Source organism: Martes martes (genome assembly GCF_963455335.1).
Source record: "Martes martes genome assembly, chromosome: 2".
Lineage (NCBI taxonomy): Eukaryota > Metazoa > Chordata > Mammalia > Carnivora > Mustelidae > Martes > Martes martes.
The window spans coordinates 140,387,903-140,627,404 of record NC_137889.1 but is presented as its reverse complement, the minus strand read 5'-3'; the positions used below and the strand labels follow the sequence as shown (position 1 = coordinate 140,627,404).

The window sequence follows — 239,502 nt, the reverse complement described above, 5'->3', positions numbered from 1 at the left end:
AGCCCAATGTGGGGCTCAATCCCAGGACCCTGGGATCATGACCTGAGCTGAAGGCAGAAGCTTTAACCCACTGAGCCACCCAGGCACTCCCCCTTTTTTTTTTTAAAGATTTTATTTATTTATTTGACAGAGGGAGAGAGACATTGAGAGAGGGAACACAAGCAGGGGGAGTGGGAGAGGGAGTGATGAGGGAGCAGGAGGCTGGCTGAGGACAAAGCAAAAGCTGGCACCTTGCACCCCCTCTCCACCCACTCCCCTGGGAAATGTGTGTGACATTCCTCAGGCACCCCTGACTGCCATAAATGAGAAACAAATCGTTAACTTGCAGAGATCACAATCCTGCAAGGCAGGAGTCTCCCTTGGTTTACAAATGTCCTTGAGATTTACAATAAAGAAGTTACCTTATCAATAGCACAACTTCCAGAGGCAGATAACTCAGTTCCTCAGGCCCTAAAGTTAAATTTCTTCTAAATCCAAATCTCACTAACAAGGACACTTGATAGGAGAAATGTGAAACCTTATCTCTAGGTCTCAAGACAGTGTCGAGTCATTTCCAAGCATATGGCCCACTGATATACATCTAAAGGGTCTCACAAGACTAGTAATAGATAACCTTTCTCCCAACAATAGCTAGCCCCTCAAGGTCCTGGAGACCTTGCTTCCAAAATTCCTTAGAGACTAACATCATCCCCTTTGTCCTCACCTACCTAACTCCTGTGTATATAACCAACCACTCCTCACATCCCCGGGGCAGCAGCTCTTCCTGCCCACGGGTCCTGTCCCCGTGCTTTAATAAACCACCATTTTGCACCAAAGATGTCTCAAGAATTCTTTCTTGGTCATCGGCTCCGGACCGCAGCCCACCGAACCTCACCCAGGTTCTAGAACTTCATCATATGGCGCCCGAACGTGGGGCTGTGAGTCTTTACATTTGGACTCTGATCTGAGCTTCGGTGCAAAATTGGTGAGTACTTTCTCTTTTCTTCCTTTACTCTCATTTCAGGGGCTTTTCAAGGAGTATGGTCGTATTGGAACACTTGCATGTCAGTTGCTCAGGCTGTAATCCTCTAGCCCGTGGCTGCTCTACGGGGAGGAGAGCGTCTGCCTTTTGGCTGCAAGTTAGTACCCCGGCCGGAATGGCAATAAGACCCAGAAACTTGATGCCCTCTCTTTATTCCTGTTCTTATATAAAGTTGTCTCTCTTGGGCACGGGACAGCCACCTAAGTCACCAGGACGTCTGCCAATCTTAAGACTCCCGTGTGAGGTTTCCTCCTGATTGATCTAATGTGATCCCCTCCACATCCCTGGTTTAGCCACTTCTGGCCGAGAGACCTCCACTGGGAGCCGGCCGAAACCAGTACCCGATTGAATTAAAATGCAACCGGGGACCGTTTCCTGGGGAAGTTGGCTGCAAGGACCACATGTGTTGGAATGTCGCATAGACCATGATGGATTTCAGTCTTTACTATTTCTTGTCAGTGTCTTTTACAGACTACTTAAAGCTACGGAATTGGGTAATTTCCCCTTGCCAAACTTTTCTAGTATTTCCATGGGTTAAAATGGCAAAACAGTATGCAGTTTTCAGTACAGACAATGGCATGGCATGGCACAGTATTTTGGTTCATTCACCAGGCACCCATCAGCAGCCTAGGATGCGATGGGGAAGAGGAGGGACGCCGGCAACCCTCCAGGGCCTTTAATGGCAGGAATGCCTTCCTGGGGAAGGCAGGATGGTGATCAATAGCGATATCTTGAGGGACGCCTCTGGTCGCTTTTGACACACGAGAACCTCTGACATACCCTGTGTGGGACGCCACCCAGGAGTCAGGGGGGATTTGGTAATGGACCTTCTTTACTTTTCTGGGAGCATGGCCTCAGTAGGCTTCTTCAGTTCCCAAGGACTCTACCTTGGGGTGCCTTTTAACCCACTGGAAATAATTTGGATTGCAAAACTTGGAAAAGGACTGAGCTCCTGTAACACTGCATGGCCTCAATGGGAACAGGGCAAATGGACCTAGGATACTTCATTGCTCATACCTAGGCCTTTATTGCTCTGCACCAGGACCCCTAACTAAGGGGCTTTTGCTGAATGTGTTTGCCCAAATGAGTCAGCTAGTAAACTTCCTCCTGACATACTGGATGATAATTCTGTTAATAAGCCTCCTTCTAGTAAACCCAGGTTGCTGGGTCATCCCTAGCAAAGGGGACTCTGACTTCCTCTCTCTCTGTTTCTCCTAATAGATGTGGGGGCTTCTCCCTCACTCATTTCCCGTGTTAATGGCTATAACTGGAGCCAACTGGGGTTAGTCTTAACTCGAGACAGAGACCTTAAGGAATATTCCCAAGCAGCTGCCGAAACTCCCTTTGTTTCGGGGAAATTCCCTGTTTTCTCTGGCCTGACTTGGACTGCTTAACCCCTCCCCCCTGCTGGTGGGAAAACATGGCGTCTGCTCCTCTGTTGGGGCTGATGAGCTCTAAAACCGGGAATCCTTTCTCTGCCTCCTGGCAGCACTTTATTTCCCCTGTTTCCCCCTTCTCGAGTTTCTGCACCAGTGTGCGTGCAGCCTGCATGACTAGCCTCTAGATCATGCACCACAGCTCCTTCTCCTCACTGTCAAGGAGCAAGAAGAGCACCCCCTGGACCTAACACCCCCCACTCCAGATCTTCCCACCCCGTGTCTCAGGTAAACATTCAAAGTGGAGTGGGCCCAGGTGGAATGTAAATCAGTATTGGAACTAAGTTAAGTTTGTTGGTTTAATTAAGATAGACATGTCTTTTAAGTTATCAGCAGTAAATGGGAAACTTCCCGAAGTTTACTGAAGATCAAATGAGCTTGTGTTATTTGTTTAAATTTGTTAGCAAAGAAATGACTAAACTGATGGTTAATCGTCTGTCTCAAAGTTTTAATGGGTAATTGCTGAAGTAGCTTTCAAAGTCTTTGGTAACCTGAAACTTTAAAGTTTTGGTTGAATGACAAATGGAATTAAATTATGGACATCTAGGTCTTAACCAAACAGGAAAAAATGCTAAGTCATTAATTACTGGATGTAGGTTTGTGCTTTTGACTTCTTACTGCAAAGAAACTAGAGTATTTAAATCTGTTGGTAAACATGTTTCGTGCTTAACTGATAAATTTGCCATCTAAAGAATTCTGTTACAACAGTTCACAATTGGTTAATAACTGATTAAGGTGTTTTGAAGAGTACAAAATGCTAAGTGTAACTAAGACTGATGGAAAATAAGGGAAACAACTCTGTGGAAAAGTAGATGATATGTAAGAAAGATTTAAGGAATGGAAATGCATTTTATTAAAGGTAAAAGGTAAACTTGTCCTAAATAAGATGGTTGTTTGGAAGGAAATGACTTGGGACAAAACCTGAATGCAAAGGAAAGTTGTAGAAGGTTTGTGAAGGGAAATCTTCAGAAAAGGAATTTTAGTTATGGTCAGGACGGACTAAGATTGAAATGAATGGGTTTTAAAGGTACATTGGTATAAGACTGAAATTCTCTCTGTTCAAAAGGATAAAGTTTCTTAGGTTAATTGATCTGCTGTTAAGAAAATGTAAATGGTTTTCTCTTTGCCCTCCCAGAAAACCCAGTTTCTATGTTTTGTTTTATCAGGTGTTTAACATCCCTAATTATATTTAGGCATGTGCTTTAAACTTTATAAGATTTTAGCAAATGTTGACAAGATTTAAGTTGTAAATCTCTTTAACTCAGGCTATTCCTTGGTATGCTAAGTTACTCATGAAGTACTGCTAAACCAATGATAAACCTTGGGTCACATTTGGGAAAATGCTATAACTATTCTAGAGATTCTATGCATTTCCTAAAGTTTTAATGTTTTGAGAGATCATCACTTGATATTGTAATTATGGAAATGTTATGTGTCACAGAAATAACCTGATTTCCTTGCCAGCTAAAGTGTAAACTCTAGTCTCATCAGCTCTAACCATATCCATTCTGAGTTTTTGTCATTTATAATTGTTTTAATTCTCTTGTAAAATGAGTTTTATCTTAAAGGAGTTTCATATAAAGGGCTTTCAGGACAAATACAGATATTTGATATATTTGAAAATCCTAAAACTGAAATGGGTAAGGTTTTCCAAAACTAACTAAAGCTGCATTCACCAGATTTAGTAACATGGGACTAAATGAACTAAAAGATTATAGTGTTGTGTCTCTTAATGTTTTGTCTTGTTTTAGACATTGCTGGTTCTCTAATGTTTGCTCTTCCAGACTAAGGAAACTTTTTCTTAAGTTATCTGTAACTTACAGAGCTGTAAAAGTACTCATTTGTAAAGGAATCAAAGCTTTCAACTTTTTCTCTCTATCTGAACCCTCTGAAACCAAAAGGTCTCAATAAGTATTCTTTCTTCCATGGCAATCAGTCATTTGCATGAGTTCAATAAGAATCTGTTCTCCTTGTAACAGGACAGCATTGGAAACTGGTTATTTTACCAAGGCTTTGACTGGAATGTCATATTTGAAAAGACTCAGATATGACCAGACAGTTTAAAGGAACTAAGGTTGACTTTGTGAAACCTGGAGCCGTAAAGCCCCTTGGAACTGTTGGCCTGATACCTTGCTTACAGAGTTCCTAGCAGCCTCACCAGGTGAGTAAAGAATGTCACTCCTTGGTAGGATACTTTGGGGAGCTCAGAAGAGGCATTTGCCCAAATCAACAGGTATTGCAGGCGTGTCTGATGGCAAGTACGTGGCTTGGCTTCTGGCCCAGAGAAGCTACTCAAAAGTTCAACCTAGAGATTCCTTATAAGAAGTTCCAGCAAAGCAGATTCTAAAAGATCTATATGATCACACTCACTGTTCTTGCTGAGCTTATGTAAATAATAGGCCAAGTTTGTTAAAACTGGACTTGTTTTTCAAATGACTGTCCTGATTTGGCTATCCCTGGAGATGAGGGTTATTTTAGAGAGAAAAATTATGCTTTAATAACCCACCTTTATGGATGTTAAATTCTAGATCTAATTGTCCTTAAGTGTTTGTTTACCTAAGTTGGACAATTTGAGGTAAACTTCAGAGAAGTTGCACATAGCTCATTTAGACTATCTTCTTGTTTTTTTATTCTGTGGAGATATTAGCAGAACCCCCATGGCACATGATTAAACAACTAGAAAATGGGATTGATTCCCTAACAGTTGTATAACTTAACTATCACCTTGTGTGTGGCTGGAATAATGAAATTGCCTAAAAGCCATCATACCGCACTCCATAGGATTAACTATGGACTTGTGGAGATAATGGATGAACTCACTTTCTTTATGATTGGATTGGATGATGCATGGGGAACTCCCCTTATCTCTTGACAAGTTTTCTCCCACTTGCCAGTGATCCTTTGTAATTAGGATATTGTTAAGGCTGGACCACTCAAAGGGCTTCTTAATGGTTTCATCCCTTAGTCATATTTATTCTAGAAGCCACTTCTGTTGAGGTACAATAGAACAACCCTCCTCATAAAAAGCCCCAAAGCTCACTATGGGACAGTCCCTGACTGTAATGACTTCACATCAGGTCCACATTTGTCTTAGAAACCAAAGGCCACCAATGGATGATGGAGGCCGACTTATTAAATACTGGGCTATACTTACAGATATGCCAAAAATAATACTTAAAAGTTGTCAAATTTTAAACCTAGTTACCTGTATGCCTGAACCTGACCATTGTACTTCTCTATAGAGCAAAACTGTTCAGAGGTTATTGATCTTGCTTACTCTATTTGCCCAGATTTAAGATGCTCCTGTTAAAAATACAAATGACAGTTGGTTTACTGATGACAATACTTTTCATAGAAAGAATAAGAAAAGCTAGGTATGTCATAGTGCTCACTAGCACTTTGCAATTGCCAAAGCCTAAAAATAAACAACACTGACTCCAAATATGCCTTCCTGGTACTACATGCCCATGGAGCTATTTGGAAGGAAAGGGGATTGCTGTCAAGCCATAACTCCCCAATCAAATATGGGCCTAAGTTACAAAACCCTCCTTTTTGCTATACTAAGGATGGTATATATCAAATCTGGGATACGTATTTGTGACTCACACCCACTATTGGACAGCTCAGTCAAAAGGCATTTTTATGCTGGGAACAAAGAAATCATACATATGATACTTGGGCAAATAACACACAGCATCTAGGATGGCTATCATTAGAAATGTGTTCCCAAATAATAGGACTCCAGGCTACTGACTGGTTTGCTACTGATTGGGCAAGGCGACCTGGCATTAGATGGCCAGCTCCAAACGGAACCCACTGGACATGTGGAACTAACCTATGGCCCTGGCTTCCTCCAGGATGGATAGGTCGCTGTACTTTAGGATTTGCCTGGATTCATGGGCGCATTACTAAAACCATCACCACTCCAGCTAATCTCCCCAATTTAAAACAAAGATGGACGCGTTCTGTTTTTAAATGGTATGATCACTTGGCATCCATTTTTGTTCCATCTGTGGGACTAGAGGATGTCATGTACCATGTAGATGCCCTTAATAAATATACTACAAAGGCACTCAACGATTCACTACATAGCATCTCCCTACTTAATACTGAAGTCTCACAGATACGCAAGGCAGTCCTACAAAATAGGATGGCCTTAGATGTCCTGACAGCAGCACAGGGCGGCACTTGTGCAATTATCAAAACAGAATGTTGCGTATACATCCCAGACTACCACAAAAATGTCTCAGGACTAATAAAAGATATGAATGCCCAGATTAAGGCTCTACAAGATCCCCCTCTCTCTTGGTGATTGGTTAGCTTCCTGGTTTGAGGGACGGCTATGGCCAACATTTAAAAATCTCCTTTTTGGGCTTCTCATTCTTATCGCCTTATTAATCTTAATGTGTTGCTTTGTTCAATGTTTCTCTACTTGGTGCCGAGACTCCATTACTGCAATAACTTCACGACGACAGATGATCCTTACCACACGCAAAGACACTTCTTCACTGTCAGCGCTGGATTCAGCTGCCTCCGCCTTTCGTGACTCCCTTCTACGTTCCTCCACCGATCAATATTGACCCGAGTAGGTAGGGACAGCTCTACGCCCCTATTCAGCAGGAAGAAGTTACAGAAGATGAGACCTTCCACCTTCAACTACCTTAAAGATTTAAGGGTCAAGATTGTTCAGGGGGGAATGATGAGGGAGCAGGAGGCTGGCTGAGGACAAAGCAAAAGCTGGCACCTTGCACCCCCTCTCCACCCACTCCCCTGGGAAATGTGTGTGACATTCCTCAGGCACCCCTGACTGCCATAAATGAGAAACAAATCGTTAACTTGCAGAGATCACAATCCTGCAAGGCAGGAGTCTCCCTTGGTTTACAAATGTCCTTGAGATTTACAATAAAGAAGTTACCTTATCAATAGCACAACTTCCAGAGGCAGATAACTCAGTTCCTCAGGCCCTAAAGTTAAATTTCTTCTAAATCCAAATCTCACTAACAAGGACACTTGATAGGAGAAATGTGAAACCTTATCTCTAGGTCTCAAGACAGTGTCGAGTCATTTCCAAGCATATGGCCCACTGATATACATCTAAAGGGTCTCACAAGACTAGTAATAGATAACCTTTCTCCCAACAATAGCTAGCCCCTCAAGGTCCTGGAGACCTTGCTTCCAAAATTCCTTAGAGACTAACATCATCCCCTTTGTCCTCACCTACCTAACTCCTGTGTATATAACCAACCACTCCTCACATCCCCGGGGCAGCAGCTCTTCCTGCCCACGGGTCCTGTCCCCGTGCTTTAATAAACCACCATTTTGCACCAAAGATGTCTCAAGAATTTTTTCTTGGTCATCGGCTCCGGACCGCAGCCCACCGAACCTCACCCAGGTTCTAGAACTTCATCAGGAGAAACAGGCTTCCCGCCAAGAAGGGAGCCCAATGTGGGGCTGGATCCCAGGACCCCAGGACCATGACCTGAGCCGAACGAAGACAGCCGCTTAATGACTGAGCCATCCAGGCACCCCAAGAATCTTGAGCAAAACTCAAATCGGGGCTCGTCTCATGACCCTGAGATCATAACCTGAGCCAAAATCAGGAGTCAGACACTCGCTCAACAGATCAAGGCCCCTAGGTGCCCCTATTGGGATTTTTGCCAGAACGTGAGGAAGGCAGCACAAAGGAAAGACTCCTTGGGTGGCTCTCCCAGGGGAGGTCAGGGAGAGTTTCTAAAGGAACAGGTGGTAAAAAGGTGCTGTGGGAGCATGAAGAGGCTGGAATTTAGTAGCACCCATGTGCTTCAAGGTCATGCTGCTTCTTCCTGGCCATGCTGTTTCTTCCTGTGGCTCGTGTCTAATTCGCATGTTAAATATCCACTCCTGGGTGTGATTTTTTATAATGAGCAGAAAAGTCGGTGAAAGATCAGCGCTGGGGTCCATCTTGGTGCAAAATGGTTTGGTCCTGTCTTTGCCAGTGTTCATCGTAAGCATTCTCCCTCCATGTTCCTGCAAGATAGGCCACTGGAGAGGCGTAGAAGGTTAGCTGCAACCCCCACCCCCACATGGAGGTAGCCAAAGAATGCCGGATTTGGGGATCCAGGATGGAGGACCCGAGTCCAGTCCCTATTCTGTCTCACTGCCCACCAGGAAGCTCACCCAGCCTTGATGTCACTGTGGAGAGTCAACGAGACTGGCCTTGATGAGGGAGCAGGAGGCTGACTGAGGACAAAGCAAAAGCTGGCACCTTGCACCCCCTCTCCATCCGCTCCCCTCGATGATAAGTGTAGCATTCCTCAGGCACCCATGACCGCCATAGACATAGAAACAAATAGTTAACTTGCAAAGATCACAATCCTGCAAGACAGGAATCTCCCAACTATCTTGATGTTAATGGCTTGCTGAAAGACAACATTAATGAAGCTGGGAGACCTCCGGTATCCCGATCCAGCACCTTGGAGGCCTCCTTTAGCATATGAAAACTCCGTTCAAACCTCCGTTTCCCTCGCCTTACCCCAACCTTGTAGACCTCCTTTAGCATATGAAAACTCCGTTCAGACCTCCCTTTCCCTCACCTTCCCCCAACCGCAGGGTACATAACCTGCCATCCCTCACAACCCGGGGCAGCAGCTCTTCCTGCCCACGGGTCCTGTCCCCATGCTTTAATAAACCACCATTTTGCACCAAAGATGTCTCAAGAATTCTTTCTTGGTCATCGGCTCCGGACCTCAGCCCACCGAACCTCACCTAGGTTCTAGAACTTCATCAGCCTTAGTACCCGGTCTCCAGCCCCTCCAGGGGGCAAGCTGGTACATCGTGCCCCCAGCCCTGCCAGAAATCCTATCATCAGTAAGGAAAGGGCTAAGGTACAGGCACGGAGAGGAGGGGACCCCTGGCTGGGTTCTGAGACTATTCCTGGCAGGTGGAGTGAACAAGAGGTAGGGAAGCAGACCCCCTGGCCTCGGCCGTCAGAGGTAGGGAGTATTTTTCTTTGGCGGCTACCGTGTAATCACAGAAAATGACCAAACCTCAAAAAAATTAAGTAATTGGAAAAAAAAAAAAGAATTAAGTCATTGATTGTCCGTACTCAAACCAAGATGGCACAAGGAACTCTAGGCCACATGCTTGCGGTCAGTTCTCTGGAAAAGACTGCCACTAAAAGCCCTCCGTGGTAATCCATTCTGGCGACCCCTGTCTCTCTAGGAGCCTCGCCCTTCCTTTCTGCTCTCACCTTGATAAACTTCCGCTACACTTCAGGCTGTCATGTCCACAACATTCATTCTTCGGCTCCACGAGACAAGAACCCTGTGGTCCTGTGACATCAGCATGCAGGGGTTGCCCGAGGCCTCCCTCTGGGTTAGCAGACGGGACAGTCCAAGGCCTTAGAGATGCTCTCCCAGGAGCGGGTAGCTAATCCATTATTGCACAAAACCAAACACTGCGTAGCTGCAGGGCACGAGGGATCCTCTCCCACTGCGGGGCAGGTTCCGAAGAGCTTCATTTCGGGCATGAGAGGCAGGCCCGTGGATAAGGCAGGGGACATTCTTCTGGCTAGGGGGTGCGGAATGGAGAGGGGTGGGTGGCCAGCCCACAGGGAGGGTAAGACGGCGTTCACCCCCAGAACTGAGGACTCTCTCCTCAACCTGCCTCTCTTTCTGCTGGTCCAATGCACCAGGTGTAAGGGCTCCCCAGAAAAGCCCACGGTGGAAACAGTATCCCACATGTGAGCTCAATGTCCGCACCAGCGCAGCTGGGAAGGCATGGAGACACCTGGAGCCACGGGGTCTGGGCCCTCTGTCTTCCTCTGCTGGCCACAGCGGGTACGACAGGACCAAACAGCCTTCCCAGGGGCTGTGATGGGCTCACAGTCCAGGCTCTTTATGGCCACTCCCTGTTCCCAGTCTGTGTCTGTGTTCTCACCTCTTCCCTCTTCCAAAGGCAGAGGGAACTTTCCTCCGTGTGTAGGGCACCTTTCAAAAGAGTAGAAAATACCTTCGTGCTACTCAGTAGTCCCCCACCGTTATAGACTGAATTGTGTCCCCCCCAGAACTCATGTATCGAAGCCCTACAGCCTGAAAGTGACCGTATTTGGAGACATGGCCTTTAAGGACGTGATTAAGGTTAAATGAGGTCCTTAGGGCGGAGCCCTGATCCAACAGGACTTGGCATCCTTCTAAGAGAGAGACAGCAGGGATGTGTGTATACAGAGGAAAGGCCGCATGAGGACTCATGGGGACGGGGGGATCTGTGCCAGCCCAGGAGGAACCAGACTGGCTGGCCCCTAGAATTACAACTTCCAGAAGTGGGAGAAATGAAGCCTGCCTTTTAAGTGCCCCACCCCCCCACCCCCCCACCCCCCCACCCCCCCACCCCCCCACCCCCCCACCCCCCACCCCCCCCCCCCGCCAAACCGTGGCATTTTGTTACAGAAGCCAGAGCTGCCTGAGATACTCACCTTCCTCCCAGCAGGAACACTGCATTACAAACACATTGGGAAGGAAAGGGCTTGGGTTTGGGGAGGAGGGGAGGACATGACAGCAGGTGTGTGCAAATGTGAGGTGGTGGGCGGCTTAAGCCCCATGAGCAGCCAGCCTGAGCGGCCACTGTTTAGTGGGTGTGCTTGGCCCGTGGATAGGCTCCCAGGCCCTCCTCATGGTCCTTCTTGGAGCACCTGCGGCCAGAGGCTGATCTGGCCCCACTCTGATTGGTGTGTGTTAGGTTCCCCCATAATGGGTCCGTGATTAAGGGAGCGAGACTGATACAAAGCGAAGGTCAAGCAAAGCTTTATTTCGCGCCAAGCATCAGAATCAGACCAAACGTTCGGGGCCACACCTCTTACAAGAGAGGGCGAACTTTCTCTGTTTCACAGACTAGCTTTTAGGGGCAAAGGCCATGTGGTTGGGCCTGGCCACGCACAGGTGGCCAATGAGATTGTAACACACAGAGGAAACTCCACAGTCATGTTAGGTCATACATAGTGACCAATTGAATTACAATTTACCCTTTAGTAGACATTTGACCTAGCCTATCACCTTGGTTAGAATTGGAGCCCAAAAGGCTCCCAAAGGGCGGGGCCCACACTCCTTGGTAGCTAGGGAGACAGTATGCAACCCCTCACTGATCGGATGTCTCCACCTGGCCTGATCCACCCTTGTATCTGGGCTTTGTTACCTGGAGCTGGTTTCCAGGACTTGTTTTTAAGTAAGTCCCCTGGGGGAAGGGGAGTAGGGACAGTTTAAGTTTTAGACAACAAAGTTATCATTTAACTGATGGAAGTGCTCTGGCTAAATAGGTCCTTACAGTGTGTCTCTGTAACTCTCCCCAGGCACATTTCCCTCTGCTGGGGGCTCACTCTCTTCTGTGCCTTGGATTGCCCCTGAAACTCCCCTCCGTCTGGCTGCCCTCCTGTTTCTCCTTCTCTGCTTCTTATTTATTCCCTTACACATCCCCTCTCTTTCCTGTACAAAGTTGCCTTACTTTGCAATCTTTCTTTCCTCCTTCCTTCCTTCCTCCCTGAAAGAGGGCCTGCCTCCACCAACCGTGTTTGCCCGTGAATCCCCAGTGCCTGACTCAGCGCCTGGATTTCAGTTGAAGGCACTGGCATGTTGTTAACAATGCTATGAAGGGTGTTAACCTAAGAATTCTCACAACACCACGTAAGACACCTGTTATGGGAATTCTGCCATCCCTCATCCAGAATTCTAAGATCCCAAAAGCTTGGAAATCCAAAATGTTTTTCTTGAAGTTGGTGAGAAATCTGACTTGAAAGCTGTAAGACTTTTGATCTTTCTTTATCTCAGTCTGAATAGTCTTCTTGTCTTTGGAGAAATATTAATGCATCTGGTTTCGGGGTGCCGTCCCATGCCTCAGGAGGCACACCACAAGACACTACATATTGGTTTTCTACTTCTGTATAACCAAGTACGCACACCTTAGTGGGCAGCTTAACACGATAAACATTGACTCCATACAGCTTCTGTGGATCAGGGGTTCGGAAGCGGGTTCTCTGAGTGGTAGTGACTTGGGTGTCCCATGAGGTCATAGGTAAGATGTTGGCTGGGGCTGCATCACCTAAGGGCTTGACTGGGCTGAAGGGTGCAATTCCAAGGAAGCTCACTGACTTCAGTAGGGAAGTTGACGCTGGCTGTTGGCATGAAGCTTTAGTCCCTCCCCACCCGCATATCTCCGCAGGGCTTCTTGATGTCCTCACAATATGGTGATATTCTGGGTGGCTTCCTCCAGAGCTGGTGATTCAAGAGAGGGCAAGGCAGTAGCCACAACGCCTTAAATTACACTCTATCCTTTCTGTGATGTCCTATTGGGTACCATGGTATCAGGGGCTGAAATCACTAGAGCTAGATCCCAGGAGCAGGGGATGGGGGGATTCTTCCCCAAGGCTGGCTACCCCAATTATATGCCCCTATATAAAATCCAAAGATTCTGATTTCCAAAATACATGTGACCCCGAGAGTGTTGGATGAGAGACTGGAATGCCCATTTCACAGCTGAGAACCAGGGTCAAGGGCACTTGAGTGACCTGCCCCAAGTTATACCTACAGCAATAAAATGAGGACTCATCCCCCCCTAATAGCTGCAGGGCTGGAGCCGCTCCTCTGTGTTCACCCTGCCTCAGCCAAACAGAATGTGGCGTCCATAGCCATAGCCACGGGGAGTGTGCACTTACACCCCACCTTGTAGTCCCCACAACACGGTAGGGAGTGTACTGGCTCTGACCTTCCCTGCGCAGAGGAGGAAGTGTGAGCTGGCTTTGCTCATACACTGGTCTGATTTACAAGCCTGCCAGGGTTTTCCCTGGGCGCAGGACAAGCTCGGCAGTGGACACATAAAGGGGAAAACCAGATGGGGACAGGGCGGAAGAACGCAGCGGCCGAGAGGCAGGGACCAGCGGAGACGGAGGGAAGCTTCAAAACAGCGCGGGTGTGCGTGGGCGTCATTGTGGGGGGCGGGGGGAGCTCAGACTGTGAAAAAGAAAGCCTGCAGCCAGAAAAACACTGGGAGTCGGTCTGGGAAGTTGGAGGAAGGAAAGGGATGGAGAAGTGAGGGTAGGACCGGGTAGCTTCCTCCTGCTTTCTGCTCTAAGAATACCTTAGAGAGGGGCACGTTGTGTGTGTGGGGGGCGCCTTGCTCTGGGTCACTGTCCTGCAGCCGGGGGGGGGGGGGCGGGGGGGCGGGTAGGACATCGCCCTGGGCTCAGTCTTGGAACCTTGGAACGTTGCCCTGTTCCTGTCGCTCTGTGTGGCCAACCTGGCCTGGAGCGCCGGGATGTGGATGCACGCACAGGTCCAGCACCTGAGGTCGCCTTCACCCCTTCTTTCCCTCCCATCTGCGGCTGCATCAGGGGCGGGTTTCCTTCCCCCTTTCCCTCCCCCTTTCCCTCCCTGCCTTTCCTCCTCCTCCTGGCAGTCTCCCTAAGAACTCGACGCCGGGGCCAGGGGTGAGGGTAAGCGGTGGGGGGGAAGGGAGCGGGGCTGCTGGGACAAGGCGGCCACTCCGGGACCTCGGGGCCACAAGACTGGGGCCTGGGGAGAGGCCAGACTGTCCAAGGGCCTGGGGCGGCCTTTTCGCGCGTCAGGAGCCAGGCGGGTCGCCGTGGGCGGGGCCGGGCTGTCGACGGGGGGGCGGGGCCGGGCTGCCGGCGGGGGGCGGGGCCAGGAGCGTCTCCGTGGGCGGGGCCGGGCGGGTCGCCGTGAGAGAGGCCGGGTTGCCGGAGGGGGGCGGGGCCAGGAGAGTCGAGGTGAGGGAGGCCGGGCCCATGGCGGCGGGGCGGGGCCAGGCCAGTCGCCATAGGCGGGGCCGGGCAGTCGGCGGGGGGGGCGGGGCCAGGAGAGTCGCGGGGGGGGGGAGGAGGCCGGGCTTACGGCGAAGGGGCGGGGCCAGGCCAGTTGCTTTGAGCGGGGCCGGGCTGTCGAAGGGTCTGGGACGGCCTTTCCGCGGGTCAGGGGCTACGCTGGTTGCCGTGGGCGGGGCGCGCCGGGAAAAGTTCCGGGAAGGTGCGTGGCCCGCCCAGACCGGGCGCGGAAGCTGGCGGTGTCCCCGCGGCCGCCTGTCGAGGCCCGCGGCCGCCTGTCGAGGCCCGCGGCCGCCTGTCGAGGCCCGCGGCCGCCTGTCGAGGCCCGCGGCCGCCTGTCGAGGCCCGCGGCCGCCTGTCGAGGCCCGCGGCCATGTCCTCAGGGGGCGCCGGGTCCGGCGGGCAGGAGGGGGCCGCGCGCGCGGCGGCGGCGCTCTGCGGCCTGTACCACGAGGCCGGGCAGCGGCTGAGGCGCCTGGAGGACCAGCTGGCCTCCCGGGACGCCCTCATTGAGCTCCTGCGCAGCCGCCTGGCTGCGCTCGAGGGGGACGCGGCGCCCTCGCTCGTGGACGCGCTGCTGGAGCAGGTGGCGCGCTTCCGGGAGCAGCTCCGGCAACGGGAGGGCGGCGCGGACGAGGCGGCGTTGCGCCAGGTGCGTCCCCGGGGGGCGAGAACCGCGCTGGCTCGGCCCACAGCGGGGCTAAGGGTTTGCGCCGCGCCGGACTCCGAGCGGTTTGCGAGCTGGGCTCCGGTGTGGGGTGTGAGGACGGTGGGGGGCGGCTTCTGAGGTCCGGGGGGCGTCTGCGCGCGTGTGGGGTGTTGTGCCCGCCTGTCGGTTCCGAGGGCGCGCGTCGGCGCTGTTCGCCTTAGAAACACCACTGCCGGGCCTTTCCTCAGCGCGGACTGGCCGACTCGGGAACAGCAGAGAACCGCAGATCCGCGAGGCCTCCGGGCGGAGGAGGGGAGGCTCTTTTCCAGAGTGGGGGGGGGGTGCGGGGGGCTGGCGAGGTCTCGCGGCGTGCAGGGCCCCTCTGCTCCTGCTGGCTTCGCGACCCGGGCGGGCTGGGGGAGCGCCTCCTGCTGCTGGCTTCGCGGGGGCGGGTGTCCGCGCTGCTTCTGCGGTTTGTGCGGGTTCTGGATCCGAGAGGAGTTTGTGCCCCGTTGGCGGTGAAGGTGGTTCTGGATGAGGGTGTTGGTTCCGGTTGGTTGTGAGGATTGCGTGTCTGTGTTACGTTCTGAGGGGTGCGCTTCACGTCTTGTCAAGGACTGGGTGTCCATTTCTATCTGAAGTTGTGTCAGGCTTAACGGTTGTGAGGCCCTGTTGGTTCTGAGGGGGGTGTGTGCCTGTTTTGGTCTGAAGGTTCGTGTTGGTGTTGCTTCTGAGGGTGTGTTAGTGTGGTAGATTCTGAGCATGGTATCCTGCGTTGGGTCAAAGGCTGTGTATGCTCATGTTGAGGGTTGTGGGTCCTTGTGGGTCTGAAGGTGTGTATGTTGCCATGTTGGGTTTGAGGCATATGATGCCCTTACTGGGTTCTGAGAGGGGCTGTGCACTCCCGTGTTGGGTCTGAGGAGGTACGTGTTTGTGTTGGTTCTTAGGGGTGTACTTCCGTATTGGGTCTGAGGGTTGGGTTCCACTGAAGCACTGTCTGTCCTTGTTGCTTCTGAGAGCTGTCTCTCTCCGTTTTGGATCTGAGGGGGTATGTGTGTGTTAATTTTGAGGGGTGGGCTCTCATCCTGGGTTTGAGGTGTGTGTGCCTGTGTTAGGTTTGGAAGGATGTGTTCCCAAGCTGGGTGAGAGTGTCGTGTCTGTTGGTTCTGAGGAGTGTGTGTGCCTGTGTTAGGTCTAAGGGTTGTGTGCCCGTGTTGGTTCTACAGCGGTGTGTCTTTGTTGATTTGAGAGGTAATGTACCTATTTTAGATTCTAAGGGGTGTGCCTTGGAGTTAGGCTCTGGGGAGTCTTCTCTTGTGTGCTCACGGTTGGTTGTGAGGGGTGTATGTGCCCATGTTGAGGCTGAGGACTGTGTGCCTGCATAGGTTCTACAGGGTTGTATTTATGTTGGGTTCTGAGGGGCATGTGCACCTCAGTGGCTTCTCGGTGGTGTCTGTGTCCGTTTTAGGTCTGAGGTGTGTGTGTGTGCATGTTGGTTTCAGATGTTGTGCTCCCATGTTTGAGGGGTGTGTGTGCCCATGTTGGGTCTGAGAGGACCGTGTCTGTGTTGGTTCTGAATAGTGTTTCTGTGGTGGGATCGAGGGGTCTGTGCCCATCTGGGTCTGTGGGGTGTGTTTGCCAGTGTTGGCTTCTGAGAAGTGTGTGTGCCCATCTGGGTCAGAGGATTGTGTGTCTCTGTTGGTTCTAAGGGGTGTGTATTCTTGTGCTGTGCCCGTGTTGGGTCCAGTGGTTGTATATCCATGTTTCTTTCTGAGGGAGTCTGTGCCAGTGTTGTGTTCTGAGGGTTGTGTGTTCCCGTTAGTTTTAAGGGGTCTTTGTGCTCTTGTGTTGGGTCTAAGGGGTGTGTGTCCCTGTTTTGGGTTCAGAGATGTGTGTTTGCCCATGGAGGGTTTGAGGTCTGTGTGCCTGTGTTGTGTCTGAGGGATATATGTTGTTTTCTGAGGGATTTTTGCGCCCAAGTTGTATATAGAGCGGTGTGAGTAGGTGTTCATTGGGAAGGGGTGTGTGTGTTGGTGTGTTTCTGCTTTGAGTTGAGGATGTGCGCTCTGTGTTGAGTTCTGAGTGATCTGTATGCCTGTATTGGGTCTGAGGGTTGTGTTTCTTTGTTGGTTCTGAGGCTGTTTCTGTTTGTGTCAGGATGAGGGGTGAGTGTTGTTGTTGGTTGTGAAGTTTTGTGATTAGGTTTTGAGGAGGAGCTCCCATGTTGGTTCAGAAGGAAAGTTTGTGTGCCTGTGGTAGATTCTGGAGGCATGTGTGCACATTTGTCGTCGTCTTCTTTTTTTTAAGATTTTATTTATTTATTTGACAGACAGAGATCACAGGTAGGCAGGGAGGCAGGCAGAGAGAGAGGAAGGGAAGCAGGCTCCCTGCTGAGCAGAGAGCCTGATTCGGGGCTCTATCCCAGGACCCTGGAATCATGACCTGAGCCAAAGGCAGAGGCTTTAACCCACTGAGCCACCCAGGCGCCCCCACGTTTGTCTTCTAAAGTGTCTGTGTGCTGTTATTAGGTGTAAGTATGTCTGTCCATGTTGGTTGTGAGGAGGATGTGTCTATGTTGGGTCTGAGGGGTGTCTGCCTGTCTGGAGTCCTGATGGGTATGTATTTGAGTTCTAAGAGGTCTGCCCCCTTATTGGGTATGAGTGTTGTGACTGTATTGTGTTCTGATAGGATTGTGTGTGAACATGGACGGTTCTGTGTATATGGGTGTTCATGTTCAGTTCTGTGTTGTGTGTGTAGACATTGGGTTCTGGGGTGTTTGTGTGTGTGTAGTACACGACCATAGGCTCCTGGTGTGTATGTGTTCATACTGGGTTCTGGGCCATGTGGACCCCGTTTATGTTCTGAGGTGACTTTCAGCTCCAGTTGTAAATGAGTCTTTCAGTAGTAACAGCTCTCTTGTGCTGGGAGCAATGACAGTGCTGGGGTGCCTGTTAGTGTCAGATAACACACTTCAGTCTCACTTTCCCTCCTCCTTGATGTTATGTCTGTCTTTGTGAAGTACCATGAATGCCCAGAACAGGAGCAAGAGTAATAGTACTTATCTGTAACAGCTATTTAAAGTGCCATATGCATTGGGTGCACTCTAGTGCCCTGTTTGGGCCATAGCTATTATCTGGGTTGTCCCAGGAAAGAAACTAGGTCTGCAAAGAGAGGGGGTGCACAAGACAATTTTCACTTCTAGGCTTGGCCCTGCAGCCAGATTTTAGAGTGAAAAAGAGACATGCACCCCTCTGCCCCCCCCTTTTATTTTACTATAAAAGTTATTTTGAATATCTGAAAAACAGAGGAAAGAGTAAAGAATAAAATAACAGCCACCATAATCCCACAGTCTGGAGATAACTAGTGTTCATTTCTTGGCATGCCTCCTCCCTGTTTTTCCTTCACACACCGGGTGTATATACAGTGGCGTGCTTGAGTTCTTGCTGTCTGTACATCTTCATATCACATTGCAAGGATTTTCTCATCTTCCTCATTTCAGATGCAGGAGCCAGACAAGCAGATCTGTAGTCTTAGAGCTATATGTTCCTTTACCCCTGACGTACAGGTTTTGTTGTAGGATTTTTAATTATTTAAGAGGCATTTTAATAATACAGTATTTTATGCAGTTACATGTTTGTGGCTTACTCCTCCATCTATCTGGGTCTGTCACAGAACCGTGAAGGAATGGAGAGATTTCACACTGTGCAGAGTGAAAACAATGAGAAGAGTTGATCAATAGCTTGGTCTCCTCAATGGTCATGTCAGCCAGCCCTTTAGGAGTAGCAATGCTGGGTTGGTAGAGATTGGGGGCTCCCAGAGAGGAGCTGAGGCTGTGTCCTCAGGTGTGCAGAGACTTCCAGGTGACCTCTGCATCTGTGGTTGCGCTGTCGCTAGCATGTGATGGGGCCAGGTCAGTCTCGAGAATTCTGGTTCTTTTTGCCACCACAGTAAGACTCGAGACCTTACCTCGCTTGTAACACGAGGCCTGTATGGGTAGCTTTACAAAGCTCCTCCAATTAAGACTTTCTGGGATAATGGTGTTAATTCACTATGTGGCCCTTAACTGCTCTATCCGATCTCATCACCCCCCAGGGTACTAGCCTCACGGGCCCTGCTTGGTCCTGACATACCAGCTTCTTCTCCCGGCTTTTCTTTCCCTGTTCTGCCATGCTTTCTAACGAGTAGAACAGCATACACCCTTTACTATAGGCTGTGTTAGCTGTGTGTTTTGTTTTTAACCATCTATCTCCATACATTTTTTGATCTTGTAAAACTGAAACACTATACCCATTAAGTGGTAACTCCCCACCTTCCTGCCCCCCAACCTCCCTCCTTGGCAGATACCATTCTTCCGTCTGTCTCCATGATTTGACTACTCTAGAGACCTCACAGAAGTGGAATCATACAGTCTTTATCCCTTTGTGATTAACTTATTTCACTTAGCCTAACATCCTACAGGTTTATCCATGTTGTATCATGTGCCAGAATTTTCTTCTTTTTCAGGCTGAATGATATTCCATTGTACGTATATACCACATTTTGCTTATCTTTTCATCTGTTGATAGACACTTGGGTTGCTTTCATATTTCAGCTTTAAAGAATAACAGTGCCTTTAGGTATATGTGAGTCCAAATGTATCTTTGAGACCCTGCTTTCAGTTCTTTTGGTTATGTGCCAGAAGTGGAATTGCTAGGTCATAGGGTAATTTGTTGTAGTTTTTTGAGGAACCACCACACTGTTTTTCCACAGCGGCTGCACCATTTTACATTCCCACCAGCAGCGCACGGGGTTGCAGTTTCTCCATGTTCTCCCCAGCATTAGTTATTTTCTGTGTTGTTGTTGTTTTAATAGCAGCCATCCTGATGTTTTGTGGTGATTTAATACAAAATGATTGTAGTTTTGATTTGCAATTTCCCAATGATTAGTGATGTGGACCATTCTTTCATGTGTTTATCTTCTTTGAAGAAATGTCAAGTTCTTTGCCCATTTTTTTTTTAAGATTTTACTTATTTATTTGTCAGAGAGAGAGAGCGAGAGCGAGCGAGCACAGGCAGACAGAGTGGCAGGCAGAGGCAGAGGGAGAAGCAGGCTCCCTGCCGAGCAAGGAGCCCGATGCGTGACTCGATCCCAGGACGCCGGGACCATGACCTGAGCCGAAGGCAGCCGCTTAACCAACTGAGCCACCCAGGCACCCCTCTTTGCCCATTTTTGAATTGATTATTTTGTTATTGAGTTTTAGGAATACTCTTCAAGCATACCTCATTTTGCTACACTTCTCAGATCCTGTGTTTTTTATAAATTGGAACTTGGACAGGGCACCTGCCTGGCTCAATAGGTGGCGCCTGCATGGCTCAGTAGGTGGAGCACATGACTCTTGATTTCGGGGTTGTGGGTTTGGGCCCTGCACTGGGTGTAGAGATTATTTAAAAGAAAAAAGAAAGAAAGAAGGAAAGCTTTTAACAACTGCATCAAGTAAGTCTACTGGCACCATTTTTCTAATAGCATTTGCTCACTTCATTTCTCTGTGTCATAGTTGGTAATTCCTGTGATATTTCAAAATTTTTCATTATTATTATGTTTGTTATGTGATGTGTGATCAGTGATCTTTGGTGTTACTACTTACTGTACTTGTTTTAGGGCACCATGAACTGTGCCCATAAAAGACAGCAAACTTAATCAGTATGTGTGTTTTATGACTGTTGCACTGACCTGCCATTCCCCCATTACTCTCCCTTCTCTGTTCCCTGAGACACAACAATATGGCAGTTAGGCCAAATAATGACCCTGTAATGGCCTCTAAGTGCTCAAGTGAAAAGAGTCACACGTAACTCACTTGAAATGAAAAGCTAGAAATGATTAAGCTCAGTGAGGAAGGGATGTCTGAAGCCGAGATAGGCCGAAAGGTAGGCCTCTTGTGCCAGACAGCTATGTTGCAAATGCCAAGGAAAAGTTCTTGAAGGAAGTTATGAGCGCTACTCCAGGGACCACATGAATGATAAGAAAGCCAAATGGCCTCATTGCTGATAGGGAGAAAATTTGGGTGGTCTGGATAGGAGATCAGACCCGCCCCAGTATTCCCTTAAGCCAAAGCCTAATCCAGAGCAAGGCCCTGACTCTCAAGTCCAGGAAGGCTGAGGGAGGTGAGGAAGCCGCAGAAGAAAAGTCTGCAGCTAGCAGAGTGGGTTCGTGAGGTTTAAGGAGACACAGAGGGGCCGGGGGAGCAGTACATGCTGACGGAGAAGCTGCAGCGGGTTCTGCCGGAGATCCAGCTCAGATCGCCCGTGGAGGTGACTCCTAAACAGCAGATTCTCTGTGTAGACGCAACAGCCTTATCTGGGAGAAGATGCCATCTTGGACTGTCTTCGCCGGAGGACAAGTCAGCTCCTGGCTTCAGAGGTTCAAGGGACAGGCTGACTCTCTGTTAGGGGCTAATGCAGCTGGTGACTTTCAGCTGAAGCCAGTGCTCCTTTACTATTCTGGAAATTCTTAGGGCCCTTAAGAATTGTGCTACCTCTCCTGTGCCTGTGCTGTACCCACGGAACAACACAGCCTGGACGACAGCGTATCTGTTCACAGCGAGGTTTAGCAAACGTCTCAAGCCCACTGTTGAGACCTACTGCTCAGAAAAAAAGGTTCCTTTCGAAATATGACTGCTCGTTGACGTTATACCCGGTCACCCAAGAGCTCTGGTGACGTACGGCGAGATGAGTGCTGTTTCCCTGCCTGTGAACACAACATCCATTCTGCAGCCCACAGAGCAAGGAGTAATTTTGACTTTGAAGTCTTATCATTTAAGAGACATGTTTCGCAGGGCGGTAAATGCCATGGATGGTGATTCCTCCACTTGATCTGGGTGGGATACATTCAGAATCTTCTGGAAAGGATTCACCATGCCAGACACAGTTAAGAAAATGTTCCCATGGCTCAATGTCAGTAGTAACAGGAGTTTGGAAGAAGTGAGCTCCGGCCCTGGTGAGGACGTTGAGGGGTTCAAGACTGAGTGGAGGAAGTCACTGTGCAGATGTGGTGGAAACAGCCAGAGAACCAGAAGTGGAGCCTGGAGAGGTGAGCGACCTGCTGCCCTCGCAGGATAACACTTGCACGGGTGAGGACGTGCTTCCATGGAGGAGCAAGGGAGGTGATTTCTTGAGCTGGAGTCTGCTCCTGGTGACGATGCTGTGGAGATGGTTGAAATCTGACAAGGACTTAGAACATTGCATGACCTTAGTTGATAAGGTGACAGGGCTTGAGAGGACTGGCTCCAATGTGGAGAGGAGTTCTGCTGTGGGTGAAATGTTACCAGACAACATCACATGCTGGGCGCCTGGGTGGCTCAGTTGGTTAAGTGACTGCCTTCAGCTCAGGGCATGATCCCGGGGTCCTGGGATCGAGTCCCACATTGGCCTCCCCCTACTCTGTGGGGGAGCCTGGTTCTCCCTCCCCCTGCCACTCCCCCTGCTTGTGCTCTCTCTCTGTCAAATAAATAAATAAAATCTTGGGCGCCTGGGTGGCTCAGTGGGTTAAAGCCTCTGCTTTCGGCTCAGGTCATGATCTCAGGGTCCTGGGATCGAGCCCCACATCGGGCTCTCTGCTCAGCAGGGAGCCTGCTTCCTCCTCTCTCTCTGCCTGCCTCTCTGCCTGCTTGTGATCTCTGTCTGTCAAATACATAAATAAAATATTTAAAAAAAATAAATAAATAAATAAAATCTTAAAAAAAATCACATGCTACAGAGAAATTCTTTTGCTTCCTGTGTGCTGGTATCATATCTAAGAAATTATTGCCAAATTCAGTATTGGGAAGCTTTTGCCTATGTTATCTATAAGAGTTTTATAGTTTTAGGTCTTATATTTAAGTTTTTGATCCATTTTGAGTTAATTGTTGTATATGGTGTTTGATAAAGAGTCTACCTTTATTCTTCTGCATGTGGATGTCTGGTTTTTGCTGTAGCATTTGTTGAAAAAATTATCCTTTCCCCACTGAATGGTCTTAGCACCCTTATCAACAACCATTTGACCATATATGCAAGGGATTATTTCTGGGATCATTATTCTTTTTTTAAAAAATATTTTATTTGAGAGAGAGAGAGCGCACAAGCACAAGCTGGGGCAGGCAGAGGAAGAAGCAGACTTCCCACTGAGCAGGGAGTCTAATGGGGGGCCTGATCCCAGGACCCTGGGATCATGACCCTCTGGGCTCATATCTGTTCCCTTTGTATAAATGTCTGTCTTTATGCCAGTACTATACCGTTTTGGTTACTGTAGCTTTGTAGTCAGTTTTGAATTCAGGTAGCATGAGTCTTGCTTTGTTCTTTTTTCTTCTTCTAAGATTGTTTTGGGTATTTGGGGTCTCTTGAGATTCTACATGAATTTTAGGATGAATTTTTCTATTTCTGCAAAAAAAAATCACTGGATTTTGATAGGGATTATATTGAATCTGTAGATCACTTTGAGTAATGTTAAATTTAAAAATAAAACCATCATTTATTTTACCAGCAAAAGTGGGTTTATTCCAGATAGCAGAGATTTGCAGTCCATGCAACCTATAGCAAAACCATGGGCAAGTCCAGAGAACAAAGAATGCTCTTCTTTGGAGGAAAGGGGGAGCTGGGAGGGCTCTTGTAGACAGTCCATTGTCATAAACTGGGAATTGAAGTGTAGTGACTTTTCACTGGCTAGGTTGTGGTTGTCTGTCATGGGCCGGGCTGTTGTGGGGCGAGGAGAGAACATTTCTTCCTTCTGCTGGGGTGGTAAAGTACAGTTAACCCTTGAACAACACGGGGGTTATGGGTGCTATCCCCCTGTGCACTTGAAAATCCATGTATAACTCCTGACCCTCCAGAAAACTTAACTATTGATAGTTTGCTGAGAATGGGAAGCCTTACCAATGACATAAACAATAGATTAACACATACTTTGCATGTTACATTTATTATATGCTGTATTCTTGAAGTAAGCTAGCAAAAAGATATGTTCTTGAGAAAATTAAGAACGGGCGCCTAGGTGGCTTAGTCATTTAAGCGTCTGCCTTTGGTTTAGGTCATGATCTCGAGGTCTTGGGATCAAGCCCTGAGTTGGGCTTCCTGCTTCAGTGGGGAGCCTGTTTATCCCTCTACCTCTGCTCCTTGCCACCCCCAACTTGTATGGTTGTGTGTGCTCTTTCTCTCTCTTCTCCTTGTTTCAAAAATGAAAAATCTTTAAAAAAAAATTAAGAACATTACTGGGGCGCCTGGGTGGCTCAGTTGGGTTTGGCTTAGGTCATGATCTTGGGGTTGGGAGATTGAGTCCCATATTGGGCTCATTGCTCTGTGGGACGTCTGTTCGAGATTCTCTTTCCCTCTGACCCTCCCCCTGCTTGCATGTGCACTCGCTCACTCTCTAAAATAAATACATAAATCTTAAAAGAAAAATTAAAAACATTCCTGTCCAGAATGCAAGATATATCTTTTCCATTTGGTTCTGCAGTTGATGAGTGGTAGGGCATGAGGGCTCTCTGCACTGGCCTCTGATTCCATTTTAGTGAGGTTTCCCTTCATAATTTTCACATTATATTGACATCTTAACAATATTAAGTTTCCAATTTATGAACATGTGTTTCCATTTATTTATGTCCTAATTTTTTAGTAACATTTTATATTTTTCACTGTACAAGACTTCCACCTCCTTGAGTGAATTAATTCCCAAGTCTTTTATCCTTTTTGATGCTGTTGTAAATGGAATTGCTTTTATAATTTCTCTTTCAGATTCTTTATTGTTAGTATGTAGAAATACTGCTGTTTCTCGTGTGTTGACTTTGTCTTCTGATATTTGCTGAATTCATTTATTCCAAGTTTTTTGCGTGTCTGTGTGTGTAATAATTAGAGTTTTCTAATAATATTTATTATTATTATTATGTTCATTTCTTTTTAAATTAATTATTCTATTAGTATGTAGTGTATTATTTGCCCAGGGGTACAGGTCTGTGAATTGTCAGGCTTACACATTTCACAGCACTCAGCATATCACATACCCTCCCCAATGTCCATAACCCAGCCACCCTCTCCATTAACCCCCCTTCCCCCAGCAACCCTTAGTTTGTTTTGTGAGATTAAGAGTCTCTTATGGTTTGTCTCCCTCCCGATCCCATCTTGTTTTATTTTTTCCTTCCCTACCACCCAAACCCTCACCCTGCCTCTCAGATTCCTCATATCAGGCAGATCATATGATAATTGTCTTTCTCTGATGACTTATTTTGCTCAGCATAATACCCTCTAATTCCATTCAGGTTGTTGCAAATGGCAAGATTTCATTTCTTTTGATGGCTGCATAGTATTCCATTGTGTGTGTGTGTGTGTGTGTGTGTGTGTGTGTGTATATATATATATACCACATCTTCTTTATCCATTCATCTGTTGATGGACATCTAGGTTCTTTCCATAGTTTGGCTATTGTGGACATTGCTGCTATAAATATTTGGGTGCACGTGCCCCTTTGGATCCCTACATTTGTATCTTTAGGGTAAATACCCAGTAGTATGATTCCTGGGTCATAGGGTAGCTCTATTTTAAACTTTCTGAGGAACCTCCATGCTGTTTTCCAGAGTGGCTGCACCAGCTTGCATTCCCAACAACAGAGTAGGAGGGTTCCCCTTTCTCCACATCCTCTCCAACATCTGTCGTTTCCTGACTGATTAATTTTAGCTGTTCTGAATGGTGTGAGGTGGTATCTCATTGTGGTTTTGATTTGTATTTCCCTGATGCCGAGTGATGTGGAGCACTTTTTCATGTGTCTGTTGGCCATCTGGATGTCTTCTTTGCAGAAATGTCTGTTCATGTCCTCTGCCCATTTCTTGATTGGATTATTTGTTCTTTGGGTGTTGAGTTTGCTAAGTTCTTTATAGATTTTGGATACTAGCCCTTTATCTGATATGTCATTTGCGAATATCTTCTCCCATTCTGTCAGCTGTCTTTTGGTTTTGTTGACTGTTTCCTTTGCTGTGCAAAAGCTTTTGATCCTTTTTTTTTTTTTAAGATTTTGTTTTTATTTATTTCACAGAGAGAGACAGATCACAAGTAGACAGAGAGGCAGGCAGAGAGAGAGGGGGAAGCAGGCTCCCTGCCAAGCAGAGCGCGCGATGCGGGGCTCGATCCTAGGACCCTGAGATCATGACCTGAGCTGAAGGCAGAGTCTCAACCCACTGAGCCACCCAGGTGCCCCAAAAGCTTTTGATCTTGATGAAGTCCCATTAGTTCATTTTTGCCCTTGCTTCCCTTGCCTTTGGCAGTGTTGTAGGAAGAAGTTGCGGTGGCTGAGGTCAAAGAGGTAGCTGCCTTTGTTCTCCTCAAGGATTTTGATGGATTCCTGTCTCACATTGAGGTCTTTCATCCATTTTGAGTCTATTTGTGTGGTGTAAGGAAATGGTCCAGTTTCATTCTTCCGCATGTGGCTGTCCAATTTTCCCAATGCCATTTGTTGAAGAGACTATCTTTTTTCCATTGGACATTCTTTCCTGTTTTGTCGAAGATTAGTTGACCATAGAGTTGAGGGTCTATTTCTGGGCTCTCTATTCTGTTCCATTGATCTGTGTCTGTTTTTGTGCCAGTACTATACTGTCTTGATGATGACAGCTTTGTAATAGAGCATGAAGTCTGGAAATGTGATGCCACAAATCTTGGCTTTCCTTTTCAACATTGCTCTGGCTATTTGGGGTCTTCTGGTTCCATATAAATTTTAGGATTATTTGTTCCATTTCTTTGAAAAAAAATTGATGGTGTTTTGCTAGGGATTGTGTTAAATGTGTAGATTCTTTTAGGTAGCATAGACATTTTCACTATATTTGTTCTTCCAAACCATGAGCATGGAACGTTTTTCCATTTCTTTGTGTCTTCCTCAATTTCTTTCATGAGTACTTTATAGTTTTCTGAGTTACAGATTCTTTGCCTTTTTGGTTAAGTTTATTTGTAGGTATCTTATGGTTTTGGGTGCAATTGTAAATGGGATTGACTCCTTAATTTCTCTTTCTTCTGTCTTGCTGTTGGTGTTTAGAAATGCAACTGATTTCTGTGCATTGATCTTTTTTTTTGACTTGACCTGATTCTTTTTTCTTAGATTTATTTATTTATTTATTTGAGAGACAAATCACAAGTAGGCAGAGAGGCAGGCAGAGAGAGAGAGAGAGGAGGAGGTAGGCTCCCCGCCGAGCAGAGAGCCCGATGCGGGGCTCCATCCCAGGACCCTGAGATCATGACCTGAGCCGAAGGCAGAGACTTTAACCCACTGAGCCACCCAGGTGCCCCTGTGCATTGATTTTTATATCCTGACACTTTCCTGAATTCCTGTGTGAGTTCTAGTTTTGGAGTGGAGTCTTTTGGGTTTTCCACAGAAAGTATCGTATCATCTGCAAAGAGTGAGAGTTTGACTACTTCTTTGCTGACTTGGATACCTTTTATTTCTTTTTGTTATCTGATCGCTGAGGCTAGGACTTGTAGTACTATGTTGAATAGCAGTGGTGATAGTGGACGTCCCTGCCGTGTTCCTAACCTTAGGGGAAAAGCTCTCAGTTTTTCTCCATTGAGGATGATATTTGCTGTGGGTTTTTCATAGATGGTTTTGATGATATTGAGGTATGTATCCTCTATCCCTACACTTTGAAGAGTTTTTATCAAGAAAGGATGCTGTACTTTATCAAATGCTTTTTCAGCATCTCTTGAGAGTATCATATCATTCTTGTTCTCTCTTTTATTAATGTATTGTATCACATTGATTGATTTGCGGATGTTCAAACAACCTTGCAGCCCAGGAATAAATCCCACTTGGTCATGGTGAATAATCCTTTTAATGCACTGTTGGATCCTATTGGCTAGTATTATGGTGAGAATTTTCGCTTCTGTGTTCATCAAGGATATTGGTTTGTAATTCTCCTTTTTGATGGGGTCTTTGTCTAGTTTTGGGATCAAGGTAATGCTGGCCTCATAAAATTAGTTTGGAAGATTTCCTTCCATTTCTATTTTTTTGGAACAGTTTCAGGAGAATAGGTATTAATTCTTCTTTAAATGTCCAGTAGAATTCCCCTGGGAAGCTCTTTGGCCCTGGACTCTTGTTTGTTGGGAGATTTTTGATGACTGCTTCATGAAATCTCCTTACTGGTTATGGGTCTGTTCAGGTTTACTATTTCTTCCTGGTTCAGTTTTGGTAGTTTATACGTCTCTAGGAATGTAACCATTTCTTTCTTTCTTTCTTTCTTTTTTTTTAAAGATTTTATTTATTTATTTGACAGATGGAGCTCACAGAGAGGCAGGCAGAGAGAGAGGAGGAAGCAGGCTCCCTGCTGAGCAGAGAGCCCAATGCAGGGCTCGATCCCAGGACCCTGGGATCATGACTTGAGCCGAAGGCAGAGGCTTTAACCCACTGAGCCAGCCAGGCGCCCCAGGAATGCAACCATTTCTTCCAGATTGTCAAATTTGCTGGCGCATAGTTGCTCATAATATGTTTTTATAATTGTTTGTATTTCTTTGGTGTTGGTTGTGATCTCTCCTCTTTGATTCATGATTTTATTTATTTGGGTCCTTTCTCTTTTCTTTTTGTTAAGTCTGGCCAGGGGCTTATCAATCTTATTAATTCTTTAAAAGAACCAGCTCCTGGTTTCATTGATCTGTTCTACTTTTCTTTTGATTTCTATTTCATTGATTTCTGCTCTGACCTTTATTTTTTCTCTTCTCCTGCTGGCTTTAGGCTTTCTTTGCTGTTCTTTCTTCAGCTTCTTTAGGTGTAGGGTTAGGTTGTGTGCTTGAGACTTTCTTGTTTCTTGAGAAAGGCTTTTATCGCTATATACTTTCCTCTCAGGACCACCTTTGCTGTGTCCCACAGTTTTTGAACAGTTGTGTTTTCATTTTCATTTGTTTACATGAATTTTTTCAATTCTTCTTTAATTTCCTGGTTGACCCATTCATTCTTTAGTAGGATGCTCTTTAGTCTCCATGTATTTGAGTTCTTTCCAACTTTCCTCTTGTGATTGAATTCTAGCTTCAGAGCATTATGGTCTGAAAATATGCAGGGAATGATCCCAATCTTTTGGTACCTGTTGAGACCTGATTTGTGACCCAGGATGTGATTTATTCTGGAGAATGTTCCATGTGCACTAGAGAAGAATGTGTAATCTGTTGCTTTGGGGTGGAATGTTCTGAATACATCTGTGATGTCCATCTGGTCCAGTGTGTCATTTAAGGCCTTTATTTCCTTGTTGACCTTTTGCTTGGATGATCTGTCCATTTCAGTGAGGGGGTATTAAAGTCCTACTATTATTGTATAAAAAGATTTTTATTTATTTATTTGACAGAGATCACAAGTAGGCAGAGAGGCAGGCAGAGAGAGAGAGGGAGGCAGGCTCCCTGCTGAGCAGAGATCCCGATGTGGGGATCGATCCCAGGACCCTGAGATCATGACCTGAGCTGAAGGCAGAAGCTTTAACCCACTGAGCCACCCAGGCGCCCCCATCCCCTCACTTTAAATCTGGAGGTAGCTTTGGGTCTTAAATGAGTTTCTTGTAGACAGCATATTGATGGTTCTTGTTTTTTTTATCCATTCTGATACCCTGTGTCTTTTGATTGGGGCATTTAGCCCATTTACATTCAGGGTAACTATTGAAAGATATGAATTCAGTGCAATTGTATTACCTGTAAGGTGACTGTTACTGTATATTGTCTCTGTTCCTTTCTGGTCTGCTATTCTCAGGCTCTCTCTTTGCTTAGAGGACCCCTTTCAATATTTCTTGTAGGGCTGGTTTGGTGTTAGCAAATTCTTTTAATTTTTGTTTGTCTTGGAAGCTTTTTATCTCTCCTTCTATTTTCAATGATAGCCTAGTTGGATATAGTATTCTTGGCTGCGTATTTTTCTCATTTAGTGCTCTGAATATATCATGCCAGTTCTTTCCGGCCTGCCAGGTCTCTGTGGATAAGTCTACTGCCAATCTAATATTTCTACCATTGTATGTTACAGACTCCTTTTCCTGAGCTGCTTTCAGGATTTTCTCTTTGTCACTAAGACTTGTAAGTTTTACTACTAGATGAGGGGTGTGGACCTATTTTTATTGATTTCAAGGGGGATTCTCTGTGCCTCCTGGATTTTGATGCTTGTTCCCTTTGCCATATTAGGGAAATTCTCTACTATAACTTGCTCCAATATACCTTCTGCCCCTCTCTCTCTCTCTTCTTCTTCTGGAATCCCAATTATTCTAATATTGTTTCATCTTATGGTATCACTTATCTCTTGAATTCTCCCTTCATGGTGCAGTAGTTGTTTGTCTGTCTTTTGCTCAGCTTCTGTATTCTCCATCATTTGGACTTCTATATCACTAATTCTCTTTTCTGCCTCATTTATCCTAGCAGTAAGAGCCTCCATTTTTTTATTGCACCTCATTAATAGCTTTTTAAATTTCAACTTAGTTAGATTTTAGTTCTTTTATTTCTCCAGAAAGGGATTTTATTTCTCCAGACGGGTTTCTCTGGTATTTTCCATGTCTTTTTTGAGCCCAGCTAGCACCTTGAGAATTGTCATTCTGAACTCTAGTTCTGACATATTACCAGTGTCCATATTGATTAGGTCCCTAGTTGTTGGTACTTCCTCTTGTTCTTTTTTTGTGATGAGTTTTTCCCCCTTGTCATTTTATCCAGATAAGAATATATGAACGAGAGAATAAAATACTATAAGGGCGGCAGAGACACTCCCTGCCCCGAAAATGTACAGTAACCAAATCAGAAGAGATCCAAAACTGGGGGGATAAGAATGGGGGGGATAAATAAAAAAAAATAATAAATATCTATATCTAAATCTATATCTATATTAGACTGGTGAATAGAACAGAGCCATCCACTTGATTTTGGGTGTATTCTGATCTCTTAGAAGAAACTATCTCACAAAATTTTAAAGGAAGAAAAACATATATATACAAAAATAAGGGTGAACATGATGACGGGCTGGAATATGACTGTAAAGATGAAAATTAAAAAAAAACTAAAAAATGAATTGATAAGTTGGTTGGAAAAAGGAGGAGAGAATGTGCTCATACTGGAGACTAGAACAAAGCCATGTGCTTGTTTTAGGGTATATTTTGATCTGTTAGAAGAAATTGTATCCCAGGGGCGCCTGGGTGGCTCAGTGGGTTAAAACCTCTGCCTTTGGCGCAGATCATGGTCTCAGGGTCCTGGGATCGGACCCCACGTTGGGCTCTCTGCTCAGCGGGGAACCTGCTTCCCCTTCTTTCTCTGCCTGCCTCTCTGCCTACTTGTAATCTCTCTCTGTCAAAATAAATAAATAAAATTAAAAAAAAGAAGAAATTGTATCCCATAATTTTTAAAGGAAAAAAAACTATATACAAAAAATAAGGTTAAATACAATGAAGGGATAAAATATGACTATAACAATGAAGGTTTAAAGACTTTTTTTTTTTGGAAAGGTATTGTTAAACTAGTTAAAAAATGTTAAAAGAGGAAAGAGGAAAAGTTAAAAAAAATAAAACAAGAATATAAAATTTAAAAAAATTTAACTTTGCAAGACTAAATGATCATGCGGGGAGAGTCATGAATTCTATGCTTTGCTTTCCCCTAGCTCTGGAGTTCCACTGTTCTCATTGATAGGTGAACTTGGTCTTGGCTGGATGTTCTTGGCTAATCTGGGGGAGGGGCCTGTTGCCGTGATTCTCAGATGTCTTTGCCTGAGGTGGAATTGCAGTGCCCTTGCGGGGGGCCAGGCCTAGTAATCTGCTCAGATTCACGCCCAGAAGCTTTTGCTCCCTGAACACTTTCCATAGAGCTCTGGAGGATGCCATGAAGATGGCAGCCTCCCAACCTGTGGCCCTGTAGGAACTGAGAGCTTGGGGCCCCACTCCTCAGTGCGCCCTCAGAGAGAAGCAGTCAATGCCCCCCAACCCTCCCCCCCCACCCGTCTCCCTGGTCTCCCACTGCACTCTGAGCTCACCCAGCCTGTGACTGAGCATTTCTGTCTCTGGCACACGCCCCCGTTTGGAGTTTCCAAACCCAGCAGTTTCCTGCCGCGTGTTCCTGTGCTGCTCCTCCTGGAGGAGGAAGGAGGGGGGTCTCTCCGGATCTGCTACTCGTCGCGTCCCTGCTCGAAGAGCAGTAGCCCAGCTGTGCCTTAGATCACGGTTTAAGGTAACCCGATCTGAGAACTCACTCCTCGGCTATGTCTCTGTAGCTGGCTTCCCCACTCTGATACCTCGGAACTCTGCCACACTCAGACACCCCTGGTCTTTCTGTGACCCTGAGGGTCCTGAGACCACACTGTCCCCACAAGGCCTCCAGCCCCGCTTAGCCTCTGGAGCAATGTCCCTCAGTGGAGCTGATTTCTAAAAGTTCCGATTTTGTGCTCTGCTGCTCCACTGCTTGCTGGAAGCCAGCCCCTCTGCCTGTGGTCTATCTTCCCATTGCTTTAGATTTACTTCTCTGCAAGTCCTACCTTCCAGAAAGTGGTCGATTTTCTGTTCCTAGAATTACTGCTCTTCTCTCCTATCTCCTATTGAGTTTGTAGGTGTTCAGAATGGTTTGATAACTATCTTGCTGAACTCCTGGGACCTGATGTCATTTCAGTCTGCTACTCCTCTGCCATCTTGCTTCTCCCTATTATTATTATTATTATTACTGTTATTATTTTATTTGTTTATTTTTTAAAGTTTTTATTTATTTATTTGACAGACAGAGATCACAAGTAGGCAGAGAGGCAGGCAGAGAGAGAGGAGAAAGCAGGCTCCCTGCTGAGCAGAGAGCCCGATGCAGGGCTCGATCCCAGGACCCTGAGATCATGACCTGAGCCGAAGGCAGAGGCTTTAACCCACTGAGCCACCCAGGCGCCCCTATTATTATTATTTTAATTTAATGGAGAGAGAGCGTATGCTCACAAGCAGGGGGAGCAGAAGGCAGAGGAAGAGGGAGAAGCAGGCTCCCTGCTGGGCAGGGATGGGGCTTGATTCCAGGACTGTGGAATCATGACCTGAGCTGAAGACAGACACTTAACACACTGAGCCACCCAGGCGCCCCTAGAGTTTTCTACATGCAAGGTTATATCATTTGCGAAATACCATTTTATTTCCTGTTTGGATCTTTTTCTTTCTTTTCTTTTTTTTCCCCCTACTTGTTCTGCTTAGAATGTCTAGTACTATTTTGAATAAAAGTGTTGAAAGTGGGTACTGTTGACTTTTCTTGATCTTAGAGGCAAAGCTTTCAGTCTTTCACCATTGCATATGATGTCTGCTGTGGGTTTTCCAAATATGGTTTCTATTTTATTTTAAAACAGATTTTTAAAAAAGATTTTATTTATTTATTTGACAGGGAGGGGGTGAGGGAGACAGCATGAGCCAGGGGGAGAGCTGAGCAGGGAGCCTGATGCAGGGCTTGGTCCAGGAACCCTGTGATCATCACCTGAGCTAAAAGCAAAAGCTTAACTAACTGAGTCACCCAGGTGCCCCAAATATGGCTTTTATTATGTGGAGATAGCTTTTGCCTCAGTTGATATGATTATGTGGCTTTCTCCCTTCATCCTGTTAGTGTGGTGCATTACACTGATCAGCTTTCTTTTCTTTCTCTTTCTTCTTTCCTTTCTCTTTCTTTCTTTTTTCTTTTCTCTTCTCTTCTCTTTTCTTTTCTTCCAAGAAATATGTTTGTGAACTTAACTGCAGCAGGATAGTGTATTACCTAAATGTGTGTTTAACAGATCTAGTGAAAAATTGTCTGATTGGAAAAGTTTAATAACATTTTGTTCAGTTCAAGGTGTTGATGGTGACTCATAGAAAATAAACATCGAGCACATATGTTGTACTTCTTGTCACCCGAAAGGCTTAATTCTCATGCTGTTATTGTTAGATATTTATCAACAATTTTCTAATTGTCTTAGGTAGTATAAATGAGAATAAATGATAGTATGTCAAGAACATGACCAATTCATAACATGTAGAAAGTAGAACTAAAGTACAAACAAATAATTCAGGACTTATCAGTACATAACTAATATGCTGCCCAGTAATTGTCCAGTTTGTCTAGATGGGTCTCTGATCCTTCTACACTGCTGTCTAGAAGATAAATATGCTGCACCTCTTATTCTTTTAAAAAGCCAGGGATAACCTTTGTCATGAGCATCACCTTTTCTTTTTTTTTTTTTTTTTAAGATTTTTATTTATTTATTTGACAGAGACACAGCAAGAGAGTGAACACAAGCAGGGGGAGTGGGAGAGGAAGAAGCAGGCTTCCTGCAGAAAAGGGAGCCTGATGCGGGGCTCGATCCTAGGACCCTGGGATCCTGACTTGAGCCCAAGGCAGATGCTTAATGACTGAGCCACCCAGGCACCCCACCTTTTCATTGTCTTTAAGTGATGAAACTTGCTAAAGTTTCCTTGTGGGAAGCTCACAAGAGTAGAAGTACTCTGGGCTATAATACTCGTTCATTATTGGGCACCAAGGGGAAGCAAGTTTTACATTAAACATTGAAAAACAGTATACTTTAAATCTGGTTCTGATGCTTTCTAGCTATGTTACTTTGGGCAAGTCATTTAATGTTCTAGTTTTCTCATCAGTAAAACTAAAATAAGACCTACCTTATAGGACTATTTATGTAATTATTCATTCAGTCATTAGATGTTTGTCAAATGCCTAGTGTATGCTATATGTTGTGATAGGCCCTGGAAATGCAGAAAGAATTAAGAAAGGCAGATTCCTATCTTTATGAAGTTTATATACTGGGTGCCTGGGTGGCTCAGTCGGTTAAGCATCTGCCTTTGGCTCAGGTCATGATCTCGGGGTCCTGGGATCATGACCCACATGGGGCTCCCTCCTCACCAGGGACTCTGCTTCTACTACTTCCTCTGCCACTACCTCCCCACCCCACACCCCACTCATGCTCTCTCTCTCAAATAAAGTCTTAAAAAAAAAAAAAGATGCTGATATGCTAGTTGAGAAAATAGGGATTATAGCCTTTGTATAAAATATATAAAGTAGATATATAGTAATTATGAGTTTTTATGTTGTAAGGATCGTGATTTAACATATATAAAGAACATAGCATAATCTTTTGCATTTACTTGGTACTCAGAAGATGGAAGTATCATCTACCATTGCCACTTAAGTGTTTGTTTATTGAGCATCTTCTGTGTAGGAATGGAGTGTGTATGCATAGGCACTGTGGGTTACGTTTTTCCATTTCTCCCAATATTGAGTATTGTATATTCATTTCACAAGCATGTGTACAGTGTCAGTGTTGTGCCAGGCTCTGGAGCAGTGTTAATCCAGTATAATTAGAGTGAAGAGTGTAGAGAATAACATGGGAAGTGGCTGTAAAGTTAAATTGGGGGCAGATTGTGACTATCTTTACTACCTTATAAAGGTGTTAACTGCACATTCTTTGAAGCACGAGGCTAGGGGAATGCCAAGATGATCAAGGTCCAGTTCTTTCTCTTCAAATTGTGGAATCACACATGCACACAAATGATCACTTTTTTTCTTCCTTAGCAATTTGGATGCCTTTTTTTTTTTTCTTGCCTGATCACTGTTGCTAGGACTTCCAGAGTAAAAGAGTAAAAGTGGTGAGAGTGGACATCTTTGTCTTATTACCGATCTTAGAGGAATATATCAGTTTATCACCATTTAATATGATGTTAGCTATTTTTCATATATGGCCTTTACTATATTCAGGTATGTTCTCTTTAAATCTACTTTGTTGAGCGTTTTTTTTGTTTTTGTTTTAGATTTTGTTTATTTGACAGTGAGAGAGAGAGAGCAAGAGGGCACAGGCAGGGAGAGGGAGATGCCTGCTGAGCAAGGAGCCTGATATGGGGCTTGATCCCAGGACCTTGAGATCATGACCTGAGCCCAAGACAGATGCTTAACTGACTGAGGCACCCAGGTGCCCCTGTTGAATGGATGATGTACTTTGTCAGATGCTTTTTCTGCATCTATTGATATGATCATATGGGTTTTACCCATTCTCTTATTAATGTGATGTATCACATTGATTTTTGAATATTAAACCACTGTTGGATCCCTAGAGTAAATCCCATTTGATCATGGTAAAAGATTTTTTTTTTAAATGTATTGTTGGATTCAGTTTGCTAATATTTTGTTGAAGACTTTTGCATGTATGTTCATCAGAGATCCTGTAGTTTCCTTCTTTCTAATGTCTTTATCTGGTTTTGGTTATCTGGAGAATGCTGGCCTCATAGAATGAATTTGGAAGCTTTCCTTCCTCTTCTATTTTTTGGGAATAGTTTGAGAAGGATAGGTACTAACTCGTCTTTATTTTTTTTTTTAATTTTTAATTTTTTTTTTTTTCAAGAGTGGGAGGGGAGGGGCAGAGGGGGAGAGAATCTTTTTTTTTTTTTTTTTTAAGATTTTATTTGACCCAGAGAGAGAGAGCACAAGAAGGGGAGTGGCAGGGTGAGGGAGAAGCAGGCTCCCCACTGAAAAGGAAGCCCAATGCAGGACTCAGTACCAGGACCCTGGGATCATGACCTGAGCCGAAGGCAGACGGTTAACCAACTGAGCCACCCAGGCACCCTAGTATTTCATCTTGATTTAGCTTTGAGAAGTTATATGTTCCTAGGAATGTATCCATTTCTTCAAGGTTGTCCAGTTTGTTGGTATACAATTTTTGATAATATTCTGTTATAATCCTTTGTATTTCTGTGGTGTCTTTTTTTCCCCTTTCACTTCTGATTTTATTTATTTGAGTTCTCTTTTTCTCTGTCTCTTTTTGAGGAGTCTAGCTAAAGATTTATCAATTTGTTGACCTTTTCAAAGAATCAGGTCCTGGTTTCATTGACCTGTTTTATTGTTTTTTAGTCTCTCATTTATTTCTGCTCTAATCTTTATCATTTCTGAAAGGTTGTTTGAAGTTGTTTTTTTTTTCCTCCTGCTTGTTGAGGTAGACCTGGGTTGCTGTAATCTTCTCTGTTAGAACAGCTTTTGCTGCATCCCAAAGATTTTGGACTGTTGTGTTTTCATTTTTATTTGTCTCCCTGTATTTTTTTGTTCCATTTTCAATTTCTTGATGGATTCATTCATTGTTTAGTGGTATGTTATTTAGCCTCTGTATATTTGTGTTCTTTCCAGATTTTTTTTCCTGTGATTGATTTCTAGTTTCATACTGCTGTGGTCGGAAAAGATGCGTGGTATGACTTTGATCTTTTTGAATTTAAGACTTCTTTTGTAGTCTAATGTGGTCCACTGTGGAGAATGTTCTAAGAACATGAAGGGGCGCTTGACTGTCTCACTCAGTAGAACATTCGACTCTTAATCTCAGGGTCATGAGTTCCAGCCCATGTTGGTTGCGTAGCCTACTTGAAAAAAAAAAAAAAAAGAAAAAGAATGTGTATTCTGCTGTTTTTGGATATACTGTTCAGAATATACTGTTAGGGACGCCTGGGTGGCTCAGTTGGTTAAGCAGCTGCCTTCGGCTCAGGTCATGATCCCAGGGCCCTGGGTTCAAGTCCTACATCGGGCTCCTTGCTCACAGGGAGCCTGCTTCTCTCTCTGCCTCTGCCTGCCACTCTGCCTGCTTGTGCTGTTTCTCTGAGAAATAAATAAAATCTTTAGGGAAAAAAAAAAAAGAATATACTGTTAGTTCCATCTGGTCCAGTGTGTCATTCAAAGCCACTGTTTCGGGGCAGCTGGGTGGCTCAGTTGGTTAAGGGTCCTGCCTTTGGCTCAGATCATGATCTCAGGGTCCTGGGATCAAGCCCGGAGTCAGACTCCGTGTTTAGTGGAGGGTCTGCTTCTCCCTCTCCCTCTGACCCCCTTTCCCTCACTTGTGCACTCTCTCTCAAATAAATAAAATGTTAAAAAAAGGGGGGGCACTATTTCCTTGTTGTTTTTCTGTCTGGATAATCAATTGGGTGTTAAGAGTCCCTTGCTAGTATTAGTATCAATGTCTTCTCTTATGTCTATAAATAGTTGCTTTATGTATTTGGTGCTCCTATGTTGGGTGTTTAAATATTTACAATTGTTATATCTTGTTGGAGTGTTCCTTTTGTGATTATGTAGTGTCTTTCTCTCTTTTTTTTTTTTTTTTTTGATTTTTAAAAAGATTTTATTTGAGAGAGAGCGAGCGCGAATGTGGGCAAGCACGAGTGGCGGGCAGAGGGAGAAGCCGACTCCCCACTGAGCAAGGAGCCTGATGCAGGGCCTGACCCCAGGACCCTGAGATTTTGACCTGAGCTGAAGGTAGATGCTTAACTAACTGAGCCACCCAGGTACTCCTCTTTGTCTCTTGTTATTGTCTTTGTTTTAATGTCTGTTTGTCTGATACAAGTATTGGTACCCCCCGGTTTTCTTTTTGCTTCTGTTTGCATGATCCCTTCACTTTTCCATCCTTTCACTTTTAATCTATGTGTTTTTTTTTAATGTCTCAAAGGGTCTCTTATAGGGAGCATATTGATGTGTCTTGCTTTTGTATCCATTCAGTCACTATATGTTTTTTGATTGGACCATTTAGTAAGTTACATTCAAAGTAATTGTTGATAGGCATATGCTTATTGCTGTTTTGTTACTTTATTTATGGTTGTTTTTGTAGTTTGTTTTTGTTTTTGTTTTTGTTTTTGCCTCCTTATCATTTGATGGCTTTCTTCAGTGATGAGCTTGGATTCCTTTCTCTTTATATTTTGCTTATCTGTTACAGGTTTTTGATTTGTGGTTACCATTATGTTTATATATAATATCTTATTCATGTAACAGTCTATAGTAGGCTGATGGTTGCTTAAATTTGAATCCACTTGAAAGCACTAAGTTTTTACTTCTCCCATCCCCGTGTTTTATGTATATATCATAATTTATATCCTTTTTATTTTGTGAATCTCTTGACTGATTTTTTTATAGATATCATTGATTTTGCTGCTTTCATACTTTAACCTCTGTACTGGTTTCACAGATGATTAATCTGCTTATTACTTTATGTTTGTATGTACCTGTGAAAATTTTTTCTTTCCTAATTTGCTTACTCCTGATTATGGCCTTTACTTTTCATTCACAGAATTCCCCTTAACGTTTTTGTGAAGCTGGCTTAGTGATGATGAGTTCCTTTAGATTTTGTTTGTCTGGGAAACTCTCTGTCTCTCCTATTCTTAATGATAACCTTGCTGGGTAGAGTATTCTTGGCTGTAGGTTTTTTTTCCTTTCAGCACTTTGAATAGGTCATGCCACTCCTGTCTGGCCTGGAAAATTTCTGCTGAAAAATCAGCTGACAGGCTTTTGGGGTTTCCCTTGTATGTAACTGTTGTCTTTTCTCTTCCTGCTTTTAAAATTCTGCCACTACTTTTTGCCATTTTAATTACTACGTGTCTTTGTGTAGACCTCATTGGGTTGATTTTGTCGGGGGCTCTCTGTGGATCCTGAATCTGGATTTCTTTTCCTTCCACAGATTCAGGAAGTTTTTAGCTATTAAGTTCAAATTCTCAGCCCCCTTTTCCCTCTCTTCTCTTTCTGGGATCCTTATAATGCAAATGTTATTATACTTGATGATGTTGAGTTCCCTTAATCTATTCTCATTTTTTATTTTTCTTTTTTGCTCTTCGGCTTGGTTGCATTCCATTACTCTTCCAGCTCAGTGATCCATTCTTCTGCCTCCTCTAATTTGCTATAGATTCCCTTTAGTATATATATTTTTTCAGTGATTGGGTTATCTCTGATTTTTTTTTTTAATATTTTCTGTCTCCTTGTTGAAGGTCTCACTGAGGTCCTCCACTCTTTTCTCAAGCCTAGTGGGTATCTTTATGACCATTATTTTGAATTCTCAATCAGGTGTGTCACTTATCCCCGTGTCACTTAGGTCTCTTGCTGTGATTTTGTCCTGTTCTTTCACTTGGGGTGTACTCCTCTGTCTCCTCATTTTGTCTGAATCTCTTAAGTTTGTTTTTGTGTTAGGAAGTTCAGTTTTGTCTCCTGATCTTGAAAGCAGTGGCTTTAGGAGGAGGTCCTCTAGTGCCCTGCCTGGTCCCCTGTTCACCAGCACCTGGTGCTTCAGGGCTGCTTTCTGTTAGTGTTGTGTGTACCCTGCTCTTGTGCCCGAGCTGTGCTTGCCTTCTAGTTGGCTGCAATGGTCCCCTTTGACTGTGTGGGTGAGGTTTAGTCTCGGTGTTAAGGGGCCAGTCTGGGGCTGCCTTGGGCTTCTTCTTGGTTTAGACCAGATGCCTGCCCTCAGCCTGTTTGCCAGAACTGTGGTTGCACTGAACTGCAGAGTGCTTTCCCTGTTGTCCCCTGTGAGGCTTTTATGGGTGGGCGCCAGCTGCAGTCAGACCAGATCCTGCCCCGTCGGTTAGGGCTGCAGTCTCCCTGAACCACAGAACTCTTTCTTCACGTTGCTGTGTGGGAGGTTTTTGTTAATGGATGGGGCGGCCCTCAGTCTGCGCCTAGCCTACCATTGGGGCTGTAGTGGAACTGGTGTCTGTGGTTGTCTTCCCTTCTCCCAGGGTAGGAGTCACTTTGGTGTTGGCCACTGTCAGGGCTGCTTGCTGAATGAGACGTTAGCACCTTGGAGGGACTCCTGCTCAGTAGGGCAGGTTGGATGGGGTGCATCCACAGGAGAATGTGGGGCAGGGGAAGGGGCATGGTGCTGGCAAGCTGGGTAGTGAGTGTTCATGCTGGTTCCCACAGATGTCTGGGTATCTGGGGTGGCAGGGAGGGGAAGAGAAATGGTGCCCACTAGCTCTTTTCTTTTTGGACAAGGCTGCTAAGAATCCCTGCCCTCCAGTGCATGTTCTGAGATTAGTAAAGAAACTTCCTATATACGCCAGGCACTTTTCAAATGCTGCTTCTAGGTGGAACTGTTTGTTGTGCTGTCTCTCTAAGGGTGGAGACTCCGTGTTCTTGGTGATAGTCCCCACTGATGGTCCCTTCTGTTTGTGGTTAATCTTACAGGTTACGTTGGTCCCCAACTGGGACTCTGCACTTCCTACCATTTTTCATTTTTCTGTGTGACCTTCCCTCTGTAGTTAACTGTGGAGAGTCTTTGGTTCATTCTCTGGATTAATTACACTGATGCTATATGATCACTTCTTGAAGCAAGTTGTGAAAGGGATGGAGGGATCGTAGTGGGGAAATACTGAACTCAGTACGTACATAGGTAAGCCAACTTGAGTTTCTGAACCAGAACACTGGTATTACAGTGTCAACTGCTTTTTTTTTTAAATTCAGATATAGTTAACATATCATTTTATTAATTTCAGGTATGCCACATAATGATTTGATGCTTGTATACATTAAGAAATATAATAATTACCACAATGTCGTTAACATTCATTGATCAATTTTTTTATGTTTATAATAGCTTTATATTCCAGTAAAAAAATTCCACGTGGTTGTGGTGTATAATGCTTTTAATATCCTACCTAATTCGGTTTGCTAGTGTTTTGTTGAGGACTTTTGCATCTGTGTTCATTGTGGATGTTAGTCTGTAATTTTCTTTTCTTACAGGGTCTTTGTCTGGCTTTGGTGTCAGGGTAATGCTGGCCTCACAGGATGAGTTGAGAGGCATTCCCTCCTTTTTTTTTTTTTTTTTGTTTGTTTATTTGTTTGAAAAGCTTATGAAGGATTAATATTCTTCAAATGTTTGCTAGAGTTCACCTGTGAAGTTTTCAGTTCCAGGGCTTTTCTTTGTTGAAAGAGTTTTGATTACTGATTCAGTCTCCTTACTAGGTAGAAGTGTATTCAGTTTTTCTATTTCTCTGTGATTTAGTTTTAGTAGGTTCTGTGTTTCTCGGAATTTGCTCATTTCATCTCGGTTACCCAGTTTGCTGGTGTACAATTATTCATAGTATTATAATTCTTTTTATTTCTGTAGAATTGGTAGTAATGTCCCCACTTTCATTTCTGATTTTAGTAATTTGTCTTTTTTCTTCAGTCTGTCTAGCTAAAGGTTTGTCAGTTTTGTTCATCTTCTAGAAAAATCAGTTATTGGTTTTGATTTTTCTTTTTTTTCTCCCCTCTATTTCATTTTGCTCTAATCTTTATGATTTCTGCCATTCTGCTAGCTTTGGTTTTAGTCTGTTCTTGTTTTTTTAGTTTCTTAAGCTGTAAAGTTAGGTTGCTGACTGGAGATCTTTAATTATAAAGGCAAGTGTGTATAGCTATAGATTTTCCCCTTAATATTGCTTTCACTGGATCCCATAAGTTTTTTAATTTTCGCTAAGTGTTAGCTTAATTTTCTTGTGAGTTCTTCTTTGATTAATTGATTTAAAGGTGTGTTGATTAATTTCCACAGTTTTGTGTGTTTTCCAGATTTACTTCTGTTGTTGTTTAAGATTTTATTTATTCACAGGTACCTGGGTGGCTCAGTTTTAAGCATCTGCCTCTGGCTTGGGTCATTATCCTGGGGTCCTGGGATTAAGCCCCGCATCAGGCTCCCTGCTCGGTAGGAAGCCTGATTCTCCCTCTCCCACTCCCCCTGCTTGTGTTCCCTCTCTCGCTGTGTCTCTCTCTGTCAAATCTTTTTAAAAAAGATTTTATTTATTCACTTGAGAGAGGGACACACAGCACAAGCAGAGGGAGAGGCAGAAGGAGAGGGAGAAGCAGACTCCCCGCTGATCTGGGAGCCTGACATGGGGCTCCATCCCAGGACCCTGAATCATGCATGAGTTGAAGGCAGACGCTTAACTGACTGAGCCACCCTGGCACCCCCTGTTGTTGATTTTTAATTTCATCCTGTTATGGTTGGAGAAGCACTTTGAAGATAATCTGTATTTTATTATTAGTTTTTAAAATATTTTATTTATTTATTTGACAGATAGAGATCACAAGTAGGCAGAGGCAGGCAGAGAGAGAGAGAGAGGAGGAAGCAGGCTCCCCACCGAGCAGAGAGCCCGATGGGGGCTTGATCCCAGGACCCTGAGATCATGACCTGAGCCGAAGGCAGAGGCTTTAACCCACTGAGCCACCCAGGTGCCCGATAATCTGTATTTTTAAATCTACTGAGATTTGAGGTGCCTGGGTGGCTCAGTCGGTTAAGTGCTTGTTTTTATCAGGCTCCTTGCTCAGCAGGAAGCCTGTTTCTCCCTCTGCCTGCCACTCCCTCTGCTTGTGCTCTCTCTTGCTATCTCTCTCTGTCAAATAAATAAAATCTTAAAATAAAAAACAATACCTACTGAGACTTAATAATGTGGTCTAACATATAGTCTGTTCTGGAAAATATCCCAAATGTATTTGAGAAGATCTCGTATGTGGCCATTGCTGGTGGGTGTTTTGTACATCTGTTAGATCTAGTTGGTTTACTTGTAAGTCCTGTTTTCTTTCTTAAGTCTGGTTGTTTAATCACTGTCGAGTGGAGTATCAATGTCTCTAACCATTAGTGTAGAACTATTTCTTTCTTCAGTTGTCAGTTTTTGTTTCATATATTTTGCCAGTCTGTTAATATGTGCACAAATATGCTTATAATTGTTTTATCTTCTTACTGTATTAAACCCTTTTTTACTGTATTAAGCCTTCTTACTGTATTAAACCTTTTTTTAATGTATAATGTTCTTTGTCTTTTTTAACCTTTTTGCATTGAAGTATTTTGTCTTATATTAGAAGTACCTCTACTCTCCTTTGGTCACTACTTGGGATATGTTTTTCCATCCTTTTTACTTTCAGTCTGTTTGTGTCTTTGTATCTCAGGTGAGTCTCTTGTAGAAAACCTATAGTTGGATCTTTTGTTTTATCCATTCTGCCAATTAATATTAATATTAATTCCATTAATATTTAGGGTAATTACTGATAAGGGTGAATTAGATGTCTTATAGCCTTTTTGTTCCTCATTTTCTGCTTTACTTTCTTTGTGTTTATTCACATATTTGTAGTGAAATGTTAACTTTCTCACTTCTTTATGTATATTCCACAGCTTTTTAAGAATATATGCTGCCAAAGCGAGCACTGTTCTACAGCTTTTGTGTGTGAGTGTGTGTATGTGTTTACAACGGGAATTATGTTTAACATCCTAAAGTTACACTATTCTAAGTTGCTTATCAGGTTAGCTTAAATAACACAGTTGTCCTCATCCCTTTCAGTTATTGATGTCACAGAATTACATCTTTATACATCTTGTGCCCCCAAACATAAACCAATCTTTTAATTTTAGAATTAGTTATTTATTTAAGTAGGCCCCACACCTAGTTTGGAGCTCCAGTGCAGGGCTTGAACTCACAACCCCAAGATCAAGACCTGAACCAAGACGAAGAGTCAGATCCCCAACTTGTTGAGCCACCCAGGAGACCCATAAACTAATCTTTTAAATACATTAGTAAATACATAAACTAATTAGTAAACACATAAACTAATCTTTTAAATACGTCAGTCTCTTAAATTACATGAAGAAATACGAGGTTATAAACCAAAGTTACAATAATACTTTTAGACTAGTAACTTTTAAAAAGTATCTTAGTCTTTTAAATTGTGTAGAAGGGAAAAATGGAATTATAAACTCTTGTTACAATAATACTAGCTCTCGTAGTTGCCCATGTGTTTACACCTTTATTTCGTCATACAGGTTTGAGTTACTGTCTGGTGTCCTTTAATTTCACCCTAAAGGTCCCCCTTGAGCATTTTTTGCCAGGTGGGTCTTGTGGGGTCAACACCCTCAACTTTTGTTAATCTGGGAATGTTGTAGTTTCTCCCTCACTCTGGAAGTGCAATTTTGATGGATATAGGATTCTTGGTTTACAGTTTTTTTCTTTTATCATTTGAATATATGGGCTCGCTGCTTTCTAGCTTTTGAAGTGACAGTAGAGTAATCTCATGATTATCTCACTGAGGATCCCTTGGATGTGACGAGTAGCTTCTCTCTTGGCTGCCTTCAAGATTCTTTGTCTTTGGCTTTCAGAAGTCCGATTATAATGTGTTTTGGTGTTGGTCTTTTTTTTTTTTTAAGATTTTATTTATTTATTTGACAGACAGAGATCACAAGTAGGCAGAGAGGCAGGCAGAGAAAGACGAGGAAGCAGGCTCCCTGAAGAGCAGAGAGCCCGATGCGGGGCTCGATCCGAGGACCCTGGGATCATGACCTGAGCCGAAGGCAGAGGCTTAACCCACTGAGCCACCCAGATGCCCCGGTGTTGGTCTTTTTGTGTTCATCTTTTTTCGAGTTTGTTGAGCTGCTTGGATGTTTATACTCATGTCTTTCATCAAATTTGGGAAGTTTTTTCTTCAAATGTTCTTTCTACCCCTTTCTCTCACTCCTTCTGAGACATCTACAGTGTGTGTACGCTGGTCCACTTGCTTGATGATGTCCCACAGGCCCTAAGGGCTCTGTTCACGTCAGTCTTTTTTTTCCTGTTCCTTAGTCTTGATGATTTTCCTCGTTCTATCTTTAACTTTGCTGATACTTCTGCCAGTTCAAATATTCCTTTGACTCTCTAGTGGATTTTTCATCTCAGTCATTGTACTTTTTAGCCTCAGAATTTCTTTTTGGTTTCCTTTTAGGTTTTTAGAGACTCTTTATTCATATTTGCATTTTTTTAAAGATTTTATTTATTTGACAGACAGAGATCACAAGTAGGCAGAGAGGTAGGCAGAGAGAGAGAGGAAGGGAAGCAGACTCCCCGCTGAGCAGAGAGCCCGATGTGGGGCTCAATCCCAGGACTCTGGGATCATGACCCGAGCCGAAGACAGAGGCTTTAACCCACTGAGCCACTCAGGTGCCCCTCATATTTGCATTTTGTTCATATTACGCTTTGTTGACATTTTCCACATCTTTTCATTTTCTGTGTATTTTTTAAGATGGTGGTTTTAAAAAGTCTTTGTATAGAAGATCTGCCATCAGATCTTTTAAAGGATAATTCTGTTGATTTAATTTTTTTCCTTTGAATAGGCCATATTTTCCTGTGTCTTTGTATGCCTTGTGATTTTTTTTGCTAAGAACTGGACATTTGGATCTAACAGTGTTTTATGTCTGGAAATCAGATTCTTCCCCTTCAAGATTTTATGTTTTTTCCTTTGATTGTTGTAGGCTGTCTCTGTGCCAGGGATCAGCCTGAGTGGTAACTCAGGGTTTGCTCAGGTCTCTTCTGAGCCTGCACCTTTTTCTGGCCAAATGTGGCACTTCCTAAATTTCTCCTTATATGTAGTTGCTTCTGAATGTCCTTGTCTTTATTTTGTGTGTGTGTTTTTATGTACATATGTTTATATGTAAGTAACCAGGCCTGATATCCTTGTATTTAGTATCTGGTTCCCAAAGGGGGGAAAAGAGAAAAATGTAAGGGGGGAAAATGGCTCCCTCCCTTTAAATGTCCAAGTCACTTCAGCTAGAGGAGAGGGTCTTTGCAACCATGGGGGAGCAAAGTGGCTGTCTCTTCTCTGTGTCATCCTTGTGACAGGAAGGAGCACTCAATGATGAGTGCACAGATTTCTAGTGTTTGGAGGACAGGGTCTTCTGTGCCCGCCCTGGCTCCTGCAAGATGTGTGCTGGTTGCTGCAGAGACACATGCAGGTGGCTGGGTGTGGGAGATGCGCTAAGAGCTGAAATTGGTTGAAATTAACCTCAGTTGAAGGGCCAAGTCCTCCCCTGGAAGTTGGAATGCTTCAGTAGAGCCCAGCTTTCCAAAATAATGACATTAGATGGATTTTGCCATTGCAACTGTTTTTCAGGTGGGGAGATAGATTCCTGGTGCTTCCTGCTCCACCAGCTTCCCAGAATCCTCTAAGCCATGTTAGGTTTTGTCCTTGTCTGTTTGCCTTGCTCTCTACTGCACTCTTCTGGAGGGTAGGGAGCAGGCTGCTCTCTTATCGCTGCGTCCCAGGGTCCCTCTGAAGTGTTTGGCTCTTGTGTAAAGGCTCAGTTAACTGGCCTTAAAATTCCCGTTTGTTCTCATTCTCTTGCAGTCCCATAGGGGGTGGTCCCATGCAGCCCTGCGCTGGGCTACGATGCTCAGGAAGGAGAGAGAAGGGGGGCACTGTACTGGGTTGAACAGTGTCCCCCTTACCCCCAATTCATTTCCGTCTGGAACCTGTGAATGGGACCTTTTTTGGAAATTGAGTCTTTGCAAGATGTGATGAATTAGAATGATGTCATATGGATTAGGGTGAATTGATGATTGGTGTCCTTATCAGAAGGCCACGTGAAGACAGAAGCAGAGATTGGAGTGGTGTGTACAAGCGCAGGATTACTGGCAGCCACTAGAAGCTGGAAGAGACATGTGGAAGAAGCATGGCCCTACTGATGCCTAGGTTTTGGACTTCTGGCTTCCAGAACTGTGAGAGTAATCTTCTGTTATTAGGGCAGCCTGAACACACTAACAGAGAGATGAGGACCAGGGGCCTATGCCTCTTATTTTTAAGGCTGATCCACAAGACTACAGAATTCTTCACACTTTCGTATTCCCAGCTCCGTAGGGTAACGTTCCCCAGCAAACCTCCATGGGAGCTAGGTTCTTTCTTTCTTTCTTTTTTTTTTTTTAAAGATTTTATTTATTTATTTGACAGAGAGAGAGAGATCACAAGTAGGCAGAGAGGCAGGCAGAGAGAGAAGGGGAAGCAGACTCCCTGCTGAGCAGAGAGCCCGATGCGGGGCTTGATCCCAAGATCCTGAGATCATGACCTGAGCCAAAGGCAGAGGCTTAACCAACTGACCACCCAGGTGCCCTGAGCTAGGTTCTTTCTAAAGTGGTATTTGAAAGCTGGTTTTTAAGACAGAAATAAGGCTGGTGAGTCCTTTGGAACTAACCTCACCCCTGTAGTTGGCCATGTGTCTGTGGGGTTTCCGTGTTTGTATTGTGAGCAACCTGAGAGCAGAGCCCAGGTCCTGACCCTTGTGCTGGCCTGTCTTACTCCCAGACGGTTACTGGGCATCCACATGGGGCTGGGCCTGGTATACAGGGCTGGAGTGTGGAGACAGAGCATGCTGTCGGGAAGCTCCATGAGCCCCCGAGCCAGGGCACATGCTGCCCCCTGCCCCCATTTTTAGAGATGCTTGTTTCTCCTGCTGTCTCCTGTTAACCAGTGAGGAAGGATGTTTAGAACACAGGTCTTGCCTGCAGCTCCTCCAGCCCCAAGAGGACATGCGGGAGCTAGCAGGGATGCTGTGGTGGCCTCTTCACCCAGTCACTCCAGAGGCTGCCAACCCCATAAGCCTCATCTTCCTGGCTGCAGAATGGGAGAGATGGCAGAAGCTGTCTCGTAGGATGTGTGGAAAGCCTCATCTTCCCGGCTGCAGAATGGGAGAGATGGCAGAAGCTGTCTCGTAGGATGTGTGGAAACTGCTTGACTGGTACTGAGAGAGGGTGTAGCAGGCAGGAGCTGCTCCTGCTGTCACTGTGGTCATTTGCCAAATTTATGAGTTTCCTGGAGACCAGCCTTTATGGGTACTGTTTATGGGACTCCCGTCTGATTTCACGTTATGTGTATTTGTAGATGTGTCGTTAATCTGTTTCACACACACAGATGTATTTACCCTGAACAAATTTCAGTGTCAGGTATCGACAAGGATAGAGACATTTCTCTGCTGTGCTAATTTGAGTAACTTCAAAATTTTAATGGAAACTACGCTGTCAGGGGGCAGACCTCTTTAGTCACTGTCTGTTCACTCCCTACACATCTGAGCCACCGTTGAGGGTAACAAAGTCCAAGATCAACGCCCTCAGGCACCTCCTTCTACCAGCAGCAACAAAGCAAGACCAAAGCTGTGATGTAGGCAGAGAGAAACCAAGGCCAGGCCAGGGGTTGGACATGCCAGAAGGTGAGGCTCCTGCAGTCCTGTCCAGACATGAGAACATGGGATGGGGCACCTGCTCTCAGTTTTTAAAGAAAACAAATTCAAGGCTAATAAAGAGGCCTAGTTTTGTGTTTTCAGGCTCAAGGGCACAGGAAGGGTCAGCAATGAGAACCTGAGTTTAGCTTGGGATTTGGCCTTATTTTTCTTGTTTATAGAATTTTATGTTAAGGAGGCCATCTGTTTGGTTCTCAGCTGCATGAATGCCCCATCATGCTGTGTCTGGTCATGGCCATGTCCAGGCCAAGCAGGTCCTGCCTGGTTCTGAAGGGCCGTCTGCTGGGAGGAAGTACTGATGCTGACAGGCCCACTTTCAGGGAGGGGACTGCTCTTCCTTGAGTCCAGAAAGGCCTGGACTCTACTCAGGGGTGAGGTCATCATGGCCCTAAAGTAGAAAAAGGAGAGGAATGGCGTCAGCAGGCTGTGCAGCCGAGGTGCCCCGGACTCTCGGACATCTGGGAAGGGATGAGGGGACATGGGTGCCAGACACATTGGACAATAGTCCCTGTTTTGGGCTCCTTGCCTACTGTGGTTTCTGTCTTACCCTCTGCCATACTGTCCCCATCCTGTCTCTCCTGCACTTGCTGTTGGACATGTTCCACTGGCCTCTCTTTTCAGGCCTGTCTTGGGACGTGGGTCTAGAACAGCCTCCTCCTCTAGGCCTTTGCTGAGAGAGCCAGACCTACGGTCCTGATGAGGGCTTTTCTTCTTTCTGGTCTTGGGGTTAACTTCTCGAGTGAAGTTGAAGGAAGTAAGAAAGAGAATGCTTTTTAAAACTCCTTGAGAGGGTGTGAGACTTCCAGAATGCTTTCTGGGTCACCCGGTTAGAGCGATGGAGGTCACCGCAGGCGCATGGGGTGTTTGGGTCCAGGAGCCTTTGTCTCATGGATTTGGGTGTGGGCCCAGGAGCTAGGGTGGGCCTCTGAATTCTACCAGTTCTTTCTTTCCTTTTTTTTAGAGATTTTATTTATTTATTTATCTATTCATTTGTCGGGGGGGGCGTGCACACACACACACACACGCACACACACACACAAGCAGGGGTCACAGCAGGCAGGGGGAGAAGCAGGCTCCCCACTGAGGAGGGAGCTCGATGCGGGACTTGATGCCAGGACCCTAGGATCATGACCTGAGCCGAAGGCAGACATTTATCTGACTGAACCGCCCAGGCGCCCCCACCAGTCCTGAAACGGTCCAGCTGTGTGACTTCTGGGTATGTCTCTGTGGGGGTACGTGCACTCCATCAGCTGGAAGTGTGCTCCACAAACCTGGAATCTTCTCTGGGGTTCCACGCTGCGGTCGGAAGGAACGAGGCATGTCTGTGCTGCTGTGGAACGAGGTAGTAGGAGCAAGGTGAAGGGCACGCTGTCGTTGGCCCCATCTGTGCGTGAAGACTGCTGCTGTAGATGCTTAGACACGTTCTGGGAAGATATGTGCCCAAATGGTGAAGAGGAAATACCTCTGGAAAGTGGTGCTTGAGGTGAAAGGGTCAGTGGGAATAGAGGGATTTCAGTTTTCACAGAATTTCCTTCTGTATGTTTGAATTTGTGACCACCACATGCACTGTTCTTGCTTAAAGCAAAATAGGGGTCCTTAAGTAACATGGCCTGGCATCGCCTTCTGCTGGGGGTCCTGGAGTCTGTCCCTCCTCACAGCTGTGGGTGGGGTCGGGGGGCATAAGCTGCCTGGGACTTGGCAGGGAGGCCAGCTCCCTTCCCTGCTCGCTCTCCTGCCGAAGCCCAGCCTCGCTGGTTTTGCACCTGCAGGCCCCACTCGCTCGCCCTGCTCACCTGCTCTCACTGCAGGCGCTGCAGGCTTCTTTGAAATGGAAAAGCACAAAATTAAGGCCAGACATCAAACAGACTGTAATTTTAAGGACTTTTTCTTTTTTTTAAATGAAATGATTGGGGTTGGATGTATTTGTTTCCTATACCTGCTGTGACAGGTATAAACGGGGCTAGAATGGAAGCGGTGTCATCTGTCATCTTCTGCACTTCTAGAGGCCAGAGCCTGAGCTGAAAGTGTCGGCGGGGCCATGCTCCCTCTGAGGTTCTGGGGGAGGGTCTCCCTCCACCTGTTATAGCTTCTGGGGGCTTTCGTGGCCCGTGCTGCATCTCTTTGCCCTCAGCCCCGTCCTCACTCAGGCTTGTGTCTGTGTCCATACGTCCTTCTCCTAAGCACAGCAGTCACCGGATCAGGGCCTGTTCTAACACAGAATGGCTTCCTCTTAACTGGTTACATCTGTAAGGACCCTGCTTCTCTATAAAGTCCTATTCCAAGCACTGGGGTTAGGACACACACGTACTTCGGGGGCTGGCCACTGCAGTTTCTAGCCTTTCCATGAAGAAGCCTTTGGAGCTATCACATTTAGTAATTTGGGGATGTACTGTCTAAAATTGTGAACTTGCTCATGAAAGCTGAATTTTAGATGAACTTTCAGAAAGAACATCAGAAGCTGAGAACCCCAGTTAATTACAGTTCTGAAGCTGACCTCCGAGCTACCCGGTCAGTTAGCAATGGCGGGTCTGTGCTGCTGCTTCTCTTGCTTTACGATTACGAACATCTGTTTCTGGCCTTGCTTCTTTCACTCAAATAAACTGTGCTTTGAAATCTTCCACTTAGGAAATTGAGAGACTTTCAGAGCAACTAGAAGAGAAAGAGAAGGCGGCGCAGCAGCTGATGAGCCAGCCGGAGCACGAGCGGGAGAAGGAGGTAGCCCAGCTGCGGAGGAGCGTGGCAGAGAAGGAACGTGCCCGGGCTGCCAGTGACATCCTGTGCCGCTCCTTGGCTGAGGAGACCCATCAGCTGCGGAGGACTCTGGCCGCCACCGCCCACATGTGCCAGCATCTGGCTAAGTGTCTGGATGAACGACAGCGTGCTCAGGGGGACACGGGGGACAAGAGCCCCGAGGTAAGCCCGCGCCTGTGTGTGCAGAGGACGGCGAAGGCCTCACTGGGGAGGGAGACACTGCGTCGGGGCTGTACCATCCCACAGCTGTCGGGGGGTTGGGGCGCCCAGAGCCCACTGCTCTTCTCAGCCTGAGACCCAGCTGTTGTGGCAAAGCCTAGCCACCCAGAGGTTTCTTCTAGAAGGAGGGAACATGCAAAATATGATAGGAAGTGAGGGCAGCCTGTTTTACCAGCACCTGCCTCCCGGGATGGCCCTGAGCACTCTGGCCTCTTCAGCCTCACTCAGCTGAGGAGCAGAGGGCAGAGCCGGGGCTGCAGGCCTGCTCTGAGAAAGCGCGAGCCCTTGCACACTGGGCAGATGGCAAACTGCCCAGTCCATGCCCCAGCCTGCCACGAGGGCAGTGGGTGCCGGCCTTGCCTGGGGCCTCCTGCATAGCTGGCCAGAGGCGTGCGGGGCAGGGTCCTCACGGAGCAGGTTCTTCGCCAGGTGGCTTTCTGGAGCTGCCACCACATTCGTGTTGGAAACACGCTCTGTGATGTTCCAGGGGGACAGGTCACCTGTCTCCTTTGCAGCATCTTCACCGAGAGCCCGTGTGGGGAGAAGCTTGATCTGAGAACCATCCGTTCCCATTGGTGGGGGGCGGGATTCCATGAAAAGAGAACCTCAGAAAGAACACCTGTGTATTTCAGAAGCCAGAGGACGAGTGGGCACGCTCATCTGACTTTGAGTCATTGTGTCATTTCCTTGTGGGAACTTGGAAGTAGCTACGCAGGAGGGGTGGCCTGGGGCTGCTGTGGGGTCGGTGAGGCCCCAGCATCTTTCTCAGCCTGGGACGCAGCTGAGTCACCCGGGGTTTCCCAGGGCCTGCTTGGTGAGGACACATACTTCCTTTATCATTCAAGGGGAATTCTCAGAAACGAGTCACCAACATACAGCCCCCCGTTCTGTTAAATGCACTGAATTTCTCGGATTCAGATGGGACTTCTCATGAGACTTTCCGCTTAGGTCTGCTCACCACTGTTAGGGTTGGTTTGGGATGTGGCTTTTAGGTGTGAACATGGTGTGAGTCAGATTGCCGCATATGGAACCACCAGGCCGACTGTGACTCCGCAGACACGATGCTGTCATGGGCTTGGAGGAGGGGAGCCGGCTTCCTGGTCAGGCCTGTGCCTGGCAGCCCAGGGCCAGAGCCTTCCCTGCTGCACCACGGGGCTAAGCTGCCTACCCTCCTGACTCCTGTGACGATAGAGCATCTGAGGCTATGGGAGACCGTGCGACTGTGTGCAAGTCCACGGCAGGGGTGTGGAAACTGCTCTCTGTGGCAGGCCTGGGCAGGGCCAGAGCAAATTGCACTCCCCCCCAACCTTTCGACTTTCTGCTTTGCTTCTCTCCTGAATGCACGGCTGCCAGGGGACGTGTTGCCAGATGTGGCAACCATCTGGGGCCTCAGTCTGCAGGTCTAGCTTCCTCCCTTCTTGCTGCGTGTGTCATATTCAGCGACACGGCGTCTTCCCCATCCCTTCCTTCTGCAGCCAGACTGTACAGACACGGCCGCCTCTGTCCAGGCCGTTATTGAGAAGTTACGGGAAGAAAATCGACTATTACGACAGAAGGTGACTCATGTGAGTATCTGTCCCCTTTCGTTCAACTGTAGGAGAGGGTCCTACCCTCTCAGTGGTGCTCAGGGCTCGTGTCCCCCTTGGGCCACTTGGGCTGACACACACAGTCCCCAGAGACCTACGCATTTTGCCTAAGAGTGCAGAGACCCGGCCTGTGTTCTGCTTTCCCCCGGGTTAACTCATGGGTCGATAAAGGAGGTGCAGGAGTTTCTGTCAAGCATGGCTTTTAAGGCAGGAGAATGGCACCCAGTCCACTTCTGTGGAAGACGGTGGCTTGTAGATGTCCTCTCCGTGCCTTGCGTGTCTGGTGGTCTTGGTGTCCCCTCAGGACAGAGCAAGTGAGGCAATGTGCATTTACGGGGAAGATCAGCAGCTCATTATTGCTCACAGAGAGCTTCCCGGCCTCGGCCACGTCCCCTCAGGTGGAAGACCTCAATGCCAAGTGGCAGCGCTACGACGCCAGCAGGGACGAGTATGTGCGGGGGCTCCACGCGCAGATGCAGGGGCTGCGGGCAGCCCCCGAGCCGGCCAGGCCCTCCTGCCCCGAGCTGATGAGGAAGGAGATTTCTAGGCTCAACAGGCAGCTGGAGGAGAAGATCCGTGCCTGCGCGGACGTGAGGCAGGAGCTGGTGGCCATGCGGGGGGCGCGCGATGCGGCGCTGGAACGGGTGCAGATGCTGGAGCAGCAGGTGTCCGATCGGGGCGCCCGGGGCCTGGTGGTGGGGGTGGTCTGTCCATGGGAACCTTCTCCTTCCCGAGTGGATGAGCCTCGGCACCGGGACAGCCCAATGTCTCACCTCCTTTCAGATCCTCGCTTACAAGGATGATTTCACCTCAGAACGTGCAGACCGAGAGCGGGCCCAGGGCAGGATTCAGGAGCTCGAGGAGGAGGTGGCCTCCTTGCGGCAGCAGGCATCCTGGACACAGGTAGGGCCCGAGTAGTTTTCTCCTCATTTAGGCTCAGCATTTCTCTTGTTTTCCTTCTCATGAATTTCAAGTGTCGGCCCAAGACGCTTGTCACGGTTCAAGCCCCTTTTGCCCCGCTGGGGTCAGAGCTGCCTTGCCTGGCGCCTGGGGCACGATGGCAGAAGCCCTCTGTCGTGGTGGTGTGACAGCGGAGGTGGTTGGCTGTGGGGCATGCCCTGGGCTCCGAGCTCCCTACCAGGCCTTCCTTCATATACGACCCCTCCTTGCTGTGAGACGGGGACCCTGGTTATCCCATTCTGCAGACCTGGGTACCAAGGCCCCAGGTGCCCAGTGGTGTCCGCCAACTCATGGCCTCTGTGCGGAGAGATGGGCCTTGTGGGCCACTGGGCCCACCACCCTACCCAGGGAGGCCTGGGAGGCCTCAGAATTGACGAAGTCTCTCACTGCGGGAACCCCGGCACCCACTTGCCTCTTCCCCTCTCTGCCCCGGCTCACTCGCTGCCCTGCAGACGCCCTAGGAAACAGTTTCTTTAGCCCCTCAGCGAGTACCCACCACACCTCTGGCCCCGGAGTGAACCCTGGGCCCCTCAGAGAACTTCCGTCTGGACACAGACTGGTCAGTAGTAGCCCCTCTGGGGGCTCAACGTACTGGGCGGACCTTGGAGCTGCTCCTTCTGGCCTGTGGCATGGCTTCTGGGGTTCGTTGATGGCTCGTGCGTTCCCCACTGCAGGCGGGGTGTAGGAGTCATGGGGGACCCCCTTTCTCTTTCACACTTGTGGACGCAGTCTGTAGCAGTGGGCCTTGGCAGAGGCAGCTGTTCCGACTTGTGGGTAAAGTGGGTGGGGTCCACGGCCGAGCTGTGTCCCTGAGTCTGCAGGAGCCCCTTCAGCCTCCTCGGTGTCCTTCGGGGGTTCCTGCTTCTCCTCGGGCGCTGGAACTACAGGCTGTGGTTGAGAATCCTGCCGTGTGCGCTGGGTGGGAACGGGGTGTTGTCTGGCTCGGCTGGGCGTTTCTTCCCACCATCTGTCTTGGCCTGTGGATTTTCTTGAGGAAGCATATGCTCTTGGGTGGAAAGGTCGTTAATGGTGTGGAAAGGTCAGTAGCCATTCAGCGACTCAGGGTTAAGAGGAGTGACCAGAACCAGCTCCAGGTCCCATCCCTGTGAGCATACGGAGGGGTGTGGGCGTGTGCGCGTGCGCTCTGGTTCTGGTCGGAGCAGCGGCTCGTGTGGGCTCTGGGCCACTTCAGGAAGTGGGGAGGGGTGCAAGTCCCTCGCAGGGATAGAAGAAACACCTCAAGTGCGAGAGCCCAGAACGTGATTTGGGGGCCTCTAGGGCAACCCATGTACATGGACCCTTGCCTCTTTTCCAGGAGCGTCGAGAGCCAGGCTCCTGCCGGACTCACATGGGAAACAGAACCTCCAAGTACTTAGAGGCCGATGCTCTGGAGCTTGTGGCACCCAGTGGACGGAGGGCTGGGACTGGATCTCAGGGGCTAGACTCCCCTGCTGAGGGCCGGTGCCCAGGGGCGGCCCGGAGACGACAGGGGGACCTTCAGTGCCCTCACTGCCTGCGGAGCTTTGGTGACGAGCAAGGCGAGGAGCTCTTCAGGCATGTGGCCGAGTGCTGCCAGTGAGCCCCATGCCGGGAGCGGGGAGAGCCCTCGAGATCTGGGGCCCAGAATGGGCTGAGGGGGCTTCTGATCAACCTTGGTCCTCCCTGGGCGACGGAACGGACTGGGGACATCTCCTGGGAGGGAGAGTGGCCCCCCAGCTGCCAGGCTGAGGCTGGGAGCAGCCAGGAGGAGGGAGACAGCCAATGCCACCAGCCCGCGCCGCCCACCCGCACCCGGGGCACTGCAGCTGCTGGTGAGAGCGGGCTGCCTGTGGGGATCGCACGTGTGGGCCCCAGGGTGAAAGGCCTGCCTTGTGTTGAATAAGGACCAGGTTTGCAGAATTGAGCACTGCGGCAGACCTTGCACCTGGGGGCCGGTGTCCGCCACCATAGAGCCCTGCATCTGCTCAATTGTACTGCAGTCGCCTTTGCCACGGATCTGCAAGTCAGGGGACATTTCATATGCACTTACTTTCATAATAAACGTACTTGCTCTGGTGACTGCTCTGCGAGTGCATCCTGGGGGCTGGGGCGCGGAGATGGCAGTATTCCCAATCAGGCGGGACTTCAGACCAGCTGGTGAGGAGAAACACTCTCGTGTTTGCCACCTGCCAAGGGACCGAGGTGGACTGGCCGGAACCCAGGCAGGCATGCCTGTCAGGGCTCACAGGACCTGGCGCCAGCCTAGCTTTGCCTCTGGTCTAGTTCAGCCCCACCCCAGGGTGTGAAGTCAAGGGCTGGAAATAAGGAGAGGAAGCAGATGCGACAGCAAGGGGAAGGTATGGCTGTGTAGGGCCTGTCAGTGGAGCAGGGACAGAAATGAGAAGGCGGGAGGGGAGACCGACGTGCTGTGCTAATAAGCGTTTGTTTGCCAGGCTTTATTCATTTAACCCTTGTAGCAATTCCAGGATGTCAACACAGACAAGGAAAATGAGGCACGGAGGGATTAATTCACTTGCCCAAGGTCACAGTGGCTGAGTGACAAAGCTGGGATTTGAACCCGTGTTTTTAATTGCACAGTCTGTACTTCTTCCTGGAACTCACCCTTCCGTGTGGTTAATAAGTTCTCCTCACGTCAGAGTTCAGGTGTCACCACCTCTGGGACTCCCTGCGCACCCGTCTGCTGGAGCCCGGCCGGAGGAGATCCGGCGTCTGTGGCATAGTGCGGGTAGGCTATAGCAGAAAAGCCTGTCGGAGCTGGAAGAGCCTGTGGACATCTGAATACTGGAAAGAGAGGATGGGGACATCCCAGAGAGAAGGGAGCCACAAAAGGGGGAACCCTCAAATCCTTGGCTGACCCCAAATTGTGTGTGCTTCGAGTGAGACCCCAAGGATTCTGGGGTGAGAACAGCAGATGGAAAACAGCTAAACAGGCATCCCAGAGGCTGAATATTACAGGGTGACAGCTTTAAATCTGGGTCCCTCGAGGATAGAAGGGCTTGGTAAACACTTTGGGTTTTCCTTTGAAACCCCAGAAGGGCCATGCCTCAGGAATAAAGTTGACATCCCAGGACAAAATGGAAATAGCCCTCGCTCTAGGAAGGCATATGACTCCCAGGTAATCAACCAACAAATCACGTGCCTACTAGACTAAGAACCAACTTTCTTTAGAGACAGGCAGAACCTCGGACCTTGCACTGTACTAAGCACAAGTGCAATATGCAAGAGAAAATACTAGATGGGCACCTGGCTGGCTCAGTCGCTAGAGCATAAAACTCTTGATCTCGGGGTTGTGTTTGAACTTAAAAATAAAATCTTAAGAAAAAGTACTAGATGTAGGAATATTAAAGGCAGCATGAAGGTATTTTCAGACAACAAGGCAATTAAACTTATATCCAACACTCTACTACAAGAAATCTGTACTACAGAAATGATTCCAGCTGAAGGGAAGTGATTCTGGATAAAAACAAATACAGAAAGGAATGAAGATGGGAGTGGGTAGATAAGGATTACCAACTATTTAAACAGTCCTGTTTCCAGGGCTTTAAAACATGCCAACATGACCACGAGAGCTTTCTAGGTGGCGGAGGGAGTATTTCATGACCTTACACAGAATTTTTTACATCGATATAAGGTGGACTGTAAGGCAGTAGGGAAGCATATTATAATCTTCAGAGTAACCACTAAGATAATAATACAAATATTTAACTAAAAAGTGAACAGAACAATGTTTTTATTAATCCAAAGCAAAACAGGTTACGACAACTAAAGGAATATGGAAGAGATGAGACAAAAAAGAGATGGCAAGAGGATAGACCTAAACCCAACTCTATCAATCAATAGTTAACTTAAACAGATCAGATACTGACCGAAAGATCATGATTGTCACGCTGGGTGAAAATAACGAAGGTCACCCATGTACTTGTTAGCAGAGACACAAACATAAGAACAGAGAATGAAAAGGATAGAAAAAGACACACCATGCCAACGCTAACCAAGATAATGGGAATGTATGTAGCCACTCCCAGACCTGGACAAACACACAATCACAGCTGAAGATTGGAACACACCTCTCAGAGAGAAGCAGGAAAAAAGTCAGCAGGGATACAGAAGATTTACCCAAAATACTTAATCAACTTGGCCTTGTTAGGCCCAACAAAAGCCAACTAGAATTCTTTTCAGCTCTACATGGAACACTTAGCAACAGAGACAAATCTGTGGGCCGTAAATCAAGTCACAACATAATCCAAAGAACCAAATCACTGAATTTATGTTCTCTGACCATGATCAGATTAAACCACAACTCAGTAACAGATAAATAGCAAATTCTCAAAACACCTCTAAGTGATCTGTGCACAAAGGGGAAAAACACAACAGAAATGAGAAAATACTCCAAACTGAGTGAAAATGAGGTTAAAATTCAGTGAGCTGAGTGCCCATCTCAAGAGCTAGGAGAACTGCATTTTAAACTCAAAGAAAGGAAAAGAGAGAATAGAAGAGCAGAAATCAAAGAGACAGAAAACACAAAATTCAACAAAGCCAAGAGTTCTTTGAAATGGCAACACCACTGACAAACCAGTAACAAGACATGAGGAAAAGAGAGGAGACAAACTCCTGATAAGCGGGAATGAAAAGGGGGACATCACCATGGATCTCTAAGAGGACTACTATGAACACTTTATGCTAATAAATCTGACAGAGGAAATGAATAAAATCCTTGAAAAACACAACTTACCAAAACGGATACAAGAAACAAAACTTGAGTAGCTCTGTAGCCATTAAGTAAACTGAATCTGTAATTAAAAATATTGTCACAAAATTATAGGCCCAGATGACTTCACTGGTGAACATCTGAGAAAGATATACCAATCTTACACACACTCAGCAAATAGAAGGAATGTTCCCCAATTCATTTTTATGACACCAAAACCTAAGAAAATGACAAATCTCTCTCATGAACACAGATGCAAACATAGTAAACAAAATATTAACAAATTGGGGCACCTGGGTGGCTCAGTGGGTTAAGCCACTGCCTTCGGCTCAGGTCATTGGGATCGAGCCCCACATCAGGCTTTCTGCTCAGCAGGGAGCCTGCTTCCTCCTCTTGTCTCTGCCTGCCTCTCTGCCTACTTGTGATCTCTGTCAAATAAATAAATAAAATCTTAAAAAATTAAATTGAATTAGATATAAAAAGGATAGTAAGTCATAAGCAAGTAGAATTTTACTCAGAGATGAAAGATTATTTAAAAAAAAAAAAAAAAAAGAAAGCACTAGGGCGCCGGGCTGGCTCAGTCAGTTAAGTGCCTGCCTTCAGCTCGGGTCATAATCCCAGGGTCCTAGGATTGAGCCCAAATTGGGCTCTCTGCTCAGCGGAGAGTCTGCTTCTCCTGCCCCTCACCCTGCTTGTGCTGTCAAAAAATTTTTAAGATTTTATTTATTCATTTGTCAGAGAGAGGGAGAGAATGCATGCAGAGGCAGGGGGAGTGGCAGGCAGAGGGAGAAGGAGAAGCAGGCTCCCCACTGAGCAAGGACCTGGACGTGGGACTTGATGCCAGGACCCCGGGATCATGACCTGAGCCGAAGGCAGCCGCCTTCTGAGCCACCGACTGAGCCACCCAGGCACCCCAAATAAGTAAAATCTTGAAAAAAACCCCAACACTAATTGTAATTCACTAGAATAACAGAAAAAACATCATTTCAATAGAAGCTGAAAAAGCATATGACAAAATTTAATGCCCACTCATGATAAAAACACTCAGCAAACCAGGAATAGAAGGCATTTCCTCAATCTGATAAAGACGTTATGTCCAAGACCCTATGGCTACCGTTCTGTCTGATGACAGATACCGAGTGCTGTCTGTCCCTGCTCAGGTTTCCATTGAGGCAAGTGTGCGCGCTCTTACGGCTGCAATCCCACATTGTACCAGAGGGTCTACCCAGTGCAGTAATTTAATAAAAGGAATAAAGAACAGAAAAATTAGAAGAAACTGTCCTTATTTGCAGATGACATGATTATAGATGTAAAAAGTCCTAGGTGATCTTGAAGTTTTAGAATTTGTAAGTCATTTTGACAATCTCAAGATACAAAGTTCAATGTATGAAAAACCTATCATACTGCTGTATATTTGTAGGGAATTTAAAACGTTGCCCCAAAACGTAAGGTGACTAAAAAGATGTTAAGTCCTAACCCCCAGAACCTGTGAATATGACCTTACTTGGATATAGGGTCTTTGCAGATGTCCTATGAGATAATGATGTGCTTGGATGAGGGTTGGCCCTAAATCCAGTGACTCGCGTCCTTACAAGAAGAGGAGAGACAGAGGTGCTGGTGGGGCATGCAGCTAGCTCTTGATCTCGGGGTTGTGAATTCAAGCCCCATGTTGGGTGTGATTACTTAAAATCTTAAAAAAAAAAAAAAAAAAGACACGACACAAACACAGAGATATAGGGAGGAGACCGTATGAAAATGGAAAGAGACTGGAGGGACATCTCTACAAGCCAAGGATTGCCAGGAGAAGCCAGGAGTGGGGCATGGAACTGATGGTTCTTTACAACCTCTAAAAGGAACCAATCCTGTGGATACCTGTGTTTTGTGGTATATATCCCTCCAGGGATTTTGGGTTATATCCTCCAGGACTACGAGAGAATAAACTTTAAGATTTGTTCAATTGACAGAGACAGAGACAGAGAGAACATAAGAGAGGGTACTGGGAGAGGGAGAAGCAGGCTGCCCGAGGAGCAGGGAGCCTGATGCGGGGCTCGATCCCAGGACCCGGGATCATAACCTGAGCCGAAGGCAGACGGTTAATGACTGAGCCACCCAGGCGCCCCAAGAACAAATTTGTTGTTAGAAGCCACCCAGTTTATAGCACTTTGTTATGGGAGCCCCAGGAAACTAAAGCATAACCCCATTTGTGATAATGTAAAAAACCTAAAATGCTTAGAAAAAATTCATCAGAAGCATGCAAAATCTCTACAATAAAGGCTATACAATACTGTTGAAATTCAGAGAACACATAAATGAAGAGAAATCACATCTACAGACTAGGAACTCTGTTGTCTCAAGATGTCGCTTCATCCCAAACTGACCTACAGACCCAACACAGCCTCGTCCATAATCCCAGCAAGCTTGTGACAAGCTCATTTTAAGTTCTGTATGTTGTATGTGTGATACATATGTATATCATTTATTAAGTATTGAGCATTCCAACATACATATGTATCATGATGATATGGTGATCTCATCATATGTACCATACATGTATGTGATATATGTATCATATATGTATATCACACGATATACCACGTGTACATCATATATGATATCCTATATGTATGATACATATGATGAGATCACCGTATCATCATATGATACATATGTATGTTGGAATGCTCAATACTGTCCTACAGGCTACCATATTCCATTCTCTTTTCGTCTCAGTGCTTCTTTCTGGTAGTTTCTCTTCCTGTGCCATCAAGTTCATGGGTGTTTTCTAAGGGGTTTTGGATATGCTGTTAATTCTATCCAGGTTATTTTCTTATTTCAGATGTTGTATTTTTTCTTTAGAACTTCACTTAGGTCTTTTTTGGATTTTTCATTTCTTCATCTTGTTTGTGATTTCTTTTGCATCTTGAGTGTATTTTTAAGATGTTTTACAATATCCATTTTACGGTCCCCATCTGCAGATTCAGCAACTGTCATTTTGCGGTCTGCTTAGTATTTCTCTTGATTATGGTTTCTATTTTCCTTCCTCTTGGCACAGTCTGGTAATTTATGCCTGGATTCCACCATTGTGAATTTCGTCCAGTGTGGGCTGGTTTTGTGTTCCTTAAAGAATGTCGGACTTTGTTCCAGCAGGCAATTAAGATACTCAGGATCAGTTTGATCTTTGGGGGCTTGCTTTTGATTTTGCTCGAAGGCTGATTTCACCCCACTGCTGAGGTCACAGCTTTCTGAGGCCTCTACCCCGAGGTCTGCACTGTGTGTTACACGGTTTTCCGCCGTGGCTGGTAGAAACACTATCCCAGCCGTTCTGTTTTCTGGTGATTTCCCCTTGGGTTCCCGGGAGTTTATGCCACACCTGCAGCATCGGCAGACTGTAGGCGCCTGGCCTCCCCAAATGCCAGCCTGTGCTGGCTCTACTCAGCAGGTCTGCAGGGCTCTGCCCCCACCCCCAGTGCTGGGCCTGGAAACTGCCTCGAGGCTGGAAGCTGGGGCACCACAAGACTTACCTTGTTTCCTCCCCTTAGCGCAGAAAACTGCCACGTGCAGCGTCTCTCCCAACACCCAACACACTGTGTACACAGCTTCCTCGGGTTCACAGTTGCATGTGGCGGTCTCCGTGGCTGTCATCCTCCTTCCCGGGTACCACTGGCACACGTTTAGGACTCTTCCTTGTATCCACATGGTCTCCTCCAGGAAAGCCAGCTGGAGGGCTCCTGGGCACAGCAGGCTTCCGGCTCGTTTCAAGCATCCGTTCCTAACAGCTCGGAAGCACATGGAAGTTGTCCCTGTGCCAGGCATCCCACCCCTCGGGGCTTATGCTTACATTTTAATAGCGGATCCAGGACAATGGTCACCTGTCACTGTGAAGATGAAGGACCAGGACTCAAAGTTACTTCAGTTCCATCACTCTGTGGGTGACCGAGCACTTTTATTGTTTAAAACCGAGAAACAGCGGGACCTGTGAGGTAAGTTTTTCCTTCTCCTTTAATATTAATTAAATTAAGAAGCGTTAATCCTTTCTGGTACCATTATACTCCTTTTGATATTATTTTGGTTCAATGGTATGAGTATGTAAACAAAGTTCAATAAAAGGGCATTTTTACTGTTTTCCTGGCCATTGTTATTTTATTTCATCTCATGATTACCGTTACCGTGTAAAGGAGGTGCTAGTCCAGCGTGGTCTATGTGAGGCTCCCCCAGGGATCGACTCCCAGGTCTAGGCTCCGTGAAGACAGGAGCACTGAAGCTGGATGTCCCGCAGATGCACCTTGGACTTTGGCTTCCCCATCTGTAAATGCAGTGTCTGGGCATGAGGACCCACGATGACAAGCCTCCAGGCCTGGGCCTGCCTCTGGGGACATGGGAGGGGCTGAACCTGGGAGGCCCTGCCAGCCTCAGCCCTCCATCTCCCCCACCCCTGGATTCTCCTGGGCCTCCCAGGCCCCAGATCCATCCTCTGAGAACTGGGATGGTAAAGTGACGCCCCCCCCCTTGGGGAAAGAGCCAAAGGAACCAGCAGGGGCAGAAGCGTACAGACCTAGAACAAGGCATAGGTGGCTCGCCTGTGTGTGAGGGGAGCAAGGGTGTGGAATGCGGCAGGTGGGGCCTCAGGAGTGGGCACCCAGGGGTCCCCCTCACCACTTATGGCCCTGACAAGGTCCTGCTCATATCACAGGTGAGACCCTGCAGTTCCTCAGCAGCCAACATACCCCCCAGATGGAAGAGGAGGCCCAGAGGTGGGACTGTCCATGGGGAGAAGAGGCTGGGGCAGGGACAAGGTCTTGAAGGGCCTGGGTGGGCAGCTTCCCCAGAGAGCAGGTTCCCCTCACCCCCAGACCCTTCCCAGCCTTTGCTGCTCTGGCCCAGCCAGCCCCGGCTCTCCCTTGCCCTCACCGGGAGCCATGGAGGCCCAGGCCTGGGCTTGGGACTCCTGGAGGCATCAGGGCCTTTTGAGGACATTGCTCCTGCTGTGGTCACTGCCCAGCCCATTCCTTGCTTTGCAGGCTCATTCCACGAGCAAAAGGATACGCTTGTTCTTCCCACCTAGTTAGAAAAAAGCAAAACAAACCAGCCAGCCTCTTGCCTATCTTCTATTCCCAGGGCCTGCCATTCCCACCCGTGTTTTCCTGCAAACCAGCTCCCACTGGGTTGTGGTCAAAGTCCCCTAAGTGTAGGAGCCCCGGGGTCAGTCCTTGGACCTCACCTTGACCACAGCAGCCCTGTGGTGGCCGGTCTTTCCCCATCTGTGTCCTCCAGGCTGCCCTCCTCCTCCCACCCTGGTCACTGCTTCTGGCACCTGGACCCCTGACCTGTCTGCACTTGTTCCCCGCTGGCCTTCCATCCATGAACGGCAATGCCAACACCGGACATCTCACCTGGGGGGTCAGATGGGCATCTCAGACTTGACCCCTGCCCCAGGGCAGGCAGCCCCGTGCAGCCCAGGGCTCAGACCAAAGCCTTGGGGTCCCTCTTGCCCCCCTCTCTCCTACCTGCATCTCGTCTGTCCAGAAATGCTGCAGACAAAACCGGCAGTGTATTTCCAGAGGCCATTTCCTCTCTTCCCGTCTCCACACGGATGCAGGGCCCTTATTGCTCCCCCTTCATTCGGGGACACGCCACATCCCTGCAGCTGCACACAAGCAGGTTTCCCAAGAGGCAGGAGCCGTAGGGCTTGGCCGGGCCCTGGGAAGTGGTTGGGAGCGGCTCCTGCAGAGACTCCTGCAAGCTGCCTGCCTGCAGAGACCGCAGAGGAACCAGGCAGCCGTCCCTCCTTCGCCCTCCATACCGCCCGTCATTCCTTGTTCACACCCAGTTGAACGCCCGTGACTTTTCAGTCTCGTTAGAGACCACGCCGCCCCCCTCCCCTGGGGCTGGATGAGCACCTGCCCGTAAGGCTCTATGTGGTCCCAGCCTGCTGACCATTGGGCCCCTCGGCTCTGCCTCCCCAGCCCCGTAGGTTAGGGTGCGGTGACCCCACGCCACTGCTGCTGGGTGTCAGCACTGCTCTCACCAAACTTTATGGGCACCGGGCTGGACTCTGCCCTGGGGTCTAGTGCTGCCTGGCACGCAGAAGGCCCCGGAGGATACAGAGGTATGAAGGATACTGGGCAGGAGCCAGGACCCCTAAACTGCTGCCACGGGTGACCCAGGAGATGCTCCAGGGTTGGTGGGCCAGCTTCCCCTTAGGGGGCACTGCCCCCCACTCTCCCCGCACCCTGCCCCCCACGCACCACACCCCCCACCCCCCAGCAGAAAGCAGCCAGACGAGGTCTTCTGCTGTACTAATGTATTCCATCTTTCAAAAAGAAAGACATGATTTTAATATTACTTAACAATATGTTAAAAAAGTAGCCAGGCAGGCCTCCGTGTTAATACAGTCGTACACTCTCTAACAGACTTGATGGTGTGAGTACTGGGTGGGGTTTTGTTTTTGAACTTTCTCATTCTGCAAGGGATCTTACACAAGCTGGCTACAAGTCAGGGGGGTCAGACACAAACAGCGCAACGTGTACACTCTTAAACAGTAGATTGTGGAGGAGAACGGAAGAGCGCCTGCCCGCCCAGCCCGCCTCGGGTGGGACGCAGGGCACACGAGAGCTGAGTGACGGCAGTGCCCTGGCAGGGACAGATGACAGGACAGGGCGAGATGCAGAGGCAACGAGCCACGTGGATGATGAAACACGTCTCTGGCCACAGCCCCGGCTCCTGGGCCGCGCGATGGGAAGCCGGCAGGAGCTACTGTTGCAATCCGACGGCCGGCGCTGTGCTCACGCCTCACTCACAGATACACACACACGAGCCACTGACGCGGGCCGAGCGGCGAGTTCTCGGTCTGGGGGCGTCAGGTGTGGCGGCCCACCCAGCACAGCCCTGGGCAAGCACAGCAGCTCCGGGGCCTGGCCCACCTTCCACGTGTCCCTCTCCAGGTGGTCCTCATTCAGTGAGCAGCAAAAGTGGCTTTTTTCAAGCTAAAATTGGACCAGTTGATGGACAGTCTTTGTCGGGTCTGTCTAGCGGAATCCAAACAGAACCTGTGAAGACAAAGAGCCAAACGGTCACGGAAGGAAACAGCCCACAGCCGAGCTGTGTCAGCAAAGTCCAGTGTCCTCCCAGGATGGGAGGGTTGGGGGAGGGCGCTCAGCATGCCAGACCCGCTGTCAAGGACCCCTCCACATCTGGCCACCCTTCATAGTGGGGAAAGGCCCTCAGGAGGACAGGAATCCCCTACTTCAGGGCACTGGCGAGTGCCCTCAATGTCCTCTGGTGTCCTGTGTCCTTCTTTTCCAACTTGTCCTCCAGGGAAGCTGTCCAAGGGATGTTTCTGATGAGCCCATCTGAAAACGTACCAATGGCCACCACCCTGCCCTTCTCCACATGTTAAGCCATGGAGATCCCAGCCACCCTCACTGATCCATGAATGCACACCCAAGTGCGGGAGGACACGGGACTTCACACGGTGAGACTTGGTCACAGCGCTGCCACCAACCCCCAACTCCCTGCACTCAGGGTGGCAGTAGAGGCAGGCCTGCAGCCCTGGGGCCCAGCTCTGGGTCACCCCTGCACACCCAACAGCATCTGAAAAACACCACGTTCTGCCACCTGCTTCCCAGGCAATAATGGCTGATTCTCTATTAAATGAGGAACACTTCCTTTCAAAAGCCTTAACTATGAAGTTTCTGAAGTTCTCACCTGTCCAGCTCTCATCTGAGTAGCAGAAACTTGAATTAAACCTGAAAATGGTTACTGCTGTCACACAGTATAGCCCAAGTGTGTTCATTTACATCACTTAACCACAACTCCTTGTGCTGCCTGCTGAGCAGTCTGTGTCCAGGTGGACGGAGCCGCGTGTCCATCCCTGCCCTGCCCCCGAGCACTGTGTCACCTCCCAGAATTCAACTTCTCTTTCCCTGGCCACAGCTGATCGAACTCTGAGTCCTAGTGGCATCATCTTTACAACCTTCGTTGTTCACCTTTACAACCTTACAACCAACCTGCCTGGACCATGTCCCCCTGCTCTGGTGGGCACTCCCAGTGGTCCCCATGAGGCTACATGTGCCCCGCCTCTCCACGCGTGGTGGCAAGAATGTCCATGGGTGTCTCTGAGCCAGCTGGAGCCAGGCCCCTAGGCCCCCAGGCCCCCAGCTCTGCCTCCCCCCATATCCGAGGCTCTGACACTTCCTGCCCATCGGGCCTCCATGTGGTCTGCCAGGGACCGTGTTACACGTCCAGAACAGGTGTACTCAGGTGACTGGGACCACAAAAGCCTCGATCAGCACACCCCTGACCCAGGTCAGGAAGCCCAACCCTGCCGACCCCATGGCACCATGCCGTTCTCTCCCAGGATGCATCCCGCACCCTGGTGTCTGTGACAATCATCCACAACCTTGCAGCCCCTCACCCGTGGTCTGTGTGCGCTGATTTCTGCACTTACAGAAACAGAGTCATCCTGTATCTTTTTCTTCCTGCTTTTGTGCAATTCCCCCAGGAGGCCGCCGTTTGCCCCTTTCCAAGGTTGTAAGAGCTCCCCCCCGCAGAACAGACAGACAACCGTGGGGCTCCGTGAAACGGATGGCTTCGACTTGACCCGATTCTGCTGAACTTCTCCATGGTCGTTGCAGCCACTCTGTGCCCCCGAGGAGTGGGGGAGTCACTGCCCCTGCACGCCCAGCTCATCAGGCAGGAGGCCTCTCCACAAGTCCCTGGTCACGGGTTTCTGCGACAGCCCATCTGTCCACGCATCAGTCTTTTCCTGCTCTGTCACGTGTATCTGTTCTCGTACTAACCCTCCATGAGGTGCTGCACACACCGTCTCCTCACTTTCTTTAAAGAACTGTTGATTTTAATGTCATTTAATTTATCAATCTTTTTTATTTTATGGTTCGTGTTTTCAAGAACTCTGTCCCTACTCTGAGGTCAAAAAGATACTCACCTATATCCCAAATAAAAAGGTTTGCTTGTGACATTTAGAGTCTTCCCACCTAGAGCTGACCTTTGAGTAGGATGACATGAGGATCCAACTGAAAAGTTTTCTTACATAAACTTTCACAGCTGCATTTATGAACACACCTTCATTTCTACTACCGATCTGTCTTTTGTCATAAACCAAAGCTCAGCATTGCATAGTCTGTTTCTGTGACTTTCTAAGTCTTTGTAATGGGCAAGAAAAGCAGCTCTGTTCTTCCTATACTTCTAGAAGGATCAGATCAAACCTAAGTTCGTTTGTTTTTTTGTTTTGTTTTATTTTTTTTTTTTTTTTTAATTTTTTTTTAAAAGATTTTATTTATTTATTTGACAGAGAGAGATCACAAGTAGGCAGAGAGGCAGGCAGAGAGAGAGGGGGAAGCAGGCTCCCTGCTGAGCAGAGAGCCCGATGTGGGACTCGATCCCAGGACCCTGGGATCACGACCTGAGCCGAAAGCAGAGGCTTTAACCCACTGAGCCACCCAGGCGCCCTTTTGTTTTGTTTTAAATATAGATATATATTTCAAAGATTTTATTTATTTGACGAGAGAGAGCTCACAAGTAGGCAGACAGGCAGGCAGAGAGAGAGAGGGAAGCAGGCTCCCTGATGAGCAGAGAGCCCGATGTGGGGCTGGATCCCAGGACCCATGACCTGAGCAGAAGGCAGATGCTTAACCCACTGAGCCACCCAGGCGCCCAGTTTGTTTGTTTTTTGTGTGAATATCACACACATGCAGGAGAGAAACCAGACATGCACGCTAAAAGAAACTGAGAAGGCAAACACTAGAGCCTCCAGGCAGTCCCCACCCCAAAACCCAAAAGTAATCACCATTCTGGCTTTTTAGGATCATTTCCTTGCTTTTCTTTATAGCCTTAACACCTATGTATGGTATAGTATCCCTGAAAATATACGTCACTGAGGTATAATTTATGTATAATAAACTGCAGTTACTACAGAGCTCATAGTGCTGATAAATCCGGGTAACTATCCCTTCAATCAAGACACAGAACACTTCCAGGAAGTCCCTTTGCTGTCATCTCCTCACTGCCCCAGCCCTAGGTGAACAGTGATCTGCTGTCACTGGGATGAATATGCATTTCCTGGCATCTCAGGTACATGCAACTTTGCAGTATGTACCTGCTGTCTGCCTTCTTGGCCCGAGCACCTGCCTCTGGGCTCCATCACCATGTCTCATCGGGAGTAAGCTTTTCCCGGGTGAGTGGCATCCACCGGATGGACAGAGCACAGTTTCTCTGCTCATCTGCTGTGCATACCTGGGTTGTCCCCAGTTTTTGGCTATTACAAATGAAACTTCTGGAAACATTCATGTACAAATCTTTGTGTGGATACATGCTCTGGCTTCCTTGGGCAGACAGTCAGGAGTGGAGCTGCTGGACTGAATGGTGTACATTAAAAAGCGTACTTCAATGGAAAGAGCCTGGATGTCCATGACAGACAAATGGATAAAGAAGATCTGGTTCATCTATACAATGGAATATTACTCAGCCATCAGAAAGGATGAAATCTTACCATTTACATTGACATGGATGGAAACGGAGGGTATTATGCTGAGTGAAATAAGTCAGGGAAAAACAATTATCATATTATCTCACTCATATGTGGAACTGAAGAAACAAAACAGAGGATCAAAGGGGGAGGGAAGGAAAAATAAGAGGAAATCAGAGAGGGAGACAAATCGTAAGAGACTCTGAACTCTAGGAAACAGACTGAGGGCTGCTGGAGGGGAAGGGGTGGGTGGAAGGGGATGGCGTCCCTACGGGCAGCAAGGAGGGCGCATGATGTAAGGAGTACTGGGTGTGATATGTAACTGATGCATCACTGACCTCCACCTCTGAGACTAATAATACGTTAATAATGTTATATTATTATATATTATATAATAATATATACTATATAATACAATATATAATATATACTATAATACTAAACTATATTATATAATACTAATAACATGCTAGTAAGGCTAGTATGTTAATAACTAATAACTGATTTTAAATACAATTTTTAAAAACGTAAAAACTGGTTGTGTCTAAAAACATTTGGTTGTGTCTAAACTGAGCTTTCTATAAACAGGGTATCATGTATATTCGCGTGCTGTGTCTCTGTCCACTCCCGAGTTTGTAGGATCCACATTGCAGACTGTTCTAGCCCGTTCCTCTCCGCAGCTGAGCAGCATTCCATGTGTGACTGTATCACATGTCCACCCTACACGAATGTGTTTTAAAAACACTCAATTTTACAAAATCCTTCTTGGGCTTTAAAATCTACAGATAAATTTTGGGAAGTGAGATAGCTTAACGATATTCACTTTTCCTATTCATGAATACAGGATCTATCCCAGGTCTTCCAAATTCTTCCCTCATGCTTCATCTCTTTCTACGCACAGGTCGTGGGCAACTTCTATTAGATTTATTCATGGAAACTGCATAGATTCTGGAGCTGTTACAAATACCGTCTTTATTTAAACTACATTCAAATTATGGATGGTATGGAGAAACATAACTTCTGTACACTGATCCTATAGCCCGTCCTTTACTAAATTCTTTCTCTTGCTAATTTTTTTATAATTTTCTTTGTAGTCAGTTAGATCAACTGTTAAGTAAAATGGAAATTTTATCTCCTGCTTTCCATTCTTTAAGCCTTTTCATTTCTTTTCTTCTCTTATTATGCTGCCCAGGAACCATGATTTAAGGCTGAACAGAGATGGAAACAGAGAGCATCTCTGTTTTGCACACGCTTCCATGCTTCCCATTTGAGAAAATGTTTCATGTAGCATTTCTTTTCTCTCTTTTGGTAAATCTCCTTTTCAGGTTAAGGATATTTCCTTCTACTACTAGTTTACCTTTTTTTTTTCTTAAATTAACGGAATGCTAATATTTTATCAGATGTTTTTTCCGAACCTATGGAAACGATCATATGGTTCTTCTTCAATTATCAATTTAGCAAATAGCATTTGTGGATTTCCTAATAGTAAATATTCCTTGCATTCATTCCTAGGGTACACAGTTTGGTCAAATATTACTTTTAAAAATACTGTTGGATTTGGAATGAGAAATTTTCTCATATCCAATTAATACTCATGACCAAAACAGATCTGTGATTTTTTTCATGTTTTCTGTATTGCTTTTAGCAGATTTTGGTATCAAAATCTTCCTTCTCTCGTAAAATGAAGTGGGGAGTCTTGTGTTGTCTCCTCCTTTCAATTCTCTGGTAGAATCAGTACAAAGCTGGATCATCTCTATCTCTTTTTTTAAAAGATTTTATTTATTTGGCAGAAAGAGAGACAGCAAAGGAGGGAACCCAAGCAGGGGAGGGGGAGAGGGAGAAGCAAGTTCCCCACTGAGCAGGGAGCCCAATGCGGGGCTTGATCCCAGGACCCTGGGATCATGACCCAAGCCGAAGGCAGAGGCTTAACTGACTGAGCCACGCAGGTGCCCCGTATCATCTCTTTAAAGTTCTGGGAGAATTCTCTGCACAAATGTCAGAATGCATTGGGATTATCTGTAACTACTACTCTGATTTCTTTGATGGTTACTGGATCATTCAGGCTATTTTGTTACTGCACTGATTTTGTATTTAAGTTTAAAATTCATTGTGAAGATGTTCCCAGTGTTCTCGTATAGTTGAATCACTACAGCACCTGTGGCTATGTCTTCCCTTTCACTTATACAGTCACAGAATTTAAAAAAACTCTTCTCATTATGAAAGATGTCAGACACACACAAAAGCAGAGTGTGGTGACATGGGTGCAGCCACGGTCCAACTTTGATAATTATCAACATCCTGGTTCTTTTTCATCTAATTACTATATTGTGTCGTGTCTCCCTATTTTATCTTGACCAGTCTCTAAAAGGTTTATTTATCTAGTTAATATTTTCAAAGTGTCAAAGTTTGGCTTTGTTGATCTCCTCTGTATTTGTTTTCTGTTTCACGATTTATGTATTATCCTCTTTTACGCTCTTTGGGCTTATTTGGTTGTTCTTTCCCTAATTTCTCAAACAAAATCCTTAACTCATTAATTTTCAGGTTTTTAAAAACTCACTCGGCAGCCTTAAGGCTTCATTGAAAGAGTGCTCGACAGCAAACTGTCCACAGTCCACAGTTTTCATAGACAGTGTTTTCCTTCTCTTTTAGCTCCAGGTATTTTTAAATGTCTACAGTGGTTTCTTACTGAACCTATGAGTTAAACATATATACTTTCAGATATCCAAATACTTAGGGACTTAAAAATTTATTTTTGTGGGGCACCTGGGTGGCTCAGTGGATTAAAAGCCTCTGCCTTCAGCTCAGGTCATGGTCCCAGGGTCCTGGGATCAAGCCCCGCATCAGGCTCCCTGCTCAGTGGGGAGCCTGCCTCCTCTCTCTCTCTGCCTGCCTCTCTGCCTATTTGTAATCTGTCAAACAAACAAAAAAAAAAAAACAAAAAAAAACCCTCGAATACACCTACTTTAAAAAAAAATTACTTTTGTAAATTGCCAACTTAAATGTGATGCAGTCAGGGCATACAATTACACATATTCATTCCCTTAAACTTCTGACCCTTGCTTCCTGTGGCCCAGTACCCACTCCACTTCTGTGAGTGTTCCCCATGTGCCCAGAACACAGATGCCCTGTTCCCTGGATGCACTCTGCTCTGTACTCATCTTCCACATCCATGGGGACGACGTCTGACAGTGATGGTGAATCTGATTCTCAATGCAGCCCAAACTAGTTCCTATTTGTATTCTGAGGCTATTTCATTAAGCACCTACTTTAAAATTTCTATGTCTTCCTCGCACATTGAATCTTTAAGCACTATACAGCAACCTTTATCAGTCTCTTTTATTAATCCATATTCTCTTTGATAATAACATAATTATACAACAGCTTCCTTTCCCTCTTTACTTCTACCTTTCTATTCACTGTGTTTTAGGTATGTTCTTTATAAATGGTGTGTGTGTGCACATGCGCATGTGTGTAAGCGTGTGTGTTTAAAATCGTCAACACAATCTGAGAAACTTTTTTTTTTTTTAAAGATTTATTTATTTATTTATTTGTCAGAGAGAGAGAGAGAGAGAGAGGAGCGAGAGTGAGCACAAGCAGACAGAGTGGCAGGCAGAGGGAGAAGCAGGCTCCCTGCAGAGCAAGGAGCCCGATGTGGGACTCGATCCCAGGACGCTGGGATCATGACCTGAGCCAAAGGCAGCTGCTTAACCAACTGAGCCACCCAGGCTCTCTGAGTCCCTCTGAGAAACTTTTTTATTGTCTATTACGGTTGCTGATAAAACTGAACCTGTGTCTCCCGTGTTCTTAAACTTTATTTACTATACTTTACGTTTACTTTTTTCGAGTTTTGATTTTTTTCCTTCTACAGATTAGCAATTTACACTTCCTATTTCTATTCTTTTAATGCTTACTTGTAAAAGTGTATCACCCATTTAGCTTCAGGTCTGAATATTAAATACTTAACTGTTAAATACCTCAACAAAAAGGACTTTTTTTTTTTTTTAATCTAGCTTACATACTATTGCTGTTCAATACTGTGGTTCTTTCAGACATGTCAATTAGACATTATTACTCTGTGGTTCCAAAGAAAATGTTTTATTTAACAACATTTATCAAGCGGTTTCTCTTTCCTTCCTGCAAATCACACTGTCTTTCTGAGATGAGTATCTTCTTCTCTTGAAGATATATGTATATTTTTAAACACAGATCTCTTTGGAGCAAGTTTCTGCAGTTTTTCTTTACTATGGAAAAGAATGGGTTTGTGGGACACATAGTTACAGATTGAGAACTTTGTCTCAAAGCTAAATCTCACTCCATGGTCTTCTGGTTTCACATCTGCTATGTTGAGGAATGGATTTTCACTTGTTTATCCCACTGGTGTATGTTGTACAGCTTTTGCATTTGTAGATCTGGATTTCTCATGAGCTCCGCACAATCCCCAGGTGCTGTATCTCTTCAAATACAGCTCTCCTGTAGCCTCCACCTTCTCCTCAGGCAGCTCCAGTCAACCGTCTGTCAGACTCAGTCTCTCCTCCATGTGTCTGAGCCTCTTTCCTCTTTTCTAATGTCCTTGTATGTGGGTGCATTCTGGGTACATCTTTGAGATCGTTCTTCCAGTTCACTAATTCCCTCTTTAGCAGTGTCTAGTCTGTTTATCACAAATCTATTAACATCTTGATTTTAATCATTACATTTTTCATTTCTAAATGTTTCTTTTCCCCAGGTCTTACATGTTTGATAATCTTTGTTGATAAGGTCATGCATGATTTTAAAGGATATGGTCTATAGGTCTACCTTGGGAAAATATCTCTCCAAAGTTCCGCATTTATCCACAAAATGCTCCCCAGAATCCAGTTTCAGGGCAAATAGTCTTAGTAACTCAAGTGATCTGCCTACAGATTCTTTCAGACTTTGTACATACTTCTGTCACCTAAGAATGACAGTTCTATTTCTTCCTTCTGATTCTTGTCCCTTTTGTTTCTTACCTTCACAAACAGAAGTTGTAACAATGGGCATCCTTATCTCTTTTCTTTTTTAATCTCAAAGGACAGCTGTTAATGTTTCACTGTAACTACGGCATTTATAACTATTTATAACTATGGCATTTATTGTATTTTATGGATAACTTTTATTATGTTAAGGATATGCCTATCTAGTCCTATGTTAAGAGTTTTTATTAGAATGAACATCCAACTTTAGCAAACACTTTACTCTGCCTGTGGAGATACACACACAAACATACACATATAAAATAAATATAATTTCCAGAATCATCTAGAATTCTATAATATTTCATTTATTTTTATCTTTTATTTTTTCTAAATAGGCTCCACACTGGGCATGGAGCCCAATGCAGGGTTTGAACTCCTGACCTTGAGATTGAGGCCTGAGCGGAGATCAGTAATCAGGTGCTTAATCAACTGAGCTGCCCAGACACCCCTACATATTTCAGATAGGAGTTAATGGCTTTCTGCACTGCAAACTAACTGCTTCTTTGGTGTGTGTATGTGTGTATTATCTGAAACAAACAGGTTAAAGAAGGAACAAGGAACTTTAAAATGAAATTTGCTTGCCATAATTCACAAAGTAGATAAAATACTATTGAACACAGTACTAATGAAATCTGCTTATCAGGAAAATTGAGCGAATCTCTGAAATGTTACCTTTCTCCTTAAAAGCATGCCGTATCAGTGTGTTCCAATGTTAGCACATGTGGATGGTGGGGTTGCTCATGAGAACACAGCTGTTGGGCCCCTCCCCAGAGTGACTCCACAGGTCTTGGCAGGGGCCTGTGTGCCCCGGTGATGCTGCTGGTCTGGAACCACAGTCCTCAACCAGTCTTCACACATAGGGGTGGGGACCAGGTGTGAGGGCGAGTGAGGAGGCCCCTGTGTGTGCTAGCGCTGTGAGGGGATGTGTGTGACAGGCCACTCGGCTAGCTGACAGAACCTGTGTCCAGGACAGCCAGCAATGCTACAGGAGGGTCAGGAGGGTCATGTCTGGCAGCCGTGAAAGCCTCATTATTTCAGACAGAAAGGCTTAACACTTACCTTTTGAAATATTCCACTTCCCTCTCTGTCTCATCCATATCCACACTGTCTAGGTCGATATCTTTAGGCAGAAAGACATCATCTGTAAAATGAAAGAAAAGAGGCAAGTCAGATTACAAAAGAACAGATCACCTGGCTTTACTTAATTTTAACAATTTCACAAACTGAAAATTTTCTCAAAAATGAGACTTTACAAAATAGCCAAGGAAGGGCAGATATCTCTCACCTGCTTGTGAACATCCAGGTTCAACTTCAAAATTATGGAACTCACAAGTCTGCTGAGTACAACTGTGGCTCCAGGTCCCACTAGAAGAGACCTGGCACCCAATGCCTGAAGGGACTGGCCTTTACTTGACATATTTACTTGACATGTTTCCATGATGGGAGAACCCTTGAGAAGATTCCTAGAAATCTATCATGCTTGCAAGGCCCAGAGTCTGTTCTATGTCCTACTAGAGGGTACGAAGGAGTGGGGCATGCTAGCGAACAGAACCCCAGAAGGCAGCCTCATGGGGAAGCAAATGCTGTCCCTTGCCAAGTGTCCCTTGCAGCAAGAGGACATGACTAACATCAACCTCTATAGGAAGATGGCTCTCCCAGGCATTTAGTTTCTACATACAACATCCCGCAGACATCATCAAACACTTTTCAGGCTGTTCCAATAAAAAGCAAGGCTGTATTTCACTTTTCAGTTAAATCACCCTCTCCGAAACAGGCCAGATGCAGGGAGACTAAGGATTCAGGATTACTCCAACTCCTAGAATCTCAGCAAAGTTTGAGGGCTTCAACTTCTTGCTTCTTCTCTGCCCACCCTGTCTGCTGGGCACGGTGGGACCTGTGGGACACTGGGCACTTGCTGGCCCTGGGGCGCCAGAGGCTACACCAGTGCACAGCTGGGCTGCTAGGAAGGCTGGCGGTGCAGACACAACACCTGTCCCCACCATCAGTAACACCTGACCCCATCATCTACAACTCCTGGCCCCATCATCAACACCTGGCCCCATCATCAAAGGAACATATAGAGTCTCCACTTCCCTGCAGACTTTAGCAAGGAATAATTTTTTGTCATCTTTAGAAAACAGACATACTTTTTTCCCTTCACTGGGGCACCGCCACAGGAGCGTAAGACATGGTTCAGCTGTGTAAGAGTAGCTGTCATTTTTGCTGACTTAGACCATCAGGCAGAGGGCCATCCCATCTGTGAGCTCACAGAAATGTCCGGGAAGAGCTTCCCTACAGGGACTCGTATGACCACAGCCCCTCCCACCACACCTCTGCCGGCACCCAGAGCTCCCTATGCCTAGCTTTCCTCTCTCCACGGGGATGCCGACACCCTCAAACCTTTACCACTGCCCCAGACTGCTTTCCTGAGTTGCAGGGCCCTGAAGCTAGCTCTACAGGTACCGCTGGGCATCTGCCCCCTGGAAAGGGCAAAAGTGTGTCCCTCACCATCTGCTGTGAGCCTGCTCCATTTCTGACGGGGTCCCTCCGGCACCGTCTTACTCTCATGTCATCACGCCTTCTATGGGCGAGGCAAGTTCTCTGTGAACAGTCTGGGACCTCCTATCTCTACCCACTGCTGCCACAACAATGCTGGCCTTCACCAGCCTCCCAGTGGGCTCCTTGGGCCCAGTTCCCACCCTGCCCAAGCCAGGCAGCGCAGAGTCATCCTACAACACATCGAGTCACAGCTGCCCTGCTTCCAACCATTCTTCCTCAGCCACCAAGACTATTCTGACTGGGCCTCTGTCTAGGTGTTCACATGCAGACCTTGCCTGGCTGCCAACTAGATTTGCTGAGGCCCGGTTCAAAGAAGCGCTGGTGCATGAAGAAGGGTAACATGGGGCAGGGGTGTTTAGAGATATAATGAAAGTGAAGTCTAAGAAAGCAAGCCTCTGATCAACAGTCTTCCATTACTAGTTCTGGAAGAGGAACAACCATAAAAGGAAACAGATCAGGTGTATCTGCTGGAAAAGCTGCCTTACAAAGCAATTTTTAATCTTCCTTTCTTCTGGTAAGAATAATACTGAACATCTTGGTATAAGAAAAAAAAGTGACAGAACCGTAACCAGATTCAGTACCAGAAAGACATTTCTCACAACAGCAAAGCTACGTTAATCAGAGTAGAAAGTGTGACGCAAGGATTCATACCCAGCCAGGCTAGGCTTTCTGTATATCATTAGGACTATAGGAAACATTTTGCTTTGCAGAGCTCAGAGAATTCTGTACTCCTGACCCTGACTTGAGGACATGTGCCCAAGGGTGAAGAGGACAGGGAACACCTCACAGGAGGACCAACACAAGCAACGCGATGTCATCAGCTGTAGACCCATGAATACCCTGTGTCTGACACAGGAGAAATAATCCAGCTGGGAAATGGGGAGAAGACTGCAAAAGGGGGAAGTGAAAAGGATGGAAGCAGCTCATGGACTGTTGCCCAGGCAGAAAGTAGGTGTCAGAGAATCTGCCTTGAAGCCCACTGTGGAAGGTAAGCAAGGAAACCAAGGATGGGGCACCAAAGGTACAAGTGTGGAGGAATGCACTCAGGCAAGACTGCCAAGTTTCCCAAACACCAATGATTTTCAAAAATAAAAGCTAAGAAAACACATCATATAGAAAAAGAAATAGCAAATATAAAATACACAGAGTAATTATAAAACGTCACTGGAGCTGAGAAGACCACACACAGTAGTAATAAATGCAAATAGGCTTAGACAGATAAGATTTTCCATTTGTGGGGAACCTGGGTGGCTCAGTGGGTTAAAGCCTCTGCTTTCAGCTCAGGTCATGATCCCAGGGTCCTGGGATCGAGTCCCGCATCGGGCTCTCTGCTCGGCAGGGAGCCTGCTTCCTCCTCTCTCTCTGCCTGCCTCTCTGCCTACTTGTGATCTCTGTCTGTCAGATAAATAAATAAAATCTTAAAAAAAAAAAAAAGATTTTCCATTTGTGTCTCACAAAGCAGGATTGAAGATTTGTGCTGTCTGAAATCAGAGAACGAGCTAACACTGAGGGATGCAGCGATGAGAACAGAGGTGCCCCGCCAGGCGAATGGAGACATGGAGAGAGAAGGGTCAGCGATTACCGTCTTAGACAAAGTAGAACTCAAGGAAAAAGCACAAAAACACAATGAAAGGACATTTCTTAGCATTAAACCCCACAATTCGGGGCGCCTGGGTGGCTCAGTGGGTTAAGCCGCTGCCTTCGGCTCAGGTCATGATCTCAGGGTCCTTGGGATCGAGTCCCGCATCGGGCTCTCTGCTTGGCAGGGAGCCTGCTTCTTCCTCTCTCTCTCTGCCTGCCTCTCCGCCTACTTGTGTTCTCTGTCTGTCAAATAAATAATTAAAAAAAAAAAAAAAAAGATGAGCAGTTATTAAAAAAAGTAACTGCAATTTAAACCCCACAATTCACTAAGAAGGTATTATAGTTAGGAATGGGCACCAAATACAAACACTACCTTTATAAAGCAAAACTGCAAGAGAGACAAGAAAACCTAGAAACTCATTAATAATGAATAACAGAAGACAGGTCAAGAGGACAAAAAACCAGGAAGGAAACAGAAGACCTAACCCTAAATATTATTCATCAATACATCATGCAGCTATATACATTCAATTTTCACCATGATAACTGAAAAAATACACATTTATCTCAAGGGTATATAAAGCAGTCAGAAAAGCTGGTCACAAGGAAAATATCAGTAAATTCCATAAAGCAGAAATATTATGAACAACATTCTCTGATTACAATACAGAAAACTTAGAAATTATTAACATAAGAAAGGCTCTCCCAGGGGAGCCTGAGTGGCTCAAGCTATGATCTCGGGGTTCTGGGATCAAGCCCAGTATTAGGCTCCCTGCTCGGCGGGGAATCTGCTTCTCCCTCTCCTTCTGCCACCCCCGCACCCCACTCCTTTTCTCTCTCTCAAATAAAAAAAATCTTAAAAAAAAAAAGAAAAACTTAAAAAAAAAGAAAGAAAGACTCTCCCACCTGGAAACATAAAAGGCACTATTCCACTACTGGACAAAGTGGGGATAAAAACAAAGAAATTCCTGAACTTCTTAAAACAAAACAATATGCCAACGGAAACATCATCAGACTGAGGTATATTTAAAGGAATGATCAAAGGAAAATTTGAAATGCTAAATACTTTGATCAATAAAAATGATGGAATGAAAACAAATGAACTAAATTCCCAAATCAAAAAATTAGAGGGGCGCCTGGGTGGCTCAGTCGTTAAGCGGCTGCCTTCAGCTCAGGTCATGATCGCAGGGTCCTGGGATCGAGCCCTGCATCAGGCTCGGCGGGAACCCTGCTTCTCCCTCTCCCACTCCCTCTGTTTGTGTTCCCTCTCTCGCTGTGTCTCTCTCTGTCAAATAAATAAATAAAATCTTTTTAAAAAATTAGAAAATAAACAACAAAGTGAAAGCAAGAACAGGAAGAAAATAAAGATAACGGTAGGAATTGAAGAGATATTAGAAAGAACAACAGTAAACCTGGTTAATGAATAAAGAGCCTATTTAAAAAAAAATATGAATAAAACAGACGAACTGTTTTTTCTTTTTCTTTTTTTTAAAGTGGGCTCCATGTCCAATGTGGGGCTTGAACTCATGACCCTGAGATCAAGAGTCATATGTCCCACCCACTGCTCCAGTTAGGCAGCCCCAAAATAAAAGACAAACTATTAACTAGCTGAAAGAAAGAGAATGGGAACAGAACACAAATACATAAAACACAGAATGGTGATGAAAATAGCCTCACTGGGAGGCAGGCTACAACGGCAGAGGAGTAGGAAACCTTAGTTTTGTCTGGCCCCAGGGATTCAGCTAGACAGCTACCAAATCATTCTGAACACCTGAGAACTCAACCAGAGATCGAAGATAAGAATAGCAGCAACTCTATGAACAGGAAAGCAATCACTTTCTGGACGGTAGGAGGTGCGGAGAAGTGAATCCAGGGCAATATATGGGAGGACAGACCATAGGGGAGGGACTCTCCATCAAGCCGGCTCCTGGCAGTCAGAGAGCTGCGGAGCACAAAATCAGAACTTTTAGAAGTCTGCTCCATGGAGGGACATCGCTCCAGAGGTTTAAGTGAGGGGTAGAGCCCTCGTGGGGGGACACTGTGGTCTCAGGACCCACAGGGTCACAGAAAGACCGGGGATACCTGCCTGAGTGTGGCAGAGCTCCCAGGTATCAGAGCGGGAAGGTGGCTGCAAAGATACCTAAGATAAACCTAACCCAAGAGGCAGAAGATCTGTACCCAGAAAACTATAGAACACTCATGAAAGAAACAGAGAGACCCAAAGAAATGGAAAAATGTTCCATGCTCATGGACCGGAAGGACAAATACTGTTAAAATGTCTGTGCTACCCAGAGCAAGCTACACATTCAATGCAATCCCTATCAAAATACCATTCACTTTTTTCACAGAGCTGGAGCAAATAATCCGAAAATTAGTGTGGAACCTGAAAAGACCCCGAATAGCCAAAGCAATGTTGAGAAAGAAAACCAAAGCTGGGGGCCTCACAAATCTGGACTTCAAGCTGTTACTTCACAAATCTGGACTTCAAGCTGTTACTTCAATCTGTTACAAAGCTGTGATCATCCAGACAGTATGGTACTGGCACAAAAACAGACACACAGATCAATGAAACAGAATAGAGAGCCCAGAAGCAGACCCTCAACTCTATGGTCAACTAATCTTTGACAAAACAGGAAAGAATAGCTAATGGAAATAAAACAGGCTCTTCAACAAATGGTGTTGGGAAAATTGGACAGCCACATGCAGAAGAATGAAACTGGACCATTTCCTTACACCACACACAAAAACAGACTTAAAATAGATGAAAGAACTAAATGTGAGACAAGAATCCACCAAAATCATAGAGAAGAACACAGGCAGCAACCTCTTCGACCTCAGCCGTAGGAAATTCTTGCTAGACATGTCTCCAAAGGCAAGGGAAACAAAGGCAAAACTAAACTACTGGAACTTCATCAAGACAAAAAAGCTTTCACAGCAAAGGAAACAGTGGACAAAACCAAAAGATAAACAACAGAATGGGAGAAGATATTTGCAAATGACATATCAGATATAGGGCTAGTATCCAAAATCTATTAAGAACTTATCAAACTCAATGCCCAAAGAATAATCCAATCAAAAACCGGCAGAAGACATGAACAGATATTTTTCCAAAGAAGACATACAAATGGCCAACAGACATGTGAAAAATGCTCAACATCACTCAGCATCAGGTAAATACAAATCAAAATCACAATGGCGTATTACCTCACACCTGTCAGAACAGCTAAAATTAACAAGTCAGGAAACAACAGGTCTTGGTGAGGATGTGGACAAAGGGGAACCCTCGTGCACTGTTGGTGGGAATGCAAGCTGGTGCAGCCACTCTGGAAAATATGGAGGTTCCTCAATAAGTTAAAAACAGAACAGCCCTATAACCCAGTGATTGCACTACTGGGTATTTACCCCAAAGATACAAATGTAGTGACCCAAAGGGGCACATGCACTCCAATGTTTATAGCAGCAAAGTCCACAACAGATGTCCATTGACATCTGAATGTCATGGATAAAGAATGATAAAGAATAAATGGATAAAGAAGATGTGGTATACATAAAAAATGGAATATTACACAGCCATCAAAAACCCAAAATCTTGCCATTTGCAATGATGTGGAAGGAACGAGAGGGTATTATGCTAAGCAAAATAAGTCAATCAGACAAAGACGATTATCATATGACTTCACAAATCTGTGGAACTTAAGAAACAACACAGAGGATCATAGAAGAGAGAAAAAAATAAGAAGAAACAAGAGAGGGAGACAAAGCATAAAAGACTCTTAGTCATAGGAAACAAACAGGGTTGCTGGAGAGGAGCGGGAAGGAGGTGGAGGGATGGGTAACTAGGTGATGGATGTTAAGGAGACCATGTGATGTAATGAACACTGGGTATTATATAAGACTGATGAATCATAGGCTTGCACCTCTGAAACCAATAATACATTATATGTTAATTAATATAATTTATATTAAAAATGTTAAAAAAAGAGAAAAGAGCCATTGAAAAATATGTTTTTAAATATTATACAGTTTCAGGGGTGCCTGGGTGGCTCAGTGGGTTAAAGCCTCTGCCTTCGGCTCAGGTCATGATCCCAGGGTCCCGGGATCGAGCCCTGCAATCGGCTCTCTGCTCAGCGGGGAGCCTGCTTCCTCCTCTCTCTCTCTGCCTGCCTCTCTGCCTACTTGTGATCTGTCTGTCAAATAAATAAATAAAATGTTTAAAAAATATACACTGTTTCAGACATCTATATAAATAAGCTGGAAAATCTAACTAAAAGAATAATTCACTATGGAAATACAGTTTATTAAAATTAACCTTATTAGAAACAGAAATACCAAATAGACCAATTTCCATTTCTTTCTTTCTCAGAGACACCAACGAAAGGTTCTCTATGGCATGCGGGCACTTGAGTTCATATGGAAGCACAGACACACAAGAACAGCTGGGACCACAGTGGAGAAGAGTAGGGAGGAGAGGCCTCCCTGAAGTGCACGGGGCCCCGGAGTAACCAGCCCAGTGCAGTGGCGGCACATAGGGAAGCAAGGAGGAAACAACAGAAAGTCAGTAGACACAAGGTCACAGGGAAACTGAGTGTAGCACAAAGGAGGCACCCTGAACCATGGGGCAAGATGAATTTTTAGTAACTGGTACTGAGTCAGCGGGCTAACCATTTAAGAAGAGATAATCCTGGACCCACGGCTCACACGATAACCAAGAAAACTCTCTCAATGCACCGAGGCTAAATGAGAAAGGCAGAACCCCACAAATGCTGGAAGACACAGGCACACTCCTCTTCTACTTCAGTGTTAGAGTAATGCTTTCCAACCACTGTTTACAATCCAGAGGCACTGAAAGATCAACGAAATGACTATATAAAACTGAGAAAGAAAACCTCCACATGGCTGGAAAGCACTGTAGACACGGTCCAAAGAAGTATGTATCTGTGGTCTGTGATGCAGGTAAAAAGCCAATTAATATTCCTAATATATGAAAGACTCTTAAAAATGCAAGGAAAGAGACCAAAAACCTAATTCAAAAACAAGAAAAAATATGAACAGAAAAACTCACAAAAAAGAGACAACAGTCCTTTAAAATATGACCTTACTGTAATTAGAGAAAAATGCAAATGAAAGCTACATTGCGGAGTGATGTCACCTCCTGTCTTGGCTCAAGTCACCAGCCTGACAAGACTGTCTGCGCCAGGCCTTTGCCTTCTGACTCGGCGCTCTGCTTTGCTGGGAGTTCCCCACCAAATAGCTCCCAGGGCAGCCTGGCCAGTAATCACAAGCCTGGGGAACCCAGACGGCCGAGGAAGAGCTCCGTGCTCCCCACGCACCGTGCTTTCCGGAACATGTTCAGTTGGTGGGAGGGGCAAGCAAAGGGCAAAAAGCTCTAGCGTGCTACCTTTTGTGTAAAAGAAAGAAACTGAGTAGTTACCTACAGGGAGTGGGTGGAAGTGAGGAAGAAAAGGGAAAACCAGGCTGGGGGCGGGGGAAACCAACCCAGAGGAAAGGCAAACAGAAACAAAGGCGCCTAGAGTTGAGGCTGCACCGCAATGTGCTGGAGTCCTGGCCGGAGGCTCCCTGCTCCTGCCCACTGCTCCCCACCCTGGGCCTCTGCTCCCTGCCCCAGGCCACTGCTCCCTGCCCTGGGGCTGCTGCTTCCCTCCCCAGACCACTGCTCCTGCTTGTGCCCTCAGCCTGGAGACAAAAGTACCGTGAAGACGTCACTAAGCAAGGCCACCACAGTCACTAAGCAAGCCCACTGTTTTTCACAGCGGGGAGGGTGAGCAATTCTGAACCTGCTTTAGTAAAGCACAGCCCTGGTGAGAGGAGGCAGGTGGAGAGGTGATGGGGAGTGCCACTGGAGCCAACCGTGTGAACTTGTGGTTTTCACTATAGAAATGACATCAGATGCTAGTGTAGGCTGCGTGCACCCCCCCTGCCCCATGCCCCGACTCCTGGCTGTGTCAAAGGGAAGGGTCTGGTACCAACAACAGCAGCAACACCAAGATTCTAAATGCCACTCTCCTCTGGAAAGAACCAGGGCTCCCTGGAAAATGGCAGATTCAGCGCTGGGACAGGGAAAGTACAGAATAAGCCCAGAACACCTCCCTGTGCAGGGAAGTATGCAAGTGCTCCAAGAATAGTGGGGTCCGGGGGCCTTGGAGGGGGCACCCACTGACTGCATCTAGGACAGCCAGAGGACCAAACACATAGTGTCAGTAAAGGACTATGATCTATAGCACAAAGTAAGTCTCCATGAATCCACCGTGATATAAATAACTAGACAAATGAAAACCATACGTGGGGCACGGGGGAAGGAAAGTGCCTCCTGAAGAGCACCAAATAAGAAATGTGCAAGGAATAATGATGTTAGAAACATCATTACGTGGCAAACAACTCAGGAACAATAAACCACTTTGGGCAAGACTCGCCAGCGGATGTTCTCAGCAGCAGGAGACCCACATCCCCATCAGACACTTCCCCTTCCGTGAGCAAGCAGGAAGCACTGGCCCCACAGCAAGGAGACTCCGTACCCCCCATGGCAGACACCAGCAAGGACCCAGCAACTCCACGGCATTCCCACCCAAAACACACAATCTGAATCTGACCATGAAGAAATGGCACATAAAACCAAACTGAGGGGCACCTGGGTGGCTCAGTGGGTTAAAACCTCTGCCTTTGGCTCAGGTCATGATCCCAGGGTCCTGGGATCGAGCCCCGCAATGGGCTCTCTGTTCAGCAGGGAGCCTGCTTCCTCCTCTTTCTCTCACTGCCTGCCTCTCTGCCTACTTGTGATCTCTGTCAAATAAATAAAATCTTAAAAAAAAAAATGTTGGCCTAATGCTCAGGGACTGGTTTATTAAAAAAAAAACCAAAAAACAAAAAAACCAACTGAAATTATTCCAAATAAATTATTCTAAAAAAAGAGACTGACTCTTTAGAAATGTCAAGGTCACGAGAAACTGAAGAACCAATTCATTCAAGGAAATTAAGGAGATATGACAGGTGACCTGGACTGAATCCTGTGTCAGGAACTGGAGAAACAGCAGGAAGGTCTATAATTAGATCATGCTACGGTATACAGTATATATTAATTTCTTAATTCTGATAACTATATCTGTGGTTTTGTAAGAGACTATCTTTGTTTCAAGTAAATATACAGTGAAGTATTTAAGGGCAAAGGGGCTTCATGTCTGAAATTACTCTCCTTTGGTTCAGAAAAACAATAAAAAAGGGAGAAAGAGAGAGAAAGCAGATGTGGTAACAGTGATTTCGGGGATTCTTTCTACATCTATAATTATTCCAAAAGAGCAACACAGAACAACAACGGCCACATGTGTCTCCCTGCTGTGGCAAAGCCACAAGAAGCCCAAAGCCACGAGAGGCAAGGCAGCACCCGGCGACAGGGGGGCCAGCCACACTCCCCTGGCTCCCTATTTACCGATTGAATTGCTGACTCTGTCTCCTTTCTTCTTCCTGTTTTTCTTGCCCTTGCCCTTGGGCTGCGGAGAGTCCGCAGGCACCAGCTTGCTGTCCTGAGGGTGTTCACTGGGGGAGGCGGGCTCTGGGGGGGCTGGATTCAACCGTTCTTCCTTGACGTGGTTCAGCTGCTTTTTGTTATTGTTGTTACTGTTCACTTTTCTCTCCTCCCTTTTCTGCTCTGCCAGGGAAGTGAGGTCAAGCACTTTCGCCTTCGACTCAGTCTGGGGCCGGGGTCTGGGATGGCCCTCGGAGACTCTGGGAGGCTCGGCCGGCTTCCTCGCCGGCTCGCTACTGGCCTTACTGGTCTGTTTGAGCTTCTGCTTGCCGCTCCCTTCTTTGTGCTGATGCACCATATCAAGGAGAAAAGACAGCGGCTCCTGCTGCTTCGCACTGACCTCCTTTGGGAGGAGGAGCCTGGAGTCCCTGGAGTCCACGGGGCTGGCAGCGTCCCCGTCAGCCCCTGGCCCCGGCCTGGGCTCCGTGTGGTCCCCATGTCTGGCAGGAGAGTGAGATGAGGTTTCTGGTTCTTCCGTTTGCTCTAGTGAGCCATTGTGCATGTTTTCAGAGTTAGATACAGACTCTGCTGCTGCCTGGAAGTTTCTAGCAAGCATGTCCAACTTGGGACAGTCTTTACTTGGCCTCTCCTTCTTCTTCTTTTTCACGGCCCTCAGCTTCTGAAGCTCCTGAAGCCGCTGAAATTCCTCCTCCTCCTCCTGCCGCCTCTGCTCCTCACGGAGGTGCAGGTGCCCCCGGGCCCGGGCCTCTGCTTCCAAGCGAGCCTTCTCCTCCAGCTGCAGTGAGAAAAGAAGAGGCAACTTAAGACAACAGTTAAGTTTTCTTACGTTAAGGCATTAAAAACAATAACAACAACAAAAAACCTTAAAAACAAATCATATAGTAAGAACACAAGCCCTGAAACAGCTTATAATAAGCCAAATAGCTTAAAACATACCTAACCCAAATTATTTTACTCTCCAGAAAGATCAGATTTAATCTTTCTACTAAAGTGTACACTTGTTACTTTATTGGTTGTGGCGGGGGTGGGGGGTGCTGGTTAACAAGATCTCCCTTAGAGCTTTTGCCCTAGTGGCACTTCTTTAAAACAAAGTCAGGAGTGCCAGGTGGCTCAGTTCAGCAACTGACTTTTGATCTCGGCTCAGGTCTCAAACTCACAGTTGCGAGTTCGAGCCCCACACTAGGCTCTGTGCTGGGTGTGGAGCCTGCTAGAAAAATAAATTAATAAAATAAAGCAAGGTCAAAGCAGCTGCTGCATCAGCCTCCCGTTGGTGTGCAGCAGCTGGATGACAGGACTAACCAGCTAACCAGTGGCTGGCGCGCTGCCTCTCTAGGCCAGGCTGGGCCTTCATGTACATGTCAATAGGGCAGGTACAGAATGTGTACTGAAAACTTGAATTCCTTTTTTCCAACCTAGCAGAGCATCCAAACTCCCAACATATGTCCACCAGTGTGACAGAGCAAGCGGCACCCTAACACGTTCCACGTCACACGGCCAACAGACACTGGCTACTTCCGCCCTCCAGCTTGGCATGAAGTTCATTTTCAGTCAAGTGAAAACTGGACTTCACCGGTGACTCCTATTCCAGGGGCCTCCACGAGACTATTCCTTTTGCTCAGAAAACAAATGAAGGCTGTGAAGAGTGCATGACTCTGCATCCCTGAGCTCCTCCAGTAAAAGACTTTGACAAATACATTTTATATTTTAAAGTCCTTCCAAAAAAAAAAAGGAATTCAAAAAAATAAAAGTCCTCCCAGGTTTCAGTTATTTTTTACAACATTCCAGTAAACAATATTTGACAAAGACAAACGTTATTTTGAATAACTTAAATATAAAATTATGTTAAAAATTTAATGCAGATGTTTTAAAAATTTAACTCGACAGTTCAAGTAAACCTTATTTAAAATCCTTGTTTCATGTGTTCAAAGTGAAGCCTTGGAGGCCACTCCCAGAGTGGCCCTGTATCCAGCGTCCAGTGAGCAGAGTGTCTCCCCCAGCACAGGTCGGAGCAAGCCCGCCCCAGGACAGGAGCTGTAGGGAACCCACAAGCAGGTATGTGGGGCCTTCCTTTCAACAACCAGCCTGTCACCCAGACACTCCACGGAGATGGGGTGCAGGGCACCGAGCACACAGGGTGAGGGAGCCCTGACCTAACACCCAAGTGGAGAACAGGTCTCACTGTCCCGCTCTATTGGGGCAGGGCCAACCCCCATCTCCTCAAAGCCCACGAACTGGACCTTGATTAGGACCATGAGGTACAAGCAGGGCTCCTAGCAGGTGATCCAGTCATAACAGTCTCCACATCACAAGCAGCTGAAAGTGGAGGCACCGTCCCCAGTGCTCTCTGGGAGTGTCCTCTTGTTCCATGTTTGCTGGGCCTCGCAGGGGCCTCGCCTCTTCCCCAGTCACCCATCCTGCCAGCAGAGGCCCTGTCACCCTTGCAGGTTCCCCTCTATGCACAGCCTGGATCTGCCTGCTGCAGCCTGGCTCCTTAGGAAGCTGAAAGTAGGACGGCCGCAGTACCGCGCAGCCCTGGGCCGCTGAGGCATCCCAAAGAGCAGACGCTATTGGTCCCCTCGCTTGGAGCTGGAACAGGAAGTGAAGAACACCGTGTCTCACTTGCTAGCGGACCGCCTCTGTACGCCGCTGGGCCAACTTGTCTAATCTTGGTAGATGCCTGCTTCCATGCAATCCACACCCTGCAGTGAGGTGCCCAGGGCCGTCCGCAAGGGCTGTCCATCTTACTCTTTGACCCTTGACCTTGACCTTTGACCCTTGACACCAATGCCGTGTGCCTGCCCTCTTCTGGGATGGCTTTGCCTGACTCTCCTCTGCCAGTGGGGACAAGGAGTAGGGGATGGGGAGCACCCAGACTATGTCCTAAGAATGTTGCTGTGGCAAAGGCCCTATCCCAGCCTTGTGTCAAAGTAACTTCTTTGCCCACAGTCTCCAAAAGCCCACAATGGCCCCCTTCTATTCCCTCAATGCCAGGGGCCCTGTCCTCAACCTCCCTGGGAGAGAGGCCAAGGGTCTGCTGTGGCCGCCCACGTGGGGCACAGGGACCCAAAGGCTTGTTTGAGATCCATCAATAAACCCATGACACAAAAGGGGAAGCCGTGTCCTGAAAACACACCCTGGGACTTCTGCCCAGCTCCGGTTCAGGCTGCAGAGATAGAGATGGTCAGGGGCCCTTGTGGCAGCAGCGTGGCCCTGTGGCCCCGAGGCCTGCCACAGCCCGCGCCGTCACGCGGTTTACCTTCCTCTGCTTGTGTCTGGCTCGCTTGGCGGCTCGAGTGCTGCTCACGGGCTTGGTTTCTGAGCTGTTGATGAACTGCAGTAGGTCCTCCACCCTTCGATGGTCAACCACACTCTCTCTGTCCGAGAGCTGGTCTGCCTTTTTAGGCTGCTCTTCCTTCCTCTTGGTTAGCCGCAAACGAAGCTTCTCTCTCATCTCTGCGTAGTTTCTACTTGTCGGCGCGGCCGGAGGCTAAGGCAGTTAAAGGAGAGTATGTCTGAATGAAGCTTCAAGTTTTAATGAGGCTGAATATTGCAAATTTCAGAACATATCTTTAAAAATGAAAGTTTTTCTTATTACGCCAGTAATACACATTTACGGTGAAAAATAAGGAAGGTAAACAAGTGGCAGCAGCAGGGAAAACCTGTCCCAGAGTGACCAGAAGGTTAGTTCTGGCACCAACCCCTCAACCTTTACACGTTCATGAAAACCATGGTAAAGCATGTACACAAATAGACATTTTTAAACCAGAAAAGAAAAAAATCACACATACCAATTTATCTACCTCTTACATAATACAGTGTGATTATCTTTTCGTGTCAATAAATGCGTTTGTAGAATCTTTCCGTCCCTTTGTGGGTGTCTTGTTCAGTGCCAAAAGGGAAAAAGAAAACTGCCCTCAACCCTGCTGCCAATACTTCTTCCTGACACTGAACACGTGTATGCACATATTTAGCAAATGCAGACGGAACAAAGGTAGAGAAAGAGCAACGACTAGCCCCTGCTTTTCCTCCCAACAGCCCCCTCGGCCCCTGCCTGCCCCCAGCCCGGGGTACCATGGCTGCCACGACTCGGAGGGACAAGCCGTTAGGAGTCCCCCAGCACACGCCGCACAGCGAGAGCCTCACTGCATGGCCTGGCACGATCCACACCTGACGACTCCCTGATTGGCTGGTCAGGAGGTCCCCCGCTCCCAAAGAAACGAACACATGCAGTCATGAAACCCTTACAGGGAGATCTTGGGGCGAACATCTGTTACTGTTTCTGAAGGACAAGGGCACCCGAGCAGGAGGCGCCGGCTTCAGAGCTCAGTGCCGACGGGGCCTGCCGGTGCCCGGCGCCCACCCGCGGCCCCCGGGGCACTTACCCCGCCGTGCCCGAAGAACTCACAGTAGCAGCAGTCACAGTACTTGCCCTCCTTCTGGTTGGTGGAGGTGGAGGTGCTGGAGCTGTGCTCGGAGCAGCTGTCCTCGTCCCCGCTCTCATCCCCGTCGTCCTGCTGCGGGTCGTACACGCCATTCTCGCAGCGGTGGCCCTCGCAGTCAGGGTCGCTGCAAAGCCACACACAGGCCAGTTACTGGCTGCGCCCACCTCCCCCACCCACACCAGCTGCCCCTTGGGGGAGAGTGGTGGGCAGGCAACGGCTCACCTGCACACGCTGGGAGGGGCGCTGAGGGGCCCATCAGTCGTGGGGGGCGGGGGGGCTCCTGGGGCCGGACAGAAGCTCTTGCGTGGCTCCACGAAGCCTGGGGACGCAGCGGCACTGCTGGGGAAGGCGGGGGCTGCGAGTCCGGCCAGGTGCGGCGAGGAGGCCGGGCCAAGCGCGGGAAGTGGCGCCAGGCCTGTGGGGCTGTTCCTCGGGGCAGCTGGCACCACGTGTCGGGGGTCCTCCTTGCTGACGCCGTGGAACACCTCACCTGCGGGCGGAGACGCAGAGGGACACTGAGGACGGCAGACCGGAGTCCGTCTGTCTTCACTAGAGCATCCTCGACTGCTTAAGTGTGAAGATGCTCAGAGCTGCATGAACTCTGAGGAACGGTGCCGGGAACCCCGCCTGTGCCCCTCGCCTGCACCCACCACTGCCAGACACCCCATGGCTTGTATCCCTCCCACAAATGCCACGGGGGCTGCACTCACCCTCTATACCTCAGCGCATGCCCCGGGCACAAAGCTGCCTGGTGTGACCAGAGCCCGGGCCTGTGCCATCCACGTGATGTTCCCACCCTGAGTGCGACCCCATCCCTCTCTCATCTTCCCTGCACAGCCATTAGTAGCTCTTCCCCAACCTGGCCTCTTCAAAGTGTTTCTCCTGCAGCAACACTGACATTTTCTCCACTGAGGACAGCTGCCCCCCAGTCTGGGCTCATGCTATTATGTCTGAGTCGACCAAAATATCTTAGGGGCACAACTCCTGCCAAGGCTGCATTGGCTCCTTCCCCCATGACCACACAAGAGGCCCTCACGGGGTCATTTCACGACGGAGTGGCCACGTCCACGATGCTGCTCGCACACACGGAGGACACGGTGTTCCCCACACGGACAGCCACTGTTCTTAATGACCACTGGGGATGATCACCTGGACTGACAGTCACCCTGCTGGTTGCACAAGGGCCTTCTCTGTCCTATCAGGGAGCAGCTTCCCTACCCACCCTCCTTTCTGAACACCTGGGGGATTCCTGACCATGTGTGCTACTGACCATCCCATTACTCTTTCCAATGCTCCAGCTGTCCTGACTGTGGCTAGCAAGCGCCCTTAGAGCCAGTTTCTGTGGGCCCCCGACCTCTGCTTCCAGAACCCCACTCCCTGTGCTCATGCCAGTGCAGGCAGCCATGTCCCCCACACACCACAGACACAGTGGCAGCAGGGGCTGCACCCCAGGCCGGCCAGCAGGCCCACCGGCCTGTGACCAACAGCAGTAACCTCTTCCTCTCACAAAGCAGCAGGTACCAAGAAGAAAGGCAAGCCGGCATGGCAAATCCCTAGAGGAAGTTTGTGGGGCAGTGAAACTCGGGTCCAGCTCCCAGAGGACGTGCTGCCTGCGTGCGAGCATTCTCTGGCGTCGGTTACACCAGGCCTCTGGCCCCGCCAGGGACATGGCAATCACAGAGATGCTGAGGAAGCAGTGGACACGCTGAGCCGCCCTGAGGGTCCCCGTGAGCTGGTGGGCCTTACCTATGGAAGGAGGCCTTTTGGACGACACTTTGAACTGGCTGTTGCTGGACTGCACTGTGGTGGCCGTGCAGGACACGGAGGACGTGGCTGATGATGTGGCCATCACGACTTTGTTCACTTCCATGAAAGCATCTTGGAAATTGTACAAGCATTTCTTTTTCGCAGCATTTTTTTTCTCCTTGCTCTCAGAAACCGCAGGCGTTTCACCACTAGATGGGGGTGGAAGGGCTTCGGGTCTTGTTTCTGAGAGTGTTGGTCCTAGTATGTCACTCCCTTCAGAGAAGAATGAGACAAGTAAGGCCTCTAGAAATATGTCGCTAAAACCTAAGGGACATCTGTTGACTGAACTAACACTGGGGCTGTTACCGAAGCTGGGACTTCACTGGGAGGATGCTAGGCAATCAGTTTTTCTCCAGGGGGAAAAAAAAGGCACTGAGCACCTACTGTGTACCAATCCCATGCTAGGTGCCTTCCCAAAGTTATTTTACTTATTGTCTTAAAGCTACTTGGTGAGCTTGGTACTATTAGTCCCATCCTAAAGATAGAGAACCTGAGGCTCAGAGAGGCTAAACAACTTGCACAAGGTCACAGAGCTAAAAACCCCTTCCACGCAGAGATGTCAAGTATAGTTAGCTTTTCTGAGCACATGCAGGGTCTGGGTGTGGGGCCACCGTGGGCTCTAATCTTGTGAAGACACAGGTAAGTGTGCAACCAGCCCCTCTTCAGGCGCACCTTTCCCTGTACCTGAAATGACAGCTCTACCTGGGCAGCCAAGGGCTGTGAGGAAGGAGCTTATTAGAGAGGACAGACCCCTTGTAAGGTCAGTACAGCACCAAGAAAGGAACCTAAGTCACAGCACTGAGGTGGATAGTGGCACAGCTGCAAGGCCCCTGCGAGCACCACAGGCCCAACACCAAGGCCTGGAGACAAGAGGCTCAGCCGTGCTGGGGCACGGAGAGATCTGTCGTGCACAGGGCCCCAGAGAGCCTGCCATACTGGAGGCAGCCACAGGGTGCTAGCGCTTGCTCTGCCCCGTCCAGGCAGCGGGACTTGGCTGGCGGTGGTCATGGATGGCTGGGGCAGGGGGATGAGGCCGAGGGGCCTTCCAGGAGTGGCTGAGGTGGGGGACCCGACTAGCCTGAGGCATCTACTGGGGGACTGCAGTAACAGAGACAGCAATCTGCCCAGCTCAGGTCATTTTAAAACCTTTAAGAAAGTTTTAACAAGTTCCTTACCAGAAATTGTATCTGGCAAGAAAGTGCCAGGATTCCAGTTCTTATCATTCATCACTTCTGATCCCCAAAGACTTATAAACTTAGAACTGTTCCATTCTGGAGTGTTCCCAAAACAGCTCGGATAAATATGGTCTTGAAGAGACGCGTTGAATACCTGATGCTTGTTTGCGGGATTTGGAACAGGGGTTGGCGGTAAACCCTACAAATGAAAAGGCTCTGATCACATATCAAAATTCACGTTCTGCTTAGGTATGTAGTTAAACCACAGACAGATCCCACGACGGACACCCCTGGGGGGCCGCGCTCACTGTGGGCGGCGTCTCGCAGAGCGCGGACCTGCCCGGCGGGTCCACATGCCATTGCTCACATGTGAACCAGGAGTAGGTCTTCCCAGCCGCTGATGCTTCAGGGAACCTACCAGACTCGAGATAACTCAGCAGCTTATGGCATCCCTCCCTCGGCATAGGCTGTGTGTGAGTCGCTCCCAGGGCTGAGTCTCAGCGGACATTGTAAGGACCACTGCTCAAAAGCCAACTTTGGAATCACTGACAGAGAGTAGTAAAGCTCTTCAACTGTGTCTCACACCTTAGCCACGTGCCGTGCAGTCTAAGGAACTATGGGTTTTACGGGGCCCTGCTGGGGCAGACTGCTGTCTGAAGGCACCGAGGAAGGGTGGCTGGGAAGACACGTTCACCAAGTGGCCGCTGGCTGCTCCCTGCACTTCCTCCTCTCAGCCCACACCCCCTAGCCCCAGCCTTTACTACCTGAGCCGAAAGCCCCCACGGATCACCCCCAGCCCCAGCCTCCTCCCAGTCCTTTCCCTCACAGCAGCCAGCGTGCGCTTTGGTGAAGGTAAGAGTGAGTCACTCCCTTAGGATGCACCAAGTTCTTCCTACTGCTCTTAAAATGGAACTTAAAGTCTCTCACATGGCTTGGCCTATCCCTGTCCTTCCTGTTCCCCCAAGCTCCTGGACACACAGGCCTTCCCTTGGTCCTCAAACCCAAGTTCCTTCTTGACCCTGAACTTTCCTTGTGCTGAACCCAGTTTAAGGTTAAATCTGAGGTTAACATCTTAACCTCAGCCCACAACCTTGCTGACTAATATTCATCCTTCAGGCCTCACCTAAATGTCCCTGCCTCAAGGAAGTCATCACTGCCTCCTGTCCTTGCCATCCAGCACCCAAGACCAAGGTGGGCTTCCCCGTACAATACACCTAGAATCTACAGTTTTCCCTCTCAGCACTTACCACAGTTAGAATTCAAGATGTACTGGTCGCCTGCTGGTTTAGTACCTGCCTTCCCTCAAGCGACTCCTGGCTCTGTGGCCCCCAGCACCTTGTTGACACGGGCACAAGGCTCCCCCCAGCCCAGCATCCACTGCAACAGGCCCCACCCCAAGAAGCTACAGGTCTGGCACTGGGAACAACGCCCGGGAATCTCATCCTTGGGGACACAGAAATGGACCCTAAGTGCTGCAAAGTCAAGTGGGAGGGTTTCAGGAGGATTCCCAAGAGCAGAACCCAAGGAGCTGGCTAGGGCAGAGGTCAGGAAGGAAAGGGACAGCCCCACGGACAGCTGCACCATGGCCAGACAGGCTGCAGAGCCCAATTCAGAGCCATTGCCACCTGGCCTCTGCCTGGCGGGGGAGAGGCCAGCACAAGCAGCAGTCAGTCAGGGCCTGAGAGATGAGGAGGCAGTAGAGACGAGGGGTTTCGGGGCCATCAGGACAATCGCTGGGGCTGTGAGAGCAAGAGCCCGAGACTCCAGTCCCTGGGAGGTGTGGCCAGTGACAAAGCTGGACGTGAACACCAGTTCTGTTCTCAGCCTTTGGGACGCACAGCCTGACGGGTTGGGACGCCAGCTCCCCCTTTTACTAGCTGTGTGACCTCAGGCAAATTACTCAATTTTTTTTGTGCTTTAGTTTTCTCATCTGTAATTTGTAAATACCTACCTCATGGTGTTGTGGTAAGAATTAAATTGGACAATGGGTTCAAGTGTGCAGCACAGTGAGGGCTAAGGGACACTGTCACCACTTTGTAAGACTGGTCCCGAGTCACAGAGCACCCCTGCTCCGCCCGTCCTGGGTGCAGAGCGAAGCGGGGGTCCCTCCACTCAGGCAGTTCGGCATACTTTCCTCAATGGGATCAGGGTGGCAGAGGGTGAGAATGGCGTGGCCACACGGGCTGTGAAGTAGGAAGAAAGAGAGGTCTAATCTAGTGTTTCTAGCAGGGGAGCCCTGGGGCAAAGAGTGAGGAAACCAAGATCACCGATATTTTCACAGATACCAGTTTCCACAAAGGAGTGATGAACAAAGAGCTGCTTCACCAGGAAGGAACTGAGGGCAAGTGACAACAAAGCAGAGGGTGGTTTCTCACAGTTGCAGACTCCTGCTGCAGGGCAGGGATAGCCAGCTCCCCAGGCATAAGCAGAGGGTGCCTCGAGGGCCTCGCAGAGCAGAGCCAAAGGCGGGCTCCAAAGGGCCTCACAGCTTCCTGACGCCCTCCCCGCTCCTGGCTGCCAGCCAACTGCCTTCCCCCCAGGGAGCCGGGCTGAGGGCCCAACCCACCACCCGCACACATCCAAAGAGCTTGTGCTCAGCTCTCGACCCCGCAGCCCAGCATCCCCTCCTCCGAGAAGCCACCTGCCAGGCCCCGGGCGCCCCCTCCCTCTTCAGTGTGACTTCCCTCCTGGCAGCGGCACAGCGTGGTGCTCTGAGGTACTGATGTGACGAGACTGCACGAGCCCTAGGGAGAGGGACCAAGTTCCTCTGGTGTGTGTTTTGCTGGCATGCAGCACAGAACCTGGCACTCACTGGATGTTCAATAAAGGGAGAACAGACTGAGCTTAGATGGATGAAGAAACACAGCTAGGAAGCTCTAATACTGAAAATGGAAGTTAAATTCAGTTCGCCCACTTCTTCAGAAGCCCGTTTACTCAGAACGGGAGGTCCAGCTGCAGAGACCAATTGAGCAAGGGGTCTGTAACAAACAAGCCGCGTTTATGTGAATGCTTCCCCACAAGATGGCTCCTCAACTCAACAGATGTGGACTTCCTTTTGATAAACACAGGCCTCTGTCAATGAGACCACCTGTGGGCCAGGCCTCACAAATGATTTAGGCACAGAATCAGTCTCTCAACATGCGGACAATGCTATTCAATGAGAACAGATTTATTTCACTCTGCACAAATCTACACGGTTCAAGAAAGAGAAGTTTTGAATGGTTCTCTACTTTAAGACATAAGTTATTCAGAGAAAAGTAAAATTTCTGCTTTAACGCAGAGCTCAGACAAACATACTGACAGATGCCTTCTGAACATCTTCAGAGTCTACATGGGAGCTGGGAGAGCCAGGCTCCACCGCACACCACCAAACCTTCCCAGATTCCTGGAACATGGTTGCCAAACACGGCAAGCTGTGGGGGCAAAGGACCAAGTCAGGGCAAGCATGTATGTGTGGGGGTGGCCGACAGGCATATCCCACTGACCAGGAAGCTGGACGCATGACTCTTCTGCTTTTTCCAAAGTTCTTCAGGACTCTTGCCAGAGTCGGTAAAGAGGCAAGAGCACCACGTTTGTTTTGGTCTTGCTATTTCTCAAGCCAGAAGAACTGAGACTGCCTCCAAAACAAAATACAAATCTGAGATCACAGTGTGGCCCCGACCACCGTCTGTCTCTGTCCCTGTTTCCCACCCCTGTTTTTCCCCCTCCAATTCCAGCCTGAACTTAGACTTGCCCCACATCTGACTTCATCACTTCTGCAATGGTTGCGCCTCTGTCCCTCCTTCAGGGCCCAGAGCCACACAGGAGCCAGTCTGCAGCTCCACTCACCCTGAACTCACTGAGGGCCAGGATGTGGTGACCATTTTCAACTACTCCCCATTCTCCCAGTGGAGTGTTCAAGACATCCCTCTACCTTCATCAGTAGAACATTTCCTACATGATGACTGCTTCAGAACTCAGTTTCTAGATGGAAACAACACAGACTTGGAGCTGGGAGACTTGGGTTTCCAAACCTGGCCCTGCAGTTGTGGCCCTCTGCTCCTGGGCCATGTGGGTCAGTGGCTGGGAACGTGCCCTGTGAATGAGAGGGGACGGGGGTGGGGATGGGAGCGTGGCCTAAGAACTCACGTGGGCTCTTCCCTCTGAGGCTGTGCGGTCCCCCTCTGCTTGGGCTCTGTCCAGGAAGGGGGACACAACACTCTACACCTTTGTAACAAGGTGCTGAACGCTAGAGAAAGCTAGGGAAATCTTTCACAGAACTGATCAGAACATGGTGAGGAAAACGGCCAGGTGGAGGTGTAGGGAAGGGAGGACTGCCATGAAGATGCACACACCATCGTCACAGCGATGGGGGGCAAACTCATGGTCCCATAGGAGGCAGGAGAGCTTGAGGTCGCAGGCGGGGCAGCACTACACTGGTACCTCAGCCCCTACCTGGGGCCTTTTGGTTCTCACAAAGTAAGCTGAACCAAACATGACCTCATGAAAAAAAATCACTGTACATCCAAGGACACACACCCACAGGAGCAACCAAAAAAAACCCAGATTCAGATCCTCAAGATTTCATTTAAAAAGAGAACTATGTGTAAAATGCTTAAAGAAAGAAAATGTGATCAAGGAACAAGAGAACACATAAAGTTGCTAATACACATTAAAAATAAATTAAGAATCATAGCAGGAATTAAAAAGTCAGACTTAAGTAGTAGGTGAGACATATCGGAGTCACTTAAGTGGAAGGCCGATGCAAAAGGGCTCTCTGGACAGACCAAGAGGTGAGGGGTGAGAAGACAGGTGTGGGGCACAGAGCAGGGCAGGCAGGCTGGCTGCAAGCAGAGAGCATCACGACAGACGAGGGGCATGAAGATAAAAGGGCTCAGCATCATCAGACATGGATTCAAAATGATGAAGATGATGAGGCCTCCAACTGAAAAAGCACACAACGGGGGCAACTGGGCAGTTCAGCTGGCTGACTCCTGGTTTCAGCTCAGGTCATGATCCTGAGGTTGAGGGACTGGGCCCCACACTGGGCTCCGTGCTCAGCAGCAAGGCTGCCTGGGATTCTTTCTCCATCTCCCTCTGTCCCTCCTCTGTTCACTCACTCTATAGTGCATACATAAAATCTTTAAAAACCAGCACACAATGTGCAAAAACAAATAGGTAATGTGAGCAGTGAGAGGGACTCTCTAAAAATGAATAAAGAAAACTAGAGATAAAAACACTGAAAGAGAAACAAAGAGGGCTCAGCCCTCTTTGTGGATAGGGAACAGCCAAGGAAAGAATCAGTGAGCATCAAGACAGGTCAACAGAAACTCCTTAAACTAAAATGCAAAGAGAAACAAGAATTAAAAAAACAAAAACAGGGGTGCCTGGTGGCTCAGTGGGTTAAAGCCTCTGCTTTCAGCTCAGGTCATGATCCCAGGGTACCGGGATCGAGCCCCGCATCAGGGTCTCTACTCGGCAGGGAGCCTGCTTCCTCCTCTCTCTCTCTCTGCCTGCCTCTCTGCCTACTTGTGATCTCTGGCAAATAAATAAAATAAAATCTTTAAAAACAAACAAAAACAAAAACACCCACCAAAACTAGAAAACTACCACCACGGACACAAAATAGATAAAACATCTAATTTCAAAAGATAGTAACAGGAAATGGAATACCAGAAGAAGAAAGAGAAAAGAAAGAAGTATTTGAAGGAATATTGGCTAAGAACACTCCAAAATTAATGACAGACACCAAACTACAGATCTAGGAGGCACAGAGAACACCAAATAGAAAAAAAAAGCCACTCCCAAATCTACACTTAGGCATTTCATAAAAAAGTGAGGGACAAGAAATCAAAGACAAAATAAAAAAACAAAAACCAAAAAACCACAACCCTTGAAAGCAGCCTTGGGGAAGAGGTGGAAGGGGGTAGGGTGGGGTGCCCTGTGCCTCTAGAACAAGGAGGAGAATCACAGAGGACATCTGGTCAGAAACCATGCAAGCAAGAGAAGAGCAGAGTGAAATTTTTTTATAGTATTAAAAGAAAAAAACCCCATCAACCTAGAATTCTGCATCCAGTGAAATTACCCTTCAAAGGTGAAGGAGAAAGACCTCCTCAGACACACACACACTAAACACCGAGGGAACTCATCACCAGCAGACCTGCCCTGCAAGAAAGGTGAGGATATTTTCTTTAGGCAGTGGGAAAATGTAAGCTGTCAGAAACCTGGATCTACATGAAAAAAGGATGGACAATGGGGAAGGAGTAAATGCCAGTGAAATGAACTTATTCCTGCCTACTAATTGATCTGAAAGGTAACTCTGTGTGCGGTATTAGCAGTAACAACGTACTGCACCACCGATTAACAGATCTGTGAGAACAGCAGCGGCAATGTCACAGGCGACGGGAGGGAAGGATCGGGAACTTTCTGGGAAAAGGTACCTATACTAACACGAAGCAGAACAGTGTTATCTGAAGGGGACTCAGATTAGTTAAAATGCATATTCTAATACAACTGCTAAAAAACGTTTTTTTTAAAGCATAACCAATATGCTAAAGACAGAAAATAAAACAGAATCCAGAAATGCTTACTTAAAATTAGAGAAGACAGAAAAAGGAAGTCTCTGGTAATGAACAGAAAACAGAACAATGGTTACTATTAACCCAAACACATCCAAAATTACTTTAAATGTGTCTAATCTAAATATACAGATGAAAACACAGAGATTATCAGAGTATATTAAAAAAAACAAACCCCACCTAGAGGTGTCGACAAGAAACCTACTGGGAGCATAAAGACCCCTGTAAGTTAAAAGGAAAGAGATGGAGAAAGAAATATGGTGCTGGCACTCACGAAAAGCCGGAGTACCTGTATTAACTTCAGACACGTCAGACCTCAGAGTAGAAAGATTATCGGGGATAAAGAAGGGCATTCCATAATGATAAAAGGGTCAACTCCCCAGGAACACGTAACAACCCTAAATATGTAAGCACCGAACAACACAGTGCCAGACTCAGTGCAACAAAAACAGACAGGACTGCAGGAGGGGGAGAGTCTGCTGTGGAAGCCGGATACGCCGACAGCACTGTGCCCTGAGCAGGCAGATTCAGCAGCAGGTCAGGAAGGACATCTAGGACTTAGCAGCACCATCACCGGTAAGTGACGTCCGAGGACAGCCTGCCTCATGTAGCGACAGCAGAGTATGCACGTTTCTCCAGCTCACCTGGAGTGCTGACCGAGACACACCAGCTCTGGCCCCAAAACACTCCTTAGCACGTTCAAAAGAACAAAAGTCACACAATGCCTGTTCCCAGACCACAGTGGAATTAAAGCAGAAATCAGTACTAAACAGAGCTGGGAAATCCCCAAATATTTGCAAATAAAATTTTTTGCGATACAGTTTTAATTTTTATCTAGAATTTCACTACTGGATCTTTCTCCTGTAACTACTTTTTAACTTTCAAATAACTTGTATCTCAAGATATAAATTAAATGTATCACTGGTACAAGACATGTGAAAACAAAAACGGTCCTCAAGTTATTCTCTAAGTTCAAAAACAAATTTTTCAGAGCGCCTGGGTGGGTCAGTTGTTAGGTGTCTGATCCTGGGGTCCTGGGATGGAGCCCCACGTCAGGCTGTCTGCTCAGCGGGGAACCTGCGTCTCCCTCTTCCACTCCCCCTGCTTGTGTTCCCTATCTCACCGTGTCTCTCTCTGTCAAATAAATAAATAAAATCTTAAAAAAATATTTTTTTTCTGTACTACTCATCCCAAGCATTTTAAGTACTAAGTATTTACCCAGAATAGCCAGAGTATGAATCAAAAGAATTATAACTACAATAACATAAAGTCCTAACGGCGACAAATGCCACCTCACCAGAGCAAAATTCCCTGAAGGCCTAAAGAACACAAACATGGAAGCAGTTGAGCGTCACACTCACAGCTGCCCTCCACCTTCATTCAGCTTGCATCTCTGCCTCTCACCCACATGTAGGGGATTCCGCTGATAAGCCTGCTCTGATGTAACTGAAGACATGTGTGCATCTCTAGAAGGGGCTTCTACCAACTCCTATGGGGCTGTGAACACACCATGGATTCACAGTATGCAACTAAGTCAAACTAACTCAAATAACACAGACTCAAATGACAGTGCAAGCTTGTCTAGGGAAACATTTTTATATCAGATTCAAGGGAAGTATTTTGCCAACTGCATCTCATTTTTCTAAATAGACGTGGCATCTAGCTAATGTATCTTAAAAACATCCGTGGGGGTGCCTGGGTGGCTCAGTCGTTAAGTGTCTGCCTTCGGCTCAGGTCATGATCCTGGGGTCCTGGGACTGAGTCCCACATCAGGCTCCCTGCTCAGGGGGGGTCTGCTTCTCCCTCTGCTCCTCCCCCACTGCTTGTGCTGGCGATGTCTCTCGCTCGCTCGCTTTTGCAAATACAAATAAATAAAATCGTGAATAAAATAAAATAAAAGCATCTGTGAATAGTCCTGACAGACGTAGCAAAGTGACGGAAATAAAAGCTTACTAGCGTGTCCTCTGCACTTCCTACCCATGAATCCTCCCCAACTATCTACTGGATTGAAGTTTACAAGGTATTAAATACATTTTATATACAGATGATACTCTCCCAAAATATTTTTCTTCTCTTACACCCTTTTGTGGACTACCAATAATGCCCTGAGAAAAGGCCAAAAGTCAGGGGGAAAATCAGTTTTTAACTGAACAACCCAATAGCCTTTTGGAATAATCAATTACACTATTTTACTTGAAGATGTTTAGGAACTGATTCTTCAACAGAAAAACATTAAACAGAACATTCTCTACTCTCTCCTGGAGGCGGCTCCCAGGGGCTAGAGGGCAGCTGCATTCAGGTAAGAACAGAATGGACAGCCTCCCCACCATACACTCACCCAGAGGGAAAGAGGCTAGAGACCAGGCAGACCATGAAGACAGCCTGGCTTTGCGTACACACTGGAAAATCCTCCTTCAAATCACTCTACTGATAAAGCCATCATTAAATGTCCAAACTGAGCGACATTCAATCTAACAAAATTCAAGCATCAATGTGGCAGTTACCAAGTACTTATTGCAACAGAACGTGACAGACTAATTTTATTCTATTCTAAATCAGTGGTTAGGTGCCCCTTCCCAGCAAACAAACAGCAAAGCCCACTGATAAGCTACACACACCTTATTTCACAACAGATGCCCCATGGGGAAAGAAAATGTTTGTGTAGCCTAAAAAAGCCCCTTCCATCCCATATCACCCTCATTCTCCCAGCTGAAAATCACTGTTTTAAATAATATATCTGTAGAGTTTGGGGAAAACTAAAAATTTCACTGTAAAATCTAAGTTACAAAAATAGAAGCATGGGGTTCTCTGAGAAGAACTACATAAAAAGCAAACCTTTCCTATATGCTCACTCCTTCTCGAAACAGCCTGAGCACAGCTGGTCTGGGAGGCCCTTTCCTTTGTGCCTCCAATCGCCTCCCAAAGCCTGCACGGTGCTGCGACCTACTCTCGCACTATGCTTAGGACTCCTCCTTTAGTCGTTTCAGACACTGAAGAGCCCAGCTAGTGTCAGAGGACCCAGGCTGTACTCACTGTATCTTATCTGTGCAACATTACAACAAAGAGCCAGGCCCTTGGGGCGCCTGGGTGGCTCAGTGGGTTGAGCCTCTGCCTTTGGCTCAGGTCATGATCTCGGGGTCCTGGGATCGAGCCCCACATCGGGCTCTCTGCTCAGTAGGGAGCCCGCTTCCCTCTCCCTCTGCCTGCCTCTCTGCTTACTTGTGATCTCTCTCCCTCTGTCAAATAAATAAATAAAAATCTTAAAAAAATAAAATAAAATAAAGAGCCAGGCTCTAGGAGGCCATAAGCAAAGAAATGAACTGGCTTATGGGTGAGCAGAGCCATGTATGCAGTTCCCCCAGGTACAACCCATTACACCAACACCATTTGGAAAACTACATTCTAGGTAATTCTGAAGGAGTACACCACGACTTTTGTGATTGTTTTTTACAATGTTCAAAATTCAGAGACCTAAGAGATTATGGTAAAAGGAGACATTTGAGGACCTTCCTACCAAGAGCAGACTCGGTCCTAGACAAGTTGCCAAATTACGGATTTTTTTTGTTACAATATGCACTTCTTGTACAATCTTAGTGACAGGTGAGCTTCCCCACCCTCTTTGTCCTGACTTACCTTACTGTGTGCGAAGGGGGGCGCCGTATACAAGGTGGGGTGGATGAGAGGGCGGGGCAGGTGCGGGACGGCGTGCAGAGGCACATGTCCATGGATGTGGGGGTACAGATGCAGGGCGGGGTGTGTGGGCTTCTCGGGGCTTAGGAACTGATGGCCTGGGGGAAGGGCTCCTGCAGTCATCGCTGATGCCGTCAGTCCGGAAGCTTCTTGCTTACAAACATGACATTCACAAGCGTTTGCAGCTTGTTCAGCCTAAAAGGAAAGAAAAAAAAGTAAGAAGTTCAACCTAAAAGGAAAGAAAAAAAAAGACTGGTGTGAATTAAACTAATGTCAGTCACATTCTGCTGAGCAGGGCTCCCGTGACACCTCGAGTTGTCCAAAGCCCTCCTTGTAAAGTACAGAAGGGACCCCAAGAGCCTGGGATGAAAGGGACCTGTGGAGAGAAGAGACAAACACCTCACTCCTTGGCTGGGTGTCAGCTCAGGTAGCAGTCACACCCATCTGCGCCTGGGCCTGTCTGTGCAGGGACAGGGGACCGGCAAGGGTGGCTTAGGGGAGAGGGAGAGAAGAACTGGAGCCCAGGAGGACAGAGCACTGGCGTGGGCGGGGCTCCTGTGGCTCAGGAGTGGTTCCACCAAGATGCTGCCAGACGAGGCACCACAGATGGGACTCAGCGAGGGTGACATGAAGCAGTGGGTGGCTCCTCTCCCTCAAAACAAGGGTAAAACTGAATGCGATTGTCAAAGCAATCATTTGGGGATCTGAAAATCAACCAAAGGGAAACAGCAAATCCAGAAGCATTTATTCATGCCAATCTGCTAGAACGTAAGAGCAGCAGGAGCCTGGCCTTTCTGCCTGGGGCTCTTCCCATTCCCAACAGCCCTTAAAAAAAAAAACAAAAACTAAAAAGACCAAAGAATCAACAGCAGATTTAAACGGTACACTAAAAATTTTAATACAAAAAAGGGAGTAAAGGGGGAACAGAGGAACAAAAAACACGAAACCTGGGGCGCCTGTGTGGCTCAGTGGGTTAAAGCTTCTGCCTTCAGTGCAGGTCATGATCCCAGGGTCCTGGGATCAAGCTCCACATCGGGCTCTCTGCTCAACAGGGAGCCTGCTTCCTCCTCCCTCTCTCTCTCTCTCTGCCTGCCTCTCTGCCTGCTTTTGATCTCTGTCTGTCAAATAAATAAATAAAAATCTTAAAAAAAAAAAAACACGAAACCTATGGAAACAAAGTGGCAGCTGCACGTGGCATAGCCATCGTGACTGACATCAATGCCCTCCAGACAAAAGGCAGAGATTGATGGACAAGGTACAAATACAAAACCCAACTAAAGGATTCAAACACAAATCTTAAATTCAAAGATACAAAGAAGCTGAAATTCAAAGGAAGAAAAAATAGATTCCATGCATACAGTAACCCTCCGGCTGCCGGAGCAACTCTGCTGGTGGGATGAAACGCTCTCGCAGATGAGAGAAGCTAGCGGAGAAGCATCTCATAATGACTGAAGAAGAGTCGACGTGTATCAAGAAGGGGTAACAATCACACACTTACACCGCCAACAACACTGTCCCAAACACATGAATTTGGCTCATCTGAAAAGGGAAGAGACACTCTGGCAGTGATATGAATACATCAGTATGTCTCTCAGAAATTTTTAGAACCACAAAGAAAATCAGTAAAGATTCAGAGAATTGGAATAACGCTATCAATTTGACCAAACTTTTATTCATAGGACACCCCATCTAACGAGAGCAGAACACAAATTATTTTCAAGTATACACAGAACATTATGTAGGACAGACTAGATGTCAGGCCATAAAACAGGTCTCACTATAATCAGAAGTCCTAAAATCCATAACCTAAACTTAGAGTCAACAAGCTAGACAGGGAAAAACAAACTAAACCCAAAGTCAATGGAAAGAAATAATGGAGATTAGAACAGAAATCAATGAAATAAAGAGAAAAACAGAAAATTAATAAAACCCCCAATTTTTTTTTTACAGAAATTGGTAATTCTTTAGCCAGACCAAAGGTTTAAAAAAAAGCAGACAAAATTATCCAACTAATGAATTAACATCACTCCATATCCTGCAGAACTAAAAGAATCATAAAAGAATATAATAAACCACCTCATGCCATCAAAGGAGACAGTGCAGATGAAATGGAGGAATTCCTAGAAAGACATAAAAATTTTAAATTAAGAAGAAATAGAAAATCTGACTAAACCTATAACAAGTAAACAAAATTTGAATTAGTCATTCTAAATCTTCCCATAAGACCAAACCCAAGGGATTTCACTGGTAAATTCTATCAACTATTTAAGAAATCTCAACTTTAGACAAATTTCTTCAGAAAACATAAGCAGAATAAACACTTCCCAACTCATTCTAGGAGGCCAATATTACCCTGGTATCAAAGCCAGACTGAGACACAAGGATAGATAATTACAGAACAATACCTTTTATTAACATGGATGCAAAAATCCTAACAAAGATTAGCAACCAATCCAGCAACATACCAAAAGAAAAAAAGTTTATACACCATGACCAAATGGGATTTATTCCAGGAACACAAGGTTGGTTTAACATTCAAGAATCAGGGGCGCCTGGGTGGTTCAGTCGGTTAAGCATCTGACTCTTGATCTCAGGGTCGTGAGTTCAAGCCCCATATGGGGCTCCACATTGGACATGGTCTACTTAAAAAAGAAAAAAAAAATCAAGAATCACTTGATGCAACACACCACAGTAAAAGAATGAAGGATGAAACCACAAGAACATTTCAATAGATCCAGAAAGAGCATCTGGAGAACCCAACATATGTTCACAATAAAACTCTTAGGAAACGAGGAGCTGACAGGATTTATTTCCTCAACCTGGTAAGGTCGTCCTCGACAGATGCACAGCTGGGATCATCCTAGTCACAGACTGGGCAGCTCCCTCCTGGGACCAGGAGCAAGGCACAGTTGTGTGCTTGTACCGCTTCTCTGCCGCGCTGTGCTGGACATTCTGGCCAGCTCAGTAAGCAAGAGGAAGACACTGTGTTTCCAGACTGAGAAGGAAAAAGTAAAATTGTCTTTATTCACAAACAACATGACCTTGCATGTAGAAAATCCAAAGGAATCTAACCAAAAGAGAGAGAGAGAGAGAGAGAGAGGGAGAGAAACCAAAGAATAAATGAATTAAAGCTGCAGAATGTAAGACAAATATCTGAAAATCAACTGTATTTCTATATATTACCAACAATAAATTGAAAATTGAAATAAGAAAATATCACTTTCACAGAATCAAAAACATCTAATACTTAAGAATGAATTTAAGAAATACATTCAAGACCCACTGACTAGAAATTTTTTTAACTGCTGGAAGAAATTAAAGATGATTTAAGTAAATGGAAAGAGAACAGCACATTCCTAGGCTGACAGATGCAATGCCATTAAGACTGGATTTTCCTCCAAGTGATCTACATCACCTCACAAAGAAGAGAGCAGGCCCAGAGGAGTCTGCTGTGAATTCTATCAAGTATTCAAGAAGTCAATACAATCTCTATCAAAATCCAGGAAGTTTTTTCGTAGAATAAGCTGATTCTAAAACTTACACGGAAACACGAAGGACTCTGAACAGCCTACATAAGTTTCAATAAGGCCCACCAACCTGGGGGGCAGACCCTATCTGCTGTCCAAACTTACTACCGAGCAGGTCACACGCACCGCGGGAAAGGACCCAGAGGTCCAAGGAGCAGAGAACGCAGAGTGCAGACAGCAAACACATCTATTTAGAGCCCCTCAATGTTCAACCAACGGCTAATGCAACTCAGCAGGAAAAGACAGGCTCTTGTCAACAAATGCTGCTGGGCAACTGGATGTCGACATAGCAAAAAGCTGAACGTAGCCCCTTGCCTCACACTGTGAGGAAAACTGAGTCAAATGAACCACACCTTAAATGAGAGCTAAAGTCAGAAATCTTGCAGAACAAAACAGAGCTTTCTTGGATATGACATCAAAAGCATGATTTGTAAAAGGAAAAATCGAGGAATTGGAATTCACCAAAACTAAAAACTTCTGCTTTTCAAAAAATACCATAAAACCTAATAGACAGGGGCGCCCAGGTGGCACAGTCGGTTAAGCACTGCACCCGGCTCAGGTCGGGATCTCTGGGCTGAGAGATCAAGCCTCTCGGGTGACTCTGTGTGCTAAGCAAGGAGTCAGCTTGGGATTCTCTCTCCTTCTCTCTCTGACACCCACTGTGTGCATGCACACGTGTACTTTTTCTCTCTCAAATAGGTAAATAAATAAAATCTTTAAAAAAACCAATACCACAAAACACAACTAATAGACATGCCACAGACCCACAGAAAATCTCTGCAAATCACATACTTATAAAGGACATATGATACATAAGAAGAAGCCTGACATCTCAACGATAAGATGTAATGGGAAATGAAATGAAGACCGAAATCTCAAGGGCCTGCCATTTCTCACCAGACTGGCCAAACCCCAAGACTACAACGTCATCCTCTCCTAGGGGACAGGGGAGACCATCACACTCTAGACCCAGAGAAGCCACCACTGGTAACCAATCCTAGAAACAGACCTACTGATGTAAGAAGGTCAGATGTATAAGGTCACTCACCGAATAGCATATAGGGAAAACAAAGGGAAGCAAACACAAGTGCCCACCACCAGGGACTAAAAAGAGAAAGAGAATTCTGGTATGTCCACCTGCTGGCACAGAGAGAGGGCAGTAGACAAGGACGAGGAAGTGTGCTCCACACAGAATCAGTCAGAATATGATGCTGAGAAGAAAAGCAAGGGGGGCTGAGTGTGCATTAGTATAAGCCTTGTCACAGAAAAGGGGAAGAATAAATATTAGCATTTGCATAAACAAATACTGGAAGGACACAATAAGAAGACTGGTTACCTACTGGGACTAGAACTGGGGATGGGCAGGTGCTGGGCAGGGCAGAGGGTGAACACCACCAGGGCCAGACTTCTTAATAGAACACCTTTTCGTATCGCCTTTCTTGTTTCAACTATGAACCTATACTGCCTATTAAGGAAAATAATTAGCCAAGCAACCCGACCATCATTTGTTCTTCCTTTCATTTAAGAACTACGTGAGGGGGGTGCCTGGGTGGCCCAGCTAATTAAGCATCTGCCATTGACTCAGGTTATGGTTCCAGGGCCCTGGGATCAAGTTCTGCATTGGGCTCCCTGTTCATCGAGGAGTTAGTTTGTCCCTCTCCCTCTGAACCTACCCACTGCTCAAGTGCGTCCTCTCACTCTCTCAAACAAATAAATAAAAACTTAAAAAAAAAAAAAAGAAAAAGAACTATGTGAGCATCTATTCATAAAACTAGGAGTCTCTAAGAGAAAACAGTCATTGCCGGAGGTACATTCACCTTTTGGAAACAGAAAAACAGACCTCCACCAGAAAAAAACCTCCCTTACAAAATCAACTTTTGCTGAAATTTTAACATTCCATTATTTTATTTATTTAAAAAACCCTCCCTTTGCTTCTTTACATACAAAAAAAAACCCTCTACGACAGCTAACTGTCTGGAGCGACTCTGGGATGCTGCAAAATCGAGACCGTCGAGTGGATTCAAGCAAGAGGAACAAGATGAAAACAGGGTGAGGCACCATGTTTGTTTATTTTACCAGTGGGCCTCAATCCTCTCCAGTTCTAACCTTTAGAAGCTATTCAAGATAACACAATTTTGCATTCAATAATGCTCATGTTTAGAGAAAATATACACAAAGACAGACACCCTCAGCGAAACATAAAGTTTGGGAAAATGAAATCATACCTGCTGAGTAGGGTAAGACGGGGGTGGACTGTCCGCTTTCCTCTCCTCGCTCCTGGGACTCCCACTGCCTAGAGCTCCGTCTTGTTCTGGGGCTCCCGGCGGCTCCCCGCTGCTCTCGCCGTCTGCCTCCTCATCGTCAGCCTCTGAAGAGCTGCTGCTGGTACTGCTTACCTGAGGGGACTTCAAAAACAACCTTCGTAATTTATACTTTTCAAAGTGGAAGAACTAAAACAAACAAGACCAGATCACCACTTGATGCCATCTCTTGTCACTGTGAAGTGGTGTCCATACCTCATCTTTCAGGGCCATGTTTTCCCCGCCACCGTTCAGCTCGCTGTGGATTCCATTCATACTGGCCACCACCTCGGTATCATCGTAGTTACTCAGTGGATAAATATCAGCAAATTTAGCTGACAACGGTGCAACGTCTTCATCGTCACTACAACTGAGACAGGCAGAGACGGTCACCACGAGGCTGCTCACCTGGGGATAGGGAGTACACCGCCCACGGAGCCCGACGCTGCCTTTATAGGCTGTTCTGGTTTGCGGGAATATTACACTGAGCACCACGCACACTTGGTAACATCTGGTAACCTGAACACCGGGGGAAAATGCCTGAAAGATTACCATCTGTGCTACACAGAAGAATGGAAAACAAAACGCCAAAAGAAGAAAAATATCTGGGAAACTGCCAAAATTTAATCGGATTAATTATTACTGCATTTCCATTGGGCTTGAAGTGCCTCAGTGTACAACTGTTCGCTGCCATTTCCAAGCAGACACAATTAATTTTTTATTAAAATTAAAGGGGGTACAAAGAACCACCAAAATTTCAGACATAGCCAGTTGAACAAAACTTTAAAGGCACTTAGGTGACAAAATACTACAAGTTTTTTTACTACAAGGCCTGCTCTGGACAAGTCACTCATGATCTGAATTAAATATCAGCTTTAACAAGACATCTAAACAATGGGCAAATGGAAGATTTACTTAAAAAAAAAAAACAAAAAACTAGTAGGCAAATTTCAAGGCTGTAGCCGATGAAGGACACTTCAAACATAGGCTTTTCTGGTGTGACAAGGGCGGGCACATAGTCTCCACATCAGGGCAGACTGTGCAGGGCACGGACCATTCGTGGTCACCCCGCCATGACCATAAACATGCCTCTCAGTCCGTCTTCAGCTCTGCATACAATAACTTCCAGAAGGAAAAATCCTACAAACTGATGATCCTTCGGATTTAGTAGAATGTCCAGAATTGCTCAACTCAGATGTCCTTCCCATTTTTGGAAAAAGAGGGAACACAATATGCCATAACCTGGAGCTCACCACAGTTAGCACCCACAGCACCCACCAGATGAAGGCTGCTCAGGTCTCCTGAGGCCTGCGGCACCTGAGGTGATGGAATGTGTGGCCTTGGCCAACACTCATACCCACTCCCGAAACATCACCACCACCACGAGTCACAGATGACATGAGGTGACTGAGTCATTTGCTCAGTGTAATGAAGGCAGGCTGCAGCTCCCCTAGGACCCCCGAGAACCAGACAGCCCTGCGGCACAGAGACTCCAGGCACACAATTCTCTCCAACCAACTTAGTGCTGACACCAAGAAAGAGATGACACAAACCAAAGGCAACAATGGAGGCTTTCAAGTCCTCACAGTTCATGTTTGGAAGACATTAATCCTAGCTGCTGAAGGACCAGAGGTCCAGCACAGCCGCAGGCAGTCCTGGCCCACAGACAAAGGTGCCCCAGCACACTTCCTCCACCTCGCAACACAGCGCAGGAGCCCACACCTGACATCAGTGTGACACAGTAGCAGGGATGGGTTTTTCCAACATAATTTTTTTAAATTTATTTAAACACCATATGTGTTTAATTTCAGTGTTTTAGTTAGAGGTTGCCAAACAGCTAGCTGGGAAACCCTCGACCCTCCCTCACAGGCCCCAGAGAGAGCGCAGGGTAATCCAGGTCTAGAAAGCAGCTCGAACTCAAAGGAGTCATGGCATTCAGGTCAATCCCCTTAGAATTATTTTGTGTTTTGAGACCAGATCCATACTGAGGACTGTAAAACTCTGAAGGAAAGCCTCAGAGTTGTCAGGAGAAATCCAGATGGAGGTGGTGAGCAATCTGAGAGACGCTGAGTAGCCTGAGGCCAGGGCCACAATCCCTCCCATGGGGAACCATGCTGGCGGCCATCGCCTCCACGGGGCTCCTGACACCCGCACGCTCTATGATAAGCAAAATGAAAACCTAAGTTTACCTAAATAAAATAAAGACACACATCCATGTGCAACCCGTCCAGGAAGTTCGAAAGGAAAGCCTCAACAAATGACAGGGTCACAACTCTGAAAAAACGTGAGGCCACTCACCTACAGTGTGAACTGGCGACGACCGCACCGCCCCCTCGCTCATACAAAATGTACTTCTAGATAATGTGGGAACACGGAAAACAGAACCTTTCAATCGCTTGCTAAAGTGATCTTCTGAGTTTTTAGCAAGACATGGAATAAGCATGAATGCTGAACGGACAATGAGGCGGAATGAACTTTGGGCTGATCACCCTCAAACGAAATGGGAAACATGAAGCCAGAACTGAAGAGACACTTCCCTGCATACCAACATGGCTTTTTCTTTACTGGCATTTACAAATTTACCGTTTGTTTTTTTTTTCATGTAATGAAATAGTGTCAAAGTTTGGGTTTACTGATTTCGTATTTTAAAAGTTGCTTAAAAAATGAAAGATTCTTTTTCTTGAAAAGCATTATAATGATATCCGTACTTCTGTAGACATTACTGTCCATATTTCTCATCATTGGGTTACGTAAATTTCTGAAATCTTTTACAAAGTCACAACTTACAAAGTTGGTGCAGAGCCACTGTCTGTGAGGATGAGTCTGGGATGTTGCTGAATTGTAATGGGAGAGCTGGAGCCTGACCCTGAGCTTGCTGAGGACACGCTAGGTGGACGCATCTCAGAGAGATAGTCAGGAGCGGAATCCACTTGGAGGGGCAGCTGGTGACTGTGGATGTCGCCAGTGACGGGGGGGTCCATGACACCACAAGTGAGGATGTGTGAGAGGCTGCAGTCATCACAAGCACATCTGAGTGGGAACGAAGGACAGTTACCCAGAGAGCCGAGAGAGCTCAGACGGAGCTCTGTTGGGCTCGGTGCCCGGGCCAAGGCTGTGGCTCCCGCAGGCCCGCCACGCCCACACAACTTCGCAGGCTCACCTTCTCCTGTAGTTACAGTTGGGGCAGTCGGGCATGCTGAGCCGGGACGACAGCATGTGCCTCATGGCGTCTGTGAAGTTGTTCTCGCCGGTGACTGCCTTCTTGTTGGTCAGCTGGAGGAAACCATCAAACGAGAGGTTAACTTTGCAAGACATGCCCCCAGTCAAGTGGTCCAGCTTCTCCGTAATCATGGTACTGGGTGCCATGCTCATTCAGAAGCCAGTGACCACAGTTTCCTAGAGTGGGACAGGGCCAGGAAGGGGCAGACCTGAAATGCATGGCAGCCACCGTCCTGAGCCTCACAAAGGCCAGGGAGCAGGAAGCCCTGGCTGGTGCCTCACCAGCAGACACCCAGCCTTTACCTGGAATCAGCTGTGTGCTCGGTTCTCACTAGGGACCAGGAGCGCAGAGCTAAACCGCAGCCCCCCAGGGGCTTAGACCCTGGAAGAGGAAACCATGATGTGGGAGGTGCCCTGGCAGAAAAGCAGCAGGGCGCCGGGCCCACACAGGGCACAGAGGAAGCACTGTTGGTAATGCTGTCAGAGGCAAAGAGGGCATCCAGGTCAGGAGCAGAGCACTGAGCCAGGCATCACTGAAACACCTCTGGAAGGCCTGGATGACCCTGGGCTGAGCAGGAGGGCGTCTTGGGGGATGGGACAGAGTTTGGAGGGGGTGTGCCCAACAGAATAGTCTGGAGGCACACAGGCCCGCACACGCAGAGCTGCAGCATTAGATGGCCCATGAGTTAAAAGGCATTTGTGACACATGACAGAAGCAGGCAGGTGGGAGGATGGCCAGGTGGGGAGGACATCCACTGCAGGAACAAGGACTAGCACGTGAAGGGTGCAGATCCAGGAGCTACCTACCAGTCGACAAGACAAGCATCTGGATTGCAGAGAAGAAACCTACAGACCAGCTCTGGCAACGGGATGGGTGGTGCTAGAAGGGCCATCTGATAGGCTACACGCCACACGGGAAGGATTGGGGGGTGGGAGCTGGTGAGCAAGCCCAGTGTGGGTGGAGACCACAGGGGCAAGGACACCAAAATGGGGGAAGGGACACCAATGCCTGAGGAAGGGGGAGACACAGATGCCAGCTTGTGAAGAAGAATCAAGGGAGTGAAGTTTCCAAAGTCGAGTGCCCTGAGGCCATCGGGGCAAGGCTCGCAGCCAGCCACAGGGAGGTGCAGAGGGGTATGTAAGTCTGTAGGGAAGGAGGGAGCGAGCTGTGTTGTCAGCAGTACATTGAAAGCTCGGCCCAGGCCCATGTGGGGAGGCCTGTGAATCGGGCCTGAGGGGAGCAGGCTGACTTCCAGCTCTGTGACTTGACGGCACCAGCTGCCTCTGAGACCAGACACCAGGGACTTGGGTGGCTGTGGGCTAGTATGGTCACTCAATAAATGGGATTTTCCTTGAGAAATACCGAAGAGAAGGAAATGGATAAGGGAGACTAGTTAGGAGCAGACCCACAATGTGGCCTTGGAATGGTGTTTTTCCCTGCTCAGGCACACAGCCCCCCCTCCGCCCCCCCAAGCCTCACCTGCTCCTCAATGAATCGCCTCTGTTTGAAAAGCTCCCAGTCCTCCGTCAGCATGCGCTGTTTGGTTTTCATTGTCATCTAGGAAGGAGATGCAAACAACAAAACCTTAGTGCCAGCAAGAGCCAGCCAGGCTTCTGCGAGGGGAGACCTCAGAAACGGTGCCCGAAGTCATTCCCCCTGCAGATGAGGAAGGCACGTCACAGACTTGTGGCCCCAGCGCCCCACCTCCTTCCCGGGTTCTGCTCGCGTGGGAAACATGGAGGAGCGCACACTTAAAATAAGAACTGAAGGTCCCAGAGCTGAAGCTGTCCTTGCGGTAAGTGAGCATTCAGCCTGTACTGGCCTGTGCCCGAGATAAAGAGTGAAGACGTGTGAGCGAGTGCGCGTGAAGAGCCCCAAGCAGCCTGAGCTGCAGACTATGCATGACTTCATGCCCACGGGGCCCCTAGCAAAGTCAAAGGCACAGAGACAGCAGGTATATGGGAAGCCAGGGGCTGGAGGACAAGGGGGAGTCGGGGACGGGGGGCGTCGGGGACGGGGGGAGGGCGGGCACGCTACCATGGGAATGGACTTGCTACCACTGAAGTGGACTCTGAGCAATGGTTAAAATGGTTATGTTTTCTGTTACGCGTATTTTACCACAATTAAAAAAGAAACCACTTTGAGAGGAATAGGGAATTAAGAATGGGTTCAAGGTATAGTTTTACTGAGGTGGGAGAGGTTATGAAACGATTAAATCTTGATGTTTATCTATATGTGTTCTTGTAATTACTGAAAACTTAAGAATAATTTCTAACAAGAGAAATATGAGATACGTATCTTCTAAATTATTAGAACAAAAAAAAGAGAGGGGGACATATTTAATCCCACAGGCAAGAAAATACTACCAATAAACCCTCCAAAACAAGAGTAATTTTTTAAAAAATACATGCATTTGAAAAAAAATTTATGTAGTTTAAACTAGGAGAGAAGAAATCAAAGTTGAAATTACAGTCCATGGAAATCATTGACAATGAAAGCCCTGCAAATCAATTACAGAAGATGTATCCAACACATAGACGAACACGTACAGACTTCAATGCGTTTATGAGAGAACAAAACAGAGGAAAAGACTGAAACATGTATGTTCCACACAAGAAGCCAGAGAAATAAAACATGGGAAACCAATAAAGCAGGAAGAAAGTAAAGTAAAAGCAGAAATTACTGGGAAGATGAAGCAAATGTGTTCAATAAATCCCCAAACACTGGTTCTCCAGATTCCCTCCTGGGCGGACCCAGGGAAGAAAAGGCCCTGCCAACAAAGTGGGCATGAGGCAGGACACATACAGGCAGAGGTTTCCTTTAACCCACAGAGGGAAGGATCTGTGCAATGTAGACTTTCACCTGCATAGAAACGCTGCAAGCCAGGGGTTCATGGGCTATTCTGCTGAGCCTGCCCAACATGTTTGAAAAGCTGAGTCAACATTAGATAGCTCTTGAGATGGCACCGAACAGCCCAGACTCTGGCTTCTGTGGACATCTCCATGGCTCGGAGGCCCCTGCCCTTCGCTGCCCTCCGGGCTAAGGGCATGGCATTTCCTTCTGGCACAGAAGATGCTCTCTCAGCAAAGCAGGCCAGGAAGGCAGGCTGGGGAGCACAGCAGCTCTCCCACAGCCACCACTCCCCCGACTTTCATCACTCCCCTCTGAGCACAAGCTCGTCATCCCTTGTCTCCACAATGTGGACAATCTTCTGGGCAAACATCAGTTGTGGAACTCACTCAAGAGGGAGGAAACCCAAAAGAGATGACAAAGTTTAACATGAACTGAAAAGGTGGTACAAGACCCATAGTCCTCATTCCTCCTCCTTGCAAAGACAGATCATGCCCTAGGTTTTAGGGTGAATTCTATCAATCCCTTTATGGAAAAGAAAACTTAAACTATTCCTGAAAATTAAAGCAAACATGGAAAGTTTCTAAATGCATTCTATGAGACTAGCATAACCTTCATACAAAACAGACAAGGCCTCAAAGACAAACACTCAATGATGCCTCAGAATACAAACCCCAAAATCCTAAATAAAGAATTAGCAAGTTAAATCTAATAACGAATTAATAGAATATATATCATAATCTAGTAGGCTTTAATCCCAGGAATGCAAGCATGTCTCAAAATTAGGAAACCTAATGTTTTACTTGATAGAGAAAAACACATGGAAGAAAACCATATAATCAAATTCAATATCTATTCCTGTTTTTTACAAAAATCGTAACTTAAGTAAGCAAGAAAAAAGGAACTTCCTTAATTTGCTAAAAACTCCCCAATACTCACGGAGGCATGTGACTTCATGGGAAGCACGCACAGTCGTCCCCATGAAGCCAGAGCAGCAGACAGAGCCGCCTGCTACGCCCTCGTGACAAGCCAAGGGCTCTAACTGAAACCAAATCAACAGTGCAAACCCCCGAAGCTAAGACAAAGCTACTTGTAGGAGACATGGACTCAGGGCGCTGGGTGGAATGCCAACAGCTGAACGACCCCGACCCCAGAAGCCCCAGGGGTAAACTTGACGGGAAGGGAATAAACTGTGAAACCATCAGACAGAATAGAACACACAACCAAAACACAGAAACGTGCACCATCTTCCTGGATGGAAGACTCAGTGCTGGGGCCAGCTCTCCCTTTACGTCATGTATGTCCAGAGCTTTCAGGAAAAACGTTTTCCTCCTACAAGCAGCAATTACGGTCGCACGTTTAAAAAATTATTTTGGTGGCCCTATAGCTCAGGGGTTAGAGCACTGGTCTTATAAAAAATGATTCTGGGGTGGGGGTGCTGCGCCTGGGGGGGCTCCATCAGCTAAGCATACAACCCTTGATCTCAGCTCAGCTCTTGCTCTTGGGCTCTTGAGTTCAAGCCCTGTGCTGGGCTCCATGCAGGACATGATGCCTACTTAAAGTAAAATCTTAAAATAAAAAAAGATTTTCAATGAGCTAGATATTAGGAAAGGTAGTCATTTCTTTTAGTACAGAACTCAGTCCAGAGCTGTTTGATAGTTAACAACATCAACAGAAACCTCCTCTTTGACCCCCTCCTCACATTGGAAGATTGATTCTTCCAAACATTTGGGTTCCTGCAGGCTTATATATGTGTCAAACAACAAATAAAGGACACATTTATGAGAGAAAGAGCGGAAGAGAGAGCAAGAGCTGGGGGAGGGGCAGAGGCTGACTCCACAGGGAGCAGGGAGCCCAATCATGGGTAGGGATCCCAGGACCTCAGGACCATGACCCACGAAGGCAGACAAGTGACTAAGCCACCCAGGCACCTCAAGGATACATTTTATTTATTATTATTTAAAAAAAAATTTTTTTTTGTAATTTATTTATTTGTTAGAGAGAGAGAGCAAGCAAGCACAGGCAGACAGAGTGGTAGGCAGAGACAGAGGGAGAAGCAGGCTCCCCGCCGAGCAAGAAGCCCGATGTGGGACTCGATCCCAGGACGCTGGGATCATGACCTGAGCCGAAGGCAGCTGCTTAACCAACTGAGCCACCCAGGTGTCCCTATTATTATTATTTTTTTAAGATTTTATTTATTTAAAAAAAAAAAAGATTTTATTTATTTATTTGCCTCAGTGAGAGAGCGCAGAAGCAGGAAGAGCTACAGGTAGAGGGAGAAGTGGACATGACACTGAGCAGGGAGCCCAATGCAGGACTCGATCCCAGGACCCTGGGACCATGACCTCAGCCGAAGGCAGCTGCTTAACGGACTGAGCCACCCAGGCGCCCCTCCAAGGACACATTTTATAAAGATTTTTTTAAAAATTTTATTTATTTATTTGACAGAGAGAGAGAAATCACAAGTAGGCAGAGAGGCAGGCAGACGAGAGGGGGAAGCAGGCTCCCTGCCGAGCAGAGAGCCCGATTTGGGGCTCGATCCCAGGACCCTGAGATCATGACCTGAGCCGAAGGCAGAGGCTTAACCCACTGAGCCACCCAGGTGCCCCCTTTTTTTGTAAAGATTTTTTATTTTATTTCATTTATCAAGGACACATTTTAAAAAGCAAGCAAAAACAAGTGATTTCAAAACTGTCATCCATGTCCCACGTCCATACTTATGAATACTCAATCATTTACAGATGTTTTGAAACCTTGGAATTACTAATAATTTCTAAGCTACTACTTGATTAGAAGCCACTGATGTCCATTCCAAGGATTTCAGAATGACTGGTGCCCTCTGGATGCTGCTAAAATTGCTCAGTTTCCTTAATTTGTATTAATGGCATCACGGTTTCTTCGGATAGGTGAGTGAAAATAATACACGTTCTGCTTGTTTTAGTAAGGAGGATGGTTTGTTTTTTTCTTTGTGGGAGAAAGAAACGATAAGACCTTTTTTTGTTTGTTTTTCTTATTGTAGTAAAATACACATAACATAAAACTGATCATCTCAACCATTTTTTAAAAAGATTTTAGGGGCGCCTAGGTGGCTCAGTGGGTTAAGCCTCTGCCTTCGGCTCAGGTCATGATCCCAGGGTCCGGGGACTGAGCCCCGCATCAGGCTTTCTGCTCAGCAGGGAGCCTGCTTCCCCCTCTCTCTCTGCCTGCCTCTCTGCTACTTGTGATCTCTTTCAAATAAATAAATAAAATCTTAAAAAAAAATAAAAAATAAAATAAAAAGATTTTATTTATTCATTTGAGAGAGAGAGAGAGAACAAGCTTGGGGGTAGAGAGGCAGAGGGAGAGGGAGAAGCAGACTCTCTGCTGAGCAGGGAGCCTAACATGGGACTTGATCCCAGGAATCTGTGATCATGACCTGAGCTGAAGGCAGATGCTTAACCAATTGAGCCACACAGATGCCCGACCATCTTAACCATTTTTAAGTGTACAGTTCAGTGGTATTACATACGTTCACATCATCGTGCAAACATCCCCACCATCCCTCCCCAGAACTTTCTCATCTTTCCCAACTGAAACTCTGTCCCCACGAAAAAACCCACTCTCCCCTCCCCTAGTCTCTGCTCCCCATGAGTTACACTTTCTGTCCCTAGGAGTCTGACTGCTGTAGGTACCTCATATAAGTGGAGTTCTACAACAGATGTCCTTTTGTGTCTAGTTTAGTTCACTTAAAATAATGCCTTTAAGGTTCTTTCATATTTTTAGGTCTTCCATTTAGGTCATTTTCCATCCTGAGTTAATTTCTGCATGTAGTGTGAGGTAAGGCTCCAATGTTCATCTTTGGCATGGGATATGCCGTTTCCCAGCACTGTCTGTTGCAAAGACTGGCCTTTTCCATTTGAGTGGTCTTGGGATCCTTACTGAATATCACATGACCACACAGGTGAGGGTCTATCTTACATCAACACCACACTGTTTTGATTACTGTAGCTATGTAGTCAGTTTCAAAATCAGAAAGTGGGAGTCCTCCAGATTTATTGTTCTTTTCCGAGATTGTTCTGACTATTCTGGGTCCTCTGAGACTGCATATGAATTTTAAGATGGGTTTTTTTCTATTTCTACAAAAATGACTCTAGTGGGGCGCCTGGGTGGCTCAGTGGGTTAAGCTGCTGCCTTCGGCTTAGGTCATGATCTCGGGGTCCTGGGATCGAGTTCCGCGTCGGGCTCTCTGCTCGGCAGGGAGTCTGCTTCCCTCTCTCTCTCTGTCTGCCTCTGTGCCTACTTGTGATCTGTCAAATAAATAAATAAAATCTTTAAAAAAAAAATGACTCTAGTAGGATTTTGACAGGTATTGCTGAGTCTGTAGACCACTTTAGCTAACACAGACATTTTAATATCATTAAGTCTTCCAATGAACATGGGATGTGGTTCCTTTTATGTCTTTCTTTTTTGAAAATTTTAAAAAGATTTATTTATTTCAGAGAGAGAGAGAGAGAGGAGACGAACAGTGAACTCAAGCATGAGTGCAGGGAGGGGCAGAGGGAGAAGCAGACCCCGCTGAGCAGGAAGCCTGATGCGGGGCTGGGATCATGACCTGAGCCAAAGGCAGACGCTTCACTGACTAAGCCACCCAGGCGTCCCTCTTCTTCAATTTCTTTCAGAGACATTTAATAGTTTTCATTGTGCAAGTCTTCTACCTCCTTGAGTAAATTACCTTGTAAGTATTTTACTTTTGATATTGTCGTAAATGGGATTGTTTTTGTAACTTCCTTTGCGGATTTTTTGTTAACATACAGAGATACCATTTTTTGTGCATTTACTTTGTTCCTGATGCACTGAATTCATTTATTCTAACAGCATTCACTTATTTCTTTTCTTTTACAGTCTTTAGGATTTTCTACACACAAGGTCATATCACCTGCAGAAATAATTTCACTTCTTCTGTTCCAATTTGGAGGTCTTTGATTTTTCTTGCCTAATTGCTCTGACCACAACTTCCAGCACCATGAGGAATGGAAGTGGTGAAAGCAGCAACCTTGCCTTGTTCCTCATCATAGAGAAAATGCTTCCAGTCTTTCACTGCTGGGTATGATGCTTCCTCTGGGTTTTCATCGATGGCTCTTCTCATGTGGAGGCAGGTCCCATCTGTTTCTAGTTTGTTGAGTGTTTTTATCATGAAAGCTAAATACTGTCAAATGATTTTGAGGGATCAATTAAGATGAACCTGTGTTTTTTACTCCTGCCATTGTGTTGATGTGGCATATTACATTGTTTTCATGTATGGACCCAAACCTGCATGCCAGGAATAAATTCCAGTTGGTCATGGTGTACATAGTCCTTTTAATACGTTGCTGAATTCTGTTCACTAGTATTCTGTTGCGGATTTTTTCATCAGTCTTTATCATAGATGGTGGTCTATAATTTTCTTTTCTTACATTGTCTCTGTTATCAGGGTAAGGCTGGCCTCACAGAATGAGTTGGGAAGCTTCTCTCCCCTTCAATTTTTGGGAAAAGTTGGGGAAGGACTGGTGTTAATTCTTCTTTAAAGGATTGGTAGAATTCACCTGTGAAGCCGTCTGGTCCTGGGCTTTGCTCTGTTGCAAGTTTTTGTTTTGTTTTGTGTTAAGATTTTATTTGAGAGAGAGGGGAAAGAGAACACAAGAAAGGGGAGCGGGAGGCAGAGAAGAGGGAGAAGCATGCTACTTGCTGAGCAGAGAGCCTGATATGGGGCTCAATCCCAGGACCTGAGCTAAAGTCAGATGCTTAATCAACCGAGCCACCCAGGTGCCCCTGTTGGGGATTTCTGATTACTGGTTCAGTCTCCTTACCAGTCGTAGGTCTAGTCAGACTTTCTGCGTCTCCGTGATGCAATCTTGGTAGGTTCTGTGTTTCCAGGAATTTGTCCATTTATCTAAGCTATCCTATTTGTTGCTGTACAACGGTTCACACCACTCTCTGACAATCCCTTTTATTTCTGTAGAATCAGTGATAACGTTCCCACTTCATTTCTGACTTTAGTAATCAGTCTCTCTCCTTTTTTCTTAGCCCACATAGCAAAAGGTTTGTCAGCTTTCATGATCTTAAAGAACCAACTTTTGGTTTCACTGATTTTCCTCTATTCCCCAGTTTGTTGATCTGCTCTAATCTTTATCACTTCTTTCCTTCTGCTAGCTTTGGGTTTAGTTTGTCTTTTTTCCCTAGATCCTTAAGTTGCCAAGTTAGGTTACTGATCTAAGACCTTTCCTGCTATTTATTGTAAGCATTTAGAGCTGTACATACATGTACTTTTAACGAAATAAATTTAAATTCAGCCTTACTTTAAAAAATAAGACTGGGGGCACCTGGGTGGCTCAGTGGCTTAAGCCTCTGCCTTCAGCTCAGGTCATGATCTCAGGGTCCTGGGATCAAGCCCCGCATCGTGCTCTCTGCTCGGCGGGAAGCCTGCTTCCCCCTCTCGTCTGCCTGCCTCTCTGCCTACTTGTGATCTCTCTCTCTCTGTCGGATAAATAAAATCTTTAAAAAGAAATAAATAAATAAAAAATAAAAATAAGACTGTATTTTCTTTTCTAGAGAAAACAAGTATACTGTTACTTTTATACATACCCCATTTTCATCAGAATAGCAGTGATAACACTGTGTATTATATTCCTAAATAGACATTAAACTTCAGGTACAAATACACCAAGAAATTACTATTCCCAAAGATTTTCTCAATCTTGGCAAAGTCTCAGTCTTTCCTTTCTTCTAAGAGTTGTCATGGGGCATTTATGGGTTTAGTCCCAGTTCAAAGCTGGAGAAATGAAGAACAGATTTCTGAAACTATAACTGCATTTGTATCCATCCTACCTACAAAGTGAAATGAGAAAGAGCCCATGGGGTCTGCAGCAGGCAGGATGCAGACAGCCCTGGTCCTACCCCAGAGTCCCAAAACTGTAACACAGAGGGCGCCTGTGTGATGCCATCAGTTAAATGTCCACCTCTTGGCATCGGCTCAAGTCATGATCTCAGAGTCCTCGGATTGAGCCCCACATGACGCTCCGTGCTCAATGCAGAGTCTGCTTGAGATTCTCTCTCCCTCTGTGCCCATCCCCGTGCTCTCTTCTAAAATAAACAAAGAAACCTTAAAAGAAAAAAAGTATAGTACAAAGCTCTGTCAGTAATCCCTTATTACTCCCTAGATCCTATTACCTTGCACAGGTTCTGAATGCCTCTGCCTCCACCCCACCCTCCCACGGTTTCAGAAAGCAGGCAGGCAGGCTTCTAGGCCCTCTGGAAGTCCTGCTGTATCCCCAAGAGGCTCCAGCTGACAAGCGGCACCTGCCCTTCAGGGCCCACCTTCAAGAAGAGCACCCTGCCTTCGTGGGTCTCCCTTCATCTCTGCCAGCCACCTGCCAAGCACAACCAACTATGCTCTGTCTGCATAGTCAGAGAAGGGGCTCTGAGTAGCAGAGCGTTATGTGAACGGCTCTGGAAATTACATGGCTCCGCAGTTCCCCAAGGCCCCAGAGGCTCTTGTAGGTGGCAGCTGAGCCATGTGGCAGCCTATGCAGGTGACACTGGGTGTGGCCAGTCAGTGCTGACCCAACAAACAGCTGCCGCCACCCCCGGGCGTAGTGGGGTGAAGGCCACCATGGTTCCCTCTGGAAAGTCAGCGGCTAGACTCCTTCCACCTGTACCTCCCGTCACCCTGGCACACATGCTTTACCCATGGCAGGTCCTGGCGGCACACACTCACCTGCTCGTCGACATAAGCATCAATCCTCTGCTGGCATTCCAGCCACTCCTCGGCCACCCTGCGCAACTCCTCCTCAGAGCGCTGGTACCGCTGCAGTAAGGTGCTGTATGTGTCCTCGTTGCACGTGTCATGTGTCGTGGTTCCCAGCCTAGGGAGAGAGGCATTTCAGCAAAAGAAAGGAGCCCAAAGGCTCTGGGTCAGAGATCAGAGCTCTGCTTCTCTCTGTCACTTCCTCTCCCAATGTGACAAGTGGGACACCACCACACACCACACAAAGCTGTTGTGAGAGATTAGCAAATACATACGCAAGGCGCCCCAGGCCAGAATCCGGCATAAAGAAGCTCCAAGAAGAGGTCCAAAGGAAAAAAGTCAGTCGTGAAGAAGACTGTTCTACGAGACTAAGGCCTTGGGGCGCCTGGGTGGCTCAGCCAGTTAAGTGTCTGACTCTTGGTTTCAACTCAGGTCATGATCTTGGGGTCATGAGATCACACCCCACACTGGGCTCTACGCTCAGCTGGGAGTCTGCTAGAGATGCTCTCTCTCCCTCTACCCCTCCCCCAACTCCCTCTCCACAGAAATAAATAAATAAATAAATAGGTCCTAGCAGTTCAGTTTACTAAATGTGGAGTTGCAACCTATTTTTCCCCACTGAAATACACTGACCCAGAGAAAACACTACATTTAATGGGAAATACAAGACTCGGACTTGGTTTTCCAATTAAGTAAAACAGAAGATTTGATCCAATCAAAGAAACAAGTTTTACAGTTTTATTTATTCTATATTACTTTAAAAAGTTGGTAAGACAGCAAATGAGAAAATGAACCGAAAACAAGACATACAAACAGTAAACAATGAGGAAAACACCTAGACTTCCAGGAAAGAGAATATGGGGCAGGAGGTGGCCTGGAAAGAGCAGGGAAGCCAAGCAGGGTGGCAGGGACAAGGGGGTGAGATTACATGGCATCAGAAACTGCTCATTTTCTGAATATCTAAACACCAAAAAACAACTGTAATAAAGGCATCCTGATAAGAAGTTTCAAAATCGAGACAACATTTATAGTCGCTCAAGGGCAACAAGGCTACGTGCACAAAGATCATCAGAGTTGACAGGAAAACATTGGGAGCTACGCAGAGGGGACCAATAAGATACTTTCTGGCACATCTAGACAAAGGAACTCCAGAGAACCGGTGCCTCTTATAAAGCTTATTACATCTCTTCATTCATATACACTTTACTTGCACGTGTGCTTTGAAATAAACTATGTCCATGTTAAATAAAGATATGATTATGGCATCACGTTTAAAGATGTGTGTGGGGGTGGACATAAAAAAAAATCTAGAAGTAGCATTGAATTGTATATAGCATCTATTTATCTTCACGATTTTCTGTATTTTCAGAGTTTCATTGCATCACAATCTAATAATTTTATAATAAATATAAACGATACAGTAATTTTAAAAATTTAAGACCCTTTCAATGGACACAAACAGCTCCTTCTTCTTTCCCATCTCTGCCTGTGGGTGGATCCCACTTGTGACTATTTTATAAAAGGGAGAACCTGCAAATGAACTCACTGCCGCTGAAGTTATCTGCACACACAGTGTCCATCTGTGAAGTTCACACCAAGGAGGGAGCAGGCAGCAGCAGCAAGGCCTAACCAAACAGGTGTTTAGGGGAGGCCAGAGACAGGAAAGAAATTGACAGTGACCCACAGTGACTGAGGCTCCCTCAAACACCAAGGCTGTCCTTCTAAGGTTGTGTCTGCCCCCACGGACACAAAACTCCCCAAGACGTGGCATCTAGCGATTCGGAGGCTGCTCCGGGCTCTGCATAGCCACTGGGCGGCCCTTGGGCCTGAGAACACAGCCTGCTGTCTGCTGGGCAGCAACCCACGAAGTAGCTGCTTTCTCCCCATTCCTGCTTCCACAACCTTGCTCATTACAGACGGATTTTCCTGCTTCACGCAAAGCCCGCCTTCTACAGAATGCCACCCTGCCCCTCGCGTACCACTTGGAAAACGGGGATGTTAAGGGGACTGGCATCTGCCCGGCACACACTCCTCTTCCCTCCTACTGGAAGTGAGAACTGCTCTCCTCTACCGTGATACAGGTTCCATTTTGAGCCAATGGAGAGCAAAGCAGCTAGGGGTCCTGGGACATCTTTGATGGGGTGATCAGAGCACAATGTGTAGGCACAGGGCTTACATTCAAGCCGAGCTGGGCTGGAATCCAGAGAGAAAACAAGGAATGTCCTCACGGTCGCACGACACGAGTGGTTCAGCAAACAGGTTACTGTCTAAATATTCACTCTGTAAACACACGCTAGCGCCATGGACAGATCCTCACGGTAACGTCTACCACAAATAGTGTGCACGTACAACACAAGGAGAATGAGAAAAAGTCAGTTTTGCAAGTTTATGCACAAGCCTAATGCAACATCTCCCTAACAATATCATATATTTAAAATAAAAACCAACTGGGCAATCACTAATAATACCCACAACAACAAACAAGCAGACAGTGAGGCTCCTGGTCTTACCATGGGCACAGACACTAGTCTGACGAAGTTTCTGGACCCCACCACCAGTTCTCAGGCAGCACAGACAGAAAGCCTGTGTGGTGCTCCCTGAGCACACACGCCGAGGAGCCTGGACCCTGGGCCTCACTGCAGGGCTGACAGTTCAAGTTCCCCGAGGGATAAATTGTAAGGGAAAAAGGGGTGGGGTGGGGGCCTGCAGGTTAAAGAATTACAAGACACGTGGGAAAAAGAAAGGGTGGGAGTCATTGCTTCACAGTGACAGTCTCTGGGGTGATGAGGAAAGGTCTGGAAACAGACACTGGTGATAGCTGGTCAACACTGTGAATGTAATTAATCCCACTGAATTGTACAGTTAAATGTGGTTAAAATGGCAAGTTTCATGTTATATATATTTTATCACAATTTTCAAAAATTAGTAATGTAATATACCAACAACCATCGATTTGCAGACTTTAAATGAGTTAACTGTAATGGTACGTAAATTGTATCTCAGCAAAGGTGTTTAAAAAAAGGAGAAATAACTTCCCTAAACTAAGTCAGTTTCTTTTTTTTTTTTTTAAAGATTTATTTATTTATTTGACAGACAGAGATCATAAGTAGGCAGAGAGGCAGGCAGAGAGGGAGGGAAAGCAGGCTCCCGCTGAGCAGAGAGCCCGACTCGGGGCTCGATCCCAGGACCCTGAGATCATGACCCGAGCCAAAGGCAGAGGCTTTAACCCACTGAGCCACCCAGGCGCCCCCTAAGTCAGTTTCTTTACATGAGGTCCACCTTATGTAGATTATTTGTATTAAAAAAAAACAAAACACAAAAGACACATCAAAAGAAAAAGCAGGCAAGCCTGTGGAAAGGCACACTTGAGTAACAGGAGAATAAACAAGGAAGGAGTGGGACTGCCGTGGCAGGCAGTACCGTGGTGGGAGGTCCCGTGGCCACTCTGGCAGAGGAGTCTGTGCTTGGAGGCCGCACGCAGGAGGAACTGACTTCCTGGGGCCATGGTCAAGCTCGCAGCTGCACATCTGCTCAGTATCATCTTTTCTATCTATATTTTACCTTAATAAAGTCAAACAAGCACAGGGCCAGAGACCAGGGGTCAATATGAAAATACTCCCAACTAGAGAGTCTATGTGCCACAGATGCAATCCTTACTTTAGGGGCTGGTACTGGTATATAACTTCTCCCAAACCTTCTACAAGTTGTTCTGTGGGATCTGCACACTAGAAGCTCAGACCTGAATTACTGCTGGGTCTGACAAGGGAATCTGCCAGGGAACCCAAATGAACTGTCCCTTCTGGCATCACCAGCTGCTGCTGGGAATGCTCTGCTTGCCTCCTCCCCAGCTCTGTCCCTGTCTCTATGTCCCTCGCTCCCTCACCTGTCCCCGAGAGCTCTCCTTCAGCCTGACCCCAGAATTAACATTCAAGATTAAAACGCTGCCAATCTTTTGGAGTCTGACCATCATTTGCACTGAGTGATTAAGAAACCCAGAACTAGAGGCACCTGGGCAGCTCAGTTGGTTGAGTGTTGGACTCCTGATTTCAGCTTGGGTCAGGATCTCAGGGGTGTAGGATCAAGCCCTGTGTCAGGCTCCACACTCAGTGCAGAGAGCTGAGGACTCTCTCCCTCTGCCTCTCCCCCTTGTGCTCAATCTCAAATAATCTAGAAAGGGATGGAGAGAGAATGAAACAAAGAAATCAATCTAGAACTAAGGCACAGCCAAGAATGGAGTTTCAGGATACATTTCAGTTACCTGTCACTCACCCCAAGTTGATGACAGGCCCATCAAACTAACTGGCTCACCAGAAAAAGAAAATACAAGGCCCTAGAATCTTGCTGTAAGAACCCCCACCTTCCCAAGATGCACGTTTTTGGTTGGTTGCCCTCCCCCCATAAAAAGTGCCTTTGGTGGATTTAACTGGGGACAAAACCATGTTCTGCATTTCAAACTCATGACCTGGAATACTTTCCTGACCCTTTCTTTGGTGGAGGTGAAAGCTGGGACACTCAAGTCTCCATGCCCCACCACGGAACATGCCAGATGCTTTCAGACTAGACATACAGGGAAAGGGTAGGCAGGGAACGGGCTGTGGCGAAGGGGTGCCAGGAGGCTCGGGGGCCAGACACAGCACTGGCCAGAGCCACACAACACTGTGTTCTGGTCTCTCTGCCCCCATCACCTGTATCCAACCACTTTCAGGGCTACTGCTTCTCCAGGGGGGAGGGTGTGAAGTAGGAAGAGTCATGACCCCTCAGATAAGATTCAGGAAGACTAGGTTGATACAGGGGTTTCAAAAGAAAACAAAGTGACTAGTCTGGAAGTAAACTATAATAATAATTTATTTACTTAGAAACAATTTCTCTTCTTTGTGAATCTGGTCCAAACAAACATCAGCACGGACACTTAAACAAAGATGAGCACGGTGTGTGCTGTTAGGAAGCGTCTCTGGCACAGGACCCTGACTCTACGTGATAAGTCCACGGGAACAGAAGGACCACGTGGCAGAACTGTGGAAGCGGGTGCCTGACTCAGCAACGACCACAGATCCAAGGAGCCTCATCCCAGTGGAGTCACACGGGGCCAACGCCCTCCCACCATGTGGCCTCCAGCCGCCAGCAGGGCAGACGCCGAGTACTGTGCTTGGGACCACTCGTCCTGGTGCACGTGTGGAAGCCCTGGGATACCCCGCGCCACCAAGACGCGGCCATGCCGCGAACAAAGGCACAGAGGGAATGCTGGAGACACACATACATCCCTGGCCTCCGTGCCCAGGAGCCCTGTGGCACCGTCAGGCCCCTTCTAGAGCCGTCCCCCTCCTCTGACACCCCCTCCCCGTCTCCCCTGCACACCCAAGTGCCACAGCCGTCCGGCCAAGCCTGAGTCTCTTCAAAGTAAAACTCTATGTTTACCATGGTTTCTCCTTATTCACAAGGAATTTGAGATGTTAAATCTCAGTGGCATTACTACTGAGTCTGTTATTTTAAAAGTTTAATTTAGTACTCCTGGGATTTTGAGTTTCCACCCAAGTGGTACCGTTCCCTGAGCAAGAACATCCACACCGCGATGGTGTTCCAACACACACCCACTACAACACAGGGAGAAGGACCGTGCTGTCACACCACAGAGACGTATGCAGACAAAGACCAGATACCTGATCTGCGACACCAGTGCTGGCAAGTTGCTCTGAAGAAGTGGCTCCGAAAAGACCAGATTTTCAAACAGATGCTTATTATGCAGTTCCCATGTCACCTGGAACTTTTTCAAGTGTTCATTTTCCTAGTTAAAAAGATAAATAAATAAATGGAAGATATACTGAATTGACGAAGACTAAAATTCCCCAGAAGGATCCACCCCCTCCAGCCCTCTTTGCAGCCCCAGAACATTTCGCAGCACATGGAGAACACACCCTGAGGCACACCTCTGGCCACATGCACACATGACCCCATGTCTCCTCCCTTCTAAGTCCCTCACACAGAGAAAGGGGGTAAGATGCACACAGACAAATACGCGACAGAGAGAGAGAAACAAATGCACGTATTTGACGGTCATTCCTTACACTGTGCTTCCAAAATGCACTGAAAGCCCTACTCTTCAAACAATTTAAATGCACACAAATCCTCTGATGTCAAAGGGCAATCATTTTCTTGCCTATCTTGAGAAATCTGCCATTCTGGTGGATGCAAATAACTTCTCCACTAGTGCTATGCTGTGGAAGGTCAGGTGTTTCCTCTCCCTAATACACAAAGACAAACTCAGCAGTTACTTTAAATAGCTTTTAAACATTTGGGAGCGTCCTGGCCATCACAGAGAGTGATACCAAAAGAAACATCCATCTGCCCTCAACACAAGGTGACCAGGACAGAGAGGGTGCCTTTCCTGAGCACAGATCTCGCTACAAGCATTTGCTTGTGGGACTCCACGTGTCCACCTGTAAGCTCCGCGATGCTGTACGGCTCCGTGTGTTTCAGTCATCACGCATCCTTCATACATGTTCCTTCCCTAACCCACTGACAACTGGAGGAACTGCTTAACATGATGTAGCAATACTCCATGAAATGGGTTACTCATGGTGACACCTTCTACAACTTAGCCCCAGTGAATTCACATGATCACACCTGCAGGTATTAATAAACAGTCTACACACGAAGACCCCACTGTTTGCCCAGTAACTGGCTGGTATGGGGGCTGAGAGAACGAGTCAAAGTGAGCATTTCCCGTTCCTGAGCACAGCCAGGGAGACAGAGCTCAAGGCACACTGGCAGCACCACTCCGGCACAAACGGATGCCAGCGCTGCCACCTGCCATCCCCCGCTCATGGCCTGCAGACAGACTGGGCCCTGCAAGAAACCCAGACACCTGCACAGACCCTCAAACCCTCCGTTCTGCCTGCGTTTCCAGACCTTGCTCCCACCGCCCCAGGTGTGCACTTCCACACCCTGCAGTGCCACTACTCTGTACGGGACAGCTGGCCGGGGAGCTGATAAACTCCACCCGATCTCTGGAATGAGAACCTTGCCAAAGAAGGTACCAAGGACGTGGCCACAGATGACATGTCGACCACACTACATGTCACAGACTTCAGTAGAGATCACCCTGTGCAGGCACTGGGCCAGGTACAGGGACACAAAGATGAAGCCAGCAGGCCCTGCTCTCTAGGAGTCACCAGGGGACAGAGGAGTAGGCAGTGATCCGATTTATGATTTGTCTCTACAACGAACATGCAGGAGCTAAGGCAGACGCCAGACCAGGCCCCTGGCCAGCTGAGGGAGGTTCTGGGGAGAGCGCTAAGGGGAGTTGAGTGCTTGCTGGGCTTCCCCCATAAACCTCCACGGCTGCATGTGTGGTACTTGCCTGCCTGCCTACTTGCGGGGGTGGGACACAGCTCTGGCTTTTGGGGGTCATGTTACTACAGGTACCTGGGTGAAGGCTGACTTAGGAAGATGAACGGCATTTTTCATGAAATCTGCAATCATACTTCCAAATGAGGCAAGCAAGAGAAACAGCACGACCCAAACTCATTTCCCAGCCTAGAGTCAACTTGGGAAAACAACGTGTGCTAGCAATAGTGCTTCCTGCAGGCCAGGCATGGTTCTTAGTGCTCACGAGGGTCATCTCAGTAGCGCCCTCAACAATCCTGGACTGGGTGCAGCCAGGCCCCATTCACAGGCCAGAGACAGCCTACAGAGGTTGAGCGATGGGCCTGGGGCCATGGGGAGGGAGTCTGCGGGCTGCTGGGGGCGGGGGGGCGGGGGGGTGGGGGGGTGGGGGGGTGGCGCCTGTGCACGAGTGCGGCCAAGACGCAAGGAGAACAAGCTCGCCAGTGACTCAAGCTCAGGCTTTTCCACCCAAACTAGTTTTCCTTCTTACACTCAACTGCAAAAAGGTTTTTGGGGGTCTGGGAGGAGAACGAGGAGGTGTTCAGAATCAAGCTGTGTAACAGACCTTGAGAACTACCAAGCTGTCCTTAAGGATGGAAATTCAGATTTCATGATTACTACAACCCTGGCACAGCATTTCCCAGACAGTGGGAAGCACAACCTATGTGCAGGCTCCTTCTATTTTAATATTTAAAATAAAATTTTAAAACATGACGCTATCATCTTGTTTGATCCCCAGGGCAGTGTAGAATATACCCACAAGTGCATTTCCCACGAAAATAATGTTTTTAAAAATACCCTCCTATGTCTAAATGTCCTCCCTGGGTTCTGCAGAATCAGAAAAACAGGGGACGTTATTTCCAGAGAAGCCGGTTGAGAAGGCAGAGAATTAGCTGGCAGGGTTTGTGCAGCAAGCCAACGTGCTGCTTTAAGAAAAACAACGGACCCAATTTGTGGCCAATCATAAAATCTGAGCTTTCAAGCAATAATCTGCATTTTGGAAAACTTGAATCTGTCACTGTGGCCTTGAAGCTTCTCTGTTCTGATGAGGATCAGTGGTGATAGCTACAAAGGTCATTTTTTACACTGAACACCATCAGGAAGATCTGCACTAAATTACTAGGTGAGCCCATGTATTTCCAATGACCAAAGTATGATGTTGGAAAACCACGTGTGGACAGACCCATTCTGAGCGTCGGCTCCAGCACTGGTTCTGATGTAAGAGACATGCTTGGAGACCCTACACCACACCTAACCATTAAGAAGCCCTCCGGCAGGGCAACTGGGTGGCACAGTGGGTAAAGCCTCTGCCTTCAGTTCAGGTCATGGTCTCAGGGTCCTGGGATTGAGCCCCACATCGGGCTCTCTGCTCAGCAGGGAGCCTGCTTTCCCCTCTCTCTCTGCCTGCTCTCTGCCTACTTGTGATCTCTCTGTCAAATAAATACACAAAATCTTAAAAAAAAAAAAAAAAAGAAAAAGAAGCCCTCGAGCTCAAGTGTACTCCTGACGAATGGCTGGAAAGGCTATTAAGATATTCCTCCCTTTGCCAAATACGGATCTGCGTGAGGCAGAATTTTCTTCAATAACTTCAGCCAAAGCAACCTATGACAACAGCGTGAATGCAGAAGCAGCTACGAGAATCAACATGTCCTCTACTGAGCCAAAAACTAAGGAGATCTGCAAAAATGTAAAGGAAGCCCCTCTTTTTACTAAATATGTTTTGGAAAATCATTCTTTTTTGGGGTACCTGGGTGGCTCAGTCGATGAAACATCTGCCTTTGGCTCAAGGCATGATCACAGGGTCCTGGGATTGAGCCCCGCATGGGGAGTTTTCACACCCCACCAACAGCTCTTGTTGAAACCACAAACGTAGGTGGCAGCTGGCTTATAATGACAAAATTTCTGGGAGGCTGTACTTCACCTCCGCCCACCCCAAGATCACAACAGGCACATGCCCTTGCCATCCCTCCAGGGCAAGGGCCTCTCCTTCACTCTCACGCAAGGAGGTGGCCATCTGTGGGCCCAGCACTGTGTGTTGATGCCACCCAGGGTGGGACTGAGGCTGTACCTCCCATCCCCCAGGTTTAGAAGTTCCTGGAGTGAATGCTGGCTTTGGGGCACACGAATTTCTCAGGATTCCAGCTTTCAGTTTGTTTTTCACCGCTAAGTCTTCTTGCCTTTCCTGCCACCTCAGCAATGTGCTGTAAAAGCTTTTATCTAGTTTCAGTTTATGTGATCCAGTAATTCCGTTATTTCCCATGAAAGAAGAAGGATTTCAGGGTATCACGTGTGCTGTACCACTGGAAACCAAAGTGAGTACCTCTATGTATAAAGAAACTGACATTAATCACTGAGCAAACAACCATATTTTGTCCTTAGTATTTACGAGTTTTTTCCAAACCACAAGAAAGTATTCCTATGTAAATTGTTAAGAATTTGCTCCCAACAAGCAGGGCTGAAATCAATTTCTGTTTGTTTCAAAAACCGCGCTCCACGCTGACTGCCTGAGGGGGGTCTGGGCGGAAGCGCCACCTGGGGCAGAGCTGCGCTTTGCACTGCTCAGCACAAGGTTCGGGCAGCTGGGAGACGCTCTTCACCTTGGCGGACTCCTCTCCCGGCGGACTCAGGAAGGTCCGAGGGTGCGGTCCCAGAGGAGGTGGCACTGGATGTGAACTTCTGAAGAGCAGGTACTTTCAGTAAGTCGAGGTGGAAGAGGGAGAGCTGCGTGCGATGTGACATTAGGGAGTGAGGCACCGGAGGCCTGCTGGGCCCTGCTCCAGGCACCAGCATGCCATTGCAGATTCTCATGACGCAGAGACAGCCATCCCTCCTGACTCAGGCTCCTTTCCTCACATCGCGTGCTTTCCTCCAGGCTGTCAAGAGTCAGCGGCATGGCACAGTCTACTGCAGGGATGCCCGAGGAGGCCCATGAAGCCCAACCCCCCTGAATTTACCTGCAAAACTGTGTGTCTGTAAATTTTCCTGGCGAGAAGGTCTTTCAACTTTAGAATCATGAAGACCATTGCATTTAAAATCTTAGGAACTACTGGTGCTATATTTGTTTCAAAATGTAGTTTTACCAGGAAGAAAGTGCCCAAAACTAGTCCAGTAAAGTATAATTTAATAACTAAATTGAAGTAATGGCAAACAAGTCCACAGACTACCGGCAAATCGGTATTTCTTTAACAGTCTGGAAGGCCTGAATGAGCGGTTTCTCAGGCAACACAGCCTCCCTGCACCGGCGGCTGCACCGCTGACAGGGCAGACTGAAGCTTCTGATGCCCAGCCTGGCTGGTTTCCAGGAGCTGAGATTCTACCACACGCATCCTTCCACCCATGTGAGCTAGGTTACCTCGTGAGGTGGTCAGAGACCCGCAAGACACCCCTGCTTGTCTCCTTCGAGAGGGCCACTGGGCAGGGACGGGGGTGGGCATGAGGGTGGGTTCTTATCAGACTCTGGGAACCCATCCCTAACCCAGGGCTGGACTGTGAAATCGCAACTGAAAGCCATAGGACCAGAAGCAAGTGCTCTCCACAGGAGTCATGCCCTGCGGGTCACACTGACAACAGAGATAACAGCTTAAGACGGAAACCATTTGTCTTTCTTCTAACCTCCTAACGCACACACTGGTCCTCACCTCACATCGTCCCCATCTCTCGCTCCCTAGGGGCCTCAAGGTCTCCAAACTGTATTTCCATATGTTACCCGGATAACAATCCACACGACACCTTCCTCCCACAGCACAGTCCAGAGAGAAGAGAGAGGGGAGAGGAATCGGGTTCTCTCCTTGGTGCCTGAGTGTCACAAAGGAGGGGCCGGTGGTGGCACACAAGGGCAACACACAAGCCTCCCCACGACCTCACCCAAGCACAGTGGTCTTCTCAAGTTCTTCCCCACAGAACCAGAGGAAGGCAGCCTTCGCTCTTACCAGCGTGCCCAGGAAGGTGCTGATCGTGCGTGCCGCCTGGCAGAGGGCGCCGTACTCCTCGAGGAGGAGAGAGATGAACTGGTGAGCCTGTGGAGGGCCCTGCAGGGCGGACGGCGCCTTCACCTTGGATGCCGAGGACAGCTGCCGGAGCAGTCGGACCTTCATCTCCAGCACATACTCTCTGGCTTGTTGTTCCAGCCGCTGGTACAGCTGGTAGGGGTCCCTCTCGCAGAGCCTGCACGGAGAAGAGAGAGTCACTGCTCACCCGTGACCCGCCCACACGCAGCCCTCCACGGAACTGCGATCAGTGAGCTGAGCTGCGATCAGCGCCCACCTGGCCATGGCCACAGACAGCGTCGAGAGCCACAAAGTCATCAGCTAAGAGCCCAAAAATCCCAGTATTTACTCAAAACTTAATCTGTACCAGCACTGTGTCTCCCACATACCGACCCAGTTAATCACCAAGTTCATCACTCAGCTGAACAGCGCAGCCTGCCTGGGTGGAAGGCAGGGAGCGCACACAACCAGCAGGTGGCAGAGCGCACATAGCCTCGCCTCCTCTCAGGAGCCCTAAGACAACTCATTGTCCACGCCCACATGCTGGGCAAAAGCAACCACCCAGAAGAGGTGACACCTGGCTTGGGGTACTCTAGAGCGGACAGCTCCGTCCTTTTTTCCAGGAATTCAGTATATAACGCAAATGGGCTTGCGTTATTTTTATAATCAGAGGAAACTATAGAAACAATGTCTCTTTTTAAGCTATACCCCCCCACACACAAACAAACAATGAAAATGTATAAAATAAAATCCCTAAACTGAAGAGAAGGGAAAAATTACTAAGTGCCTTTCTACCAAGCCACAATAGCAGTTAACATTTTTATGAATTTCTTTCCTAATTTGGAGATAACCTACTAAAGCAGCCACTTCTCCCAACCGCACAATTCTGAGGGGTCTGCAGACGGAAGCCCAGGACCACTGGGCTGACAACAGTATCTGTCTGTGAGCCGCCACCAGGAGGGAGCCATTGAGGCCAGCACTTTATCAGACACAAGTTGTAAAACGTATCAAGCCACAGGTCCTGGATTTTACACAACAGATCCTTTTACCTTCTGGGCACCACATTTGGTCAAAAAGAGAAGAATGTAAGTTGTCCTCTATTCCAGTTTTAAATTAGTGCACCACCTAAGTTATAAAGACAAGAGGCAAGTAAAACCCAGCAATGGAGCACGGGAAGCCTTGCATAAAATGTAGCTAGAGAAATAATAAAACTGATGGGATTCCCACTGGGGTCAGCACACTTCAGAAAGACATACTAGTTTAGCGTAGCAACCACAATTTTAATTTTAATTACCAGTACAACTGTCCTACGAACAGAATATATGTCATCTGTTAAAGGAATGCCCCAGAAGGCTCAAATGACAGAGGGACAACCAAACTTACAGCAGACTGGACGCCTCTTAGTGAGGTGAATTAAACATCCATTTTACTTTATTTCTTTGTCCATTTCAGTACCTTAGAAATTCAACAAAATGGCCATGTGGTCCTCCCACAAGTAGATTTTTTTAAAAGCCATATGACCAGGAGGCAGGACTATGCCAAAGTCACTGAGGCGGCTCATCCACATGCACAGCCAACAAACACCGGTGTATGCATGCTGAAGGTTACTCTACAGTGGCACGGGTGCAGCACTGAGGAAGCCAAGGAAATAAACTCTGCCCTCACGACGCCGATGGCACATGCATACAGTTGATGGGATTCTGGGTAATGGTAGGAAATAATGAAAAAGGCGGCAAGGGGAAAAAGAGTGATGGCAGAGAGGCACCTGGGGTCTTACACAGGGTAGCCTCTTTGAGAAGGTGACTCTGAAAAGTAATGTGAACACTGGAAAGGAGAAAAAAAAATCCTGAGAAAGGAAGAACACGGCAGACAGAAAGAAGAGTAAATGTAAAGGCCCTGTGGCAGGAGTGAGTGTGGCCAGCAGAGGAAGGACGGGAGCCAGCACAGCTGGGATGTAGTGAAGAACGGTGTGAGGGCAGCACAGAGCAGGACCAGGTAGGACATCAAGGGCCACAGAGAGGAGGAAAGGATTATCACCACCAGCTGTACAGACTCCCAGAAGCGGGATTCACGAACACCCCTCTCCTGATGAGTATCGCCATGTAAACCACAAAAGCAGCCGTGCTCTTGGGACACGAGGGCGAGTACAGCAGATCTGATACAGACACACTTCCAGCTGGGGATGTGACATTTCCACATTCTTAACAGTGTATTTCACTATCAGGGCAATGCCGTTTCCCAAACCTCAGCGATTCCCATTACCGGCTTTACACTCTTTGCCATAACCTCTCCCGCCGGTACTACCACCTGCCAATCTTCCTCCGGCCGCCTCTCCTTTGAGTTCAGCTGCTTCCTAAGCACTGGTAGTCTAGGACGTCATGTGCCTGAATGGCAGGCCCTATGTTTTTCCCTCATACTCACTAGGAAACCTATCTCCTAAAAGCGGCACAACCACTCAGATCCATCTCCTGTAGTGCAAGGCGTTGAGCCCTGAACACACTGGCTGCGTTCCTCCACAAGTTCACAGAACCCACAGCCATGCACTGCTCCTCGCTCCAGGATAACCTGTGTTGCACAGCGAATAAGAGTCTGCAGAGCCCCCTTCAAAATGCGGGAAATACAAAGCAAGAGAAGAAACGATCCATGAACCGCCTTGCTCAAACTGATCCCTTTTACCTGGAATATTTCAAAGAAGAGAAAAAAGAGGCTACAGACTATAAGGCAGAGTAACTGTCTGTCTGTCACCAGGCACATGGTGTCCGCTGAAGAGCACACGCGGAGTCACAGGCCTCTCCGCGGGACACCCACTTGGACGGGCCGACCACAGCGGGCGCTCCGCTCCCACACCGGCGTGTTCTCAAGCTGCCTGGCCTCAGGAAATGTCTTCTCACCACAGCGGGCACCTGCCTGTCCTCCTGGGGCTGATTAAATGCAAGAGGGCTTGAGACTGTGCTCAGCACCATCCTCGCACAGTCAGGACTCAGAAAGCAGTGCTGCAGTCAGTCTCAACACTAAGAAAGGACAGAAACGTGTCGATTCATTTGTTTATTATATAGGCAGTGAGCATTTCATCAGAATGAATGTGAATCTCTGGCCAGACGGCTTGCGTCCGGCAGTCTGTCTGCCAGCCGGCAGGGCACCGGCAGTAAGCGGGTGCAGCCAAGCTTACAGGGTCCAGAAAGCAAAACTCAGCCCGAGCAGAGGGTAGGCTTCCTGGGCAGCAGGTGAGGGAGGGACACGACACAGAGGCAACGTGTACCTATCCACGAGCTCCTTCACCCCCTCCTTGTCGGGCACGAGGCTCTGGTCTTGGTCATCGGCCAGCGGGGTCCCCGCCTGGCGGTAAATGCAGCGGACTGTGTAGCGCACTTCTGACCAGTAGTTCTGCAGCTGCTGAGGTTCACGGTCCGTCTCTGCTGAAATCTCTCTGTGAGATGGCATAAGAGCAAGGAGGTCAGGGTTAGTGGACAGTCTGGGCCACCCCTGCCCTCCAGATGGCCTAAGGGGATGGGGCATGGACTCCCAACGGCATCCTCTACCTTGCTCTGCTCCTGGAGCGGCCTCCCACTTGCTGTGGCCACAGGGAGGCCTGGTGACCAGCCCAGGCTTCAGGTGCTTGCAGCTATCTGGTTCCCTAAACCCTCCTCCCCAGGAGACCACAGCCCCTCCTCATACAATAGGAATGAACACACCTGGCGTCCCACGTTGAGAAAAGTGATGCTCCCCTCCATCTCAAGGGGCCCCATCAGGCAGCTCTCTCTCCCCACAAAGCCCCTGCTCCCCACTCGGCTGCACTGGCTTCGGGTCTGAGCCGAGCACAGAGCAGGTTCAGAGCCCCCAGGCCCTGGCCTCTCCTCCTCTACACTGCAGCAGCATCCCAGGGAAGGGGTGGCTCTCCCCCTACCCAGGCCAGCCTGAGACTCTAATGACTTGGCTCTGCCTCCCTCCCTCTCTGAATGCTAGCCTGCTCCTGTCAGCCCTCACAGGCAGGGACTTGGAAGAGCCTCATCCCGCTGGTTCTCCCGCTGACACCCAGGTTCCTGTCTCAGTCCTCAGGAATCGCTCAAATGCCTGCCGTCTTATGGGAACGGCCCCTTTCCTGCTCCAGCTGTAGCGTGGGTCAGGCAGGCCCTGCTCCCGACTGTCCCGTGGGCCCACACTGGTACCTGCGCTCGCTGCAGGCCTCACAGGCACACGCGGAGTCTGAGGGGGCAGTGCCCAGCCCCGCCGAGGGCAGCGTCTGTGCACCGAGGGCTAGCCTCCCACCGCCTGCCTCCGGCTGGGACCCGCCAAGAGGGGAGTGAAGAAGAAAGTCTTGGCCCTGCTTTGAAAAGAGAACAGAACAGACTATGTTCAAATGTTCACGGTAGAAATTTGTTATTAACGTGTTAGAAAAATGCCCTTTAGAAACAAATTTAAATTCAGACGCTGACAAGATCTCCAAGGACATCATCTGGGTAACTTTCTGACACCTATGAATTTTGTTTGCAACCAATTATTTACTACCTTTGGAGAGTTCTACCATAATCTCAGGAAGACAATAAGTTTCTTTCAAGCTTTAGGAAAGAGCAGTTCCACTCTCAGCGTCCTCATCAGCGGACGCACTGCCCTGCACCATCAGGGCTGGTGCTTAGTGCAAGCCAGCGGCCTGCAAGCCCAGCGGGAAGCCAGGGGGCAGGGGGAGGTGGGGAGCAGAGGTCTCTTGTCCTGGTCCCTGGAACCCCACAGCTGTGCTGCCTGCTCTAAGGGACAGGAGGCTGGAGGAAGAGAACATTCTAGGCAAAGATGGCAGGATGAACCAGGCTCCAACCCTTGTGCCTGGAACCCAAGAGCCCCTAGAAGGTTCTATTAACAGCCATTACAGGTAACGTAACTACAACCCTCTTCCCCCCCCCGACCCCCCCAGGTGGTCCCTCGTAACCTCAGGGACAGGACCTGAGAGGATCGGATTCTATTACATTATGGACACATGCGCTCCAGTCCCAGAGCAGATGATCCCCGCAGTGAAGAAAGGGCACTAACAGGGCAGCTGGCCCCATAGCCTTCACCCCACCAGCCTAAGGAGAAGGAAGCCAGGGGAAAGGGCCTATGAAGGGAGCACACACACCTGGAGAGAGCGGACAAGCCCTCGGAGGCTGTGGCGGCTGGTGGGTGCTTCCTCAGGGTGGTCAAACACTTGGGGCACCACCAGTGGCAAACCGGGCCTGTTGTGTGCCCCTTAGAGTTTGGGCACACAGACATGGGAGGGAGCAGTAGTGGGCCTGCCTCCATCACATGGTAGGCCGGGTCCCTGCTCCAAGGGCAGGGGCTTGTGTCATCAAAAAACCCACCTGAAAAGGTTCCTGCTAGGTGAGTGGGTCCCAGAATTATACCAGGGGACAGAGCAAGGGTTGGGGGGGGGGGGTATCACACAGAGTATGTGGCAGACAGTGAGAAGTCTGGACCGAAGTCTAGGAAACCCTAAAGAAGGGCCTCTTAAAGAAAAAATGAAAAGATGGGATTGGGAGGGAGACAAACCATAAAAGACTCAATCTCAAGAAACAGACTGAGGGTTGCTGGGGGGAGGGGGGACGGGAGAGGGTGGTGGGGAAATGGACATTGGGGAGGGTATGTGCTATGATGAGTGCTGTGAAATGTGTAAACCTAGCGATTCACAGACCTGTACCCCTGGGGATAAAAATACATTATATGTTTATTAAAATAAAAAAATTTAAAATAAAAAAAAAAAAAAAGAAGGGCCTCTTATGGGGGCACCCAGGTGGCTCACTCGGTTAAGTGTCTGCCTTCAGCTCAGGTCATGATCCCAGGGTCCTGGGATTGAGCCCTGCATCAGACTCCCTGTTGGGGGGAAGCCTGTTTCTCCTTCTCCTTCTGCTGCTCCCCCTGCTTGTGTTCCCTCCCTAGCTCTCTGTCAAATAAATAAATAACATCTTTTTTTAAAAGGGGAGGGGCTTCTTACAATCAAGAGCCACTCACCAGTGGAACACCTGTTAGAACCCTGGGCCCTGGTCACCAAGGAGAACCACAGACAGCCTATAAAGTATGGAGACTCCCCCCAACCCCTCCTGCCCAGAGCCCCTTCTCTACCCAGGCAGAGCAGGGAAGGCCAAGGAAGCAGAACAGGTACCACTGCCCTCCACCCCCATGATATGCCCTTGCTGACCCCAAGGGGAGATGCTCTGAGGGAGGGGAGACACTCAGGTTTTTTGTAGATTAGACTAGAGTATCTGAAAATGAGATGATTCTAATACCCATGGCGACTAGAAAGGTCTGACAGGTCTGAGCGCAATGCTCGTAGAACCGGGCTATCCCCCAAGAGCAGCAGGTCATTGCACCGCACGAAGGAGGTTTCCTCTCCCCACCATTCCCCTCATCCAACAGCAAGGCTACCAATGGGACTCCAGTCCTCAGCAGATGCACAATCTGATTCTCCCTTCCCTGCTCCAACGGTCCAAGCTACTGTCACCTCTGCCTGCCAGGTGACAGTGGGGCGGCTCCCCACCAGCACAGCCCTCCCGTAAGCAGCAGCCAGAGTAGTGGTTAAAGTAAGAGAGACCCTGTCACTCCCCTGCACAGAACCTTCCACACCACCCAGAAACAGACTCTAAATTTCTTACCTATCTTCATGGTTTCCCAGAACACATCTTTGCTTCTCTTTCACTGCAGTTGAGTCTTTGCCTAGAGCGCTAACCCACTAAATGTGTGAATGGCCTGAGGGACAGAATCCTACCAGTCACGCCTCCACAGGAAGGGGGGTAAACCAGGCATCAGGTTTCCCCCGTCCCTGCTCCAAACCCACCCTTCCCTGCACAGCTGGGGGTCAGAGCGCCCCGGCGCTGTGTGGGGCCTTGCCAGCAGGGGGCGCGGGAGGGCCACCTTGAAAGCTTCCACGTTCCCAGCACCCAGAGGCTTGAGAGGAACATTGGCTGCCCACCCCTGTGACAGCTTGTCAGATCCACCTGCGGCTTCTCAGCAACTGCTCTGCTACCCAGAGAGAGCCTCTCCCAAGGGTGTCCTGCCTGGAGTTGCGTCCCTAAGCTGCCTCTACCTGAGATTGGCTGCTCTCTAGACGCACCACAGCCGGATTCTTCAGCATTCCCTTCCCAGATCTGTGCAGCTGATCTCCTATTTCTAGTTAACATGTTGTTGGTTCTCGATGCAAAAGCGATCCGTTCAAATTACTGGTATGGGTGCCCATCTCCTGAGCTTAATCACCCCGTTAATCTCTTGTATCACAAACCGCTATTTGAAATCCTGGTGTTTCCCTTGTTTTCTCGTTTGTTTTTTGTTGTTTTGTTTTTTACCTGTCTTCATCACTAGAAGAGCAGTCCCCAAGAATGGGACCTTTGTGTTCTGTTCACCACTGCGCACTAGCACCAACGACGCTGCCTGACACAGAGGACAGACTCAGAACAGCAGCCAAGAACCTGGAAAGTAACACTTCCTGGTGACAAGGGATGAAATGAGGCCTTTTAAAACAGCACATGATGACTATACAGTAAATCCTTAAGTGTCTCACCTTCTGGTACTCATCTCATACAAATTTAGCTTCAGTTATTATGTGCTCTCCAAGTCCAACACAGCTGAAAAGAATACAACAAAATCCAGCACTCAACAATGTGAAGTACGCAAAGTCCAGCATCCAATGACAAAACCAAGAAGGAAAATAGAACACATAACCATGAGGGAAACAAATCAACAGAAACAGACCCCAAAACAACAAAAATGATGCAACCAATGGACAAGAATCTGAAACTGGTGATTACAAACTCTTACGTGTCAGAAGGCAGAAGAAAACATAAACATGAGAAGGAAAGTGTAGATGTAAAAAATTACCAAATGGAACTTCTAAAGAGGAAAAATATATCTTATAAAAATAAATCTGAAGCAATAAAAAATCCAAAATGAGGCAGAGCAAAAAACAAGACTGAAAAAAAAATAAAGCATTTCTAAAACAAAAGTCGAGATGTCTAACATGCGGGTAATGGTGTCCCAGAAAAAAAGGTTATATAAAGAAATTGATGAAAATCTTCCATATTCGATGTGACTGTAAACTGGCACATCTTAAAAACTCATCTGAACCAAAGCACAATAAACACAAAGCAAACCATACCAAGTACATCAGTAAAAGGCTGAAAAGCAATGATGAAGTACAGATCTGAGAAGCAGGCAGAGGAAACATCCCTTCTGTACAGAGAAGCAAAGGCAAGGATGACAACACGCTTCCACCAGAAACGGGAAGCCAGCAAAGAAATGACCAACAATCTAGAATTTTGAACGAAAATGACTTTTTAAATTTTTTATTTTTATTTTTTTTTTTTCAAAAATGACGTTTTTAAAAGATATTTCACAGAGGGATCACAAGTAGGCAGAGAGGCAGGCAGAGAGAGAAAGGGAAGCAGGCTCCCCGCTGAGCAGAGGGCCCAATGCGGAGCTTGATCACAGGACCCAGAGATCATGACCTGAGCAGAAGGCAAAGGCGTTAACCCACTGAGTCACCCAGGCGCCCTGAATAAAAATGACTTTTTAAAATGAAAGCAAAAGGGGCGCCTGGGTGGCTCAGTGGGTTAAAGCCTCTGCCTTCGGCTCAGGTCATGATCTCAGGGTCCTGGGATCGAGCCCCGCATCAGGTTCTCAGCTCAGCAGGGAGCCTGCTTCCCCCTCTCTCTCTGCCTGCCTCTCTGCCTACTTGTGATCTCTCTCTCTGTGTGTCAAATAAATAAAAATAAAATCTTTAAAAAATAAAATAAAAAATAAAATGAAAGCAAAAGAAAAACTTCAGACAAACAGAAGCTCCCCTACACTAGAAAAATGTTCAAGGCAGCCCCTGAGGCCGAAGAACAGGCACAGATGATCGAAGCTACACGCAGGAGGGAAGAGCACCAACCCAGTAATGGGGAAGGGGCAAGGGTTCTTCTCATTTTAAAAGTCTTTTAAGAAGATAGCAGATGACGGGGTGTCTGGGTGGCTCAGTGGGTTAAAGCCTCTGCCTTCGGCTCGGGTCGTGATCCCGGAGTCCTGGGATTGAGCCCCGCATCGGGCTCTCTGCTCAGTGGGGAGCCTGCTTCTCCCTCTCTCTCGGCCTGCCTCTCTGCCTATTTGTGATCTCTTCCTGTCAAATAAATAAATAAAATATTTAAAAAAAAAAAAGGTAACAGATGACTACATAGCTGGTGGAACTCAGAGTAAATATTTTAAGGCTCCTTATACTACATATCAAGTATATAATATTCTCTGAAAGTAGAAGTTGAAAAGTCGAAGATCTGTATTATGAATTCTAGAATCACTAAAAATAATGAAACAAAGTGATACAGGTAATAAGTCAAGAAGAGGTAAAACAGAATCATAAAAAATATTCAAGGGGTGCCTGGGTGGCTCAGTAATTAACTGACTCTTGATCTCAGCTCAGGTCCTGATCTCAGGGTCATGAGTTCAAGCCCTGCGTTGGGCTCCATGCTGATGGAGGGAGGGAGGGAGGGAGGGAGGAAAGACAGATAGACAGAAAGAGAAAATGTTCAATTAATCCAACAGAAAGAAAAGAGAAAAATAAAAAATTCAATTAATACAAAGGAAAAGAAGGAAAGTAGCAAACAACAGATGGGGAAAAAAGGAAGAAAAAAAAAGCAAGATGGTAGATTTACATCTAAACATACCAATAATTACATTAAATGGAAATACTTAAATTTTCCAATTGTCAGAAGAGATGGTCAGGTTGGATTAAGAAGCAAGAGGCACCATGCTTTCTATAGTGGATTATAAAGACACAGGTAGGTTAAAAAAAAGGTTGGGAGACATACTGCATGCAAATACTAACTTAAAAAGGCTGGGTAGCTCTATGAGTATTAGAGACTAAGTTGGCTTTAGAACAAGAAATGCTAGCGGCAATGAAGGAGATGATGACGGTAAAAATAAAATAAATAATAAAAATGACAACATGACTGATTTAACAAGAAGCAACAACAGTGGTAAATAAGTAAGGACTCCAATAAGAGAACTCAAAATACATGAAGGAGGAATTAAAAAGAGAAATACACAAACCCACAGTTATGTTTGGAATTTCAGCAGTCCTTTCAGTAACTGACCTAGACAAAAACATCAGGAAGGATGCAGAAGATGTGAACAACCCCATCAACCAACCTGAAGTACCTAATAGTACACTCTTCCTGATAAAAGAATACAAATTCCTTCCGAGGCACACAGAACAATAGTCAAAACTGGCCATAAAACAGATCAGCACATTTCTAAGAATTAGATCATATATTATGTTCTCTGCCTACAACAGAATTAAGCTAATAATAACAAAGGGGGGTCAAAAGGTACAAACTTCTAGTTATAAAATAAATAAGTCACGGAAATAAAATGTATAGCACAGTGACTTTGATAAATACTGTATTTCAAATTTGAAAGTTGCTAAGAATAGATCTTAAAAGTCATCACCACAAGGAAAAAAACCTTTTTTGGGTAACTATGGTGTGACAGATCTTAACTATCGACCTACTGTGGATTATTTTGTAATATACACAAATATTTAATCTTTATGTTATACTAAACTTATATAATGTTGTTGTGTCAATCATACTTCAATTAGAAAAAGATATCTGTGGGGCACCAGGGTGGCTCATACACTTAAATCTGCCTTTGGCTCAGGTCATGGTCCTGGGATCTGGCCCCATGTCAGGCTCCCTGCTCAGTGGGGAGCCTGCTTCTCTCTCTTCCCTCTGCTCATGCGAGCGAGCTCTCTCTCTCTCAAATAAATAAAAAGGGAAAGGAAAAGAAAAAGAAAACAAAAAGATATCTGAAAAACACACCAAAGTATCTGGAAATTAAAAAAACACAATTCTAAATAATCCAAGGGTCAAAGAATAAATCACAATAAGGGTAATTATTAAATATTTTTAAAAGAATGAAAACCACAGCATACCAAAATTTGTAGGATGCAGCTAAAGAAACGCTTAAATAGGATTTTATGAAATTAAACCAATTAACTATGAAGTCGAAAGACAGAAATAATAAACCTAAGAGCAGAAATTAATGAAACAGAAAAATGAAAAATCAGTTCAACCAAATTGTGGTTCTTAGCTTAATAAAAATGATAAACCTGGGGCACCTGGGTGGCTCAGAGGGTTAAAGCCTCTGCCTTCGGCTCAGGTCATGATCTCGGGGTCCTGGGATCGAGCCCCGAATTGGGCTCTCTGCTCAGCGGGGAGCCTGCTTCCTCCCTCTCTCTCTGCCTGCCTCTGCCTACTTGTGATCTCTGTCTGTCAAATAAATAAATAAAATCTTTAAAAAAAAAAAAAAAAAAGGCCGCAAACTGCAGAATCCCCTCTTGATCTTTAAAAAAAAAAAAAAAAAGATAAACCTGAAGCCAGGCTATCAGGGAGAAAACAGACAAAACTCAAACAACTAATGTCAGGAATTAAGTGGCAGGGGCAAATCACCATAGATCCCATGGAAATTAAAAACACAGGTAGGAGAATATTCTGAGTAACTTCACGCCAATACATTTGATATAAAATGGGCAATTTCTTTTTTCCCAGTTTTGCTGAGCTGTAACTGACAGTACTGTGTAACTGTATGCAGGAATGGAGCATAATGACATGACTTGCATACACTGTAAAATGACTACACAAATTTCTTTAAAGACAAAAATTTGTAAAACACACTGGAAGAGACAGATAGCTTTTATCAAATAAATTGAACTCGTAGTTCAAAATCATCCTAACAAGGCAACTCCAGGTCAAGATAGCTTCACTGGTGAATTCTACCAAATATTTAAGGAAGGTAGAAATGGCAGAAATCAACTCCACACAAACTTTTCCAGAAAACTACAGAAGAGAGAATACTTCCTAGTTCATTCTACAAGGTATTAACTACCCTTATAACAAAACCACACAAAGATACTGTGAGACAAGAAACTTAACAGACTATTATCCTTCATGAATACAGATGCAATAGTCCCTAACAAAATACCAGCAAACCCAACACAGCAACCTATGGAAAGGATAATACATCATGATCAAGTGTGGATTATCTCAGGAATACATCACCATAATTAACACTGTTAACAAACTAAAAAAGAGAAACTCTGTCATTTCAATAGATGCAGAAAATGAATTTGACAAGATTAAATATCCATTCATGGTAACATCCAGCAAACTAAAACCAGAAGTAGACTTTTCCCACCTGATACACAAAATCCTACAGTTAACATCATACTTAAAAGTGAAAGACCAAATGCTTTCCCCATAAGACTGGAAACAGGGAAGGATGTCTGCTCATATCACTTCTACTCAATATCATACTGAAGGGCCTAGCCAATACAGTAAGGGGGGGAAAAAAAGATACAGATTAGAAAGGAAAAAATATATTATTTGTAGATGATGTGATCATCTATGTAGAAAATCTAGAGGAATCTATCAAATAACCGATAGAATAAATAAATGAGCTTTCATAGGATACAAAGTCAATTTTTTAAAAAAACCTGTATCTCTATATATTAGCAACAAACAATTAGATATTGTATTTTCTTCGAAGTACCATTTAAAACATCAAGAAAATATGAAATACCTTGGAAAATTTTCAACATACTATGTACAAAGCCTAAGTTAAAGACTACAAAACTATTTTAAGAAGAAATTTAAAAGACCTGGGGAGCCTGGTGGTTCAGTGGGTTAAGCTTCTGCCTTTGGCTCAGGTCATCATCTCAGGATCCTGGGATTGGGCCCAACATCCGGCTCTCTGCTCGGCAGGGAGCCTGCTTCCCCCTCTCTCTGCCTGCCTTTCTGCCTACCTGTGATCTTTCTCTCTGTCAAATAAATAAATAAAAATCTTGGAAAAGAAAAAAAAAGGAAATTTAAAAGACTCAAATCAATGAAGAATCATACTACATTAATAGACTGAAAGACTCAGTATTATCAAGATGTCATTTTTTGGCAGTCTGGGTGGCTCAGTCGGCTGAGCAGCTGACTCTTGATTTTGGTTTAAGTCATAATCTTGGGGTCCTACGACTGAACCCTGTACCGAGCTCCCTGCTCAGTGGGGAGTCTGCTTATCTCCCTCTCCCTCTTGCCCCTTACCTTGTTCATGATGGCTTGCATTCTTGTTCTCTCTCTCAAATTAATCAATCTTTTTTTTTTTTAAGATTTTATTTATTTATTTGACAGACAGCGACCACAAGTAGGCAGAGAGGCAGGCAGAGAGAGAGGGAGAAGCAGGCTCCCTGCTGAGCAGAGAGCCCGATGCGGGGCTCGATCCCAGGACCCCGAGACCACGACCCGAGCCGAAGGCAGAGGCTTTAACCCACTGAGCCACCCAGGTGCCCCAAATTAATCAATCTTTAAAAAGAAGAAGAAGAAGAAGAAGAAACCATTTCTCCCCAAATTGGTAAATAGACTCAATACAACATCCGTTAAAATCTCAGCAGGCTTTTCTGCAGAAACTAGAAGACAATGCTAACCCTTATATGGGAATGCAGAGGAACTAGAATAGCCAAAGCACTGTTGAAAAAAGAACAAAACTGAAGAACTTCTACCTTGTTTCATGACTTACTATAAAAAGCTTCAGGAATCAAGACTGTATGGTACTAGCAAAAGGATGAGTATATACATAAAGTGGAAGACAGAATCTAAAATAGACCCACACATTACAAAAAAAAAGAAAAAGATTCTTTTACAAAGATGCCAAAATAATTTAACAAGGAAAAATAGTATTTTCAGCAAAGAGTTCTGAAACAAGTGGATACTCACATGCAAAAAGGATGAACTTTAACCTTACTTTATAAAAGATATAAAACTTCACTCAAAATGGATCACAGAGCAAATATATGAGCTCAAAACATAAGACATCTAGAAAAAAACACAGAGCAAAAAATCTTATAACTTTGAGTAGCCAAGATTACTTACATAGAACACAAGAAGCCCAAATCATATAAAATTGATAAACTGGACTTGATCAAATTTAAAAATTTTGCTCTTCAAAGAATAGTGTTCTGTAATGAGAAGGCAAGACACACACCAGGAGAAAATATCTGAAAAACATTATCTGATGAAAGGTTTGTACCCAGAATATACTACAGAGATCTCTCAAAATTCAGTAACAGTAAGACAAACAACCTAATTAAAAATAGGCAAAAGAGGGGCGCCTGGGTGGCTCAGTGGGTTAAAGCCTCTGCCTTCGGCTCAGGTCATGATCCCAGGGTCCTGGGATCGAGCCCCGCATGGGGCTCTCTGCTCAGCGGGGAGCCTGCTTCCTCCCTTCTCTCTCTGCCTGCCTCTCTGCCTACTTGTGATCTGTCTGTCAAATAAATAAATAAAATCTTTAAAAAAAAAAAATAGGCAAAAGATCTGAATAGCCATGTCCCCAAAGTGATACAGATGGAAAATAAACACATGAAAAGATGTTCAGCAAGTCATTTAGAAAACGCCCGTCAAAACCATGCGACAGCACTATAAGCCACTAGAACAGCTACAGTTAAAGACTGTGAATATATCCAGCCTTGGTAAGGATGCAGATTAAAAGGAACTCTCATACATAGATGGGAAAGAGTATAAGCACTTTGAAAAATTCCAAGACAGTTCCTTAAAATATTAATCATGCACTCACCCCATGACCTAGCAGTTCTACTCCTCAGTATTTATCAAAGACAGATGAACTATGTTCACAAAAAGCTTGTACTCAAATGTTATTAGTAGCTTTACTGTTTCGTTGTTGTTGTTTTAAAGTAGGCTCCACACCCATCCAGGAGCTCTAAGCAAGGCTTAAACTCATGACCCTGAGATCAAGACCAGAGCTGAAACCAAGAGTCAGATGTTTAACAGACTGAACCACTCAGGTGTTCCTGAAATGTTACTAGTAGCTTTAATGTTAACAGCCAAAACCAAAAACACAATGTCCCTCTATTGGTGAATGGAAAACAAATTGTGCTTCCTCCATACAAAGGAATACTACTCTGAGATAAAAAAAGAATGAACCAGACAGACACGTGCAACAACACAGATGAATCTCAAAAGCATTATATTAAGCAAAAAAAGACAAAGACCACCATTAGGTCATCTTTCCAAGAGGCTGATTCAAGTTCTGTCTTCCCAGTCTGAGAGTTCTGAGCAGCAGTGACAAATGTTATCAGCAACCACTTTCATGATGCTCATTATAAAGGAATTTTTTATGTTTGTATTAGGAACCAAGACCCAACAGGGCAAACGTTCAAGATACAAACAAATATTAGCAAACTCTTAAATGACTGGTTTAAATTGACACTATCTGCCTTGATAAGACCTGAGGGCACATAACTGTTAGGAGACGGCAGTTCCTTGGAGTAAAATGGAAGACTTCTATTTCAATGATATGAGAACCAAGACATAATCGCTCATGTCCAGAATCAAAAGAAAGCCTTTAAAATGATCAACCTTGAAAACAGAAAAACAGAATACTAATTTGCCCAGTCGTCTTCCTTGTGGCAGGATGTCTGAGTGCTCCACAGACCCCTTCACAGAAAACAGTAATTCTCCCAAGTATCATCTCCCATGCCCGCAAACCAATTCACTACTTAAACATACACAAGTATAAAATACAATAGACCTTATACTTCTAAGCCTTTGTATAATTCTAAAAATCTAAGCTTGTCTACGACTTAAAATTTTATAAACCTAAAAATCATTACTCAAATTAACATTATTGTAAAGAGCCAAATGAATAATTAACTGAAATCAAATTCCTAAATTCAACATAGGCCTTGGTTCTGACTACTAAGCAGAAGGCTCCTTTGAGTCAGGCCTGTATTCATGTAGGTCTCTCTACAAATCATCTCAGCCATCCCACCTGTCTGCCTGTACAGAGCAGGCCATACCTTGGTGGGTCTTTGCTTGGCCTCAGCAAAGAACCTAAGTATTAAGACAACCTCCGTTCCTTCCTCAGTAGCCTTGACAACGTAGTGTACCCAGGCTCACCAGGTCACAAAAGACAGGAGCTAAAGCCCTCCAGTACATAGCAGGCCCTCCAATGATGTGAGCATGCCCTTTCCCATTATCAGAATACAAACAAAAATTGTTTTAACCTTCAGAGAATTCACAGAATTCCTTGAAAATACACCCACAGCCTCCCAAGCTGTAAAGTCTACTGGGCAGGATCAGTACTTGCAAATGTTTTGAGGTCCCAAAACATTATCTTCGGATATAAATTAAAGGTAGACTCATCCCTTCATCCAAACACCACCCGTGGGTGCCTATTCTGTGCCCAGCCTGTGAAGACACCCTGAGCTGGCAGAGCCAGGAGCCCAGACAGACGGCTGGGCTGGGGCAGGTGCATGCATGTGTCAGGTTGAAGGGACGACGCCTGCTTGTGGGAGGGGGTGAGCCGAGCAGGGACCCGGAGGCCTGGCTTCTGCTGAGCCTGTGCAGCACCCCTTCTCCTTCTTAGCCAGCCCATCCTTGCTCCCCTTGTCCAACGAGCGCATGCCGAGGACGCAGGGACTCTGCAGAGGGGAAGATGCTGAGTGACGGGCAGGTCAGGGCCCCAGCACAGCAATGTGTCCATCTTCAACAGGGACTTCAGTCTAGCCGCAAACCTGCCACCCTGACAGCTCACTGTTCTCATTTCTCAAGGAGACCATCTGAAACCTTAGCCACTCCCCAGTTCCTTCCCAGTCTTGTGAGATTCACTCTCCCTCTTAAAAAAAATTTTATAAAGATGATTCCTGGCAGCAATTTTCTCAACTTCCATACTCCCCACCCCACCTTACTTGACACCTACACAGCCTTGCCTGAGAGTCGGGTCTCAGGATGAGTCTTCTCCAGAGACCTCAGCTCCCCCGTCCGAGTGGAACCTCATGGGCACCACCACTTCTCAACCTTACTCCTTTTCCCACTCCCAAGCCAAGTTCAAACTGCCTGCCCAGTGTTAAGTGTGGGCAAGAATATGGGCAAAGGAACTCAAACACTACTGGTGGGAACAGAAACGGGAACAGTCACTGGGGAAACTGTTGTATCTTACAAATGTAAGCATTTGAATTACTTACAACCCAGCAATTCTATTTCATAGATAAGCATTCTGTTAATTAATTTTATATGTCAACTTGACTGGGCTAAGACATAACAGACAGTGGGTAAAACACTATTTCTGGGTGTTTTGTGAGGGTGTCTCTGGAAGAGATGAGCATTTGAATGCTTAGGCTGAATGAAGACAATCCCCTCACCAATGATGGTGGATGTGTCGTCCAATCCAGAGAGGGTCTGAAAGAACAAAAAAGGAAGGACTGATTCATGCTCCCTGCTTCTGTGGAGACACCCACTTCCTGCCACAGAGCACAGTGCTCCCGGTTCTTGGGCCTCTGGACTCAGAGTGAAGGACAATACCAGTTTTCCTGGGTCTCCAGCTTGCAGATGGCACACTGTGGGGCTTCTCAGCCTCCACGACCACACAAGCCAATCCCTGTAATAAATCTCCTTCCTTCCTTTCTTTCTCTATCCATCTGTCTACCTCATCCTGACCCCTCACTGGTTCTGCTCCTCTGGAGAATCCTGACCAACACACACTCTTCACAAAACTCTTACAAATGAGTACCTGGAGAAAGGTATACGAATGTCCTGACAGCGTTTTTAAAAAACACTGATCATTGTAAAAAAATGGAAAACTCTGTATCTTGTAACAAAATTACTGATGAATAAATCATACACAGTAATACACTGAACTGTACATAAATCATGGATGAATTCGTGAAAATGAGTAAGTGCAGCTACCCAGACAGTAGAAGGATCTCATAAACAAAGACGCGTAAGACAACATAAACATATACCACTTTCATAAAGATCAGAAACAAAATCAAACAACTTATTACTTAGAGATACACACAGAGGCAATAAAATTTTTAAAGGAATTTTAAAATAAGGGAATGATAAATATAAAATTCAAGGACAGTGGCCACTCAGAAAGAGGAGGAAGAAAGATGGGGGGACAGACATGCACCCTAGTATCAGGAATGGCCTGGGTGTGACCCCCACTGGTGGTCATTTTACTGTCTTCATGCTTATTATATATGTATGCATATACAGCTCTCTCAAATATTATATAATAAAAAATGAAATTTAAGTAGGGAGGGAACAACTCTCCCCAACCAGCAGCTCTTTCCTCCCATAGTTAAATGTGCTCAGCTCCTCCATTCAGCTTCCCCCTTCTGATCTGTCTTCCCTGCCTTCACAGTCAAGCACCTCGAAAATCGGCACCTTGAGTTGACTTTCTCAGCTTCCTCACCAGTAATCCACTCTTCACGGAGCTCAGTCTGGCTTCTGCTCCCACATTTCCACTAACATGAATCTGGCAAAGGTCAGACACAATCTCTTTGTTGCCACATCCAACACTTCCTATCCTTTCTTGGTTAACTTTATAAAACGTCTGTTCAGAGGACAGTTGGGAGACAGCTCTCCTTGGGTCTCTCAGACCAACTCCCAGTCTTGATGGATGTACGCCAAGGCTGGAGGGCTCTGCCTATTTCCCCCCCCACCCCGGGGGGCTGGTTCTCCAGTTTCGCGCTGCAGATAACCTTGAGACAAAGTGCAGGCTTGCCTCCTACACACTACGAAAGTGGCAGATCCCCACACCCAGTGCTCCTGAGCTCCAAGACAAAGTCCCTGCACCCGCGGCAAGGATGTAGACCTCCCCACTTCACAGACACGGAATTTGGGCAGGGAGAGGGAGCAAGGGGAGCAGACATGCTCATGCTCATGCGAGCTGCTGTGCTGTGAGCAGTAAAGTCCTCTGTCTCTGACCCAGGAGTCTCATGTCCCCGGCCAGCACCCATGAAATAGTAACAAGGTAGCTTATCATCTTCAAGTAGGGCAAAAAAATCCAGTCCCAGGCCCAACAACTACCAACCACACCATACTTTAAATGACTACCATCACTTTGCTCTACTTATCACACTTTCTTGTTTTTCCTTCTATTTCTCTGGTATCTGCTTTTCACTCATCTCTGTCTCAAATGTCAGATATCCTCTAGAATTGCCTCCTTCAGATTGCACTTCTCACTCTGCCTTCGGTCTTCAGGGTTGTGCCCGTGACCAAGGTTGAGAAGGTGAGTAAAAATCATGTGTGTGGAGTCGTTTAGTGAGTGTTGCAGGTCCACCCAGCAATACAAACAACATCTGAGGCAAAATGACTGTAACTTGAAATTGCAACTCTTTAAAAAAAAAATTGGGGTTCCACATCAATTAAAAAAATCAAGACCTGTTTGACTCATAAAATAGGGGTCTTGCAATGTCCTTTTAATTAACAACTTAGAGAAGTTGGGATGCCTGGGTGGTGCAGTTGGTTAAGCAGCTCTTGGGATTTTGGCTCAGGTCATGATACAGAACCCCATGTCGGGCTCTGTGCCCAATGCAGAGTCTGCTTGAGATTCTCTTCCCCTCTCTCTCCCTCTGCCCTTGCCCTGCCACACACACATACACGCATTCTCTCACTAATAAATAAATAAATCTTAAAAAATAAAACAAAAAATAAAAAGGTGAGTCAATACGTCTGTACTGATAAAGTTAGAGGAGGAAGAATGGAGAAGATATCATTTAAAATAGAACAGATAAAAATCCAATACCTATGGGACAATCTTTTTTTTTTTTAAAGACTTATGTATTTATTTATTTAAGGGGGGGAGGGGCAGAGGGAAAAAAAAATCTCAAACAGACTCTGCACTGAGTGCAGAGCCCAACGTGGGGCCTCAATCCCATGACTCCAAGGTCATGACCTGAGTCAGAACCAAAAGTCAGATGCTTAACTGACCACATCACCCTGGCAACCTCCACCCTTTTTAAAAGGGCAGTGTAATGATACTGAAAAAATACAAAACACATATAAATAGAAAAAGATTCCATACTCAATGGGGATTATTAGAGTTTTCTTAAAAAAATTTATGTATTTGAGAGAGAGAGAGAGAGAATCTCTAAGCAGACTCCCTGTTGGGCCTGGAGCCAAATGTGGGGCTCGATCCCAAGACCCATGAGATTATGACCTCAGTCAAAACCAAGAGTCAGACGCTCAACCAACCGAGCCTCCCAGGTACCCCAGGATTATTAGATTATAAGGAATATTAGAAAGAAGTTAATTCCCCTCCTATTGATTTGCAGACTCCATGTAATCCCAGTCAAACCCCAACAAGGTTATTTTTCTATTTTGGGATTGTGTGTCTTTGTGTGTGTGTGTGTGTGTGTATAAATTGACAAGATGGGGCACCTGGGTGGCTCAGTGTATTAAATAAGCCTCTGCCTTCGACTCAGGTCATGATCTGGGTCCTGGGATCCAGCCCCACACCGGGCTCTCTGCTCAACAGGGAGCCTGTTTCCTCCTCTCTCTCTCTGTGATCTCTGTCAAATAAATAAATAAATAAATATTTAAATAAATAAATAAATAAATAAATTGACAAGATAATTTTCAGTTTTACAGAAATGCGAAGAATGAAGAATAACTAAGATATGTTTGAAGAGTACAAGGTAACAGCACTTTTTCTCTGAAAATGAGATTTATTACAAAACTACAGTAATTAAGACAACATGCTGTTGGCACAAGGAAAAACAAAACCGTGGAACAGAACCCAGAACCCAGAAATACATCCACACATATTCAGATGCTTGATTTACAACAAAGGTGGTATTGAAAAGTGGGGGCAAGGAGGAGGAGGGAGCAACAGTCATTTCAATAAACGCTGCTAGGGAACTGATTTCCACACGGAAATAAATTTAATTTGACCTTTACCTCACACCATATAAAAATAATTTCAATTTGAGGCAGGGTGCAGGTCTAAACACGAAAGGCCTAACAACAGAAGTAGAGGCCTGTGCTGTTTACTGTATCATCCGTGGCTACTGAGCTGTGAGATGCGAGCATCCTAAGCAATGCATGCCATACATGTAAAAACATACAAAGGACTCTGAGTATTTAGCACAAAACAAAATGACATTAACATTTTTTATACTGAGTACAGGCTGAAATGATAGTCTGGATACACTGAGGGAAAAAACAGATGGTCATATCACCTCTTTTATTTTAGTTTTTGATATGTGGCTACTAAAATATTAAAATTATTCGCATGTGGCTTGCATTTGTCATTCACATATTTCTCTGGGCAGTACTAAGAGAAGAAGAAAAATATGTTTATGATGTCATGATAGGAAAAACCATTAATAAACAGAACTAAAAAAAGTGGCAACTACTTAGGAAAAATGTGAGAAATCTGACTAGATTAAACATGAATTTGTGGGACGCCTGGGTGGCTCAGCTGGTTAAGCCGCTGCCTTCGGCTCAGGTCATGATCCCAGCGTCCTGGGATCGAGTCCCGCGTCGGGCTCCTTGCTCCGCGGGGAGCCTGCTTCTCCCTCAAATAAATAAATAAAATCTTTAAAAAAAAAAAAAAAAAAAAAAAAAAAAAACATGAATTTGTGTTCAGGGCTCCTGGATGGTGCAGTCAGTTAAGTGTCCAATTCTTGCTTTGGGGTAAGCTCATGATCTCGGGGTTGTGAGATCAAGCCCCATGCTGGGCTCCACGCTCAGTGTGGGGCCTCCCTGAGACTCTTTATCTCCTTCCCTGCCCTCCCTGCCTGCTCACTTGCTCTCTCTCAAATAAATCTCTTAACAAAATGAATTTGTTTTCATCAAAAGACACTATAAACAGTGAAAAGGGAAGCAAAAAAAGCAGCAGCTGGCATTTGCAATGCATAAAAGCAGCAAAGGGGTCATGTTCAGAGCACATAAAGAAGTCCTATACATCTGTAGGAAAAAGACAAATACAGTCATCCCCCTTTATCAGCAAGGGATATGTTACATGACCCCAGTGGATGCCTAAATCCATGAATATACTATACCCTATCTATACCATGTTTTTTCCTATACCTACGATAAAGTTTAATCTACAAATCAGGCACAGCATGAGATTAACAATAGTTATAATAATAGTAATATTCATATATAATAATAAACTAGAACGAGTGTCACAATACACTGTAATAAAAGTTGTGTGAATGTGGTCTATCTCTCAAACTGTCTTACTGTCCCCTTCTTGCAGTGATGTGAGATGATAAAGTGCCCATGTAGGAGATGAAGGAGGTTGAGTGACATGGGTGTTGTGACCTCACATCAGGCTACTGCTGACCTTCTGTCCACACGTCAGGAGGAGGATCACCTGTTTCTGGGACACGCCAATGACAGAACTGAGACGCTGGAAGGGGGAATCGCAGATGGGGGGCCACTGTATTCCAAAGGATAGTGGTTCTCCAAGCATGGTCTATGGTCCCATGACAGTCCCAGACACCCTTTCAGCAAGTCCACTAGCCAAAATTATTTTCACATTAATATCTAGATATTTGCCTTTTCCCCTGTGTTGACATTTGCAGTGATGGTGCAAAAGCAATGGTGGGGTTAGCCACCCACATCTGGGCAAGAATGAAAGTTGCACAATGAAGTGTGCTAGTAGCCACTGTCCTTCACTTCCACACACTTAGTTTAAAAAAGCCAAGTTCCAGTAAAGAATGCCCTGGATGGGACGCCTGGGTGGCTCAGTTGGTTAAGCAGCTGCCTTCGGCTCAGGTCATGATCCCAGCGTCCTGGGATCGAGTCCCACATTGGGCTCCTTGCTTGGCGGGGAGCCTGCTTCTCCCTTTGCCTCTGCCTGTGCTCGCTCTCCCTCTCTCCCTCTCTCTTCTCTGACAAATAAATAAATAAAATCTTTGAAAAGAAAAAAAAAGAATGCCCTGGATGCATTAAAATTATTAATTGCATTAAATCTGAACCCTCAAGCACACACCTTTTAAATATTCTATGTGATGGGGAACCTGGGTGGCTCAGTGGGTTAAAGCCTCCGCTTTCGGCTCAGGTCATGATCCCAGGGTCCTGGGATCGTGTCCCACATTGGGCTCTCTGCTCAGCAGGGAGCCTGCTTCCTCCTCTCTCTGCCTGCCTCTCTGCCTACTTGTGATCTTTGTCTGTCAAATAAATAAATAAAATCTTAAAAAAAAAATCTTAAAAAAAAAATTCTATGTGATGAAAAAGGGAGCACACATGAAGATTCCAGCAATGTTCCCAGTAAAAGCAGTGTGCGCTGTGAGTAGAAGGGGCCACTGCCACCACGACACATCTGGAATGCCTGACAGACCAAACCACAGGTGTTCAGACTTGGATAGTGGACATTTTCTCAAAAATGAATAAAATGAACCTGGCACTTCAAGGAAAACAGTTGACACTACTTGTGGCCTATCAAAATCCGAGCTTTCAGGCAAAAATCAGAAGATTGGATGGAAATCATGAATCCATCACTGTGGGCTCCAAAGCCTCTCCATTTTAAGACTATTCTGTTGAGACTAGTGGTGATAACAGAAATACATTTCTTTTAAGATTTTATTTATTGGGATGCCTGGGTGGTTCAGCCAGTTAAGTGTCTGCCTTCAGCTCAGGTCATGGTCCCAGGGTCTTGGGATCAAGTACCACATCGGCCTCCCTGCTCAGCAGGGAGTCTGCTTCTCCCTCTGCCTGCTGTTCCCCCTCCTTGTGCCCTCTCTGACAAATAAATAAAGATTTTATTTATTTATTTTAGAGAGAGAAAGAGAATAAGCACGAGCAGGGGGAGGGGCAGAGGAAGAGGGAGAGGGAGAAGCCCAAGCAGACTCCTCACTGAGCACAGAGCCTGACATGGGGCTCGATCTCAAGACCCTGAGATCATGACGTGAGCTGAAACTAGGAGTCAGAAGCTTACCCAACTGAGTCACCAATTCACCCCACAAATATAATTTTTTCATACTGAATAATGAAAGGTTATCAGTATCAGGAAGATCTACCTAACTCAGTAAACCATCATTTTACAAATGCATGCTGTTACAAAATCATCGATGGGTAAGAGATATTCATTCAGAATGCAAGAAAGTATTTTAACCACACAGGAAAAATTCATTGATACTGTTTCATACTCTACATTGCAACTAATCATTAAGAAAACATTACTTGTCATGATTTGCAGCAGTATCAAAAAGGAATACCCACAAATATCTGAAAAAGCTATCATACTACTTGCTTCATATACTTCAATCAAAACAACCTATAACAACAGCTGAACATAGAAGCACATATGAGAGTCTAGCTGTCTTCTATCATCCAAACACTAAGATTTATAAAACAATGCTACCCTACTCACAAAATTATTTTTGTTTTTGAAAAAGTTTTCATTTAAAAATATGCTATTGATCTTCACTTGTAATCAGTTAATTATGTAAGTTCTCTATGACTCAATGATTCCTTTCCCACATGTACATACAACAGAATGTGTGAACATGTGTTCCAAGAGTATCATTCATAACAGTGAAATTTGGAAGCAACCAAAATGTAGTATATTCAACGAGGCAGATAGTATATAGTGATGAAAATAAAAAAAACTAAAACATTCATGAATCTCAAATATAATGTTGAACAAAATAAATCAGGCACAAAATAATGCACACTGTACAGTATTTTTATGAAATTCCAAACCTCAGGAAACTAGACAAGAGTGTTTAGGAGCATGGCTCATAAAGAACATCAGGAGGGTGTCGACTCCACGGAGAAGGGCAGGGCTGGGAGTGGCACAAGAGGGGATCTGAGCTAAGGGTGATGCCTGCGTCGTGACCACAGGTCAGCCCTAATTGCTGAGTGACAGAGTCATTTCACCACTGAGAAACAGACTCTCAAAAGTGACCAATTAAGTCAACCTTTCTGCCGAGTGCACAAAACCACGTAAAACACACCAACATCAAGAGACTGAAAATAATAGTACATGAAAGGAGGGGAGGAGAAGGAGGGAGCTCACAGAGCCCCACAAACAGTGAACAAAACAGTCCTTCTGGAGGAACCACACGAGGCTTCAGTACAATAAAGGAACAATACAACAAGACTGAGTCATTTTAACATGTATTCACCAGCACAGCTTTAAAATGTAGAGTAAAAATGAAAATATTTATAAGGAAAAAAGGACAAATATACCTGCAGAGTAGGAGAGCTTAATCTGCTTACTCAGAAACGGACACATTAAGCACGCTGAAAAACTAGGAAAAACACAGAAGGAATTAAGAGCACAATTAACAAGGGGTTGAACTAACGGGGGAACAGAGTCCTCTAAATCCTGGGAACACATTTTCAAGGACACATGGAACAACTGAAAAACTTAACCATGTAGTAGTAGAACTAACTGGAGAGGAATCATTATAATAGAGATCATGACATCCAACAGCATTAAATTAAAAGTCAATGATTTTAAGTTTTTTTTTTTTAAGATTTTATTTATTTATTTATTTGACAGAGAGAGAGAGATCACAAGTAGGCAGAGAGGCAGGCAGAGAGAGAGGAGGAAGCAGGCTCCCCGCAGAGCAGAGAGCCCGACGCGGGATTCGATCCCAGGACCCCGAGATCATTACCCGAGCCGAAGGCAGAGGCTCAATCCACTGAGCCACCCAGGCATCCCTAAAAGTCAATGATTAAAAGCAACCCCAGATCTGTTTGTGTATTTACAAATACTTCTAAGTAATTAATGGTTGAAAACAGAAATAATGAAAATTGGGTAACACTTAAAACTGAGCCACTAACATTTCAAAATCTAGTACAATGAGAGATTTCCAGCAGGTATCAGAGCAGAATAATAAAAACGGATGGGTGAGAACTCAGGAAGGCAGAAAAGTAACCACAGATCAAAAAGAAAAACCAGGGCACCTGGGTGACTCAAGTCGTTGGGCGTCTGCCTTCAGCTCAGGTCAGGATCTGGGTCCTGAGATCGAGCCCCACACTGGACATTGGACTCTGCTTGGCGGAGAGACTGCTTCCCTCCACCACGCCCCACCCCCCACACCTGCCTCTCTGCCTACTTGTGATCCCACTCTCTCTCTCTCAAATAAATAAATAAATAAAATCTTTAGAAAAAGAAGAAGAAGAAGGGAAAAAAAAACAGATTTGTGGTCACAACCAGCAGGAAATGTGTGGTGATGGCCCAGGGGCTTTTTGCCTGGAAGCCGGAAAGTGGGACAGGGCTGTCTCCCTGCCTGCCCCCAAGCAGGCTCAGGTTCCCTCCCACAAGGTCTCCAGGTGAGATAAGCAAGGAATGCAATTCCCTGAAGCAGTTGGTCCCCAGAGCAGGTGCCCCAGACACTGTCAACAGCCCTCAGAGAGGCTTAGAAATGGACAGCAGCCCCCCACCAACGTGCACCCCACCCTGCCATGGCATCCATACCCCTCTTCCAAGGACAAGAAAGTGAGAGGACCCCAGGTGTTCACTTAATGACAGATGTCTACAATGCAGGATACTGTGGTGTGTGCCATCACCACCTTCCAATACACAAAAAACAGAACAGAACATTTCTGGAGGAACGGACAAGAATCTGCCAACACTGGAAGCCTCAGGAACATAGAGGACAAGCAGAAGACAAGTCAGAGAGGGACCGCTCTGCTCAGCTTTCAGCTCTGCTGCTGAACACTTCCTTACCACACATGCCCAGCACTGCCTAATCATGTCTACACCACATACAACAGCAGCAATTAATGAAACAGAAAGGAGAGAGATTTAAGTTAAACAACAAAAAAAAAAGTTAAAAAAATTTTTAATTAACTAAACTTAAGATTTGTCCTTTCTTTGAAAAGACAAAACTGACAGACTTCTAGCAAGACCAGTTCACAAAAAGAAAGAGAAAGCACAAATATAAGGGATAAAGATTTGTATGTACGGTCCGATAAGAAGTGAATACAGGGCCTCCACACAATTTTATACCAGGAACTCCTAACAATTTCTCAGAATATAATTCACCAAAACTAACTGGAAAAGAAATGGAAAACCTCTTATCTACGAAAGAAACCAAACCAGGAGTTTGTTTCCCCAGAGAAACAAACGACAGAGTGGGAGAGATGGTGACAGCTGGGAGGGACCTCGAGGTCAGAGGCGGGTATCTGAAGAATGGACAATTCTAGAGCATCTGTGCTCTCCTGGGCTTGATCAAGGACAGAAGGAAAGATCTGTGGTGCGTAAGAAGAAAAGACTAACCCGAGCAGCGAAGCCCCAGAGAAGATGAGAGAGGAGAGGCCCCGAGAGCCCCAAGGAGGCGGGTCTCCCCCGGCTGCAGGGATAGCAGAGACTGGGGTAAGTAGAGGTAGCCAGGATCTGAATGTCCGCTTCGACCCCCGCCCAGGAGTGTGAAGGTTAGCAGCACCTGAGTTGTGCAGAGCAAAGAGGGTGTGTGGGTTTGGAAAGAAAGGAGAAGGGAAGGTTTGCGCCCTTTTGCAGTCAGGTCTGAAGCCAGAGCAACACGCCAAATGCCCACCCACAGCCAGGAACCACAATGTCAGCGTGCACTGGGGAGCCTAGGCCTGCAGTGTCCCCAGCAACACACCACCCGCTGGAGGGAGGGGCAGTGCTGAGCCAGGTCCCAGGCAAAGGAATCCCAGGGCTTTGCAAACAAGGGATGGCGACTGAGTCCTGGACCTCCGGCTGTTCTAGGACAACAGTGCAGTCAGAAGGCCCTGCCAGTGTGAACGGGGTGTGTCTGCAGGAAGACACTGGCCCGGATGACAAGGTCTGGGAGTGGAGGAAGTCTGCAGTGTGGCACTGTAAAGGTAGGGTGCTGGGCAAAGTCTCACTGATAATCTACCACAACCTGTGGTAACTGCCTTCCTACCTAGAAAAGAGCAGTTCCGTTCCACTCCCACTTTTTAACTCGGAGCTCCCACCCTGACAATGAGAAACTCCCAACGCCGGGCCCACCAGAGAGTTCAGGCGACCACGAGAGCCAGACAAGCACACGGAGCCCCGCTGACGACAAGGGGACACACAGGCCACTTCACCTTTGGCAGACAACAGAACACAGCCTCTGAAATGCGTCAGAGAAAAACGCTTGTCAAGAGCCCTTAAAGGCTGAGTGTGGCCAGTGCAACCTTGCTGGGCCCCACCCTTCTCTGGGAGGAAGACTCTTTTGCTGTGGGGGCAGCAAATGCCCCCCGCCCTGGGGCATAGGCCTGATCCACTTCAGGAGGGAACCAAGCTGTCCCCCATGGCAGAAAGCCACAGGTCAGCCACCCTAGGGAGGCGGAGAGGGTGTGTCCCACCCAAGACCCCTAGAGATACTGGCAGACTCTGGCTTACATCGGGCTGGGGGGCTTGGGGGGGGGGGGGCGCAGTCACTGGGAGAGCCGCACCTCATGTCCCAGGCACCAGGCTGCCCCAGGTTTGGGCTGAATGGGGCAGGGGGCCGGGCGGGGAAAACAACACGGTGGGAGGCCCAGCGCCACACGAAGGGGGCCGGCATGTGCAGGGCAACCCCCCTTTCTGGCCCACATAAGCAGCAGGGCACAGCACACGCCACCGGAGAAGCGAGCGTGTGCAGCAACAAGAACAAAGCCAGGCCAGCTCCAGCGCTGGCCAAAGTGAGCTGGCCCCCCAGGTGCAAGGCAGGGGTGACGGCTGAATAACCAGGACCCCGCCCCCCGTGGTCTCTTCCACGCGCAGCTCGGCCTTCCACCAAACTGTCTGGGAGAAGCAAAAACCAAGAACCAGCAACACATTAGGAAGGACTAATGACAATTCTGCACAAATTCTTCCAAAAAAGAGAGGAAGCAGGAGTACATCTCAACTCCTCTCAGGAGGCCCTGAAGGACAGTAAAGACAAGACGACGGCAGGCAAACATTCTTCATGAGCACAGATGAAAAGTCCTTGACCAACAAAAGCACATCGCCTGCAACATGCAGAAAGAATGTGCAGAGAAGGACCTGTACAAGCTTCACACAGCTTCATGCAAAACAATCCGAATCTGTAAACAGCGCAAACACCTGTCTGCGGTGAATGATCAACAAAGTGGGTGCATCTCTACAACTGATCCAGCCACGGAGAGAACAAGCGACCAACACACGGCTCACAGCTCCCAAAAGCATCACACCAGCCTGAAGGCATCTATGTGACACTGAGAGAAAGCAAAACCATGGGACAGAATCAACTCAGTGGTTACCAGCCAGGCCGGGGCGGGGGGGGGGGGGAGCGGGTACCAACGTGACCAGGGGAACTTCTGGGGTGATGGAAATATTCTACATCGTAACTGAAGTAGTGATGGTTACACAACTGTAAAAATGTGTCAGAACTCACTGAACTATATATACACACTTCAAAAGAATTTTACTAGATGTAAATTATATCTCATTTTTTAAAAAAAGGCCAGCAATTTTAGCCAGCTTGACCAAAGGCACCAACTTTACAAAAAAGTAGCAGAAGGTCTAAGTCTGCAAACACGGGCGCCCAGAGTCACTTTTTTGGTGAGAGAAAGCCTCGTCTGACAAGGCGGTACCCAGGACAACTTCCAGCAGATCATAGCTGTTTTCAATGGCCGCCCTTCCTGCCTGCACCAGCCAGGCTACAAGGGCACAGCAGGGCCGCCGGAGGAGACAAGTCTGGTGGCAGGGCAGGCACATGCACACCAGCCAGCACCACTGCACCACCGCCCTCCTGGAACAGCCCAGCCCCAGAAAGGAAACTAAGTAAAACAATACAACGGTAAAAGCATGAAGACCTGAGGGAGAACCACTGGGACTGATGAGGCCATCTTCTTAACCCTGCTGAGGGGCTCCGAGGTTTCTTCCCTTCCCTTCGTTCGTTCACTCAGAGACCGTGCTTCCTAGAACAGGCCGGGCTGGGCATGGCTCCCGGCTAGAAAACACACAACTGCCCTTGTGGGGTGTCTAGGCCAGTGAAGGGCACGAGCAAAATGAAGAAGTTGACTGTGCTGAGGAGAATACGCAGGGGAAGGGGGCACACCGGGGGAGGTGGGGTGAGAAGTACATTTTTATCCCGATAAACGATGCAGTCTCGAGGTTTAGCTGTTCATATCCCAGTGTGGCCTCGTGGTTGGGCACTGCCTTCTAGGAAGCCCTAGATCAGAGGTCCCCGGCGCAGCAGCTGGCAGGAGGGAGGCTGGGGAGACTGGAGACGAGGTCGACTCGCGGAGTGCAGCAGCGCCCAGGGAGTGGCCCAGGCACCACACGGGCCTGGACAGCAGGCCCCAGACATGAGAGTGTGTGCTGCCAGCGGGCGCTGGTATTGGCGGTGACATGCAGGGACGTGTTAGAGGAGCTCAGAAAACAGCTGCCCACAGGCAGAAATAAAAGGAACAGAAAAGCTATAGAATGTGGGGTCTCACATGCTTGCAAAAGCCAAGTCCTTCGAGAACCTACAGAGCAGACTCAAAGCCCTTTCAGGCGCACAGCCCGAAACACATGTCTGGGCCAAAGAGCAGACTAAGGCTATGGCCTTCCCATATAAGCCTGAACACCTCAAGAATGACTCCATTCAGCTGAGGCAAGAAATCAAGAAAAAACAGGGTGGGGAAATCCGGACTTGAGAACCGTGTCCAGAAAAAATTTCAGGTGAGTTACCAGCACATGGGACCAGCCAGAACCAAACACTGTAACGGTTTCTGAGCTTTCCAGCAAAGTGCATTGCCAAAGACATCTTGAGGCCAGACGAAAAAAAGCCAAAACATATCCTTTGGGCCCCCAAGCTTGCTGACCAAGCTGTGAGACCAAGGAGGGCAGGTCCCCTCCTACTTCCCACAGGTATGGACAGAAGACCACGAGGAAAACCCCAGAGGGTAGAGCAAGGGACCAGAAGATGGCATAAGAGGGGTTTCCTTCCAGAAGGCTAACCCCGATTATTTATTTCACTGTCCACTGAGCTCTGTAATTCACAGGGTAAGAAAGCCGACAAGCCCATGCACCCTGTGCTGGGCACTCACCGACGGCTGGTCAAGGCCGCTGTGCCGCTCCTCCTTCTCCACAGTCCGCCGGCAGTCCGGGCACACCCACAGGGGCAGGTGCAGCATGCTGTTGCCCTTGGGAGCCATGGAGAGGGCCAATTTGCTCGCAGTCTTAATTCCACTCTCTAAGAATGAAGAGTCCTTCCGCTCACTTCTGCACAGAAGACAATAATCCCCAGCGGGATATGGTGGTGTTCTATGATTCATGCCAAAATTAAAAGGAGTCTGGAATAGAAAAAAAAAGTTTCTATTTTCAAAACATGATCCACAAAGCCAAGATCACACTTAAAAATACCATACAGTTTAAACCTACTATGTACATGTATGTTTACATAAACAAAAGGGAATTTGTTAAATAAAATTATATCCAGTAAACTAAAAACTCATAAAACTTTGAAGAAAAAGACCATAAAAAACATCTTAGTAAGAGTTAGAAAACTGTCCAATTAGCCCCTTCGCCCAAACATCTGTATTACTCTCCCTCCACCCTGAGAAGGATCCATCTCTATCTTCACATGACACCAGGACTCTTGGCAGAGTTTAAAGCCACTATTCCAGAGGTGTGTGCACACGAGGGCTCACACCCAAGGCAGGTATTCTGGCTGAAGTGTATGTGTGCAGATCCCAACCATGTCAGAGGTGGTGTTCCAGTTCCAGAAGGAAACTAAACATCAGCAGTCCAGCAGCACCACACATCCAAGACCCGGCCTCCCTTCCAGCTCAGCAACAGCTCTGCTCACTTCATCTCCAGCTACCCAATTTCAATGTCTGCTTCTTCATATAGGTAAGAGGCAAGATCATTACCCTAGATTCTCTTCAAAAGATTATCACTCTATCAGAAAAGAAAAACTAGCCTTAAAAACACACAAACAAGTCTCACAGATTTAAAACAGGCCTGGAGTCACAAGGTCAACAAGCAGGGGCCAAGACTTTAATCCAAATCAGTGTGAGCCCAAGATGGGTCATTTGCACAAAGAAACCGCCCTGCAAATCCTGAAGAGAGGTTCAAGAGAGGTTCACCTGGGCAGCAGGTGAGCAGGAAGCCAGGCATGGCCTTCCAGAGGCAGGCACAACTCTGCCAAGGTTCCAAGCCAGAGCACAGGTTGGGATCAAGGTAAGAGAAATCCCCCAGGCCTCGTTGCCATTCCCAGCCACGGGACACAGTGGGTGCAAAGGGGGACCAGGACCAATGCCAAGGTTATTCAGACTAGAACCTCAAAGAATCTTCCAAAGTCTCCAGTTCCACCCAAAGGCTCCCCTAATACCTTACCCAACCCTGCCCAGCCAGCAGCCCAGCTGTTTCCTCGACCCACAGCTCTCTCCCTGTTTTCCTGCACCAAGGGTCACACTGGTCTTTTGCTGTGCTTGTTAGCTGAACTTCAAGTATGCCTTTCCATGACCAGCTCCACAGCCAAGTGAATACTCTCAAAAGCCACAGGCTCTGTCTCTAAAGCCCTGGATGGCTGGCAGGCAGTCAGGTGCTTACACAGTGGGGCTGAATGAATAAATGAACGAATGAGTTAACTAAAAGATCAAAAAAACGGCACCACTAAGACTTGCACATATGTTTTTACCTGCTTTTATAATCCAAGGACCAAAACTGCTTACACCTGTCACATCTGCAGCTTCCTTGGATTTAACCAAACCCAGCTCAGAAGCCATTCGAATGTCTGGGCTGTGAGGCAAGGGAACCGAGTACTATATCCCAGTAAGTAGTATTCTAGAAAGCTCCAGACTACCCCTCCAGCCACGGCATACCATGAGAGGGGACGTCTTTTTCTGTCCAGATACAAGATGCAGAAGTTAGACAATTTCCAAAATCACCCTATGTAATTGATTTACAAATTGATTTACCCTATGTTGATTTCCAAAATCAACCCTATGTAAAACCATCTCTTGTCCCTCAGCCTAGAAAAAAAAAAAGCCCCATCATTATTAGAATAGCCACAGCCTTCAGATCTTTCTAGGCCACCATTTTACTCTGGGCTTCAAGGCTATGAAGTCTCCTAGCCAGAGATCAGAAGAGCCACACCTGACCTGAGGTAACCAGTTCAGCCCCAGATCATCTGTCCATCCACCCACCGGTCAGCCTGTCCAGTATTTACTGGGAGATACCATGTGCCAAGGCTCTCGTCCAGGCACTGGGGACACAGCAATAACTAAAAGTTACTTGCCCACAGGGAACTAATATCCCTATCAAAGACAAAGGCTACAAATAAGACAGATAAGGAAAAAATACCAAACATTAGACAGTGGTCACTCAGAAGGCAAAATATATAGAGCAGACAGCAGTGTCTGGGGTTGGGAACAATGCCTTCCCATTTAGGATAGCCCATTTAGTGAGAACTTCCTCAGGGAGACACCTGATGTCTGGGGCTGGTGGAAGCCACACAGGTACCCAGGAGAGGAATACTCCTGAGAGCAAGCAGAAAGGTCCTGGGGCAGGAGGCCAGAGAGGGGAAGGGGGAAGTGCTACCAGGGCGATAAGGCTGTATGCGGGGAAGACAAGATAGGAACGGGAGATCAGGGAGAGTGGACAAGACTGCTAAGGAAGCAGATGTTGGGGACAAGAGGAGGAGGAAAGGCAGAAACAAGCCTTTCTCAGACCGAGTGCAGAAAAGAGCTCCGAGATGATGAAGCCCTCTGCCATAAACATTTGGAATACATGCTGTGCCAGGCATCCTGACAGGTTAGATCACAAAAGCAACTGCGAAGAGCCCAAAGGGCCTGCTGGCTCCAGAGACACATCGGACAGGCAAACTCAGAAGCCCTGCCATCCACTGGGGGTACAGAACAGAGCCACAAGGAAGTCGTTTCAACAAGGGTGAGGCGAAGCTGAGGCCCAGAAGCTAAGGCCAAACAAAATCAGATGGAGCCGTGTGCAGATCTGGGAGAGGAGTGCTGCTAGCAGAGGCCGCGGCCGTGCGCTTGCTAAAGGGCCAAAACAGAGGCCAGGGGCACTGCCAGGGCAAGGGGGCAAGGTGGGGGCTGCTCACCGGGGCTGGGAGCCAGGGAGAGAGACCTAAGTGTTCATGGAAGGGCAGGTATGAACCAGCTGGCATCTTAGAAAGAAACTTGACTATGTCAAAAATGAACTCTGGCAGAGGGAAGACGGCTCCTGGAAGGTCCAGGCACAAGCAGGGCCGTGCAGGAACAGAGTGGTCAGACTCAGGAGTGCTGAAGGCACAGCCACAGGGCTCACCTAACAACGAACCTGAGGACGTGATGAGGACAGGTCCGACCTCCCGGGCAGTGGGCAGGGGTGCCAGACACAGCCAGACAGGTGGGGCCAGTGGGAAAAACCAAGGCTTTGCTTTAGAAGTTGTACGCACGAAGTTTGTATCAAACAACCAAGTGATGTGGTAGGCTTGTTCTGCACAAGTGAGATACTCGAGGAACAAGTCCCAGCGGGACGTATGATTCGGGATCACCAGCACAGGTGGTATGCAAAGCGCGAAGCTAGACCAGATGATCCAAGGAGAGAGAGCGGAGAACATCCTGAACCAAAGTCAGAACTTTAATGCTTGACCAGTGTGCCCAAGTATGAAGCTGGTCTTCTCAAGGATGGCAACCTCTACTCCCCACGCCTTCTTCAGACGAAGCAAGTACAGAGTACTACAAGAAACATACGTGACTAAAATTCAAATTAACCAAATACTCGTGCCTCACCACGTGGTTACTCTCCGATCTGTGATTAAATGGGAGGTACAAATATAAACACCACTGATTCTTTTAAAAGGATTTACAGGTGTACTGAAGTATGACCAGGTACAAGAAGCTGAAGATATCTGAAGAACGCAATCAGAACAGTCCTGACATACACACACACACACACACCTATGAAACCACAGGAACTCGCCCTCCAAGTTTCCTTGTGCCCCTCTGTACCTGCTTCCTCCTCACCCCGGTCTCTTCCCACCCCCACTCACAGGTGACCACTGGACTGAGTTATGTGTCTCTCCATTACTAAACAGCTTCTAGAACTGTATAAGTTGGGGCACCTGGGTGGCTCTCAGGTCATGACCTTGTGAGTTCAAGCCCCGTGCTGGCTCCACATTGGGTGTGGAGCCTACTTTAAGAAAAAAAAAAAAAAAATCAACTTTTGATCTTACGGATTGTCCATATTTAAAAAAATGTTTGTTTTGTTGATTTTTGTTTTTATGATATTATTTACTTTTGGGGGTTACTTTGGGTATAACTGGCTCCTCATGGTGGAAGCAAAGTCATTCAGCCCTTCCTCTTGCATAAAGAGATGGTTAGTGCTAGAGTATCTCCACATGGCACACTGGCAGCAGTCTGCAAATGCTGAGATGCTGTGTTTTCATTCTCATTAGGTCCAAAATACTTCCCAACCACCCTCTGGATTTCTTTGTTGGTTCATGAGCTGTTTAACGTGTGGTATGGTTTCCTCATGTGTATGGTTTTCTGCTAGTGATTTCTAATATAATTCCATGTAGTCAGAAAAGCTGCTTTGTACAATTTTAATTCTTAGTCAAGACTTTTCATGGCCCAGGATATGGTCTATTTTGGTAAATGTTTGACATTTACTTGAATGTGTAAGCACGCTGCTATTGTAGGGCAGTGTTCTATAAACCTCTCTCAGGCCAAGTTGGCTAACAGTCTCATTGGTCTTCTATAGCCTCAGTGATTTTCTGTTTACTTGTTCTATCAATTTCTGAGAGGTCTTAAAATCTCCAACCATAATTTTGTATTTGTCTATTTTTCCCCTGAAGTCCTATCAGTTTTTTGTCCACATATTTTGAAGCTTTGTTATTAGGTGCAAAGACATTTAGGACTGTTATGTCCTCTTGATAAACTGACCCCTAAATCGGCATGAAAGTATTCTCTTTAGCCCCACTAATATTCTTTGCTCTGGTGACTGTTTTTCTGATAACTACATAGCCAAATTTCCTCTCACTTATATAAGCAAAGCATATCTTTCCATATCACTTTATTTGTAGCCTATTTGCATCTTTATGTTTAAGCATGTTATAGCAGAAATCATATCATTGGGTCTTGATTTTTTCCCAATCTCACAATCTTTTAAAATTGGGATGTTGGGGCGCTTGGGTGGCTCAGTGGGTTAAGCCTCTCTCTTCAGCTCAGGTCGTGGTGTCAGGGTCCTGGGATTGGGCCCTGCATCGGGCTCTCGGCTCAGTGGGGAGCCTGCTTCCCCTCTCTCTCTGCCTGCCTCTCTGCCTACTTGTGATCTCTCTCTGTCAAAATAAATAAATAAAATTTTTTAAAAATTGGGATGTTTAGACCATTTATATCAAATATAATTATGAGATATGGTTAAGTTTATTAAACTTACCATCTAATTCTTTATTTTTCTGGTGACACATTCGTTTTTGTTCCTATTCCTCTTTTTCTACTTTTTAAAAAGTATTTTTTATAATTGTATTTTATCTTTTGTTGGACTGTACCTACACTTTTCCATTTGGACTGTTTGCTTCAGTGTCACAGTGTACATTTTTTTTTCACATTTTTAAAAAAATTATTAACATATAATGTATTATTTGTTTCAGGGGTACAGGCCTGTGACTCATCAGTTTTACACAACACCCGGTGCTCACCATAACACACACCCTCCCCAGTGTCCATCACCCAGCCACCCCATCCCTCCACCTGCCTTCCCTCCAGCAACCCTCAGTTTGTTTCCTGAGATTAAGAGTCCCTTATGGTTTGTCTCCCTCTCTGGTTTCATCTTGTTTCATTTTGTCCTCTCTTCCCCTATGATCCTCCTCTTTGTTTCTTAAATTCCAAATATCAGTGAGATATGAGAACTGTCCTTTGATTGACTTATTTCGCTTAGCATAATATCCTCTAGTTCCATCCAGGTCACTGCAAATGGCATGGTTTCAATTTTTGATGGCTGCATAATATTCCACTGTGTGTAGGTGTATATATCTATCTATATAGATAGACTTTTGAGAGAGAGAAAGAGAGAGAAAGCATGAGAAGGGAGAGGGTCAGAGGGAGAAGCAGACTCCCCACGGAGCTGGGAGCACGATTCGGGACTTGATCCCAGGACTCCAGGATCACAACCTGAGCTGAAGGCAGTCACCCAAACAACCTAGCTACCCAGGTGCCCCTAGATAGACCTTCTTTATCCATTCATCTGTCAATGGACATTGGGCTCTTTCCATAGTTGGGTTATTGTGGACATTACTGCTATAAACACTGGGGTGCACGTGCCCCTTCGGATCACTACATTTCTATCTTTGGGGTAAATACCCAGCAGTGCAATTGCTGGGTGACAGGGTAGCTCTATTTTCAACTTTTTGAGGAACCTCCATGCTGTTTTCCAGAGTGGCTGCACCAGCTTGCATTCCCACCAACAGTATAAGAGGGTTCCCATTTCTCCACATCTGCGCCAGCATCTGTCGTTTCCTGACTTGTTAATTTTAGCCATTCTGACTGGTGTGAGGTGGTATCTCATTGTGGTTTTGATTTGTATTTCCTTGATGCCAAGTGATGTTGAACACTCTTTCATGTGTCTGTTGGCCATCTGGATGTCTTCTTTGCAGAAATGTCTGTTCATGTCCTCTGCCCATTTCTTGATTGGATTATTTGTTCCTTGGGTGTTGAGTTTGGTAAGTTCTTTACAGATGTTGGATACCAGCCCTTTATCTGATATGTCATTTGCAAGTATCTTCTCCCATTCTGTTGGTTGTCTTTGGTTTTGTCCACTGTTTCCTTCATTGTGCAAAAGCTTTTTATCTTAGGGCACCTGGGTGGCTCAGTTAGTTAAGTGCCTGCCTTCGGGTCAAGTTATAATCCCAGGGTCCTGGCCCGGGAGGAGCTCCCTGCTCAGCGGGAAGCCTACTTCACCCTCTCTGCCTCCCTCTGCTTGTGTTCCCTTCCTTGCTGTGTCTTTCTCTGTCAAACAAATCAATAAAATCTTTAAAAAAAAAAAAAAAAAGGCTTTTTATCTTGGTGAACTCCCAACAGTTTAACTTTGCCTTTGTTTCCTATGCCTTTGTCGATATGTCTAGGAAGAAGTTGTTGCAGCTCACGTTGAAGAGATTGCTGCCTGTGTTCTCCTCAAGGATTCTGATGGGTTCCTGTCTCACATTGAGGTCTTTCACCCATTTTGAGTCTATTTTTGTGTATGGGGTAAGGAATTGGTCCAATTTCATTCTTCTGCATGTGGCTGTCCAATTTTCCCAACACCATTTGTTGAAAAGATTGTCTTTGGGGGCGCCTGGGTGGCTCAGTGGGTTAAAGCCTCTGCCTTCGGCTCAGGTCATGATCCCAGGGTACTGGGACCGAGCCCCGCATCGGGCTCTCTGCTTGGCAGGGAGCCTGCTTCCCTTCCTCTCTCTCTGCCTGCCTCTCTGCCTCCTTGTGATCTCTGTCTGTCAAATAAATAAATTAAAAAAAAAAAGAAAAGACTGTCTTTTTTCCATTGTACATTCTTTCTTGCTTTGTCTAAGACTAATTGACCATAGAGCTAAGGGTCCATTTCTGGTTCTTTTCGCTGTTCCACTGATCTATGTGTCTGTTTTTGTGCCAGTACCATACCGTCACAGTGTACATTTTAACCTACCACAATCAGCCATCAAGTAAAGCTTTATGACTGCGCACATAAGAGCCCTACGCTCCCTTTCCTGGCCTTGGTGGTACTCTTGTCGGACATGTTACCTCTACGTATAAGCTCTATAATGCATTGTTGGTTTTGCTTCTTTTTTTTTTTTAAGAATTTTTTTGAAGATTTTATTTTTACATAACCTCTACGTCCAATGTGGGGCCTGAACTCATGACCAAGATCAAGAGTTGCACGCTCTACAAACTGAGCCAGCCAGGCTTGCCATTGTTTTTGCTTTAAACAGACAACTGTATTTTAAACGAAGAGAAAAAGTATTTTTCCCATACAGTTACAATCTCCAGTGTCCTTCCTGTCTCTACGCAGACCCAGACTGCAGTCCGGTGTCATTTCTCCTAAGCTCAGAGCTTCCTTTACCATACCCTGTGATGAAGACCCACTGGCCATGAATTCTTTCAGCTTTTAACATCTGAAAATTCTTTTATCTCATCTTACCTTCTGAAAGATATTTCTGTGGTTTAGAATTCTAGTGTGCTTTTCCCTTTCTGTACTTTAAAGCTGTTCTTTCTCCATTTTCTAGCTTGCATGGTTTCTCATGAGAAGTTTGCTACCTTTGTCATTGTTAAATATGTATGCATTTTTCTTTAACCATTGTTTTCAGTGATACGATGATGACGTGTTGTGGTGTATTTTCTTTATCTTTCTCATGACTGAGGCTTACTGAGCTTCTTGGGATCTGTGGGTTCACAGTTTTCAACAACTGTACATTTTCCAGTCATTATTCCTTCAAATATCTTTCCATATTTCCTACACCCATTCTCTCTCTCAGGGACTCCAATGACACATATACATGCAGTGGGCCATATGAATGAAGTTGTTTCAAGGCTCACTGACACTCACGATTCTTTTTGGATACCTTCTATTGCTATCTCCTCAAGTTCATTAATCTTCACTCATGCAGTTAATCTGTTACTGCAATCTGCAATCTGTTACTAAGCCTCACGTAATGTATTTTTCATCTCAGACACTGTAGTCTGCAACTCCAGAAGTTCATTTGGGCTTCTTTACTTTCTGTGTTTCTTCTTAACATGTTCCTGCTTTCCTCTATTTTCTTGAATATGCAAAATATAGCAATAACAACTGTGTTAATGTCTATCTTACAATTCTACTACACGTGTCATTTCTGAATCTGTTTCTATTTATTTATTTCGAACTTCATCATGAGCTGTATTTGCTTGCTTCTGTCTCTGTATGCCTGGTGATTTTTGACTAGACTGTGAATTTAACTGTGTTAGGTAATGGGTGTTGTTTTACTCCTTCAAATATTTCTGGGCTTTGTTGTGGGCCATACTTAGCTTATTGGAAGAGTCTGGTCCTTTCAAGGCTTGCCTGTTAAGATTTGGGAGGTGGGATCCAAGTTTTTTTTTTTTTTTTTTTTTTAAATCCAATCGGCTTTATTAAGTGATTCATGAATCAGGCAGCATCCTATTTGGCAGGTAGAGAGAGATGCCCCAGGATCAGAGCACCTTTAATCTTTCCCACTACTGAGGCAATACCCTTGTGACTGCACTGTGTGTTACAAGATTCTCCCATTCTGGCTGGTGAGAACACAACCTGTTTGGGGTCCTGTACGAGCTCTGAAGATTGTTCCACCACTTACTTCCTGGGTTCTCTCCCTGAATACACGAGTTTCCAAAGTAGGTGTGCTCATCAATACCCAGCTGAATATTCAAGGAGAACCATGCAGCTCTCCAGAACCCTCTTTTTCTCTGTGCAGCCCTCTCTTCTCTGGTACTCTGCCCTGCAAATTCACTCTGGCCTCCCCAAGTTCTTGGCTGCTTTCCTCAAACCAGAGAACCACCAGGTCTCTCTGGGCTATTCCCTCCTTTCTTTCTAAACCATGGCCCCCAAATTCTCTCCAGACAGCAAGCTTGGCCAACCCTAAGCTTGATTTTCTGTCTCTCAGGGGTCACTGACCTGCACTGTCTGCTGTCCAATGTTGGAACACTGCTATTTTGAGATATCCTGTCCTTCATTTAGTTGTTTAAGGCAGGAGGATAAATCCAGTCTGTTTCATTAATATTCTTAAAAAAAATAAATGTATCAGAATAAACACTAAACATGTGTCATCCCCCATATCCTACATACCCATAAGATATATTTATATAAAAGTATTTATTTACTTACATAAGATGCTACGTTGTAACAGAGAAATTTTTCCACAAGAGAATGTACTTATTTCTAAGTAGGCAATATTGCTGAAAACACTCAAGAATGCCCCCAACAACTGAGTTCTACACCGATGATGTAAGATATTTTACCCTTTCTGAGTAAACTGGTTTTCCACTCTGGTATAAGCTGTCATTTGTGGCCAATGTGTATGTGTAATAAAAGATACCAAATTCATTTCCTTGCTAGGCTTATCTCTAGCTCTAAAAGTAATTTCCAAAAAAGAAACTTTTATTTAAAGACTTTACAGGTAAACTCATTATAGACACAAAGAAAACAGGGCACCTCAGGGCATAAAAACACATGGTGGTCAGGTGATGGTGGCGCATCTCAGGTCACACAGCCCACTGAAGGCTGAAGCCAGGATTCTCATGTACACAAAACACAAAACAAATGTGTCTGCTTTTGTCCCATTAGTGTCTCCTGCCTCGGACACTACACAATTGTCTCTTCCCGACTGGTCCCCAGCCCATAGGTCTGTCTGCTTCCCTCACACCCTCTACCTCCTGTTGGGATGGTCTTCCATACTGTACATGTGAGCAGAATATTCCACTGCTCTGAACCCTTTGATAGTCCCCTGACTAAAAGGATCAAGCATGACATACAAGGCCCTTGTCACACAGTTGCTGCAGAATGACCCAGTTGGGACTCCTCACAATTCCAAACCCCTGCCCCATTCTTAGTACATGCCATCCCCCACCCTGAAACACCAATCTCCCCTCCTTTACCAGGCAACCGTTGGGCATCCTTTCAAATTGCACTCTGCTATCATTCTTTTTCTGTCAATTTTGCTGTTCCCCATCCCTCAACAAATACAGCCCCACAAACTACTCCAACTCCTGTACACCTCCATACTTTACACAGACTACTGTAAGCTTTCACACAACCATCTTCTCATTAGACACTCAACAGTTTTTCAGTACCACAAAGCACCCAGCATACAGTAGGCATCCAACAAATGTGCAGTGAAGGAAATGACTAGTTCAAATCAGTAATTCACATTCTGTGTTCCCTAAATCAGCCACAACTCTCCTTCCTTATTTTACACACAATCTTTTATCAGCTACCTACCTGTGCTGAAGTCCAGGGATGAGTGCAGGTGTGGTCACTAAAATATCTACAATTTTTTCTGCTTCCTTACTGAACTCAGCTTTCCCAAAGCAAGTCCAAGTTCTTTAAGCAAGTGGTACTGCTTGGGGTATAATTATTAACATTAATACTTAAGCTCTCTTCCAATTAGTTAACAAAAAATTGGTAACAGAATCATAAGTTATATGTAAAATTACCTTAAGTATTTGTAACATGTAATTTATATAATCACAGAGTAAATATTTAGCAATTCATAGACTTCAAAGGTGTTTCCTAAAAACTCAATAAACACTAATTATATATGATCCCATATTATTACATTATTATTGTATCCTTTTTATAGCTAATGTGGAATCGAGTTTTCTTTAGGATTTACTTTCAGTTTACATATTTTTTAAAAAACAGAGAAAGTCTAAAAACCTGCAACTATTTTTTTTAAAAGAGATGTATTTATTTACTTATTTGAGAGAGAGAGACAGAGTGAGCCAGCGCACACGTGTGAGCAGGGGAGAGAGGGAAAGCAAGAGAGGGAAAGGGAGAGCGAGAACCTCCAAAAGACTCCCAGCTGAGCGTGAAGCCCAGAAAGGGGCTCAGTCTCACAACGCCAAGATCATGACCTGAGATGAAATCAATCAAGAGTTGGACTGAGCCACCCAGGCGCTCCAACCATTTTTTCTATGACTGCAAGTTAAGCTCCTAAACTGGCCTCCCTGTGGATGACCAGTGGCTCTGTGCATTAAGGAAGGCACAGTGGTATTGGCTATCTGTCAGAGCTGGAGTTACATAAAATGGTCTTAAGTATGTACCTGCTATTAAGATGGTTTTTCTATACAGATGAAGTCATGTTCCAGGTCTAGTCAACAATGTAATTGTTTGTTTTGACCCAACTTATCTGAAGAAAAGACAAATCTAAGCCAGCCTCAGAGCCAGCCAGGATCAGGGCCAGTGCAGCACCACTGCTCCGTCAGCCGGCAGCACAGCAATTCACACGTTCAAATATTTACAAAATACTTCAGGTTTCTGCATTTAAGCTCCATATGGCAAAAGAGAAAAATAACTTGAATTTATTAATAGCAACAAATCACACAGTTAAAAAAAAGACTTACAGCTTTGGAAATACTTATTTCTTACATTCCTCTTCACTGATCTTTAAAATACAAATAATCTACTGGGTTCAAATGACAAGTTGATATCAAAATACTACTGACTTCTCTGGCTATGTCTGCACCCGCTTTAAAATCTGAAAGTCCCAGTAACCAGTCATTTTGTATAGGGTGCTAATGGTCTTTACAGCAATACCCACAAATCACCAGGGCGGAAGAAAAAAACACATACATAGAACAGGAGCTGCAAAAGGCTTTGAATCAGAAACCCTAAGTGGGAGAGGCAACATTTGAAAACTGAGTGACCTGAGGTGACTCCAAAGGTAACCAGCAACTCACACACTTGGCAAGCCCATCATCAATATGGCCTTGCTAATCAGGCAGTCAGGACAGGGGCAGCCCCCACTATTCACCCCACTCCCATCACGATCACCACCACTCACCTGTCTACAGGGAGGCACTTGGTCCCAGGAGAGCCAAACCAGAAACTAGTCTAAAATAACAGCAACAGAAAGGACTTGCTTCTTACAGAATCCTCAACTTCCCAAAAATACAGACTTTGATAACATCGAATTGGTCTCCAGGATTGTTACTAAAATGTTTATGGTCCAAGAAATTCACAAGGCCAGGAGATGAGTCTGAATAAGGAGACACAGAAACTTCCACAAAAGGCTAAGAGTTTAAAAGAACGGGGGGGGGGGGGTGCATTCTGACAGGAGCTGGAGAGGAACAGGAGCAGACTTGGAGATCAAGCTGAGGGGAAGGAAAGGAGAACTTCCACAAAACGACCTGCACAGGCGGGTGGCAGCAGAAGGCGGGACACACTGAACATGTGTGCATCAACGGGGCACCATCGCCAGATGAGCACGTGCCTGTCAAAGCTCCGGTCTCCGCAGGGCTCCCAACAAGGGAAAGACCAGAGGCCTCTCACTAAAACTTTGTAAACATTTAAAGACAATGACAACACTTGATGCAGAACAAAGGAAGGTGGGAAGGCATACTTCCTGCTGCTGGGGTCACGAAGGCCTAACGCTGTGTTTGAAGACCCATGGGCAGTGTGTGTCCACAGGCCCCACACCATGCACCTGACACTGTGCCCTTCCGCATGCTTACCCATCACACGCCTCCTCGCCTAGGTGAAGCCTCTGCTCAGGCACCAGCCCCGCCATCTGCTTGAGGACTTTGCTCTATGGAGTCTCTCCTCCATTCTTCGGATCATCAATCTTTCCTTCTTTCCTGCATCATTTCCGTGAGGATACAAGCACACTGTTACTACTAGGCTGAAGAAACAAAAAGCACCCTCCTCGGGATCACACTTTCACGTCTACCTACGAACGGCCTCCTTTCTTTCCTTTCCAGCTCCTTCAGAGGTGTCCACCCGTCTATCTGAGAGAAGTGCAAGCCACAAATGAGAGCTATGTAGTAAGCTAAAAAACCCCGAAACAGAAACTAACAACACTGACGAAAACAGAATACCGCATCACACCTATCAGAATGGCCAAAGTCCAGGACATGCTGGGGAGGACGTAAAGCCACAGACATTCTCACCCATGGCTCGTGGGAAAGCAGGATGGCACGGCCACTTTGGAAAAGAGTTTGTCAGTTTCTTACAAATCTAAACATACTCTGACCGTATGCTCCAGCAATCATGCTCCTTGGTATTTACCCAGAGGAGCTGAAAACTTTGATCCACACAAAAACTTGCACACCAATGTTTTTAGCACCTTTATTCAAAATTTCCAAAAACTGGAACCAAAATGTCCTTCAGAAGGTGAATGGCTAAACTAAGATCTATCCGGACAATGGAGTATTATTCAGTACTAAAAAGAAAGAGTTATCAAGTCAGGAAAGGACATGGAGGAACTTCAAACGCACACGACTAAGAGAAAGAAGCCAATCTGAAAAGGCTACGTACTATAGATTGCGTCTACAGGACATTCCAGAAAAGGAGAAGCTACAGAGACATCAAAAAGATCCACTGTTGGGGGGGGGGGGTGGAGCACAGAGATTTTTAGGGAAGTGAAACTACTCTGTATCACACCCTAGTAATGGATACCTGTCAGCACACATCTGTATAATGATAAACCCATAAAACGTACAATACCCAGAGTGACCCCCAGCGGGAACTACGGACTCTGGGTGATGACGATGTGTCAGTGCAGGTTCACCAGCTATAACAAATGCTCCATTCTGGTGGGGGATGCTGATAGCGTGGGAGCATGTGCATCTGTGAGGACGGGAGAGGGGTACATGGGAAGTCCCTGTACTTACTGCTCAATATTCCTGTGAACCTAAAACTGCTCCAAAAAATTGTTACCTATGTATGATAAGAGACTAGACTTACTGCAGTGATCATTTTGCAATACATACAAATACTGAATCATTCATAATATTGTACACCTGAAACTAATATAATGTTGTATGTCATCATACCTCACTAAAAAAATTTTTTTAAAGATTTTATTTATTTATTTATTTGAGAGAGAGAGAGAGAGGGAGAGAGAGAGACCGAGCACAAGCTGGGTGAGGGGCAGAGGGAGAAGCAGGCTCCCCACTAAGCAGGAAGCCCGGATGAAGGGCTCGATCCCAGGACTCCAGGATCATGACCAGAACTGAAGGCAGATGCCCAACTGACTGAGCCACCCAGGTGCCCACCAAAAAGTTTTTTTTTTTAAAAGAGCGAATTCAAATGCAATTTTAGATGGCTGTAAGTTAATCCCCAAACCAACAGCAGCCAGAGCTGCACACCCAGTGTGGGAGCCACTATCCAAATGCAGCTACTATGCACCTGAAATACAGCAAGTCCAAGCTGAGAGGTGCCAACCATAAAATACACACCAGACTTCAAAGACTTACTATGAAAAAAGCAATGTAGATATTTCAGTAATAATTCTTACACTATTCCATGCTGACATAATATTGTGGCAGGCTACTTAAGGCTAAGTAAAAGACACCAGGTAAAACTGATTACATGTATTTCTTTTTATTTTTACAATATGACCACTGAAAATTTCACAATTACATATGTGGCTTACTATTCATTTCTGTTGAGCAGTACTGGGCTGGAGCATCACTACTTCTCCCTTTTCCCATCTTCTATGAGTGCTAATAAAGAATAAAATATCCAACCCTGGGCAGCAGAATGAAAATGAAACCACAAGGAAAAATTTACAGATCAGAAAAAGAACAGCTAGAAAATCAGAATTTGACTACAGCTGGCAATAGCTCTACATACCAATGTTTAATTGTTTTAAACCCCAAAGTCTTCTAACACAGAAACTTAAAACTTCTATAAAGCATAAAGTTTTTTTAAAATACCAACTTAGGGACACCTGGGTGGCTCAGTTGTTTAAGCAGCTGCCTTCAGCTCAGGTCATGATCCTGGAGTCCCGGGATCCAGTCCCACATCGGGCTCCCAGCTTCACAGGAGTCTGCTTCTCCCTCTGACCCTCTCCCCTCTCATGCTCTCTCTCACTCAAATACATAAATAAAATCTTTTTAAAAATTAAAAAAAAAAAGTAAACAAAAATCTGCAGTACAGAGGCAATATGCTGATTTCCTAAGTATGTACAGCAGCTCCTAACCATCCCAACAGCCCTATGTTGTTTGTACATTACCATCCTCACCTCACTGAAGAGAAAATTAAGGTGCTAAGTTTAAGAAACTTGTCCACACTAGTGAGCATCAGAGCAAGGATTTAAACCTAGGCATGGTGGGGGCACCAAGGTGGCTCAGTCAGTTAAGCATCTGACTTCAGATCAGGTCATGATCCCACGGGCCTGGGATTGAGATCCACATCAGCCTCCACACTCAGTGGGGAGCCTGCTTCTCCCTCTGCCCCTGCCTGCTGCTCCCCATTTGTGCACATGCTCACTTGTGCTCTCTCTCTCTGACAAATTAATAAAATCTTAAAAGCTCTCTGATAAATATTAGAAAAAAAGAAAGTGAGAAAGCAAGAAAAATGAGAAAAAGATATAAAACTCAAGAGAAAATAAATGAGAAAAAGACTTGAACAGGCTTTTCACAAAAGGACAGCCAAATGGTCAATTAACATATGAAAAGATAAGTTCACATGAAATCAAGGAGTGTAAATTTAATCACAGTAAAATAATAAGCAGAGCAGCTAAAACAAGAAATTGTGAAAATTTAGGCAAGAACCTGGAACAATGGCAACACTCAGGCACTGCTGGTAGAGTAGAAATGGGAACAACCATGCTGTGGAATGTGCACTATAATAAGAGTGAAAACACATACATATATATCTTTTAAAGATTTTTTAATTTTTTTATTTGAGTGAGAAAGAGAATGAGCACGAGATTGCAGACGGAGAGGGAGAAGCAGACTCCCCACTGAGCAGGGAGCCCGACGCAGTGCTCCATTCCAGGACCCTGGGATCATGACCTGAACCAATGTCAGACGCTTAACTTGCTGAGCCACCCAGGGGCCCTCAAAACACTTATATATGATGACCAAGTAGTTTCTCTTCTAAACACATATTCTTCCTGATATTAAGTTTTATATACACCAAGATTTTATATGTACAAGATTATTCATACCAGGTCTAAACTGGAAATAGCCCAGATACCCATCAACTGTAGAATGGATAAGTACACTGAAGTCTATTCATATAGTGGAACGCTACTCAGCAATTAAAGTAGTCAAACTGTCACTCAATTCAAAACAAATCTTAAAAATATTACTGCATGAAAAAAGCCATATACAAAAGACTGTATGTAGTATACTTTTACTTATATATCATTCAAAAACAAACAAAACTACAGCATTAAGAAATGTATACTTAGTGGCTACCTGCCAAGGGAAAGAAAGGGAATTGTAACTAAAATACAACCTTTAGTGGGCTTTCAGAGTCCCCAAAATGTTCTATTTCTTCATCTGAATGATGTTTATACTAGAGGTCAAATTCAAGTAATTTGTAAAGCTACACATTCATTTCATGCACTTTTATATATTTAACAATTAAAAAGTTTTGAAAAAAGAAATGTTTGACAAAGGGACAAGGTAATTCGGTTGGAAAAGAAAAGACTTCTCAATAAATGATACAACTGGAAATCCATATGAGGAAGACAACAGCCCAAACCTTACCTAACTCTACTGTAAAAATTAATATGAAATGAGTAACAGACCTTTACATAAAAGGAAAAAATACAGAGGTGCTGGCTGACTCAGCTGGTGGAGCATGTGACTCTTGATCTTGGGATTTTAGTTTGAGCCCCATGTTGGTAGTAGAGATCACTTAAAAATAGAATGTTTAAAAAAAAAAAAAGCTAAAATTGTAAGACTTTAATAAGAAAATAAAGAAAAAAAATATTCCCAACCTTGGAGTAGACCAAAGATTTCCACTTAAAGTAGACAAAATATTTCAGCCTTGGGGTGGACAGAGATGTCTTAGGATCCTAAAAAGCACTAACAATAAAAGAAAAAACTGATAAACTGGACTTCATTAAACTTAATAAAACTTTGTTCCTCAAGACACGGTTGCTTCTGACTTCTGCCCCAGGATGGAGAGAGCTGGGGGGTGGGAGTGGGACACTGCTCCCACACTTAAAATGAAAACCAACTAATTTCAAGTCCATGACTTTTTCTGAACCTATCAGGGAACTCAGGTCACAGAGCAAACTGATACAAAAACGAAATGCCTGCACTGACAGAACACACTTACCTGAGGCAGATGCAGTGCGACCCTGGCAGGTGAGTCTGTTAAGAACAGATGACATACTGTGAAGACTGAATGCAAGCTGTCAGGATAATTCCTAGGATTACAGAAATTCCTCTGCAACCTCTCTAGGAAACCCAGTGGGTGATCACTGAAAGGATCTCAAAAGAGCTCTAAAACTCAAGGACCATAGTACAGAATTAGGGCGGGGAGCAGCAGCCATGTGGGAGGGGCAAGAAACCCCACCCAGGACCTTCCCCCTCCATCTCTAATAAGGAACAAAAGCCTTAATCTATTCAGGGAAGGGCTCTGGTGAACAGTCTACAATGTCGACAACTCCAATTCCGGGAGAAAAGACAGGATCACACAACGAGCCCACAACTTCAGCCAAGGAAGCGACAGGAGAACTGAGCAGGCCCTACCCCAAAACTCAGGGCTGCCATACATGTCCAAATAAAAATGCTTCAAATGAAAGTTATTGTAAGACTAGTACCAGGAGGGACCTGAGAGAAATAAGGGTATGCAAATATACACTCTGTGAAGCAACACAAATAGGGAAGACTTAAAACAGAATTACAGGGATGTCTGGGTGGCTCAGTTGGTTAAGCGTCTGCCTTTGGCTAAGGTCATGATCTGGGGACCCTGGGATCCAGCCCTATGCCGGGCTCCCTGCTCACCAGGGAGTCTGCCTCTCCCTCTCCCTGTGTGTGCTCTCTCTCTCTCTCAAATAAATAAAATCTTAAGAAAAAAAAAAAAGAATTACGGAGTTCTAGTAAGTCACCCTCACACTAGACATAGCTATAGAAATTTGAAGGCTATGGTGCACTGACAATAACCATAGCAACAACAAATCCTAAAAGCTAGGCCGACTCTTAACAAGAGTAATGTAAACTACAGGCCTAAGGGCCTGGTAGAAAGAAAACTGTCCATTTCTGGGTTTAAAAGTGATTTATTACAGGGGTGCCTGGGTGGCTCAGTCGTTAAGCACCTGCCTTCAGCTCGGGTCATGATCCCGGGGTCCTGGGATCAAGCCCCATGTCAGGCTCCCCAGTTGGTGGGAAGCCTGCTTCTCCCTCTCCCACTCCCCTTGCTTGTGTTCCTTCTGTCTCTATAAAATAAAATCTTTTTTTTTTTTTAAGTGATTTATTTCAGTTTCTACCACCCTATACAACATGTCTGGCTTTGAAGAATAACTGCAATTTTGTAATAATGACACAAAAGGCAAAAGACAAACCATTCCAAAGAGACAGAGCAATCATCAAAACAAGACTCAGATATGAAGCAGGTTGGGACTAATCTAACAGGGAATTTAAATACCTTAAAGACTATTAACAGAAAAGGTGGACAACATGCTGGATCAGGGGGGTAACTTCAGCAGAGAAATGAACTCTACAGAACCAGTGAACCTGAAGACAGGTCAAGTCACCTGAAGAAACAAAAAGAAAAGGGGCTGGGAACAACCAAGAAGCGTGAAACAGTATGAAACATTCTCACATATATATATAATTGGAATCCCTATGAAGAAGTGAAAAGAGCAGAATAACAACGGTTGAGAACTTTCCCAAATGAATCAGACACCAAACCACAGATCCAAGCAGCACAGAGAATATTAATTAGGATAAACAACAAAAACAAACCAAATCTGCTTCATGATATCACCCCCAGCCGCTAAGAACAAAAAGAGAAAATCCTGAAGGCAGCCAGAGATAAAGGAGACACTACATGCAGAAGAACAAAAACAAAAATTACACCAGGCTTCTTATGAAAAAACAAAAACAAAAAACCCAAAACAAATAACAACAACAAACCCATGAAAACCAGAAGACAGTGGAGTGATTTTTTTAAGTACTACAAAGGAAAAACAACCACCACCTGTTAAGTCAAAATCCTATACCCAGCAAAGATATCTTTCTAAAAATAACGAGGAAAAACTTTCTCAGAAATAAATACTGAAGAAATTCACTGCCAGGAGACTTAACGTACAAGAAACGTTACAGAAGGTATTTTAGGCAGTAAGAATTTGAATAAGATGGAAACTTGGATCTACAAAAAGAAATGAAGAGCCCTAAAAATGTAATACAAGTAAAAATGAAATCAATCTTTTTTTTTAAAGAATTACACTAAAAGATGACTTCCAAGAGCAAAAATAGCAATGTATTGTGTATTTACAGCATATGTAAAAGCAAAATGAATACCATCAATAGCACAAAGAAGAACTAGGAATATACTGTGTAAGGCATTTCTGCAGGCATACCTTAGACTGTGGGGGTTCAGCTCCAGACCACTACCAGTAACGCCAGTCAAATGAATTTTTTGGTTTCCCAGTATACTATACCATAGCACACTGAGTGTGCAACAGTGTTATGTCTAAAAAAAGTTATGTACATATCTTAATTTTAAAATGCTTCATTTTTAAACTATCATAAATATAAATACTATATCTATTAAAAAATGGTAACCATCATCTGAGCTTTCAGCAAGCTGTAATCTTTTGCTGCTGGAAGGTCTTACAGTGGGGGTTGCTGAAGGCTGGGGTGTCTATGGCAGTTTCTTAAAACAAGAGAATAAATTTGTTGCACTGATGGACTCTTCCTCTCCCAAATGATTTCTCTGCAGCAAGTGATGTCTGGCAGCATTTCACCCAGAGTAGAACTCCTCTCCACATTGGAGCCAGTCCTCTCAAGCCCTGCCACCTTATCAACTAAGGTCATGCAATGTTCTAAGTCCTTGTCAGATTTCAACCATCTCCACAGCATCGTCACCAGGAGCAGACTCCAGCTCAAGAAATCACCTCCCTTGCTCCTCCACGGAAGCACGTCCTCACCCGTGCAAGTGTTATCCTGTGAGGGCAGCAGGTCGCTCGCCTCTCTTGGCTCCGCTTCTGGTTCTCTGGCTGTTTCCACCACATCTGCATTGACTTCCTCCACTCGGTCTTGAACCCCTCAACATCCTCACCAGGGAGGGAGCCCACTTCTTCCAAAATCCTGTTACTATTGACATTGAGCCATGGGAACATTTTCTTAATGGCGTCTGGCACGGTGAATCCTTTCCAGAAGATTCTGAATGTATCCCACCCAGATCGAGTGGAGGAATCACCATCCATGGCATCTACAGCCTTGCGAAACGTGTGTCTTAAATGATAAGACTTCAAAGTCAAAATTACTCCTTGCTCCATGGGCTGCAGAATGGCAGCTGTGTTCACAGGCAGGGAAACGGCACTCATCTCGTCGTACGTCACCAGACTTCTTGGGTGACCGGGTATAACGTCAACGAGCAGTCATATTTTGAAAGAAACCTTTTTTTCTGAGCAGTAGGTCTCAACAGTGGGCTTGAGACGTTTGCTAAACCTCACTGTGAACAGATATGCTGCCATCCAGGCTGTGTCGTTCCGTAGGTAGAGCACGGGCACAGGAGACGTAGCACAATTCTTAAGGGTCCTAAGAATTTCCAGAATAGTAAAGGAGCACCGGCTTCAGCTGAAAGTCACCAGCTGCATTAGCCCCTAATGGGGAGCCAGCCTGTCCCTTGAACCTCTGAAGCCAGGTGCTGACTTGTCCTCCCGAGAGGACAGTCCAGAGATGGCATCTTCTCCCCAGATAAGGCTGTTGCGTCTACATGTGGAGAATCCGCTGTTTAGGAGTCACCTCCACTGGCGATCCGAACTGATCTCTGGCAGATCCCACTGCAGCTTCTCCGTCAGCACGTGCTGCTCCCCCCGCCCCCTCTGTGTCTCCTTAAACCTCACAAACCCACTCTGCTAGCTGCAGACTTTTCTTCTGCGGCTTCCTCACCTGCCTTAGCCTTCCTGGACTTGAGAGTCAGGGCCTTGCTCTGGATTAGGCTTTGGCTTAAGGGAATACTGGGGCGGGTCTGATCTCTTATCAGACCACCCAAATTTTCTCCCTATCAGCAATGAGGCCATTTGGCTTTCTTATCATTCATGTGGTCCCTGGAGTAGCGCTCTTAACTTCCTTCAAGAACTTTTCCTTGGCATTTGCAACATAGCTGTCTGGCACAAGAGGCCTACCTTTCGGCCTATCTCGGCTTCAGACATCCCTTCCTCACTGAGCTTAAACATGTCTAGCTTTTCATTTCAAGTGAGTTATGTGTGACTCTTCCTTTCACTTGAGCACTTAGAGGCCATTACAGGGTCATTAACTGGCCTAATTTCCATATTGTTGTTTCTCAGGGAATAGGGAGGCCCAAGGGAGAAGAGGGGGGTAGACTGACAGTCCACAGAGCAGTCAGAACACACACAACATTTATCGATTAAGTTCAATATCTTTTTTTTTTGAAGATTTTATTTATTTGACAGACAGAGATCACAAGTAGGTAGAGGCAGGCAGATAGAGAGGGAAGCAGGCTCCCTGCTGAGCAGAGAGCCCCATGCGGGGCTTAATCCCAAGACCCCTGGATCATGACCCAAGCGGAAGGCAGAGGCTTTAACCCACTGAGCGACCCAGGCACCCCAATTAAGTTCATCTTAAAAAAGAAGCTCCCCATCCTAATGGGCACAGTTTGTGGCACCCCCAAAAATTACAACAGTAACATCAAAGATCACTGATTACACATCACCATAACAAATGTAATAATACTGAAAAAGTCTGAAATACTGAGAATCACCCACCTGTGAGCCAGAGATACAAGGGAGTCAATGCTGTTGGAAGAACTGCACCAATAAAAAACCCTGCTCAACAACACAGGTTGCCACAAACCCTCAGTGTGTAAAACAAGCGCAGTGTCTGTGCAGCACAGTAAAACCAAGGATACCTCTACTACACTGTGAAGCAGCACAGTAGCATCTGAAGGGAAACCGTGGGTGAATCTAAAATGTGCAGTGTAAGGCCGAGGAAGATGTGAGGCAAGAGAAAGTGACACGTGCCCTTCGTTGTCATGCAGCAGGGAGCAAACAGCCACTGTCATCCCCACCCCACCCCCCGCCCCGTGGCTGCCCACGACCACTTCCACAGAGATGTCAGCCACTGGCACTGGGGGCCTTCAGGCCACCTACGACCCAATCCTTGAGAAAGTGAAGCTCTTGCTGGCGGAGAAATTGAGGCTGTTGTACTACATGGCAGGTCCCAAACAGTCTTGTTCTGGGCTCCAGCATGCGCTGGACTGGCTGACATGGCCAGACCTGCACAGAAACTCAGTGCAGCTCAGTCTATCACGCTGATGGCTACAGGATTTATGTGGCCAGGATACTCACTGGTAATTGCTCCAAAAAGCTGGAGTCTGTTTGCTGTTAATTTCTTTGCAGGGGCAGCAGGAGCTTTTCATTTCTTTTATATTTGGAGATATAACCAAGAACTAAAAGCTAAAGCAAACAAGTAAGAGTTCCTGACCACCCAAACAATCTAGATGTGGACATAACCACTGGGAGGAATTTGATTTATTATTTGGCTATCGACAAGGTGAAGGTCACTGTGCTACTGTTTGGAAGGCATAAAAAAAAAACCCAAACTGTAAACTGGGGACTAATACTTGATTCAAAAGAAAAATAAAGCAAAGTTTTAATAACAAACAAACAAATAAAATATACACTGTAAAGCCAGGGCTGGACCTGGCAAGGCTACAACAAGGAGATGCTATACCAGCAAATGCACTAGCAGGTCCATAAGACCTAGTCTCACAAGGACGACTTGAGATGGCAAATAGTCTCTGCACTTAGTAGAAAACAAAATCCAAGCAAACAGACCAGATATTCAGCCATCTAGAACGTCTGGAGATTCTGTCTAGCAAGGAGGCCTCTGACAAAAGACGGAATTCCAAAGTTCATGTGGACCACTGAAAGTATCATGTTCAGCACCTGTAGCCTATGCGGAAACTTCAGCACCAGTGATACACAAGGGAGCAGCAGGGATGGCAAGAGGAGCTTCTGTATCAGACTTCCACCACTAACAACTCAGATACCGCCATCCTAATGGATGACTTGTGGCAGTTCAACTCTTCCCTGCAGAAAATTCACTACAGCTTAGAAGACCTCACTGGAGCTGGGTGCAATATTCTGGAAGGACTCAGGGCCCAGAGACTGACCTTGAAGGGGGCTCAGATGAAGATCTTTGATACTGCCAACATGCTGAGCTTGTTACAGCATGAGGGGAGAAGTGGGCTTTCCAGAACAAGTACTTTCTGATGGGTGGGTTGCTGCTCACCTGTGTGGTCACGTTCCTCGTGGTACAGTACCTGATGTGAGCCAGCCAATCCCATCAACTGAACAATGTTCCCACTGTGTGAGTCTGTGTGAGTGTGTGTGTGTGAGAGAGAGAGGAGAGCCCAGAGGCTGCCTTCTGAAATGTATGCCCATCTTAACTGTGAAGACCCCCCAGAAGTAATCATGATCCGTAACCCAGTGGGAGTTGCAAATCTGCTCTGTTTTCTGTGACTCCTTGATGGGGAAGCTAGTGCCACCAAGAAGCATGGTGCTTATGGGGCACCTGGGTGGCTCAGTGGGTTAAAGCCTCTGCCTTCGGCTCAGGTCATGATCCCAGGTCCTGGGATAGAGCGCTGCATAGGGCTCTCTGCTCAACAGGGAGCCTGCTTCCCCTGCTCTCTCTGCCTGTCTTTCTGCCTACTTGTGATCTCTGCCTGTCAAATAAATAAATAAAATCTTTAAAAAAAAAAAAAAAAAGCATGGTGCTTAGGAAATAAAAGAAGTTCCTGTTCTCTTTCTCAAAATAAATAAACAGAAATTTTTTAAAAATGTACACTGTAAACCCAAAGGCAACAAGTATAAAAATATTTTAAGAGGTATGAATATGTCAACAGAAGAGATAAAACAGAATCATAACATGTTAAATTAAAGGCAGAAAAAGAGGGAAAAGAAAACAAGAAATAAATGATGAACAGAAAACAGCTGGCAAGATGTTAGATTTTAATCAAATCCTATCAATCCTATCAGTCAATGGTTGCCTGGGGCCAGAGGAGAGGAGGGACTGGCAAAGGAGCACGTGGGAACTATGCGGGGTGATGGACACTTCCTAAGTCTTAACTGGGGTGGCAGACATTTGTCAATCCTCCTAGAACTGTATGTTTCAAATGGGTGCATACTACTGTGTGTGAATTATACCTCAATAAAGTTTATTTTTCCAAGTAAAGAGCGAAAAGTTAAAGAAAAAGCAAACTATTGGAGTAATTAAGAATGCCTGCTCTGGACCCAACGGCCCAGCCTCCCTCACTGGCGCGTCCATGCCAACATTACTCGCCCTCCCCTCACCTCAGCTCTCTCGTGCTGGAACACGCCTCATCCGCCGACCCTGAGGTGGCAGCAAGAGCTCCGGGCCCCAGGCCGGCACACATGGAACAGCCGTGCAGTGCAGGCTAGCATGAAGGGGACTCATGAAGAACGGGACTCATGAAGAACGGGACTCATGAAGAACGACCCATGTCCGCACACGGGATCACACAGGGTGGCTCCCCGCGGGAGACACCGCTATTTCTGCTCCAGGCAAACAAGTATCATCTGACTAAAGGCTCAGACGGAATTTTCTAAAATCGCTGTGGACAAGACAGCTCAAAAAACACTGCATGTATGTATTATATTCTTATTATCTCAAGATACATTTCTTAAATTACTCACTGTTTTTCGGGTTAAGATATATTTTATTTTTTTTAAAAATATCTGCTCTATGTTTTCAGAGATGTTAACTAACATCCAATGACAAGAGACTAAGTGCTCACAAGCTGAAAGGTCTGGAAGCTTCCCCTTGGAGAAGCTGGCTCTTCTAGAGGCTACTAGTCAAGGACTGTGGGGTTCCCAGGACTGAGCATCTACTCAGATCCACGCTTGGAAGCTCCAGGCCAGACGCACGGAACATCAACTGCGGTGGTGAAAAGGGACTCCAAGTAAGCAGCCTGTTAGAGCTGTCTGTTCTCCCTTAAGGTGAGCGCAAAGAAACGTTAAATGCAAACAAAACATTAGCAGAAATAAATTGACAGGGGTGCCCAGGTGGCCCGGCTGGGCATCTGCCTTCAGCTTAGGTCATGGTCCCAGGGTCCTGGGATCAAGTCCCACATCAGGCTCCCTGGGAGCCTGCCTCTCCCTCTCCACCTACTGCTCCCCCTGCTCATGTTCTGTCAAATAAGTAAATAAAATCTTTTATTTAAAAAAAAAAAAAGAAATTGATAGAAACACACCTCATGGTTAGAAAATACTCCATTTTTCCTACATTCCTACTTCTTTACAGCTCAGTCCATATTTATGGAAGACCTACAATTTGCTGAGATGGACCCAAAGCCCACATACGTGTTCTGGCTCTTGAGAAAACGGCACATGAGTGGACTGTTTCAACATCATGAAAGTGATAGTATTAATATAAAAAGATGTGCACGTTACTACACAGCAGCCCCAAGAACAAGAAATGACTCACGTGAGAATACAAAGCTAAACACCAAGTGCCGGGCATTATGCTAAATAAATGCCATACATGTATTTCCTCCAATAACTCTTAGATGACCCAAAAGGCAGGCACTACTGTCTCTTTTTTTGTTGTTGTTGAAGATTTTATTTATTTATCTGACAGAGATAGAAAGCACACAAGGGGGAGGAGTGGCAGGCAGAGAGAGGGAGGAGGATACTTCCCACTGAGCGGGGAGCCCGATGTGGGGCTCGATCCCAGGACCCTGGGACCGTGACCCGAGCCTAAGGCAGATGCTTAACTGAGCCACCCAGGTGCCCCACTACTGTCTCATTTTAAAGCGGTGGCACCTGAGGAGCAGAGCCATTGGGGAGGCCCATCGACACCACAGGGCTAGGATGCACGCCCGGACAGTGTGAACCCCACACCTGTGTGCACAACATCCCAACAGGTCTGCCCGCTGGCCGCCGGGAACGCGCCTCTCCTCTGCCGATGCGGCGCACGCATTTTCTCTTTAAAGGCTGACTCACCCCGCTCCCACTCTCTCCCACTCTTGCCCAGTCTCTCCCAGTCAGGCCGGCCACCTCCTGTGTGCACAGCACTTCTGGACCACACGTGCTCCTCTCCCTCTCCCAAGAAACTGACCACAGACTTTGTCCTGAGTACATTCCTCCTTCTAACACCTTCCATAATGTCACTCCTAGGACAGGCAGCGTCCACGGAATGAGCAAGCAGAAGACTGCAGTGGTTTTCAAGCAATGGCCACAGACAGGAGGGGTAGGCTGTCCCCCGGGAGAACATGAGCAAGACGACCATGAACGTGCGCACATGCCTCATAATCAAGGACCGGCACCACCAGTGAAAGACCGACACCTACGACCAGCAACAAAGGAGAGAATGCGGAGTCCTCCACGGATGGTTCTGCATGAGGACACCGGCCCCAGTCAGCAGCGGACAGCTGGACCTGCCACTGTGGTCAGACAGGGTCCTGGAGGCCCAGCGGGAGGGAAAATCCAAGCAGGGAGCACAAGTCGGAGAAGTGTGCTTGCCTGGATGCTTTGTCAGAGAGAAGAAATGGCCAGAGACGCAGATCTATGCCAGTGTATGGCAGAAGCTGATGTCTGGCTGGCTGGCCTAGGAACCTGGAAAGAACAAGGAGGGATAACTGGAGGCAGAGGGTTTTAGAGAAGGGGTCTAAGGATGGGCACGGAGCGCAAGGCAATCTGTGTCCTCTGAATGCTCAGCAATGATAGCCACTGCCAAAGCAGCTCTCAAATGCCCTGCGCACGTCTGCCTCTGAGCTTCTTTCCCCAACACTTCCCCAAATACGCTCATGAACAAAGAGACAAGGCCGCAAGGATGGGAGGGAGGACTGTGCTCAGTGACATAACTTCCACCAAGATGATCTGCATTCTCCAGCGCCAGGTGCCTGCAGGGCAGAGGTTCTCTGGTGTTTGGCATTTGTGCCTGCTCCAGCATGGGACTCAGGGTGGAACACAGCTGGGAGGAGCCCCAAGGAGCCTGGGCTTGTGTCCCAGCCTCAGTGACTGCTTCCTGCACCCTCTCCTCAGCCCCATGTCTCAGCGCATGGAACGGTTCCTGCAGAGCTGGCTGGCTAGTGAGCCCAACCTTGTTCCACACAGGGGTCTGGAGACGCCCTGGCCCCAGCAACAGACAGAAGTGTGTGCGTGCCTGGTTAAGGGGGCTGCTGCTCCAGCATCCAGTTCCAGCGGTGCTTCCCAGATGCTTGCATGCCTGCCCATCACCGCTGGCTCACCTGAACCCTAGAGGTATGTTCCCACGGCCCTCCCCACAAAGACACAATGCACCCCAGGCAGCACGCCTACACAGGACCCTGACTGCCTCTGCATGGCCTCCCACCTGCCTCAAGCTGGCCTGCACCCCAGACTGATCCTGCCTGTCTAGTGAGTATGGACTAGCTCTGGCCAGGCAACCCAGCTACAACCATCTGTATTCCAACAAGATATGAACCCCAGTCTTGGGGTGTGACCCCTTCCAAATGTATCCATCCTTGGGGGTACTATCCCTCAGCCCTGGAGTATACATCAGAGTTCTCTTTCCAGTTTATGGCTACTCTGTCAAAGCTTACTAATTTCTTAATATATTAAATTTCCCTTATTTAAATTGCTACATGGTTAGTCTCCTGACTGGATCCAGAAGGATATAGCCTGTTCTCCAATGTCACCATTTTTGGACTTGCTGTACAATTTTTCACTATTATGACACAACACTGACCAAGGAGTTTGTTTTAGGGTAACAGTGAGGTGATGACCCACGGCCATGGGATTCACTCATCTTGTCACATACTCCATCACCCAAAAGAGCTGGCTGCAGATAACGCTGAAATGGCCCACTGGGGACACAGGAGACCTGTGTGTCCCACAAGATGTAGCTTTATATATTCTGTATAGATGTCCAACAGATGGTGCTGCTTCTCCAGGAAAGAAGGGTCCAGTGCAAGTAGCATCTCTAATTTATACTTTCTGGACCAATCCAGAAACTTCTTCCTTCCAAGCCCCATAACTCTGGGTTCTGATAAGTTGGAAGCCTTAGTATCCAAGAGTTGAATACTTGTATCAGGTGATAGTAATATCAGTACACCAGAAGCTAGTCTGACCGTCTGGACTTGTGGTACCTCTGAACCAACACATTCAACACCACCACCACACACTGAACTAGATATTGTGATGGGCAAAGGTAAAGAGAACATGAGACAAGTTGTGGAATACCAAAAGTATGTCTTTACAAAAATATGTACTTCTTTTTTTGCTGCTTTTTTGTTTGTTTTTTTCTACGGGGTTTTGTTTGTTTTTTTGTGGTTTTTTTTTTGCTTTTGTTTGTATTAGTCACCATACAGTACATCATTAGCTTTTTATGCAGTGTTCAGTGATTCATTATTTGCATATATACCCAGTGCTCATTACAACACATGCGCTCCTTAATACCCATTACCTGGCTGGCCCATTCCCGCCACCCTGCTTGCCTCTGAAACCCTCAGTTTGTCTCCCAGAGTCCACAGTCTCTCATGGTTTGTCTCCCTCCCAAAAATATGTATTTCTGAATTAAGCTTCCTTCTAAAATGTTGACATATCTTCCAAGAACAGCACATAAATACTGATAAATTTTTCCAGCTATCTGAATTTAAGTCACAAAACAGCATGAAAAAAAATTAATAAAACATTAACCCCAGACCATATGTCCCACCCCAAACAAAACTGAGTCAGCTATGACTTTGTTTTCACATACACATACATGCTTCAAACAAAATATGCTTGGAATAAATAGTGCCCAGCTGGCTCAGTCAGGGGAGCAGGCAACTCTTGATCTCAGGGTCATGAGTTGGGAGCCCCAAGCTGGCATGGAAATTACTTTACTAAACAAGTAAGAATATACTGGAATACCTTCACCTCCCAGCACCATTTAGAGTCAAGGGCAGGCTAACACAAGCAGAACAGCAGCAGTGGTTAAAAAAAAACTGCAGGGGCACTTGGGTGGCTCAGTGGATTAAAGCCTCTGCCTTCGGCTCAGGTCATGGTCCCAGGGTCCTGGGATCAAGCCCCACGTCGGGCTCCCTGCTCAGTGGGGAGCCTGTCCTCCTCTCTCTCTCTCTGCCTGCCTCTCTGCCTACTTGTAATCTGTCAAACAAATAAATAAATTAAAAAGAGAGAGAGAGAGAGAAACTGCAGAAAGGCAGCAGTGTTTGCTACAGAGAGACTGGAGCCAGGATACCTGGGTTCAAATCCCAACTCTACCTCCTAACATGCTGTGTAACCTTGAGAAGTCACTCATATTTGTAGAACTCAATTTTTCCTTTTTTTTTCCCAAAGATTTTACTTATTTAAATAATCTGGACCCCCAGCATGGGGCTAGAACTCATAACCCCAAGATCAAGAGTCACATGTTCCACTGACTGAGCCAGTCATGTACCCCCAAACTCATTTTTCTTTTTCTGAAAAACAGAGATACCTCATAAGGTATTTAAAAATATTTTCTTTTCTTTTTTTAAACGAAGTTCCACACCCAGCATGGAGCCCAACATGGGGCTTGAACTCACAACCCTGAGATCAAGACCTGAGCCAAGTTCTAGAACTGGATGCTCAACCAACGGAGCCACCCAGGTGCCCCTAAGTTTGTCTGCTTTTTACTTTTTTATTGCTTTTTAAAGATTTATAAATTTACTGAAGAAAGCAAGAACGAGTGGAAGGACGGAGGGAAGGGATAGAGAGAGGGAATCTCTCAAGCAGATGCCCCACCAAGCACAGAGTCGGATGTGGGGCTCGATCCCACCACCAACAAATCGTGACCCGAGCCGAAACCAAGAGGTGGACCCCAACCGACTGAGCCACCCAAGTACCCCAGGTTTGTTTATTTTTTAACACAACACTGAACCCTATGGCTGCTTAGAAAATATATACTTAAAATACTGTATAACTGTGGTTGAAAACTATTCACTGTTCACCCTTAAGCAAGTCACTTACACTGCAAGCCTCAGTTTCCTTATTTGTAAATGGAGGATTAAAAAAAAATCCACTTAGAAGGTTGCCACAGAATCAAATGAGATTATGACAAGTGGTTAATAGAGTGTAGGATATAGTAATCATTAAGTCAAAATGGCAGCTGTTTATTTTCATTAAAATGACAGAATTTTTTTTTAAGATTTTATTTATTTATTTGACAGAGATCACAAGCAGGCAGAGAGGCAGGCAGAGAGAGAGAGAAAAGGAAGCAGGCTCCCCGCTGAGCAGAGAGCCCGATGTGGGGCTTGATCCCAGGACCCTGGAATCATGACCTGAGCCGAAGGCAGAGGCTTTAACCCACTGAGCCACCCAGGCGCCCCTAAAATGACAGAATTTTTTAAATGAGCAAAATAAAGCAGGCAAATGCAAATAAAATGAATGCATGGGTAGCAACTTAAAATCAGAGAAACATAAGTGGGCTGGTACAGTCAGGGGAGCACACAACTCTTGATCTCGGGGTTGTGAGTTTGAGCTCCATACGGGGTGTAAAGATCACTTAAAAATAAAATCTTAGGGGCATGTGGGTGGCTCAGTGGGTTAAGCCTCTGCCTTCGGCTCAGGTCATGATCTCAGGGTCCTGGGATGGAGCCCCGCATCGGGCTCTCTGCTCAGCAGGGAGCCTGCTTCCCTCTCTCTCTGCCTGCCTCTCTGCCTACTTGTGATCTCTCTCTGTCAAATAAATAAAATCTTTTAAAAACAAAATAAAATCTTTTTTTTTTTAAAGATTTTATTTAGGGGCGCCTGGGTGGCTCAGTGGGTTAAAGCCTCTGCCTTCGGCTCAGGTCATGATCTCAGGGTCCTGGGATCGAGCCCCGCATCAGGCTCTCTGCTCGGCGGGGAGCCTGCTTCCCTTCCTCTCTCTCTCTGCCTGCCTCTCTGCCTGCTTGTGATCTTTGTCAAATAAATAAAATCTTTAATTAAAAAAAAAAAGATTTTATTTATTTGACAGACAGAGATCACAAGTAGGCAGAGAGGCAGGCAGAGAGAGGGGAGGAAGCAGGCTCCCCGCTGAGCAGAAGGCCCGATTCGGGGCTCGATCCCAGGATCCTGGGATCATGACCTGAGCCGAAGGCAGAGGCTTTAACCCACTGAGCCACCCAGGTGCCGCAAAATAAAATAAAATCTTAAAAAGAAAGGAAAAGGGGTGCCTGGGTGGTTCAGTGGGTTAAGGCCTCTGCCTTCAGTTCAGGTCATGATCATAGGGTCCTGGGATCGAGCCCCGCATCGGGCTCTCTGCTCAGCAGGGAGCCTGCTTCCCCCTCTCTGCCTGCCTCTCTGCCTACTTGTGATCTCTGTCAAATAAATAAAATCTTTAAAATAAAAAAAAAAGAAAGGAAAAGAAAAACACTGTAAGTAACAAGGTTACTCTGTTAATAGGAGGTATACTTTTAATAAAAGACATGAAAGTCGGGGCACCTGGGTGGCTCAGTGGGCTGGAGCCTCTGCCTTCGGCTCCGGTCGTGGTCCTGGGTTCTTGGGATTGAGCCCCACATTGGGCTCTCTGCTCAGCGGGGAGCCTGCTTCCCTTCCTCTCCCTCTCTGCCTGCCTCTCTGCCTACTTGTGATCTCTGTCAGATAAATAAATAAAATCTTAAAAAAAAAAAAAAGACATGAAGGTCATAACTCAGTATAAAATAAACATATTGGGGCGACTGGGTGGCTCAGTGGGTTAAAGCCTCTGCCTTTGGCTGAGGTCATGATCTCAGGGTCCTGGGATCGAGCCCTGCATCGGGCTCTCTGCTCAGCGGGGAGCCTGCTTCCCCCTCTCTCTCTGCCTGCCTCTGCCTACTTGTGATCTGTCTGTCAAATAAATAAATAAATAAAATCTTAAAAAAAAAAAAAAAAGATTTAAAATAAACATATTGAGGGACACCGGGTGGTTTAGTTGGTTAAGCAGCTGCCTTCGGCTCAGGTCATGATCCCAGGGTCCTGAGATGGAGTTCCACATTGGGCTCCTTGCTCAGAGGGGAGCCTGCTTCTCCCTCTCCCTCTGCCCCTCTCATGGGCGCGCTCTCTCTCTCCCTCTCTGTCAAATAAATAAATAAAATCTTTTAAAAATAAAAATATACATGTTGAATATATAATGCAAAAGCCAGTAAAGTCTCCAGTAAAAATTAACAGATGTTACCAACCATCAAACAGGGCACCTATCAATCTGTAACAAACCAAGTAGAGAAAAACATAAATGACAAATTTAAATAAGGCTTAATTGTTGGATTTATGTCGATTTAAAACTCCACTGAGGGGCACCTCGGTGGCTCAGTGGGTTAAGCCTCTCAGAGGGTCATGATCTCAGAGGTCATAATCTCAGAGGGTCCTGGGACTGAGCCCGGCACTGGGCTCTCTGCTCTCAGCAGGGAGCCTGCTTCACCACCGCCCACCTCCCAGCCTGCCTCTCTGCCTACTTGTGATCTCTGACAAATAAATAAATAAAATCTTTATAAATAAATAAATAAATAAAACTCCACTGAATACTTCTAGTGTTAGGCTCCACAAAACACTTGGAAAACCAATCAAATAAGCTACTAAAAAACAAAAACCTACATTTTACAAAAGATCAAAGTTATACAGGCCCTATTCATTTAAAAACAAAAAACAGGGGCACGAGGATGACTCAGTCCATTAAGTGTCTGACTCTTGGTTTCAGCTCAGAACATGATCTTGGGCGTCATGGGATTAAGACCCATACTGGGCTCCATGCCTGGCACAGAATCTGCTTGAAATTCTCTCCCTCCCCCACTTGTGCTCTCTCTTTCCCTCCCTCTAAAATAAATAGATAAAATAAATCTTTAAAGTCCCAGTACTTACCTTAGTAACTAACACAAAATATGCACTAACTAAATGTGTGCTGAGTAAAAAGACTCAGAAAAACAACAAAATTGAGAACACCATGTATCAAAACTTCAGGTGTCTGGACAAAGTTGTACTTAAAGTTAAGTTCATAGCTTTAACAACTAGTATTATTTTGAAGTGGAAAAAAAAGAATTCAGTTCAAGATCAGAAATCAACTCAGAAAGCTGCTGCCCTCCCCAAAATAAGAACAAATTATTATAAATATAAAAAGGTGGGCGCCTGGGTGGCTCAGTGGGTTAAAGCCTCTGCCTTCGGCTCAGGTCATGATCCCAGAGTCCTGGGATCGAGCTCCGCATCGGGCTCTCTGCTCCGCAGGGAGCCTGCTTCCTCCCCTTTCTCTCTGCCTGCCTCTCTGCCTACTTGTGATCTCTGTCTGTCAAATAAATAAATAAAATCTTAAAAAATAATAATAATAAATATGAAAAGGTAATGACTTAGTAAAGAGAATTGTTAAGCAATAAAAAGTAGTTAAAATATGGCAAATCTCTCTGAATTGTATGCTTAAAAATAGTTAAAATGGCACTTTTTACGATATATATTTTTACCACCATTAAAAAAAGTTTGTTTTTTGAGAAGGGCAAATTTAAGGGGAGGGGATGGATACTGAAAATTTAAAAAACCAACAGATTAAAAAAGGACAGTTCTAGGAAGTTTAATAGACGATTATTCTTTAAGAAACAGAGTATTCCTGAGCACTAACAATGTGCATACTTCACGGGGTTAAAAATGAAATACTCTAACACCAGAAACATCATAGAATCATGAAAAGCACATGGTAACAATTAGCATTCACCAAGTCCTACTAGGATTCTCACTCTCTCATCTACCTCAAACCACCCACTCTCCTCAAAGCCACAGTAACTCCTACCACTGTTCCACCATATATGGATGTCTAAGTCGGTTTATTGTCTACAACAGACTTCTGATGTTCTCAAGGACACATGACGACCTTCCACAAGACCTTCTGTAACAAACCACTAAGACATTTAAATATCTCATCAGACCTTTAAGAAACATGTAAGATTAAAATAAGTTCTGCCCCTAAGTACACACTGCACTTTTGGACATTCTCGCATGAATCTCTGGAGACAGTCACTGTTCACAGGACAGGAAAACCACAACAAAGCTCAAGTGAAAGGATGGTGGGGTGTGGGCAGCCAGCAGCCAAGCCACTTCCAGACAAAACCAGGAGCTTCAAGATTTCCCCTTTCCAAATTCATGCCTTCACAAAATTGACATTAGAATGGTAACCATTAGTTACATCAAAAATAATGAATATTTGGAATAATTACTATATGAACTCTACAAGATTCTCAAAATTCTGAGGTATTTTAGATCTCATGTCAACTAATAGCTTGACGTAATATAATTTTGAGTTCAATACTTGTACAAAGTCCAATAAACTCAAGCAACCACATTAAATCCTCAAAAATGCTGTATGGCAATCACTGTCTAAACCACAAAGACTGGTCAGAGACTCAGCACAGCATCATCTAGAGCGGCCCTACACCTGCCACAGCCCCTTGCTCCTCACTGTGCAGCTGGCCCTGAACAAGCCCTTGGCCTTCCTGCGCCTATGTCCTCAACTTAAACCGGGGATGAGAGCCCCTCGGCTTCAGGTCACTATGAGGACAAGTGGGAGACACACATGGACGGCACAACAGGGCCTGACATGGGAAGGGCTGCGGGAACGCCAGCGAACGTTAACACAGCCTATCCAGCTTGTGGCAGAGCTGCTCAGCAACTAACTGCTTACACTGTGAACTAATGCCAGAAGAACGATATAAATTAAATTCTGACTTCTATTATAGTTCTGGACTCCTGCTATGTCACTTTATATGTCACTGCTGTCCAGCTCACCTACAACATCAGCCTCCTGGGAGCAGAACCCACTCCACCCAACACTTCCTTGCCACCCGAGCATCGGACACAACAAGATTTACACAAGGTCCTCCAGTGTTACAATCCCAGTATCTAGCATGTACCCAACATAAAACTTCAATGTTTACTCAGTGAATACATCTGCATTCTTTCAACTATTTCAACTTGAAGTCCAAGGCTCTGACACCCCCTGGTGAGTCTGGCCCTAGGAAGCACACTTTTGCACAAATTGCCAATGACCAGATTCTATTCGGCTGCTGGGCAGCCGTGACTACTCTCACTTGGGCAACTGTGGGAGGTCTTGCTGTGGTTCTCAGTCCGCATAGAGCAATGCACTGTCCTTGCTCCCTCCCCCTCCCCTGCATGGAGAGGTCAGCACACTCTCTAACCCAGGGCCTAGGCCAGGAGTATCTCAAGTACTTTCGGAGGGAAGCAGTTAGAGGAGTGGGGACCCTCAGACAGAGGGAGAGGGAAACTTATTCTCAGTGGTTTTTTTTTTATTTCATTCGCCTTTTCAGTACTTCCAAGAGGGCAGAGGACTACTATCTGCACCCAAATAACTCTTCGGTAACCAGAATTAATTGATAAATTCATGTTGCTTCTGATTTTAATGTTCATTTTTCATTAATGCCAAATGATTAATTCATGTAATAAAAAAGGTATGCATGTAATATTTATTGAAAACTCCTCTGTTCCAAATCTATTTAAGGCAGTTAGATATAAGCATTAAAAATGTAAGAGAAGGGGCGCCTGGGTGGCTCAGTGGGTTAAAGCCTCTGCCTTCAGCTCAGGTCATGATCCCAGGGTCCTGGGATCGAGCCCCGCATCGGGCTCTCTGCTCAGCAGGGAGCCTGCTTCCTCCTCTCTCTCTGCCTGCCTCTCTGCCTATTTGTGATCTCTGTCTGTCAAATAAATAAATAAAATCTTTAAAAAAAAAAAAAATGTAAGAGAAGGGGCGCCTGGGTGGCTCGGTGGGTTAAAGGCCTCTGCCTTGGGCTCAGGTCATGATCTCGGGGTCCTGGGACCCTGAGCCCCGCACTGGGCTCTCTGCTCAGCAGGGAGCCTGCTTCCTCCTCTCTCTCTGCCTGCCTCTCTGCCTAGTTGTGATTTCTGTCAAATTAATAAAATATTTAATTTAAAAAAATGTAAGAGAGGTCCTACCTCTCTTGAAAACTCCTCTGTTCCAACTCTATTTAAGGCAATTAGATATAAGCATTAAAAATGTAAGAGAAGGGGCGCCTGGGTGGCTCGGTGGGTTAAAGCCTCTGCCTTCAGCTCAGGTCATGACCTCAAGGTCCTAGGACCCTGAGCCGCGCATTGGGCTCTCTGCTCAGCGGGGAACCTGCTTCCCCCTCTCTCTTTGCCTGCCTCTCTGCCTACTTGTGATCTCTGTCTGTCAAATAAATAAATAAAATCTTTGGAAAAAAAAAATTTAAGAGAGGTGGGCACCTGGCTGGCTCAGTCAATGGGACTCTTGATCTTGGCGTCGTGAGCTTGAGCCCCATGTCGAGCTTAGAGATTACTTAAAATAATGATGATGACAGTGATGATAATGATGATGATGGGCGCCTGGGTGACTCAGTTGGTTGAGCTTCTGCCTCTGGTTCAGGTCATGATCTCAGGGTCCTAGGATCAAGCCCTACACCAGACTAGCTGCTCAGTGGGGAGCCTGCTTTTCCCTCTCCCTCTCCCCCCTGCTTGTGCTCTCTCTCTGTGTCAAATAAATAAATATATTTTTTAAGGTTTTGTTTATTTATTTGACAGAAAGACAGCGAGAGAGGGAACACAAGCCGGGGGAGCACCAGAGGGAGGAGAAGCAGGCTCCTTGCTGAGCAGGGAGCCCGACACGGGGCTCAATCCCAGTCCCTGAGATCATGACCTGAGCTGAAGGCAGACACTTAACAACTAAGCCACCCAGGTGTCCCTAAATAAAAATCTTAAAAACTAGTAATAAAAATAATGATGATGATGATCGAAGAGGAATCACAGGTTCTGAGTGTTATAGAACCTCAAAGGCCTGTTCTTTGCCCCCCCATCAATGCTTCACCTCACCAGCCACAGCCACACCATCAAGCCACACTCAACTCCCAGAAGTTGGTTTGGGGCTCAGATGTTTATGGTGGGGAGAACTGCGAAGATGGTGAAGCAGGAGGACCCTAAGCCCGCCCTGTTCCACAGATACAACAAGATAACAGTCAGATCAGTGTAAACAGCCCAGAAAATGGATCTGAAGACTGGCAGAACAAAGTCCACATAGAACGCTGGAAAGGTGAAGACACAGTTTGGGAGCAAAGCAGACCATCATCCACAATGGAAAGGGAGCCAGTGGCATAGAGAAGAACAAATATCAGGTGTCTACAGAACAAGTGCCTAATCTACATCTCCTCTTGAGTGTCTCAAGGCTCTTGGAGTTCAACACGTCCAAAACCAAACTTACACTGTGGCAGCAGTGAGCCAGAGAACCTGGGCATGATCAATGCAAAGAAAATGAAAGGTCGGTAGACATGGCAAGCCTGGTGCATGGGAACAGCCCAGTCTGCCCCATGTGAAGCACACCTGTGCTCCTGAGAAGATGCTTATGCCCCTCTCCCATCCCATAAACAGAAATCAAGGGGGTGCACCACATTCCCCTATTGAATCATGCCCACCCCACACCTGACACCAAGCCTCTAACAGGTCTTCCTGCTTCAGTCTTTGCCCCCTACATCCACAAAGCATGAGCAGTCATTCTCGTAGAACCTAAGTCACAGCATATCACTCTTCTCAAGATCTTCCCATGTTCCCATCTGAACATGATTAAAACCCGTGTTGTTAGAGTGTCAGACAAGGCCCTCCATATCTGTCCACAGAGCCTGACAAACCAGCACTCAGCAGACACTCATGGGACAGATGGATGGACATGACATACACACAGGAACAGATGATCTTGGACATGGAGCTGTGTGAGTTGAGAGCAGGACCTGTGCCTCATACCATTTGGTAATAAATACATACATGGGGTTTTTTGAAAACAGAGATTCATACCTATCCAAATACACAAACCTATTAGACTAGAGCAGACTAGGGGATGGGGGGAGTGAGCACAAAATGAAGCTGGGTTGGGAGCGCTAGGAAAGCAGGAAAAGGAGACCGACACTTATCAGATGCTGGGCATACATTGTGAACCAAGGAGTATGAGGTCCTGAACAAATGCAGCTAACACACCATAAGACCTGTTCCCCATCCAGCCCTTCGGTGGGATCTCCTATGTCGGGGGAAATCATTTCTGAAGTCAGACTCCCAAGAATTTGCTTTGTCCATCCCACAATCAACCCACCTCACTCTCCTATGTGTCTCAGAGGTGTACCTGTCTGTCCATTTTCACTGCTGCCTTGCCTCTCACCTGTCTCCCCATACCCACTGTCACCCTCCAAACCATTTCCCTTACTGCCACCAGAGACGTCTGCTCAGCTTTGCAAGGCCCTTTGACTGTCTGCAAATGCTCTAAATCAAAAGACCCAAACTCGGGCCCCAGCCCTCAAGGTTGCACATGGGTGCTTCCCATCACCACTCCTCCTCCAGGCCCCTTGCTCCACTTCCCCAAAAGGGCTGGGCGTGCAGCACATGGCTTTCCTCCTACCTGGCCTACTGGCAGTTCCCACCCACAAGCCGCAGCTGGGGCCAGCATGCAACCTTTAACCTTACCTAAATCTCTCATCTTAAAATCAGAGGAGGACCAGAGACTCTCTCTGGGTCCCACAGTGAATTCCTGGCAAGGCTGGAAAGTCACCCAGGCCTGGTCCAGCCTTTGTGTGAGGCCACACCCTTGGACAATCTGGTTTCCATTAGGTACTGTGCAGGACTTTGTTTGGCAGAAAGAGGATTAAAAAGAAAGCTTCAAATGTTAGTTTGGGCTTAACTTTAAGTTAAATTCAGTCTCTATAATCTGTTTTGACATCCTAAGTGTATTCAGAAAGTGACAAATATAAAGTTCTGGTCTGGGAGGCGCCTGAGGGGCTCAACGGGTTACGCAACTGCCTTCAGCTCAGGTCATGACCTCAGATCCTGGGACAGAGTCCTGCATTAGGCTGCCCGCTCAGCAAGGAGTATGCTTCTCCCTCGCCCTCTGCTTCTCCCTTGCCCTCCTCCCTGCCCCTCCCCTTGCTTGTGCTCACTCTGTCAAATAAATAAAATCTTTAAATAATATAAAGATGTCTTGGTGAAGGGGAATTTTGAGCGACATATATAAACTAAAATCCAGGACCAGAACTTCCTTTTTTTTCCCTAAGATTTTAATTATTTATTTGAGTCAGAGAGAGCACAAGCAGGTAGAGGGGCAGACAGAGAGGCGGACTCTCACTGAGCAGGGACCCTATGTGGGACATGATCCCAGGACCCTGAGATTGTGACCTGACCTGAAACCAAGAGTCAGATGCTCAACCAACTGAGCCATCCGGGCACCCCAAGACACCTTTAAATAAAATTTAACTTTTGTACCTCTGAAGCCTCTCTTCCAAACTCGTACTACATGTACAACTTTTTCTTATATATAATCAAACAGAAGGTCACTGTTCTAACGGGTATGTGTCTCCAAGCTTGTCTGCAAGGTGGCTCTCGTAGGTAAAGTGCCTTAACCATCCCACTGCTTAGTAGCCCATGCCCTCTCTCTCATGCCTACAGAGGGGTGGGGAGTAAGAAAGAGAGGCAGCCCATCACAGTATGCCCAAGGACCCAAGATGAGGCCTAGCATAAAAACATGGTCTGGACTACTGAGAAATGTGAATCAAAACCCCAGGTGAAATCAGCCAGTAATCACTGGAGGCTGCCAAGAGGAAGGGCTCCGGCTGTGGCAAGCAGAATCACCAAAGAGCAGAAGCCTTGGGTAAAAAGCGCCAGCCAGAAGCGCAGCTCAGCGAAGCCACCCCACATGGAGAAGGAACAATGGTACAGGCAGGGTGGCCTTCTGCTTCTTGCAATCTGAACAACCCTGAACACACCACAGATCAGGAAGGGGAGGAAGGGGCAGGAAGGAGAGGAAGAGGCACTGGTGTGGTCAGCTCTTGGGAGTGCTTCATTTCAATTTAGGAAACCGGACCAAATGCGCCCACCTGAGCATGAGATCTGTCTGGAACAAAAGCTCCCAGCCCAAGGAGTAAGGACTCAAAATGAGCCAGGGCTCCTCTAGCCAAACGCTGCTCTGCAAAGGAGCTCTCCCAAGTCCCGGACCCATGGGGTATTTTGCATACCTTCTTCCAAACTGCACACTGCCTTAGAAGGTTTATCTCCTATGTCATCATGGAACCTCAGTAATGAAGGGGAGAAAACAGTTTTAATTATCCCAGTAAAGAGAGAGGGCTGGAGGGCCCGTTACTACTGTGCCCCACAGTAAAGACTGTGTTGTCTCAGGAGGAGTAGCAGAAGAGGTGGCCAAGAGTCGTATTAATATTCTCACCCAGTTCGTAGAATACTATGGACAAGTTTAAAATATATGGGCTGAATTTATAAAATATATGGAGAAAAAAGGTGGAGGTTTGGTTTAGAACATGTCATCAAAACTCAGACTTGCTGCTTCAGCTCCAAATGGCTCTCACAACCTACCATGCCATAAGAAATCCACAGCCAAGTCCCCAATGGCCCAGAGAAGGTACTGCTTTCTTTTAACTGGAGAATCTGAACACACTAAATTCAACCCTGCAGGTAGAAATCAAAATAAGAGGATTTATCAGAGCAGCACAGATTCGAACTGGCCTCTCCAACGAGCAGACCGATACAGACACTCACTACTGTCCAAATGCCCAGACACACACATCCTGAAGAAGGGCTGGGCTATTCAGAAGTTGGTCACAATTTCGGAAGACTTTCAGAAGCAAATATTAGAGGTCATGCTTTAAGTGCCTGTAATCTTAGGAGTGAAAACTTCCAGATATGTATCAATTATGCAGCATCTGACCCTAAGCATATGGCCCTACTTTCCAGAGCACCAGAAAGAGATGAAATCAAATTATGCTCATCATGACAATATGCCAGTCCTAAAATTCTGAGGAAGAATATATGATTAGGACCATCCAGAAATTTGTGACTTTGTGACCAGATTCCAGGTAGTATTTCAGTCCACCTGACTGGGAAAGCATCTTTTCTTCTAGTGGAATTAGCTAAAATTATAATGGAGAGTCACAGGGTCACAGGCCCTTGGCGCCTGCTGTTCCCTCTGTCTACAACACTCTTGTCCAGATGTCTACATACCTTCGCTCCCTCACTGCCTTTGGGTCTCTGCTCAGTGCTACCTTCTCAGGAAGTCACCTCCCCTGACCTCCTGTCCCACCACTTAACCCTGGAGGCATCATGTCCACACCATCTACTTCATTGCTCACCATCCCACCACTTCATCTAATTTAATTTACTGTCTTCCCATGATAGGGGGGAGGGGATCTTCATGTGCTCTGTTCCCCGATACAGCCTCAGTGTCAAGAACAATTCCTGACACACACTAGATGCTCTACATGTATGATGAAGGAAGACAGATTTCAAGGGAGCCTCTGGCCGAATCTTCCCCACAACTCTTGAGAGCATTTCCGGATGTTAAGCACCAGAGCTCTCACTATTAAAAGAGGCAAACTGCTCCTGTCTGCACACTTTGTTTAAACAGGACTGAATAAGCCAAACTTTGGACTGCTTTTGTATTACTGCTAAATAAAATTCAGTTTTTAGAAAGTTAGAATCCACCCACTGTTAGCAACCAAATTTCTCGGTCCCACACATGAGTTTCTAATCAGCTGGCTCTTCACAAGAGTCTGGATGAGTAAGCCCAGGAGTGTTTCAAGAAATAACAAAGACAATTTGAAACAAGCTGTGTTTAACTCCCAGAGTGACCTACAGACTTAACCCTACCCAATCATGAGTTTCTCTGCCACAGGAAAGGGAGGACAATGATTGTCCACACTCGAGAATCAACTAAATCTGGACCTAAGCTTGTACACAGGAGCTGTATCCATCCCATTACCTCCTAAGACCTGAGTCCTACTTCTCCAAATACCACCCCTGCTTTTTCACAGTAGTGTCCCTCCTGTCTTCCCCTTACTCTGCGAGCTACAGTAATGACACTCATACCACACTATGGGAAATGCTGGCCTAGAAGTTTTCACTGTGCCTCTTAATTTAGTATGTTTGAACTTCTGGACTACATTACTGGACTCTGTCTAAATTCACATGATACAAAATTTCTACACTTCAAATGTGATAATGAAATTTTTAGACAACTTTTAAAAATTCCTAATTCTACATCTCATTTGATTCATTCAACAAACACTTACTGGCTATGAACAAGGTACTTGGCCTTGAAATCTCTCTACCAATCTAGTAAAAGGCAATGAACACATAGGTTAAGTACAAATGTGTTCAGTATCATCAGAGGTAACTGCTGTCACTGGGAGGAGATCAGGGTGAGCTGAATGGAGAAAAGAGCAACAAGCCAGGCCCCAAATAACAAAGAGCAGTAGGGTGCTCAGGAGGCAGAACTGGAAGGAAGGGATGGGGAGTGGGAAAAGAGGATATAAGAGAAAAAGCTTTCCTGGAGAGCAAAGGTAGGGAGCCAAGTTCCAGATGTGATGTATGAGAAAGTACAAGCAAATGAGAGAAAGAAGGAGGGGATCCAGCTGATGAGAGGTCCTGCTTGCAACAGCGGGTGGACTCCTCTGGAAGGACTCCCAGCCAGGAAGACCTGAGTACACCCCACCACACCCACATAAAAGACATCCAGGCATGGCACAAAAACATGGCTCTGAGGTCATCCTACATCTCTTAACAGTAATGCAGAAGGCATTTAGATGCAGTTGATAAATGTAATTTACATACAATTAAAAATACACAATGGGGCATCTGGGTTGGTCAGCTGGTTAAGCACCCAACTCTTGATTTCAGCTCAGGTCATGATCTCTGGGTTGTGGGATTGAGCCCCATGTGGGGCTCTGTGCTCTGCACACAGTCTGCTTGTCCCTCTCCCTCTGCTTCTCCCCCTGCTCCTGCTCTCTCTCTCTGACTCGAAAGCGAATAAAAATCTTTTTTAAAAAAAAGTACACAAAACAAAAAAACATATAAGATAAAAATGAAATCCTATTTTTGCATACTTTTTTATTAACAACACTGAAAAACTTTTTTTAAGAGCAGGGTGGGGAGCGGGGAAGGAGAGAATCTTAAGCAGGCTCCATGCCCAGCACAGAGCCCAACACTGGGCTTAACCTCACAACCCTGAGATCATGACATGAGCCAAAATGAAATCAACAGTCGGACGCTTAACTGACCAAGACACCCAGGAACCCTGGAAAAACTTTTTTACAACAAAGAATCATGAGAAAAAAATTTAAGGAGGCCAGTGTAATTGAATGTACTTTATTATTTTTCAAAATCTTAGTATAATACTTGTGTTAAAAACGCCTGGGTGGCTCAGTCGGTTAAGCTGCTGCCTTTGGCTCGGGTCATGATCGCAGGGCCCTGGGATCAAGCCCCACATCGGGCTCCTTGCTCGGCAGGGAGCCTGCTTCTCTCTCCACCTCTGCCTGCCACTCTGCCTGCTTGTGCCTGCGCTTGCTCTCGCTCTCTCTGACAAATAAATAAAATCTTAAAAAAACAAACAAACAGATTTTTGGAATACTGTAAATTACATTACGTAGAAAGCTCGTTTTGCTGGCAGTCTTTACTGAAAAAGGTCCCTCTCCTATTTAAATACATACAGATCTAAATGGAGGAAATATATCATTTGCACTTACTAAATCATGCTAATTGATTTTCGATCCCATCAATAAATTACACAAAGATTTTTACTGAAATTCAGCTAATCAATTTTTATCTTCCTCACAGAGTTCTTTGTTTTTACACAAATCAGAAGGTATCACATTTTTGTATTTTTAATAAGTTCAGAAAGAAACTTTACGAAAAGCTTATAGACAGTATAAAAATTTCATTTCCCAGTTTAAGTACGCAGTAAGATGAACTACTTATATTATTCTTAGCAAGAAAACAAAACAAAACATTGTGGCTACAACTCTAAACATCCATTTTCAAGATGTTCTCTATAGCAACAGCTTCTTTCAAAAAGCAATTTTCTACCCATTGTTAAAATGTCACCTTTACTTGGAGGGGGCAGAGTAAGTATTTATTTTCTTAAAAATACTGAATTTGCTAGGTAGCTTTCTACTGAAAGTCACTTATTATTACAAAAAAGATCAGCAAATTTAGACCACTTGTCTTTGTGTAAAAGAAAAACACTCAATTCACCTTCAGAATGGGCAGTGCTTTTAATTTTACCACGAGATATCCAGAAAAGCTCTGTGTCTTGGCAAGTACTCTCACAGTTATTCCCTAACTCATTACAAAACACTGTAAAGATCTACTACTTCTGGGGGTGCCTGGGTGGCTCAGTGGGTTAAGCCTCTGCCTTCTGCTCAGGTCATGATCTTGGGGTCCTGGGATTGAGTCCCGCATCGGGCTCTCTGCTTGGCAGGGAGCCTGCTTCCTCCTCTCTCTCTCTGCCTGCCTCTCTCTCTGCCTACTTGTGATCTCTCTCTGTCAAATAAATAAATAAAATCTTAAAAAAAAAAAAAAAGAAAAAAAAAAGATCTACTACTTCTGAAAAGGGCTCAGGCTGATCCCATGCATGAGTCTGGCTTCAATTCATTGTTGTAAGAACTTATTTATGCATCATGTGAATAAATTTCACATGCGTTGTTCTTTCTGCCCTCCTACTCTATCCAAGCATCCATCTCTCTCTCTCTCTCTCTCTCTCTCTCTCAGACACACACACACACACAGGATACCCAATCTGAATCTACAAAAAGCCTCTCTCCGCCTCTGCCTGCCACTCTGCCTGCTTGTGCCTGCGCTCGCTCTTGCCCTCTCTCTGACAAATAAATAAATAAATCTTTTAAAAAACAAAACAAAACAGATCTTTGGAATACTGTAAATTACATTACATAGAAAGCTGGTTTTGCTAGCAGTCTTTACTGAAAAAGGTCCCTCTCCTATTTAAATATACAGATCTAGGGGCGCCTGGGTGGCTCAGTGGGTTAAAGCTGCTGCCTTTGGCTCAGGTCATGATCCCAGGGTCCTGGGATCGAGCCCCACATCCGGCTCTCTGCTCTGCGGGGAGCCTGTTTCCCTTCCTCTCTCTGCCTGCCTCTCTGCCTACTTGTGATCTCTGTCTGTCAAATAAATAAATAAAATCTTTAAAAAAAAAAAAATAAATAAATAAATATACAGATCTAAATGGAAGAAATATATCATTTGCACTTACTAAATCATGCTAATTTAGTTCCACCCGAACTTTCCATGATGTTATGTGCTCCTAGTTCTCCATCTTAAATGTCTGTCTGTGCAGATTAGCTAGAGTTGCTTATCCAACGGAACCTTTTAGAAATGTAAAACCTCAGGAGGAATTCATCCTTAAGTTTAATGAAATTCTATAAAGTACTAGATTGAGTAACCCATAACTTGAAACACTGCTACAAAATTTACAGCTGTTTCTCACCTGGTAAGTCTTTTGCTGACTGTAAAGGCTCACTTCTCTCCTTCCCTAACATCTCAAGGCAAGATAACCACTTTGGAGTGGCTCATCACTAGTAACTGCACATTCCAACAACCTTTGAGAGTCAGTTCTCAGCTCCGCTTCCATCATTTTCTTGACTTCGTTACATGGCTAATACAGAGCCTTGCAGGAAGTGGCAGTGATGCTCCTGCCATCAATTCCCCGATTGTTCTATATGCTTTCATCACTGGGACTGTCTTCAACCCAGGGTTTCTTTGAAGACTACATATTTTGTGAGGACCAGTTTCATTAAAATTAGAGAATCCATGAACATACTTCATGAGCGCTTCTTCGACACGCTCTAACTGACCGAATTTCCCCTCCTGCCTCAGGATACCCCAGCAATCATGCAAGACTCACAACTCTGAAATACACAGCCAAGTGAGGCTGCCGACCTCAATCCACGGAGCCAATGTTTGCACAGCCTAACATCTTACTGGAAAAGGTAAGGACTAACGCGTCCTTCCTGCACCACCGCTACTCCCAGAGTGCCTCTTGAGCACACCTCACTTTAGAGACCCCTGCAGTAGGCGATGGGAAGTCTCTGAAAGTGTATGACCAAAGGACTGACAATCATAGCATCATAAAGTTGGGAAAGATCTTTAAGATTACCTGGTACAGCCCCGCGTGACAATGCACCACCACATATGGCTAGCGGGGGATCTTCAGACAAAAACTTATTCTGAGAGGCGCCTGGCTGGCTCAGTCAGTGGAGCGTGTGACTCTTGATCTCGGGGTTGAGTTCAAGCGCCACACTGGATATAGAGATTACTTAGAATTTTTTTAAAATCTTAAAAAAAAACTTTCTCTGATAAATTAGCTAGCAAATAAACCACTATGCTATTTTGTAATGTGAAGAGACGAGTCTAGTCTAAGCATGGATAGGCTGAGTTCACTTGCCAGAAATGAGGCAAGAAAGGCCACAGCCATCACTCTAGTAACCAAGTACAACCACAATGTCAGAGACAAACTAATCAACATTCAAGTGGCTAACTATTATCAGAAATCTCTAGCAACATACCAATTACCAAGTGTAAGAATGAACGAGAGAGAAAGAACTGGATGTAGACTCGCCTGCATCAAGGTAGGTATCGTAGAATGGAGGACTAAATGAGTGCAACCAAAGCCAGGTGAGGAGGAGAACCAGGATACTGCCTGTTAAAGAAGGCAAAAAGGGGCACCTGGGTAGCTCAGGTGGTTAAGCGTCCGACTTGAATTCATTTCGTCTCAAGTCACAATCTCAGGGTTGTGAAATCGAGCCCTGCGTTGGGCTCTGCACTGGGTGTGGGGCCTGGTTAAGATTCTCTCTCTCCTGCCCTTCCCCCCTTCTCCCCCTCACATGCTCTCTCTAAAAATAAAATAAAATAAAAATAGAAAGCAAAAGAGAGTTCCAGAAAGCTGTATATAAGAACAAATGCAACGAGCTCAAAAGACATCAGGGCTGAACAACTATAGGATCTGGTAACAGAATGATCACTTAATGACCCCTGGGAAAGCTAATTGAAGTGGGAGATGGATAAGGAAGTAAAACAGGTACTGAAGATGAAGAAAGTAGAAGCAACTAATAGTAACCAATATTATTAACCAGTATTTTCAAGTTATTAAGTGGCAACCGGTAGGACAAGAACAGCTAAAAAAAATAGCTGAAGTGGTTAAGCAAGGTCAAGAGAAGGACTGAGGGGGAAGAGAAGACAGGAAATTCAAAATCTGGATGCTAAAGAAACTAACCCAATAAAGGATGAAAGATTCCAGATCCAGGAGAGAAAGAACAGAGGTTTTGAAGAGACCTCAAGATAATGCACTCACATAAATTTTGCAGTGAGTTTCCATGGGTTAACAGACTCACTAAAATTGATCACTGAAGAACCTCAGGAATATAAAATTAACTTCGGAAAAATGGATAATGCTTTCTTCCAAATTCAAAGACAAATAAGACAACAGATTTCAGAACAAAAGGGAAAGAGGGAAGAATTGCAGGAGTGCACACCAACTAGACTGGATCCCAGAGCAGCAGAGTAAGAGTAAGCCACAGACCACAGTTTAGAAGAAAATGCCCCAATGAATGAGGGATTACAATCCAGTCTAACCGCCATGGAGAGCTGAGGACAAACACCAAAAGAACCCAGAAGGGCAACAACAGCCTGGCCTAGGAAGATGCAGGCACGCATCCCACAGGGACAGCCTGTGACCAATTCCGAGAGGGAAACAGCGGCTAACCAGCAAAGAAGGGAGAGAAACAGTGTGCAAAGGTGCAGAGGCAAGAAGGATAGGACCCACTCACACTGACACAGGCAGAATGGTGTGACTGCTACAGGGTCAGACACAGGTGGTGACAGCAGCAGGACAACAAAGCCCAAGGAAATGAAGAGCAAGAATGAGAACCTCTCCATTCAACCAGAGCGTTGGTCAGGCAAGGCCTGGAAGAGCAAGTGAAGGCGTCACCAAAGGGAAGTGAGAACCTGACTTCCAAGTGCTCTGGCACGTGGGGATTGTGCTTAAAAAGGGGGGAGGAGGTCGTACAAAAGTCACTTACAAAAACTAGCTTACAGAAAGTGATGAGAGGGGGCGCCTGGGTGTCTCAGTGGGTTAAAGCCTCTGCTTTCGGCTAGGGTCATGATCCCAATGTCCTGGGATGGAGCCCCACATCAGGCTCTCTGCTCAGCAGGGAGCCTGCTTCCCGCCTCGCCCCCCCTCCCCCCGCCTGCCTCTCTGCCTACTTGTGATCTCTGGCTGTCAAATAAATAAATAAAACCTTTAATTAAAAAAAAAAAGAAAATGATGAGAGTAAGAGGCAAGAACAGCAGGGGGGTGGGGGCTGAGTGGCTCAGTGGGTTAAAGCCTCTGCCTCTGGCTCAGGTCATGATCCCAGGGCATGATCCCAGGGTCCTGGGATAGAGCCCCACATCCTGCTCTCTGCTCAGCAGGAAGCCTGCTTCCCCTCCTCTCTCTGCCTGCCTCTCTGCCTACTGTGATCTTTGTCAAATAAATAAATAAAATCTTAAAAAAAAAAAAAACAGCAGGGGGTTTGTATATTGGGTGGTCACTGAGAAGGGATAAATGCCACCAGGAGCTGAAAGGTGCAACAGGGGAGACTGACTGATGAGGACAATTAAAGGGATTTTCCAAACTCAATTCTTTGGGCCCCGGCTTCCTCAGCTAGCAAATACCATCTCAGCAAAAAGCATGTGTTCCGTTGTTTTCCTGTCCAGTTCTCAAGTCCTGTGAGTCCATGATTTGCCAATCCTAGCATTCCAACTGGAATACTGGTGTGGGCATCTGCAAATGTGCAAACATCAAAAGAACAGTTCAACTCACAGTTTGTAGAGAGGCAATTAATTGTAATGACTGGTTGGCAGATCCAACCTTCCTATTAATCTTTTTTTTAATTGAGATATAACTGACCTGCTACAATTTAAGGCAGTTAATAAGTCATTTTTTATGCTTTTAAAAACATAAAGCAAGCACAATATTATAAACACAGTCAATAATTCATTTCTGGGGTTTCTTTATCTAAAGCAACTGAACAGCTTTGCAAGGGGCTGGCAACTCCCTTCTCTAAGCTGTCATAGTCCTTGACTAGGGAGGCACCTGCACTGACAGGTCCTCACCCTCACGGGCCTCTAAAGAGAAGGCTAACCTCTCAGCAGGCACTGGTAGACAACGTTTACCCTGCTGGGCTACTTTCACCAGTGGAGTAATTGCCAAGCATGAAGAGAAAAAATAAAAGAATTAGGAAAAGAAAGAAAGAAAAAAGAATTAGATTGTAACAAACTGTTAGTTTACAATTTCACTGAATTTTGGCATTAATGCAAAATGACCACCACACTTTAAACACATATATTAATTAGATTTTTGCAGAACTACCTTCAGGAAAATAAAAATTAATCTTCCCATTCCATATATAAAGCAGCTAAAAATAATGAAAGTTAAAACTCAGGGCCACTAAATGCAATGTGGTGTCCCAAATTAGGTTTTTGGAATAGAAACAGAATATTAGTGGAAAAGTTGGTGAAATCAAAATAAAGTCTGTAGTTAATATTGTACCAATTTTAATGTCTTAGTTTTAACAACTATACCAAGGTTATATAAAACATCAACATTAAAGAAAGTCAGCTGAAGGGAATATGGGAACTCTATACTAACTTGGCAACTTTTCTGAAAGCCTAAAATTATTCTAAAATAAAAAGTTTAGGGGTGCCTGGGTGTCTCAGTGAAGCATCTGCCTTTGGCTCAGGTCCTGATCTCAGCGTCCTGGGATGGAGCCCCGCATCAGCCTCCCTGCTCAGTGGGGAGTCTGCTTCTCCCTCTCCCCATCCGTATTCCCATTGCTCATGCACGCTCTCTCTTTCTCTACATAGATAAATAATCTTTTCTTTTAAAGATTGTATTTATTTATTTGACAGAGAGAGAGATATCACAAGTAGGCAGAGAGGCAGACAGAGAGAGGGTGGGAAGCAAGCTCCCTGCTGAGCAGAGAGCCGGATGCGGGGCTGGATCCCAGGATGCTGAGATCACGACCTGAGCCGAAGGCAGAGGCTTAACCCACTGAGCCACCCAGGCGCCCCCATAAATAATCTTAAAGAAGAAAAATAAAAAGTTTAATTTTTAAAATCCAGGGCTGGGGCACCTGGGTGGCTCAGTGGGTTAAAGCCTCTGCTTTTGACTCAGATCATGATCTCAGGGTCCTGGGATGGAGCCCCGCATCAGGCTCTCTGCTTAGCAGGGAGCCTGCTTCCCCCACCACCTCCGCCTGCCTTTCTGCCTGCTTGTGATCTCTCTCTGTCAAATAAATTTAAAAAAAAAAAAAAAAAAAAAAATCCAGGGCTGGGGCACCTGGGTGGCTCAGTCGTTAAGCGTCTGCCTTCAGTTCAGGTCATGATCCCAGGGTCCTGGGATCGAGTCCCTCTCCCACTCCCCCTGCTTGTCTTCCCTCTCTTGCTGTGTCTCTCTCTGTGTCAAATAAATATATAAAATATATTTTCTTTAAATCCAGGGCTGGGACGCCTGGGTGGCAGAGTTGGTTAAGCATCCAATTCTTGGCTTCACGTCAGGGTCTTGGGACTGAGCCCTGTGCTGGGCTTGCACTTGCATAAAGTCTACTTACAACTCTCTCCCTCTGCCCCTACATACTCGCGCTCTCTCTCAAGTAAACAAAACTTAAAAAAACAAAAAAACAAAAAACTCCTGGGCAATAAGCAGTTAAATTCTCCAACTTCTCACTCAGTTTCACGATGTAACTAATATTGTACTCAGAATATTTAAGAGGAAAATGCAAGGGCTCCTGCTAGCTCAGGCGGTAGAGCAAGCAACTCTTGATCTCAGGGTTCAAGCCCCAAGTTGGGTGTAGAGATTACCTAAAAATAAAATTAAAAAAAAAAGAGAGAGAGAGAATGTCCTTTGCATTCTATTAATATATGTGGGGGAAAAAGTCAATTTCCACAGAAAATGTGATTAACTGAATGCCACATACGTTATTAGATAGTTTGGAAATGGGCCACCTGGGTGGCTCAGGTCGTTAGGAGTCTGCCTTCAGCTTAGGTTACGGTCTCAGGTTCCTGGGATGGAGTGAGGAGCCTGCTTCTCCCTCTCCCCTGACTGTGCTCTCTCTCTCTGTCAAATAAATAAATAAAATCTTAAAAAAAAAAAAAAAAAAAGACAGTTTAGAAACTAAAGTTGATTTCTACAGGAAAAATATAAATAAATAAATGTTTTGTAGTCCCATGAGATACAAATTATTTGATCCCAACTCATACCGGTTAAAGTCTCTCTAAAGACAGCTTGCGTCTCCATGCTAGTGTGTTCCAGCAAGTGAGTTCCAAAAGTCAACTGGAGCAAAAGAGTCACATAAAGCAAGCTACACAGTGCACAGCAGCAGCTCACAGTACACCAAATACATATATTCAACCAGTAATTAGACCAGGAAAGAAAGGCCTCAAGTTAATAACTATATTTCACATATACCTTATAATTAAAAGTAAAAATAAGAATATAAATAATTAATGAAAATTAGTCAAGCAACTATCTGTAAAAAACACACTTCAAATATAATTACATGGGTAGGTTAAAATTAAAGAAATAGAAAAGATATAGCTACCATGCAAACATTAATGAAAAGAAAGAGGGACTGTGTTAGTATCAGATAAAGTAGACTTAAGAGCCAAAAAAACCATCTGGGTAAGAGGAACATAATTTAAAGGACAAAAGGGCCATTGCACCAAGAAGACATAACGATCCTAAATGTATATGCACCAAATAACGCAGTTTCAAAATACATGAAGCAAAAATGAAACAAACTCTAAGGAGAAATCAATTTTTGCAGGCTTCAACATGACTCTTGGCAACTAAGTATCAGTAAACAAAAAATCAGCAAGAATATTAAAAAAAAAACTCAAAACATCATCACTGACTGTATCCAAATGGCATTCAGAGAATATTCCACTCAATAATAGAATATATGTTTTCTGTACCATAAAACCTTAAAAATTGGGCACCTGGGTGGCTCAGTGGGTTAAGCCGCTGCCTTCGGCTCAGGTCATGATCTCAGGGTCCTGGGATGGAGCCCCACATTGGGCTCTCTACTCAGCAGGGAGCCTGCTTCCCCCTGCTGAGGGCCCCCTGCTGAGGGCCCCCTGCTGAGCCTCACCCCCCCACACACACACACACATACACCCCCTGCCTGCCTCTCTACCTGTGATATCTCTCTGTCAAACAAATAAATAAAATCTTAAAAAAAAAAAAAAATTAGAGAAAGAAAAACTGAAATAAGCCCAAAGGAACAAAGCAGAGGGGGAAAAAAATGATCAAAATCAAAACCAGAAAAACAGGGGGGAAAAAAATCAATAAAACAAAAAGCTGTTTCTTCAAAAACATTAAAAACTTGAGGAACTGTACAGCTACCGTGGAAAACATATGGAAGGTCCTCAAAAAGTTAAAAAATAGAGCTACACTAGACCCAGCCATTATACTACTAGTTATTTACCCAAAGGATACAAAACCAGTGATCTGAAGGGGCACCTGCACCCCAATGTTTATAATAGTAATGTCCATAATAGCCCAAATATGGAAAGAGACCAGATGTCCATCGACAGATGAATGGATAAAGATGATGTGGGGTATATATACAATGGAATACTACACTGCAACCAAAAAAAGAGGTAGAAATCTTACCATTAGCAATGACATGGATGGAACTAGAGGGTATTATGCTAAGTGAAATAAGTCAATCAGAAGATAATTATCATATGAATTCACTCATATGTGGAATTTAAGAAACAAAACAGAAGATCAAAGGGGAAGGGAACGCAAAATAAAGTAAGATTAAATCAGAGAGGGAGTCCTCTGGACTCTAGGAAACAAACTGAAGGCTGCTGGAGGGAAGGTGAGTGGGGGATGGGGTAAATGGGTGATGGGCATCAAGGAGGGCATGTGACATAGTAAGCATTGGGTGTTATATGTAACTGATGAATCAGTGACCTCTACCTCTAAAACTAATAATCTACTATATGTTAATTAATTTAACTTAAATAACGCTAGCCAAGACTGGCTGGAAAAAAAAGAGAGAATTATCAATCAGTATCAAGAATGAAAGGGGGGGGTGGCTCAGTGGGTTAAGCCTCTGCCTTCTGCTCAGTTCATGATCTTAGGGTCCTGGGATCGAGTCCCACATCAGGCTCTCTGCTAGGCAGGGAGCCTGCTTCCTCCTCTCTCTCTCTCTCTCTCTCTCTGCCTGCCTCTCTGCCTACTTGTGATCTCTCTCTGTCAAATAAATAAAATCTTTAAAAAAAAAAAAAAAAAAGGATGAAAGAGGGAAGGGGTGCCTGGGTGGCTCAGTGAGTTAAGCCTTGCCTTCAGCTCGGGTCATGATCTCAGGGTCCTGGGATTGAGCCCCACATTGGGCTTCCCCCACCCCCACCTACTTGTGATCTCTGTCAAATAAATAAATAAAATAAAATAAAATAAAATAAAAGAATGAAAGAGGGGACTTCACTGTAGATCCTCACAGACATAAGACATATTACATCACAACACTACAGACAACTCTACACATTTAAATTCAAAAACTTAGGTGAAATGGGCCAATTCTTTGAAAAGTACACACTACAACAGAGAGAAAGGAACAATTCCTAAATTACTTAATGAGGCCAACATTATACTGATATCAAAACCAGGCAAAGACAAAAGAATAAAAAAACTAGTAACATTTATTTCATGAAAACGGATGCAATAAAGCCCAACAAAATATTACTAAACTGAATCCAGCAACTAAAAAAAGAGTAATATACCTATATACAATGGAATATTATGCAGCCATCAAAAAATGAAATCTTGCCATTTGAAACAACATGAATGAACTAGAGGGTATTATGCTAAGGGAATAAATCAATCAGAGCAAGACAATTATCATCAATTATCATATGATCTCACTATGAGAAATTTGAGAAACAAGACAGAGAATCACAGGGGAAGGGAGGGAAAAATGAAACAAGATGAAAGGAGAGAGGGAGACAAACCATAAGAGACTCTTAATCTCAGGAAACAAACTGAGGAATGCTGGAGGGGAGAGGGGTGGGAGGGAAGGGGTGGCTGGGGGATAGACACTGGGGAGGGTATGTGCTATGGTGAGCACTGTGAATTGGTAAGACTGATGAATCACACACCTGTACCCCTGAAACAAATAATATATGTTTAAAAACAAACAAACAAACAAACAAAAAAAAACCAGGAGACCACATACAAAAAGCTGGAACTGTGAGGTCTGACAGATCTTCTACCCTGCTGTCCACTCTGAGTACAAACAAGAACTATGGAAAAACAGAAAAGCCTCATCTGTATCACTGTCTTTCCCTGACGGGGCAGAAATAAGGGACAATATTAGGTTATATATTTTTGTGAAGGGGGCTAGTCCTATTCATTTTTGTATCCTACTTCTTTGCTAGATTGTTCTTCTCATTTCTACACTCTAGAACATACACAAATAAATCTTACATTTGATATTAAAAAAAAAAAAGAGTAATATACCGTGACGAAGCAGGGTTTATTCCAGGAATGCAAAGCTGGTTCAATATTCAAAAATCAATGATGGGATCTACCACATTAACAGTCTAATGAGGAAAAACATGACCTTCTCAATTTGATTCAAAAAAGTACTTGATAGGGGCACCTGGGTGGCTCAGTGGGTTAAGGCCTCTGCCTTCAGCTCAGGTCATGATCCCAGGGTCCTGGGATCGAGCCCCACATTGGGCTCTCTGCTCGGCGGGGAGCCTGCTTCCTCCTCTCTCTCTGCCTGCCTCTCTGCCTACTTGTGATCTCTGTCTGTCAAATAAATAACTAAAATCTTAAAAAAAAAAAAGCACTTGATAAAATCCAACATCCATTAATAAAACTCTTAGCAAACTAGAAGGAGAAAGGAATTTCCTCAGCCTAAAACTGGGCATCTAAAAAATCTACAGCAGGGGCGCCTGAGTGGCTCAGTGGGTTATAAAGCCTCTGCCTTTGGCTCAGGTCGTGGTCCCGGGGTCCTGGGATCGAGCCCTGCATCGGGCTCTCTGCTCGGTGGGGAGCCTGCTTTCTCTCCCCCACCCCCGCCTGCCTCTCTGCCTACTTGTGGTCTCTCTCTGTCTAAATAAATAAATAAATAATCTTTTTTTTTTTTTTAAATAAATAAATAAAAATAAAAAATCTACAGCAGGGACGCCTGGGTGGCTCAGTTGGTTAAGCGGCTGCCTTCGGCTCAGGTCATGATCCTAGCGTCCTGGGATCGAGTCCCACATCGGGCTCCTTGCTTAGCTGGGAGCCTGCTTCTCCCTCTGCCTCTGCCTGCCTCTCTGTCTGCCTGTGCTCACTCTCTCTGACAAATAAATAAATAAAATCTTAAAAAAAAAAAAATCTACAGCAGACACACTTTATGGTGAAATACTGAATCCTTCCACCCTAAAATCGGGAACAAGGAAATTGTACTAGAAGTCCTAGCTAGTGCAATGAAGGAAGAAAAAGAAAGAAAAAGCATACAGAATGGAAAACAAACAAACAAACAAAATCACTACTCAGACACCATGACTGTCTACACAGAAAGTCCCAATGAATCCACCCCCAAACTCCCAGAATATGATTTTAGCAAGATCAGAGGACAGAAGGTAAAACAGAAAAATTAATTACATTTCTATGGACCATCAATAAATAAATGAAACTGAAATTTTTCAAAAACACATTTATAAAAGTTGACAAAAATGAATACTTATATATGAATCTAACAAAATATATACAGAATCCATCTGCTGAAAACTACAAAACACCAATGAAAGAAGTCAAAGGCGCTCTACCCAGGAGCGCCTGGTTGGCTCAGTCCTTAGGCTCTGCCTTTGGCTCAGGTCATGATCCCAGGGTTCTGGGATCAAGCCCCGCATCAGGCTCCCTGCTTGGCAGAAAGCCTGCTTCTCCCACTCCCATTGACCCTGCTTGTGTTCCCTCTCTCACTTTCTCTATCAAATAAATAAATAAAATCTTAAAAAAAAAAAAAAGCCAAACACAAATTAAATGTCAATTATACCTCAATAAAAAAAAAAATCAAAGATCACTAAATAGAGATGCATAATATGTTCACAAATTAGAAGACTCAACATAGTAAACATGTCAATTCTCCACCAAACTGATCTATAGATTTAGGGCTATTCCATTCAAATCCCAGAATTATTTGTAAATATAGGTAAGCTGACTCTAAAATGTATGGAAAAGAAAAACAACTAAATAGCCAAAACTTTTTTTTTCTTTAAAGTTGGAGAATTTCTTTAAAGAAATCACCTTGCTCTTTTTAAGACTTGCAGTAATTAAGACATGGTATAGGCAATGAAATAGACCTCTAAGTCAATGGAACAGAATAGAGAGTACAAAAATAACCCACTCAAATAAGGTCAACTAACTTCTGACAAAGGTGAAAAGTCAATTCAATGGAGAAAGATTATCCTTTCAACAAATGGGTTTGGAACAACCTAATATCCATATGGAAAAATAAAAAAATCCCCACCTGAATCTGATACCTTATATAAAATTAACTCAAAATGAATCACAGATCTAAATGTAAAACTGTGAAACTTCTAGAAGAAAACATAGGGGAAAAATATAATCTGAAGTTTTATAAAACAAAGAGCTCTTAGATGACACCAAATATTGTGATTCATAAAAGAAAAAACTGGTAAGCTGAACTTCATCAAAATTAAATTTTTTTCTTTGGAAAAAAAAAGTTAATAAAAACACAAATTACAGGGGTGCCTGGGTGGCTCAGTGGGTTAAGCCTCTGTCTTCAGCTCAGGTCACAATCTCAGGGTGCTAGGATCGAGCCCCACATCAGGATCTCTTCTTGCGAGGAGCCTGCTTCCCCCTCTCCCTGCCTCTTTGCCTACTTGTGATCTCTGTCAAATAAATAAACAAAGTCTTAAAACACGCACACACACACACACACACACACACAAATTACAGACTGTAAGAAAATGTTTGCAAATTACATATCTGTCATAGGATTCCTATCCATAATTATTAACAACTCTCAAAACTCAAAAGAAAATAAACCCAATTAAAAATAGGCAAAGTCTGAATAAATACTTCACCCAAGAGGACACAAGAATGGGAAGCAAACACATAAAAAGTGTTCAATATCAGCAGTCTTGAGGGAAATGCAAATTAAAACCACACCACACCTATTAAAAGCCTTAAAATAAAAAATACTGACAACACCAAGTGCTAGCAAGGATGCAAAGTAACTGGAACTCTCATACCTTGCTGGTGGGAAGTTGAAAAGGTAAGGCCACTCTGAAAAACAGTGTGGCAGTTTCTTATAATATTGCCACACGGCCCAGTGCCCACTCCTTAGAAAAATGAAAATTTACTTCCATACAAAAACCATACACAAATTTTTATAGCAGCTGTATTCATTTTCACCAAAACCTGGAAAGAACCTCAACGTCCACCACTGGGAAAAGGGATAAACTGTGGTACGTCCATACAAAGAACTACTACTCAGCAGTAAACAGGAACAACTCAGAGGAGTCTCAAAGTTATTATGCATACTGAGTGAAAATAAACCAGCGTGAAAAAGTTACATACTACATGATTCCATTTAAGTAACTTCTCCAAAAGACGAAATCATAGTAACAAAGTATTGGCTGCCAAGAGTTTAGCGGTGGGAGAGAGTGTGATCACACAGGGATTGCATGAGGGAGCTTTTGTGGGCATGAAACCATTCTGTACCCTGACAGTGGTAGTGGATACATTAATCTGTGTATGCGTCACATCCAAAGACCTGTACATCTTAAAATATCCATCCCACTACATGTTAATTTTTTAATCAGCATTCAATAAAACCACTTAGAGAAACTGGCTGGCAGTTACCTACCAAAGTCACACTGCACAGCACTCCAGACACACACACACACACACACACACACACACACACACACACAGATAGATACAAGACTGAAAGGAGTACTCATGTCCACCAAAAGACATGTACAGGAAAGTGCATATCAGCCATAAAATAAAATACCCTATACATATGTATGTCCATCAATATCAGAATGAATCACTGTGGCATACTCACACAATGGAAAAACCGCGTGCCATCGAAGAGAAGGGTGAACTGCTCCCTCAACAACACGGCTGCGTCTCAGTGTGGAGCCAGAGAGCACTGGCAGAGCATTTTCACGCGAAATTCAAATGTAGCCAAAATGCACAACAACAGTGGTAGGGATGACTGCAAAGGGGAACAAGTGAGCATCCTAGGGTACTGGGAATATTCTGTATGTATCTTGATACATTGGTTACATGGATGTACACATACATAATAGACTGAATCACAGAGGGAGGTGCTCTTTGTAGCTTCACCACATTGTTAAACTTAATTAAATCAGGTAAGATTCTAGATCTTTATTTGACATACTTCCTCAGGTCACTAAAGCAAATGTGAACTTGAGAGAAAGTTACGAATGAACCTCATTTCATCACCACAGCAATTTCTGCAACACGCCCAAGGCACCCCCAAATCCATAACTATATCATCTAACTATGGATATACTGTAGGATAACCTTTAAACATTACTAACGTTATCTCCTTCTTACCACCTTTTCATCAATGAAAAGTATTTATGTTATTACAAATGCCTCCTACATTACAATAGGTTTCTCTGACTTTACAACTTTAATATCACTGTTGAAAATGTACTTTGATCCCTACCCCCAAAAGACTTCCTTTTATAAATCTCCAATAGCATTGCAAAAATAGCTCTAAATTCCCTTTTGAGCCATGAGTGTAAACTATATGTAATTTGATATCCCAACAGCTCGTGACAAGGGCCTATTTCCATAACAGAGGAATTCTGGTTTTTGTAAATAATACGTGTATGACTGAATTTTGCACACCTATTCAGAAAACAGAATTCTGATAGTGTAAATATTTTTATTTTGTATAATACCTAAATGTTTAAGTGTAAGAAGGTAGAAAAAGCCAAAATCAGCTTTGTTTGGAAAAAAACAAAAAATGTGGGCATCTGGATGGCTCAGTGGGTTCAGCATCTGCCTTTAGCTCAGGTCGTGACCTTCATGTGCTGAAGCCTAGCTCCTTGGTTCACGCGCAGTCTGCTTTGTCCTCTCCCTGCCCCCCCCCATTCTCTCTATCTCACAAATAAATAAATAAAATTTAAAAAAAAAAAAAGAAAAAATGTTAGTAATATCAGGTTGTAAAAATAACATTCACCTTTTTGGTCCATAAGTAATGCTCATTGCAGTCTTAAAGCTTGAGGGATGCACAAAAAGGAAAAAAGAAAGCCATCAGAATTTCCACCACAAAATACTTTGATGCATATCCTATCAGACTTTCCTATGCAGGGGCGCCTGGGTGGCTCAGGGGGTTAAGCCTCTGTCTTTGGCTCAGGTCATGATCTAAGGGTCCCGGGATCGAGCCCCGCATCGGACACTCTGCTCAGCGGGGAGCCTGCTTCCCCCTCTCTCTCTGCCTGCCTCTCTGCCTACTTGTGATCTCTCTCTGTCAAATAAATAAATAAATAAAAATATTTTTAAAATAAGTTAAAAAAAAAACTTTCCTATGCAAATATGTATGCACACAGATACTTTACAAAAGTGGGTATGTACTACAAACATTTTCTATTTTGTAAGCTTCCCTCTTCACTTAACATATCATGAACCTTAAATTACATTTAAAATAGAAACGCAGAGGCGGGGATGCCTGGGTGGCTCAGTCGGTTAAGTGTCTGCCTTCTGCTCAGGTCATGATCTCAAGGTCTTGGGGATCAAGTCCCACATCAGGCTCCTTTCTCAGCAGGGAGCCTGCTTCCCCCTCTGCTACTCCCTGTTTCTGCGTGCGTGCGTGTGCACGCGTGTGCTCTCCCTCTGACAAATGAACAAATAAAATCTTAAGAAAGAAAGAGAGAGAAATAAATGAATGAATGAATGCATGCATGCATGCATGCATGCAGGGGCACCTGAGTGGCTCAGTCAATTAAGCATCTGCCTTTGGCTCAGGTCATGATACCAAGGTCCCGGGATCAAGCCCCACGTTAGGCTCCCTGCTCATCAGGGAGCCTGCTTTTCCCTCTGCCTCTCTCCCCACCCCTGCTGGCTTGTGCTGTCTCTTGATCTCTCAAATAAATAAATAAAATCTTTTAAAAAATAAAATAAAATAGAAATGCAGGGGTGCCTGTGTGGCTCAATCAATTAAGCGCTTGCCTTAGGCTCAGGTCATGATCCCAGGATCCTGGGACTGAGCCCCACATCAGGCTCCTTACTCAGTGCGGAGTCTTTTCCCTCTCCCTCTGCCCCCTCCCTGCTCATGCTCTTGCTCGCTTGCATGCTCTCTCTCTCTCTCTCAAAAAAATAAAATCTTTTTAAAAACAGAGAAATGCAAAATAATAAGATATAGTCACGACACCCTTCACATACCAACTTTCCATTTCAGGGCAAACGCTTTATTGTCACATCAGAGCAGACCACCAAACAAGGCTATCAGAATAAGGCTTTGTCCAAGACGCAGCTGTGTCCACTGTTCTTAACTGTATACGGTTTTCCCATTCCACAAGTGGAAAAAGCTTCATCAATAGTAAGCACCCTGTGGCAAAGCCCCTAATAAAGTCCAACCCAGCCTCCTGGTAAATAATGACCATGTGCACACATAGCACTGTGTGTCACCAGTCACTGTTGACTTGTTTAATTCTTACAATAATTCTAAGAGCTAGATGCCATTATCACTTAGGACACCAAGGCAGTTTGAGGTCTGACACCTTGCCTGAGGGCACAGAGCCTATCAAATTTGTATACCCTAGTCTGGGTGGGCAAAAGTCTCCATAAGCTACATTATGTTTTCCTACTTACCGCTGAGCCATTGTTTCTATGTAGAAACTACTCACATGTGGAGAAGCCCTCTTTGCCTTGATGAAGGTGGTCCTAGGACTAACACTCAGGGCTGTGCCCAACACACAGGACCCCACCTGAGAATCAAGACAGTCCTTCCACTCTTTCTTTTCTCTCAAGCAACTTCTGCTCTGGTGACCCTACACACAATGGGAATATGCTCCCCTAGAAGCAATCATAAGCTTCTCCCGGAAATGGAGGGCTGGCACCCACTCTCCATTACTTATTGACAAACACTGTTTTGGGTACCTCTTCTGCACCAGACAAGGTTCCCACAAAGAGGTCATCATCTATGGGGAAATAATTCAGAGGCTTCAGAATTATAGTAAGAATTCTTGTGATCAGTGTCAAAAACACTTTCATCCCTGCCACCATGGGTATCTTTCGCACACCATTAAAAACATTTGCACCAGGGCGCCTGGGTGGCTCAGTGGGTTAAGACTGCCTTCAGCTCTGGTCATGATCCCAGAGTCCTGGGATCGAGCCCCACATCGGGCTCTCTGCTCAGCAAGGAGCCTCTTCCCCCTCTCTCTCTGCCTGCCTCTCTGCCTACTTGCAATCTCCGTCAAATAAATAAGATCTTTAAAAAAAAAAAAAAACAAAAAAACAAAAAAACTTGCAAAGAGGGGCACCTGGGTGGCTCAGTCAGTTAAACATCTGCCTTCAGCGTAGGTCATGATCCCAGGGTTCTGGAATCGAGTCCCACATAGGGCTCCCTGCTCTGTGGGGAGCCTGCTTCTCCCTTTGCCTGCTGCTCCCCCTGCTTGTGTGCTCTCTGTCAAATAAATAAAGTCGTTAAAAATATGTCTGAGGAGGGTCTGGGTGGCTCAGCTGGTTGACCATTTGCCTTCAGCCCAGGTTGTGATTCCAGGATTCTGGGATCGAGCCCCACGCCATGCACCCTATTCAGTGGGGAGTCTGCTTCTCCCTCTCCTCTCCCTCTGCCTCTTCCCTTCCTCACATTTTCTCTCTGTCAAATAAATAAATCTTAAAAAAATTTTTTTCTTGGAAAAAAAAACTTGCAAAGAAATTTTAAAGTTAATTGGCGCCTGGGTGGCTCAGTCGTTAAGCATCTGCCTTCGGCTCAGGTCATGATCCCAGGGTTCTGGGCTTGAGCCCTACATCGGGCTCCTGCTCCGTGGGAAGCCTGCTTCTCCCTCTCCCGCTCCGGCTCCCCCTGCTTATGTTCCCTCTCTCGCTGTTGTCTCTCTGTCAAAAAAAATAAATAAAATCTAAAAAAAAGAAAAAAGAAAAGAAATTTCAGAGCTCAAGATAAAAGTTTAAAACTTTAAAATACAGTAAAATAGAATGTTTCTCAAGATGCAGGTCACAAATCAATGGTACAAAGTAAAGTAATTCTATGTACTACTTTACTACTACTTTATTAATGAAATGGAATAAAATAAAAAAGACAAAAAAGCCATCAGAATATCATTTTGTAAAACTTTTGTTGTATAAGTGGAAGCACGCACTACAGGTCTTAATATATCTTATTTCTTACAGGGTCATGTCAAAAATCTTGATTCGTAAGTTTAACAAAATAAGATAGTCCTGTCAAAAACCATACTAGATAGGGGCACCTGGGTGACTCAGTTAAGAGACTGACTCTTGGTTTCAGTTCAGGTCATGATCTCATGGGCAACAGGCTCCCACTGGGCATGGAGCCTGCTCAGGTGTCTCTCTCCCCCACTCCCACTTGCAAGCACTCTCCCCCTTTCTCTCTCTAAAAAATAAATTGATAATAATAATACTTGATAGATGGTTACATGAGTTTGACTAATGTGATCAGAATAATAAACTAAAGGAAAACTACTTTAGCTAAATACTTCAAAGTAAATGGGATTTATTGAAACCTAAAACAACAGTATCACAAACTTGTTTTTACTGAATTGATAGAAATGGTATATTATACACCAAGCTACAGCAAATATTATCAACATTTTCGTAAAGGATTTGCATGGGCAGACCTCCTACCCTCACCTCCCCAGGAGCAGCAAACATGGCCCTTAATTTATAGCCCAAAGATCCAAATGCCCAAACCTCATCCTTGCTCCCAACCCCTGTACCTGTTTCTCTCTCCAAGGTATTGAAAAGGGGCAGCCTCTGGAGGCTGAAGTCCAGGGCTATGTTCCAGGATCCCAAACAAAGGTAACAATATCATCTAGAGAAAGATGCAACAACTGCACTTACTCCACAGCAGAAAAGGCTGGAAATCTCCTTTAAATGGAAAATAAAGTACACATACGTTACTGTATGTTCACTTAATGCAAAAGCATGACAAAGCCACGCCATACGCAATCATTTCTCTTTTCTGCTCTCACTCCATGCCATTCCAACTTGATATTTAGAATCTTGCATAAAGCAATTTGTGTCACAATGTGGCACACCAATACTGATGAGGCTTTTTTTCCCCACTGCAGATGTCTTTAAAACAACTTAACAGTTCTAACCACTCAACTTTGGAGAAGTCCATTATCTTAGAGTCGCCACTGGAACCACTGGAAATGGCTGTCACCTGCACACCCTCGTACCACCCTGTGTCTTCTCAAGTGCTGTGACCCACCGCGGAACAAAGGTGCAGCAACCCACAAAGTGTGCTAGCTGCTCCCATGGACAATACAGGAGAAAGTACTTTTCCGATGCCCTGAGTTCCAACACTACATACACTCCTGGGTAACCAGACCACCAACTGCCCCTGGAAGTTTTTGAGAAGCTGGAGGCGCAGAGCAGAGCCAGGCCTCCGGAAGGCTGTCAGGCGGCTCCCCGATGATCACATCCGAGCACAGAAAGAAAAGTTCCCGGCGGGCGCTGCCGGGTCGCCTCTCGCACGGGATGGAGAATTCCGGGCAGCACGGCGAGACAACGGCGGAGAGAACTCCCGACCACGCAGGGAAGCCCCGCTCGCCACCTGACTCCTAATTACTCTGGAATTGCACGCGAGCAATCTCAAGGACGAGCTCCGCGCGGGGCGAGATGGCACCGCCCCCGGGTCCGTGACAGCGACGCGCAGGTGGGCAGCTGCACAGGCAGCGCGGCGCGCCGCACCCAGGAGATGCCGGCACCCGGCGCGGGCAGCCCGCCGCCCCGCGCTCACCGTCCCCGCGGGAGGGCTGTCACGGCGCAAGCCGCCCGCGCCCCGGCTCCCCGGCTCGCCTGCCCCCGTTACCCGCGCGGAGCCCGGCCCCGGCGGGAGGCCCGCCCGCGTCCGCCCGCCCACCCCGCCCCCGCCGCGCCGCCGCTTACCTCGAAGTAGCCTCCGGGGGCGGCACCGCCCACGCCCGCGCCCGCGCCGAGGGGCCCGTTGGCCGCCGCCGCGCCGCCCGGGGCCGCCAGGCCCGCGGCCTGGGAGCCGCGCAGCGCCGCCGCCGGGCCGGCCTTGCCGCCGCCCGCGCCGCCGTTGCCCCCGCCCGAGCCGCCGCCGCCGCCCCGCTTGTTCTTCCGGCGCTTGGCCCCGCGCTTGGCGTCGGCCGGGCTCATGGCGGGCGGGCGGGCGGAGAGAGGGCGCGGAGCGGGCGCGGGGCCGCGGGCGGCGGCGGAGGGCGGGGAAGGCGGGGAGGCTGAGGCGGCGGCGGGGCGCTCCGGCCGGCCGAGGGCGGGGGGCGCTGCGCGGGGTCGCCTCCGGGCGGGGAGGGCTGGGCGGGCGGGAGCTGCGGGGAGGCCGCTGGGCGGGAGAACGGCGAGTCCACCGGGCCCGGCGCCGCCGCTGACCAGAGTTAGAGTCCAATATGGCGGACACAAGGGGAAAGGGATCCCAGTTTACGTCGGGGGAGGGGGAAGGAGCGGCGGGGAGGGGGAGGGGTGTGGGCGCCCTCCCCCCCCTCCCGCCTTACTCCGCCCTCCCGAACGCCGCTCCCCCTCCGCCTCGCCCGCCCCCTCCCGCCGTTAACGAGCGCCGGCGCGCAGGGCACGCCGGGAGTTGGAGTCCACGCGCCCCCGTCAACGCAGGGGGTACACGGCGGGATGACCACGATTCCCGTCAGGCCGCGCGCAGCCGCTCGCCCGGACGCCGCGAGGGGCTAGGCCGGAGTGGGGGGAGCTGGCTGAGCCGGTGACGACACCCGCGTTCTCCGCACCCCCTGGCCACGCCCGCGCCGCTCAGCCTTCGGGGAATTGTAGTTGGGCGGAAGGGCCGGGCTGGCGCGAGGCTCTGTCGCCCGCAGTGGAGGAACTACAGGACAGGAGGCTAGGAGTTCCGCCTCTTTGACAGGCACGCACACGCCCGGGCGCCCCGCGCCCCGCCCCCACCCCCCAGAGTGCTGCAAGCCGGCCGGGCCCCGGGGATTCACCAGGCCGGCAGCCGGGCTCTGGCCCGCCGGGAGTGGCCCGGTGACCTTGGTGGGGCCCTGGGTTCAAGTGCGCCTCCTCCACGTGCAGGCTGTGACCTTGGGGCGGTACCCTAGCTCGAGTCCTGGTGACTCGCTGGGCATAAGAACAACCTGCCGCGTGGGCTTGGGTGGGGTTCCGGGGGCGCCGGGCCTGGCGGTGCCCGAGAGAGCGGCCGCCGCCGGGCCGGGATCCAACCTGGGAGATGGAACAGCCTGCGCGGAGCAGTCGTGGCTGCGCTGGGGCCCGGCACACCTGTCGGTTAACCTAGATGCCCTGGGCCTGCGGGCTCCCTTACCGAGCCCGCCCTCTCCCTGCACCCGCGTTTAGCCGCTGCTCAGGTACAGGGTTGCGAATGGTCCCGACATGTTTCACGACCTCACGGGCTGTGCACCCGGTCAGACCCTCCCGGGCCTTCGCGTGCTCTCTGCGCCGCGGGGCATCAGATGCCCGGGTCAGAAATCTGAGCTCTCTGCCAGGACCCTCTCCTCCCTGGGCCGCCTTGCCCCTCACCAGCCAGCCCCAGGTACAGTTCTGCCCTTAGAACAAAAGGGGCCCCTTGTCGAGGCCCCTTGCGTTCCCGACCGTTCCTCTTATCAGTCTCTGAGACAGCAAAGACATCTTTTCCCCTCTGGTTCTATGGGTGGTTACAGGGCCGAGATACCGTTAGCTGTGGGCCTCGCCATATCTCATTGCGGAGCCTCACCTTTGCCCCAGCTGCGGCCAGGGGCTTCTCATTCTCTGACCCATCCTTCATGACAATACCAGAATGAGCTATGATCAAATCAACCCTCGCTTAAAGGCCTGCAGGAACTCTACTTAGCAGCGGAATAAAGACCCCTCACCCCTCCCAGAGGGTTTTGGATGACTCTGCCCTGCAGGTGGTGGTTGAGAGAGTGGGTGGGGGCTCCTGCCTGGCACCCCTCCCCCCCCGTAGGCAAAGACTTGGACTGCTCCCCACCCCACAGGGGCTGGGTCAGACACCCACTTCTTCCACAGTACCTATGCTTTCCCTTGTTCTAGCACACTGACACTGAATTGGGATTCCTGGTATTCACCAGTATCTCCAGAGAGGTCTTAGGGGACTGGAGGGCATGGGAGTGCCTGCCTCATGCACCTCTGAGTCCCAGACCTTGATAAGCAAGGACTGGGCGCACACCAATCCAGTATTTTGCTGGATGAATGGATGACATAATCATCACCATTTGTCAAGCAATTATGTACCAGCCATTCTGCCTGCTGCTGTACATCTCATCTAATCCACGTAACCACTGTTGAGATAGGCACCATTAGCCCTATATTATGGATGAGAAACTGAAGTTCATCGATATTAAGGAATTTGCCCACAGTCATCCTGACAGTCAAAGGTGTGGCCAGTTCCTGCTCAGGTGTGGCTCTGGTTTGACTTTTGGGTTCTGCCTGGGCACAGGGGGATACAACTGGGAGTTCTTCTGAGGACCAGGAGCAGGGGAAACCTCTGTGAGGAAATGAACTGAGGCAGAGCCAGTCACTAACAGAACAAAGGACTTTCAGCAATGCAGGATTCTGGAGCAGAGAAAAGCCCCACATATTCCAGGAAACTACAAAAGCCACTGTGGCTAGAGCAAATGAAAATGGCAGAAGCTGAGGGTTTTATTCGAAATGCAGCTGGGAGCCATGGAAGGTTCTGAACAGTGTCAGGGCAGGATGTATATCTGTTTTAAAGATTTTAAAGATTATATGTATTTATTTGACAGAGAAACAGAGAGAGATCACAAATAGGCAAAGAGGTAGGCAGAGAGAGGGAGGAAGCAGGCTCCCTGCTGAGCAGAGAGCCCAATGCGGGACTCAGTCCCAGGACCTAGAGATCATAGCCTGAGCTGAAGGCAGAGGCTTAACCCACTGAGCCACCCAGGTGTGCCTAGGATGTATATTTTTGAGAGAACTATGGCTGTTGTGTGGAGAATAGATGTCAGGGGAGCAAGATTGGAATCCAGGACACTTGTGACAACCTTGTAGGGAATGGAGAGGGTGCTTCTGGCAACGAGTGATGAAGTTTCATTAGCTCGCCCCATAAGAAATTAAGGGACAAAAATTAAATAGGTATAAGATTTTGTCTAGTAAGGCTGAGCTTTGGAGGGCCATAAATTATTGTAATATTTGTTTCTCCCCCTAAGAATCCATTTTCACCCCCTTGAGGTATGTACTCACATCCTCCAGAGAAAGAGAACCAATTTCTACATGTATGTGAGAAAGAGAGACTGAGACTGATTTTTTTTTTAAGATTTTATCTATTTATTTGACAAAGACAGACACAGCAAGAGAGGAAACACAAGCAGGGGGAGTGGGAGGGAGAAGCAGGCTTCCTGCCGAGCAGGGACCCTGACACAGGGCTCAATCCCAGGACCCTGGGACTATGAAGGCAAACACCCAATGACTGAGTCACCCAGGCGCCCCAAGATTGATTTGTAATAAGGAATTGGATCAAACAATGATGAAGGATGGCGAGTCCTGAAATCTGCAGGCAGCAAGCTGGAGACCCGTTAAGTCCAAAGGCCTGAGAATCAAGAGGGCAAGTGGTGTCATTCTAATGCAAAAGCCAGGAGGCTGGAGACCCAGGAAAAGCTGATGTTTCAGTTTGAGTCCCAAGGAGGAAAAAAACAATGATCCAGCTCAGAGTTCCTCAGGCAGCAGGAATTCCATCCTTTCCTTCTCTTCAGGCCCTTCTGTTCTATTCAGGACTTCAACTGATTGGATGGGTTCCATTGACATTGGAGAGGGCAATCGCTTTGCTCAGTTTACTGATGTAAATGTTAATCTCATCCAGAATCATGTTTGGCCAAATGTCTCACACTCTATAGCCCAGTCAGGTTGACACATGAAATTAACCATCACAAGCAAGAATGTAGGATGGAAAGGCCAGAAAGGGTCTTGTTTACTCTTGGAAGTAAGAGCAGCTCAGTCAAGCAGGAAAATGAGTGGTCACAGGGAGGTGTGGGCAGTAACCTTGGAGAGGATTTAGGCTGGAGAGGGCTACTCAGAGCACTCATGCCCCTGGAAGTCTCTTAGAACTGATTTGCAGGGAAAGGCAGCATATGTTGGATATTTATTGTAAAAGTGAAGTTTTATTACTTCCATAATGCAATAAATATTGTTGACCAAGCCATGAATATGTACTAAAAACACAGGACAACTTTCAACAAAAAATTAGGTAAGTTAATTATCTCACAATTCATTACTGGTAAAACTACATAATAATGACTCATTATCTAGAAAGCCTGATTCCTGGCTCTATTAAGTCTGCAGAAAGAACGGCTGGACACTGGGCGCTCAGGCCACTCCTTGTCCTAGGTGGAAGCACCGCAGCAAGCTTTTGCCCCCAAGCAAGGCACAGGGAATTCTCTGCAGAAACTTACAATGTGAGAATGGATATGAACATACTATTGTTTGGGGAGCCCAAAGAACTAAGGAGTTCCTGATGCTCACCCAAAATTCAAGTCTGTAGGTCAATAAGCTCTACCCATGTGGAGCTCCTAATCAGCTTTTACATGTCATTTGTAAACATGAGAAACAGTCAAGGATCACCAGTCATTTAAGAAATGGCTCAAGGTCAGATACAAGAAATGTGGGGGGGGAGGGGGGCAGAGGCAGGCACAGAAAAGCATTAATGGAAGTAATCAAAAAGTTTCAAAAAGCTGCTGATAGCCTGAAAGATATTTAAGAAAGGAGTCCCAAAAACTAAAAATATAGCCAAAATTGTCAGAAATTCAGCAGAAGAGTTGCAAGATAAAGTTCAGGAAATTACCCAGAAAGTAGAACAGAAAAAGACAAAATCAGAGAGAAATGAGACTTAGAAGTTCAAATCAGGAGGTTCTATAACTTTTAAGAGTTCTAGGGAAAACAGTGGAGAGAAATAACTTCTGGGGGCACCTGGGTGGCTCAGTCGGTTGAACGTCTGCCTTCAGCTCAGGTCATGATCCCAGGGTCCTGGGATCAAGCTTGGCATGGGGCTCCTTGCTCAGCGGGGAGCCTGCTTCACCCTCTGCCTGATACTCCCCCTGCTTGTGCTCTCTCTCGCTCTCTCTCTCTGACAAATAAATAAAAATCTTAAAAAAAAAAAAAAGACTTTCAAAAGAAATAATACAATTTATCAGAAATAAGAACTTGAGTACCCAGGTTGAAAGAGTCCACCAAAGATGGTGACTAATTGTGGAAAACCAGATATAAACAAAACAGTCTAAAACATAAAGAAAAAAAAGGAAGTCACATTAAAAAAAAAGGCAGGGAGGGACGCCTGGGTGGCTCAGTTGGTTAAGCCGCTGCCTTTGGCTCAGGTCATGATCCCAGGGTCCTAGGATCGAGTCCCACATCGGGCTCCTTGCTCGGCAGGGAGCCTGCTTCTCTCACTGCCTCTGCCTGCTTGTGTGTACTCTCTCTCTCTTTCTCTCTCTCTGGCAAATAAATAAAATCTTAAAAAAAAAATTAAAAATTTTTTTAAAAAATTTAAAAAAAAGGCAGGGAAATGTATCTCACTACGTGTCTTAGCAGTAACAACATTCAATTCTATTTAGATAGTGGAGCATGGGAAATTCTGAAAGAAATTCTGAGATTTCATACATTGTAGATATTCTACATACATACAATATACATTGTATGTAGATACATTCTACATACATACAATGTAGAATTGCATAGCCAGATAACAATTTTGGACATTCAAACTGTATTTTTTTCAGGTAAACAGATTGTAATATAGGAAAAACAAACCCTAAAGTACAGGCATACTGGGGGTTTTGGTTCCAGACCATTGCAGAATACCCTAATAATGTGAGTCACATAAATTTCTGGTTTCCCAGCACATATAAGAGTTTTGTTTGCATGACCCCGTCGTCTGTTAGGTGTGCACTAGTGTTTCATACACAACAAAATGCACACACCTTAACTAAACCCTTTATTGCTAAAAAAAAAAAAAAAAAGTTAACCATCTGAGCTTTCAGTGAGTTGTAATCATTGATTACAAATCACCGTAACAAATCCAATAATGAAAAAGTTTGAAATATTGAATTACCAAAATGTGAGAGACACAAACTGAGCAAATGTCGAAAAATTGGTGCCAATAGACTTATTTGGCACAGGGTTGCTGCAGACCATTAATTTGTAAACAGTGCAACATATGTGAAGCTCAATAAAACAAAGCACACTGAAATAAGGTATGCCATCAGTCTATTTCTCACATACACATGAGACTGTTAAGTGTCTCTCTTCCATCTACAACTGACATGTGACCTCAAAGGTCACCCAATCTTGACAGTGATGTAGAATACATTGGAGATTAAAAATACAACCAAGGGGTGCCTGGGTGGCTCAGTGAGTTAAGCCTCTGCCTTTGGCCCAGGTCATGATCTCAGGGTCCTGGAATCGAGGCCCGCATCGGGCTCTGTGCTCAGCGGGGAGCCTGCTTCTTCCTCTCTCTGCCTGTTCCTCTGCCTACTTGTGATCTCTCTCTCTGTCCAATAAATATATAAAATCTTTAAAAAAAATACAATCAAATTTTAAAAGAAAGCCAATAATGGGGTTGCAAGATAGAGTTAAGATTATCCAGAAAGTAGAAAAAGACAGATGGAAAATAGGCGAGGAAAAAAGAATTACAAGTTCACTGGAGGAGGTGGGATGAATTCCTAGTAGGGGTGAGAAGAAAAAAAAAGAACCATCCCAAATTAGAACAGGACAATGGAAGCCTGTGAGGAAAAATAGCACCTGACATTTGAAGTGATTTGATGTCTGAATTTGAGATAGAAAATTGGATACATGGCAGGTATGACAGAACATACACTGGGCACTATCTGATACAGGAAAATGTGGAGTCATCATGATGCATGCCTGATTATTGTCTTAACTAAAACATATGTGTATATATATGCACATAAACAAAATATAAGAAAAACACATGTTTAAGAAATTGGAGTGCTGGGGCACCTGGGTGGCTCAGTGGGTTAAAGCCTCTGCCTTCGGCTCAGGTCATCATCTCAGGGTCCTGGGATCGAGCCTCGCATTGGGATCTTGGCTCAGCCGAGAGCCTGCTTCCTCCTCTCTCTCTCTCTGCCTGCCTCTCTGCCTACTTGTGACCTCTGTCTGTCAAATAAATTACTAAAAAAAAAAAAAAGAAAGAAAGAAATTGGAGTGCTACTAAACACAAAGATCCAGGGGTCCAGTTTTCCCTGTTTTCCAGTTCTGAGGACACTGGGTTAAGAAGTAAGGCTTTGTCTGATAAGAGGATACTATCAGGGAGTTTTCTGGGTGAAGAGACCAAACTGACTTGGGGCTACGATTCCAGCAAGATGGGGTGAGTAAATCACTGAACCTGAGTTTTCCTCTTAAGACACTGATTCTCACACTCTGCAGGCAGGAAGCTACAAGACAAAGCTTCAGAACAAAGACCCCAGGAAGCAGAGGAGAAGTTTTGGCAATTCCACCAGGCTGAGAAGACAAGGATTATAGGTCAGGACTAAGTAGAGAACGGCACCCTGATACCCCACTGGGAAGCTCTCGATGGCATCCTGACAGTGGGAAGCGAGCCATCAGTAGACAGAGTTTGACGAACTGTAGCATGGCCTTAATACAGCTCAACATAGCATCGGGCTAAGTGACTGGCACCTGTTCTATTTACCCAGCACAGGAAGACATCTGTAGCCACTACCATTCCTTGTGTACAGGTTCAGCTTTCAGTTAAAAATTCCTTGGTGTGGGCTCCTGGGTGGCTCAGTGGGTTAAAGCCGCTGCCTTCGGCTCAGGTCATGATCCCAGGGTCCTGGGATCGAGCCCCGCATCGGGCTCTCTGCTCGGCAGGGAGCCTGCTTCCTCCCTTCTCTCTCTGCCTGCCTCTCTGCCTACTTGTGATCTCTGTCTGTCAAATAAATAAATAAAATCTTTAAAAAAAAAAAAAAATTCCTTGGTGTGAGGTGCCTGGGTGGCTCAGTGGGTTAAAGCCTCTGTCTTCAGCTCAGGTCATGATCCTAGGGTCCTGGGATCAAGCCCCGAATCGGGCTCTCTGCTCAGCAGGGAGCCTGCTTCCCCCTCTCTCTCTCTCTGCCTGCCTCTCTGCCTACTTGTGATCTCTGTCTGTCAAATAAATAAATAAAATCTTAAAAAAAAATTCCTTGGTTTGTCAAGGCACAGAGCCTTCTGACTGAAAATAAAAAGACAAACGACTCTAAAAAGAAATCTGTGGGTAAGCCACATACTGGAATTAGTAGGCAGACTGTAGAGTAATTGCAATTCACATGCTTAATAAAGAGAAAGGTGTAAAAGCAGATGAAATAATGGAGAATTTCACCTGGGAATTGAAATCTGTATGAATTACTAGCTAAAACTAAAAGATAAAATAGCTGAAATTAGGAATTTAGTAGATGAACAACAGGTTAGACACAGATGAGAGGATTAATGAATTGGAAGATAATTCAATATAAAACATCTTAACCAGTACACACAGAAAAAAACAATTGCTAAAACAGGAAAAAAAAAAGGACAAGAAATAGATGAGACAGAGTTGAAGGTCTAACACTGTGTAATTGGAGTCTCAAAAAGCAAGAAAGCAAATGCCACAGAAGCAGAGCTCTCCAAAGCTGATGCCAGACAGCCGCCCAGTTTCGAGAGTCCCTGTGAGTCCCAAGCAGGATGAATACCAGCAAAACCACACCTAAGCATATCATTATCAAACTGCTGGAAACAAACACAAAGCAAAATGTGAGCCAGAGAAAATATTCACTTCTCTTCAAGACACGTGGCAGCTAGCCACATCAGAAATGAAGCTGGAAGACAATGGAATGACCGAGTTGTTACACACACACACACACACACACGCACCAAAAACCCCCTGCCAATTTACAATTTAAAAAAATCTTGTTTTATCTAATGCAATATATTCAAAATATCATGAGCTAACATATAACCAATATAAAAATTAACAAAATATTTTATACTCTCTTTCATACTAAGTCTTAAGAATCCAACGTGCATATTAACTTCCTGTCACTCCCCCTTTGGATTCACCACACTCCAAATGCTCAACAGCCACAAGTGGCTCACAGTGACCACATTAGACAGCAACTTAGAAGTTTTTACTCAGGAAAAAATGTATAATGCAGGAATGAAAGTAAAATAATAGCATTTTCAGATTAACAAAGATAGAATTTATTGCCACAGGAATTCACTAAAAGAAATACTGGGCACCTGGGTGGCTCAGTGGGTTAAAGCCTCTGCCTTTGGCTCAGGTCGTGATCCCAGGGTCCTGGGATCGAGCCCCACATCGGGCTCTCTGCTCAGTGGGGAGCCTGCTTCCTCCTCTCTCTCTGCCTGCTTCTCTGCCTACTTGTGATCTCCGTCTGTCAAATAAATAAATAAAATCTTAAAAAAAAAAAAAGAAAAATACTGAAGAAAGTTCATTGGGCAGGAAGAAAATTATTATTATACACACACACATGAAATTAGATATATGGAATTTTCTTTTTTTTTATTTTTTTTAAAGAATTTATTTATTTATTTGACAGACAGAG

At 46.0% G+C, this 239,502-nt stretch overlaps 2 protein-coding genes and 2 pseudogenes across 6 annotated transcripts; 3 read left to right on the top strand and 1 right to left on the bottom strand.

Moving 5' to 3' along the window:
* Positions 1–14,390: 14,390 nt before the first annotated feature.
* Positions 14,391–56,179, top strand: TNIP2 (TNFAIP3 interacting protein 2). Its single transcript, XM_080831259.1, has 6 exons — positions 14,391–14,915; positions 51,231–51,518; positions 53,051–53,140; positions 53,560–53,826; positions 53,945–54,064; positions 55,437–56,179. Exons 1-6 carry the CDS (start codon positions 14,637–14,639, stop codon positions 55,698–55,700), a joined length of 1,308 nt encoding a protein of 435 aa, XP_080687385.1. The 5' UTR covers positions 14,391–14,636; the 3' UTR covers positions 55,701–56,179.
* An 8,938-nt stretch (positions 56,180–65,117) lies between these two features.
* On the bottom strand, positions 65,118–165,546 carry FAM193A (family with sequence similarity 193 member A). Of its 3 annotated transcripts, none has more exons than XM_080797721.1 (20): positions 165,389–165,546; positions 138,806–138,960; positions 137,899–138,066; positions 134,583–134,817; positions 128,928–129,052; positions 123,241–123,388; positions 114,138–114,215; positions 112,599–112,711; positions 112,226–112,468; positions 109,655–109,808; positions 109,364–109,543; positions 103,555–103,806; positions 93,365–93,563; positions 92,130–92,402; positions 90,606–90,873; positions 90,324–90,507; positions 89,198–89,428; positions 85,885–86,716; positions 75,363–75,444; positions 65,118–65,875 (listed from the first exon to the last, which is right to left on the bottom strand). In XM_080797721.1, exons 1-20 carry the CDS (start codon positions 165,494–165,496, stop codon positions 65,782–65,784), a joined length of 4,122 nt encoding a protein of 1,373 aa, XP_080653847.1. In that variant the 5' UTR covers positions 165,497–165,546; the 3' UTR covers positions 65,118–65,781. The 3 variants fall into 3 exon arrangements, with proteins under 3 accessions (XP_080653847.1, XP_080653848.1, XP_080653849.1); XM_080797722.1 differs by having other exon boundaries at positions 138,806–138,963; positions 165,389–165,525; XM_080797723.1 differs by having other exon boundaries at positions 65,120–65,875; positions 86,321–86,716; positions 138,806–138,963; positions 165,389–165,525.
* A 22,479-nt stretch (positions 165,547–188,025) lies between these two features.
* Positions 188,026–188,387, top strand: LOC308338157 (mitochondrial pyruvate carrier 2-like; annotated as a pseudogene). Its single transcript has one exon. The product of its transcript is annotated as a mitochondrial pyruvate carrier 2-like (transcript).
* Positions 188,388–188,711: 324 nt separating this feature from the next.
* Positions 188,712–189,248, top strand: LOC308338337 (Golgi SNAP receptor complex member 2-like; annotated as a pseudogene). The gene has a single exon. The product of its transcript is annotated as a Golgi SNAP receptor complex member 2-like (transcript).
* The last annotated feature ends 50,254 nt before the right edge of the window (positions 189,249–239,502 follow it).

What these genes read in the sequence shown, in the direction of transcription:
- TNIP2 (XM_080831259.1), top strand. Translation starts at nt 14,637, where the DNA reads ATGTCCTCAGGGGGCGCCGGGTCCGGCGGGCAGGAGGGGGCCGCGCGC. An exon ending in ACGAGGCGGCGTTGCGCCAG is followed by an intron (nt 14,916 to 51,230) that starts GTGCGTCCCCGG and finishes TCTTCCACTTAG; the next exon opens with GAAATTGAGAGACTTTCAGA. An exon ending in TGCAGATGCTGGAGCAGCAG is followed by an intron (nt 53,827 to 53,944) that starts GTGTCCGATCGG and finishes ACCTCCTTTCAG; the next exon opens with ATCCTCGCTTACAAGGATGA.
- FAM193A (XM_080797722.1), bottom strand. Translation starts at nt 165,496, where the DNA reads ATGGCTCCCAAGGGCAACAGCATGCTGCACCTGCCCCTGTGGGTGTGC. An exon ending in GAGGCCTGCAGCGAGCGCAG is followed by an intron (nt 138,067 to 138,805) that starts GTACCAGTGTGG and finishes GCCATCTCACAG; the next exon opens with AGAGATTTCAGCAGAGACGG. An exon ending in CCAGACACAAGCAGAGGAAG is followed by an intron (nt 86,717 to 89,197) that starts GTAAACCGCGTG and finishes TTCTCACTGCAG; the next exon opens with CTGGAGGAGAAGGCTCGCTT.